This window comes from Ceratotherium simum, chromosome 13 (assembly GCF_057802395.1).
Source record: "Ceratotherium simum simum isolate JZ-2026a chromosome 13, ASM5780239v1, whole genome shotgun sequence".
NCBI lineage: Eukaryota > Metazoa > Chordata > Mammalia > Perissodactyla > Rhinocerotidae > Ceratotherium > Ceratotherium simum.
Window position 1 is genome coordinate 10,285,384 of NC_141912.1, and position 288,358 is coordinate 10,573,741.

The 288,358-nt window shown below is 40.6% G+C and overlaps 5 protein-coding genes and 2 pseudogenes across 13 annotated transcripts; 6 read left to right on the top strand and 1 right to left on the bottom strand.

The window, feature by feature from the left end:
* Window positions 1–56,888: 56,888 nt before the first annotated feature.
* LOC101405255 (N-acetyllactosaminide beta-1,6-N-acetylglucosaminyl-transferase) lies at window positions 56,889–186,951 on the top strand. 5 transcript variants are annotated; one of them, XM_087437989.1, is made up of 4 exons: window positions 56,889–57,033; window positions 96,414–97,615; window positions 179,282–179,374; window positions 184,540–186,951. In XM_087437989.1, exons 2-4 carry the CDS (start codon window positions 96,691–96,693, stop codon window positions 184,728–184,730), a joined length of 1,209 nt encoding a protein of 402 aa, XP_087294115.1. In that variant the 5' UTR covers window positions 56,889–57,033; window positions 96,414–96,690; the 3' UTR covers window positions 184,731–186,951. The 5 variants fall into 5 exon arrangements, with proteins under 5 accessions (XP_087294115.1, XP_087294117.1, XP_087294114.1 ...); XM_087437991.1 differs by having other exon boundaries at window positions 96,420–97,615; XM_087437988.1 differs by lacking the exon at window positions 56,889–57,033 and adding an exon at window positions 91,130–91,252.
* On the top strand, window positions 87,334–87,922 carry LOC147915366 (N-acetyllactosaminide beta-1,6-N-acetylglucosaminyl-transferase pseudogene; annotated as a pseudogene).
* On the top strand, window positions 127,840–128,960 carry LOC106802114 (N-acetyllactosaminide beta-1,6-N-acetylglucosaminyl-transferase). Its single transcript, XM_014788754.2, has one exon. The coding sequence runs from the start codon at window positions 128,034–128,036 to the stop codon at window positions 128,958–128,960; it is 927 nt and encodes a 308-aa protein (XP_014644240.2). The 5' UTR covers window positions 127,840–128,033.
* A 15,092-nt stretch (window positions 186,952–202,043) lies between the features above and the next one.
* On the top strand, window positions 202,044–202,769 carry LOC147915367 (beta-1,3-galactosyl-O-glycosyl-glycoprotein beta-1,6-N-acetylglucosaminyltransferase 6-like; annotated as a pseudogene).
* A 27,468-nt stretch (window positions 202,770–230,237) lies between these two features.
* Window positions 230,238–237,667, bottom strand: C13H6orf52 (chromosome 13 C6orf52 homolog). Its single transcript, XM_087437844.1, has 4 exons — window positions 237,517–237,667; window positions 237,102–237,285; window positions 233,525–233,570; window positions 230,238–230,549 (listed from the first exon to the last, which is right to left on the bottom strand). The coding sequence occupies exons 1-4, from the start codon at window positions 237,585–237,587 to the stop codon at window positions 230,392–230,394; spliced, it is 459 nt and encodes a 152-aa protein (XP_087293970.1). The 5' UTR covers window positions 237,588–237,667; the 3' UTR covers window positions 230,238–230,391.
* Window positions 237,668–251,152: 13,485 nt separating this feature from the next.
* PAK1IP1 (PAK1 interacting protein 1) lies at window positions 251,153–260,955 on the top strand. Of its 3 annotated transcripts, none has more exons than XM_004432128.3 (10): window positions 251,153–251,299; window positions 253,422–253,584; window positions 256,744–256,864; window positions 256,940–257,014; window positions 257,543–257,595; window positions 257,993–258,138; window positions 258,220–258,317; window positions 259,352–259,451; window positions 260,174–260,297; window positions 260,449–260,955. In XM_004432128.3, exons 1-10 carry the CDS (start codon window positions 251,216–251,218, stop codon window positions 260,652–260,654), a joined length of 1,170 nt encoding a protein of 389 aa, XP_004432185.1. In that variant the 5' UTR covers window positions 251,153–251,215; the 3' UTR covers window positions 260,655–260,955. The 3 variants fall into 3 exon arrangements, with proteins under 3 accessions (XP_004432185.1, XP_014644236.1, XP_087294118.1); XM_014788750.2 differs by having other exon boundaries at window positions 251,161–251,299; window positions 253,419–253,584; XM_087437992.1 differs by lacking the exon at window positions 251,153–251,299 and adding an exon at window positions 251,375–252,300.
* Window positions 260,956–275,441: 14,486 nt separating this feature from the next.
* On the top strand, window positions 275,442–282,477 carry LOC101408654 (transmembrane protein 14C). 3 transcript variants are annotated; one of them, XM_004432127.3, is made up of 6 exons: window positions 275,442–275,531; window positions 276,570–276,636; window positions 276,951–277,027; window positions 277,867–277,968; window positions 280,951–281,038; window positions 281,960–282,477. In XM_004432127.3, exons 2-6 carry the CDS (start codon window positions 276,614–276,616, stop codon window positions 282,015–282,017), a joined length of 348 nt encoding a protein of 115 aa, XP_004432184.1. In that variant the 5' UTR covers window positions 275,442–275,531; window positions 276,570–276,613; the 3' UTR covers window positions 282,018–282,477. The 3 variants fall into 3 exon arrangements, with proteins under 3 accessions (XP_004432184.1, XP_087294119.1, XP_087294120.1); XM_087437993.1 differs by lacking the exon at window positions 275,442–275,531 and adding an exon at window positions 275,548–275,698; XM_087437994.1 differs by lacking the exon at window positions 275,442–275,531 and adding an exon at window positions 275,726–275,897.
* The last annotated feature ends 5,881 nt before the right edge of the window (window positions 282,478–288,358 follow it).

Sequence of the window (288,358 nt, forward strand, 5' to 3'; positions counted from 1 at the left end):
GAAATCGAAGTGTGAAAGCCAGGGATCCTTACAGAGAAACTCTAGTCTGTATTGGAGGCCACAGAAAGCTGAAGACCAAGTCCAAGAATTAATGTTTGAGCCCAAAGAAGGTTCAAGTCCCAATCAAGGCAGATGGGCTGTGCCAAGGTCAGGGCCCCGGTTGGGAAAGCGTGGGACTCTGATATATGGGATGGGATATCTGTATTGATGCCCCCTCCCCAATCTTAAATTTCTAGTTTCCTCTGAACACTCTAAGCTCATAAAAGTGGCCTATTCCTCCATATGAAGAGCTAGCACCCTGCTCCTTGCTTGAAGACAGTGCAGAGGCCTCTTCCCTTTGAGTCAGCCTGTGTCCCCCACCCCCAGGAGGTGCCCTATCTCCTCTCCTGGCCACCAGGTATACAACTAGATTTAAGTTGGAGCATAACCCAGATGCGGTCATGCTGGGCCTTGGAGGGGAAGAAAAGGCTTAAACTCCCTGAAAGCTGGACGACCCAGCCAGCACGTACCAGCGAGTGCTGGGGGATTCTGAGGCTGCTTGCTCAAGGGCACCAGAACCTAAATATGGATGAGGGAGGGTTTATTGACTTGAGAACCCTGCCCTGAGATACAGGATTTAACCCCCTTGTAGGGACCCCAGGAAATGGTATAAACTCACAACTAGGATGTTGTAGTGGGTTAAATGGTGCCCTCCCCCAAAACATATGTCCACATCCTAATCCCCAGAACCTGTGACTGTGACCTTATTTGAAATTTGCAGAAGTAATTAAGTTAAAGACCTCAAGATGATGTCATCCCGGATTACCTGGGTGGGCCCCGAATCAATGGCAAGTGTCCTTATAAGACACAGAGAAGAGAGGAAGACCATGTGAAGATGGAGGCAGAGATTGGAGTGATGCAGCCGCAAGCACAGTTCCCCCTGGAGCCTCTGGAGGGGGTGTGGCCCTCCTGATATTTCGATGTTAGACTTCTGGCCTCCAGAACTGTGAGAGAACAATTTCTGTTGTTTTTAAACCAGGCACTTTGTGGTAATTCGTTATGGCAGCCACAGGAAACTAATACAGGTGGCTTCCGGACCATGGAAAAAGGGATGGCCATGCTAACTAATGTCAACATGCCACCATTGCCATGGCAGACAGCCAACTAAGGGATTAAAAGACAGAGAAGTGTGCATACTGGGGGGACTATACTATGTGAGTTCAGAAAACTTACCAGATCTTTATGTTCCACAGGAAGGCTCAGAGAAAATCCCATTTACCGAGGCCGTAGAGTACCTGCATCACCAAGAAGCTCCGTGGTGGCTCTTCTCTGCAGACAGTAGGAGAGGTTTTTACAGAGCTGGGCTCACTGATAGCAGGAGAGATGACAGGACCCTGGAACAAGAGCGGCTAGCTGGTGACACTTAACCCTCAGAAGTCGGGTGAATGCAATGATCATAATCAGTGAAACGCTCAGAGGGGCAACCAAGGAAGGCTGAACCACCGAGAGTGATGGAGATGGTTAGTAAAAGACCACATCCCCAGAGGCAAAATATATGTCAACAAGGGCACTACACAACTTGTACCACTGGAAGAAATCAAGGATAGATATTCAGGAGGCTGGTGGCGGGTACCCCAATAAAAGTCCAGATCACTTGCCCAGTTTCCAAATATGAGCCAGAGTTGGAAAACCCGGAACCCCTTGACTGGGAGGAGGGTCAGGTCTCCAAGAAGGAGGATCATGCAACACCTGGGCAAATGGGTACAGCCATGATGCTGTGAGTCCCTTCTGCAAAGGGACCTAAGGACTCAGGGAACTGTTCACCGGGAAAGGGGGAATATCAAATATTTGGAGAGCTGTTGGAACTGATGTTGGTATGTGGAGACCTGAAACATCGTCACGGCCCCCTCACTCTGTTGGTGTGGGGCATATGGCAGCCAAGTAATAAATGGAATCCTGCCTATGGTCAGACAGCTCACAGTGGGTTCGATAGGTCCATAGACCCAACTAGTTGTCATTTCCGCAGTCTCCAACTGTCTAATTGGGGTAGATAATCTCAGAAGCTGGCACAACCCTTACCCTGGATCTTTGGCCTGTGGGATGGGAGCTTTCATGGGGAAAGCCAGGTGGAATTTTCTAAAACTACCTCCATTCACCTAGCCAAGACAGCAAATAAAATATGTGTACCGTATATATTTCCCCCGGGGGAGGGAGGAATGTGGGGACAGTGAGGAGAGGGGACTATGGGATGCATAAGAGGAGAGAGGGGGAGATGGCTGAAGTTACTGCTACCCTTAAGGATCTAAAAGACGGCAGAATGGGCCGGCCCCGTGGCTTGGTGGTTAAGTGCACGCGCTCCGATGCTGGTGGCCCGGGTTCGGATCCCGGGCGCGCACCGAGGCACCACTTCTCCGTCCATCCTGAGGCCGAATCCCACATACAGCGACTAGAAGGATGTGCAGCTATGACATACAACTATCTACTGGGGATTTGGGGGGAAAAAATAAATAAATAAAATCTTAAAAAAAAAAAAAATAAAAAAAAAAAATAAAAGACGGCAGATTAGTTTTCCCCGTTATATCTCCATTTAGTTAGCTGTCTGGCTCCTGAATATCCAAGTGGGTCCTGGAGGTGAACAGTAGATGACTGCAACTCAACCAAGTAGAAGGCCCAAACTGGGCCAGATGTGGTCTTCTTGCTAGAGCAGGTTTACACAGCCTCCAGTACATGGGATGTACCCATGAGTTTGGGAAATGTGTCCTTTTCTATCCCTGTCAGAAAAGGAGATCAGAAACAGTTTGCATTTTCATGATACATTTCTTTGGGCTCACAATACATATTCACACTTTTGCCCCAGGGCTCTGCTAACTGAGGGATTTGGCCCCTCAGGACACCATGCAGAGCATCATCTTGATCCACTACTTCAGCAACCTTTCCTGGGGATCCCTGAGATTCTGACGTACTGTCATGGGATCTGGAGTAACAACTGCGCTCTAGACCAGGGGATCTACTCCATAACGTAGGAAATGCGCACATAACCACAGGGTCTGCTGGTCCATATGCCACATCACCCAAAATCTACTGACCTGACAGAAGGTTGAGGTGGATTCCTGGGGTACAGCTAGGACTCCAGCTTGGGGTGACACCCTGCAGGGGCTGGACACTGCCCTTCATTACGTGGAATATTCTTTGGCCTTTATATGATTCCAAAGTGTTTCAGTTATATTCAAACAGAAACAACAGGCTAGGGTCTTCCTCTAATATTTTAATATTTTTAATTCGTTAGCTTTTAGTGGTGATCTGAAAAGACCACCCCGCAGAAAGGTAAAAGTAGAGAACAAGGACGTAAAATTTAAAACTAATCATTGTGATTCACAGGTTCACCTGAAGATGGTGCCATGTTACTACTTTTTCTCTTCGCTTTCTTCACTTTTAAATATCGCCCTGACGACTGTGGGTCAACGTCCATCTGGTTGGTATAAACTTGAAGAAAGGCCGCAGTCACTGATTCTCAAAACATCTGGAGTTGATTTTATACTAATACTGTCTGATGTGCAACCTTCTTTCAAAAATAATAGATACTATCACTAATAAAATTAAATGGATCATAGAACGGTAGACTGTCATGGAATTTAGGGAGTCTTTTGTCTAACTCTATCAGTTTCAGATAAGAAAGTTATTTCCCCCAAAGTAACATAGCCAGTAATTGTCAGAGCCAAGACTCTGCTTGTAACCTTCAGTCCCAAGTTAGTGTTAGTCCCATTACCCCATTATTGCCTTCTCATGGGTTGGGTTAACATGATTTCAAGAATTTGAAAACATCCTTACTGGAGATAGTTTTTAAACCCAGGTTGGCAATAATTATTACCCTTGGATGGGCAGTAGGTTGTACAAACACCACACGGAAATGTCATTGCTTGATTACAGCAAAGCTGAAAAGCCACAAGTTTACAGACTCAGATTAAACATAGGATAACACATTTAGGAAACCAAAGAGTATTTATAATTAAAAAGTGGGAAGGAGGATTATGGGGTGTGTAATGGTGATGGTGACATAATTAATGTATTTTTTGCTCCATGCACAATTGTACACGTTTCTGGGAAAATAACAGATACAATTAATTAATCTCATCCATTGGCAGAGTGGACAGTGAAATATATCGTGTGGTTTCAGAGGCACTGGAAAGTCTTCCTGAATCATTTGTTCTTAAGTTGAATTTACGTTTTTCTACGCATCGCGGTACCATTAAGGTTTATCAAGATGTAGGGTCCTGGGTACTAGATGGGGACCAGTGCGGTGACTCTAAGGCAGAGATTCTCATGTGTTTTGTTTATAAGAACATTTTATGCTCTTAAAAGTTATTAAGCCCCCCAAAGAGCTTTTGTTTATGTGAGTTACATCCATTGATATCCACCATATTAGACATTAAAACTGAAAATTTTTTAAATACAACAATACACAATACAGATCACATTTGTCATTGGCACAATGGCATCGTGTCCTGTAGGTTCTGAAAAATTCCACTGTACACACGTGAGAAAATAAGAGTCTAAACGGCAAATAAGGTCATAGTACTATTATGAGAAAAGTTAGACATCATAGGTCTCCTTAAAGGATCTTGCAGACCACCTTGGTGTCAGCAATCTATTTAATGTTGTTTCAGCTACATGGTATGGGAACAGGTCTGACAGTCTAAAGGTGTTGAATAAGCCTGAAAACTTTTTAATTTTAATTGTTTAAAATTATTACATTACGAAGGGAAGAAAGCACCTTGTAATGGGTTGATCTGGCAGACACTACCTTAACCAGCATTGCCAAAAATGAAACAAACTGTCTTTAGGTCTCGCCCACTGTGATCCAATGAGAGATGTAAAATATCACCAATGTAGTAGTCTTATCAATGTTTAAATTGGTTCTAATCATGAAGAAACAATCAGACATATCCTGATTGTAGGACATTCTACAAGACAACTGGCCTGAACTGTTTAAAAAAGTCAGTGTCACCTAAGACAGAGAAGAGGAGTGGGTAAGACTGTTCTGGATTAAAGGAGACAGAAGAAATAGGGCGGTGAATGAAATGTGTGACCCTTGATGAGATCCTGGGATCCTGGATTGCAGCCCCACCCCGTACTCCCCACAGAACATATAAGGGATGTTTTGAGACCATTGGAAAAATTTGAAGGTGTTTTGTATATTAGATAATAATATCATATCAATGATAAGTTTCTTGTTATAAGGTTATTATGGTTAGTAGGAGAATGTCTGCCCTCAGGAGATATACGCTGAAATATTGAAGTGTCATGATGTTTGCAACTTACTTTCAAATCATTCGGAAAAAAACTGTAGACAGATATAGACATAGCTATACAGATACACACGTGTCTCTATAGAGTAGACAGAGAAAGAGAGCAAATTGTTTGTCCCGGTATGACAAATTGTTAAATGGTGAACTTGAGTAAAGGGTAAATGGTTTATTGCACCATTCTTTCAACTTTTCCCTCTAGTTTAAAGTTTTTTCAAACAAAAGATGAAGAAAAAATATGAAAGTCAAACCTTACAGAGACAAACAACAGATTTGGGAAAATATTTGCAATTCATATTCCAGAAAAATTGATAATTTTTCTAAAATATAAAGAACTTCTAAAATTACTAAGAGAAGGATGAACTCAGTAGACACATGGGCGAGGATGTGACCAGTCAGTTCATAGGAAGGAAATATAGATGTCCCTTACACATATAAAAAGAATGCTCAGTATCACTCATGAGAGAAATGCAAATTAAAACTACACTGAGATCTCATTTCTCATCTATCAGATTGGCAAAACTCCAAAGGTCTGCTAACTTTTGGTGACACTGTAATGTCTGTTGGGTGCATCTATTGGGAAATCAGCACTGTGAAACCTTACTGGGGAAGTGCATACTGGTACAACTCCTAAGGAAGGCGATAAAGCAGTATCTATTGAAATTACAAGTGTGTACACCCTCAAAATACACCTGTACACATGGAAAACGGTATGTGTAAACGGTATTTATTTCAGCATTATGTGAAATAGCTAAAGACTAGAAATAACCCAAAAGTCCATCAACAGGATAGTACAGTGGTAATATAATTGTCTACTCCATCCAGTGGTATATTCTTATGATGGAAATAGGAATAAGGAGGCTCTCTTTATACCCATATAAAAATAGGTCTAAGAGATGTTGTTAGTGAAAAGGCAAAGTACAGAATTCTGTGTGTAATATGATACTTTTATGTAAAAAAGGGAATGTGAAAATATATACTAATATTTGCTTATATCTAATTTAGGAAGGATACCCATGTTTATGGTGGAGGAGGTTGAAGAGATGAGAAAGAGTGCTGAAAGCAATTTTTTTCACTGTACATATTTTTAGTTTAGCTTTTTTTAAACATGTGACTATATTACCTACAAAAAAATTAAACTTGATACAATTTTTAAAGTAATACATGCTCTTCAAGAAAAAACTTTTAAAATGCCAAAATATATAAAGTTATAAAGTAGAGAATTACTATGAATAGTTTGGGTGAGTATAATTCTAGACTAATATTGTAGATACTAGCAACCCCTAAGCCCCCACCCCTGCCACAAACACATACACACTCACCCCAGGGGGAAAAGAGAGAAAAGATGTTTTTACACACACAAAAAAACGTATAAAAACAGATATAGTTTTTGGAACTTGCTTTTTGCACCAAAAAACATATCATGGAGCTCCTTCTATGTCAGTATTTAGAAATCTACCTCATTTCTTTTTAATTTGGCTGCTTGGTATTTTACAGAATGGATATGCCATAACTTATTTAATCTTTGCCCCATTAATAAACACTTAGGTTTGGAGCTTTTTATTTTTATTTTCATTCAATTTATTTAAGCTAAAAAGAAAAACCGTTCACCCATTTCTCCTACTCCCCAGCCCCCACCTCTTGCAACCACTAATCCGTTCTCTGTTATATTTGAGTTTGGTTTTGTTTTGTTTTTTAGATTCCGCATATAAGAGAGACCATAGCTATTTGTCTTTCTCTGTCTGACTTATTTCACTTAGCATAATGCCCTCTAGATCCACCCATGTTGTTGCAAATGGCAAGATTTCATTCTTTTTTATGGCTGAGTCATATATGTAAATTTCTTTATCCATTAATCCATCGATGAACACATAGTTTGTTTCTATAGCTTGGCTATTGTAAATAATGCTGCAATGAACATGGGGGTGTATATGTATTTTCAAATGAGTGTTTTCATATTCTTCAGATAAATACCCAGAAGTGGAATAGCTGGAGGGGGCTATTGTTTTGATTTCTAGTTTTACACATAATTGTCTATGGCAGTGTTATGGTTAACCTTGCAGCGTCTAGAGCCAGAGTCCCTGGCTTTAAATCCCGACACCACCATCCGCTAGCTATGTGACCTTGGCCAGGTCACTCTCTGAGCCTTGGTTTCCTTATCTGTATAATGAGTAAAATAAAAAGTATCTTTCCTCATTGAGTTGTTGTGAGGATGGATGAAGAAAATCAGCCCTCATATATTCAAAATACTTCAATATATTCACTAGTGTGCTGATAAATGTTTATCAATGATCTCCCCCTGGGAAGAAAGCTCCGATTTCTAGTGTGTGATGATTTCTGTGGTAGAAATTCTCCAAACAGGACCAATTTCAAGCTACCGACGTGAAGTCAGTGACTGCAGAGTTAAGAAGAGATGCACAGTCAGTTGTCCAGGGCTGGTGCAGCCAGTCCTTCCTGCCACTGCAGGGTGTACTTTTAAAGTTAGAAATCCTGAACAACTACTGTGACTCCTTTTCTTTTCAACTGTATGAATGAATCTCCTTTCACATGTATATTTTAACAAGAGAACTCTGTTTGTATAGAATTCTCTCCATCTCAGCTCCTCGTCCTTGATGATAAGAATGTGACTTTCCTCCTGGTACAGGGAGAACGTCTTCCATATAGGATTTTTCAAACCGGCAAACAGTGAGCCATTGATGATTAAGCAGCTAGTAACTATGGGGGATCGGAATTGGCCACCTCAAAATATGTCTCTGCCTGAAAGATACTTTTCCCCACTCCCACTAACTGACCAAAGGAGTTTGGGACGGGAGGCCTGCCCCCAGAACAGGCCATCACCATAGACACCTTTGGGTATCCAGGTGGGTCCGTGCTAAGCCCATTCTTAGTTCTGGTTATCCTTTGTAAGAGACATTTACATTTGTAAAGGAAATCTCCGTTTGTAAAGGTATCTTCTTCCCTGTACCAGGAAGAAGGGGGGGTTGGTCTTACTTAGAAACTTATCAGAATGGAAGGCGAGGACTTAAATCTGCATGATAAACTTACCCATTGTTAACTGTGCTATTTAGGCAATATGCTATCTGACTCCCACTAGGTTCCTATAGGTAACATCCCCCTGGAGCCAGGGTCACCATGGTAATGGGTGTTTGAGCTATTTTTTTCAGGAACTGAACCCCTTGTCCACTTCAGGCCAGATTGACACTACCAACCCATCAACTGGGCCCACGCAGACAAGTGTCTGACAGGCGAACTTTTGACGCAAGAGGTTGGAACTCCACCCTCAGGGCATGCTAACGCCGCCATTCTGTGAGCACTTGTCCTACGAAGAGGCATGAAGACTGATTACACTTGTGCAGGTCATCAGTTACCTCATCTCTCCTCACCTCCAATCATTTCAGACCACCTTGCCCCTTTCCCCATAAATATCCTTCAGTCCCTATTTTTGGAGAAGTGGCTTTGAGATTCATTCTTCCGTTTCCACATTTGGCTGCCTTGTTATTAATAAACTCTCTCTGTCTCTGCAATCTGGTCGTCTCTGTGATTGGCCTTCTGAGTGGCGGGCAGAAACGGACCTTGTGTGGTAACAGTTTCATTTCCTGCTTTTAAGAAAAAGAAGAAAAGTCAGTGTGGTTTTTTTGTGTTTGCTGTTTTTTAGTGTCTTTAACTCAAAATAGTCAATATACTAAAGTGGCGTATTTGGGACGTGATATGCTCTGAGCTCTTTCACTACCGAGAACTTTTTGTTTTTTTTGTAATGTGAGGTAGCAATCTGTACCAGTTAATGTTCTTACTCTTTTTAACCTGATCCATGAGAAAAGATATTGGAAGGATGAGAATGAGTTTATAGAACTGAAAAGAAAGCTGAAGAAAGGATCTTGGAAAGGACAGGAACAAGAGGGAGATCCATCTCTTAGCTAGATCCATCCCTCATTCCAGACTCCAGTCCCAGGTAAAGAGCATCTCAGGGAGCAACCTTAGGCTAAGGAGGGGGTCGGGGAAGGCAGGGCCCCACCTTGATCCTCCACTGCTTTTTCGGCTAAAATCAGAAAAAGCAAGGAAGTGGGTGCTGGGTAAAAACCACAATTGTCCTATATTATGTTTCCCCCCCAAATCAATAACCAAATGTCTTACTACCTTTTATTAACCGGTTCATCCTTTCTCACGTGGGTGTGTTCTTAGGCTCTGTCATCTGTTCTTTCACGTTCTTGAGCTAATATACATCTTTCGCGTTGCTGTAGATTTATAGCATGTTTTGGCATCTGGTGGGGAAAGTCTTTCTTCCTCACTCTTTTTCAACTATTTCTTGTCTTTTTATATGCACTCACTCTTCAAGATAAACTTTGTAATTAATTTTCCATGTTTTTAAAAAATCTTGATGGGATTTTTAAAATTTGGAATTCCATTGAATGCATAGTTTAATTCAGAAAGAATACTGAATCTTCTCACTGTGGAGCATGGTATGTCTCTCTATTTATTCAGACCTTTAAAAAAACACAGGCTTGAATAAATGGATTCTTGTTAAACTACGGGCCTATTGAGGATACCATATTTTAGAGGATTATCACCGATTTGTGCCTAAACACCAGTGAGTTTATCAGATTTTTTTTTTGATGAGCAGATTTTTAATAAAAGAATGACTAAAACCTGGGCTGTTACAAAGAAATAAAAATTGGAGGGTAAGAGTTGAATGAATCCCACAGTAAGTTCTATACATTTTATAATTTTTCTAGTTCATCACTTTGCAAAAAAAAATTGCCCTTGAAATGGATCAGATTTTTTTAAAAGTTCATGAATATGATACAGATGGGTTGTCATTATCACAGATATGAGCACATAATTCATGTTTCACATCTCTTAGAGGTAAAAGAGTGAGGAAGAAAAGCTGACTGGCTTTCCCCAAAGCCTTTGGAATTTCATTTGACTTTCTCCATGTCTTGAAAATAAATGTAATCAATCACTGTTCCCCTTTTTATAACGGTTGGAAAACATGTATCACTAAGAACAAGGTCTTTATAAACACCGACACTTTGAAATACCTCAAGGACAAAATAATTCTCATGGTTCAAAGTAATTCTACCAGTAAACAAACCAGGCACTTTAGGCAACTATTGGTGGTACTCCAACAAAAAGACTTCTCTTTAGACACGTAAGAGAAGTTCAGTACCTGGCCACCTTAAGGTCAAGGTCTTTCAAAAGACATAGAGGGAAAACAATCCACATTTTTTTATGAGCCATCTGAAAACCCTGAGCTCAAGGGCAGGATTGCCAGTGTTGTTAAAAGTTTGAGTTGGCGTTTGTAGAAACATTGCTGATGCTTTTTGAACATTTCCTTCTCCTGTCTCACACACAGGCCCTGTCTCTGCGCACTTCTGAAGTCCCCAGGCCCCTCACACGTACCTGGTAGTTTTCAGTGCTCCGGACTGATCTCTCTTGGCCCATTCTTGCTGCAATGTTTCCTCTGCTTGTCTTCATTTTATTCTTGCTGTTAAAAAATTAACTGAGGCATATTAAAAGTTTTAAAAGTTTACTTGAGCAAATTTTGATTGGATTTAGACAGTGTGAAACCGGAAATGGTTAGGAGCAGTCCACTGACAAGAGCTGGGGGAGGACTTTCATGGAGAAGAGGCAGAAGTAAAGCAAGGAAACTATTTGCCTGGCTGTGGCTTATGCAGTTGCATTATTTGAGAAAGCCTGGTTGGCTGTTTGTGAGTGGTTGCCCTTAAGTTTCAATTTCTTAACCTTGAGGCATTACAGGCTTAGATTTTGGTTTGCTTACATAAGCCACCATGGCATTAGAGCTGAGATGGGTAGCTAGGTAGACATGAGCTGGGGATCATAGTTAGAGACCTTGCTGCATCAATGGAGAGTCTTACTGGCATCCAGACATGTGCAAGGGAATCACAGCTGAGACCTCGCTACATCAAAGAAGCACCTTGCTGGCATCCCACAAGTTACAGATAAAGGGGAACTAAGACCCACCTGGTGCCGCCACCGGAGTCTGAGACCTTCAACCGCAACGATAAAAATAACTAGTGCACGAAAAACACGTACAAAGGCTCCTGCTGTACACCTCTAGAGGACATTGATCTTTCTTTAATTTATGTACAACTTCCAAATGCATTAGCCCCCCTTCCACGGGGCATGACTGCTGTGACAGTTCAGGAGATTCCCCTAGGAAGTCAAGAACTCCCCTCCCAACGTGTGGGTGGAGGAAAGATCATTATTGGTGGATAACCAAATAATGCTAATTCCCTTCTAAACAGCCCAAATAAAAATAAAACTAACCCAAGACACGGGGCAGATGTGTTCTCTGGTACTGCCCGCTCCTCACTTGGAGTGTGTCTGATCTTTCCTCTAATAAATCTTTGCTTGCTTGCTGTTGCCGTTGTGCTGGTGCCTGAATTCCTCTCTTGCGCTGACCAGAAGCTGGGTGATGGGACTCTGCAGTCCGGTTACAGAGCCACCTCAGTCTGGTGGCCTCCTTGTTAGATTAATTTAACATTGAGTTGCTTTGAAAACAATGGGATTTCCTCAGGAAGAATTTTTGGATTCTCCTGGTCCTTCATATCCTTTCTCAAGGGATTACTTAGTTAACTTTTCTACTTTGCATTTTGAAGTGTGCCAGCAATGCATTTCTTCATGATCTCCATCCTCCTTATCAGCCTTACCATCAGCAAGCATTTCTCAAGGGTTAGCGCAATGGATTCTATTCTCCCAAGGAACAGAGAAAGCTAAGAGGTATGAATCATTGCTGCTGCATTTAAGGGCTTCAAATCTATTTGGAGAGATAGTCTCTTAACAAAGATATAAATAGCAGAGAAGCTAAATCATGAAAAGGTACCAAACAGGTTAGAGTCACCAGAAGCAGGAGGAGGACACCATGGGCCTGTCTGGGGGCGGCATTGATGGGGACACTGTAATGGTGCAGGTGGATCTTGAGATGGACCAGAAGGAAGGGCAGGACTGAGTTCCAAGAAGAAGGTAGGTGATCCAGGCAGGGGGAGTTTGGATGGGTGTGACAGGGAGGTGCTAAAAGCAAAGGCTTCAAATTCATAGAGGCAGAAAGTAGAATTGTGGTTGTCTGGGGCTGGGGAGAGGAGGATGTGTGGAGTTATTGTTTATTGGGTACAGAATTTCTGTTTGGGATGTTGAAAAAATCCTGGAGATGGATGGTGGTGATGGTTGCCCAATTATGTGAATGTACTTAATGCCATTGAACTGTATGCTTAAAAGTAGTTAAAATGTTAAATTTATACCACGTATATTTTACCACAATAAAAAAATAGATAAAATTTTTTTTAAAAAGCCTAGGTTTAAAGATTGGCAATATTGAAGGCTAAGAATTCTAACAAGGAGAAAACAAGTAAACCTTGCTGGGATTTTGAGGAAGACCAATAAATAAATAACTCTCTTTTCCTCATCTAAATTATAAGCTATTTGAATAATTAGACAAGAGTATAATTAAAAGTCCAGCTCTATTTATTTATTGATAAAATCACTTCAATTTATCTGATTTGGATTTTATGGGAGCTATTTTACAGTTCTATTAAGTTGTAGATAACTGATAGCAAAGCAAAATAATTCCTTTCTACAGACAAAATAATAGAATAATTATTATTGTTCTTGCCTCTAGACATAAAAATAAATTCTGTCCAGTGCCCACTGTGGAAAAACCAGTTTTACCTCCATTTGCACATTCATTTAAATATTCCTGACCCATAAATATGTCTCTTTTTCATTTTCCTTTGAATTGGTTGTAACGTTTCACTAGCTTGCTCATTAATGAGTTAAGCAGAAGCTGTAACTTGTGCTCTTTATTATATCTGTGTGAGAATTGTGATTTTACCTTATTTTTTTGAGAATTATCTATAAACAATATCTAGCTTAGCATGAACCAAATAGGCCTGCTAATTGAATTCCTAAATTAAGTAGACAAGCAGTGTCTGACCAGGGCGAGGGGTTTGATCAAGGAAGACCAAAGGCATGGAGCAGAGAACTCGTGCTCTCCAAGAGCAGACTTGCTTCCAAGAGGAAAAAGAGAGGGGCTGAGCCAAGTATACTCACTTTATTTTATCCAAATTTGCTAATCAGATAAATTGTGTTTCTTCTTCTGGGACAGATGAGGAAAGGAATTGCAGTAACCAAGTTCCCTTCTCATGAAGGGAAATATAAGATGCAGAAAAGATGCTCCCTCCAATAAATCTATTTTAGCCTATGCACTGTTTCCTAAAATAAGGGCACATTAACCTATGTCATAATTTCAGGTCGTATAGGTGTATGGAATTAAATAATATCGAATCACAAAGTTTAAAAAAAATGTATCTATAATGAGAAACAAACTTAGGTTTTTGCTACAATGCTTTCAAGTCTTCTGTAACAGCTGTCAATTTCCTTTTTTAGCAAAGAGAAAGTTGGCCTCAGATTCAAAGCCTTTGGCAGGCAGCCAAAACTAGTCTGAGCTGTAAAATATTTACTTTGATTTATTGTATTTATTTTTCATTGCCTGCTGTATGTGACAGATTATATTGATTTTTTATTTTACAGTCATGAACATAAGGTTTCTTTTTGTATGCATTTACTTTGATATGTGAGTAAATATTTTAGTATGAAGTAAAATGCAGGTGGAACATAACTATGGGAAAAAAATGTGAAGGTGGCAGGCAAATGGTAAGAAATGTTGAATTGGAGCCCATGGTTAGTGAGGGACAGTAGTGGGAGAGCCTCCCTGTAGCCAGAGAGATTCGGAGAAAACAAATTGTTGAGGACTGCAAGGATCAAATGAAGTTTGTATCTTATCATGGGCAGTGGAGTGTTGTTGAAGATCTTTGAGCAGGATCATGTTATTGAGGAATATTAATCTGGCTGCAGAGCATAAAATGAGCCTTTGTGTTGGCCGTTCCCTCCACTTGGACTGCTCTTCTCTGTATATTTGCACAGCTAACTCGCTTCTCTCCTTCATGTCTGTGTTGACAGGGCGCCTTCTTGATGAGGCCCGGCTTGACCACCTTCTCAAACTGTGGCCTGCTCCTTCTGCCAAGGCGTCTCCCAGTAACCCTTACCCTGCTCAAACTTTTCTTCTTCTCCATAGCATTTAGCATCTTCTAACGTACTATAAGTTATCTTATTTATTACGTTTACTACTTATATTTTGTCTCCCTTCTCTCCAAAAGTAAACCCCATGAGGGCAATGATCTACTATGTGTCTGGCTCACAGCAGGTTCAATAAAGATCTGCTGCCTGAATGAGGAGACATGTGATGTGAGAAGAGGAGGAAGGTGAGGAGGACTCCTGTCAAGGAAGTGGCAGCAGAAGTGGAGAGCAAGAGATGGAGGTGAGGTCGTTGTGAAAGAAGTGTGCCCAGGACTTGGCGACTAACTGGAAGGGGGAACAGGTGGGATTGTGGATGACCTCAAGGACCGGGGCCCCCACCAGCTGGTGAGAGATGCTACATTGAGAACACTAGGCCAGTATGAGTACTGAGTGCTGAGAACACTGGGCTGGTCTGGGGAGGGGGCTGACCCGATGGAGAGTGCGGTTCTACTCCTATTAAGCTTGAAAGGGTAGCCAGAAACCCCAGTGAAAATATCCTGTATTGGAAAAACATAATTAAAAACAAAATCTCCCAACCTAGAAAATCTCTCCACAAAGGTAGTAGGAAAAGAAATCACAAAGACAGAAAAACCCTCACCCTTTTATAGAGCCAAGCAGAGACAACCCATTCATACCTGTTCTCAAGGTAAACAATAATCAGTCCTCTAGTAAGAGGACAGGACAGCACCATCTGTTACACATAGTTTGTTCTAAATTCACCTGGTAGTGGGGGTGACCATCTGTGTTAGTTAATTGGCATTATACCAAGGAAAAGCAAACTTCTCATATCTTTATGACAGGAGGTAGTTTTGCAACTTGGAGCCAGGCACCCTCTGAAGCTGGCTCCTTTACCCTCCCACAGAAACTAGGAGGAAAGAGTAAAAAAAAACAGTGGGCCAAAACAGCTGTACTTCAGCGCCTCTCTCTGTTAGCTATGCTTCACAGCTGAGTTAGCCAAGAGGTGACCACCCCCATGGCGATTGGAGATCATAGGCTCGAACACTTCGACTAAGTGTCCGCCATCTACTGCTCATCTGCATGGAATAAAAATTGAGAGAAGCACATATACGACTGGGGTTCAACGTCCCATCCTCTTAGTATCTTGATGCTATAAATATTCTTTTATTCTGCCTTACGCAGAACTCACTTAGTAACTTGAGCAGGTTCTTAGAACTGTCTTTCCCAGGTCCGAGATCTGTTTTTCCAAGAGCTTCCTTCTCTGTTCCTGTGGAGTTCCTTGTGACACAGGAAGGCTGTGTGTGTGTTGAGGTGGAAGGGTGTTTTGGCAGAAGGGTATCTCTGTGACATGAGTACTAATGGGGAGTATCTGGTGACATAGGGAAGAAGGAGGGAGATTGGTAAGGAGCAGCCTGTCGGATGTCTCCCTAGAGCTCCAAATGGGATCAGGGCACGAGTGCCTTTGGCCCTTGGTGTTACCCTTACTTACTGTATTAGTCACAGATCTAACGTGCCTCTCACCCTCCAGGCCCAAGGCCAGAGAGGGGAAATCGGGACACTTGCTATCTGATTCGCTCACCTCCTTCTCTCTCTTCTATTTCCCATCATTCTGGAGCCAGAAGGTCAGGCTTCTGCCTGCGTGACATCTTCCTCTTTCCTGACTCCAGTGTCATAACTGTTTTCTATACACATTGAGAATCTGTTACACTAAATGGGAACAAAAGGGATTTGGAAAAATATCTCTCACATAAAATCTGGCTTCCAAGTCTATTGTTTTGCTGCAAAATACTGTTTTGCATGTCAGAAGCTGGAAAATACCTCATTATTTCTTTTTCCAATCCCTCAGTAACAATTGCTAGTCTACTTCCAGGAAACAGGTACCTTGGGGTTGACAAAAGGAAAATCATCTACATGGAAAGACGAAAAAAAAGGACAATTATAATTCTTAAAACATTATCTTTGTTACAAGGATACAAGGATTATTAAATGAACTGGTTTTTCAGTGAATTGCTTTTAGAAAAATTACTATTAGGCAAGTTGACCTTAGCCCCTCTCAGCTGTCCTCCCAGCCTTTAATCTGATATCTCTTTGCTCTGTGTGTGTGTGTGTGTGTGTGTGTGTGTGTTGTAACTTTTACTGCCTCACCTTAAAAATATGGGGGATAACCAAGAACCACTAGACATTTGAGAAAAACTTCTAACATAAAGATTGCTCTAAAAGCAACATGAGAGGAGGGAGAGAAAACACAGAGGAAACAGAAAAAAGGGAGCAGAATGATTAATGTTCTCAGAAAATTATTAAAAAATAATGCATCCATGAAACAAGAATGAAAGGCTCTAAAAGCAGAATATTCTGAGAACAAAAAAGAGCTCTTGGAAAGTAAAACTAAGATAGGAAAATAAAAATTCAGTAGACAATTTGGAGCGTAAATTGTGAAAGTATCTCAGAAATAAGCAGAGCAAAACAAGAATAACAGTCAAAAAACCCAAAAAAAATGGAAAATAGAAGAGAAAAGAAAAAAGGAAATCTGGAGATAAGCAAGAAATAATAAGTATTCCATAAGGAGAAAATAAAGTAAAACAGAAGGAGAAAATTGCCAAAGAAATAATAAAGAACATTTGCAGAACTAAACAACATGAGTTCCTAAAAGAAAGAAATCATATGTCCAATACAGTGGAATAACATAACCAATCCTGAGTTGAATCATTACGAAATTTTAGAACCCTACGGACAAAGAAAAGATCCTAAAGCCTTCCAGAGCGAAATACAGCTTCCTTACCAATACAGATCCACCTGATCCAGTCTCAGGTCCCAGGATCATTAGAGATTTCCTAACTTAACCCTAGTTCTCCCAGACCTTCAGAGAGTGGAGCTGAAATTCTCCTCTTCATAATTTTTCTGTACAGTCCCTGAATACTCCCCACTGTGGACTGAGTTGTGTCCCCTCCATTCATACATTGAAGTCATAACTTCCATTGTGACTGTATTTGGAGATAGGGTCTTTAGGAGGTAAAGGTTAAATGAGGTCATAAGGGTGGGGCCCTTATCCAATAGAATTGGTGGCCTTAAAAGAAGAGAGCCCCAAGAAGATTATGAACCCCAAGAACTCCTTGTTTCAGCACTTGACCTTGAGAGGGCTCCTGGGGGACCCCCCCACACCCAACATTTTTGCCAAAGATTTACAGGACTGCCATTAATGCTTTTATTGGTTGGATGTGTTCTCATTGGCATTAGTTGTCAGGACTTTAACTGATATCCTCTCCAAGCCCCTTGCTAGAGAGTGTGGTTTAACCACTTATTTGGACTACCTCTGCCTTACCCTCCTAGGGTTGCCAGATTTTTTCCTGCATAGTATCTCCCAGGCCAACCCTGCATGGGATATACTTATGCTAAATATTTTAACTAAAAAACTTAAAATTAAAAAACCGGTCTTTGTTTATCTGAAATTCAAATCTAACTGGATGTCCTGTATTTTTATTTGCTAAATCTAACAACTATACTCTCTTTCCTACTTTGCTCAGTTTTCATAACTGAGAAAAGTTGGGAGGGTGAGTTTACCATTCCTTCCAAAACCGGGAATAAGGCTTTTTATTAGAGCTGCCCCAAACTAAACCTCACCAGTGGTTTTTGTGTACATTTCCTTAACCCCATGTTCTTCCAGCCAGGCTATCTACACCCATGTTTCCAACTTCAGCACATTTCTCAGGTCCAGTCTTCTGATAAATATTTAAGGAATTGACTAGCTTGGTCCTTGTGCTCTTTATTAGCAGGGAAAATAGCATGCCCAAGGGCACGCAATCTGTCTGGTCATTGAGGTGTTGGAGCTTTGAGGGTGTGCAGACTTTAGTGCCCTCCACTCAAACAAGCAATAACTTGGTTGGCCATGGGTCAAAAGTCACCTCACTGGATGTTGAGTTTCTTGTATTGCATTTCTTCTTCTACTCCTTCTTCTTCTTCTACTCCTTCTTCTTCTTCTTTTCTTTTTGTTGAGGAAGATTGGCCCTGAGCTAACATCTGTGCCCATCTTCCTCTATTTTGTATGTGGGACACTGCCACAGCATGGCTTGATGTGTGGCATGTAGGGTCCGTGCCCAGGATCCGAACCTGTGAACCCTGGGCTGCTGAAGCAGAGCACGCGAACTTAACCACTATGTCACTGGGCCAGCCCCCTCTTGTATTGCATTTCTTGAGAATAGTCTTAACTATTGACAAGTTTCCCTCAGCAATGGGGAAAATAATTTCCCAATGAGTGCATCTTAGTGACAAGATTTACTCTTCAAGACTTCTGACCCTGAGCATAGCTCCCAACTAAACTGGGTTGATCAGCTATGATTAGGTCTTCTTCAAGAAGGAAAAAAGCCATTTTTAAATGGCTTCACCACAGAGGGAGAATTTATAGACCCCTTTCCAGGATACATCATCTCCTTCTGGTTCTGTTATGCAGGAAACTACCTTGATGCAATGGCAGCCTCTAAGTCCTCTACCAGGGCAGGCTATCCCAGGGGTCATGACAGAACGGCTCACAGAACAAAGTAAAATGCTTGAATCATACAGTTTATCATCAAATGTAACATGCAAAGTGGCATTCCCAACTGATTCTGCATGGAACTATCTTGTCCTTCACGTCTTCATTCTCACACAAAATCTTTCTCCTTCTCTCAGGGGCTTCATGGGGTCCAGGATGGCTGAATCATGGCTTGTTCACCAGTGATGAATCAGAGGACCCAGCTGGTGCTGAATCCACTCGATTCCATCTCTTGGTTCTGGCACAGAGAGTTTCTCCCCTCCCTCTACTCAGGTGCTGTCTGTTCCTGCTGTGACTCTTGTCCGCTCTTCTCCTTCAGGTTAAGTTGCTATATGGCTTACTAGCTGCCCTCCTTTCCTCTCAACTCGTTTTGTAACTGGGAGAGGAAGAGCTGGCTTTGCAAATACACACGTGAAAATCTTGGGTCTGTGTTTTCTTGAAATCTTGGCGTCTGATTTGATAAGGGATGGGAGAGAAGGACCTCCCAGTACCAGTGAGAGAGAAGGAAGGCAGATTACACAGAAATAACTGCATTAATAGCCTCAGATAAAACCCTGTCAGAGAGTTACACATTTGTCACAGATTTTGGTAAGGAAGCAGTGATAAGCACATAGAAATGTAAGTAAATGAAAGTTAAAAACGAAGCAATTATTAACTCCAGGGAAAACAGAAGTTGTACAAATGTAATCATAGAATATACCTCATGCTCAGCTATAAATTATATTTATATGATAATTATCATATCAATGTTGAATGACAAATAAAACAAAATTGTAATATAATTATAGTGGAAGGACAGGAGGAGAGGAAGGTTGTGTGTGTGTGTGTGCGTGTGTGTGTGTGTGTGTTTATGGAGTGAGAGTGGAGTGGAAGAGAACTAAATTATCAACTTACCTAACAGGAAGCCAATAGATAATATCTGTCACTGAAATATCAAGAAGTAGTGTAAGAACATTACAAAGAAACATGAGAATAAATATTATGAGAAATAGCTAAAAGAATTATCATGGGGAGCAAGAATTTAGGGGAAAACAGTACTGCTATTTTCATTATGTGCCTTAAAATATTTTCTACTTTTAAAATTACGTACACATATTAAGTGATAAAATAAAATTTTAAAATAAAACAGCAAAGGTTTGTTTTTTGTTTCAGTTTTTGGTTTTTTCCACAGATGTCAGTATTTCAGGCATGGTTTGATCTGGGTGCCAGCTCCATTTTTCTACTACTCTTTCACAAAGTGACAACCATGTGAAATATACAAGGCAGGAGCCTGAAAACACCAGACTGTTTGGTTCAGTTCATATTTGAAACTGCCCAAAGCATATGAACAAGCAGCCCTAGGAAAAGTCCTGGATGTGGTTTGCAACATTGTAGCAAAGAGCCCTGAAATAGGAAGTGATGTCATTTTTTTTATTGATGTCTTAATAGTTCATAACACTGTGAAACTTTGGTTGTACATTTTTGTTTGTCCATCACCATATACTTGTCTCCCTTCACCCCTTGTGCCCACCCCCCCACCCCCATTGCCCCTGGTAACCACAATACAGATTTCTCTGTCCATGTGTTGGTTTATATTCCACATATGAGTGAGATCATACCGTGTTTGTCTTTCTCTTTCTGGCTTATTTCACTTAACATAATACCCTCCAGGTCCACCCATGTTTTGTTGGAGAGGAAGTGGAGAAGCAGGAACCCTCATACACAGCTGGTGGGAGTACAAACTGGTGCAGCCTCTATGGAAAATGGTATGGAGATTCCTCAAAAAATTAAAAATAGAAACACCCTATGACCCAGCCATCCCACTACTGGGAATCTATCCAACGAACCTGAAATCAACAATCCAAAGAGGCTTTGCACCCCTATGTTCATTGCAGCATTATTCACCATAGCCAAGAAGTGGAAGAAACCCACGTGTCCCTCGACTGATGAATGGATCAAGAAGATGTGGTATATACATACCATGGAATACTACTCAGCCACAAAAAAAGACAAAATTGTCCCACAACAAATGTTGGTGATGTGATTTTTCTATCTGAGACTTGTGGCTTCTGCTTTCAGCAGCTGAAGTCAGATGCAAGTGTATTTCTTGGAAGTGAGAGAATACTGGGCTGGCAGGCCACTGGAGTAGGGTGGTTGTCCCAGTGTAAGGGGAGGTTAGAAGGTGGAAAGAAATGGAGAAATAAGACTTCAAGAAGAGGAGTTGGAGTAATCTTTGTGGCTGAGAACCAACTGGCTCATGAGGAATCTCTTTACATTAAGGTGGTATATATTGAATCAGGACCTGGATTCAGACATTTGCTAAGTTCTAACTTCCATGTCCATTAAATGACTTTTGTTTCATCTGCTGACAGTACGAAAATGCATTTTATAGATTATTGAAGACTCTTTAAACCTGACAAATTTCCCTTTTAATTTCTTGACACAATTTTCTAAATTTCCCCACTCCCACCCTCCCCACTCCCAGTTTTGGAGATCTGAGTTTGAATCCAGGCTTCCCCCTTTACTAGTTGGTGTCCTGTGCTGGAAGTCCCGGTTTCTTCTCTGTAAGACTAGAACAGTAACATCTCTCATTCATGGAATGAGCAATAAATTAACCGATTTAGGCAATTTACTGAGCAATTAGTAGGAACTTAATAAAAGTTATTTCTCTTTTCTTTTCCCTTTCTTTGCCTTCTTTAAATTAAAACAGAGTGGACGGGGCATAAATTAACCTTTCCCGGATGACACATGGTATTTGCATTGAGTATCTATCGCTGTTTCTTTTTTGTCTGGGGTGTGGAAAGGTAGAGGTAAGATGCTTCAGAAATCACTTCACAATGTTGAATCTGGATGTAAAGAAGCAACAGCTCTGCCCCCTTCTATCCCAAAAGACTCAGAAAACTCCCATTTTCAGTAATAATTTCCATTTAGGACTCTTGAGTGAATCCAGGCCCATGCTTTCCTACTGAATGCCACAGGCAGTAGTAACAGAGAGGAATTGCACCCAATGGCCCTAAAGGCAGGGCGGCCACTACCCCCCAAATGGGACGGGGATGTGGGTTTGAGGACCAGTGTCCTCTCTAGAACGTCTGAGTGGATACACCTGTCCTCACAGTGTTGCATCAGTTTCCTGTTCCACACTTTCTGCTTTTGAAGGTTTTACTATTTTTCTTGTCTATTTTCTAAAAATGATTCTTAGTATGGTTCTCACTAAGCAGAGTTGAGAAGTTGGTGGAGTGGTTTCCCTCCTTTGCCCTCCTCCCCTCACCCTGAGGGACCCTCACCCCACTCTGAAGCACCGAGACAGCACAGTGGAGAGGTCAAGGGCACAGGCCTTGGAGCTGCCCAGGTCTGGTGTAAAAACGGGCTCCTCTGTGTGTGAAACGGGGCAGTGGTCTTTCTCTCCCTGGCTCTTATGAGGGTTCATGTTCAGTGGTTGTTCTCTCAGGGTTTTCCAAAGCGTCCACAGAAAATGAAACAATGAATGAATCTATGCTAAAGCATCATGTAAGAATCAGTGGTTCACAATAATCAGGTGTCAGGTGTGTCCCCAGATATGAAATGTGTTATTAAAACACATGCACAAATTAGAGAAGAATGTCATTAAAATCATCTCACCTTCACTTGCATTCTGAAGCATTTTATTGAGAGGGTGAGAAAAGGGTGAAGCTGCAAATAGAGGTTGCACTTGCTATGACCGGGAGAGTCCTATCCTGGCTGCCCCTGCGGTGACGGACACTTACTGGATTGTTAGGAATTGCCCCAACGACTGAGAAGCAGAAGGCCTCCTCCCTGCTCTCATTCTGTGATGGCCTGCGTCCTGCTCCAAGGCCTGAAGATGGCTTTGGGGCTGACAAGGCCTTCCATCCAGGGTTTTGGAGACACAAGGAACAGAGAAGCCCCAATAAGATACTTGGAATAAAGGAGGGGTATTGTGAGGTTACAGAGAGGTTTCAGGGGGCCCTGACCTGGAAGTGAAGCACAGCCCGGGTGTGTGGGAACCGTACGCCCCCCTCCACCTCTATCGGGGCTATACGTTCTCTAGACTCAGCTCCTCTCTGGGGAACAGCTGGCTCTGTTCCTTTCTTTCTTCGATCAATCTTCTTTCGCTCCCATGTCGTCTTGGCTACGCCTCCGTGGACACCCACCAGCTTCCCTCTATGTCACGACTTCCCTCTACTCACTACTGACTGGAAACCGCCTTCATTCCTTAGATGACATTTCCAAGAGAAATCTGATAGGACCCACTCATCACTTTGAGGGAAGCCATAAAAGCCATGGGTTAGCCACACTCCAATCAGCTATGATTAGAGTTTGGGGAGAGGATGCTAGGGAACGGCAAAATGTGACACAAAACAAGGGCGCGCTGGCTGAGTAGAGGCTGGGACTTGCAGGGGATCATGCTCTGACAGCTACCAAGAGTCACCCGTTGGGCTTAAGTGGGCAATTTGCTTTTTCAAGGCTCCTGTGGGCAGATTCCCTCTGGATTTGCCCTCACAGGAGGAGATGAAGGCTCAATCCAAATAAGAGGAACTTGGCAGTGGAACTTAAAGTTTTTAAATAGAAAAAGAATTTTTTTCTTTTTCTTTTGTGAAAATAATTTAACTTCTTTACACAGATATACACAGTTATACATAATATGGCTGCAAAGTATTAAGTGATCAGATATACGCCTCACTCCATGTTTTTACTTGCCTATAACTTCTCTTCCTCTCTCCACTACAGTGACTTTCCCTCCACCCCAGCCCCTCAAGGTAGCCCATGTGAACAAACTACTACATAACCTGTCGTATCTTTCTGCACATATGTGATGGTCAGATATATGTGTCAACTTGAGTAGGCTATAGTATCCAGTTATTTAATCAAAACTAGTCTAGGTGTTGTTGTGAAGGTATTTTGTAGATGAAGTTAACATCTACAATCAGTTGACTTTAAGTAAAGTAGATTACCCTCCATCGTGTGGGTGGGCCTCACCCAATCTGTTGAAGGCCTTAGGAGCAAAAACTGAGGTTCCCTGAGAAAGAGGGAATTCTCAAGACAGCAACATGGAAATTCTATCTGGGTTTCCAGCCTACCAGACTGCCCTACAGATTTCAGACTTCCCAGACCCCACAAGTGTGTTGAGCCAATTCCTTAAAATAAATCTCTGGAGACCCTGACTGATGTAATACTCATTATGTATGTATTCTTATGGAGATATTCAGGTTTTCGCCATTTTTTAATTTGCCAAAATGAGATCAGATTGTAAATGGGTTTCTTCATCTTGCTTTTTTTCATCAACATTTATTTTTATTTATTTATTTATTTTTATTTATTTTTTCCCCCAAAGCCCCAGTAGATAGTTGCATGTCATAGCTGTACATCCTTCTAGTTGCTGTATGTGGGACGCGGCCTCAGCATGGCTGGAGGAGTGGTGCGTCGGTGTGCGTCCGGGATCGGAACCAGGCCGCCAGCAGCGGAGCGCGCGCACTTAACTGCTAAGCCACGGGGCGGGCCCTCTCATCAACATTTAAAAGGCTGCCTAACACTCCATGGAGTGCATATGACACATGAAACATAGATGATTCAGTCGTTCCCTACTAATCACTGTTTTTTTTTTTTCACTATGAATCATACTTCAACGAATATCTTTGTGTGTGTATATAACAAATATCCTTGTGTGTATTATAGCCATGCATCACCTAACAACAAGGACACCTTCTGAGAAATGCATCCTTAGGAGATTTCATCGTTGTGTGAACATCACAGAGTATATTTACACAAACCTGGGTATAGCCTACTACACACCTAGGCTATAAGGGACTAATCTTATGGGACCACCGTCATATAATGTGGTCTGTCGACCAAAATGTCGTTATGTGGCACATATATATATATGTATATATACATTTATGGATATGTGTGCACACACATATAATCTTAAGTCCTGGTGCTTTTATCTCTATAAGTGTGACATAATAAGAAATATATATTTGGTCTCTGTCCTGGGTTCCTGATGCAGATCTTCTAAAACCCTTGGAATTTCCAGAATGATAGAGGTGATAAGAGTGTTTTTTGTTATTCATAATAAATCCTTTCAACAATACCTGAGTTTATGCTAATGAGGTGACTCTTGGTGGCCCCTAGACAGCTTCAGTGTAGGAGCTGGTAGCCAAAGGAACCAACCATGTGATTAGAGAGTTGGAACTTTCAGCCCCAACTCCCAGATGTCTGCAGAAGAAGACGGGAGGGGCTGGAGATTGAGTTAATTGCCAATGGCAAGTGATTTAATCAATCATGCCTACATAATGGAACCTCCATAAAAACCCCTAAGCAACGGGGTTCAGAGAGCTTTTGAGTTGGTGAACACATCCATGTGCCAGGAGGGTGGTGCACCCCAACTCCATGGGGACAGAAGATCCTGTGCTCAGGACCATTCTGGACCTTGCCCTATGTACTTCTTTATCTGGCTGTCCATTTGTATCCTTTATAATAAACCAGTAACGGTAAGTAAAGTGTTTTCCAGAGTTTTGTGAACCGTTCTAGCAAATTATTGAAGCTGAAAGAGGAGTTGTGGGAATCCCTTAACTTTGCAGCCACGTCAGACAGAAATGTGACTAGCCTCGGGACCTGATACTTGCTACTGGATCTGACGTGAGGGCAGTCTTGTGGGACTGAGCCCTCAACTTGTGGGGTCTGTGCTTACTCTGGGTAGTTAGTGGCTGAGTTGAATTGGACTGTAGCACCCCCAGTTGGTGTCTGGAGAGTTGAAGAATTGCTTGGCATGAGAAAAACTCCCACACAACTGGTGTTGGAAGTACTGTGAATAAGAACAGCTCATTTTTAGTGTCAGAAGTGGAATTTACTAGAACAGTCCTGACTCACGGGAACATATGGTTTGGGAGAAGAAAGGATGAAAGGGTGGGGGATGAGAAATCTTTGATCCCTGGATGGCTACCTAATCACCCATGATATGAAACCGCAGCTGTGTTGCAATCAGTTACTAAAGGTAAAAGTTACCAAAGGATTTTAGAAATGGTAGTAGACCCAACTCCCAGGAGTTGCTCACTGGATACATAAGGAAATGCAAAAAAATAAGAAGCATGCTAAACATGCAATCCCTCGGTTATTGTCGTAATAGCTAAAAAGAAAGAAAATGCTGAGTTGGACCTTGATGCTGGACTAAACTCAGATTTCAGTCATTCTGAGCTCCAGCCACTAGCCTCAAAGCTGCCCATAAGGGGAAAAATTATACCAAGACAACGGAAAGTACTTCTAAGTCCTCTGGTCACCAAGAAGGTGGTCCAGATGGGGGGAAGGCAAAACCGAGAAACTACTGAAAACATGCGGTATTGTGTGAAGGAGTTGTCTCATTTTGTGTCATAAGCTTCCCGAAGAACTTTTGCTAAAATAGATTGTGAAGGTGATTAATTTAGAGTCAGTATCTTTGGTTTTGAGTGGTGCAGAATGGAAAGCACGTTTGGGTTGATACAAGATCTGCAGCTCACTATGGAACCATCATAGATGGCTGGATGTGATCCAGACACGCAGGAGGCTATTCCCTAGGGAATGGCCAGCCTGGGGAACTCTATAAAAGGCACTGTAAAGGTGAGAAAGGGGACTGCCCAACTCGCCCTATGATTACCAAATGGAGCACTGCAGACGAAACAGCTGGTATGCTTTGCATGCAAGCCATGTGGGGCTGCCTTTATGATGACTGGGATATGCACCCGCTGAATATGCCTGTGACCCAGGTTATGGTAAATACTGGGGTTAAGGGGGCCCCTTTTGCATGTGTATCTCGTGTAACCTTACTGTGCCTTATTAAATTTGCTGTCTCAGCTTCGCCTTGTGAGCCTTACTGATACCAAGAACATTAAAGTAATTATGAAGAAAATGAGGAGAGACAGAGAGGAGAAGCACGAGACTGGTCCCAGCAGGGTGGAAATCTTTAGATGGTTATTGAGAAATGGGATGAATATGGCAGACATTAATGATGTTAAAACAGAGGTGTTGATGCAGCACTATCAAAGGATAAGTGGATCAATGGGACTCCCTTTTGGTCCCCTCAAAGGCCCCAAACAAGTTTGCTCCGTTGACCCCAGTTTGGAGGAATTTTGAAAGATAGAAGACAAAGATTACACGAGAAATCCCACCCAGAATCATCTGGGGCAATGGTTAGGCAGATTAATCAAGATAAAGATCAATGGAGAGGCCAGTGTCTTCCGGCCCCACCCCTAGCCAGGGACCCAAGGCCTGTGCACATGTGTGGGTAAAATGAGGGAGTGTGAGAGAGGGGGAGACTTTTCTGGGGCTCCTTGACACAGGAGCCCAATGCACTGTGAATCTGTAACCTGTTGGTGAAGTCTTAATGGGACTAAGGTTAGATGGGGAGGATATGGGAGTGCGATGGCTGATGGGGTTATGGTGAAAGCTGGGATTAAAACTGGAATTTTCAAACAGACTTTATATGAGGTGGTCGTAGCTCCTTTACCTGAATGTGTTATTGGAATGGATATTGCGTCCTACTGGGCATTGCTTCCCTTACCTAATATTGTAACATAGAAAGCATGTAAGTTCACCCTCAGGCCAGTCTTGATGAGACATGCTAAATGGGAACCACTAAAACTACCGAGCCCACACAGCAGTTAACTTAAAACAATCTAGAATACCTGGTGGGCAAAAAGAGATTACCACTTTAATTAATAACAGGCTAGAACCTGGAGGGCTGGTACCAATGAATTCTCTGTACAATAGCCTATGTGGCCTGGGAAAAAGGCAGATGGCTCATGAAGATTGACAGTAGACTATTGAGGCTTAAATAAAGTTGTGCTGCTCGTAGCCCCAGCAATTGTGGACATGGTTTCACCATGCAAAAAATACAGCAGGCTAAAGGAGGCTGGTATTTAGTGATCGATCTTGTGAATGCTTTCTTCTATGTTTCAGTCTCAGAAAGAACCAACTATAGCTTGCGTTTATGTGAGAAGGATCCCAATTTATGTTCACTGTACTGTCGCAGGGTTATCTGAACTTGCCAGTCTACTGTCATAAGTTGGTCAGAAGGGATGTGGACTTGTTGAAGGTCGCGAGTGTAAGAATGCACTGTATTGATGACATGAAAATATCGGAAACTGAAGAGCAAGCTAGGACTGACTCGAATGCAATGATGAGTCATATGACCAAACGAGGCCGGTTAATAAATCCAGCCAAGATCCAGGGGCCTGCCTAAATGCAGAAATTCTTAGGAATATCCTGGGCAGGAGCCATTCAAGATATTCCACAAGAGACTAAAAGTAAACTTCTGTCACTACCCACCGTAGGACCGAACAAGAAGTCCAGCCTCTGGCTGGCTTATTTGGATTCTGGAGAACGCATATTCCACATCTGGAAATATTGCTAGCTGCTATCCATATGACTACCCAAAGGAAAGGCGTATTTGAGTGAGGATCTGAACAAAAGGAGGTCGTGTCTGAGTTATAAAAAGTGGTAGCTCGCTCAACGTCTTTGGGCCCCTGTGATCCCCACTCAAATTTGATTTTAACAGTATCTGCCTCTCCTGCTCATGCAAACTGGAACCTATGGTAAAAGCCTATGAGCGCCTACCAGTGGTAACCATTGGGAGTTTGGGCCAGAAAATTTCAAAATGCTGCCTCCTGCTGCACATGGATTGAGAAATAATTACTAGTTTGCTATTGGGTGTTCACTGAGACTGCTTCAATGACTGTAGGCCGTAAAATGAACATGAAACCTGAAATATCCATAATGTTTTGGTGATGTCAGAGAAACACTCTAATAAGGAAGGCAGTGCCCAGAAGAGTTCCATAATAAAATGGAAATGGTTTATACAGGAGCATGCTACCAGGGGAATGCAAGGAGGCACTCACTGTACCCACAAGCAGGTAGCCTCTTTTGCCCCATGAATGACTTTGGAAACACTCGAGGAGCTGCTGGAACCTATTGCCCTATAAACACCTCTCGATTGACCAACAAAGAGCTGCCTGGCTTACGATGACAATTGCAAGATGAATGGATAGTATACTGTTTGGAAAGCAGCCATGTTAAGACCAACAGATAGAAAGACTCTGATTAAAGAAAGTAAGACTAAATTGACTCGGGATTAATTTTATGCTGTTTTCCTAGCAGTGCTAGAAGAACTGAACAATGATAAAAGCTCCTATGTTTGGGTTTTCACTGATTCATGGGCAGTAGCCAATGGCTTGGTCATATGGTCAGGTAGATGGGCAATGGAAAACTGGATTTTTAAAGAGATGGCCATATGGGATGCGGCCCTATGGAAATCACTCTGGAAATTTAAGAGGCACATTTTTTTCCCCAGCCTTATTGGATATAATTGACATATAACATTGTGTAAATTTAAGATGTACAGTGTGTTGATTTCATACACTTATATATTGCAAAATGACCACCATCACAGTGTTAGCTAACATCTCCATCACATCATTTCTTTATATGGTAAGAACATTTAAGATTTTTACTCTTTTAGCAACTTTCAAGTGTATAATACAGTATTATTAACTACAAGCACCATGCTGTACATTAGATCCCCAGAACTTATTCATCTTATAACTGGAAGTTTGTCCCCTTTGTCCAACATCATCCCGTTTTCTCCATCCCCCAGCCCCTGATAACTGCCATTCTACTCTCTGTTTCTATGAGTTTGGCTTTTTTAGATTCCACATATAAGTGGTATCATACAGTACTTTTCTTTCTGTGTCTGGCTTATTTCACTTAGCATAATACCCTCAAGGTCTATCTACGTTATTGCAAGTGGCAGAATTTCCCTCTTTCTCATGGCTATGTAATATTCCATAGTGTAGATATACTACATCGTCTTTATCCAGTTATCCACTGATGGACACTTAGGTTGTTTCCACATCTTGGCTATCATGAATAATGCTGCAATAGACATGGGAGTGCAAATATCTCTTCAAGATCCTATTTGTGTTTCCTTCAGATGTATATTGAGAAGCGGGATTGCTGAATCATACAGTAGTTCCATTTTTAATTTTTTGAGGAACTTTCATACTGTTCCCCACAGTGGCTGCACCGATTTACATTCTCACCAGTAGTGCACAACGGTTCCCTTTTCTCCACATCTTTGCCAACACGTTATCTCTTTTTGATGATTGCCATTCTAACAAGTGTGAGGTGATATCCCATTGTGGTTTTGATTTGCATTTCCCTAATATTTAGTGATGTTGAACATCTTTTCATGTGCCTGTTGGCCATCTGTATATCTTTTTTTGAAAAATGTCTGTTCAGATCCTCTGCCCTTTTTTTAATTGGGTTGTTTTTTTTTGTTGTTGTTGAGATGTATGAGTTTTTTATATAATTTGAATATTAACAACGCCTTATCAGATATATGATTTGCAAATATTTTCTTCTATTCTGAAGGTTACCTTTTCATTTTATTGATTGATTCTTTTGCTGTGTAGAAGCTTTTTAATTTGATGTAGTCCCACTTTTTTATTTTTGCTTTTGTTGCTTGTGCTTTTGGTGTCATATCCAAAAAATTGTTGCTAAGACCAATGTTAAAGAAATTTTTCCCTATGTTTTCTTCTAGCAGTTTTATGGTTTCAATTCTTCTGTTTAAGTCCTTAATCCATTTTGAGTTAATTTTTGCGAGTGGTGTAAGATAAGGGTCTAATTTTACTCTTTTTGCACGTGATTATCCAGTTTTCCCAGCACCATTTACTGAGGAGACTATCCTTTCCCCATTGAGTATTCTTGGATCCCTTGTAAAATATTAGCTGACTGAATACATGAGGGTTTGTTTCTGGGCTCTCAATTCTGTTCCATTGATCTATGTGTCTATTTGTATGCCAGTACTGTACTGTTTTGATTATTATAGCTTTGTAGTATAGTTTGAAATTGGGAAGTGTGATGCCTCCAGTTTCATTCTTCTTTCTCAGAACTGCTTTAGCTAAATGAGGTCTTTTGTAATTCCATGCAAATTTTAGGATTATTTTTTCCACTTTTGTGAAAAATTCACTGGAATTTTTATAGGGATGGCATTGAATCTATAGATGGCTTTGAGGAGTATGGACATTTCAACAATATTAATTCTTCCAATCCATGGACACAGGGTATCTTTTCATTTGTTTGTGTCTTCAATTTCTCTCATCAAAGTCTTATAGTTTTCAGTGTACAGATCTTTCATCTCATTGGTTAAATTTTTTCCTAAGTATTTTATTGCTTTTGATGCTGTTGTGAATGGGATTGTTTTCATTTATTTTTCAGATGTTTCATTGTTAGTGTATAGAAAGGCAACTGATTTCTATATGTTGATTTTGTATCCAGCAACTTTATTATATTTGGTGTTTAGTTCCAGTAGTTATTTGGTGGAGTCTTTAGAATTTTCTAATTATAAGAACATATTATCTGCAAATAGACAATTTTACTTCTTCCTTCCCTATTTGGATGCCTTTTTTTTCTTTTTCTTGCCTGATTGCTCTGGCTAGGGCTTCCAGTACTATGGTGAATACAAGTGGTGAGAGTGGGCACCCTTGTCTTTTTACTGATCTTAGAGGGAAAGCTTTCAACCTTTCACTGTTGTCTATGATTTTAGCTGTGGGCTTGTTGTATATGACCTTTATTATGTTGAGATACATTCCTTCTAAACCCAATTTGTTGAGCGTTTTTATCATGAAAGGATGTTGTATTTTGTCAAATGCTTTTTCTGCATCTATTGAGCTGATTATATGATTTTTGTCTTTCATTCTCTTAATATGGTGTATCATATTTATTGATATGCATATGTGAACCGTCCTTGCATCTCAGGGATGAATCCTACTTGATTCTGGTGTATGATCCTTTTAATGTGCTGTTGAATTCAGTTTGCTAATATTTTGTTGTGAATTGTTGCTTCTATGTTCATCAGGGATATTCATCTGTAGTTTTCTTTTCTTGTAGTATCCTTATCTGGCTTTGGTATCAGGGTAATTCTGGTCTCATAAAATGAGTTTAGGAGTGCTCTTCCTCTTCAATTTTTTGGAAGAGTTTGAGAAGGATTGGCATTGATTCTTCTTTAAATGTTTGGTAGAATTCACCAGTGAAAGCATCTAGTCCTAGACTTTTCTTTGTTGGGAGGCTTTTGATTACTGACTCAATCTCCTTACTCATTATTGGTGTGTTCTGATTTTCTATATCTTCATGATTCAGCCTTGGAAGGTTGTATGTTTCTAGGAATTTATCCATTTCTTCTAGGTTATCCAATGTGTTGGCATATAATCGTTCATCAGTCCTTTATGATCCTTTGTATTTCTGTGGTATCAGTTGTAATGTCTCCTCTTTCATTTCTGATTTTATTTATTTGAGTCTTCTTTCTTTTTTCTTAGTCTAGCTAAAGCTTTGTTTATCTTTCCAAAAAACCAGCTATTAGTTTTGTTGATATTTTCTATCATTTTTCTGGTCTCTATTTCACTTATATCTGCTCTGATCTTTGTTATTTGCTTTCTTCTGCTAACTTTGGGTTAGTCCATTCCTCCTTTGAGTTGAGTTCCTTGAGGTATAAATCTAGGTTATTTATTTGAGATCTTGCTTTTTTCTTAATGTAGGCATTTATCACTGCAAACTTCCATTTAGAACTGCTTTTGTAGCATGCCATAGGTCTTGGTGTGTTATTTTTCCATTTTTGTTTGTTTCATGAAATTTTTTGATTTCTCTTTTGATTTCTTCTTTGATCCATTGGTTGTGTGGGAGTGTGTTGTTTAATATCCACATATTTGTGAGTTTTCCAGCTTTCCTCCTGTTATTGATTTCTAGTCTCTAGTTTCATAACATTGTGCTTGGAAAAGAAACTTGGTATGACTTCAGTCTTCTTAAATTTGCTAAGACTTATTTTGTGACCTATCATATGATCTATCCTGAAGAATGTTCTGTGTGTGCTTGAGAAGAATGTGTATTCTGTTGATGTTGGATGGAGTGTTCTATATATGTCTGTTAGATCCATTTGCTCTGAAGTATGGTGCAAGTCCAATGTTTCCTTGTTGATTTTTTCTCTGGATGATCTATCCATTGTTGAAAGTGTGGTATTGAAGTTCCCTACTGTTGTATTGATGTCAATTTCTCCCTTCAGATCTGTTAGTATTTCCTTAATATATTTAGGTGCTCCAATGTTGGGTACATATATATTTATAATTATTATATCTTCTTGATGAATTGACTCCTTTATAATTATATAATGACCTTTTTTTTTTCTTGTTACTATTTTTGGCTTAAAGTTTATGTTGTCTAAGTATAGCTACTCCTGCTATCTTTTGGTTTCTACTTGTATGGAATATCTTTTCCATCCCTTCACTTTTAGCCTATGTGTGTCCTTAAAGCTGAAGTGAGTCTCTTGTAGGCAGCATATTGTTTGGTCTTGTTTTTTGATCCATCCAGACACTGTCTGTCTTTTGATTGGAAAATTCAATCCATTTACATTTAGAGTAATTATTGATAGGTCAGGACTTACTAATGCCATCTTATTAATTTTTTTCTGGCTGTTTTGTAGTTCTCTTATTCCTTTCTTCCTTTTTTGCTGCCTTCCTTTGTGGATTAATAATTTTCCATAGTGGTATTCTTTGATTCTCTTCTCTTCTTCTTTTGTGAATCCACCATAGCTTTTTGCTTTGTGGTTACCATGAGGCTTACATAAAACATCTTATAGATATTTTATTTTATGCTAATAATAGCTTAACTTCAATCACATACAAAAAAAACTATACCTTTTACTTCCTCCCTTTTGTGTTTTTGATGTCACAATTTACCTCTTTTTATATTGTGTTTCCATCAACAAATTATTGTAGCTATATTTTTAATAACTTTTAATAAAGTCTTTTTCTCTCCTTTATTTCTGAAGAACAGCTTTTCCAGGTAAAGCATTCCTGGTTGGCAGTTTTCTTTTTCAGCACTTTGAATACATCATCCCATTTTCTCATGGCCTGTAAGGTTACTGCTGAGAAATTTGCTGGTAGTCTTATGGAGATTCCCTTGCAAGTTACAAGCTTTATTTCTCTTGCTGCTTTTAAGATTCTCTCTATGTCTTTGATTTTTGACAGTTTCATTATAAAGTATTTTGGAGAGGATTTCTTTAAGTTGATTTTGTTTGGTGACCTATGAGCATCATGAACTTAGTTATTCAAATCTCTCCCCAGATTTGGTAAATTCTCCACCATTATTTCTTTAAATAGGCTTCCTGCTCCCTTCTCTCTCTCTTATCCTTCTGGAATTCACATAATGGAAAAATTGGTTCTTTTGATGATATTCCATAGATCACATCAGCTTTCTTCACTATTTTTTTTCTTTTTTCTTTTTGCTCCTCTAATTGGATAATTTCGACTGATATGTCTTTAAGTTCACCTATGCTTTCTTCTGATTGGTCAGGTGTGCTGTTGAAGCTCTCCATTGAATTTTTCAATTCAGTCATTGTGTTTTTCTTCAGCTCCAAAATTTATGTTTGGTTCTTTTTTATGTTTTCCATCTCTTTGTTGAACTTCTCATTTTGTTCTTGGATTGTTTTCCTCATATCATTAAATTGTTTATCTGTGTTCTCTTGTAGCTCTCTGAACATCTTTAGAACAATTATTTTGAATTCTCTGTGGGGCAATTCCTGGATCTCTATTTCTTTGGGATCAGTTATTGGAGGTTTATTGTATTCCTTTAGTGGAGTCTTGTTTCCTTGATTCGTCATGATCCCTGTACCCTTGCATAGGTGTCTGTGCATTTGAAGAAACAGTCACCTCTTTCAGACTTTATGGACTAACTTCAGTAAAGAAAGATTTCCACCTGTGGGTGGGGCACACTGGAGTGTGCTGTGACCCCAGGTCTAGGGATGCAAGGAGCCAAGTGCAGAGGACCAGGCAGCCAGGAGGTTGGTATCTCTTCAGTTCAGGCTGCTAGGGTCCACAGCATTGACAACTGTGTGTCCTTGGCATGTTCTGTGGGGGAGTCTGCAGTGGCTGCAATAGTTGTTGGGGTCCTCAGTGGTCCCTCCAAGTCTAGTGGCTAGGGACCAGGGCAGGTAGCAATGGTGGCCAGAGCTGGTAGTGTGCACACACTCAGCTGCAGGGTCCAGTTACAGGTGCCTGAGTAGTGGCAGGGGCTGGCTGCAGCAACACACACGGTGGTGGGGAGAAGGGCAGGCAGCAAGGGCTGGGGCCAACTGTGGGTGCACTGGTAGGTGTGGGGGCCCTGGCTGTCAGTGCACACTACTCTGGTTGCTAGATCTTACCATGGCCACACAGCAGCAGTGGAGGCCAGTGTTGGGGGTCAGGACAGGTGCATGTGGGTGCTTAGCTGGAGAGGCTAGGTGCATGTGAGCACAGTAGTGCAGGACAGAGACAGGAGACAGGACTTGATTTAGGTCCACAAGCAGCTATGAGGGCCCTGGCTGTTGGGCATACTCTCCCATGGCTGCAGTCTCCCTTGAGGCAAGCCCACACAGTGGTAGCCGGAGAAGGGTGTCAGGTCGGCAGCATGCAAATACACAGTTGGAAGAGCTAGCCCCAAGTGTGTGCAAGGAAATGGAGGCCAGCTGTGGGGATCTAGGCTGGCGTCTTGCATTCACAAAGAAGCAGAAGCCTGAGCTGGCTGCCAGTGTGATTCTGAGCTCCAGTGGGGTCGGGGACAGAGAGTTGGGAGGGACTCAGGTGGCAAATGTGAATACTTGGAGGTGGGGGAAGCTGCTGGGTTTGTCTGTATAGCAGGTCACTGTGCACCACAATCGCTCCCACTGTGTGGCTGCTATTGGTAGCCCCTGTTTTTCTTCCTTGTTCCTAGCCATCTTTATACATCTCAGTTTCGCCAGTCTGAACGGGATGAAATCAAAGCGGGACCTTTGTATGCTGCCCCAAAAGGCTGAGGAAGCTGGTGGCTCACCCCGCTCTTCCTTTCCTGGTGAGGGTAACACTTTCTAGCTGGGGAACTCCCTCTTGGTGCTAAGCACTGCTGGCTTGGGGGATGGGATTATTCAGGCAAAATTAAGCTGTCTGCCTTCTCTTTTTGTGCACTTATTCTCAGTTTTTTTGTTCCACTATGTTGCTGAAGTTTCTTAAGTGGACTTAAGTGGACTGCAGAGTTCTCTGTTTTTTGTTCACGGATAGCTGTCTAGTTGTTGATCTTTGTTGGGGGACAGCAACTGGGATCTCCTACACCACCATCTTGATGATGACACTCTATGGGGCACATTAAATAGGACATACCGATGCCCATCAGAAGAACCCTCTTCCAGGTTCAGAACCAGATTGGAACCATGAAGTGGACCTTTGGGGGAACTCCCTTGAGGTAGCCACCTGGATCCATGAAATGAGTGGATATGGGGTATTTTGCAGCAGTGCAGAGATGGACTGAACCTAGACATATTTCTCATGCATCCTCTGAGGCACAAAATAACAAGAGCTGTTCTGTCTGTCAGTAAGAAAGACAGAAACTGCAGATGGCTATGAGGAGAATTCCCTAGGGAGAAGGACCCGCCCACAGCTGGCAAGTGGATGACACTGGACCAATGCCAGTAGCCCCATGGGGCTGTAAATGGATCCTAACAGGAATAGATGCTTACTCTCGACTTGCCTTTCGATACTCAGTGATAGATGCAAATGCTCAAAATACTATTAAAATATTAGAGCAGAAGATACCCCAATTTGGGCTGCCAAGTTACATTTCTTCAGAACAAGTGATGTACTTTACAGCCCGTAATGTCCAACAGTGTCCATTATCGAATGGACAAATCATAGTGCATATCCACATTAGAGTAATGTTTTAAGAGAGAAGTGGAACAGATAGTTGAAACATTTGCTGTCTAAAACTGGGGGAGAGGCCGGCCCTGTGGCGTAGCAGTTAAGTGCGCACGCTCCACTGCTAGCGGCCCAGGTTCAGATCCCGGACGCGCATCAACGCACCACTTGTCAGGCCATGCTGTGGAGGTGTCCCACGTAAAGTGGAGGAAGATGGGCATGGATATTAGCCCAGGGCCAGTCTTCCTCAGCAAAAAAAAAGGAGGATTGGCAGATGTTAGCACAGGACTGATCTCACACACACACAAATAAACAAAACGGGGGGAGATAATGGCCTGAAGGGCTGGCTCACACACCTTCCCAAGTGTGTGCTCACATACAACATGAAGGGGACTAAGGGAGGGTTGCCGCTGGACAGATTCCTCTCCTTTTCTAGGGGATCTGGGGAAAAGGGGTGGGGGGGGTACTGGTGCAACTATATAATTCTTCCCCCCATCACCTCAATTTTCTTTATTCCTACCTGATGCAGTGGTCCCAATACTAGGGATGCACCTGCAGGTGCGAAGGCAGGGATAATTCTTAAGTAAGAAACCGTAACTATACCTTTAAAACTTTATATCAGAATTCCTGAGCGCTGGGGCCGGCCCCGTGGCTTAGCGGTTAAGTGCGCGCGCTCCGCTACTGGCTGCCCGGGTTCGGATCCCGGGCGCACACCAATGCACCGCTTCTCCGGCCATGCTGTGGCTGCGTCCCACATACAGCAACTAGAAGGATGTGCAACTATGACATACAACTATATACTGGTGCTTTGGGGAAAAAAAAAAGGAGGAGGATTGGCAATAGATGTTAGCTCAGAGCCGGTCTTCCTCAGCAAAAAGAGGAGGTTTAGCATGGATGTTAGCTCAGGCTGATTTTCCTCACAAAAAAAAAAAAAAAAAGAATTCCTGAGCGCCTGATAGGGTGGATTGTGCCTTCACCCCATCTGGCAAAGTCGCGTTGACAGTGAATGCTGCTGTGGTGCCGAGTGGCGGGGACGCCCCACAGTTCTGCACCTGTGTCACTCTGACCTACATGAGTGGGAGTGGACTGAGGGGGAGGCACTTGCTAGAGTAGCATTGCTGCCAGCAGTCTGAGCCAGCACAGTGGCCAAACCTAATGTCTCTTCCAAAAGTGAAAAAGTCTGGGTAAAAATAAATGACATACGGAGAGAAGGAAAAATAATAGCTGAGAGAAAAGGAACGAATAAGTGGGTTATGCAGTTAGGGAAATCCAACATTATATTAATACCCCGAGAGACTCCGAGCAAGAGAATAATATTATCTCTTAGCACAATTATACTCCATGCCCAGAAGGGTGAAGCTATGTTTGCCAAGACCAGCCCTGCTTTTGGAATGTGACACGGTCTAATGGCAGCCTGCAACCTTGAGTGGCATCTCTCTGGGAGACATTCTGGTCATACGATATGATGATTGACTGGACCAATGATTAATAACTAAATGGAACTCTGGTTATGTGCCAGTATCTTTTGACTCCTAATATTCAGGCTACATTTATTATAAGGGTTTTGGAAAGGAATTTGGGAGTACTGCTTCCTTCCGAGACTTCAAACCATGTGGAGTATGGCTCCAAACAGACTGATCACCGAGTGACCGTACACCTTGATTGCCGAACACTTAGAAAGTTCCCTGGTTATAGTGGACAAAATATAATGGCAGCACACCCAGCACGGCACAGTGTGCTATGCACAAACACATATCACCCTTGTTTTTGTGGATGGAAAACTATTAAGCAGAATAGGGAAAAACAATGGATCTCTGATGGAATTAAAACAATGGGCATCATGTGGTAGATCCAAGTTCCCCTGGGGAATGGCCCCACCCTGAGACCAGGAAGGCTGTGGGAGGCCTTATGGCACACTCAAACTAAACTATGTCTAAGCATGAATACCACTCATCTATCCCTATTATGGGTGCAAAACACGTATCCTAACTGCGCCCGTGCCATTAGTACACAATGGCAACATCGTGCATGGTGGACTAAACAACAATGGCCCACCAGACAGAAGAAGGCTTTACAGGAGGTAGGTGCTTGTCTGGGTATCCTGGGACAGGCAGATTTTGCTTTTAATGAAGAGCAGCATTCAGAGGAAACAGATTTATTAACTGGAATAGGCGGATTAGGGGAAGTTCTCTTCCAGGAGAAAGGCAAAGGATGGGAGCCAGCCCGGCAAGATAACGAGGCTTTAGTGCAGCAGGGCAGGCACACTCAACAAAAATGCAGAGTCATGCTAGAGCCCGGCAGTGGGGAGGGGCCTGCACGCTGACCCAGCAGGGCCTCTTGACTGTTTTAATACAAATGGAAGCCATGGGACAATGGCCCTTGATCCCAGCTGCACACCTCTGGGAATCTTGTGGCCCTCCAAATTTATGGAAGTTCTCTGGGGGCACTTGTAATTTACATCAATGTACCATGACTGCTCTAACCCCCCCAAAGTGGTCAAAATAAGACATATCCTGCAGTACAGTTAGTAGGGATAGGAGGTATTCTAAATATTACCTGTGTCCTCGCTGTAGGAGGGAGGTGGGCCCAGCTATATAACAACACACAGTGCAAACCAGTCTCAGCAGAAGCCTGTGAGATGAGATCGGGTGACTGACTTTTTCCCAATTAACTAGAATTAACCCAGAAATAACTGAGTCATGGCTAATTGTAATGACACCTGTCCTTAATAATGTGGTATATGGGCAAGGGCAGATTCTGTTGGGAAGACAGAGCAAATACCTCTGTGATTCTTACTGATTTGTTCTGTAATGAAACTGAATTGCACCATGACCATCCTGAGATATGTGTAATACCAGTGTTGTTGGTAAGACTCAACTACCTTATGTAAATAAGTCATACCGATAATATTGATCAAATATATTGGGAGATTGAGTTAAAGCCTCCTCAGGATGTAATATCTATGGAAAATGACCACCTGAGGAATAACTAACTGGATCTAGCTCACCATCAGCTGATTTCTATGCTAAATCGTTCTGCACAAGCTTATCATAAGGCATAAATAGCAATAGATCAAGGGAGAAAAGAATAATCAAATTAGTACAAGAATATGAAAAGGTCTGTGATGGCTTTACAGAACAAATTAGTTGTTTCTTTAAATCTATCCCTTCCTTACATTGCTTTCTCCAAATGTTAGGCCTATTTGTGTTGGTACTATTTCTATATCTGTTTTATGAATGCTGCACCAAATGTAAATACTCTGACAAGTATGATTGGTTGCTAGAAGCAATCTATGGTCAAAGACCAGAGGGCAGTCTGTGATATAATAAAAAATGTATATTTGATCTTTGTCCCTGGTTTCTGACACAGAACTTCCAAAACTCTTGGAATCTCCTTAGTGATAGGGGTGACAGGAGCATCTTTTGTTGAGTTTACATACTCTTGGTGGGCTTCAGATAGCTTCATAACGGAAGCTGAAGGAACCCCCATTGGGTAGCCAGAGGAACCAACCATGTGATTAGAGGGCTGGAGACTGGGTTCAATCACCAAAGGCCAATGACTTAATCAATCATGCCTACATAATGGAACCTCCATAAAAACCCCTACATAATAGGATTCAGAGAGCTTCGGAATTGGTGAACACACCCACATTCCAGGAGGTTGGCCTACCCCACCTACACGGGAACAGACGCTCCTGTGCTTGGGACCTTGCCCTGTGTACCTCTTTCTCTGCTTATTGTATCCTTAAAAATAAATGGGTAACACTAAGTAGAGTGTTTTCCAGAGTTTTGTGAGCCATCCCAGCAAATTCTCAAACCTGAAGGGGTGGGGGAGGTTGTGGGAAGACCCCTCTGACTTTGTAGCCAAATCAGATAGAAGTGTGGATACCCTGGGGACTGGATACTTGTGACTGCCATCTGAAGTAGAGGTGGTTTTGTGGGACTGAGCCCTTAACCTGTGAAGTCTGATGCAAACTCTGGGTAGTGTCAGAATTGAATTGAATTGTAGGACACCCAGTTGGTGTCCAGAGAGTTGGAGAACTGGTTGATGTAAGGAAAAACCTACACATTTTGCTGTCAGAGGTGTTGTGAGTAAAAACAGCTCTATGTAGGATACATCTCTAGATATAGGATTTCAGGGTGAAAGAGCATAAGTATTTTTATTAATTAATGTTGCCAGGACCTCCCAAAGAGGAGGTTATATTTCACATTTTATTCAGCAATATATAAGAAAAATCTTTGTTTTACTTAGTAAGTTTTTTGAGTGTCTTGGAAGTCATAACATAGTGGCCTTTGGGTAATGTCAGCTCTACTCGGTAATTGTCTCTCTTCTCTGATTCCATTAGCTTTACATCAGCTGACGTAAGACTGTGAGACTATTTTGCTAATCTACGTAAAAATCGTCATTTGCATTTTAGCATTTGTCCTCTGTATTGAAACTGGGAGAGGTTGCAAAGCAAAAAGTTCTCAGAGGGATCTAAACCGGTACCTAAATCTAGGTCCATCACTTACTAACTTTAATGATCTTGAACAAAACATCATCTCTGAGCTTGTACCCTCCTTTATAAAATGGAGATAATAGTAAATATTTTTTAATTAAATTTTTTATTTTTGAGATAATTGTAGATTCACATACAGCTGTGGGAAATAATACATAGATTTCAGGTACTCTTTACGCAGTTTCCCACAATGGTAACAAAACTCACAGAAGATACTGCAAACAGGCTATTGACGTGGTATCATCTCCTGATCTTACTCAGATTTACTTGTACTCGTTTGTGTGTGTGTATTTAGTTCTAAACAATTTTGTCATACGTGTAGCTTTGTGTCTTCACTACCAGAGTCAAGGTACAGATCACTTCTGTCACCGCAATGATCCTGACCTGCTCTTATATCACCACACCCACCGTCCTCCACTACCAACCCTCTCGACCTCTGGCAACCGCTATCTGTCCTCCATTTCTAAAACTTTGTATTTTCAATAGTGTTATATACATGGAATAAAATAGGCATTTGGATTTTTTTTCACTCTGCGTACTTCCCTGGGGATTCGTGCATGTGGTTGCATTTACCAATACTTTATTCCTTTTTATCGCCGAGTGGTATTCCATGGTATGGATGTACCAGAGATCGTTTCACCATTCACCCATCGAGGGACGTCTGGCTTGTCTCCAGTTTTGGGCTAGTACAAATAAAGCTCCTACGAACATTCTTATGCAGGTTTTTGTATGAAAAGAGGTTTTAATTTCTGTGGGATAAATGCCCAGCAGTGCAATTGCAGGAGTAATATCTATTTTGATGAGTCCTGGTGAGGAATAAATTGAATGAGAGAATGTATGTAAAATAGTTCATCTGGTTTTTTTTTCCTCCTCAACCTTCTGCCTTTCTTTCTCTTCAATGTCTTTTTGGTCACAGATTAGTGCTATGGTGCAAGTCTAAAATCTAAAAGAAAAATTGAGAGAATGGATTCTTTTTATTGAAAAGATGCATTTAAAAGATGTTCCTTGAGATTTGTAAAGATTTTCTTTCCATCAATTTCTTCCCATAAATATTAAGAACTTGAGTCACAGATGTGTGGCCATTATAATTTCAGAGAATACATCTTAGTCACCTAATGTGGCTTAGTGACTTTTATCTAGATTATTTCCTCAACAGCTGTGCTGTATGAACACGTGCCTTCTATTTTACTGGCAGCACTGTCATGGACACTGCTAGATGCAGGAAAAAAAAATATACACACACAAGAAGGCTCTGTTCCAGTTAGATTGAAAACTCTGCATCTGCTTTCTTGGCCTTAACTTTCTTACTGGGTGTCATGGTTAAATTTGTGTGTCAACTTGACTGGGCCAAAGGGTGCCCAGATATTTGGTCAAACACTATTGTGTGTGTGCCTGTGAGAGTGTTTTTAGATGAGATTAATATTTGAATAGGTAGACTGATTAAAGCAGATTGCTCTCTCTAACTGGGTAGGCCTCATCTAATCAGTTGAAGGCCTGAATAGAACAAAAAGGCTGAGTAAAAGGAACTTCACTAGCCTGACTGCCTGAGGTGGAACATCAGTCTTCTCCTGCCCTTGGACTAGAACTACACCACCAGCTCTCCTGGGTCTTCAGCTTGCCAGCTGCAGATCTTGGGACTTCTCAGCCTCCATAATCATGTGAGCCAATTCCTTAAAATAAATCTCTTTATATGTAGATGTATATATATCTCCTATTGGTTCTGTTTCTCCAAAGAATCTTGGCTAATCCATTGAGCTTCCTAATTACCCTTTGTTTTTATTGATATTCACAGATGCTGAGATATCTGTGGGAGAAATAGTTGAGGAAGAATCTCAAATTTTACTTTGCCTTTAGACTACACACTATATAAATATTCAAAAATACCTTGCATATTTTAGATTTGAACTGAATCTTCCTGACTGCAGTCTGAGATCGAAGAAGTAGAGACTATTTGAGAGTAGAAAACTATTTAGTGCAAAATAAATTTGTCCAAATAAAAAAGTGATAATATGGACTTTGTTCAGTCACTAGCTTGTCATTATTGCTCATTTCTGTGAGCCACGGAGGAGTTTTATGGCCTCCCTCCCTACAGAAATGTTGAGCTTTCCGGCATTTTTGTCTTTTATTTAGAATTTTGGTGAAGTCTGGGGTAAATTTTGTGTACATTTTTAATGTGCTAGTTTTGGTGTCTTTGACCACTTTTGGTCTTTCTTATTTTCTTATTTCTAACTTATGTTTTATTGTTATGCCTGCTCTACATGTTTTGGCAATTTTCCTTACATTTTCATGTAAAATCTTCCCTATTTCTAAGTGGATTTTCTGGAACTCAGTCATGATAGTTTGAGAATCTTTCAGGATGATTTTATAAATTTTTAATCATTTAAAACAATTCTGAATGCTTTCTAAGTAATTTTGCTTGTTAAACTTTTTAAAAGCTCTATTAGGGTGATGATATCTTTACAAATATTCTGGTAGTTTAAACCACCAGAATAGTCTATCTGATAAACTGTGTATTAGTGTACTGAAGGTAAAATGTACAATAATGACCGTGGTTCTTAGAATGCTACGTAATGTAAAATGTCCTAGAGAAGTACTTCTTACCTCTTTATTTTACATTCTAATGTTAAAATAATGCTTAAAATATTATACTTTTTCAGCAATATCCACTTTAAAATGCCAATTCTTTCACTTCTGTGAGAATTTTGTTTTTAATTTGAATTTTAATGAAATTTAATTTATCAAAGCTGCCTATTATACAAAGAACATAAAGTTGAAAAGATGGCTAAACAGCCTGAAGTAGCTTCAAATCTGAGGTGGCAGAGGAACATCAGAGGAAGAGCTGGGATTTGTCCACAGGCCTGTGATCTTTCCCGCCCCACAGCTCTTCACCATCGAACTTCCTTCAACGTGTAAAGTTGATTTTGCCACAACTTGGACGCATCTCGGTGGACCTCTGGGCCAAGTGGGTACTGTGATGTGTGACAATGACCTCTGAAGGGCAAACCCTGCAGAAGTCAGGTAAAAAGTGAGCCTTAGTGTAATGCCCAGCAGGTGCCAAAATGTATGGCTGCCTTGTGAGCGTCTGAAAAGGTCACACAGCCAATAAATGTCAGAGGTGAGGTTGAACCTTGGACTTCTGACATCAGTTCTGGTTCTGCTTTCCCTGTCTCATGTTCTCCTCATGTGGCTTCCCAGAACAAGAGGCCAAGGGCATAGACTCTGAGAGGACGCAGAGAGAAGGTCAGAGGGAAGCTAAAAACGTAAGAGGATTCCTGGTAATGAAACCCAAAGGAATATCAGCCGAGTTGATGACATTAACAGTTGACGATAAACATTTCCCATTAGAAGCCAGAGGAGGTTGGACATTTTCAAACACATAAAACAAGCATTCCCAGGAATAAGGTAAAATTGAGTGGAAAGAGGATAAAATGAGTCATATGAACCAAACCCTGAGGATGAGGGCCCGGATGACCGGTTTGATAGAAACTCTTGATCAAGATTATTGAATGATCTAAGTTAAAGGATTAATGTGAGATTGTGCATACATCTTACCTATATGTGTAGCACTTGCCCGTCATTGGCCTAGCACAGTGCCTGACATGCACAGGCTGATAGCCTGGGGGCCACTGGTGAAGTTGTCAGAGGTCGTGTTTCCTGGGACAGGCTCTGAGTCTCTGAGATTCGTGTACAGGAGGATTATGGGAGTGCTCTCAGGATCAGCCCCAGTGAGGAGCGAGGGAAGCAGGAACGGGCAGAGGGGGAAGTTGAACTGCAATCCTGTTGCAATAGCACTGCAGATCCCACAGGGAGCTTGGGGGCTGGTATGACCTTTCAGAGCCATCCCAATTGAGACAGGGGCACTGAATCTTTACAGCCTCACATACACTGGTCACTGGAGGCAGGAGGGCCCAGCCAAGGGTGTAACCTCGGGTGAGGCAGCTTCCCTCAGCTGAGGGAAGTTTCCAGAGAGCACTCACATATGAGCAGCCACCACACTCAGCAGCTGGGGGTGAGCACCCAGGTCCCGCAGGGATCCAGGCAGCACGTCATGGCATCCACTGCAAATGGTCCTGTTTTTCAGTTCTATTCTAACTTTATCCTTCAAAAAAATATTTTTCATAAGAATTGATTTGGATAGAAGAGGAGGTGGATACTTTTTTTAAAGACTTTATTTTTTTAGAGCCATTTTAGGTTTACCATGCAATTGAGAGGAAGGTACAGAGAGTTCCCATATACCCCCCGCCCCCACACATGCACAGCCTCCCCCATTATCAACATCACTCATCAGAGAGGGACATTTATTACCAAGGATGAACCTACATCGACACATCATAATCACCCCAAGTCCACAGTTTACCTAAGGGTTCACTCTTGGTGCTACATTCTATGGGTTTGGACAAACGTATCGTGACATATATACATCATTATATCATACACAGTATTTTCACCACCCTAAAAAGGATGCTTATTCTTAAGCAGCCATTTTCATCCAGACTTATGCATCTCCCAATACACAACTACTCTTGGAATACAAATAACAGTATTCCATTTGTCCATTGTGCAGTTTTTAAATGAATGGATTTTATGCAGTAATATTGCTAAATAACATCTCTATTATTTCTATGTCCTTTGTCAAAGTCCCAGAAATCTTATATTCAGCCAACTTTTTTAGCTAAGTGAAACACATTTATTCATTAAGGAAGCATTTATTACAGAATTATGTGCTTGGCATTGTGCTAGAGATACAGCACCCAAGGAGTTTGCGCACTGTGAGGGGTCCTGACTGTTGGCATAAACAATGTGATAACGTGGTGTATATACCAATGGAGGTATAAAGTGCTTCTGCAACAGAGTGTGAAGCAGCTGACCACGAGGGAGTCATGAAAGGCTTCACAGAGGAGAAAACACGAACTGGGCCTCCGTGGACGTGTAGGGATAAAGATGGAGGGCCTTCCTGGAAGAGAGAGTAGTGTGGGAGGAGCACAGAACAGGAGTCTCTGGCAGGTTTGGGGAAAAATAAGAAATTTCCATGTGTCTGGAGTTGGTGGTTGAAGTGCCTTTGGAGAAGGGGGTTGGGGAGTGATTTTTAGCACATAGCTCCTTCCCTCAAAACTTCTAATAGTTTCTCGACGTTCCAGTGGAGAAGAGAAATTCACTTAAAAGATTCACTAGCATCATGAGTGCCAGCCAGGCAGACCCCTTGGCCCCAGCTCCAGCCTCCTCTCCTCACCCCCCAGGCCTTCCAGCCCCCACGAGTGGCTGACTGCGTGTGCCGCTCAGAAGGGCGTTGTGTTCCCACGCGGGTCTCCTGCCTTGTGGGAGTAACTATCCCTTGATCTGTGGTGGCTGCTAAAACTGGTTTTTCAGCGAGGGCGTGCAGGCCTGGGGAGCGTGAGAGTGAGTCAGCCACTGGAATTGTGTAATCAGGGGTTGAAAGGGTTGAGGAAGTTCCCCAAGGTTTCTGGTTGACAGACAGACCAGGAAGCCAGCACTTCCCAGGGAAGCCCCGGCTGGGTCCTACTGGTCTGGTCCCTTGGGCTTCCCATACCATGTTAGCTGTGACAACAGCAGCTGCCTTCCGTGGAGCGCCTACTAGGAAAACACTTTACAAATGCCACCTCGCTTTATCCTGAACAGGATGGTGTGAGTCATAGTCTCATCCTCACTTTAGAGACGAGGAGACCGAAACTCAGGTATAAACAACCTATTCAACGCCGAGGGCCAGAGAGTGCTAGAGGGGTTGAAGGGCAGCGCCAATAGATGCCTAACTGGGCTATTAAACTGCACATTATTAGCTGATAGTCCCCAAGGAGGACCAGCTCTGGCCCCGATTAGACACTGAAAACATGGTTATCAATACCACTTGTGGTAAAGATGAGCGAATCAAGTGGGTGGGAGATGGAAACTGATCACCTGTGGAGAGGCTCTGCTTCCTCACAAAACCTCCGTGCAGTAGTTCCTTATCTCCATTTTGCAGATAAAAAGACTGAGGCTCAGAAAGGTCAAGGAACTTGTCTGAGGGCACACAGCAGTAAGTGTTAGAGTTGGAATTGTAGCCCAGGTCTGTGGGACTCCAGAGTCTTGTGCGCATTACCACTGCACGAGAAGGCCAGTGTGGAAACTGCTCCTGCTGGCAGCTGGCCTGCCACAGCCCCTGATAAGTCACAAAGTGTGCAGCCTTCTATCAACCTCCTATCCCCTGTTTCCCTCTCCTGCCCTGAGCACCCAGTGTTCACGTCTGACCCCTTAGCTGGCCAGAGAAGGAAGTCCCGCCCCTGACTGAGTATATCAAAGAGGTTATATCTTAAAAGGATCCTCTCCTCCTTCTTCCAATAGAAATCGCCAATCTCCGCTCTCATATCCCACAGCCAATTCACCAGAAAAGTCTCGTCTCTGTTTTTAAAATACATCGAGAAACTGACAACTCCTTACTGCCTCTATCACTACTGGTTTGGTCTAGGCTGCATCATCTCACACCTAGATTAACACAACAGTCTCCTAACTGGTCTGCCTACTTCTCCTACTGCTGCCCTGTCTCCTGTATTGACAGTGTCCTGGGTCACACTAGCTGCATTTCAAATGCTCAATAGCCACATGCAGCTAGTAGCTGCCTGATTGTCTGTTACCAATTCAGCAGACAGATTGATTCCTTTAAAATCAAAATCAGATCACGGTTGCTCCAGCCTTCCCATAGCTTGCCTCAGAGTAAAAGCAAAATTATTACAGAGGCCTGCAAGTTTCTGTGATCTGGCCCTGGCAACCTCTCATGGTTGCTGTTCCCTTCTCCTCATCGCCTTCTTTCTCTCCTTCATTCATAAGGCTTTACATTGCCACGTGCTGTTATTTGATTGTGCCAAGCACAATCCCACCTCAGGACCTTTGCACATGCTGTTGTCTCTGCGGGATTGCTTTTCTCCAGAGATCTTCAGGGCTTACTTCTCCACCCATTCAATTCTCTGTTCAGTGGTCACCTTAACTGAGAAGGTCCTCTGACCACTCAATTTAAATAACACACCCCTCACTTGCCACTCACACTCTCTATCCCTCTACCCGGCGTTGATTTTCTTCATAGCACCTAAAATGTGTATGCGAGTTTGCTTACATGTCTATTTAGCTCTATGAGTGCAGGAACTCTATCTTACTTTCTGAAGTATCCCCAGAACAAAGAACAGGCCACATCCTCAGCATCTTGGCATGCATTAGTACCCAGCAAGTATTTTCTGAATGAACAATAAAGTAGCAGATAAAATAAGGTGTTAATGGCTATTCTGTACTACTGAAATATTTGCATTGTATTTGAGGCTTACAACAAGACACTTTCATCTGAAGACAGGGATGACAAGACCTCAGAATTTTCCTTGTGAGTAAGGGGAATATTTTTGGTGGAGAGGCCTTTCACAAACCCTTAAATTACAGCACCAGAGGAATCCTGCTCTCGCTTCCTGCCAGCGGGGCTCGGGTGTGGGTCAGGGATGGAATCCTGGATCTAACCGCACTGTCTGATAGAGCTTTCTGCGATGGTGGAAATGTTTTATACTTGTCCTTTCCGAAGGGCAGCCACGAGCCACAATAGCCTGGCTAATGAGCAGTTGAAATGCTGCTAGTGTGACTGAGAAACTGAATTTTCAATGTTATTTAATTTAACAACTGATGGGGCTGTGTCCATATGACCAAGAGTGAACCCTGGAGAGGATAACTGGGAAGCTCCATGCAGGCTTTGTGACAAACCCCTCAGCCCCACGCTCTTGGTATGGGCCAGCCCAATCACCCACAGCTGCCACCAAGTCTAAGAGGACCTGAGACAACGTGATTCCTTAACTGACTAGCTCTCTAATGTCCAATCAACTTCTATAAGCTCAGTGTATACTCCCCAAGATTCCCAAGATCCCATGAGATAGCATCTTCTCTCTTGTCAAGAAGAGGAAACTGATTCGCTGCATGACTCTCATGAGCTGAGGCCTCAAAATGAGAAGGCTAGGCTCAGCTAGATACCAACTCTCACCCCCTGTGTGGGTGGGTGGGCCTGTGACTCAAGTACAAACTTATTAGAACCTGGGGGTGATATTAGCACTGACGGTGTGCCAGATACCATTCCAAGTGGTGTACACGATGGAGGAGATACTGGCGTTATCCCATTTCACAACTTAAACTGAGGCACAGAGAGCTCAAGTTCGCCAAAGATGACACAAACTGTGTAAAATAATAAATGTTATTGTTTTAAGCTGCTACATTTTGGAAAGTTTTGTTATGCAGCAAAACTACTTGACATTGGAGCTTTCTGGGAAGACTCTTTGGCATCCTGGCTATGGCAGGATGGCACATTTGCCAACGATGACATAGCAGGTAAATGGCTAAGCGAGGATTCAAACCTAGCAGTCTGATGGCAGAGTCCCTTCCCCTTGGCGAGCAGCTCTTGAGAGGGTGCCCACATCTGGCTTCCCTGAAGCCCATAAAGAGGAACTAGAGATTCTAGCTGCTGTGCCAAATCTGTCTTCATGCTAACTGACAAGACCTGCTTTAATCATCTCTTCTGCGTTGGCCTTCTCTTTCTCATTAGTGTGAGTATCCATTTCCACTTCCTCCATCAGTTTCATCAGTTAAAAGAAGTCAGGAAGAGGAATGAGCTCAGCCGGGCTGGGACTGGAGTGCTGCACGTCGCTCTGTTGCATTCTGTCTCGTCTGTTCTGAACACACCCGATCAGCACATTCCAGAGCTAAAGCTTCCCTAGAGCGCTGTGGTAGACGGATAATGGCCCCTAACAATGCCCGCATCCAAATTCCTGCAACCTCTGAATATGTTACCTTACATGGCAAAAGGGACTTTGCAACTATGATTAAATTGAGAATCTTCAGATGGGGAGATTCTCCTGATGGCCCAATGTAATCACAAGGGTCCTTACAAGAGGGCGAGGGGAGGGTCAGAGTCAGAGAATGGATGTGACGATGAAGCAGAGGTTAGAGTGATGCTCTTTGAAGACGGAGAAAGGGGCCATAAGCCAAGGAATACAGGCGGCCTATAGAAGCTGGAAAAGGCGAGGAAACGGCTTCTCCCCTAGAGCCTCCAGAAGGAACTAACACTTTGATTTTAGCCCATAAGACATATTTCAGACATCTGACCTCCAGAACTATAAGATAATAAATTAGTGTTAAGTCACTAAGGTTGTGGTAATTTGTTACAGCAGCAACAAGAAACTAATTCAACAGCGAGGTGTCCAGCAAGAGCATGTCCAGCAAGAGCATGTATGTAGATGTTTTTTCTCTGGCTGTATCAGTTGAGGTTCTTGGTGGCCAGCAACAGAAAACAATGCTCGCAAACATAAGCAGAGAAAGAATTCCTTGGCAGACTACTGGGAAGCTCACAGAATTGATGGGAAATCTGAAGATCCAGGCTTAAAACTAGACAGGGCCCAAGCGAGGCCAGATGACAGGGGTCATAGCCAAGGCCATACTACAGAGACGATTAGATAAGTGCATCAGCCCTGGACATTACTGCTGCTGCTGCTGTGAATAACTTCTGAATTGTCTTTGCACCTTCGTGTCACTCCCTAAGGATTCAGGCACTGGGCTGGAGCATCCACATGGGTGAGCTTAGATCCCTTGCGTGGGCTCTGGCTGACTGGGTAGGAGTCAGATCTCCCCACTTTGGTTTCCATAGTGGATTGCAGGGCATTGAGTCCTGCCAACGCCAGAGAGTTTGCACAATCAGAAGGGAGTTTGCCCTAGACTGCCAAAACATCCAACAAATTCCTGGTATATCAGCCTTCCTAAACCACTCTCATGTTTTCAGTGCACCCAAAAATGGATTTTGATGGTGGAAATGTAACCAGGTCCTAACGTCCGAGGGAGTGAGCCCAGACGGAGGGTAGATCTAGGTGGGAGACGTGGGAGTGACATAGGCACCAATGGCTGATGAGGGAACAAGCACACTACAAAAGTGCCCTCGTTGGAGTCCCTTCCTGTTGGCTCTTCATCTAGCCCCTGATGTTTCGATCGGATAGTAAACAGTCTGGACCTGGGCACGCACACTATGTCTTCTATCTTTGCATGGTAGTCTTCACCACTGTTATTTCAGCACATTTTACATCTTTTTGCTGAAAAGGTGACACCACATCATGCCCCATTCCTCTGTTTGCTTTGAGATCATGACCGGCTTCAAAGACTGGGCCTCTAAGGTGTTTAGACGACTGCCCGTCTTTACTGGCCCTTCACACCTGCCATTGCTGCAGGTTCCTGGAAGAAACTCCCAGCCAGGGTTCACGCATCAATCCCCTTCGCTGAGAAAACACGCTCAGTGTCTAGAGAGTAATTGTTTCCATCAAGGGTAAGGGGCAGCTTTTCCTACCACCTACTGCACTCTGTTGGCCCATGTCTCAGATCACCTGCTCAGATTTGGGGCAAAATGGGGTACTGGGCGTGTCGTTTTCACATCCCATAATTCTGTACCCCATTCTCTCAAGGAAGAGGGTCAGATGTTTATCTGTTTCTTTGCCTTTTTTTATTTTATAAAAAAATAGATTTAGAATCTGAATTATGGGCCTTAAAGTCACCTTCTCAAGTCTAACTCTCAGTTCTCTTCTGAGAGTCAAAGGGAAATAACCTCTTTAGCAAACTGTAATAAGGCTACATTCACCCCGTCTTTCTTTCTGAGCTTCTACCAAGCATCCTCATCTCTCCAGAGTTTTTAAGCATTTTTTTAAAATCTCTAAAATCTAGTCTAATAAAGTACACTGATATTTCCAAAAGTGGCTTTTAAGGGCCCACACTAATATCTGCGTGTCTACAGAAAGGTTATTCCCATTGCCTCGAAACTAACTGGCCCAAATCTAAGAGCTGCCGTTAGCTGTTGGTGTGGCACGAAGGAGCTGCGTGAGGATTCTTAATTAACCCTCCAGTTATGCCCACAATGCAGGCCACCACCGGAGAGACCCAATCTCATTTGTAGCACATCAGGAGTCATCTCAGGGGCCACAGGTTGGCACAAACATTTCTTTACTCTTCATCCTGGTTTGCCTTTCAGTCAACGTCAAGTCCTCCTGGAATGGCCCCCGATGTTCCCTCTCTTGTCTTCTGATCCTTCTCCTTTATCTCTCCCTTTCTCCCCAGGCCCAGCTTTCTCCTCCCACCCTCCAGGTGTGTTCAAGTGACAAGACCTGTTTCTCATCATCACCTTTTGAACCTATGCTAACACATTCCATTTGCATTGGATCTTCACATTCTTTATCAAAAAGTGCTTGCAAGACAAATAAGGCTTTCTCTTGCCACTATTGACGGTGTCTCCTTGTATGACTTCAAGAGTTACTGTACTAATAGAACTCTTTCCCATCTGGGTGAGGATGGGGAAGAACAAAGCGAAGAAGGGAAGAGAGCATCCTGTCCTCCCACAGTCTCCCCCTAGTGAGACTCTCTGAGCTTTCACGGAGAGGTCAGTGGAGAGTATGTCAGGGGCCACTGTGCACTGCCCACCAGGCAGTACCTTCTGCCATGGGGAGCCCTGTCACTCACTGGGGTCAGGCCTCTGCATCCCTTCTGTGGGAGCTGTTCCTGAGCCCACCACATCAGGTGTCAAGCTCTCCCCTACTTAAGGGGTACATGCACCTTCTTCCTCTCTCCTGGGTCCTACTAGCTTGAAATCTGTAGCCTCCAGAAGACACTCTGTGGGAGGACGGGGCTGGTCCCTCCAGGAGCTGTTGTGATTCATGTTTTAATCCCACCAAGTTTGGGATCTCCAGCCCTCTTCTGCCTCATTACCTATCTCTCACCCATGCTTCCCTCCTGGGAAACCGAGGCCTTCACTACCCTTGCTCAGAATATGACCTGCCACTCTCCTTGTGTTTATCTTGGTGTCGAGCCTGGGAGGAGTCCCTCCCCCTTCCCCAGTGGGTTAAAATAAGATAATGCCCTGCACTATCTTAACAGCCTTGTTTCTAGATTCTGGCTGCACTTTTTAAAATGGAAATTATTATAATAGTTAATATTTGCTAAGCCTTTATTACATGCCAGTGCCCTAGATGTCAGAGGGCATAAATATCAGAAAGTGGAGAGTGACACTGTGGTGTCATTCCTGGTGGACCGGAGCTGAGCCCAAGTGCAGGTTCTGGGGCAGGGCTGACAGTTCCCAGCAGCCTTGATAAGGTTCTGTCAAATCTCTTCAGTTGAAGGCGCCCTCATAAGAACTCATTCTCAGCTCCTTGATTGTCACCAGATGAAACACTTCCCATGCAGCCAACTCTGCACACAGCAGCAGCTCCCACATTTCTACATGAATGGCCTGGAGCAGCAATCTAGAAAAAAGATGAAGCTAGGGAATTTGTCTTAAAACTGCCTTGCATAAATAAGAGGGTGTTTTTATCTAGATTTGATGTTTATTTGGTGTGGCTTGGAGGGGTGCTAATGGAGATTCTGGGGACACTAATCCACCTTTGCCTGCATGAATCCAAGAGAGGAGTCCTGGAGCTGAGAAGGATGTCCACAGCGCTCGTGCTATGCGGGAGGCTTTCTCACCTCTCTTAGACAGGAATGTCTAACAGTTGAAATCATCTGTTACAACCCGTGTTGTCTTAGGATCTATCTATCTGGTTCTAACATCCAAAAACTAGTTCGTACTAATTCTAAGAGTCTGATGGTTTGAATGTATTAACCATGTCTTTTTATTCTGTATTTTTATGCTTTGACATCTTGGGGCCTTGATGACCCTGGAGGGACTGCTCCTCCCAGGTTTAACCACTTCCTAGAGATAGCAAACAACTCTCCTGGGAGCACATGTTTTAAATGCAAATCAATCATTTCAGAGCCCACATCCCCCACCTCCTCCTTTATTGGTTCTCAACTGTGGTCCACTATTCCCCTGTCCTAATCACCCCAGGGCCGGGTACCAGACAACTAGAGACAGACCCTATGCCCCAGAGCCCACTGAGATTATTCAGACTAGCCAGCCCTAAGCCTGCTCACCCTGTCTTGCCTTGCCCTTCCTGCTAAAACCGCAGCGAAGGCTCTTACCCACATCCTGCCCCTCCCCTCCATTCTGACCCACTCTAGTGCTTCCTTGTGATGCACCCCTGCCCCCGCACCCATGGCATGTCTGTCCTCTTGGGAACCTTGAGTAATAAACCATGTTTTCAATGGCAGTCGTCTCCTGATCTGTTGGCCTCACCATACGTGAATGATAATAAAATCCATATTTTAAAATGTTGACTCACATCTCAATAGGTGTTAGATGTGTCAAGTTTTGTTGCTGACTGAATGGGGTGCAAGTGTTACCTCCATCTGTAGATTTACAGATCTTAGGCCATCATAGGACAAGAAGTCTGCCTAATTAGCTCTGACATGGTTTGCCTTCAAGTGCTCCAAGTCGCCATGGGTTTTATTTCGGAGGCAGCACCCACTGATTCCACAGCACATTCAGGGAGAAATGTGGAGCTCTCTACAGCCGTGCTTCTGACAGTGCGCACCACCAACCAGCAGCGTGGCTGTCAGCTCACATGGGCACTTGTTAGAAACGCAGAATCTCTGGCTCTGCCCAGATCTACAGAATCAGAATCTACATGTTAACCTGACCCCCCAGGTGATTCTGACCCATAAATAGTGATCTATTAACTAGGGATTGTGTCCACAGCATCCAGGGCAGGATTCTTGTGCATCTGACCCCCTCCTCACCAACAAGCTCTGTTCTTTCCCCAGTACAGCTCTCTGAGCCCCAACTCTATCTCCTTGAGCTCTATGTCACTCCTCCATTTCCATTTGGGATACAGCTACAAGGTTTAGGATTTAGCCAGGTGGCCCCAGTGTGTGGTCTAAGGTGCCCCTTCCAGTGCAGAAGCTCTGCCCATTCCCATGCGACTTTCTTTTTCTCTTTACTGTGATAAAATATACATAATTCAAAATTTTTCATTTTAACCATTTTTATTTTTTATTCTTTTTCAAAGAGTTTATTTTATTTTATTATTTTTTTTTGGTGAGGAAGATCAGCCCTGAGCTAGTATCCATGCCAATCCTGTTCTTTTTGCTGAGGAAGACTGGCCCTGAGCTAACATCTATTGCCAATCCTCCTCCTTTTTTTTTTCCCTTTTTCTCCCCAAGGCCCCGGTAGATAGTTGTATGTCATAGTTGCACATCCTTCTAGTTGCTGTATGCGGGACGTGGCCTCAGCATGGCCGGACAAGCGGTGCGTTGGTGCGCGCCAGGGATCCGAACCTGGGCCGCTAGTAGTGGAGCGCGTGCACTTAACCGCTAAGCCGCGGGGCCGGCCCCTTATTTTAACCATTTTTAAATGGACAGTTCAGCGGCATTGAGTATATTCACATTGTTGTGCAGACATCATCACCAGCGATCTCCAGATTTCACATGACTTGTCTCTTCCAGCTAGATCATGACACAAATGAATATCTCCATAGATGGTAATGCACACAAGGGTTCCTGTTCTTTCTATGACCTCTGATATCCCTGCAGAAATCTCCAGTGGGAATAAGAAGCAGAACCTACGTCCATGCCGAGAAGATATTTCCCAAGAGTTTTAACAGGAAGGTCTGCTTCTGTGATCCAGAAGCTGCTCTTCAATCATGCAAGCTCAGAATCCAATTTGTTAGAAAGTCGAGAACAAACCTGTCTCTCAGGAAATGGGCGTTTATCACACTCTGAAGACAAATATGAGACCAGAAGACCATTTACAAACACAGTGAGAACTGTAAATGCCTCCTGGCCAGAGCACATAGTCCAAAGGCATGCCACATGGAAGATGAAATGTAATCAGAAGGTGGTCTGATAAGCATGCGATCAGAACAAGAGCATTATTAGATCTGACTGTCTGATGTCTGAGTCTGCCCCTCAGTCTCCTCACACTGACTTTCAGTTTCCGGATCTATTAGAGCCTCTGCCGAGGCGTTCACTACTAATGTGCTTCTGCAATGAATTGGATTCGCTGGCAAGGTACATTTTCAGCATGGCTCAACTTTTGCTCTTTTGCATTGAGGCTGCTCTTCAGAGCTCTCTAAGTGTCTCTGCCTCTCACCGTAGTGTTTAGAGCCACCTTCTAAACCATCACCACTTCCTCCTTTATGCACAGTCCTCTTTATTCCACATCTACTGATTTTCAAGGGGGTAACATTTTTCAAGTTTGGGTTCCGTTTCCTGTTTTGTTCGACACCATCTGCCGCTGTAATCACCATCTCCACAGACTTAGCTCGTGTCTCTCACCTGATCCTTGGAATCCTTCCTCCTGATGCCCTCATTCTCAGCTCTGTCTGCACATGAGAACCACCTGCGGAGCTTTGAGAGCTCCAAATACCTGGGCTGCACCCTGATCAATTCATTCAGACTTTCTTGCGGTGAGGGGTGGGGGCAGCATTGGTACTTCTCAAAGTTCTCTGGATGGTTCCAGTGTGCAGCGAAGGCTGAGAAACACGGTGACCCAAGGGACTTTCTAAGCAGCTGCCTCCAGTCTCACTCTCAAGTAGGGGTCTTTTTTTTAATTGAAATATATTTGACATATAACATTGTATAAGTTTAAGGTGTACAACATGTTGATTTGATACATTTATATATTGCAATATGATTGCCATGGCAGTGCTGGCTATCCTGCCACATAATTATCATCTCTTTTTTGTGGTGGGAACAAGGAGTCCTTAACCTGGGCCTCCAGGGATAGACCTTGAGGAGCCCATGAAACCCTAAACTTGTTTCACTTTCTATACTTTTCAAAAGAGGGCTCACAGCTTTCGCCCAGTTCTTAAAGGAGTCTGTGTCTCATAAAAGGGAAGTTGCCTTATGTGGCAAGCCAAGCTCCCACCCCAGGGGCAGTCAGCTTTTCTACTGCGGAAGCCCCTTTCTTCTTTCCTTTAAGCATGGTGGATGGCAAGCGGCATGGCCAGCGGCAGCAGGTGTATTTCCTCCATGTTCCCTTAATGCTCTCGATTCTTCAGAATCTGTTGCTGGTAATTTGTTCATCTGGTGTGTGCTGCTGAATCTCCTAGCATCACCGGATCCCACCCTGTGGTGAGTTCTGTTATCTGTTGGCCCAAACTTCTCGTTCAGGATCACAATGCTTTCTTAATTCAGCCTGTATGCGCCGGATCCCACCCTGTGGTGAGTTCTGTTATCTGTTGGCCCAAACTTCTCCTTCAGGATCACAATGCTTTCTTAATTCAGCCTGTATGGGTGGGATTTTTTCAGTTTAGATTCCTTATTATTTATAAATTTATCTTACTGGGTTTGGCCCTTTTCATTGTTTCTAACATTTGTATTTTATGGGATGGATTTCTAGAAGAGGCAATACCTTGAACTTTCTTACAAAACAGAAGATCCCTCCATGCTTTTTGTCTCCGTTGTCTTCCCAGAAGTGGGAGAAAGGAGGGTCGGTGACATTTATTGAGTACTTAGACGCACCAAGAGCCGGGCTTCAATTACTTCTTCAAGTGCAACCCTCCAAGTTAGCCAGTATTATTCACCAATGTGGAAGTACACCCTCTTTAAAAAAAAATTTATTTATGTTGATAAATCATTTTCAAGGGGGTAAGCTCCATTTTCTCCCATCACCCAACACAATCACATACAGACTTCCTCACCTGCTCACCTATTGGGGTGGGGATGGGGGGAACTACGTGAACTAAGGCTCTTGTTGCGTGGTGTGTTGTCAGACTTTCCCCCTTCAGCCTTATTGCTGGTGGAGCTGGCACGGTGCCTGTACGTGGCAGGTGCTCAGTCAATATCTGTTGAATGAATGTTAACCTCCAAGTACTGCATCTTTAAGAACAGAAAAGGTACACTCATGGGGCAGGGGCTCTGCGCTTTCAAAACAATCCTTGAAAACCAGTGCTTTGCTAGTGCTGTTGGTACAGCCTCCTCATCTCATGCCTTTTTCGTTCCTGACCCAGTTTCAAATAACCTTAAGACTCTGGATCCTTCATTCACCTGTCCTCAGACTTGGTGACCCCTTCACCCATTCCCAGTGCTTGATCTCGGAAAACCCACAGGGTCCTCTTCACTCTGCTCATGCCTGGTGGGAGTGTCCCACCTCTGTTCCTGCTGTGTGACGGCTTCCTGAGCCATTTTCCAATTTGTGGTGTCATGTTGCTTCTGCCCTTCCAAAAGGACTCTGCTGATGTGGGGAGCCTTTTCTATTTGATGTGTTAATGAGGTTGTGAGTTTTACTCTTTGCTGAGCCAGACAAATTTATAAAGAGGATTCCTCCAGCCACTGGCCAGAGGTAAGAAGGGACAGTAAATGGCATCGTGCTGCCCTGAGTCAGATGGCAGCGATCACAGGGCTTCTCCCTGAGAGGCAGTGCGATGCTGGAGAAGTTTTATGAATGATGGTTAACCACTGATGAAAATAGTGGAAGATGTGTAAGACAGGACACGATTTATGAGGAACACCCCTTCCCTGGGAGAAATCAGCACTGAATGTTTCCGGTGGGGGGGAGGGGGCGGTGTGGTGGTGGTGGTGGAGGAGATAAGCATTTATCAGGTGCTTCTGCTGTGCCAGGCACTGAGCTAAGCACATGATCTTGTTTACTCTCATGATAATCCAGGAAGGCAGGCACTGCTTTGGTCCCTGTATTAATCAGCTCAGGCTGCTATAACAGAATACCAGTGACGGGGTGGCTTAAACAACAGAAGTTTACTTTCTCACAGTGTTGGAGGCCAGAGATCCAAGATCAAGATGCCAGCAGGGCTGGTTTCTGGTGAGACCTCTCTTCCTGGCTTGCAGATGGCTACCTTCTCACTGTGTTCTCACGTGGCCTTTTCTCTGTGCGTGCTCACGCTCCTGCTGTCTCTTCCTCTTCTTAGAAGGACACAGTCATATTGGAGTAGGGCCATACCCTTATGACCTCATTTAACCTTAATTATCTCTTTAAAGGCCCTCTCTCCAAACACAGTCACATTGGGAATTAGGGCTTCAACATATGAATTTTGGGGAACACATTTAAATCATAACAGTCCCTCTCCTAGGGATGATAAAACGAAGGCTGAGAGGGTATACCCCTTGCCCAAGATCCCTGCAAAGATGTGAAAGAAAAGGGATTTGAAGCCACATGTTAGTCCTCAGGACTTACACTCTTAGCCATCACACCACACTGCCATGGATGTTGGAACAGAGGTGGCCCCACCAAGTGGGCAAGAATGTCACATACGGCCTGCTGCTGTGGCTCCGTGGGAAGGCAGGGGTGCTGGCTTCTGGGCCTGTGCCTCTCCCAGCCCTACCTAAGTGTTTTGTGCAGGGAAGATGCTCTCTCTACATGTTCTGACTGGCTTAGCCAAGCAGACTCTAAGCATTAATTACTGTTCACCTGAGGACACGTGTTGGGAAGAGAAGACATTAGAGCCTTCTCAGGGCAAGCCTGGTGAGGTGGGCACAGGGCTCAAGCTTCCCAGTGCTCATCTGACCCTCCAGGCATTCATCGTCAAGTCTCTCAGCTCATCAGAAGAGTGGGACGTTTGTGTAAGTTAGTATTTCTACCCAAATCTTTCTAGGCCCACAGTGACAACTGTGTGGCCCAATGTTTTTTGGGAGGGGACTTCCCAACCACTGGGGTTTCCACTGCTCTGAGTTCTTCAGAGCCTTTCTGTCCAGGCCCACCCCTTTGGATGCTAATCCCCCAATGCCTTATAATTTGATTTGCATCTGGGTTATATTGGGAGCATTTCTGAAGGAGCAGCTCTGGGCTTGCAGTGTGTTCTTGTGAAATGAACAAATGGGTGATTGAATAAATGAATGAATGAATGATTTTAAACATCAGACAAGCATGTTTTGCTAAAGCTTTTGAAGGACTCCATAAAATAATTCAAAGAGACCAAATGATGTGAATTCTGATTTCCTGAGCTAAGGCCCCTGGTGTGATGCTCAGTACAGAATAGCGGTAAGCAGAGCGGATGCTGTAGCCAGTCCACCTGGGTTTGAATCTCATCCCCGCTGCTGCCACCACCGCATGACCTCAGCAGGTCACTTAACATCCCTGTGAGATTTCATAGCATTGTCTTGAAGGCTAAGTGAGTTCACACCTATAAATCCCTTAGAACAGGGCCTGGCATGTGGCAAGTCCTATGTATTAGCTACTACGAAAATTACTGTTTTAATTTTTACTATGAATCCTTCAGATGGAGCTGTTTGTGAACCACACTCACCATGTGGCTGTCCTGAAATGCTTCTGACGTGGGCTTTGCTGCAGGAGTGGTAGGCGCTCAATAATAGTATGATAATAATATTAATAATCACAACCACAGTGACAGCTGTGTGGCAGGCACTGTGCATCATGTGCTTCACATACATTCTCTCTGACCTTCATCAGCCTTGCAAGATGGGAATTTAATTCTCATTTCCCAGAAGAAAGGACTGAAGCTCAGAAGGGAAAGAATATCTTGCTCAAGGCCACATCATTAGAAAGCAGAGTCAGAAAGATCATATTGCATTAGGCTAACTTCTTATTTAAAATCATTTAAATTAGAGATGATGATAATTGTACTAATCTCTTTTCCAACATCTAGTGTGTGCAGGACACTGTGAGGGCTTTACATGCAATTATTCAATTCTTAGAAGGACCCTCTGAAGGAATAAAGATTATTATTTATACTTTATGGACTGTGATGGTTACTTTTATGTGTCAACATGGCTAGGTTGTTGGTGCTCAGTTGTTTGGTCAAATCTAGTCTAGATGTTGCTGTGAAGGTATTTATAGATGTAATTAACTACGTATGAAATTAAATCAGTAGATTTTGAGGAGCAGAGATTACCCTTCATATTGTGGGTGGGCTGCACTCAGTCAGTTGAAGGCCTTAAGAGTAGAGACTGAGATTTCCAGAAGGGGGAATTCTGCCTCAAGACTGAAACATTGAAACCAGGCTGAAGGGGCAGAAATTTTGTTTGAAGAAATAATGGTCAAAAACTTCCCTAAGCTGGAGAAGGAAACAGACATCTAGATCCAGGAAGCCCAGAGAGTTCCAAATAAGATGAACCCAAAGAGACCCACAGCAAGACACATTATAATTAAAATGTCAAAAGTTAAAGACACGGAGAGAATATTAAAAGCAGCAAGAGAAAAACAACTTGTTACGCACAAGGGAATCCCCATAAGACTATCAGCAGATTTTTCAGCACAAATTTTGCAGGCCAGAAGGGAGTGTCGTGATATACTCAAAGCGCTGAAAGAAAAAACTTTCAATCAAGAATACTCTAGCTGGCAAAATTATTCAGAATTGAAGGAGAGATCAAGAGTTTTCTAGACAAGCAACAGCTAAAACAGTTCATCGTCACTGGATTTAGAAGAAATATTAAAGGGATTTCTTTAAGCTGAACAGAAAGGACACTAATTTGTAACAAGAACACATATGAAAGAATAAAGCTCACTGGAAATGTAAATATATAGTAAAGGTAGTGGATTAATTACTTATAAAGCCAGTATGAAGGTTAAAAGACAAAAGTAGTAAAAATAACTATTATTACAATAATTAAGGGGTACACAAGATAAAAAGATGTAAAATGTGACATCAAGATATAAAATGGGGGAAAAGTAAAAATGTTGAATTTTAGAATGAGATCAAACTTAAGTTGTTATCAACTTAAAATAGACTGTTATAAGTTGTTAGATGTAAGCTTCATGATAACCACAAAGCAAACACCTATAGTAAATACAGAAAATAGAAAGAGAAAGGGAAGTAGGCATACTAGTAAAGGAAGTCATCAAACTACAAAGGAAGAGAGCAAAAGAAGAAGAAAGGAACAGAGAGGAGCTACAAAAACAGCTAGAAAACAGTTAACAAAACAGCAATAAGCACATACGTATCAATAATTATTTTACATGTAAATAGACTAAAGTCTCCAATCGAAAGACATAGAGTGGCTGGATGGATTAAAAAACAAGACCCATCTATACACTGCCTACAAGAGACACACTTTACAAGGACACATACAGCTTGAAAGTGAAGGGATGGAAAAAGATATTCATGCAAATGGTAGCCAAAAGAAAGCTGGAGTAGCTATACTTATATCAGACCAAATAGACTTTAAGACAAAGACTGTAATAAGAGACAAGGATGTTCATAATGATAAAAAGGTCAATATAACAACAGGATATAATATTTGTAAATATTCATGCACTCAACACAGGAGCACCAAAACATATAAAGCAAACAGTAACAGATCTAAAACGAGAAATAGACAGCAATACAATAATAGTAGGGGGCTTTAATACCCCACTTACATCAATGGATTGATCATCCAGACAGAAAATCAATAAGGGAACATTGGCCTTAAACAACATGCTAGACCAGATGGACTTAACAGATATTTACAGAACATTCCATCCAAAAGCAACAGAACACACATGCTTCTCAAGTGCACATGAAACATTTTTCAAGATAGATCATCTGTTGGGCCACAAAACAAATGTTAATAAATTTAAGAGGATTGAAATCATATCAAGCATCTTTTCCAACCATGATAGTATGAAATTAAAAATTAATTACATGAAGAAAACTGGAGAATTCATGAACACATGGAGAATAACCAACACGTTAGTGAACAACTATTGGGTCAAAGAAGAAAGCAAAAAATACCTTGAGACACACACAAATGGAAACATACCAAAATTTATTAAATGCAGCAAAAGTGGTTCTAAGAGAGAAGTTCATAGTGATAAATGTCTACCTCAAAAAACAAGAAGTCTCAAATAAACAACCTAACTTTACACCTCAAGGAACTAGAAAAAGAACAAATGTAGCCTCAAGTTAGTAGAAAGAAGGAAATAACAAAGATTAGAGCAGAAATAAATGAAATGCAGACTAGAAAGATCAATGAAACTAAGAGCTGGTTCTTTGAAAAGACAGAATTGACAAAACTTTAGCTAGACTTGCCAAAAAAAAAAAAAAAGAGAGAGGACTCAAATAAATAAAATCATAAATGAAAGGAGATTTTACAACTGATACTACAGAAATACAAAGGGTCATAAGAGACTACTATGAACAATTATATGCCAACAAATTGGGTAACCTGGAAGAAGTGGATAAATTCCTAGAAACGTACAAACTACCAGGACTGAATCATGATGAAATAGAAAATATGAACAGATAAATTACTAGCGAGCAGATTGAATCAGTAATCAAAAAACTCCCAACAAACTAAAGTCCAGGACCAGATGGCTTCACTGGTGAATTCTGCCAAACATTCAAAGAAGAATTAATACCAATTCATCTCAAACTTGCCAAAAAGTAGAAGAGAAGGGAACTCTTCCAAACACATTTTACAAGCCCAGCGTTACACTGATACCAAAACCAGACAAGAATGCCACAATAAAGAAAATTGCAGGTCACTATCTCTGATAAACACATTGCAAAAATTCTCAATAAACTATTAGCAAACCAAATTCAACAATATGTTAAAAGGATCAGGTGGGATTTATTCCAGGGTTACAAGGATGGTTCAACATCTGCAAATCAGTTACTGTGATATACCACATTAACAAAATGAAGGATAAAAATCATACGATCATCTCAACAGATGCAGAAAAAGCATTTAACAAAATTCAACATCCATACATGATAAAAACTCTCAACAAAGCAGGTACAGAGGGAACCTACCTCAACATAATAAAGGCCCTGTATGACAAGCCCACAGCTAATATCATACTTAATGGTGAAAAGCTGACAGCTTTTCCTCTAAGATCAGGAACAAGACAGGATGTCCACTCTCACCACTTTTATTCAACATAGTACTAGCCAGAGCAATTAGGCAAGAAAAAGAAATAAAAGGCATCCAAATCGGAAAGGAAGAAGTAAAACTATTATTATTTGCAGATGACATAATATTATATATAGAAAACCCTAAAGACTACACCAAAAAACTGTTAGAACTAATAAACAAATTCTTTCTTATTTCAAACTATATTTCAAAGCTATAGTAATTAAAACAATATAGTATTGACATAAAAATAGACACATAGGTCAATGGAACAGAGAAAAGAGACTAGAAATAAATCTATGCATATATGGTCAATTAAATTACAACAAAGGAGCCAAGAATATACAATGGGAAAAGGACAATCTCTTCAATAAATGATGTTGGGAAAACTGTACAGCCACATGCAAAAAAATGAAACTAGGCCACTATCTTAAACCATACACAAAAATTAATTCAAAATGGATTAAAGACTTGAACATAAGACCTGAAACCATAAAACTCCTGGAAGAAAACATAGTCAGTAAGCTCCTAGACATCAGACTTAGCAGTGACTTTTTGCATCTGTCACCAAAAGCAAAAATCAATAAGTGGGACTACATCAAACTAAAAAGCTTCTGCATAGCAAAGGAAACCATCAACAAAATGAAAAGGCAACATACTGAGTGGGAGAAAATAATTGCAAATCTTATATCTGAAAAGATACTAATACCCAAAACATATAAAGAACTCACACAACTCAGCAAAAAACCAAACATCTGATTAAAAAATAGGCAGAAGGGGCCGGCCCTGTGGCTTGGTGGTTAAGTGCGCGCGCTGCGATGCTGGCGGCCCGGGTTCGGATCCCGGGTGTGCATCGAGGCACCACTTCTCTGTCCATCCTGAGGCCGAGTCCCACATACAGCAACTAGAAGGGTGTGCAGCTGTGACATACAACTATCTACTGGGGCTTTGGGGGCAAAAAATAAAATAAAATCTTTAAAAAAAAAAAAAAATAGGCAGAAGATCTGAATAGACATTTTTTCAAAGAAGACATATAGATAGTCAATAGATACATGAAAAGATACTCAGCATCATTAATCATCAGGAAAATGCAAATCAACACCACAATGAGATATCATCTCACACCTGTTAGAATGGCTATTATCAGAAAGATAAGAAATAAAGTGTTGGTAAGGATATAGAGCAAAGGGAACCCTTGTGCACTATTGGTGGAAATGTAAATTGGTGCAGCAACCATGTAAAACAGTATGGAGGTTCCTCAAAATATTAAAAATAGAACTACCATATGACCCAGCAATTCTACCTCTGGGTATTTATCCAAAGAAAACAAAGACAGTAATTCAAAAAAATATATGCACTCCTATGTTCATTGCAGCATTATTTACAATAGCCAAGATATAAAAACAACCTAAGTGTCTATCAATAGATGAATGGACAAAGAAATTGTAGTATACGTATATGTACAGTGAAATATTATTCATCCATAAAAAATAATGAAATCTTGCCATTTGCAACAATGTGGAGGGAGCTTGAGGGCATTATGCAAAGTGAAATAAGTCAGATAGACAATGACAAATACAGTATGATCTCTCCTATATGTGGAATCTAAAAAAAACAAACACCAAACTCATAGATACAGGGAACAGATTAGTAATTGCAAGAGGCAAGAGGTGGGGAGTTGGAAGAAATGAGTGAACTCTTTGTTTTGTTTCAGTTTGAATAAACTGAATAAAAATGAAAAATCAAAAACAAAAACCTGCTCAGTTTTCCCACCTGCTGCCCTGAGAAATTCAGACTTCAGTACAACATCAACACTTAACTGAATTCCATATCAACTCTAACCTGAATCTTCAGCCTGCCAGCTTGCCCTTCAGACTTGCTAGCCCCCCACAATCATGTGAGCCAATTCCTTAAAATAAATCAATCTCTCTGAACATCTATCATCTATCTATCTATCTATCTATCTATCTATCTATCTATCTATCTATCTATCTGTCTATCCTGTTGGTTCTGTTTCTCTGGAGAACCCTGACTGATACACAGAGTAAATGTATACTCAAAGATGTTAACAATTTGTACCAAAGAACAGCGGTTTTGAGGGCCAGAGATGGGCTTTAAACCCAGATCCGTCTGTTCTATGCTGCCCAGCTCTGAGGAAGTCCTGCAGCGGATAATGAGAAACCAAGGTGTTTATCCCTGGCCCTGTTCTGTCAAGAACCACAGCAGCTGGGCGCTGACTTTAGGCAGCAGTGAGAAGGGCCCTTCCAGGCAGTAATTCAAATAAGCATCACAAATAAAAACAGACCTGTACCATATATACACTGCCAGTGTGCAATCTCCCCATCACACCAAAGCCAAGTGGAGGGCCTTGTGCCTAATTCTCCCTGCAGATTCACCCTTCAGGGAGTGGTTTGTCCACTCTTTTCCTTTTAAGATTGCTCTCAGTGTTCATTTACCCAAAGCGCTTTTATGCCTGCTCTGTCCAGTGTAGCAGCCACTGGCCTCATGAGACTCGAGCACTTGAGATGTGGCTGGCCCAAATTGCTGAGATGTGCTGTAAAGTGTAAAATAGACACCAGATTTCAAAGACTTGGTATGAGAAAAAGAGTGTAAAATGTCTCACTGACAACTGCTTATATTGATTACATGTTGAAATAACATTTTTGATATATTGGGTTAAATATATTTTTAATATATTTATTATATCAGTAAACATATTGTCATATTTATTCTATTAAATTAATTTTCACATCATTATAATTTATATTGAAATTATGTTATTACATAAGATATTATTCATATAATTATAATATATTGAGCCATTATATTATATAATTTTAGATTATTAAATATATTATTTATTTATAATTATATATTATAGTAATTGTTTTAGATGATTAAATATATTATTTTATTTTTATCTTTTTTTATTTATTTTTTTGTGTGTGGGGAAGATCAGCGCTGAGCTAACATCCATGCCAAGCCTCCTCTTTTTGCTGAGGAAGACTGGCTCTGAGCTAACATCTATTGCCAATCCTCCTCCTTTTTCTCCCCAAAGCGCCAGTAGATAGTTGCATGTCAGAGTTGCACATCCTTCTAGTTGCTGTATGTGGGATGCGGCCTCAGCATGGCCAGAGAAGCAGTGCCTCGGTGCATGCCCGGGATTTGAACCAGGGCCGCCAGTAGCGGAGTGCGCGCACTTAACTGCTAAGCCACAGGGCGGCCCCTAAATATATTATTAATTATACATTATCTTATATATTATTGTATGACATAAATATATTGCTATATTTATAATTGTATAATTATCATAACAACATATTGCCAAATATATTATTAAAATTAGTTCTACCTGTTTCCTTTTACTTTTTTAATGTGGCTGCAAGAAAACTTATCACATATGTCGCTGGGTGTGTGCTCACAGCATATTCCTTGTGGGCAGTGTGTCTCTAGACAAAAAATGGGAAGGAGGGAAATAGATATTTGCCCATCTAAGCATTCCTTTTACAAACACACTGTGTTCCTGTTCTTACTGCAGCTAACGTTTCTGAGTCTTTTGCTAAGCCGATTAAGTGCGTTATTTTAGCTGATATTCAACACTATTCTGTAGGTGAAGTACAGGATCATCACCCTTGAATGGATGAGGAAACTGAGGCTTCGAGAAGTTGAGTGTTCCAGAAGCTTTACCGTTAAGAACAAAGGTGGGGAGTCTGACTTGAGAGTCTCACTCGTAGCTCCTGCACCGAGGAGTTGGCGCCTATAGATAATTAAGAGCCTCTGAGCCGAGGGATTTCTTCGAGGCGCTGTCGGCCCTGACTGGGCTTCCTGTGGGAGGTCAAGGTGACTGGGGGGAGCTCTTGCGGTGTGGTCAGTGAACGGCACATGGGCTCTGAAGTCAACACAGACTTAGGTTCAGAGCAGGTCTGTCACTCTGTGATTTACGGTAAGTTATTTAACCCCACAGAGCCTCAGTTTCCTCATTTGTCAAAAGGGATAATAATACCTTCCTAAGGGATTGTTGTGAGGACTTTATAAGATGGTTTATTTATCAGCACTACATCCATGTCCTCTGGGCTGGTGTCCCCACACCTCCATTTAATGAATGATAAAAATTTATGGATTATGTAAGCAAGATTAAAAGTGATAAAAAGCCGGGGCTGGCTGGTGGCTTAGTGGTTAAGTTTGCACACTCTGCTTCGGTGGCCTGGGGTTCGTGGGTTCGGATCACGGCCCAGACATACACACTGCTCATCAAGTTATGCTGTGGCAGCATCCCACATAGAGGAAGATTGGCAGAGATGTTAGCTCAGGGACAATCTTCCTCACCAAAAGAACAGTGAGAAAAAGGCCAAAAAAAAAAAAAAGGGTTCTCAAGTTTAAGTAGACAATTTCTTTGGTGGTGTTTATAACACTGGGACTAGCTACTGGGGTGAAAAATAAACATTACTGTACTCATCAAAGCAGAGACAAGCTGGTCTTGGGCAACCCTGCAGCAACCAGCAGGATCTCAGTCCTAGTCTAGAATGCTACAGCTACTCCCAAAGAGCAGTTCTCATTAGCTAACTAAACGGATTTAGAGGCAGTCCTATTCAATTGTTAAGGTGTTCATATTGGTCCAGGAGCAATGGGCCTTGGTCCCCTACCACCGTGTGGATGGACAGGACCTCTGCTGGCATCTGAGAACACTGAGAGAGCGGAGAGGAAGGTACAGCCTAAAGTGCGCCTCTGCCCAACTCCAGGCCGTGTTCTCTAGAACCACCAACTTGGTCTTCCTGTAGAGCACATCAAGTTGCTGGATGTGGTGCTTGAATAAGTTTGATTTTGCCCCAACTTAAACCTTGCATTGAGGAATATGCAGTCATTTACATTTCCCCCTTAAAAATTACTGAGGGACTGTCTTCTGCCTCTCAGGTCTGGGCAGCCACCACGGAATCCTGGCTCATCCTCTCTCCCAGGGACTTGGGGAAGGAGTGTCACAAAAGGTTCTTAAAGCTTCACCAGGCCTATTGTCCATTGTCTTTAGTTCTGGAAGCATTTATCTTACCATAAATGTCTAGTCAACAAGGAGCCCTGCTGACATCTGCGTTGATAAAGGAAAGGGCCTGAGCCTGACTCCCATTCAGTGCTTCTGCTGCCCCAGCTGGCTCAGCTGAGCCTCCCAAAGGCTGGAAAGCTTTGGAGCTGCCACGCTGACTTCCGCATGGAAAAAACATGTAGTCAGAGGGCAGCACCCATTCGTGCAGGAAGGGCAAGACGGTGGTATCGAGGATTACAGCCTTCGTTGCAGCCCAGTAAGTGCTAGGCAGGAAAGGCGAAGAAAGCATCACAGCTCTGAATCACCGTGGGTAACCGGGGAAGCCTGCTCTGAACCCTTTGTATGAATTTCTAACATTTTATTTTGTTTGGATCTTGTTTTGAGATTTTTAAAAAGACATCAAGTATTTGGCTCTTTGCATGAAAGCATTAGTCATGGGATAGGAAATTTAATTGAATGAAGTTAAATGGTAACTCAATTTATAGTAGCTCCTCCTGGGAGCATCTTAATTATCATTAAGATCTCTGGCCAGCCTTAGAAAGTGCATATTGGAGTAGCAGTCACCAATTTTCGAGAATATGTCCTGGCAGCAGAAAGCCAGGCGGGTCCTCACTTTTGCTCATCTCTTGGCTGTTTTAGAAGCGCCTTTGCAAAAGCAATGCACGGCTGGTGTTCTTGGTATCACTGGCAGACTCATTGTCTCTGCCGGGTTGGTATCCAATGCAGTGTGCCAGTGCTGGTGATTGTCACAGGAGATGCCCACTAATAGCAATCATTTCTACTTTCTGGCTGTGAAAGCAAGCAACAGCTGAAATCCTTAGAATATGAAAACTTCATGTTTTCTCCGGAGCATACGTATATACATATATATTTGTGCCTGTGTGTGTGTGTGATGTGTTCTAGAGCATTGTCTCAAGTGAACTTTTTTATTGTATGATTATTGCCTACTTTTGAAATGGATTTGGCCTACACAGCATCTGCAGCCAACCCACCCCCAAGCACACAACGCTTGTTGCCCTACATTGGCCAAACTTAATATTTGGATCTCTAAAACCTGTCTATGGTTCTGAGAGGGGCACCTGCTGGTACTTATTAACGTAGATTAATGCCACTGGTAAAACAAAACCAAACACATTTTAAAAAAGCAAAACAGAAGCTAGCTCTGTGGAGTTAGGATGTGAGATTGGTGGGATTTTACTGAAGAGATGTGGAGTTCTGGAAAATTCTGAGATTGCACCACTAATGCCTTAGGGGAGGGTAACCCAGGAACGGAAGATGAAAGAGGGAGTTTGCCCAGAGATAAACCTATAAGGTGTGTGTGTGTGTGTCTGTCTCTCTCTCTCATCCAGGCTCCTCTGAGTTCAGAATATTGCTCGAGTTCACACAGTAAGTGCAGGACCCAGAATTATGCCCTTCTTGTTATCAAATCGGACTATCAATGGACGCCACAATTAATGAAGAAACACTCACCCTCACTCTCTTTATGGGCACAGAGGACCTGAGGTCAATTTCCACTTAGAGATAAGTTAAAGCTGTCAATGTTTAAGCTCCCTTAACAGAGTGTTAAACCAGTTGTCGCCCTCTGGACTCAGGGCTTGTGCCGGCGTCCTGGCTGCGGGACCAAAGGCTTCATCAGCAGGGCTGGGGTGGTCTGAAAGCCTGCTGCATCTACGCACCCCTAGGTGTTTCTCACTGCACAATAAGGGTCCAAGCTCTGCTTTTGCCTAAATAGGAGCTGCTAATTAGATTTTCCTAAATAAATTTTATTTTGGAATAATTTTCAACTTACAGGAAAGTTGCAAAGACGTTACAGAGAGTTCCTATGTACTTACCATCCAGTTTTAGTTTCCCCTGATATTATCATCTCACATTACATTTGTAGTGCATTTGTCAAAACCGAAAAATTAACATTGATACATTACTAATAACTAACTCAAGACTTTATTCAGATTTCACCAGTTTTTCCCTTAATGTCCTCTTTTATTCCAGTATCCAATTCATGATAGCTCATTGCATTTAGTTGTGGTGTGTCCTTAGTCTCCTCTGTCTATGAGACAGTTTCTGTCTTGCCTTGTTTCTTATGAAGTGGACAGTTTGAGGAGTTCTAGCCAGGTATTTTCTAGAATGGCCCTCAATTTGGGTTTGTCTGATGTATTTTCTCAAGATTATACCGTGATCATGAGTTTTGGGGGAAGAATACTACAGAGGTGAAATCCCCTTCTCATCACATCATGTCAGGGTGTCCCTGACATCCACACGATGCCACTGAGATGACAACTTTGATCACTTGGTCAAGGTAATGTTTTCCAGATTTCTCCACAGTAAAGAATGATTTTTCTCTTTCCATACACTATTATTTGGAAACGAGTTACTAAATCCAGCCTACCGTAAGGGATGGGGGAATTAAATTTGACCAGCTGAGGTGGGAGTAATTAGATTTATTTTGTGTGAACTGGGGATCACTCTGCTATATCCTACCCTGTTTATACTGTGCCATTTCTTCATATTGTGTGAGAGAGAACGTGTCTGTCATTGCAGAGCTGATTTAGGGATTACAATGGGGACACAGGACGTAGAGGTGAACAGGAAATAGACAGGCAAACAAGACACGGATAGCGAGGCAGATGAAATGAGTTTTATGCTCATGCGTGAAATCACTGTGGGACATGGTCTGAATTTAAGCTGTTTCATCTAAAAATATTGGAATGATAATATCTTTTTCTTGAGTAATTGAGGGAATTAAGTTGTACAACGAATACAGAAGTACTGAACACAATGTTTGGTATATAGTAGATCCTCAATAAATGTTAGTTGCCCTCCTTCAAGAAGAAAATGACGTAGCATAGCTGCCAAGAGCATGGATCCTGGCTCCAAACTGCCTGCTTTGAGACCTGGCTCTCCTGCTTCAAGCTGTGTGACCTTGGGCCAGTTGCTTAACCTCTCAGTGCATCAGTTTTTTCTTAGGTAAAAGAGGATATTAATAGTATCCCTATTGTGGGATTGTTGTGAGTTTTAAATGATTTACTGTATATAAAGGGCATAGAGCTGTGCCCAGCACGTTTGCAAATATTCCACATCATTCAATACATTCACATCTTGGACATCAGGAAAAAAACACAATATGCATTATTTTAATATTTAACTATTTTATAGATTACTATATCCAGTTTTTTTCTATCAGATCCCCCCAGCATTACTGAGGTATAATTGATATGGAATAAACTGCCTGTGAGTGTACAGTTGACAAGTTTTGACATATTGATATATCTGTAAAACTATCATCACAATCAAAATACCAAACGTTTCCATCAGACTGCAGAGTTTCCTTGTATCTCTTTGTAATCCCTCCCTTCTTTCCTGCTATTCCCAGGAAACTACTGATCTGCTCTCTGTCACTATAGATTAGCTTGCATTTTCTAGATTTTTATATTAATGGAATTACATAGTAAGTACTTTTTTCTTGGTATGGCTTCTTCCAGAATAATATTTTGAGGTTCACCAGTGTTGTTGTATGTATCATTCATTCATTCCTTTTCATTGCTGAGAGGCGTTCCATTGTATGGTTATACCACAATTTTTTTCATTTGGTATCTGTTGATGGACACTTGTGTTATGTCCAGTTTTTTTGCTATTGTAAATAAAGGTGCCCTGAATAGCCACACACAAGACTATGTATGAACATATGCTTTGATTTAACTTGAGTATAGTTCATCCTCATTATTCACCAATTCTGTATTTGCAAATTTGCCTACTTTCTGAAATTTGTAACGCCCAAATCAATACTTATGGTCATTTGCCCACATGTGCAGGCTGCAAAAAAATTGAGTTGCCAGACTTGCATGTTCCCAGCTGAGGTCAAACAAGATGATGCTCTGTCTTCTTATTTCTGCTCTCAGGCCTAGATGACCTGAGAATGGAGACGGGAGAGGACGGTGCAGTGTAGCATGAAAGGCTCCAGCTCTGGGGCCAGTTGGATGGAGTTTGAATCCCAACTCAGGCACCTGTTAGAGGGATGGCCTCAGGCAAGACACTTAACGCTTCTGAACCCCATTTTCTTTTTTGTAAAATAAACAAAATAGAATCTACCAGGATGTGTTGTTTTTAGGATTTAAGATTATAATCCATGTGACATATATATTATATTATTTATGTAATAATGATTTTATATATGTGCATATTTATATATTATATATATAATTTCCTCTAGGAGCAATGGTTCAATAGAGTACTCCCCCCTTATTCATGGTTTCGCTTTCCACAGTTTGTTACCTGTGGTCAACTACAGTCCAAAAAATATTAAATGGAAAATTCCAAAAATAAACAATTAATGAGTTTTAAATTGCCCATCGTTCTGACTAGTATGATGAAGTCTCACACTGTCCCACTCTGTCCCACCTGGGATGTGAACTATCCCTTTGTCCAGCGTATCCACACTGTGTATGCTACCTGTCCATTAGTCACGTAGTAGCATCTCTGTTATCAGATTGATTGTCGCGGTGTCGTAGTGCTTGTTTTCAAGTCACCCTTATTTTACCTAATAATGGCCCCAAAGCACAAGAGTAGTGATGCTGGCGATTCAGATATGCCAAAGAGAAGCCTTAAACTGCTTCCTTTAAGTGAAAAGGTGAAAGTTCTTGACTTAATAAGGAAAGAAAAATGTATGCTGAGTTTGCTAAGACCTATGGTAAGAAAGAATCTTCTATTTGTAAATTGTGAAGAAGGAAAAAGAAATTTGTGCTACTTTTGCTGTTGCACCTCAAACATGTCTGTATAGGAAAAAGCATAGTATATATAGGGTTTGGTACTATTCATAGTTTCAGGCATCCACTGGGAGTCTTGGAATGTATCCCATGTTGTAGAATTTGTGGAGACATTAAAGAAATAATTAACTTGAATAGTGAGAATCTACCATCCCCAGGAGTTGGATGGATAGGTCATATGGGAACATTTTAAGAAACTACCAGACTAACGTCCAAAGTGGTTGTATGGTTTTACATTTCCAGCGGTGTAGGAAAGTTCCAGTTGATTCACATCCTCATCATCACTTGGTGTGGTCAGTCTTTTTAATTTTAGCTATTTTAGTAGGAGTATAATGATATTGTGATTTTAATTTGTATTAATTTACAATGAATAATCATTTTGAATATCTTTTCACGTACTTATTTACCTTCCATATTCCTTCTTTGGTAAATTGTTCAAATCTTCTACCCATTTTTAAGTATCAGTCTGTCTAAAGGTTTATCAATTTTATTGGTCCTTTTTAAGAACAAGCCTCTGACTTCACTGATTTTTCTCTATTTTTTTCTGTTTTATATCTTATTGATTTCTGCTCTTATCTCTAGTATTTCCTTGGTTTTGTATGTAAAAGAAGGCAAAATAAGCACTTTTTAAACTGAATCTCAAATTTTTATAAGTTGTGTTTTCATTTTTGTTAAGTTCAAAGTACTTTCTAATTTCCTTTTTGATTTCTCTTTTGGACTATGCATTATTTAGAAGTATGTTCTTAAATTCCAAATATTTTGGGTTTTTGTTGTTCTTTTCAGGGTCTCATTCTTTCCCTGTGAATTCCAGCTATTTGGAGATTTTCCAGATATCTTCCTGTTATTGATTTCCAACTTAATTCCATGTGGTCAGAGAACATTTGTTATATGATTTGAATCCTCGTATATTTATTGATACTTATCTTGTGGCCCAGAACACAGTCTATTTTGGTAAATGTTCTTCGTGCACGTGAAAATAACATGTATTCTGATAATGTTGAGTGAAGTGTTCTTTCAATGTACTTAGGTCAAGAATTGTTCAAGTCTTCTATATCCTTACTTTTTGTGGCAGCCTTTAGTCTAGCTCTAATTTTGCTCTGCTAATGAGGAAATTTCCTTCTGAGTACTCTACCTCATGTACTTTGAATGACAAGATTTTTCTCCTCTGACTGGTAGCACCACCAACTATTGCTAGCCCTTTGGTAGCTTTGGCGCTTCTTCTCTTTAATCCTTTCAGGTCGTTCTTTCCCTGGCATTGGATAGTTTCCTTACACGTATTTCCTGATCAGTATTCAGCTCAAGACTTGAGGAGACCTCTGCCTCTGTCTGGAGTGCTCTCTCTATACTCTCCCCTTTTCGGTACAGTCTCCTGTGAACCTCAGCTTCTTGATCTCCTCGAATTCCCAAATAGAATTCCCAAGGAAGATGGACAGGCTCCACCTGGGTTCCCCCTCCCCGCTCAGTGGTTGGAAAACTGCCGCTCAGTAAGCTGGAACAGTGGTAGAGCTCAACTCGTGTGTTTCCCTCTCTCAGGGTTCATTGTCCTGTGCTGTCTGAAGTCTTGTGTTTGAAAAGTGATCTCGATAGTAGTGATGAAGTGTCAGAGTGTCCTGATTATTGAATTGCTGTCTAGTTGAGCTTTCATTTTGGTTTAATAACTTATTTGAATTATTTCTGATAAGGTATACCCTAGAATATTCCTTGATTCTGAATATAAATATCCTAGTAGTGAAAGAGAAGTCTACTATGAATTGTAACTTCAGTAGAACTACACGATGTGGGGGACAATTTCCCTCAATAGAAAGTGGTCTATTATCAGAGCAGATAAAAAACTACAGCCTCCTCCTCCAGGGGATATTGTGAATGACTCAATATTTCCTTCCAAGGACAATGGATTTTTATTCTCTTAGAGTCCACAGCCCTCTCTATTTACCTGAATTGTTTGAGTTAAGCCTCTTTTGATTGATACACTTCACTTTCTAGGCCTGGCCCAACTATTAGCCCTGTATCTGTTCTCTAGAAGAGAGAGGTTCTTTAAAGTTTGAATCCCTTATCCATTCTTCTGGATTTTAGTTGAATTTGATGTAATAGAGACCTTTCTCTCCAAACCAGAGATATCATTTCCTGCCCCACTTATACTCCTTTTTAAAAAGAACCTGTTCTTTCCATGAGGACATGTAACCTAGAACTGTACCCTCAACCCATCCCAACTCTTCCAGCATCCCCAATCACAGCTATTAGGGCGGAAATCTGATCCAAATTGGGCCAATCCTGTACTTTCTCCCAGGAATTTCTATTCAAATCAGTGTTTTCTTAGTGACTTAGTTGGTTAGCTGTGGGGAAGCTGAGCTGGAAGATCACAGAGACTTGCTTGAGGAGCCTATGATTTTAGGGCAGCCAGGGGAGACCATATACAAGCAGTTGAGTGAGCAGAGAAGGTGGTCTACAGATGCTCAGAGGCAGGGAGAGAGAGAAAGGTTGTCCATGTAATCCAGCTACACTTCTTGCAGTTGAGTAACTTCTGTCTTGTTGAACTTGAGTGGGTTTCTATCCCTTGCAAGAATGTGATTCCTAAGACCCTCATCAACTGGGCTGGGATCCAACTCTGACTGTAGGAATCTTTCATTCTTGTAATCACAGACCTCTGGTCCTTATATTGGCTTTGTTTTTGCTGATTAAGTTTGTATTAGTTTGTTAGGTCTGCCGTAACAGAGGATCACAGACTGTGTGGTTTAAACAACAGAAATTTATTTCCTCACAGTTCTGGAGGCTGGAAGGCAAAGATCAAGGCATGTGTCAGTAGGGTTTGTTTCTTCTGAGGCCTCTCTCCTTGGCTCGCTGATGGCCATCTTCTCCGTGTGTCCTCAGATGGTCATTCCTCTGTGTGTGTCTGTATCCTAATCTCTTTTTCTCATAAGGACACCAGTCATATTGAATTAGGGGCCACCCAAAATGACCTCGTTTAAACTTAATTACCTCTTTAAAGATCCTATCTCCAGATACAGTCTCATTCTGAGTACTGGGGCTTAGGACTTCAACAGATGAATTTTTCTTTGCAGGGAGTGGGGACACAATTCAGCCCAAAGTAAGTATTCTGCATAGTTTATTCTTCCTTCTGCTTTTCCACTCCTGCCTTAGGCTCTCCTAGCGTGCTCTGTTCTGAGGTTCAAATTTACCGTTATTGGACCCTGCTTGTTACTCTTATCATCTCTTTATTTTGTAATTGTTATAAAAATTTGTCCCTGGATCCAAATTTGATGTGAATTATTGTTTCTTGTTTCTTGTTATTTTTTTTCTCCCAAGCCTGGACCTCATCTTCTCTTTTACACTTCTGTTAGCATATTTATATTTTAATAACATTTTATTTATTTTTAACAACTCTCAAGATTTCAAAGGCAATTGCTCATTATAACGAATTCAAATGACACAGTAAAGTATAAATTAAAAAATTAAACTTTTCTCAAAATCAAAGTAGGAATGCTTGGTCTAGTTAGAATGCCTGTCTTTTACAAAAATATATATTTTTCATTTCTCTGAGTGAAGAAGAGGGCCTATGAGTTTGTTTGGACGTACACATACATATGTGAAAACAGGTGCACACATGCGTGTATTTGCACCTGTGTGACCTCTGCACTTTATGCTAGGCAGAGCTACAGCATGAGGAGAGACTAGCCTAGAACACATTTTAAAAAGCCACATGTAATATAAAAAGTAGGAATCAGGATATTGAGTAGGTTGGTGGTGTCAATTGCCCTGCTAAAACTGACACAAAACCCTTATTGAGAAGTCTTTAAAAAACAAGGGTGTTTGACATTTTCAACTATACTCACTTCCTCTGCAGGAATGTAATATATCACACTTGCTGAATGGACCCACCCAGCATTGCCCAAGTGCCTTTCATGGAGCACTAACTAGTTCCTTCCATGGAACACTAACTAGTTCCTTAGGTTACTGATAGGACTCGTATAAGGAAAGTGTTCTGTGCAAAAATGAGTTTGGACACACACCCATTAGTATGGCTATTATCAAAAAAACAAAATAGCAAGTGTTGGTAAGAATTTGGAGAAATTGGTGCATTGCTGACAGGAAAGTAAAATGGTACAGTCATTGTAGAAAACAGTTTGGCAGTTCCTCAAAAAGTTAAATATAGAATTACCATATGACCTAGCAAGTCCAGTCCAAGGTATATCCTCAAAAGAATTGAAAGCAGGGTCTTGAACAGATACTTGTACACCAATGTTCGCAGCAGCATTGTTGACAACAGCCAAAAGGCTGAAACAACCCAAGTGTCCATCAACAGATGAATGAATAGACAAAATGTGTAATATACATACAATGGCTATTATTCAGACATAAAATGGAATGAAATTCTAGCACAAGCTACGACATGGATGAGCTTTAAAAACATTACACTAAGTGAAATAAGCCGAACACAAAAGGACAAATATTATATGATGGTACTCATATGAGGTACCTAGAACAGGCAAATTCATAGAGATCGCAAGTAGAATAGAGGTTGTAAGGGGCTAGTGGGAGGGAAGAATGGGGAGATATTGTTTAATGGGTACAGAATTTCTGTTTGGGATGATGACAAAGTTCTGGAAACAGATAGTAGTGATGGTTGCACAACATTATGAGGGTGCTTAATGCCACTGAATTGTACACCTAAATGTTATGTAGATTTTACCAAAATAAAACAAAAAATGAAGTGCTAAAAAAAATGAGTTTGGATAATGCAGGATTAAATGAAGCCAACCGGGTTTCTTTATTGCGTGGTATCTCAGAACCTTTAATGGGCTAGTAAGAACTGTCAGTCTTCAAGGGGAGAGGGATTGTTATTTCTCAAATCATCGTTTCTTGCAGAGTAAATCCATAATAAAAGTTGATCAATAGCTAGGAGACCTGTAAGCTTGAAATACAAGACAGTAAAACAAAATAAAACGTCGATCTTGAGCACTGTTTTAATTAATCCACGGTTCCACTTGACAAGCGTCTGGCCCAGGAAGAATATTGAATGTGGTGGTGGCTTGTGTGCCTCCTCACTCCGTAGCCAGGAGGTCAAAGTCACGGAGAGGGCAGATGGAGGAACTGAGAGGAGAGGATTGCTTCTTCCCCCCATGACTCTTTCCTTCATATCTGGAAAGGATATGTAGAAAGAAGGGTAATGTTTAATTTCTTCCTGACTAATCTCTTAATTTCACTAAACTGAATTGAATTACCCAGGACACAGGAAAGAATTTAATAAAATATCAGATACTATTTCTTTTTCTTTACATTAATGTATGCCACCCAGAAGTCTCTGGGTATTTCTCTTAGGAATTTCAGATCTACAAGAATTTTGAAACTCCTGCCCTTTCTCAGGATGCCCACCTTAGTGCCCTGCGGTACTCCTGGAGCAGAGGTGGCTTCCACACTGACATTTCTGGATACCAGTGTTTACCTCTTAAAAATGAGACTACACAAAATATTCTCCCCTTAAATAAAAGCAATGTGTACTCCGGAATGGAGTGAAAGTAACAAAAATATCTGCAATCCTACCACACAGAGATAACCACTGTCAGCATTCCAGTGTATAGTTTCCAGTCTTTTTGCCTGTGGGTGTGTGAGTGTGTCCCCATGTGTGTGTGTGTGTGTGTCTGAGTGAGTGTGTGTTTGTGTGTGGCAAGAAGCAAGTCTGTCTCTCACCTCTGTATCCACGCGCTTAGCACATGTCGAGCTTGATCCCTGGTATAGAGAAGTCATTCAACAATTAGAGCTAAATATTCTTGCATGAATGATCATAAAATTATACACATTAAAATTTATATCATATTCCATTTGTATGAAATGTGCAGAATAGGCAAATGTATAGAATCAGAAAGTAGGTTAGTGGTTGCCAGGGTCTGGGAGGGAAGAAGGTTAAGGCAGTGATTGCTAGTGGGTATATGGTTTCTTTGATAATAAAAATATTATGGAATTGGTGGTGATGGTTGCATAACCTTGTGAATAGAGTAAAAACCAGTGAGGTGTACATTTCAAATGGGTAAATTGTATGGTAGATGAATTATATCCCATCAAAGATATAAAAAAAATTATATTATGATAACAATGACTGGCATTTGTAATAAGTTTATACTTTCAAAGTACCTTCCTTTTATTGTATAATTTTAACCTCATTATAACCTTTTAAAGTACCCAGGGCGGGTGTATTTAATTCTCCTTAACAGTTGGTGAAACTGAGACCCAGAGAGACTGACTCAGTAATTTTGCCAGCATCACACAGCAAATTAGAAGTGGAGCCAGATTTTGAATAAAAACATTACAGTTCCCATCCAGTGCACTTCTATTGTCTAATGTCACATTAATGAGTCATAATCAATATCTAGCTAATCAATTTCATATATTTTATATAATATTAGTACTGAATAACAACAGCTCTTATTTATTAAGTGCCCCTGTGTGCCAGGTAGCCTCATCCATTATAGACTAGTCATTGTACAAACTTCATAGAGTATATAGTGTTAGCTTCATTTTACTGCTTTTAGAAGTTAGCTTATTTGTTTAAGGTTGCCCCACAGGGGACATTTGGAAATGTCTGGAGACATTTTTGGATGTCACAACTAGGGGTGTGCTACCGGCATCTTATGGGCAGAGGCCAGGAATGCTGCTAAACATCCCACAATGCACAGGACAGTCCCCACAAGAGAGAGTTATCTGCTTCAAAATGTCAATAGTAGGGAGGTTGAGAAACCCTGCTTTAGATGATAATGAAATAATATATGTGGTAAAACTGTACAAATCCAAACGTCTATTTTTACTGTTTTACCAATAAATTTCCTGGTTATGTTGGCCAGTACTAGGCCCCCAGCTCATGTTTGTTGGACAGATCAGTGTGGGTCAAAAATGTTTCAGAGAACATTATGCTAAATGAAACAATTCGATCACAGAAAGACAAATACTGAGTAATTTCACTTATAGGAGATAGCTAAAGTAGTCAAACTCATGGAAGAAAAAGTAGAATGTGGCTACTAGAGGCTGGGGAGGGGAGATATGGGAGTTGTTGCTCAATGGGCATAGAGTTTTAGTTTTGCAAGATGGAAAAGTTTAGAGCTCTATTGCACAGCAATATGCGTATAGTTATCACTATTGAACTGTACACTTAACCATGGTTAAGATGGTAAATTTTATGTGTTTTTATATCACAATAAAAAAAAACCGGTTTAGCACGTCTTCAATGCCAGTGAGTGATTAGGGGTAGAATTTGAATTTTCCAGATTTCAGTCCTCAGTATTAAAGACTAGAAAATGATTCTGTGTTAAATTATTCTGTGGCAGTATGTTCACCTAATTAAAATTGCACCTAAAAGCTCCTCCTTTCCAGCTAATTCGATAGAAATGTAGGAACTTGCCAAATGTGGAAGGACAGGGGCGGGGGTGATGGTAGGGCAGAGAGCTGAAAAGATCAGCAATGGGACCTCACAGGAGGGACATTGAGTAAGTGCTTGGAAATAAGCTGATGTATTAGGTTAACTCCTGTTTTTATGAAAAACAATCTATTTAGAGAAGATAACGAAGGATTTTGAGGACATTCATAAATATAAATGTTATTAGAATTAGGTTCCTTAACAGGAGTTTTGAATATACTGTTGCCTTTCATCACAAAGTTCCCACAATCATTTTTGTTTTGCTTTGGCTATATTTACCTAATCCTGATAAGACTAGCCCAAATAAGTGTTATCACGCTGTGCTTCAAAGTGCAAGTATTTTACCAGCCTCTTTTTAAAGGGACAAATATTATCTTTAGCTTAGGTATCTGAGAGTAAAAACTGACTGTAAGAACAAATCTCATGAAGTTAAGATAATCATATCTCTTGTCTAATTTGTCCTTCAGTTGAATTGTGAGTTAGGCCTAGAGAAGTGCTTCTAATTTTGTTTTCTGAAGTCTTCTTCATAGGACAAAAGGAGGGAAACATTTTTGGAACCAGCTCATTGCACTGGACTAGCAGTGACCCGCTGCCACTCCCAGGTCTGGTGCTCCACAGCTGTGTGACTTCAGGCAAGTCACTTTACTTCTCTGGGTGGCATTTTGCTTTCCTCTGTACAATGACAGCTTGGGGCCTCTAAGCTTCCTTCCAGTTCTGCCACTGGACTGTTCTCTTAGAGAGCTGTTTAACTCTTCTGGAAAAAAAAATAGTGAGAATTTAAAATTTGATACTCAGTCAAATTACATGAGAAGGATTAAAATGAAACTATTTAATTTTGATGTGAGTGTGCTTAGGATATTGAAGAAATTTTGGTTTTTAAGACTTATCTCTAATTCTGAATATGAATAAGCAATGGTACATAACCCCAGGTGCATCTTACTGCCTTCGTATTCTCTCCTGGCTGCTCTCCCTGCCAGTACATTCCAGAGCATCCCCGATAGTACCTCGCACTCCAGACCTTGTTTTCTTTTCTTCCATCTAATCTAAACTGTTTCTTGTCCCATTTTTCCAGAACCTTTGTTGAGTGTCATTGGTTGCTAATGGCTTAATGAAATATATAAAAGTTACCGCTATGTCGTCCTTCTTGAATAACTCATTTAAACAATTTGCGTCCTTATAAGACCTCTTTTATGTATGTCACTGTGGATACCTTGGCTAGCTGGTAGGGTTGAGACCTTGACAGAAACCAGTTTTTAGTGCTCCTCAAATGTCACGTTGAGAGCTCCTTCTTATGTCTTTGAAGACATATTCTTCCCTTCAAGTTGATCCCAGTCTAGTGGGAAATAAAATGCTGTAATGGCATAAAGATTCTCCCTCTCAGCCACAAGATGTTCAACCACCTAAAGGAGGGCAGGGACATGTCAAGCTACACCATGCAGGGCCACTACAGGGCGGCGCCACAGCTTGCCAGTTTGGTAAACTCTAAAAGTGACCACGAGCACGTAACAATAATAGTTAATGCTTATGGGTATTTTCCATGTGTCAAAGTCTTCTCAAAGTGCATTCCACTTGTTAACTCATATCGATTCACAAAACAACCCTAGTAGGATTGTCTTTATCCTACAGACAGTGAAACTGAGACAGGGCATCCAAATTGGAAACAAAGAGGTAAAATTGTCACTATTTGTGGATGACATAATTTTATATAGAGAAAATCTCTAAGAATCCACCAAAAACTATTAGAAAGATAAACAAATACAGTAAAGTTGCAGGGTACAAAATCAATATACAAAAATCAGTTGCATTTTTACACACTAACAATAAAGTAGCAGAAAGAGAAGTCAAGAATACAATCCCATTTACAATCGCAGCAAAGAGAATAAAATACCTAGGAATAAATTTAACCAAAGAGATGAAAGATCTGTACACTGAAAACTATAAGACATTATTGAAAGAAATTGAAGAATAAACGGAAGAGATAATTCAATGGAGAAGGAAAGAAATGGAAAGATATTTCATGCTCATGGATTGGAAGAATTAACATTGTTAAAATGTCCATATTACTAAATCAGTCTATAAATTCAGTGCAGTCTCTATCAAAATCCCAACGACATTTTTCACAGAAATACAGCACAGAATGCTAAAATTTATATGGAACAACAAAAGATTCGAATAGCCAAAACATCATGAGAAAAAAGAACAAAGCTGGAGGTATCACACTCACTGATTTCAAAAAATACTACAAAGCTATAGTAATCAGAACAGCACAATACTGGCACAAAAACAGACACAGAGATCAATGGAACAAAATCAAGAGCCCAGAAATAAAACCACACATCTATGGACAGCTAATTTGTGACAAAGGAGCCAAGAACATATGATGGAGAAAGGAAAATCTCTTCAATAAATGGTGTTGGGAAAACTGGACAGCCACACGTGAAAGAATAAAACTAGGCCACTATACTACACCATACATAAAAATTAACTCAAAGTGAATTAAAAACTTGAACATAAGACTTGAAACTATAAAAATCCTAGAAGAAAGCACAGGCAGTATGCTTTTGACATCAGTCTTAGCAGTATCTTTTTGAATGTCTCCTCAGACTAGGGAAACAAAAGCAAAAATAAACAAATGGGACTACATCAAACCAAAAAGCTTCTGCCCAGCAAAGGAAGCCATCAATGAAAAGAAAATATAGCCTACTGATTAGAAGAAGATATTTGCAAATCATATATCTGATAAGGGGTTAATATCCAAAATATATTTAAAAATTCAATAACTCAACAACAAATAAACAAACAATCCAATTAAAAAATGGGCAGACGATATGAAACCTTTTTCCAAAGAAGATATACAGATGGCCAACAGGCATATGAAAAGATGTTCAACATCACTAATTATCAGAGAAATGCAAATCAAAACCACAATGAGATATCACCTCATGCCCATCAGAATGGCTATTATTAAAAAGACAAGAAATAACAAGTGTTAGAGAGGATGTGGAGAAAAGGGAACCTTTGTACACTGCTGGTAGGAATGTAAATTGGTGTAGCCACTATGGAAAACAGTATGGAGGTTCCTCAAAAAATTAAGAATAAACCTATCATATGATCCAGCTATTTCACTTCTGGATATTTATCCAAAGAACAAAAAATCAATAATTCAAAAAGGTTTATGCACCACTATGTCCATTGCAGCATTACTCCCAATAGCCAAGACTTGGAAGCAACCCAAGTGCCCATCAACAGATGAAAGGTTAAAGAAGATGTGGTATATATACACAACAAAGTACTACTAAGCCATAAAAAAGATGAAATCATGCTGTTTGCGACAACATGGATGGACCTTGAGGATATAATGCTAAGTGAAATAAATCAGAAAAAGACAAATACCACATGATTTCACTCCTATGTGGAAGATAAAAAAAGCAAACAATAACAACAAGCAAACAAACTTATAGATTCAGAGAACAGATTGGTGGTTACTAGAGGGGAAAAGGGTGGAGGAGGGCAAAAGGGGTAAAGGGGCACATTTGTATGGTGACGGATGGCAAATAGATTTTGGTAGCAAACACAGTGTAGTGTATACAGAAGTCGAATTATAATGATGTACTCTTGAAATCTATATGATGTTATAAACTGTAGGGTCACGCTTGCTCAGCAACAAACTGTGAGCCCTTTATGAGCCATGTGTCCTCCTGGCCCCCTTCTGGGCAGCACGCCAACCGTCTGGGAAGGACGGCCAGCTGCTGGGATTTGTAATGATCCAGGGCCCGGCTGGCCCGGATCTTAACTTATCTCACTCAAAGAACATCACGAAGGAACACAGAGCCCTTCCACATGAGCTACTGTTCCTGGGAACACTGGCCGTACTGGGGACAGTCCGTCTTGGCAAGCACATAGCCTTTGTGCCCCCCTGCCTATATAAGCAACCCTCTACCTGCCCACAGTAGCAGTGTGCAAGGCCAGCCAGCCAGCCACCCCTGGACATTCCCTGTACGTAAGTCCCAATAAACCTATATGTCCCATATGCCATCGCCAGGTCTTTTCTTGGGTCTCTTTGCAACCTATCCTGCATTGCTTGCCCAACTGGACATGCGGCCAGACATAAACCAGTGTTACCTCAATAAAAAAAGTAACTGAAACAGAAAGGTAAAGCAACTTGCCCAAAGCTACACAGCTAGGAACCCACAAAACCAGGCCAAACCCACATAAGTCTCTCTTTAAAGCCCATGCTGTGCTACCAAATATGATGTCATTCTAGCATTCACAAGAAAATCTAGAAAATAAACCAAAAAGTTGTAAAATTATACCAAGTCCACAACAGTCATCTTGATGTACCAAAAACATATGGTTAGCAGAAGCATCAGTAATTATAGGGAAGGGGTCGATAAACCTTTTCTGTCAAAGGCCAGGTAGTCAATCTATTAGGCTTTGGTGGCCAGATGGTTTCTGTTGCAGCTAGTCAACACTGCCGTTGAATGTGAAAGCAGCCATAGACAATCTGTAAACAAATGAATGTGACTGCATTCCAACAAAACCATATTTATGGACACTGAAATTTGAATTTCTTATAATTTTCACATGCCACAAAATAATTTTCTTCTTTGGATTTTCTTTCAACCCTTTAAAAATGTAAACCATTCTTAGATCACAAGCTGTACAAAAACATGTAGCAGGCTGGATTGGGCCCCCCACCCCACCCCTGCCGTAGTTTTGCTGAGTCCTGTTATAGAGGGAAGAAGAGTGACTGGACTTAATCCAACAATGAGTGCCTACTGTAAGCTGTGACCTGAAAATACAGTGATTAGTAGACGGAAATAGTCCTCCACGGGCTAGTGATGGAGCAAACAAAAAGCAATTAGAAGGGTACAAGGTTATATTAGGGCAGGTGGAAGGGCTCCTAACCCAGACTTGGGAGGACAGGGAAGGGACACCAAGGAAGTGGCGCCACATGGGGACCTGATGAATGGGAGGAACTCATCAAGAAAAGGTGGGAGGAGAGAATATTCCAGGTAGAAGGCCTGTGGAATCAGAAGAGTTATGTTTGAGACCTGATGCTACCATTAACTCATTATTGGCTATCAGGCAAATCAGCATGCATTTGGGCTTCAATTTCCTCATGTGTAAAATCGATATAATGTCAATGCTTACCTCACAGGTTGTCAGTGAAATAATGGAGACAAGAGTGTGATAGAATATTAGTTAGAGGTCATTTTCAGTGTTCTCCATTTGTGGATTGAATGAGTTGGTCTCAATAATCTGCAAGATTCTTTCCAGCCCTGAAATTCTATGAATTCTTGATTTTTATTTTTAGGTAAAGAGAAACACTGCTAGTGAGCAACTCTGGGTGCTGTCAATGTAAATGTCAGTGATGACGTGCCTCAGGACAACTGAGACTGCCCAAAGTTGAGGAAATATATTGTCCCTCATATTCAAAGATGACATCAGTGATTGTGATGGTGCCCCTCTCTGGGGTAAAAGGGCTGCAAGACGAATACACGTTCTACTCTCATACCACATGAGAAGACCACCCTGAGTTGGCAGCTGTGGCAGATATGTCAGGGTCTGAACTTGAGGTTGACCTAGACAAAGGTACCCAACACTGCTCAGCTCTTGCTCAGTTGGCCCCAGTGGCTCATGTTCTCAGACTTACTTAATCCCTTCAATGTAAGAGAAGAACTATAGGCTTGTGGTTGATTCCCTGTCCCTTAAGTGAGTGGCAATATTTCTCCTCTTGCTCAAAATAAGAAGTTGATATGGAACCTCTTAATCTCCAGTCCATGCCCAATGCGCAGTAAGCCAATCACTGAGACACCGGTGGTGCTTGGAGATAGAGAGGCTTATTTGAATTGGCCAAAACGAGAAGGCAGGAGAGCGGGTTCTCTCAGATCTGCCTTAACAAAAGAAGGAAGCAGGGCATCTTCGTAGGGCTGAGGGGTTTGGGAGGAGGAGTTTCAGGGAAACAAAGGGGAAGTCTGCGTTTCTTTCACTTCCAACACGACCTGGAGCAGACTTCTTTGTGTCAGAGGCAGCTGGGAGCTGGTTATCTGGTGGTCATAACTTCCTTAAAGGTTTTCTTTTTCCCCTGCAAAACAAGTTCTTAAATCCTTGAGTCATCTCTTTGGTTAGACAAGAAAACAACAAGTTAGCAAGCTATAATTATGCACAGGCCATGAAGCAAGCATTTGGACTCAACAAATGCATCTAATGGGGACTAAGGTTATTTATTAACTTCTTTCCATCCGTGTCTTTGTTGGGAACAAGGTAGGAGGGTAACCATGTTCTTATGGAATATTTACAGTAACCCTCAGGTACATGGCTTCAAAGTGGGAGTCGATTTCCTAACAGCCTGGGGATGGACTTGCAGACTGCCTTCAGCAATGGTATGAAGTCGGGCAAGTGACAAATAAAGAAGAGATGGTGGGGAAAATGAAGGTGAAGGTGTTCAGGTTTGTTGTAGGGCTTCTGGCCATTTCTGTAATTCTCTTGTTCCTCTATAGTGACAATTTAGTCCCGCAAAAATACCTGCGAGTGGGGAAAATGTCAAACTCTTCAGTCCTCCCAGTAGTCTGTGACATGATTGTGAGAGGAAAGAAAATCTTTCTGGATGAAAATATATCAATGACACCGTTGAGAAACATAACTTGCAAATAATACTTGACCCAAAATTACTACATAACGAACCCTCTGTCTAAAGACGAAGCTGAGTTCCTTTTGGCATATGTCATGGTCATCCACAAAGACTTTGATACATTTGAAAGGCTCTTCAGGATTATTTACATGCCTCAAAATGTCGACTGTGTTCATGGGAATGAGAAAGCCACAGCTGCTTTCAAAGGTGCAGTGGAAAAGCTACTGAGCTGCTTTGCAAATGCTTTTATGGATTCTAAGAGGGTTCCTGTGATCTTTGCAGGAATTTCCAAGCTCCAGGCTGACCTGAACTGCCTAGAAGACCTTGTCCCCTCCGAGGTTCCACAGAAGTACACTATTGATATGTTTGATCAACATGTTTGAGAGTAAGATTTCCCCTTGAAAACCAGCAGGCACTGCTCTGTACACTCACCCTGCTCTCTTGTTAGCTCTGTACACTCACCCTTCACACAAAATTTGAAAACCCTGTACAGTCACACACTGCATAATGACGTTTTAGTCAAGGACAGACCACGTATATGACAGTGATCCCATAAGATTAGTGCCATATAACCTAGGTGTGTAGTGGCTATACCATCTAGGTTTGTGTCAGCACACTCCATGATGTTCACACAATGATGAAATCGCATAATGATGCACTTCTCAGAATGTATCCCTGTTGTTAAGCGGCACATGACTGTACTAGTTATTGATGTGCAGAAAATTAGAAAACTTTTTTCTTATTATAAAATACAGTCCTATTGGAGAAAATCTGGGAAATAAAGAAAAACATAAAATAAAATTGGTAAGTAGAAATTGAAAGAAAGTAAAAGAGGAAAGCAAAAATTATACATTATACAAATTGAGAAGTAATTGCTGTGAATATATTTGCATTATTTATCTCCTTCTCCATGTCTTGTTTTATGTGGTTAGTTCATACTGATTTATATAGTTTTTGTATCCTGCTACTTTCACTTAACAATATACCAGAATAATTTCTCTATCTTCTTGAAAATATGAAATAACTACATTCTTTTTCATAGTATGGATGTACCATAATTTGCTTACCAGTTCCTCAATTGTTGAGCATTCATTTCCAGTTTTTTACTGTGTAAAATGCTATTGTAATCACTGCTGAATAACATCGAAAGTAAGTAACACCTTTTTACATAGAGCTTTGTCACATTTTAGTCTTACTGCCTTTGGAATGAAAACTTAAATTGAAAGGTAGGAACATTTTAAGTTCTTGATACATATTGCAAAGTTGTGTAGGGACAAAAAAGAAAATTTTTTTCTTTACTCTTGGTTTTTCAGCTGGGGTTCTGGAAATTAAACTGACAAAAGACTGACTAATAGGAGAAAAACAAACAGAATTTATTAACATATGCAGTGCGCATACACACCGGAGAAACTCAGTGATGAGTAACTCAAAGGGATGGTTACAGCTTGGGGCTTATATAGCATCTTAACAAAGAACAATAAATTTGTAGAGAAGTGACAAGACAAAAAAAAAGGAATTTAGGCTTTTAGGGGTGCCAAATTGTGGTAAGGTAAATATATAGGGGAAACTAATGGAAGATAAGGGCTAGTTAGCAAGGTTTGTTATGTAGATTCCTCTGGTGCTGGCTCCATATATGTCTAGAGTTGTCTCAGGTGACTAAGAATCCTCCTGCCCTTCCTGGTAGACACGGGAAAGCAGAGAGTTTTCTTGTGTTTGCTTCTTCCCAATTGCCTTTAGTTCAAAATAATCTTTACGTCGTAGTGGCTTGTTTTGGGTAGCATATTCTGAACTCCTTCAACTGCTTTCCAAAATATGTGCTAATTTTCAGCCAGTCCACCAGTGTATGAGAGGGCTTATTTCATCACACCCTGCTAACAGTGGATGTTCTGATACATATCTTTTTTAAAAATACTTGAATTAAAGAGAAAAAGAATTGCATTATTGTTTTTATTTGCAATTCATTGAAGGTGAATATTTTTAAAATGTATATTAACCATTTTTCTTTGTCTTTGTGGGTTGCCAGTTTTCTTTGTGGTGGGCATGGCATTTGAATGCTCTATTGTTAATTATAGAGAAGAGCAGACCAAGTTGGTCAGTAGAAGAAAAGATGAGGGTATTTAGAGCAAAGAATGGAGCTGTAAGGCATAGGCAAGGACTAAGGTAATTTGAATGGGCACAATCTATTAAGGGTCGTAGTGAAATAATTAGGTAATTGCCAAGGAAGAGAAAATCAGCTCTCGTGAGATGATTTGGCTTGACTGACTCTTTCAAAATAAGACCCAACCCTCCGTCTTCAGAATAGCTGCTGCTTCTTTCCTACCTCCATCTTCAAACCCATCTGGAAGGGTTTGTAAAACACTGATGTATACAAATACAGATATTCGATGATTTTATTCCTTTGTTGGTAAAAGACATAGAATCATATGAAGCATTTTATTTACTTATCTAGCAAAATTCCTATCAACTGGTGTCTATTTTTATACTTTTGCAAATGGTACAGAATGCCAGGCCACGAAGAAATGGAGAAAGTTGAATTCTAACGAGGAAGCTGAATTGTAGATCTAGGCCTAACACATGCAGCACAGCATAGGGTGAGGGAAAAGATAACCTGTCAAGGCCATTAAGATTTTTCTTTTCCAATTAGAAAAATAATTCATGACCATTTTAGAAAATATGGAAAACAGGAAAAAGTGTATAGAAGACAATAATTTCTCATAATCCCAACACTCAAAAGAAAACTCTGTTAAAACAGTCGGGCTTCTTTTAGTCTCTTCGGGAATAGTAATTTAAAGAATTGTTGATTTGCTATTCCTCTGGCTTCCCTTGAGTCTACTCATACAAATTTTGTTTTTAAAACCCCATTGAATTTTCTAAGTTGCTTCTAACTGTGTATGGGAAGAGAGGAACCTGGATAAATGCAAAATAACACTGAGCTTGTTCCCGGGAACATGTATCATAATTCATTTCTGGAAGAGTATGTAAAGAGCACATAAGCCCTCCTGTTTGCCTGGCCTATGAGGAACCTGGGGTTCAGAGAGAAGTGACTTGCTCAAGGTATACAACTTGTGTGGTGAAGGCTGGAATCTGGCCTCTGAACTTCCAGCCCAGGCATTTCCTATGAAATCCTGTTGCCGCCTGGTGATTTCCGTTCCCCGGTGGGAAGGCATTTGTGAGGAACACAGATCCAAGTCTGTGAAAGGTCACTCCACATCGGGGGCTTTAGGACTTTCCACGTGGAATTAAATTTCAGGGCAAACCTTCAGGACAAAGGATCTGTAAAGGGAATCTCAAAGTTTCTTCTCTGGGTAAAGCAACCTCTGAGTGGGTAAATTGGAGGGTAGTCTTAGGAAAATACCAGAGAATAATTGTCACGGTTATTTCCCTGTGCAGCTTCTTATAGCATTTCTGGAGTTGGAAGTGTGAGACTCAAAGCAGAAGGGATAAGCAGGTAGTGCATAGCACCTGGACTACGGTAACTTGAGACATCAAGGCTGCAGGCACCACTCCTTCTAAGGTTCTCATCGCTGAGACTTTAAAGTCCAGGCCTTTGGGGGTGGGACTAAAGGCACACAGAACTTTGCACTTCCACATTCTACCTTCTGTTATTCTACTTCTAAACACTGCTGTTAACCTGGCTTTGCCTTAAAGAGATGGAGAGTATTTGCTGTAGGACACTTCTGGGCAACTTGATCCTTCTGGGAACTGAGAGAGAGGTAGGTAGGGGCCAACTTGCTGGAAAACTACTGGAGGGAGGAGATTGGAGGGAGATGATCTTCCTACAACTTTACCTCTACTTCATCCCTGATAGCAGTTTATTTAAGATCCAGTAGACTTGTTCTCATTTGGGCTACATTTGTCTTTTATATTTCTAGAATATAGCACAGTGCCTAGCAAAAAGTAAAAGTACACAAAAAATATTTGTTGAATGAGTCAATGAATCATTTGATCGTGGGACATGAGATTTCTATTTCTAAAGGTTTTTCAAAGACTAGCTCATGTTAGTATGTTGTTTCATTATGTGGTGTACTTATTGGGGACTATGAGCTTTCATTTGTCTTGTTAAATCATTAGTATCTATATATATCTTAGTTAAAACTTTTAACTTTTTATTAAAGGACAATGTTCATTTCTAACTTAATGGTTTGCATTATGATCCTCAGTTCCCTTCAGGCAAGGGGAAAATGTTTCCAGAATTTATTACAGTACTTGGCACCATCTGGTGTTTAAAAATAAAGTACTTGGTACTTTATTTAGTTAGTCACTGCCCATGACATTCCTGTGAGATATGAACTTCGTTTGATAATAGGTAAAATTGAAAGTGAAGCCCTGGACCAGCTAGAAAAGTAATGAGGTAGCTTTGCAGTTCTACAAAAGTCCATCTTTCAGAATTAAAGACACATCTACTAAGTAAATTCAGGTTCTGCCAAACTCAAAGCTACTTTTCTATTTCCCTTATTTTTCGATTTGGGCCTTTGATAGTCGTCTCTTGTAAAGATGGTCGTTCCCCATCCAGTGGTGGATTGGCCAAATAGAGAGGAGGCATCAATGAGTTCCTTGTAGATTGTGGGCTTCGAGAAGAAATGGGGACACTGCGATTCCAGTGCCTGGGGACCCTAAGCTTAAGGGATCTGTTTCTTTGCAGTCTGTTCTGATTGAATAGCATATCGTAATGGGAAGAAGGGAGACCACATTCTTTCTGCACGTCATTGTCAGTGGACAGAATCCCAAGGTCTCTCTTGGAGTTGGAACGCTTGGGGGAGCAGTGAGCTTAAGTTCCTGTAACTTCAAAATCAAATTAAGGACTTTTTGAGGAACAGAGTGGAGGAAGGAAAGAACAGAAATCTAGAAAGGTGAAAAAGCCAAGCTGGCAATGGGATTGGACCCCTGTTCTACCTTCTCCCCAGGACACCCAACCTCTAAAATCCAGCCGGAACTCAAACCCGAGGACTCTCTGAGCAGGGAGAGGTTAGACTGGTAAGACATCTGAGGTCTTTGGGCTCAGACTCCTCCTTCAGCCCTTGGCATTTAAAGCTGCAGGTTGCCAGGTATCTTTTCACATGAGAATGAAGCTGGAAAGTACCTTGGGGCACAGACTCTACCTAGTACTGAGGTATTGTCATCTTTCAGCTCTTTGCCTCAGGTTTGCATTGCCCCAGCGATATTTCGTTGACTGCTTGACAAGCAGGAGCTTGTTCATGCATTTTCCTGCTATCTTATTTCCAGTTATTTTATGTTAAACTACTGCAACTCTTGCCATTTTCTCCCTGCACTCTTCTCCCCTATGGCTTTCCCTCAAGGTCTGAAATGAGCTCTGATGTCTCTGGCCAGCCCTGAGCTGGATGCTTATGTATATTACTTCTGGAATCCTCCCAGCTCCACCAGGGAACTGGAAAACCGAGACTCGGAGGTGTGGGTGACCAGGCTAGGAAGGAAGCCACAGTGGAGGTTGGAGACCCCAAAGTAACTGCAGGGTTGTTTTCTCACATTTCCCCAAGAGAAAGCTGCAAGGTGGAAGATCAAATGACTTGTTCAAGGGCTCCAAGCTGTCAAGAGCGGCCTTGGTCCAACTGGAGACTTTGTGACACAGAATCCAGGGCTTTTTTTGGCCACACTTCTCAGCTATTTTAAGCCCTGTTGCTTCAGGCTATTTCCTGTGGTTATAAAAAAAATTGATGAGGGTAAAACAGAGTACTGAATGTAATAATACTGTAGTAGATACATAAATAAATAAAAGAATAAAGAAGAGGGAGAGAGGAGAGAGCCAGGGCAGGGAAACAGCTGGAACAGTGAAAAGTGACATAACATCCAGTGCACTTAAAACCAATATAATCCAAGCTGCTCCTCCTCTGTGACCTCAGCAGGCTTTTGTAGACTCAGAGAAAGTTTCCATTTGCTTCCCTGGTTCTAACTTGGGCACAGAGGCGATGTCACGTTGAAAGGAATATGTGAAAAGTGCTTTGGGCATCACATGGCCTAAGAATAAGGAAGATGGGGATGATGGACAGCGCACCCACATCCAGAGAAATGATGCCCTTTCCTTCTGCTCCCTTTCTACACTCAGTTGTTGAGACAAAACTCCAATTGCAGTTTTGTTAGCAGAATAAAAATTATTTTATGTCCTAGAGTGAGAATTTATAAGAGAATACATTATGTAGAAATAAGCTGGTATAGATTAAACTCTGGGACATAAATATACACCCTGCCATTTACTGAGAGACCAAGCCACAAGTCTATACTGGTTCCCAATTTCTTCAGAACTCTATCCTTCCTGATCACTGCCTCCAACTTAAAATTTGGGGTGTTAGCTTTGAGCTAATGTTCAAGCTGGGATGACGAATCGCTGTTCTTTTCGGTCACTCATTACCATCCCATTGTATTATTTGGCACAAACGCAAGAGCATAGAGCTCAGAATTTAGAAGAATGATTAGTGGTGTGTTGCCAAAGGGCCTCGGGAAAGCCAGGAGGGTCAAGAGAATCAGCATTTCCCAAGTTTCCCACGGGACCACCAAGACAGTAAGCATCAGAGAGCACTGGGTTGACGGAGAAAAAAAATTAATACTAATTCTATTAAAAATGTCTAGCATTGTCAAAGATACTATTTAAAGTAATTGTGAATGTTTCTAGAGCTCAAAATCAAAAGACCCTCGTAGCATTTCAGGTGAGGTTACTATTAAGGTGCAGCAAAGTACTAAATTGCATATATTCCTCACCCTGTAACCGTAAATTCAGGGAGCTGTAAATTCAGAGAAGAGCAGGCAAATTATTAAAGATGCTTTTATGCATGAAATGTCTGGAGAGATAGAACTGTGCCAAGAATGAGGTGATAGCTAAAATAAACAAAGGAAGAGCTGATGTAATTATCTGGATATATTAGGAGAAAAAGCTGTAAAAATTATTTAGCTAGTTTAGACAAGCATAATTAGGTATGGACACCCTCATTTAATCATCCCTAGTCCATTTCGTTTGATGTGGACAGTGGCTACCTAGAGGGATATTAAAAAATAAAATAAAAATTAGAGAAATTTTAGTCATCATTTCAGAAAACATTGCTTATATGTCTTATATGACTACAGTATTGAAGAAATGATTTGTTCAAAAGAATTCTGGACAGACACATGAAAGATAATTATGTAAATATATATTTGGGTTGATTGAATTCTATTTTGGGTCATATAGACAAGACTGTAGGCACCTGAATCATGCTGTAGAATCTGATTCCTAAAACAAGTGAAGACTGACTTACCTAGTTCTGGAGAATTTCCTTGGGTCTTTTCTTATCATCATTTCCTGTGCTCCTGATACTTACAAAACAGGATTGGTAACCATCTGGGGTGGTTAAAAACAACAACAAATAATAATTTCAGTCTTGTGTTCTAAAGTAATGGTTGAGAAGACAATGCCCAGTGAAGACTGAGGAGCACTATGGAAAATGTTACGCTATGGTATTAAGTGCAAAACTGAGGATACAAACTCACATCTCCCCTTTGTTCTTGGTAAAATCAAAATGTGTATGTCTATGGGCATACACATGGAAAACATTGTGTTCACAAACTATCTGTAATATTATGTTGTCTTTATAATTAAGATGTATTGGGAAAAAATAGGTATCCACATCCACAGTTACAAATATAGATTACAAATTATGAATATTTGGAATCTCACACTAACGTGATCAGGGAAATAAGGAAATGAAAACTTGAGCACTCCATTGATAAATATTTGATTGTCTAGTATGTGCAGCCAGTGGTGGGAGCTAGAAACAGATGAAGAACATGTGAGCTGAGCCCTAAGACCCCTTCTACGGGCATGCACAGCACACACTTTCACACCCATGAGTAGCTAACTACCAAATAAAGCAAAACTGATCAGTGCTATTTTAGATGTATAATCTAATTGGCACAGGCTCACGGAGGAAGGAGTAAGGGACGAGCAAGAAGATTTCAAAAGAGAGGCAGTAACGGTCATTTTCTTGGAGAGTGAGTGCAGGGGGAGGGGTTCTTGTTTACCCTTCCCTCCCAGTCCCATTTGTTGCCGGGCGTGGCAATGATCTCTATATATGTTATCTTATTTTATATTCTCACCACTGACCTACGAAGGTGGTAAAATTATTCTCGTTTTTTACAGATAAGGAAACTCTTTGAAAGGGTTTATAAATCTGGATCTCAGAGTCTCTCTCATTAAGTTCTGGAACATCCCAAACTGAGACAGCTCCTCTCTCCTCCCTCTCCAGGCATCCGGCTGCTGCGCCTGTATCCTCCTTGGGCTGGCGTGAAATAAACTTTGACATTTGCTAACTTCAGCTTTAGCTTCTGCACAATTTTGGGGGGACAAGGAGCTGTTAGTTCATTTGGTTTTTTGTTTCTTTTTCTTTTGTTATCCTTTATTCATCATAGTGCCCACTTTGTGTAGTAAGTTAGGTGGTGAGGTAAGCTTGCTAATGTGCATTTTTAAATACCTTACCTAGCAGCAGAAAAAATTAAGCCCTGGAGAGAATTTGGCTCAACAGCCAGTCATATGCATTGCTTTATAGCATATTCAGCCAATATGGAGAGGGGGGTGTGTGTGGAAAAAGACAGGGTTAAGCGATTTATTTTTAAGCACTAAATATTTATTGACAGAATCTCTCTCCAGGCAGTGTTCACATGCTTAGAACTGAAGCTTTTAGCTTGGCAGTGCTGTTTAAGCAAACAAACCGGGTCAGTTGAATGCAATGATTAACAGGAAGTCGGGGAGCTGACACAGAAGAGGCTGGGGTTGAAGTCTTGGGAGCTGTGACTTGCCGAATGGTCACCTCAGTCCTTGGTGATTTGACTGTGGGAGTAGGTGGACACACTGGAACCAGAACGTCACTGAGCCAACTTGTTTTTGTGTAGTAACAGGTTGCAGGTCAGCGGGAGACTGAGCCAAGCAAATCTAAAGGAGCACCTTCAGAAATGTGTCAAAGAAACGTGGAAGTACAACACAGCAGTAAATGAGGAGGGAAGGGAGACAGAAAAAGGACCAAGAGCTGTCGACTGGAAGGGCACGGAACAGCCCCTCGGAACTGCGTCTCCCAAAAGGATGCTTGTGGATTCTGGAGGAAATGTGAGTTAAAGATATCTACACTTTGATCAGATCTCAAGAGAAATCTTCCTCTTGTCTTGGTTTTGAATGATGGGCTCTTGGAAGCACTGCCTTTTCAGTGTGTCTCTTATCACTGTCCTGATTTTTGTATTCATTTACAATAATGAGTTATGGGAGAGGAAACAGTTTCTGAGATCATCTCTGTCCAATGCTTCGCTGTTAGCAGAAGTCTGTCACCAGATTTTTAAGGGGAAGGTGTTTTACCCACCAGAGAACGCATTGAAAACTACCCTCAGTGAATCTACCTGCTATGAGTACGTGGCTCAAAGTCACTATATAACAGAAACCCTCTCTGAAGAAGAGGCAGGGTTCCCTTTGGCTTACATGCTGACCATCCACAAAGACTTTGGCACTTTTGAGAGACTCTTTAGGGCAATTTACATGCCACAGAATGTCTACTGTGTTCATGTGGATGAAAAGGCGACAGATACATTTAAAGGTGCAGTGAAGCAACTCCTGAGCTGCTTCTCCAATGCTTTCCTGACTTCCAAGATGGAGCCAGTTGTCTACGGTGGGATTTCCAGGCTCCAGGCTGACCTGAACTGCATCAAAGATCTTGCGGCCTCGGAGGTTCCATGGAAGTACGCCATCAACGCCTGTGGGCAAGATTTCCCCCTGAAAACCAACAAGGAAATAGTTCAGTATCTGAAAGGATTTAAAGGGAAAAACATCACCCCAGGGGTGCTGCCCCCAGCTCATGCCATTGGACGGACTAAATATGTCCACCGAGAACTATTAGACAAAACCAATTCCTATGTGCTTAGAACAACAAATTTAAAAACTCTGCCTCCACACAACATGACCATTTACTTTGGCACCGCCTATGTGGCCCTCACAAGGGAATTCGCTAACTTTGTCCTCCAAGACCAGCAGGCACTTGACTTACTTTCCTGGTCCAAGGACACCTACAGTCCTGACGAACATTTCTGGGTGACACTCAATAGGATTCCTGGTATGTATGTTTCTGCTTTTGTTTTTATGAATAAGCATTGCACCATCAATACCAAATAAACTGCTTAAAAAATAGTAAAAAAAAAAAAAATTAACATTTCAAAGATCTTACCATTTCAAATGTTAGTTAAAAAAAATCTTTACAGCAGCTCTGCTCACAGAGTAGGTGATGTAACTCATCTGCATTTTATGAATGAGGAAACTGAGGCACAATGATTAGCAGGGCAGAGTAGAGCCCCACTGTCTGATGATTTTGCTGAAATACCAAGCTACCTTTCTGGGTCCATAGACCCACTTCAAGTGTGTGCTGCAGCCTTAAGATGTGGCAAGGGATTGAGGGAACCCTGGCCATGCAAATGAAAGATTAAACCCAATTCTCCTTTAAGTGTGATGGCATTTACAATCAGGAATAAATATAAATTAAATTTGAATGGCAATTTGAACATTTTAGTAATACTTTTGCCCCTATTGAAGCTCCCATAGCTGAATTCACATGCTTTCAAAATGGGAGCAGGGTACAACTTTAAAATTTTTCATTTGCAACTTCTTTCCTGGAATTGATTAAAATCATTTCCTTGAAAAGATTTCTAGACAAGTGCCTTCATTATAGACCAAAAAACTTCAGTGTGGTAACATGATGTGCTCAGATTACCCAGCTAGTAAGCAAACATGCCAAGTATAAACCAGGTCTCCTAAGCCTGATGTTCGTTTTTGTTTTTTTTTTTAATGAAGTCATAATAGTTTATAACATTGTGAAATTTCAGTTGTACATTATTATTTGTCAGTCACCATATATAGGTGCCCCTTTACCCCTTATGCCCACCCCCAGCCTCCTTCCCCTCTGGTAACTACTAATCTGTTCTCTTTGTCCATGTGTTTGTTTATCTTCTACATATGAGTGAAGTCATATGGTGTTTGTCTTTCTCTGTCTGGCTTATCTGGATTGACATAATACCCTCAAGTTCCATCCATGTTGTTGTAAATGGGATGATTTTGTCTTTTTTTATGGCTGAGTACTATTCCATTGTATATATATACCACATATTCTTTGTCCGTTCATCAGTTAATGGGCACTTGGGTTGCTTCCATGTCTTGGCTATAGTGAATAATGCTGCATTGAACATAGGGGTGCATAAGTCCCTTTGAGTTGTTGATTTCAAGTTCTTTGGATAAATATCCAGTAGTGGGATAGCTGGGCCATGTGGTATTTCTATTTTTAATTTTTTGAGAAATCTCCGTACTGTTGTTCCATAGTGGCTGCGCCGGTTTGCATTTCCACCAGCAGTGTATGAGGGTTAGCTTTTCTCCATATCCTCTCCAACCCTTGTTTTTTGTCTTGGTAATTATAGCCACTCTAACGGGTATAAGGTGATATCTCATTGTAGTTTTGATTTGCATTTCCCTGATGATTAGTGATGTTGAACATCTTTTCATGTGCCTGTTGGCCATCCATATATCTTCTCTGGAAAAATGTCTGTTCATATTCTCTGCCCATTTTTTTGATTGGGTTGTTTTTTGTTGTTGACTTGTTTGAGTTCTTTATATATTTTGGAAATTAACCCCTTGTCAGATATATGATTTGCAAATATTTTCTTCCAGTTGGTGGGTTGTCTTTTCATTTTGTTCCTGGTTTCCTTTGCCTTGCAGAAGCTCTTTAGTCTGACGAAGTCCCATTTGTCTATTTTTTCTTTTGTTTCTCTTGTCCGAGTAGATATAGTATTTGAAAATATCCTTCTAAGACTGATGTCAAAGAGTGTATTGCCTATATTTTCTTCTAGGAATTTTATGGTTTCACGTCTTACTTTCAAGTCTTTAATCTCTTGAGTTAATTTTTGTGTATGGCAAAAGATAATGTTCTACCTTCATTCTTTTGCATGTGGCTGTCCTGTTTTCCCAACACCATTTATTGAAGAGATTGTCCTTTCTCCATTGTATGTTCTTAGCTCCTTTATCGAAGATTAGCTTTCCATATATGCGTGGTTTTATTTCTGCGCTTTCAATTCTGTTCCATTGATCTGTGTGTCTGTTTTTGTACCAGGACCATGCTGTTTTGATTACTATAGCTTTGTAGTATATTTTGAAATTAAGGATTACGATGCTTCCAGCTTTGTTCTGTTTTCTCAGGATTGCTTTAGCTATTTGGGGTCTTTTGTTGACCCATAAGAATTTTAGGATTCTTTGTTCTATTTCTGTGAAGAATGTCATTGGGATTCTGATTGGGATTGCAGTGAATCTGTAGATTGCTTTAGGTAGTATGGATATTTTAACTATGTTTATTCTTCTAATACATGTGCATGGAATATCTTTCCATTTCTTTATGTCATCATCAATTTCTTTCAATAATGTCTTATAGTTTTCATTGTATAGGTCTTTCACTTCCTTGGTTAAACTTATTCCTAGATATTTTATTCTTTCATTGCAATTTTAAATGGGATTGTATTCTTGAGTTCTCTTTCTGTTAGTTCCTTGTTAGAGTATAGAAATGCAACTGATTTTTGTAAGTTGATTTTGTACCCTACAACTTTGCTGTAGTTATTGATTATTTCTGATAGTTTTCCAATGGATTCCTTAGAGTTTTCTATATATAAAATCATGTTGCGTGCAAACAGTGAAAATTTCACTTCTTCCTTGCCAATTTGGATACATTTTATTTCTTTTTCTTGCCTAATTGCTCCGGCCAAAACCTCCACTACTATGTTGAATGAGAGTGGTTAGAGTGGGCACCCTTGACTTGTTCCTATTCTCAGAGGGATGGCTTTCAGTTTTTCCCTATTGAGTATGATGTTGGCTGTGGGTTTGTCATATACAGCCTTTATTATGTTGAGGTACTTGCCTTCTATATCCATTTTATTAAGAGTTTTTATCATAAATGGATGTTGGATCTTGTCAAATGCTTTCTCAGCATCTCTTGAGATGATCATGTGGTTTTTATCCTCATTTTGTTACTGTGGTGTATCACATTGATTGATTTGCAGATGGTGAACCATCCCTGTGTCCCTGGTATAAATTCCACTTGATCATGGTGTATGATCTTTTTAATGTATTGCTTTATTCAGCTTGCCAATATTTTGCTGAGAATTTTTGCATCTATGTTCATCAGTGATATTGGCCTGTAATTTTCCTTCTCTGTGTTGTCCTTGTCTGTCTTTGGGATCAGGGTGATGTTGGCCTCGTAAAATGTGTTAGGAAGTGTTCTGTCTTCTTCACTTCTTTGGAATAGTTTGAGAAAGATAGGTACTAGGTCTTCTTTGAATGTTTTGTAGAATTCTCCAGAGAAGCCATCTGGTCCTGGACTTTTATTTTTGGGGAGGTTTTTGATTACCGTTTAAGTCTCTTTACTTATGATTGGTCTATTCCGATTCTGTATTTCTTCTTGGTTCAGTTTTGGGAGGTTGTATTAGGCTAAGAATTTATCCATTTCTTCTAGATTGTCCAATTTGTTGGCGTATAGTTTTTCATAGTATTCTCCTATAATCCTTTGTATTTCTGTGGTCTCTGTTGTAATTTCTCCTCTTTCATTTCTAATTTTATTTATTTGAGCCTTTTCTCTTTTTTTCTTAGTAAGTCTGGCTAAGGGTTTGTCAATTTTATCTTCTCCAACGACAAGCTCTTTGTTTCATTGATCCTTTCTACTGTGTTTTTCTTTTTTTTTTTTTTTTTTTTTTGGTTGTTTTTTGGCTGTTTCTATTTCATTTATTTCTGCTCTAATTTTTGTTATTACCCTCCTTCTGCTGACTTTGGGCTTTGTTTTTTCTTCTTTTTCTAGTTCTGTTAGGTGTAGCTTAAGATTGCTTATTTGAGATTTTTCTTGTTTGTTAAGTTAGGCCTGTATTGCTCTGAATTTCCCCCTTAGGTCCGCTTTTGCTGCATCCTTTATGAGTTGGTATGATGTATTTTCATTTTCATTTGTCTCCAGATATTTTTTGATTTCTTCTTTAATTTCTTCATTGTTCCATTGGTTGTTCAGTAGCATATTATTTAATCTCCACATATTTATCACTTTCCCAGCTTTTTTCTTGTAATTGATTTCTAGTTTCATAGCATTATGGTCAGAAAAGATGCTTGATATGATTTTAATCTTCTTAAATTTATTGAAGCTTGCCTTGTTTCCCAACATATGTTCTATCTTTGAGAATGTTCCTTGCATACTTGAGAAGAATGTGTATTCTGCTGTTATTGGGTGGAGTGTTCTATATATATTTATTAAGTCCATCTGGTCTATTTTTTCATTTAGTTCCACTATTTCCTTGTTGAGTTTCTGTCTGGTTCCTCTATCCACTGTTGAAAGTGGGTCGTTAAGGTCCCCTACTATTATGGTGTTGCTGTTGATGTCTCCTTTTAGGTCAGTTAATAGTTGCTTTATGTACTTTGGTGCTCCTGTTTTAGGTGCATATATGTTTATAAGTGTTATGTCCTCTTGGTGGAGGGTCTCTTTTATCATTATATACTGCCCCTCTTTGTCTCTCATTGTCTTTTTTATCTTGAAGTCTACTTTGTTTGATATAAGTATGGCAACAGTTGCTTTCTTTTGTTTGCCATTAGCTTGGAGTATCATCTTCCATCCCTTCACTCTAAGCCTGTGTTTGTCTTTAGAGCTGAGATGTGTTTCTTGGAGGCAGAAAATTGTTGGGTCTTATTTTTGAATCCTTCCAGCCACTCTATGTCTTTTGATTAGGGAATTCAATCCATTTACATTTAGAGCAACAATGGATATATGAGGGCTTAATGCTGCCCTTTTATCTCTTGTTTTTCAGTTGTTCTGTATTTCCCTTGTTTCTCATCCTCTGTATTTCTGACTGCCAATTCAGTTTGGTGGCTCTCTATCACGGTTTTCTCAGTTTTCCCTTTATTTGTCATTTGTGTCTCTGTTCTGATTTTTTGTTCAGTGGTTACTGTGAGGTTTGTATAAAAGATCTCATAGATGAGATAGTCCATTTTCTGATAGCTTCTTATTCCCTTAGTCTAAGCAGGTTCCATCTCCACTTCTCCTTCTAAGTTCTTGTTGTCACAACTTATTTCATTTTGTGTTGTGAGTTTGTGGTTAAAATGAAGTGATTACATTTATTTTTGATGTTTTCCTTCCCTTTATCTTTAGAGTTATAATGAAATGTTTGCTAATCTTTTTTGATAGAGAGTTGTAATTTTCTGATTTTGTCTTCCTATTTATCTCTTTGCTTGAGGCTTTGTAAACTCTTTCTTCTTCTTTTTTTTCAGGTGTGAGGGCCTTCTTGATCATATCTTGTCGGGGGGGGCGTGTCTTGTGGCAATTAACTCCCTCAGCTTTTGCTGGATATACTATTTTTGGCTGAAAGTTTTTGTCTTTCAGAATTTTGAGTATATCATTCCACTCTTTCCTGGCCTGTGAGGTTTCTGCTGAGAAATCCACTGAAAACCTGATAGGGGTTCCTTTGTAGGTTATTTTCTTCTGCCTCACTGCCCTTAACATTTTTTCTTTGTCATTGACTTTTGCCAGTTTTACTAATATATGCCTTGGAGAAGGTCTTTCTACATTGATGTAATTAGGAATTCTATTGGCTTCATTTACATGTAATTCCAGCTCCTTCTCCAGGTTTGGGAAGCTCTCAGCTATTATTTCTTTGAACAAGCTCTGCACTCCTTTCTCCCTCTCTTCTCCCTCTTGAATACCTATAATACTTATGTTGCATTTCCTAATTGAGTCAGATATTTCTCAGAGAATTTCTTCATTTCTTTTTAGTCTTAGTTCTCTCTCCTCCTCCATCTGAAGCATTTCTATATTCCTATCCTCTATATTGCTAATTCTATTCTCCATAATATCAGTTCTGTTATTTAAGAACTCCAGATTTTCCTTTATCTCATCCATTGAGTTTTTCATCCCCAACACTTCTTATTGGTTTTTCTTTATAGTTTCAATCTCTTTTGTGAAGAATTCCCTTTGTTTATTAATTTTGTTCCTGATTTCATTGGACTGTCAGAATTTCTGAGTTCTGTCGTAAGTCGTTGAGTTATTTTATGATAGCTATTTTGAAGTCTCTGTCATTTAGATTATAGATTTCTGTGCCTTCAGGATTGATTTCTCAGTGTTTGTCTTTTTCCTTCTGGTCTGGAGTATTAATGTATGTCTTCATACTTTTCGATGGAATGCATTTGGGCCATTGCTTAGTGATGGTATCTGGTTGCAGGTTCCACCTGCTGCCACTGAGTGAGGGCAGGAGCTGTGTATTCTGAGCCCACCGCAATCCCTGTCAGCTGTGCCTGTCTGACTGTCCGAGCCTGGGCCACTCATTGGGACTGCAGCAGCCCTATGGGTTCTCCCACTGAATGGAAAAGCAATCACGTGGGGCCTCAGGGCTGCAGCCGCCTGCTCCCACATTCCCGCTGAGACACGCTCCCCCTTTCGGGGCCACAGCAGTATTGTGGGCATTCGTGGCAGCTAGGAGCTTGTTTGCGTGGGTGCACAGGTCTGCCACCATCTCCTCCTAGGTTGCACCAGCTGTTGTGCTTGGTGGGCAGTGCCTCCCCACTGGCTCTAAGCCAAACCACTACCTGGGACTGTGGTGGGACTGTAGGCTCTCCCACTGGTCCAGAGAATGATCACGCGGGGGCTCAGGGCTGCTGCTACCTGCTCTCACAGTCCCACCGAGACTTGCTCCCCACTTCAGGGCTGCAGCAGTACTACAAGTGTTTGCAGCAGCCAGGAGCTCATTTGCCCTGCCACGCAGATCCACTGCCATCTGCTCCTAGGTTGCACCAGTCATTGTGTTTGGTGGGTGGGGTCTCCTCACTGGGTCTGAGCCTGAGCGGCTCCCCGTGGAATGCAGAGGCACTGTGGGCTTTCCCACCAGATGGGGAAGTGATCACATGGGTGCTCAGGGCTGCCATCACCTGTTCTCACAGTCACTCCAAGACACACTCCCACCCTCAGGGCCATAGCGGTGCTATGAGCACTGCAGCCAGGAGAGCAGTTTCACGTGTGCACAGGGCTGCCTGGGGCCAGAGAGTGCTCACCTATCTCCACCACGTCCCCGGGGGTAGTCCACGCACCTTTAGATGTATAGCTGTGCAGGTCTTTCAGGCTTCCTGATGTGCTATGTGGGTATCCTCTGCTGATCAATGAATTTCCATTTAGTTGTAGTTTGAAGGGAGAGAGACAAAGGGAACAGCTCACTCTGCCATGTTGCTGATGTCACTCCCTCCTGATCTTCTTTTTAAGTTGATTTTTCAATTAGGTCTCAGTTGTGACTAAATTAACTCTACTTTTCTTTTGGTCCAAGTTCCAAATGATTTCAATGTTCTCAAGTTATTTAGAGCAAACCAATTCAGTTCTGCTAGTTCTATTCAAAATAAAAATTCAGATTCACAGTTCAAGGGAAAAGTAACTTGAATCAATATGAGGATCAGGTTGATGGTTTCTTGAGATTTGTGGTTCAACCCTGGAAGCATTCTACAATCTCCTGGAACTTTTAAATATGTGTAAGGCCAGGCCCCATTTCCCAAAGGGTCTGACATCCCGGGTGGACCCAGGCTTCAATATTTGCTCAGTCTCCAGGTGATTCTCAGGGACAGCCAGGGCTGTGAACCATTTCAGATGCTTGTTTCAGATGTTGGTGTATAAAGCCTCATAGACATAGAACGCTTCTTTTTTCCCAACCACTTGAAAACAACCTCTTTATTTATTTATTTTTAATTGAGATATAATTGACATATAACATTATATTCGTTTCAGGTTTATGACATAATGATTCAGTATTTGTGTATATTGCAAAAATGATCATCACAATAAGTCTAGTTAACATCTATCACCATATATAGTTACAATTTTTTTTCCTTGTGATGAGAACTTTTAAGATTTGCTCTCATAATAACTTTCAAATATACAATACAGTATTATTAACTACAGTCACCATGCTGTACATCACATCCCCAGGGCTTATTTATCATATAACTGGAAGTTTGTCACTTTTGACTACCTTAACCCATTTCTCCTACCCCCCACCCTCCATCCCCTCTTTATCCCCCTTCACCCACTTCACCACCAATCTGCTCTCTGTTATCTATGAGTTGGTTTTTTTTTCAGATTCCACATATAAATGAGATTATGCGGTATCTGTCTTTCTCTGTCTGACTTATTTTACTTAGCACAGTGCTCTCAAGGTCCATCCACGTTGTTACAAATGGCAAGATTTTCTTCTTTTTCAGGGCTGAAAAATATTCCATTTTATATATACACCACATTTTCTTTACCCATTCATCCACTGATGGACACTTAGGTGGTTTCTATATCTTGACTGTTATAAATGATGCTGCAGTGAACATGGGGGTGCAGATATCTTTTTGAGTTAGTGTTTTCATTTCTTCAGATAAATACTTAGAAGTGGAATTGCTGGATCGTATAGTAGTTCTATTTTTAATTTTTTGAGGAACCTCCATAGTGTTTTTCATAGTGGCTGCACCAAATTACATTCCCAGCAACAGTGCACAAGGGTTCCCTTTTCTCTACATCCTCACCAACATTTGTTATGTCTTGTCTTTTTGATGATAGCTATTCTAACAGGTCTGAGGTGATATCTCATAAAATGCTTTTTAAATTCGTGGTTTTCCCAGAGATGGGAGGAGTAATGTTGCAGTGATAAAAGAAATCAGAGCTCAAGAAAGTGAGGTGGAGGACTCATGACCATATAGATGTTTATATGGAATTGTAGTGTCCAGAATAAAGGAGGTAAAAGCCCCACTTCTCTCTTAGGTGTTGCTTGGACCAAGCATGAGGTAGACTGTTCGGGTCTGAGCACCACACTTTAAGGAGAGTCATTGACAAGGCAGGTTCCAAAGAGAGCAGCCGAGAAGGATAAAAAGCCAAACTCCATTTTTTTTTAAGAAAGGACCAAGACAAACAAAAAGGATATTCAATCTGAAACAGACTTGAAGAGGGATCACTGTTTTCACATAATTAAAAGATTTGCTCATGAGAGAGAAATTGGACCAACTCTGTAGTTTTAGAAGAAGAATCTAAGGTCAGTGGTGGGAGATATAAGAATGCATTGGTCTGGGATTGGAATCAGAAGCTTCTTTAGTGCTGAACAAGCCCAAGGGATATGTGGAAGCAGATGCTGGAGAAATTCCGTAAAGGAAATTCGTTGATCAAGTTTCAGACAAGACGGCACGTGAGTCTCTTCCACTCTGAGAGTCCATGATTCTAAATTACCATTCTAATCAGTTTATTGAACAGAAACTTAAGGGTAACACCCTGACTTCTCGATGTGATTCATCTATTGGAACTGGGTTTTCACAATCTGGTTAGCAGTTACAGATCAAAAAACAATGGAAAACAAATGTACCGTTTCATGCATTTCAAAAACTTAAAAGAGTGAGCCTTCAAAATAGTTTTGTTACCCCCACCCCTGACCCCGTAAGAACTTAACCACAACCCCGCTCAGAACAAACCTAACACACTCTCTTTAGCTTACAAGAAATCACAAAGAGAGGAAGGAGGAGACGGCTGAGACATATACTCGAAACCAGTTAAAACCAGGTGAAGGCAACATGGCAGTCTGGCTTGACCTGACATAGACCCTGCAGCTCATTACATGCTTATTGTAATACATTACCATGCTGCATAAGACACCCTCCAGCGCCATGACAGTTTACAATTGCCACGGCAATGGCAGGATATGACTAAACAAGGAAAGAAATAGGTGGCACCCTTGTGTCCCCAAAAAGCCTGCCCTGTTCCCTGAATATGATGAATATTCTTCCCCTTCATTACCTGGACCCCTTATAACAGCTGCTTATGTGCCCCATGAATTGAGAAGTTGATTTGTGAATCTAGTTCCCACTTGTCCATTCTTTGGCCATTGAATAAAAGCTTTGTGCCGTTGACGGCTCAGCTTCAGTCTTATTTCAAAACCACGACTCTGAACAGAAAAGAACTCTCTGGGGAGGGGCCAGATTGTGGGTATGAGGCCCACCCATAGGTCCCTCCTTGGAGCTCCTCCAAATTTGGGTTGGACTCCCACAGGAGTGAAGTCAATTTGGTTATAGTTCCTGTGTTATGTGTAAGGAGGATCCTTGCTAGAGGCCAGTGGCCTCTCACTGGTGCAGCCAACTCTTGAGGGACCTGGGGCAGGCCCGAGTGTAAGGCTTGGTCATGAGGAGGTAAAGGAACTGGAAATTTAGGTGGCCGTCTGGTTAACTGTTACTCCTTCTATGTGGAAATCTGGGTCATTTCTGTTTTGAGGGCCCTTCTAGTTGATGTATCGGTTGTTAGTTTGTTTGGGACATTTTGATATTGTTCTAGTTGATTGCAGTGATTGAGATTCTCAAAGAATAGGCCAGAAAAAAAAAAATCTCACAGATAAAATGGCCTCATGGGGAGCTACAACACTGCCCAATAGAAATATAATGTGAGCCACCTCTGTAATTTTAGATTTTCTGGTAGCCACATTAAAAGAAACAAAAATTAACAGATAAAATTAATTTAAATAATACATTTCATTTAACCCAATATACCCCAAATGTCATTTCTACCTGTGGCTGGTGGCTACTGTAATGAGCAGGGCAAGTAGGCCAGGCGTCCTCCCTGTCTGGGTAGAATGGTTAGACAACAGCAGAGCTGCCCTAGTAGCATCGAGAAGTCGGCCATGCTTGAGTCTCAGTGTCTTCATCTCCGCTTCATTTGCTCTGCCCGCTTCTCTTTATCTGAAATCCTTACCTCTGCTTCAGAGCTTCCACTCGCTTACGGGGCCCGCTGCCCTGTGGCTTCTTTCTACGTCTTCCCCTCGTGTCGTCAGATTCTGCACTGCTCTGTTGACAGCAACTCCTCTCATTGCCTCCTTCAGCTATACCCAAAGAGTCTTGCTTTGGGTCATGTAGTCACTGTACAATGAGTGACCTTGTTCTCATTTCAAACTACTTCATAGGCTACTGTTGACCTCCTGTAGATGGCCACCCTTCATTTAGGCCCCAAGTTGCTCTGGTCAGCTGTGGCCAGGGTGGCAGGGTCATGTGGTTTAAAGCACAAAACAAAACATGGTCACCTATACATAATAAGTCCCTTAAGAAGTGGCAGGTCCTCTGGAAGCCTATCAAAAGATAAGAACTCCTGCCTGGCCTACTCAGGCACGGGTGCTCATGAGAACAAAAGCATTACACAAACGGAGTTTACAAATGGCTTTAAAGATTTTGCCCAATAGACGTTACTAGCTGTTGTGAAATTAGGGCTTTCTACCCTCTCTTCTTCCCCTCCCTCCCTTCAATTTTTCCCCACTTTCCTCCCAACTCTCTCCTCCCCACATCTTTTCTCTAATTCAGTCCACAGCAAGATGGCAAACTTTTAGTCACCTGACTCAGCCGTGGATGATTTCCAGTTAGGGGAAAGATGCAGTTACGGGCCTGAGGTCCAAGTTCATCACCTCCTCCCTTCCTTTTGAGTTCTAGATCGTGTGCTTGTCTGGGTTGCGTGGTTTTCTTGTAAGAGGGACGTTCAGTGGGTTTGTTTCATTCGTTATGTGCTCCTTGGGTTTAAAGATTTCAAAACTGACTGATGATTTCTGCCTCATTTGCTAAAAAGGAGTATTTGTAATATGATTCTGGGGGAGTTTATTTCCAACTTTTATTAAAATCTGAATGAATGAGAAAAGAGGCTTTCTGAGAGCAGGTTTTGTTGGAGATGAGAGGAAAAAGGAATGTCAAGATGCCTGAAAGAGAAGGAATAAAGAAAGGAAGAGAATCAGAGATTATGGGTCTGGAAGACAGACTCCACCTGCTTCCCTATTTCCCCCTGGAGCCAGCCTGCAGAACCCTGATGTGCTCTGGTCATATTTGTACACTTGTGCCCTTGATAGGGGCGGCTTTTGCATTCCTGTTAGCTGTAGAGTCCGTACTGGCCTGACTCTTTGTCGTTTTTAGAGACAGGCTGATTGCTTTTGTCCCTGTATATGTAAAAATGCAAGGCTGAGGTGCCGTGTGCAGAAATCTTGAGAGATGGTCCTGGGAACTCATCCTCGTGGCCTCAGTGATTTGGCTGTGATCTTCCAGAGGGAATTTATGTTCCTCAAACTCATGCTCACAGAGCTTCCAAGATCAGTGGGTGTGTGGGCAGACTTATAGGGGAGGAAAACTGGGGTGTAAGTTTTACTATTAGCTTAACCAATATCCATTTTTGTATCTGCTAGAAATACCAATTTTTGTCAACTTGTAGAAGAGGAAATCGGTGAGTTGGGCCACCTATGAGTTCTTTTCAAGGAAATACAGTCTCTTGAGAAGGTAGCAAATGGCCTGACAGACCACCTTTTATGTAGATAAATTATCAAGAAAACAGTGGCATTGGTTTTATAGCTTCTCCAGAAGAAATAGGGATGAGAGGGGCATAGTTTTAACTTGTGATGATCTTATCTCTGCTACCCCTTTGTTTGCCCTCCCTCACTGGTCACTAGCTTTGTTCTTTGGACATTCTGTGGCTCACACTATCTCCTTACTTTCTTTTTTCTCCTTCCCCAGCTGAGCTAGACTGTTCCTTCCTGGTTCTTTTCTCTCAAGAGGATAATTCATACCTCTGTCATCTTAGAAGTTAAACCCTGATAGGACTCAGGTCACCTAGGAATTCAGTAAGTTCTAGATTTTAAGTTATGGAAAATGGGTCTTTGTTGCTTAGTTATAAGATAACTCAGCAGAACTGAGGACCACTGGAGATTTTGACGTTTTTTGAATTTTTAAAAAGATTATAATTTCCACAAATCAGAAATTGCCCTAATATGTAGTTTTGTTGATTTATATGCATTTTACATATTCACATATATTATCATCAGAAATGGTTTGCAAAATAATGATGATGTACATGCACACGTTTGCTTTATTAATTATACCATCTTCTGGGATTTCCGAGGGATAATCGGAGACATGACCCCATGTTAATATTAATATTAAATTAATCAAATTAGGATGTCATTAATATTTAAATTAATTTAACAAAAATATTATTGATAATATTTAGAAATAACCTTTCTTCCTGTGGTGACCTATTTCTTTCTTTCTTTTTATGTTGGTGAGGAAGATTGGTCCTGTGCTAACATCCATTGCCAATCTTCCTCTTTTTGCTGAGGAAGATTAGCCCTGAGCTAACATCTGTGCCCATCTTCCTCTAATTTGTATGTGGGACACCTGCCACAGTGTGGCTGATGAATGGTGTAGGTCTGCGCCTGGGTCCAAACCTGCAAACCCTGGGCCTCGGAAGTGGAGTTCAAGAATTTAACCACTACATCACCGGGCCAGCCCCCTGTGGTGACCTCTTTTAATTTTTTACTATGGAAGCTAAGAGTAGATTGAAGAGAAAAAAAAATAGAGTCAGTGGTCATCAATTAGAATGCATTTCAGACTTATGCAGACGATAGAGTGTGTTGAACAAATGATCTAAAGATCTGTTTACTCTGTAGAGTCAGAGGGTGGCTCCCATTAGCCGGTGGGATTTAAAAGCAGACAGTCCTGGGGGCCGGCCTGGTGGCAAAAGCAGTTAAGTGCGCGCGCTCTGCTGCGGCAGCCCTGGGTTTCCCGGTTCGGATCCTGGGCACTGCTTGGCAAGCCATGCTGTGGCGGTGTCCCATATCAAGTGGAGGAAGATGGGCACGGATGTTAGTCCAGGGCCAGTCTTCCTCAGCAAAAAAAAAGGAGGATTGGCAGATGTTAGCACAGGGCTGATCTTCCTCACAAAAAAATAAAATAAAAATAAAAGCAGACAGTCCTGGCTCTGCCACCTACAATCTGTCTAACTTTGGGCAAGAGGCCTAATTTCTCTGGGCTTAATTCTTCATCTGTATCCTGGGGATAAAATATCTCCTTGTCGGACTGTTGGAAGCATTAAAGAGTACGTGAATTGTACCTGGCACATTGTAGGGACTAATGAAATATTACAAGAGAAGGGTATAGACGAGCTTCTTACATGTTGATTTTTGAGGTTTTAGTGTTACTATTCTAAAACTTCTGTGTGACCAAAAAAACCCCATGAACACTTGGTTTTGAAAGCACAAGGATAATTTTTTGCTAGAAATCGAGTATGTGGCCCACAGAAGTTAACCCTCAGCTGTAGCTTTTCTTAGCAATGTCACATGTGTAGAGAGTCTTAAGTAGCTGGTTTCTCTCTCCTCTTATTGGGAAGTAGCATTCTGTAACTAGTTGGAAGCCTCACTCTGCCAAGCTTCTGTCACTCTAGATTGGTCTGGAAAAAAATGGTCTCCAGGCCCTAGCTCATGCTGCCCCCTTTTTCTGGAATGTTCTTTACTTTTGCTGCTCATTCTAGTCAGTTCTCAAAATGCAGTTGAAACGTCACTTTCTCAGAGAAGCCTTCCCTGCTCCTTTCCTCTCCCACAGAAGCAGCCACCCTTCCCCACCCACTTTACTCCTGCTTCAGTCACAGCTTCTCTTCTGCTGCATCTTAACTATTTGTGTGGATCTTGGTTCCCCTCTACCCTGTGTCTCTGTCCCTTCCCACCACACACACCCTAAATGTGAGAATGTGAACTGAATGATTGGAGCCAGGACCTAGCCTCATCTTTCTGTGGGGTTCCAATATAATGCTGAATGAGGAGCAAATGAATGGGAGAGAAAAGAGTACTATTCTCTTGTCTAATATAATATTTTGTACAAATGAAGAAAATTCTCCTTCAGCTTTGCAGAAAGTTTATTTTCTTACTTTTCAATTCTGGTTCAGCTTAAAAGCAGTCCACAGTCCTTTGCCCTCTATGCGAAATCCATTAGAAAACACTCTAGAGAGTGTGGTTGGCTTGTGGGAGTTACTAGTCATCTGATTGCTAAGGTCAGTATAAATTAACCTCTTTATGCATTTTGAAGATTGAAGTTGTCTGTTTTAGTTCAAGTGTAGAAAAGTGAAGTCAACAATTAAGGGAATTTGCCAGAGTCATTTTGGCCCTGAGAGGCTTTGATTTAAAATATCCAGAAAATGTGGTTTAAGTGGTTTATTTAGGGTTATAATTTGAATTCCCTGTATTGTTGCTAGGCCTCAAACAGCCTTCCTGGCCCCCATGCCAGTCCCCACCCTACCCAGGCCCTTTGCCTGGAGAAATGCTCCTTATCTCTGAGGGCCCAGCTGAGCTGTATGGTGCGCTGTGAAGCCTTTGACAACCCCCCTCCCCCACCTCCTGCTCCCAGGCAGAGTCGACTTTTGTCCTCTGTGCCCCAGATAGCCCTTATCTTCTTCCTTATCTTCTTGTTAGGGTTTGCTGCTTCAGCACCTGTGGGGACTTGTAGAATGCAGAGTCCTGAAGGGTCAGTCAAGCGAGCTTTATATCTTTGCAAATCTCAACCCCTAAGGTGCTTGGTGTCAGACTGAATTTGATTCACCTTCTGTTGCTAGTATAAAATAAATATAGTGTTGCTTTCATGCAAATCCAGAAGTTTTCTACTGTAAAAGTCACTGACGGTTTACAATAGACCTACAGAATTACCGGCTGCATTTTGAGCCCCAGGTTCAGGCAATATAAAGCCTGTGAATCATCATATAAAGGCGTGTGAATCATCGTCATCATCACATGAATCCTTACAATGTCAGGTATGGACAAATTGCCTTTTTTTCGCTAAGTTGACAGCTTAATTGAGGTATAATTTACATACCTTAGTAAATTATTGCAGTAGGAAATTCAGGTATGTAATTCACATACTGTAAAATCACCACATTCCTGTTTCAAGTGAACAGTTCAATGATTTTTAGTATCTTTACAGAGTTGTGCAACCATGACCCCAATCTAACTTAGAATATTTTTATCACCTCCATAAGAAACCTCATGTCCATTTACAGCCACTTTCCATTTCCACACTCAACTGCTAATTTTCTATCTGTATGAATTTGCTTTTTCTGGACATTTCATGTAACTTGAATCACGTATGTTTTTTCATGTCTGGCTGCTTCCACATAGTGTAAAATTTTTGAGGTTCATCCATGTTGTAGCATGAATCCGTACCTCACTCCTTTATTTGGATGACTACTATTCCATTATATGGATATACCACATTTTGTTTATCCGTTCATCTGTTGATAGACACTTGGGTTGTTTCCACTTTTTGGCCATTATACATAATGCTGATGTGAACACTCCTGAACGAGTATTTGTATAGACAGATGTTTTCATTTCTTTTGGGTAGATCCTAAGAGTGAAACTGCTGGTCCATATGGTACTCTTATGTTTAACATTTTGAGGAACTGCCAAGCTGGTTTCCAAAGTGAGTACATTTTACGTTTCCACCAGCAGTCTATGAGGGTTCCAGTTTCTCCACGTCCTTGTCGACACTTGTTATCACTTGTCTTTTTATTTAAGCCACTCTCGTGAGTGTGAAATGATATCTCACTGTGATTTCGATTTGCATTTCCCCAATGAACAGTGACGTTGAACATCTTTTCATGTGCTTGTTGGCCTTTAGTATATCTTCTTAGGAGAGGACTAAGTGCTTATTGGACATCATTTCTTTGAATCTAGGTGTTGTCGCAATCCCTATTTTATAGGTGAGGCAATTAAGTTATAGAGAGTTTGCGTTACTTGTCCAAGGACCTCCAGGTCGTAAGTGCCAGAGTCAGGATGGTTAAATTTGTTTTGAAGACGGGGTGGATGGAGAGATGAAATTGTCCAACATTGAATTAAGGGCACACTGCATGGCCAAAGTGTTAATTCAGGTTTCTACCTCCTGAATCCTCTGACTAAGCAATTAGCTAAGACTCATTTAAAAAAATAAATAAAGCAACCTATTTAATTGAGATATTGTCCTAACATGTAGTTACTGTGATTTGACCCCTTTTCTGCGGTTTTATGCAAACCATAATTCTGCCTCCTTTTAAGAAGCAAATGGCTGTAATTCCCTCCTTTCTAATGAAACCCTGTCCGCTCTCTCTACTCTAGGTCCCTATCCTCCCAGCTCTCGAGCAGTGAGGTGAACGGTTTGTGCTAGAGTCCTAGTTGATGTTTTTGTGGCTTTTACTTTTTGTTTCTTCCATTTCACAAGATTCGCCCCATGGCTGTGGTCTCCATTTTTGTGTCTGTGCGTTGGTCTGTGTTAGCTACATTTGACCACCTAGAAACTTAGGATGGGGCTTGTTTAAGTCCACATGAATTTGCTGCTGCAAATACTAATTCTTATATTACTGAACTTGACAAATTTAGGGCAGTGTCTGACTGGGTTTCACAGCCGTTTATTTTTACCTCAGAGAATTCATAGATTTGTCTCTCTAGTTTTCTCCTTATTAGGAATGAAACGAACTTCAAATTCCTGTAATTTTTGCAATCCTAACCAACCTCCTTCTAGCCTTGGTCAAAAATCACAACAGTTTTCACGGAAGGTAAATCAGCCATCCTTGTAGAATTTTTCATTCCGATACTGAGCTGCATGCAGCTGATTTTAGCTGCTCTTGCAAGTTTACAGGGCTCAGTCTTTGTCTGTGAGACTCCAGCATCTTCAGACTCATAAATCAGGCAAAAGCTAGGCAAGGGATGGGATTTAAGGCTCTCCTTGCTTTCTAGCCTCGAAGCCAAAAAAGGAATGTTAAGATAGAAGGGGAAATGAAATCAAGGACAAGGCAGGATTGGGAATGAAGTTAATTGCAATACAGGTCATTGTTGTCCAGATGTTGAGAATGGGAACCTGGAGTTGTTCTGAAGGGTGTAGGGCCCGGCACAGCCTAACTCTGAGTGCAGTTAGAAACAGCTCGATCTTTTTCCCAAGTGTGTAGACTACTTTTTAAGCTTGTTCCCAAACTGTTTCCTATAATGGCAGCCTCTTTCCTTGTTATAATTCATGCTCATGGCTGAGCTTCCCAGCCGCTCTGGGCAGGCTGATGTGCTGGGAGTGGGTTGCAGGTTGGCTCCATAATGATCCCAGCAGCTTGTGTGGCCCACAAGGCCCAGGGCAGTTGGGGTCCCTTGGCTAGACACCTGTGGCTGAGAGAGCTTCATCCACTTCCTTCACAGGTGCCAGACAAAGGATTGTTTTCAAAGTGTCGTGGTGAGAAAACTCTTGAAAAGTACTTCCTTATTATACCATCTCAAATTAAAAACTAGAGTTGAAAATCTCAGAGGGGCAAAGTTTCCATTTGGTCATGAAAGGTAAGAGCAGAGCTGAATCTGGTAACAAAGCATTGATCTTTAGCTAGAATAATATTTTAATGAATGTCGTAGGTTAATTCTATAGAATGGGGCTATTTTCACATCCTAGATGGCTCTAACACTGGCCCTGTTTTGTTGATGCAGGTAATGTAAGTTTTTTCTAAAGAAGAAATCCTTTAGAACAAATGTTTTCTCAAGGAGACAGCAGAGAAACTTAACATTGATGCTTCACTTGGTTAAGTCATTTAAACCTCACAGAAATCCTCCAGGGGAGGTAGATGTTATTAGCTCCAATATGCACATGAAGAAACTGAAGCTCTGAAAGAAAAAATGGCTTGATTTATGTTTGTTTGACCCCTAATTCATGATCAATATAATCTATCGTGCTGCCTTTTACTAAGGTATGTAAATTATACCTCAATTAAGCTGTTAACTTAGTGAAACAAGGCAATTCGTCCATGCCTGACAGAAGTTTCTGCGGCTTAAGCAACGTATTTAATGAAAGTACTACTCTTTGAATATGTAGAAAATGTTTAAAGATCTTAATGAGTTTTCAACCTTTTATTTTAATTTCAAAATTACTATACTTACAAGAATAGTATAAAGAGCTCTCCTATACTCTTCACCCACATCCTCCAACCCATAACATTTTACCTGATTTGCTTTATCTTATTCTTCTCTGTCTCTCTCCCCCTCTCTCATTTATGTATTTTTCCTAAACCATTTGCAAATTACCCCTCACTATTTCAAACTATATTTCCTAACAACAAAGATACTCTCCTACATAACCATAGTACAACCATCAAATGACACAGCTTTACTCTTTAATCCACAGACCCTATTCTGGTGTGACTGGTTGTGCTAATAATGTCCTTCATAAATCTAGGATCTGATTAAGGATCTCAAGCTACACTTAGTTGTCATATCTCTTTAGTCTCCTCCAATTTGGAACAATTTCTCAGTTTATGCATGTCTTTCAAGATCTTATCATTTTTGAAGAGTGCTGGTCTGATATTTTCTCATGATTAGATTCAAATTATGCCTTTCGGGGAAAGACACCAGACAAATGATGCTGTGGGAGCATGCAAAGTTGATTTGTTCTGAAAGTGGTGATGTTAACTTTTGTCCCTTGGGTAAGATGGTGCCTGCCAGATTTCCCCACTGGAAAGTTAATAAGTATTTTGTATTTATTACTAAGTAATTAATAAGTATTTTGTGGGGAGACATTTTGAGACTATTTAGATGTGTTGTTCTTTATCAGACATTCACTCCCCAGTTTTACCATCCACTGATGGTTACTGTCTGAATCAATTATTACTGTAATGGTTGTCAACTGCATCCTTCTGTGTTTATTAGTTGACATCCATCTATAAGGGAGAGCCTTTTCTTCTCCTCCTATGTTTATTTGTTCATTTGTATTCCTATGGACATGAATTCCCATTTTATGCAGTAGATTACAATCCATTACTAGTTTTACTTATTTTGCTGCTCAAATTGTCCCAGACTTGGCCAGTGGGAGCCCCTTTAAGCTGGCTTCTGTGTCCTTTCTACATGTCCCCATCATTCTTTGAGCACTTTCTTACTTTCTGGCACAAGGAGGTGTTCCAAGGTAATCTTGTACTTAACCTGCCCCAGTCTTGGAGTCAGCCATTTTCTCCAAGGAACTCTGGTTCCATTTAGTACAGAATGATACGTATTTAGAAACCAAAATCTTGGCACTCAAGGGCCTAATTTCTTCCGAGCACTTTCAGGAGTCAGAGCGAGGCAAAAATATATATCTTGTGTACACATAATGTCTGTATACACACATTACACACACCCACACCCACACACGTGCATTTTCAAACACATACTCCAACTCACACATTGTCTCGTACTTACACATTCACACACACACACCTATCTTTTAATTTAAAAATGTATATATTAAAAGCCACAAGTTCACAATGATATCTCCAATTCTAATCCAACAACACAGGGTTTATTCTCTCCACTTCCTTCCCCAGCAGTGAGGAACCTGGGTCCCATTAACCTCAGTATATTCACTTGTTTTCTCCATCCCACTCCTGTAACCAGCCTTCCCCATGGTGCTTAGCTGAAGTCTCGGCCCCAGGACATGCTGATCCCATCTCCCACCAGCTGTAGCCTTGACCCCTGGGAAGAGAGAAGGAGCTCTGAATGAATTTTGATACCCCTATATATCTAATTTGTATTGAGAGACAATTAAATATATAAATTCAAAGTCTTGCACCAGTGCCACCTGACTTCATGGCTTTGGGCAATATGTTGGACCTAAGTCTCCCTTGCTCATCTGTAAAATGGGGTTAATAATTGTGCCTACTTCACAGAGTTTTTGTGAACATGAAATGATAATCTACATGAAATATTAACCAAATACCTTGTGCATGATAAGCATTCTTTCAGTGTTATCTTTTATTATTGTATCAGTCAGGGCTCCAGCAGGAAACAGATGGCACACTCAAATTAGGACTTACTAAAGGGTAAGGCGTGGGAAGAGTGGAGGGAAACTATAAGGGACATTGTAATACCCAGAACCAGTAATAGTGAAACTGTTACCGTTTCTAGACCTGAAAGTGGAGTGGTTAGAAAAAGCACTGTGGTCAGGGCCCCTTCCAGAAGAACTGTGACTTTCGAACTTCAGTCAAAGGAGGCAGCTGCCTGCTGTGTCTGATGAGAAAGGAGCTGAGGAGTCAATGCCTTGATCCCTCTGTCTCCCTTTCATTGGCAAACCCAACCAGAGCCAGAGCCCGTTGATACACGCGATATAGGTCAGCCCTCCTGCAAGGTGGGGAAGACAGGGGAGGAGATCCTAAAGGGCCAAATGGAGGCTATTCAGCATGATTATTCAACTTTATGGGTGGTACATTGTCTTTGTAAAACTGGTAACTGCTTCCGATGGAATTTTTGTAATCGTATGTATCAAACTCTTGTCACTACATCAGTCATCTGGATAGTCTCAGACCTTGTCTTCTTAAGAAAGGTAAGTTTAAAAACAAATTTAGCAAAAGCGATCAGGAGAGCAGGTATTCCGAGGATTGTGAAGGGCTGGGAGTCTAGGAAGCCTGAGGGCAAGATCTGAGCACCTGGAGTCCAAGACAGAACAGAAAGAAGTACTCTGGGCTTGGTGAATTGTTCTCTTCAGAAAGAGAAGAGATAGGGAGGGTTCCAGGGGCTCTGGCCCTAGAGATTATTTCCACGTGCCTGGTTAATTAGTTCAAGGACCCGGCATCAGGAACCGGAACTGAGGTCAGCCCAGGGCCAGGTATTCCCTGGATCGTGCCTTCTGCTTGTAACTGGTCAAAACAGGCAGCAATGTGATCACCTGAGGAGAGGGCTGGAGAGATGGAATTTGGAAGTCAATCAGAGTATGAGCCGGAAGGAAAAGGTTTGTCCAGATGATTTTCTGAGCAAAAAAGAAAGGAAGTTGGAAGGAAAGGAAAAGAAATTTCATAGTGCTTCAGACCTAGATGCATTCTCAGCAAGCGGTGATTGATTGAATGTGAGAGAAAGAAAAGTGTGTTGGAAAAAGGAATGGATGTGTCTTACCGAAAGTGAACCCAGCTCTCCTTATTTCTCATGATTTTTCAATGAAGCAAATGTGGGCGCTGACACCAAGACATTCCTGGGCCTGCTGGAAAGGGCACAGAATGGCACGGTGACTAAGAGCAAGAGCTCTGCAGTGAAGCTGCTCACATTCAACTCCGGGGTCAGCCTTTCCCAGCTCAATGACCCTGGGAAACCACTGACCTTCTAAGTCTCAGTTTCCTCATTGCGCATGTGGAGGTCATAGCCCCTAATTCCAGCTATCAGCTTTGTCGTTCATATTTCCTGGTACCCTGTAATAACATACATTCTGCTTGTCAGCGCAGGTGCCCCCTCCATCCTTATCTAGATTACAGGTGCTTGAAGGGCTGGCACACAGTTCTGTGTTGATAACAACAATGGGTTTGTTTTTTTTTCCCCCAAAGCCCCAGTAGATAGTTGTATGTCATAGCTGCACTTCCTTCTAGTTGCTGTATGTGGGACGCGGCCTCAGCATGGCCGGAGAAGCGGTGCATCGGTGCGCGCTCGGGATCCGAACCCCGGGCCGCCAGCAGCGGAGCGCACACACTTAACGGCTAAGCCATGGGGCCGGCCCAACAACGGGTTTTTGAATTAAGTTTAAACCTCCTGTTCTGTTTTCTCTTGGCTCCTTTTCCGCTGGACATTGCTCACTGGTAGGAAGGAGTAGTGGCTGGATCATGGCTGAGGGTGGCTGGTGTCGGGAACCAGAGCAGAAACACTCTGGTAGTCAGCCTGCTTAAGGAAGAAGTGATGTGGGCTCTGGTATGGGGCACTGCAGAGTATTTGATCATAAGTGATACCCATAAATATTAGTTATTCAAGAAGGACTCCTGATCCCTACTCACCTTGAAGAGTTCCCTGGAAGAGTATTTCTGGGAGAAGGACCATGACTCATTGTATTCATTCATTCATTCATTTTTGGTGAAGTATCGTATAATATAGAAAAGTGCACATATCATTAGTGATCACTCGATACAGTTTTAAAAACTGAACACACCCATGTAACCAGCATCAAGACACAGAACATGACCAGCACCCTAGTCACTACCCTGGTGTCTAACAGCAGTGGTTACTTTTACCTGTTTTTGTCCTTTATATAAATGGAAATGTACATTATGTACTCTTTTTCTGTCTGACTTTTTTTGCTCAATGTTATGTTTGTGAGATTCACCTTTTTCTGTAGTAGGCAGCTGTATTTATTCATTTCATTGCTGTATAGAGAGAAAGAGGTGTGTAAAGTGGGGAGGGACGATTTTGCTCACTAGGGAACATTTGGCAATATCTAGAGGTATTTTTGGTTGGGGGGGGGCAAGGGGTACTACCGGCATTTAGTGTGGAGAGACCAGGCATGCAGATAAACATCCTACAATGCACAGGAAAGCCCCTACAACAAAGCATTCAGCCCAAAATGCCAATAGTGCCAAGATTGAGAAACCCTGCTACATAATAACTGTTGGTGGGCATTTTGGTCTGTTATTAATATGGCTGCAGTGAATATGGAGCTCTATGTCTTTCGATAAACACGTACGTATATCTGTTGAGTGAATACCTGGGACAGGAATTGCTGGTCATAGGATATGCCTGTGCTCGACTTCAGTAGACATCGCCAGTTTTCCAGAGTGGTACCAATGCACACGTCCACCCGCAGTGCTCGAGCAGCCCAGGGGCTCCACAGCTACATCAATACCTGGTATTTTCCGCCTTTTTCTCATTTATTTATTTATTTATTTATTTATCCTTCTCCCACACCCTCCTCTAATTCAGTTTATAGCACACTAGATGCTCAAAATAGCAGTGATTGTCGGTAAATAATCCTGTTCCATGTTTTGTGAAAGACTGAGTGTGCTCGCTGTGTACAGTAAATTGGAGATTGTGTTTGGGGCTGGAGAGACTTGCAACTAGGAGTCTTGCAAGCATTTGCCTCATTCAAGTAATAGCACTAGCACCTTTCTGTATATCCATTTTCTTCCCTTCTTCCTAGGAGCACTGATTAGCTTTCCATAGTAAATTTTACTCAAGGGATCAGAGTGAACATCCACCATTTTAGTTCATATTTATTTAGTATTTCCAAATTGTATAGTATTGCTTATCCTGAGACACTGGTTGTTTTGTTTTGTTTTGTTTTGTTTTACAGTATATCACTTGGTCAAAGGAAAATAGATCAGGGGGTCATTGAGAAAAAACAAGAATTTTGGTCTCTGGTCTATTGGTTTTCAAACTTTGGTCACAAGACCTTGTTAGAAATGCAAATTATTAAGTTCCACCTGGAACTTACTGACCTCTTGGAGTGGGGGCCCTGCAATTTGTGTTTTAACAACCCTTCCAGTGATAAGATGTTAAACAGAAGGTTATAAACTTTTAATCTGAACTGTCCTTATCCCCAAGCCATATATATACCTAGTCTGGCTGAATACTTTTAGAAACAAATGTTTTGGTAAAACAATAGTGTCAGTTATTCTTCCAGGGTTAAGCAATTAACTTCCACATGTAAATTCAGTGGTAAGTTTCATCTTGAAAAGTGAATTGGCTGTGACTTATTTGGGACCATTTATTTTTCACTTTCTAAGCCCCTAGATTTCAGACTCTTCACATTTTTACTTGCTATGTTCATGCCACCAGAAGATTGCCGCCTATCTGCGCATGCTCTGACATTTGCCTATCTGAATCTGTGTATGCTGTCTTTTGCAAGTATTTGCTTAGCATCCTTCAGTATCCAGGAATTGTTTCCATGATACCTTTGCTACATCAAAATCAGATGCAGATCGCTTCAGCTCATGCTATGATGATATGGTCTAGCAGGACCACCTTCTGGACCTGCCCCCTAGGCCTTTAAAATTCTGTGTGTTAAACTTCTTCCCCGCTCTGAAATGAGAGTTGGAAATAATGCTTTGAGTTCCGTGATCTAGACAACAACTTCTTCTGTTGCTAATTAGATGAATGGTGTAGAAAGTAAAATGATTGATTCCCAGGAGAAGGTACATTTTCCCCAGTGAACCCCACTGGAAGATTCCTCAGTTACGGCAGAATTGTTGTTTTAGTTGAAGTGCTTTAGAAACATCTTCTTTCTTCTTCTCTTTAGCATTGTGATCATCATGATTTAAAAAAAAAAAAAAAAGAAAGAATACCACATTCCATTTACAAATCATCCGGCCACCCAGAATAGAATTGTTTAATTGGCTGTCCAAAGTGAATTGCATTGTCACCATTCTCTACTTTCCTGTTAATTACTCTTAATTCAAGAAGAAAAAACAAATCCCTATATTTTGTAATTAAGAACGAATCCCTAAGTCATTCAACTTGCTTCAATAACAAAGCAAACCACACAACAATGACGTTCCAGAGAACGGCCATCCACGAGCCCAAGAACTGATACAATCTCACCTTGTTTACCTAACCTTTTCTGCAATATAACCTAGCCTCTAAATGCTGCTTCAACACACTTGATCCGTGCCAGTCCTTTCAGCGCTCTTTGTTAGTATTTAACGTTATAAATCTAGTGTTTCTGCTCAAACATGTGTCCCCTCAATTTCTTTCCCAGCTAAAGGATAGCAGTTAATTGAGAATGGAAAAACAAGTCTCAGAACAATTATGAAAGTATAATGAAGTTCACATTAGTACATGCAATTAAACAAAGGAAAGATGCATGGGGAACCGTGAACAGAGTTGAATGTTGATGGGGTACGTTTATCGTTAGGCCTGTGTGTAGGCGCACACTGAAAGAGAAGAGAGGAAGTACCAACTGGTGTGATTGGTACAGTAAAATCACACCTCTGGGGGGCCGGCCCGGTGGGGCAAGCGGTTAAGTGCGTGTGCTCCGGGTTCGCAGGTTCGGATCCCGGGCGTGCACCGATACACCGCTTGGTAAGCCATGCTGTGGCGGTGTCCCATATAAAGTAGAGGAAGATGGGCACAAATGTTAGCTCAGTGCCACTCTTCCTCAAGAAAAAAGGGGAGGATTGGCATCGGATGTTAGCTCAGGGCTAGTCCTCCTCACAAAAAAAAAAAAAAAAAGAATTAAAAAAAAAAATCACGCCTCTGGATTACTAGAAATTGCCTTAAAAGAAAAAATCACGGAGGGCTCTCCTAGCCTATGCTGTTTTAATCTATAAACTAAAACTGTGGGCAAGCAGTGAGCTAAAAATTATATTTTTCAGATGCCCAGATCGTTCTGGATCTATGGAAAAAACACTGAACGCAGTATGTGTCAGGCCCTGGTCGAGTTGCTGGATTATAATGAGAACAGGAGGCCAAAGCCCCTGCTCCCTGGCATTCACCTTCTAACCCTTTAAGGTCGTGGTTTAGTGATGTGAAAGTTTTTATTGGCTGCCACACCAGAGAAGTTCTAGATTCACAACTCTCCCCAGGAAATTTCTCCACATTGGGCTTACTGTTTTTGTGTTATTGCTCGCTCTTGTAATTTCTCCAACTGGAAAGCCTTCTCCATGCTCTGAGTGTCTGAATCTAACCATCGGAAGCCCTTTCTAACCATCTCAGCCGCAGGAAAACTCGGAGCTCCCATAACATTTAGTGGAGATTCCCTTGTTTGGAAATGATCCGCAGCCTTCCCTGTTGGGTTGGTTATATTTTCAGCTGTCCATATTTTGAATCCTAATGAAGATATAATCTCCTATAGGACAGCGGCCATTGCTCATACCCACTGGATTCCATCACTGCTGCTTAGTGGATTCCTTTACACACACTGAATTATAGCTCATTGTAGCTGGAAAGGACCATGGAGGACATCCTTTTAAAAGATGAAGCGGGTGAGGGCCTAAGATCATATAACCATATGTGGTTCATATATGATTCAGATATAATGATATAAATCATATAAAGGTAGAAAGTGATTAGAACCCAAGTCTCCTGATTTTTGCACCATGCCCTGTTAGTAATAGTGTGGGAGTTAATGGGCGACCTTTCCTTGACACATGAGAGAAAACACATCTTGCGTGCTTTCTCCCAGAAATTTGATTAAAAGTTGTGGGTTGTTTTAGTGTCATTTAATCTGGTCAGTCAGTCTAGTCAGAGTTTGTTTTTTTTTTCTGAGGAAAATCAGCCCTGAGGTAACATCCGATGTCAATCCTCCTCTTTTTGCTGAGGAAGATTGGCCCTGGGCTAACATCCGTGTCCATCTTCCTCTACTTTATATGGAACGCCTCCACAGCATGGCTTGACAAGAGGTGTGTAGGTCTGCGTCTGGGATCCGAACCTGCGAACCCCGGGTTGCTGCAGCGGAGCACGCACACTTAACTACTACGCCACCGGGCCAGCCCCTGGTCAGAGTTTTTGTTTGTCAACATAGAAGATACTAATTGCTCTGTTCCCAGTTCTAGTTAAGAGCGCATTTACCCATGGGCATCTGGAACCATGGAGGATGTGGTCTCCATTCATTCATTCATTCATTCATTCAAAACATATAAACAGGTAAATAGTATAAATAAGGTAATGTACATTTTTCTACATTACAACACTGGGGGAATGGAAAAGTAAATCTAGATTTTCCACTAATTCCAAGTCCATTAATTCCTTAGTGACCCCAGGACTTTAAATCCTTCCCCTATCTTTATTTCTTTCTTTAAGAAAAAACAAACAATGTAGCACCTGATGTTCTGTGAATCTCTACAGGACTGAAGTCTCGTTAGAGCCTTGGAATTGTTTCTAGGAAATATTGTTAATTAAGACGCAGCTAGCGCCTTTACCTCATAGTTTAAGAGGCTTTATTTGCATTTAATATTATTATTATTATTAATGTGTGCATTATGCATTTGCGGGCTGTGTCCTTTCTCACCGTGATTTATTTTGTTCTTGTTCCTCTCCTCCTGTCGGCGTGCATTGCCTGGGCGAGCTCCTCCACCTTAGGTCTTTGGTGATGCTCCTTTGGCAATAAGATGAAGTCCAAGTTTTTCAGCAGAGCAACAGCTGCCACCTCCCTCCCCGTTTGACTTAGCCTGGCAGGCAGCAGGCTCTGTTGAGCAGCTCCCTTCAACTCCTTCTCCTCTAGTCCTAGAGCATCAGGCAAGTGCCACCTGGCCCCTTCACACAGCAAAGCCCACAGCTGCTGAGCTGTTGGAGGACATTCTTTTCCCTCTTTGATTGTTTTTTTATTTCATTGAGATTCTGAGTCTTCCATCATTTCAAATGAAGGATACCCTCTTCATTTTGGAGCTGTGTTCTAGACAGCTTCATAATTGGAAAAGTTCTTAAATAATGTACCAAAAATAAAAACTTCTGAATGGAATAAAGAGCAAGCTTTTAAGGTGGCCTCAGGGAAGGGTAAACAGGTCTAGCCTGGTTAATCGGCTAGTTCGTGAATAATTGCTTCCAAAGTGAGTGACAAGGTGCGGTTGCTAGGCCTCCGAGTGTTGACTTTGTCCTTGCCTGCACTCAAAGGCAGGTAGCGAGGGCTGAACTGCTCAGTCTCAGTAGCAAAATAACGCACGGTGTCTGTTCTGGATAAGCAGGTTGTATGGCCTAGTAGGAAGAAAAGGTGACAGGTAACATCATTCTTCTATTGCAACAAGAGGTTTTTAAGAAGTTCTCCTGTAGGGACTTTTTAATAGCCAAGGACAGCCAAAAACGCAGAGAGGAAAAACAGCTATATTTTCATCACACAAACAATGCCATTTGAAGTAATGAGTTGAACACAGAAGTATTATGAAAGTTCCTAATTTGGCTAGTATCTGTATTTCTTAATATAGCAACATTATTAATGTCTGTCCCCTAAGCCTGTGTAAGTCTGAACCCCTGTGTTGTTGGCCAGTTGGAAAAATAATGTAAACAGACTCTGTTGGCCTAATTAAGTTATGTATCTGTACACTGAACACTTTGTCAAACTGCAGATATTTTAATATTCATTCTAAGCTAGAAGGATTTGCCGAACTAGATACTGAAATTACTCTCTGTTGTTTTGCAGTAGAATATACAATAACCTAATATTTAAAGGTATTATTTGGAAAAAAGAAGCTTGGGATTGAGTTTTCCATGATCGTGAACTTTAGGTCATTCTCTTCACTCTACTCCATAGAAACACTAAGATTGATCTGCTTTGTCCATATAATGGCTACATTTTCTCTTTCCACTTGGCCCAAAAATCCAAAGGTGGGTTCTGTATAGAGTTTGTTTGTGATGGGTCTTAGGAGAGTTTAGTAAGGGAGAGAGAAAAATAATGTACAAGCTGGAAGAATGAAAAATGAGAGCAATGAAAGCTAGAAGAATGAAGAACTACAGGGTTTTCAGGAAGTGGGGTGTCATTCAGTTGGAGTTCAGGTGCCTTGAATCGTGGGGGCTTAGCATTGGTTTTCCTACCTATGCTGAACACAAGGAGTCAGCATATTATCTTACTAATTCCCTCAATAGCAAGATAGAGACTTTTCAAAAGGACGGAGAGAAAGCACGGGAAAGGACGCTATTTCTTCATGGGGTGAGGCAGGGCTCAGTCTCCATTGTGAGTTAATGCGATAGGGTGGAAGCTCTGAGGTGTTAAGTGCAGGTAAATGGTGAGGGGAAATGGGAAGGCATGCAGTAGTTGCATTGGGGTTTTAGAAGTCATTTTTTAAAAAATACATTAATCTATATTAAAAAATAGCTGATGGAAAAGTGAAAGGTTGAAGATGAGAATCTTCTAAGTAAAAGTGCTTGATACTCCTTAGCTAAAACACTACTATTTACAAGTAGAGAAAAACAATATTCATTTCCTAGGTGTTCGATAAGCTTAATGGGGCAGGTATAAAGCACTTCTCTGAGTATTAGATGATGTTCTCTCGGTGGTTAAACCCCCTATGTCCCCTAATCTGAACATCATTTGTGGCCAGGATTTGCGTTCTTTCCAGTGAAGTTTTAAGGTCTCGTCTAAATCGGGGGACATAGCTCAGGACTTGTTCATTTGACCCCAACATTCTATGACAAGCACCACAGTGGATGCTGGAAGTGGGAGGAGAGGGGCTGTCCCCTAATCTCCAAGTCCCAGGATGAGGAGCCCCACAGTTTTGGATCCCCTAGGACTGGAACTCCTGCAAGCTCTTGTTTTAGTTTCTAAAACAAGTATTATTTTCTAAACAAGGATAGGGCAGGGCCGGAAAGCATCACAAAGTAGCCAGGATGGGTGAGGTTTTCTTTTATTTTAGATCTTGTCGTTTCAGTTATTTCTTCATTACAGCAGCATATTTGAGAATGGAGGCTACGCCGTATCCTGTGGATTGTACTGGAAGAGTCTAGGGATCAGGTTGTGGATCATTGCCATGAGCAACAAGAGTGGGGTGAGAGCCGCAGCCTGTCGGGTGACTAGCAGGAAACGACGCGCCTGCCAGAACACATCATTTCAACCTTGGCTCTCACTGTGCTAATTCCCTGAATGGCAATAACAAGAGGGAGGAAACAAAACATGGGAAATGAAGGAAAAGAGATCTGAGAAACTCAATCTGCAGGGGAAGAGGAGTTATGGGAGTTTTAGTGAATCAGCTAGCAGATGCAAGTGGGGAGGCAGAGGGAGGGAAAAAGGCTGGGCTTAAGCAACCTGCTGCTGGGGTTTAGACAAAGGCGGTTTGAGAGAGGCAGAGAAGAGGCGGGATCCGTTGCTAATATCAGCATGGGGAGAGAGCCAGCAGCTGGACTCCCGGGATGAAACTGAATAAATTCACAGCGTCACCTTCAGGGTAGAAATTACTGGAGTATGTACCAAAATAAGAACCCAGAGAACAAAGTAAGTTTGAGAAAGGACTTACAGATTTTGACCGTCTTTGAAATCTCGCTCCTCTTTGAGGCATGCCTTCATCGATGCGTTACCTCTTTATAGTTTCTGTTTCTTGTGTAATCATTTTTATCGTGTTCTATGTGTTCAGTTTTGGGGGGGAGCAAAGCTTCCAGAGGCTAAATAACTCGGACACTTTGATGCTGAATCAAGTTTGCACATCCTTTATCAAGGGGAAAACACCTTTCCTGTGGAGAAACAAACTAACGATATATGAGAAGTCTTCTTGCAAGGAATACCTGATCAAAAGCCACTATATCACGGCCCCTTTATCTAAAGAAGAAGCTGAATTTCCTCTGGCCTATACGATGGTCATCCATCATGATTTTGATACCTTTGCAAGGCTCTTCAGAGCTATTTACATGCCTCAGAATGTCTACTGTGTTCATGTGGATGAAAAAGCGACAGTTGAATTTAAAGATGCGGTGCAACAACTCCTGAGCTGCTTCTCCAATGCTTTCCTGGCTTCCAGGATGGAGCCAGTTGTCTACGGTGGGATTTCCAGGCTCCAGGCTGACCTGAACTGCATCAAAGATCTTGCGGCCTCAGAGGTTCCGTGGAAGTACGCCATCAACACCTGTGGGCAAGATTTCCCCCTGAAAACCAACAAGGAAATAGTTCAGTATCTGAAAGGATTTAAAGGGAAAAACATCACCCCAGGGGTGCTGCCCCCAGCTCATGCCATTGGACGGACTAAATATGTCCACCGAGAGCACCTGGGCAAAGAGCTTTCCTACATGATAAGAACCACAGCCTTGAAACCGCCTCCTCCCCATAACCTCACCATTTACTTTGGCTCTGCCTATGTTGCTCTATCAAGAGAGTTTTCCAACTTTGTTCTCCATGACCCACGGGCTGTTGATTTGCTCCAGTGGTCCAAAGACACCTTCAGTCCTGATGAACATTTTTGGGTGACGCTCAATAGGATTCCAGGTATGTGAGATTCCATATTTCCCGTGATGGCGATGTGCCATACTGGGAAGGGCTTTTCAAGAGCCTGCACCTTTTTATTAGAAGTAGAAGATGAAGACTGAAATATACACTTCTTACCCTAATCCTTTCTAAACGCAGAATGATGTTCTTTATGTGATAATACAATATTCTAGCTTGGCCAAATAATACCTTTCAGTGGTATTGCTTTGCAGTTCCTCATGTTCTTTTGCATTCATCATCTTATTAAATCTTTACCGCAATAGATGTTATTGTTCTCAATCCCCAGTGGTGTTCTTTCTTCTCCCCAAATTGGTCAAAGTTGCTCTAACCCCAGGGCCTTTGCCTTGGCTCGACTCCTGCCTCCCCCTAGACCTTCACAGGCTCCTTCTTATCAGCCAGTTGTTGCCAGCTCAGAGAAGCTGAGCTAAGCCCCCACCTCGTTTTTCCTTCAAAGAATTTATTACCATCTGGAATTTTCATATTTATTTATTTGTGTGAGTTTGTTCTTGGCCCCTCTGCATTGGTTCCATGAAGTCGGGTCATTTTCTGTCTTGTTAGTTGCTGTATCCTCAATGCTTAGAATACATAGTAAATGCTCAGGAAATATATATTAGGTGAGTGAATGAATGAACGGCAAAGCCTGAGGCTTTACTATGGCACCACAGCTCTCTCCCTGTGACCCAGTGAGCTGAGAAGTACTTGGACTCATGCATGTACCATATTATAGGTATAGAGCTTTTTAAAAAGCTATGTATTTTACTTCAGGTAAATAATGAGATTCTAGGAGAAGCTCCTTTCTTTTGCATCAAAACATTTGTACCTTTACTAATGGACCAGATCAATTATTTTTAAAACTGTATAAAACATGATAGGATTTCTTCTGAAGGAAACATGCTTTGGACTCAATGAAAAATGCAAAATGGATCTCTGATGAACTCGACAGCATTATTATAGCAAGAGAAAAGCAATCATTGTTCTCGTTGTTGGGGTACTGCCAAGTTGGAAACACTGGTAGGTGCTCTCAGGCTGCAGGACAGGGCCTGCTGGACGATAAACACACCAGCATTCTCTGGAAAATACCGTGTTTGGGCTCTGAGTCCGAGGCTGACTGGCCTGGTGAACAGGGCTTGCTCTTGGACTGTGCGTTCTCTCTTTCCTGACCTCCGTCTCCCTATGGCCACCATCTTTTCACCTTTTATCCGATGTTTCCATCATTGGCATATACTTTGGAAGCATTAGATACTTAGCGGCTGATTTTCATATTTAAATACTTATTCCCTTTCTGTTTTCACTATTCCCTTAAGATTTATAAAAGTTTGGTACTAGTCACGTGGTTCCTTAGATATTGCAGTGAGATGAAGGCATTTCAGGCAAAAGCCTGAATTGTTGCTTTTTATTTTCTGTTTTTTTGCTGAGGACAATTAGCCCTGAGTTAACATCTGTTGCCAATCTTCCTCATCTTTTGCTTGAGGAAGATTAGCCCTGAGTTAACATCTGTGCCAGTCTTCCTCTACTTTATATGTGGGTCGCTGCCACAGCATGGCTGACGAGTGTTGTAGGTCTGCGCCCAGGACCCGAACCTGCGAACCTGGGCCACCAAAGAGGAATGTGCTGAACTTAACCACAACACCATGGGGCCAGCCCCCAATTGTCACTTTTTTAAAAGAAGAAAACATGGGTTTTGGTTAATAGTAAGTGTCTGTGATTACTTCGACCAAAGGATGGTCAGTCTTATCAATGTCAAATCAATCTAAGAAAATCAAGGAAAAAGAATCTTTCAGCCTCCTTTTTCTTTTCTTAGCCCCCTTCTCCTTTCCAGCTCTAGTTAAATAGACTAGGTGGGAGAGCAAGAATTATACCTAGATAGGTGCAAGAGAGAAAACCCTTCATGCTCTGGTATAGGTATGCGGTGTGGCATGCTGGCTTCTACCCTCTCACAGCGACTGTATGACCCCGTGTAAATCCCATAACCTCTTGGAACCTCAGATCTCCCCAGCTACAAAATGAGGGCCCGGGTAGCAAGACTCCTTTCATTCCTACATACACTTTCTTTGCAGAAGACACAATGCCCAGAACCACATAAACACCTAGCATGTGGCTCTTAGGAACTTGTAGAAAGGCAGAAATGCTGGGGAGTCTGGATTCTGAGTTACCCTTTAGCCTTTGCGAATGCACTGCATTTCCCTTGCAGGAAGTTGGAGGTGAGAGCTCTGCAAAGAGAGCATCTCTCCAGAGAGGAAGGCGAGCACTGCCCATGTCAGCAGTCTGGAAGGTCTGATTCTGCAAGGGATGCTTTTCAGGATCACATGACATTTCCTGGGGCTTTGTCTCCTTCCTTTCTAAGACTCTGGATGGCACCCTGGTTCACGGAGAAAGCAGCAGGATATCCTGCTTGTAGGTGGGGCCTTCCAGAATTACCAGTGATTTAAAGAAAATAAACCATCAAACTAGCCCCCATGTTGGATTGTCTCCATCTTCAAAGGCAATACAAAATTCAGTCACACTCTCCAGTAACTCCAGTGATTTTACGCCCGAGCACTCTTTGTGATTCACGGTTTGGTGTGTGAATCTGGTTCTTTATGACCAGACAGCCTTTAACCATATCAACCCCTCTATTTTCAATGTCGTGTTTTAAGGGGGAAAGTCCTTTGGTAAATACAGATTAAACATCTTTTTTGCAAATGTGCAACTACAGATAGTGCTGTTCCTTTCCTCCCTCAAAGATTCCTTCTCTCTTTCTCCTAAACATCCTAAATTAAAGTGTCTGTTAGAAAGACGTCTCAGGTTCCCCCAAACCTGGGTGGGGGGTGTGGGTCGTGCTACCCACAAGAGTAGCACGACCAAGAAAATAATTAGCACCTTGTAATTAGATGATATCAGAAGACAAAGGGGAAATAGTTTAAAATTGGTGAGACCCCGGCCAGCCCAGTAGCGTAATGGTTAAGTTCACGTGTTCCGCTTTAGTGGCCTGGGGTTCGAAGATTCGAATCCCAGGCTTGGACCAAGGCACTGCTCCTCAATCCATGCTGCGGCAGTGTCCCATATACAAAATAGAGATGGGAGCTCAGATGTTAGCTCAGCCCATCTTCCTCAGCAAAAAGAGGAAGACTGGCAACAGATGTTAGCTCAGGGCCACTCTTCCTCGCCAAAAAAATAAATAAATAAAATAAAATAAAATTGGTGAGACTCAATAGAAAGGATGTTCATAGAGGCAGCACTAAATCACATCTCTTCACACTGCTTTTTAATTTTTTTCATGTTGTCTTTCTATTGAGAAAATAACTTCTCTCTAGGTTTTCAACCCTTAGGGTGTTTCCATACTACGTTAGAATTAGAAATGGTGATGGAAGGGGCTGGAGAGTACCTTCAGGCCTCAGTATCATATCCCTCTTCAGAGGAGGCCAAGCAGAGTGGCTGTCATTCGATCCTGCGTGGCTCATGTACAGACGAATTGTCTAGACCTCTCCCTTCCAGCCACACACTCACAAGAAACCCTCCAGGAGCACAAATTTCTCAGACTCACACTACAGACTATTAGGCTCTGATAGGATAGCTCCCCCTGAATTCTGGTGGACACTTGTATTTTCTGACTTTTCAGATCTTTATAATCATTGCTATATGTCACCTTAAGAAAAGCCCATTTTCTCTAGCTTTTCTGGTTATTCCTATAGCATTTTCTTTTGCCTACCTGCCCCCGGGCAGAGTGCCAGAGGCCACTTAAACTTTTGCTTTAAGTCTTGTGAAATTGTTTAGTATCTGCAGAAACTGCTGCTGTCTTGTTTTCTCGAAGTCCATTCCCATGACTACACTGTCTTCATGTCTCACTTCAGGGCAGGTCATCGCGAATGAATAGGCAAAGCTGCTACATCCTTTGGCTACAGCCACTTTTTCCCCCTCCCTGAATAAGTCCATTCTTTTGAATTTTTGCTCATGCATTACTCTGACCTTTCTCATGCCATGATGTTTTTTTTCCATAAGAATGTTTTCATTTGCCTCTCTTCCTTTTTCCATTTTGTATACATTTTTTTTTCAGAGAGCTTTTGTCAAATACATTTATCTCAACCTCAGAAGTAACCGCATGGTCACATTTCCTCATTTTTTGATTCTAAAAATAGCGTGTTTCCTACTTCGATTTATTTTACTTTTTTAACTTTGAGTTTTATTTATATGTGCACATTCTTTGGGAGAGTGTGATGACCCTTTAAGTTGCAAGTGACAGAAACGCAGCTCAAAGTTGCTAAAACAGACACCAGAACTTACTGGGTCACAGAATTGAGATGCTTACAGAGGGGCTCCAAATAAAGCTGGATCAAGGGTAGAAACAATATATTTAGGACTCTTTCTTGCCAGGTCATCTCTGCGAGGTGACCAACTATCCCTGTTTGCCCAGGTCTGAGGGGGGTTCCTGGGCATGAAACTCTCAGTGCTAAAACCAGGAAAGTCCCAGGGAAACTGGGACAAGTTGGTCACCCGTCACCCTATCTCTCTGCCTCCCCCTCTTGGCCTCATTCAGGCAGGTGCTCCCCACATGGTGTTGGAGATGGCCAGACATAGCTCTGGGTACTTGGTTCTGACAGCTGGCACTCTGGGAGAAAAGAAAGTCTTGCACCTGATAGTTCCCACAACAGCTCAGGGAGTCCTCAGATTGTCCTGCAAATCCCTAAACAAATCAGAGCGATGAAGAATGCTCACCAGCCTTTCTCAGGTCACTTTCCCACCCTCGAGCTAGAGGTGAGGGACAGGCTATGGTGGAGGACGGTTCCTTAGAAAGATGCTGGGCACACAAAAGCACACATCTGCTGCAGGATGGTTCCCTGTCCTGCAGGCACAGAGTTGTTAGTGAGCATCTCCACGGGCTCTTAGAGGGGCAAGATTTCATGAGATGTATAGCTTTCAGCACTTGAGCAATTTTAACTTGGAGAACACAATTGCAATTACCTTTGTGGAAGTGGCCTGATCTCAATAAGCATACCCCTTTTCCCTTATAAAAACATGTGTAATAATGTTTCTTTATTATATTTGGATAGTAGTTTGCAAAAGGATTTCTTATACATTATCTCCTTTAGTCCTTATAAGAACTCTATAAGAGGAAGACTATTGTTCCCATTTTGCAGATGAGAAAATTTAAGATTAAAATACGTGACTTGTCCAAAGACAAATATTGTATATATCTAGCAAGAAATAAGAATAAAAAGAAACATCTATGGAAAGGACAAGTAAGACTTATGATATACACTTAGATTAAAGAAAATCTACTTTTACAAATTCTTCATTTAATTATTGTAATAACTGCAAGTCTTCAGAAGATGAAACGTAGCTAATACTAAGTCTTATTAAACTTGTGGAATGATTATATAATGGACCCGAGAATTTTCTCTCTTGTTCCTTATATCATCTTGATAGTTAGCCCATTTCCCCAGAATTTTTGGCTCTTTCATGTGAGCAGAAGGTTCAGGAAAGATGAGGGAACTATTGTTTACGGAACAGCTGCCTATAGCTCTGCATTATCTCAGTTTAATCTTCACAAGAATCTTGTCTGGTCTGTACTTAAATCCATATTTTACAAGTAGGAAGATGGGATCAGAGGGGTTGAGTAAGGGCCCTGCTCCAAAAGCAGGAAACTCAGTAAATGAGAGAGTGTGCGGGCATCCTTCCACACGCTCAGAGCTCAACTCATGCTCTCACCCTTGTGTGCCCCTGAATTCAACAGCATCCTGTGTTCGCTCAGCCCTACAGGCCGGGTTCTCACTCTCATTGGCTCCCCCCACTCCTATCCCTGTCAACCTGGCTTTCCCGGGAGCTTGGATTCCAGAGTTGGAGAGAAGCAAGTTGGAATCCTAGCTCCTCCGTCACCAGCCATGTGACCCGATGTTTATAAAGCTCGCACTTGGAGTAGCAGTGCAGCATAGATATTGAAAGCACGGACCCTGGAGCCAGACTGCCTGAATTTGAATCCCTGCTCTGCCGTTTACAAGCTGTGTGACCTTGGAAGTTACCTAAATTTGGGAGCCTCAGTTTCCCTATCTATAAAATGGGGAAAATAGTACTATTTATATCAAATATGTGAGGCATAAATGAGTTGGACCAGTGCCCAGCACGTATTTTAAATGTTAGTTTTGGGGCTGGCCTGGTGGTGTAGTGCTTAAGTCCGCGCGCTCCACTTCAGAGGCCCAGGGATCACGGGTTTGGATCCGGGCATGCACATACACACTGCTCATTAAGCCATGCTGTGGCAGTGTCCCATATCTAAAATAGAGGAAAACAGGCGCAGATGTTAGAAGGCACAGTCTTCTTCAGCAAAAAAGAGGAAGATTGGCAATGGATGTTAGCTTAGGGCCGGGCCAATCTTCCTCACAAAAACAAAAAACAAAAAACAGAAAAAAAAGAACAAATAAATGTTAGTTTTTATTATTGTTATTATTATATTCTTCATCTATAAAATGGATATTCATTCAATAAATATTTGTTGAGCACCTAGACACCATGCTAAGTACTGGGATATAGTAGTGAATAAGACACGTAAGGCCCCTACTCTCACGGAGTATATATTCTAGAGGTGGGAAACAGATAATAAAAAATAGACAAGATAATTAGAGATTATTATAAGAGCTATGAAGTAAATGCAGGTTGATACAGGAGGGGACCTACTTTAAACGGGGTGGGTCAGGGAAGGCTTCTTGGCAAAAGCAGCTCATGACCTGCAGCTCTAAAATGAGAACGAGCCAGTCGTGCACTTGGGAAAGAGGTTCCAGGCAGAGGGACTGGGGATTGCAAAGGTCCTGAGGTGAGCAAGAGCTCTGTGTGTTCAGGAACCAGAAAAGCAGCCAGTGTGGCTGTGGCCCAGTGAGCGAGGGTGAGGGCTAGACCTGGCATGAGGTGGGCAAGGCCGTTGTGTGAAGGCCACAGGGATGACATGATCTGGCAGCACCACATTCATAGGGTTATTGGCAGAAGAAGCAAAGATGGTGTGTGCAAGTGCTTGGCATAGTGCCGGGTACAGAGTAAACAGGCAATAAATTGGATCTGGCTTTTGGCCTCCTCACTGTTTCTGGGGCTGCCATCCGTCTCTCTTCCTCTCTCTCCTTCAATAGTCTAATTTCTTTCTAACTACTTTTCCTGAGTCCATTGTCAGCCTGCTTTAACCCATCCTCCAGTAACAGGAAGACCTTCATAAAAATGCACCTCGATCACATGATCACATCTCACTCCTTCGTAGAAAACTTCTGTGGATCCCCATTACCTCAGCGCAACATCCTGGCCCCTTCATTGGGCACAGGGAGCTCTTTGCAGTCTGGCCCCTTGGCCTTTCCAGTGCCTTTTCTATCTGTGTTCCCCATCCCTTTCTGCACCCCAGCTCTACCAGACGACTTGTAGGTCCCAAAGGTGCCACTTCCAGTCTCCCTGCCTCGACTCATGCCAGTCCCCAGCCAGGATGCTCTGGAATGCCTTCCTCCCTCTCCCTCATCTGACTGATGTGTGTTTTCTTTTGAGATTCAGCTTAGAGTCACATTCTCTAAAAAGCCTTTCACATTCTCATGCCTGTGGACTCGCTCCTCCTGTGCCACGATGTGCTCTTATCAGTCTTGCAGCGCTGTCTGTCTTCCTAGTGGCCTTCTAGGCTGAGCGGCAAGGGTAGCACCTGCACCTGCCAATTTCTGTTTTCCTTATACCTGACACAACCCCTGGTGCGTGAGCAATGCTCAATACAAGGGAGGCCCAGCTTGTATTCATTTAACTTGCACAAACTCAGCTGTATTCACACACACACACACACACACACACACACTGCATGTACATTTAAACATTTTTGGCCATCCCACCCTATCCTCCATTCCAACCAATACATCTGGGGTCCAGAGTGAGTGTGAGGTGAAACAAGGATTTTGCTTGTTCCCAGGATGGACTTGGTTCTCATGGCTTACTACTGTTAAAGAGACAGTGTGTATCTCATAACATAGCTTCTCAGCTCCAGCCGACTTTTTCATCTGGTGCTCATTAGAAGAAACCACCACCTGGACCAAGATTAAAAGAAAAATTGGCCGTGTTGGAATTATGGAGACAATCTGTGTCATCTTAATGTGGAATATTCCCCAGGGATTTCTTCAGATGAATTTTAATTGTATGTTGTTTTCCTTTTACTCACTGAATTTGCAACCTAACCTCCCTGTAGGATGTATACCTTCTCTAAATATTGGTTGAATTTATTGAACAGCTGGTAACTGGCAAAGTCAGGGCACAAATTCAGATCATCTTACTTCTAATCCAATGTCCTGTCCCCCATTCACTACGCAGTGTACAGAATCTTTCTTTTCTAGAAGAGGATCTGAATAGACATTTTTCCATAGAAGATATACAGGTGGCCAACAGGCACATAAAAAGATATTCAACAGCAGTAATTATTAGGGAAATGCAAATCAAAACCACAATGAGCTATCACCTCACACCTATTAGAATTGCTATCATTAAAAAGACAAGAAATAAGTGTTGGCGAGGATGTGGAGAAAAGAGAACCTTCATACACTGCTGGTGGGAGTGTAAATTGGTGCAGCCACTATGGAAAACAGTATGGAGATTCCTCAAAAAATTAAGAATAGAATTACTGTATCATCCAGCTATTCCACTTCTGGGTGTTTATCCACAGAATACAAAAACACTAATTTGAAAAGATATATGCACTTCTATGTTCATTGCAGCATTATTTATAATAGCCAAGATATAGAAACAACCTAAGTGCCCATCAACGGATGAATGGATAGAGAAGATGTGGTATATATATACAATGGAATACTACTCAGCCATAAAAAGATGAAATCTTGCCATTTGCAACAACATGGATGGACCTTGAGGGTATTATGCTAAGTGAAATAAGTCAGAAAGAGAAAGACAAATACCATATGACCTCACTCATAGATGGAATATAGAAAACAAAACAAAACAAACAAACAAACAAAACAAGACAAAAACTCAAAGCAGACAACAGATTGATGGTTACCAGAGAGGAAGAAGGGTGGGGTGAGGGTGAAATGGGTAAAGGGGGTCAATTGTATGGTGATGGATGGAAACTAGACTTTTGGTGGTGAGCACGCTGTGGTATATATGGAAGTTGAATTACAATGTTGTGCACTGGAAATCTGTATAATATTTTAAACCAACGTTACCTCAATTAAAAAAATAAAAGTTGTTTTTACTTAGGAAGGCAGATGGGGTAAGAGTGCTATGAAGAGATAATTATCAAAGACTGAAGCCAGTAGTCTGACCAATACTCTGTCAAAGAACTTTGAGCTACGGCTCCAACATTATGAAAAGGCTGTCATGTCGCCAAATGTGTTAAAGGGCATTGCTTTTATAGTCCCTCTTTGAGAAACTTGCATTTAAGTGAATAATTCTGTCCTTTTCATATTCTTGGTTACCAGCTATTGAATGGGGATTGGGATAATAGTTGACTTTAGAGCTGCTATTCTCAGTGAAATTTAGAATCTGGGAAATTGAAGTTTTCAGTCAACATCCCCTCCAGTCTTTCCTCAGTTTGCTTTTTGGCTCGTACTCTTCTTTCTCCCTTGATGACGTTTACAGTGACGTCTACAGTTCATCACCATTTCTGTACTGATGAACCATAACCCTCCACACTCTCCAGGCCCTCTCCCATGTTTCTCCTTGTCTTTCGGATATCTCTTCCTGAGGTTCCCACTGGCACCTGCTGACATGCTCCCCCTTCCGTCTCCCTACTCTCCATAAACCCGCTTCAGAATCTCTGTGGCTGGCACCACCGTTCCCCACGTTGGCCAGCTTCCCCCGCCTAGGCCCCCCATATCTAATCAGCACATTCTGTACATTCTGACTGTGATAGGCTTCTGGTGAGTATCACCCTTCCCATTCCCATCACTGCCGCTCCCACTCCGACCCGTCGTGCCTCTCAAGTAGATTGTTAGACCCGTCCAAGTGGTCTCTCTGACCCAACTCTCCCTCTTCAAACTATTCTAACACTCTTGACATATTTTCCTTTTTAAGGCATAGCTCTAAGAATAACTTCTCAATCCCAAAAGCTTCAGGGAGTTTCAACAGCTTATTGAATTCTTCAGTATAAACATCTCAACATGGCATGTTGGATATCAGCATATCCCTGTTGGATGTCACCTCAGTGTCACCCATATCACCTCACTATCATTTCCTACTGCTGCCTTCCCTGGAAGGGACACTCCAGAAAAACCTTATATTCCTGCGTTTGGTCCTTTTATTCATGTCATTCTGTTTACTTGGGCCTTTTTCCTCCATCTCTCCCATTTAAATAGTGGCCTTAATAGGTTCTGCATTCAATGGCTCGTCATTTAGGAAGCTTTTCCTGATCCTTTTTGTTTTTAATTGTACACTTTTGGAAACCTTTGTTGTAACTTCTTTTTTGTCATTTTATAATCTCCTTTGCATTATAATTATGAATGTGAATATCATATTACCCTGACAGGACTACAGTAGTCCCCCCTTATCCTGGGGTATATGTTCCAAGACACCCAGCAGATACCTGAAACCACACATAGTACCGAACCTCATATATACTATGTTTTTCCTATACATACATACCTATGACAAAGTTTAACTTATAAATTAGGCGGAATAAGAGATTAACAACAATAATAATAAAATAGAACAATTATAACAATATGCTGTAGTAAAAGTTACCATAGATCTTAGCAACGTCAGCATATGATTTTTTTTCTTTCCTTATTAAGTCGAGAACTTTTACCTTTTCACTTGAAGCATTTTGCAGCTTCTCTTTGGCATATCCAAATTACCAGCATCACTAGTGTTGTGCTTTGGGGCCATTATTAAGTAAAATAAGGGTTATTTGAACACAAGCACAGCAATACCGTGACAGTCGATCTGATAACCAAGACAGCTACTAAGTGACTAATAGGTAGTAGTGTATAAAGCTATACAGTGTGGATCCACTGACAAAGGGGTGATTCACTTCCAGGGTGAGACGGAGCGGGCCGGCACGAGATTTCATCATGCTACTCAGAACGGCACACAGTGTAAAATTTACGAATTGTTTATTTCTGGAATTTTCCATTTAATATTTTTGGACCACAGTTGACCACGGGTAACTGAAACCTTGGAAAGTGAAACTGTGGATAAGGGGGGACTACTGTATAACCTTTTTGTGGACTTTTATATTTTTAGCAGCCCAACATAGCTAGCATCTAGTGGGATAAGAATAGATATTTATTGAATTGAGTCAAATGGAAATAATTTTTAATATGCCCCTCAGCACTGCTGCCTACTCAGCTGCAAATCATCACCCCCTCCACCACCACCCTCATCACCACACACACACACACATACATACGCAGCCTAGATAACTTTGCCAAATCCTGAGGGCTCAGCTTCAGACAGCACTTCCAGCATGTTGAGTTTGTCTGGGAATTTTCCTGAAGTCTTTTCTGCCCCTAGTCAACAGCACCGGGACTGTTCTCTCTCCTTCAGTCCTTCCAAAACATCTTGCTCGTCTTGGGAATGCTCCTCAATGCCAAGCTCATCCTGGGGGCAGCACAGCTCAAACCAGACTGTGCTTCAATCCACGGCCCGCCATCCATGAGCTTACCAAATTGGCATCTAATTCCGCACCAAAGAAGTGAAAAGAACAGGCCAACAGCAGACGCCCCTGCTTTAAAGACCGGATCTGGGTTTCTATAGGGCTGCTTCTTTGATGGAACTAACCTGTCATTTGGTGAAGCAAATGACCCTGCTAAGATGTTGAGTGATTTTTTGTTTTGAGGTGGACAATTTGGCAGTCTTAGAAAGCTTCATCCAGGGCAGCAATATTAATTACTTTCCTAACTAACTGTTACTCTTTTTTTTATATATTCATTGTTTATTTTCATAACTACGTCATTATAGGTTGCTTGATTGATTAAAATCATTGGAAAGTAATGCTGACTAAATGCAAGGTAGAGAAAGCAAACATTTAGAGCCACTCTTGGCATGAACATGGATTATACTATTTAATGCAGACCCAAGGCCACACATGTTTTGGAGGTAGGTTTCACTTCCATTACAGATTCTCTCCATGCAACATTGTAAAAATACAATCCAATGCCCAATCTAAAAATTACATGCTGCAGCCCATTTTCACACAGACAGCTCCCAATGAAGGACAAGAAAAGCTAAATCCGGTATCACTAGGGCCTCACTAACTGTTTCTTTATGTGGTTTCTCAACGCCAGATCTGCCCACAAGCTTCTCTTTCTCTCATCCTCTGACCTGCATAGTATGTGGCATTCTTTCTTGAGATGCTTGTAGACAAAGCCAGTGGCAGAAGGTTTTTCCCAAATGTATTTACCTTTTTCTAAAATTGAGGCATAATTGACATAGAAGATTGTATTAGTTTCAGGTGTACAACCTAATGATTCAGCATTTGTATATACTGTGAAATGATCACCACAATAAGTCTAGTTAACATCCATCACTACACATAGTTACAAAATTGTTTTTACTTGTGATGAGAACATTTAATATTTACTCTCTTAGCAACTTTCAAATATACCATACAGTATTATTAACTATAGTCACCATGCTGTATCTTACATCTCCATGACTTATTTATTTTATAATTGGAAGTTCGTATCTCTTGACCCCCTTTACCCATTTCGCCCACTCCCTACCCCCCACTTTTGGCAACCACCAATCTATTCTCTGTATCTGTGAGGTTTTTTTTTGTTTTTTAGATTCTACATATAAGTGAGATCATACCGTATTTGTCTTTCTCTGTCTGACTTATTTCACTTAGCATAATCCATGTTGTCACAATGGCAAGATTTCCTTCTTTCTTATGACTGAACAATATTCCATTGTGTGTATGTATATACATACATACCACATTTTCTTTACCCATTCATCCATCGATGGACACTTAGGTTGTTTCCATGTCTCGGCTATTGTAAATAACGTTGCAGTGAACATAGAGGAGCAGATACCTTTTCGAGTTAGCATTTTTATTTCCTTTTGGATAAATACGCAGAAGTAGAATAGCTGGATCATATGGTATTTCTATTTTTAATTTTGGGGTGAACCTCCATACTGTTTTCCATAGTGGCTGCACCAATTTACATTTCCACCAACAGTGCACAAGGGTTCCCTTTCCTCCACATTCTTGCCAACACTTGTTATTTCTTCTATTTTTGATAATAGCCATTCTGACAGGTGTGAGATAATATCTCATTGTGGTTGTGATTTGCATTTCCCTGATGATTAGTGATGTTGAGCACCTTTTCATGTACTTGTAGGCATCTGTATGTCTTCTTTGGAAAAATGTCTATTCAGATCTGCTGCCTGTTTTTTAATTGGATTGTTTGGTTTTTTGCTATTAAGTTGTATGAATTCTCTATATATTTTGAATATTAACTCCCTATCAGATATATGACTTTCAAATATATTCTCCCATTCAGTAGGTTGCCTTTTCACTTCATTGATGGTTTCCTTTGCTGTGCAGAAGCTTTTCAGTTTGATGTAGTCCCACTTGTTTAGTTTTGCTTTTGTTGCTTGTGCTTTTGGTGTCAGATCCAAAAAATCATAACCAAGACCAATGTCAAGGAGCTGACTGCCTATGTTTTCTTCTAGGAGTTATATGGTTTCAGGTCTTATGTTCAAGTCTTTAATCCATTTTGAGTTAATTTTTGTGTTTGGTGTAAGATAGTGTTCTAGTGTCGTTCTTTTGCATGGGGCTGTCCAGTTTTCTCAACACCATTTTTTGAAAAGACTGTCTTTTCCCTCCAAATATATTTACCTTTTATCCAGTTTAGTGTCATTTTTCAGGGAATGGATGGTGGGAGGTTACGCTTTCAAAGTCTCTGCCCTTGAGCTTGGTACGTCCGTGATATTCAGTCCCCATAATCTTTCTCTTCAGTCAGATTTAAAGGATCATAACTTTGTGAAAATGTCAGGGGAAAAGCTGAGATCCTTGCTAAGCAAGCTGAAGATACTCAGATCATCCTAATGGAATTAGCTTCCTGCCATGATCAGTCCCCTCTTCCAGATATTTCCTCTTTAGCCACCCCCTTCCTTAGCCCCAATCCTCGCATATTTCCTCCTTCACTGAAAGTCTGGAATTCTGTCCTCAGTTCAAGTTAGAGCTACTTCTTTGAGCTCCTTGGGGTTCTGCAGAAGGAAGGCCCTCCTGCCTAGGATTCCCAATGCCATCTGTGTCCCATGTGAAAACTGCCCACCCAGACCCTGAAGTCCGGCTAGGTGTTGGTGGTCTCCTGGAGAGGCTAGACACCTCTCCATCTGGTTGCTCCTCTCCGACGACTTGGGTCTGTCTGAGCTAACTGTCTTCCACCCCACCTCCAAGCCTTCTTGGTCAGCTGTCCTACCACATTTTGGACTTTCCCCTGCACTTAACCTAAACAAAACTCCCCAGTGCAGTGTTCCGGTAAAAACAGCCTTCTTTTCATTCAGTGCAGAATCTAGAATAATCACAGCATGTAGAGCTGAAAGAAGCCTCAGGGAGCATCTAGTTCCAATCCTGAAGCTGCGCAGATCTGGAAATTGACAGTCAGAGAGATCAAATGGCTGGTTGATTATGCTGCTCCATAAAAGGAGTTAACATTTTCTGATTTCATTGCCCATTTATTATAAATATTAAAATAAGCATTTCCATTCATAAGACCCAATATTTTTCTATTAATCCCTCCTTTACAGAAAGAAGATCTCTGAAATCACATGTAGTGTGGAGGGAGAGGATTTTAGATCCAGTTAGCAGTGTAATAATAGTTATTTTCCTTTTAGGCTCTCCCATCATTATTCAGGTTTTTACTAAGTCATTCTTAGATCCACTGGGGAACATCTGTGTAGTTAGAATGGTGTAAGTGCTTTCTTTTATGTTCACTGTAAAGGTACCCCACAAATGTTAATCATTTTGTCCCCATACCTCAGTGGTTCAGGGACGTGTGGGAAAGGGTCATGTAGACTTTTCATGCACTACAGTTTGCAGACTTTTGATGATCTGCATGCTCCCCCCATCCAGATTAATGGTTTAAATATTTCTTTTCCTTCCACACTGATCGGTTATTGAATATCCTCTCGTCGGTATATCTTTCAGCAGTGAGTGAGTAGGACCAATGGTATCCAGGGCGGCCAATCTGTCCTGATTTGCCTAGGATTTCCCAGTTTTAGCACTGAAAATCCCATTTCCTGGGAAACCTCTCAGTTCTGGGCAAACTGGGACAGTTGGACACCCTAAGTACTGCCCCCACAGATTCCTGCTCACCTTACCAGTGCCCAGGGCATCTCGTGATCAAGAATTAGTCCGCTAGAGATTTATATTCCATAGAACAGCACTGATTGTTTACTGGAAAACAATTTGAATTGAAACCACTTAGTTATGTTGGTTACAACACATTGAAGACACATTGAAGAGCAGTGATCAAAACTACGCCATCAGCCATGAGGCCCCTAACCAGAGCAGACCAGGACTGAGCCTACCCTATTTAGAACAATTTTTCCATAGTTTTTGAGGAGAAAGTATAAAGTTCAAGGATGTCGTCTAAAAGGGTGGATTGGTAAATATAAAATTTGAATCTAAAACCACTTTAACCAATGGGAGAATCAAATGCAAATATTTTCTTCAATTGAGTACAAACACAGGACATATCTTGGAAGCAAATTTGTTCCAGCTTTAATTTCTAAGAAAATAGAAGAAACATCTGCTTTTTGGGATTTATCCAAGCACTCTGCCCTAACAGACTGTCTAAAGTCAAATAAATGACAGGTTCTGTGGGAAAGAAGCTAGTGTGACAGTAGACTGAATAAACTGAAAATGAGTCAAGAATGTAATAGGGCTATTAAAATTAGAAGTTGGAGGAAACCACTGCCTATCTCTATTTTAAGACTATTTTGTTTCCATTTATCTGAAAATGTTCAGAAGATAAAGAGTGTCTTCAAGATACAGATCTCTGGAAGCAGCTGAATTGTAAAATGCTGTCCTTTAGTAGAAATACCATTCCCTTGCAAGCTCAATTCAGCATTCAAAAATACAGGGGTGGAAAAGTTTGGAGGGTAGTTTGTATGAGAAGGATTCCAGAGGAATATCCAGATTTGGACAGATCTTGGAAACGCAAAGTCTTTTCTTCATGGATTTGCAATCTTTTTTTCTCAGAGGAGACATTTGCAAACAGAAAAGTTGCATAGAAAGGCAAATAGTCACCTATTCTCTTCCTTGAAATTTAACAGAATATAGCCAAAGATAAAATTTCTGTTTGCGGTTTTTTGTTGTTTGCTTTTGTTTTTGTTTGGGCAATTAGAGTTAAATCTGGGCAATTAACCCCAGAAGGGAAAGAAATGTGCTACCCCCAAGGAGGCTGCTAGGGAAATAGAGAGAAGCAGTATGGCCCTGGAAGAATGTGGTAAGCTGTGGTGATGGTCTGTGGAATAGTATGGGGAGAAGATACAGAAGGCTTCTTAGCCAGATATACTTTCTACCACTTGGGTAGACTTTCTACTTCTCCGTTTTAAAAATTGGGAAATTGGGGCACAGTAATCCCAAGAAACTTTCTCAGGGTCACATAGTAAACAGCAAAGCCAGACTTAAGCCCTGCTCCAAAGCCTTGGTCTTCACCACCATGCTGCCTCTTTGTCTCTGTCATCAGCTTTTCTCGGGGTGCACCAGCAGCCTGGCTCTCTCAAGAGGTAACCAAGTTGGATACAGTTGAAAGAACAAGTTCAAGAGACTGTGACTGGGAATGAGGGGCAGTTCCCCCACTCTGGGTTGTGGGGAGAGGGCAGAAGAGGCTGACGCTGCCCATAATAAGGGCCTTGAGGGCTCCTGCCTATACTCTGGGATCCTTTAGGTGACAGAATGACCCTCCAGCACAGCTATCCTGCTTCACTAAACAGACCTAGGAAGGTGGACGGGCTGCTTAGTGTCCCAGATGAGGCGAATTTGGCAACAGAGAGAGAGATGCCTTAAGATTTGTTGACCACTTCTTATGTGCAAGGCATTGTTCTAAGCTCTTTGTATGTACTGACCTATTTAAATCTCTTAAGAACCCTATGAGGTCAGTGTTCTTAATATCTCCATTTTATAGGAGAAGAAAGGAAACAGGCATATAGTCGCACTCTGCCCTATAACCCAGATGGTGTATATAAAGGGGCTTCAGGCAGATAAAAGGATAATCAACATTACTATTTTCCCTCATATGACATTCCTTCATCTGGAAAGATATAGAAATTACAGGTCATTGCAAAAACTCTGATGTTGCAAAATTAGGCCTGGAGGAACATGATCATAATCTAGAACAGAGATCAGCAAACTCCATACAGCCTATGGGCTAAATCTGGCCTATTTTTGTACTGCCCATGAGCTAAGAGTGATTTTACATTTTTAAATGGTTGAAAAAATCTCAAAAGAAGACTATTTCATGATACAAAAATTATATGAAATTGAGATGTCAGTGTCCATAAATAAAGTTTGAACAGGACACAGCCACATATTGTCATGGCGACTTTCATGCTTCAGTAGCAGTTTTGAGCAGTTGTGTCAGAGACCAAATGGCCCACAAGCCTAAAATATTTACCAGGTGGCCCTTTACAGAAAGACTGCTGACTCCTGATGTAGAATCTTGTGGTAAACATATTGCCTAATTTCTTTAGGAAAAAGTTTTGTCATAGTTGTGAGTTTTCTAGATAATTGAAAGCCTACCCTTTTATGCAAAGAATAGTTAATTAAAATAAACTATTTTGAATAAATATATGCCAGAAATGCCTTTTTAAATAGAATATGCAGAATATATGTATGAAATATATATGAATACACTTATATTTCTGTTTCACTAAATGTTAGTCCTCAGTTTGTTTTCAAAGAAAGCCTGAGTTGACCCAATGTCTGCACTGATCTTCACAGTTTTCAAGCTTTCAGAGACATTAACTTATTTGATAATTATAAATGCTAGAGGTATTGGTTGAAAGTACTAAGATGGTCATTGAGCTGTACAAATGCCAGTCATCCTTTAATTGAATGGCCCTGTACTGCTTTTGGAGTTTTTCTTGCACCTACTTCATTCTCAGTGCATCACCTATTGTTGACAGCAGGGTGCCCGAATCTACCAGTTCTACATCCCTCTCCTAACTTGTGACTTCTTATCTGCTTCAGTCTGAGAAAGTTTGTTATGATTGTGTCTAAACTAAGAGTTAATAGGCTAAGCCTCAAGAGGGGTTCAAAGTGCATGGCCTTTGATGCTTTAACCAAAGATGATAAATTGGCATCTCGAGGGCCAAATGCAGTCCTCGAGGTGTTTGTGGATGCATTCACTCGTGTCTTCAAAATTTGTTAATTACTTGATAACATTTAAAGAGTTTAGGAATTTTTTTTGATAAAATTCAGATTTCTCATGTTTCTTAAGATATCTGAAGAGCTGGCAGCATTGGGCCAATGATCCAGCAGGGTATTAATTGCTGGTGTTGAGAGGGAGCTGCTTGCATTAGGTGGGGCACACTTTCTTCACCAAGGTCCCCACCCTCCCTCAATGGCCTCGACACCTTGGCCAAGCGTTAGCTGCCACTCGTGAACTCGCTAGCCTTGTTTTTCCTCCCTTTCACTAGCTTCACTTACTTTTTTCACTTACCTGCCTATACACATCTGAGTGTGTCCACCCAGCCTACAATGTATGATCATTATTTTGGTTGCTGGGAAATCTTTTCTTGTTTACTTTCTGTGTCAGACTGACACAACCAAAACCTTAGATTGGGAGCAGGGTGGTGTAACCTTGGGGGAATGAGAGTACTCGTCAAAAAGACATGTCTTGACTCAATAGCAGTGATACGCGGTGAGAAGCAATCTGAGGTGGAGGAGAGCTATCAGGACTTGGGAACAGGTCAGGCCGGGATTCCAGCCTTGCCCCTGGGAAAACTAGCATTCACGTTGGCCTTTGACGGCCCTGCGGGGGTGGATGCACCGCTCTCGTAAGGTTAACTAGAACTAAGTGACTGTAAGGGAAAGAAGACCCCACCTCGTCCTCAGAAAGCCCCAGAGCCTAGCCTTTTGTTTTAGTGTTTGGCTGAACTGATTATCTGTTGTTAGCTGCTGTCCTCGTGCTCTCTCCTTGTTTGTGACGGTAAAGGTTATCCTAGGGCAGAGCGAGGCAGGGAGTGATACAAAAATGTCCACTTGATGACAGTTTTCAATATGTTAAGCCAACTAGAGTGAACAGAGCAGACATAATGTCCTGGTTGGAAGTTAATAGCTTAGCTGGCCCAATTATTTGCTGGAAGAAAATGCCTGTTCAGTTACCACAGATACCAGGCAAAACAAACCCACTGCTGGGCCAACCACTAAAAGGCATAGCATTCTAATCTTGGGCTATTCATCGAAAGCATTACAAATAACGCGGGACAGACTATAGAAGTGTTTTTTTGGATACTGCTGTTTTGGACTGAAAAGTGTGTAGCACTCCACCCTACCCCCACACTCCCCCGCCCCCCCTCCCCTGCCATTTGCAATCTGCTTTGGCTAAATCATGATTAAAGATTTGTGGAGTTTGCTTTGCATCAGCATTCCACCAGAACTCCCTATTGTGGGATCAAGGCTCCAGGCAAAGAGAGGGAAAAACTGGACTGAACCTGCAATGAAAGCCCTTTGCCTCCCTTCCTCCCTCTGCATTCCCCCTCCTGCTCTCCACACATCCTGCCAAGGGTGTATTTTGCAGAAAAAGGTGTGTCTTTGGTAAGAATGAAGGGAAGAGAAGGCATCAAAATGGACTATTCAGTTCTTCCCTTCATATAGCTGCAATTCTAGTATTTTTTTTTCTGGGGCAAAGTGGGGAGAGTGATGGAGAAGAGAGAGTGGAATTTAACCTCCACTCTTTTCGAGTAGGAATAAATCAGCCCATTTGAAAGCCTTAAGAGGGCAAATGTTTTTCTTTTCCATTACTAATAACAGAAATCAAAATATAAGTTCATTAACAGAGTCAGGAATGGTGGATATTTTTCGAAAGAGAAACAACAACAATAATTGCTAACGCCTATTGAACATGTATGAACACAAACCCTGAACAAGAGTTATCTCACTTAACATTCTCAACAACCATGTGAAATAGGAACCACTGTTGTTTCCATCTCTCAGACCAAGAACTTGGCTCTGAGAGAGGTTAGTAACTTCACCCTGCTCGCACAGCTGGTCAGCGACCGGCTGGGCTTTGAATCCAGTTGGACTGGCTCAGGCATCTGGACAAGGGAGCCGTAGAATTAAGGCTCTGGCTTCTAGCTAGCTGAATGACTTTGAAAAAAATATTTTTATTGGCCTCAGTTTCCTCATCTGTGAAATAAAGGATTGTGTTAGGTGGTCTTTAAGATCCCTGCCAACCCTTTGGGTCTATCTCTAAGTCAATATTCGTCACATCCACTACTATTGCCATTCATTCGTCCCATGAGCTGTAGGAAGTTAGGGGTGGTGTGGGATAGGAGGGGACAGGGAGATTGCTGCATTATATACCAAATGTTCTCCTACCAGGGGCAGCTGCTCCAGCTGCCACATCATGCCCAGGCAGGTGGGATAACTGGGTGACTGCGTGAATAGGATGGGATCAGGGTCACTTTTAGCACACCTTGTGTGGCTGCCACTGTTGAACTTTTAGTTGGACCAAGAACTTTCCTCCGGAAGCGCCCTTACCACCAGCATCAACCTGCAGCACACTCCAGTTTGCTGAGCACTGGAGGCACCTGACACAAGAGAGCTATGAGAAGCCCTCTGTAGACCTGCTAGCCTTCTCTTCCTGGCTCCCCTGAATTACACTGACAGATACTTCCAGGAATTTTGCAGCAGCCCTGAAGCCTTTGTTCTTTCTTCAGAATAAGGAAGTTGGAGAGGGGGGTTGGGTGGGAAGGAGAATCCTTTGAGTTCTATGAAATGACTTCAAATCTGAAGATGTCAGGCTTTTAAAGACACCCAGTGGCTAGTCACTCCACACATTGTAGGTAATACCATGTCAACAGCTCAAGTTTTCTGAAGCTCTGTGTGAAAGGGGAACCACTTTTGCTAGCTGGGCAGAATGACTTTGAAGCTCTTTGTGAAATGGAAGCAACTTTTGCTCTCTGGGAACAATGAGTATCACCTTTCTCTCTGGTGTGCAAACTAAGGTGTGTTTATTTCACTTATGTCATTCACACTGACCCTTTAATGTTAAAAGTCACTCCCAGGTTCCTTCTCCCCTCATCCCATGCCCCTAAGAGTGTAATTCTTATTTCCCTCTTCCCATAGCCTGCACATACATATATATGCTACATAACACCATCAAAAACTGTCTGATTGAATCCAGCAAACACCTACCTCACCATCAGACATTTTTGCCGCTGATAATCTTCTACTTAGACATGTTGCAAGTTCGTTTTTCCTTATCTGTGTCTGTATGTGCCCAGAGGTAGAGAGGACACTGAAATGAAAAGAGGTGGCAGAGAAACAGGAAGACAAATAAACCCCACGCGCAGAAGTCCTAAATGCTGTGGTTTCTAAGGACTGGTTAGCAGGTTGCAGGGCTAACCAGAAAAAGTAGAATCATTTATTCTAAAAGGCAAGGGGAAAGCATTGGAAGAGAAGGGAGATCAGCTGGGAATAGATTAGATGGAAGGGAGGTGGGGTGAAGCAAGAGAAACTCAGCCCCAGTGAAAAGGACCCGTCATTCCATTCCATAACGTAATATGCTAAGATCCGCCACTTGTGTTTCATATGCAAATGAGGCAGGCTTCTCGAAAGCTGGGCTGAGCCCAAGCGCTGCGCTCTGCTAAGTAGCCAGGATTCAGCACCGCGGGCTGAAGACCAGTGTGTGTTAGAGAAGCATCTCCTCTCCGGCTAACACCAAAGGGGATGGACGCAACACTGAAGCGGAGAATAAATGAGGATTAACGGACTCGGAGAAAGAAGCCTTCCCGAGAAGCTTTTGAAATTCAAGACAGGCAAAAGAAGTCAGTTCAACCCCTTCACATTTGTGGTTTCAAGGACTGATCATTTCTCGATCCCTGGAGAGAGATTCCTTCCCCAAGGAAGTGAAAATAATGAACTTTTGGAGGTTTCACTTTTTTGTTTTCACTGTACTCAGTGTGGTTTTTTTGGTGATATTTTTCAATATAAGCCAATTAAGCTTGCTAAAAAGTCACAGGAAGCTCAATGGTTCCAGTGAAAGATATTTAAGAATACAAGCCTGTAGTAACGCCTTAGAAGATAAGTCAACGTTTTTGTGGGGAAAGACACTGACATCACCTGTGGGAACTGTCTCTTGCGAGGACTATGTGATCCAGAATCACTACATCACAAGCCCGCTGTCAGAAGAGGAAGTTGCATTCCCTTTGGCATATGTAATGGTCATCCATAAGGACTTTGATACATTTGAAAGGCTCTTCAGGGCTGTCTATATGCCCCAAAATGTCTACTGTGTTCATGTGGATGACAAAGCCACAAACGAGTTTAAGGAATCTGTGTGGCAGTTACTGAGTTGCTTCCAAAATGCTTTCATTGCTTCAAAGATAGAGCCAGTTGTCTACGCAGGAATTTCCAGGCTCCAGGCTGACCTGAACTGCCTAAAAGACCTTGCGGCCTCGGAGGTTCCATGGAAGTACGCCATCAACACCTGTGGGCAAGATTTCCCCCTGAAAACCAACAAGGAAATAGTTCAGTATCTGAAAGGATTTAAAGGGAAAAACATCACCCCAGGGGTGCTGCCCCCAGCTCATGCCATTGGACGGACTAAATATGTCCACCGAGAGCACATAGGCAAACATGGCTCTTTTGTGAAAAATACCAATATTTTGAAAACCTCCCCTCCACATCAGCTGACCATCTACTTTGGCACTGCCTATGTGGCCCTTACCAGAGAGTTTGTCAACTTCGTCTTCCAAGACAAAAGGGCCATTGATCTACTGCACTGGTCCAAAGATACCTATAGCCCTGATGAACATTTCTGGGTAACACTTAATAGGATTCCAGGTAGGTGCCAATTTCCGTTCCCATTTTGTCTCATCATAGATTGAGTTTGCTAACATTTAGCAGCTCTGGAGAATTGACTCATTCGAAATTATTTGAAAAAAAAATTTAATGCTTAGAAAACTATTAGTCTGGTTACTTTTTAGTCAGAGTTTAATGCCGGGCTCTATTGTCTTATAACTATATGTAATGTAGTGATCTAAGAAATATGCTGGGTATAGGAGTTCTGGCAAAACTATCTTTGATTGTGTATCACATAGTTACCAACTTTTAGCTCAGTCCTTTTTATTTTAATTGAGGTATAATTGACATATAATAGCTCAGTCTTTTGAATGAATGCTTTTCGTAGTCCTTCATGAGCACAGCTATGACATAACGAGACTGATTTTTAATAAGCATTCTAGAATTTATGAGTTGAAATAGGTAGTGTTTCTTTCAGAGGATGTTACACAGTGTTACATTGATGCTTAAAGTTCACGGGGGCTGTTTTTAGAATCTTTGAATCCTCTTTGGATGTTTACAAATTATCACTCTGGCTTAAATGTCTCTAAACTAAAACCTGAACCAAGTACCCAGGTCTCAACTAATTTGGTTAAATAAACCTAGTCTAATATTTTATTGCCTAGAAGAATGGGTAGCAATGAGTTGAAACATACAGAGAGAGATTCTACCTAGAGTTGATCCAAAGTAAATTCTCAATTTTTAAGTCAAAGATTTTTATTAGAGATTCCAGTTTGCAGCCTTCTGTTTTCATATACTATGAGATGTTTTCCATTGTGTATGATAATTTGGAAAGGAGTCTAAGGTATGCCAGGTGACTGAAGGCACATAACAGCACCCTACTGCCTCCTTAATTCAGGCTTGGGTTTGTTTTCTGGATTTTCTTTCCCAAGTGTTGTTTGGGAATACCTGAGTGACCTGCAGTGCGTCTTCTTGGTAATGTCCCGATACTGTAGTTTCCACTGTTGTGCCAGCATGACTGTGGGTGTCAACCCTGTGTCAGCGTGGCCCTGGGATGCCATACTTGAAATAACTCCCTGCTTTTACTTGTAATATTGTTCTTGTTGACACATCTGAGTGCCGCTTTCATATCTAAACATAGAGTCACAGAAGTTCTTAGTAACTCAGCATTCCTAAGAGCTAAACTAGAGTGGAGGTCACAGAAATCTACTTCGAGAGGCCAAAAAGAGGACAGGCAAGGTGACTGGGTCAGAGACATATGCTATCCCATGAGCAGTTTATTTTCAGAGACACTAAATTGTCAGATCACAAAGACTTACAGGAGGCGACGTGAACCCACAAGTGAGCGTTCATCCTTATTATTTACTATAATATAGTAAATATTATTATTTACTATAGTAAATAATAAATAGTTATATAAAAATATTTTAAACACAGATAAATATTCTAAACGTGGTATATAATGTTTCTGTTGATACAGTTTGTGCCAGATATGTTATGTTCTTTTTTTTGTGTGTGTGAGGAAGATCAGCCCTCAGCTAACATCCATGCTAATCCTCCTCTTTTTTTGCTGAGGAAGATCGGCTCTGAGCTAACATCTATTGCCAATCCTCCTCCTTTTTCTACCCCCTAAAGCCCCAGTAGATAGTTGTATGTCATAGTTGCACATCCTTCTAGTTGCTGTATGTGGGACGTGGCCTCAGCATGGCCGGAGAAGCGGTGCGTCGGTGCGCGCCCGGGATCCACACCCGGGCCCCGCACCCGGGCCGCCAGTAGTGGAGCGTGCGCACTTAACCGCCAAGCCATGGGGCCAGCCCCTATGTTATGTTCTATATCATTTCTTTTAATTTAAGAAATCATCAGTGTTGTCCTCATGTAGAGATGAAGAAAATGAGTTTGAGAAATTGAAGTAATATGCTCATCTTTGCAGAACTTGTCCAAGGCAAAGCTGAATGCTGATCCTGGATTTGTGTGGCCTGAAATTTGAACTGTTTCTCTTGCACCAGGAAAAGAAGTAATCGTTTCTTCTTTGCTGTATATCTGCAGCAGATTTTCTGCAGAGCTCCAAAAAGGAGACAGGATGAGGGTGGGAAAAAAATGAGGAGGGCAGTGGAAGTAAGCTCCACCTGACCACTTTAAGCTGGAAATAAGGTTAGCAGGGATCTGGGGTGGCAGTGTGTGTGTGTGTGTGTGTGTGGACAGAAAGCAGGCGGAGGCTTAGCAGGGCCACTGTGCTAGCTGGAGTCATGGGAAGGTGTCCTTGCTGGAACTCACCACCGCACCACACACAGGCCTCTGTGCCAGCTTCCTCAGTGCCCGTCTGGAGCGGGCTTTGGTCTGGCTCTTCCTTCTCTGAGCCAGTGGAAATGGGAAGTGTTCTTCAGTTAACGTTCTCGCAGAGGCTGGGGGGCAAGAAGCAGCCAGGCCGAGACTCTGATCCTAATCACTGCTATGATAACAAAAGAAAATGAAGCATAAGTGTCTTAAGGACTTAGTCTTCACACAGAATAGAAAAGTCTTCAAAAAAAAAAAGGATATTTTGACATTTATATTTTCAGCAATCAACAAATATTTATTACCTCTTCGTGGTACCAAGCACTATGCTGTGTACTTTTTACTCTGTAAAAAGACAGACATGACTTCATGGAATTTAAGTTTCGAGATTTGAATGTTTGAGTATTAAGTTTAGTGACTCTAGTATATTGGGCTAATTTGAGTATATTGGGCTAATTTTCCCCTACTCCAACCCCTCAAAAAAAATGTTGTGGTTTTTTTTTCTGAATATCCGTCCTTATTTTAAAAACATTTTCTTAAAAGTTAGCTTGTTTAAAAAACAGGAAATGCATTCACAAGTTTCAAAATTTTTAAATTTTGTGCTCCGTCAGCTACTGGTATTATTGCTTCCTTGTATACCCTTCCAGAGACATTTTATGACGTTTATAGACAATACAACTAATGAAATATGTGGAAAACACTACACATATTTTTTTAAAAGTTCACCACAAAAAATACACAGAAAAAGAAAAAGCGTTCTTATTTTAGGCACCCTATTGTCTGTACGTGAGAAACAAAATACGACAAGATGTGTTCTTTATTTAAATAGATCCTATGCAGACATGGAGGGAGCTAAGCTAATTTTATTTTGAAAGCTCAACTTTTTCTTATTTTGAAGCATTTTTAAATCTAGGTTCAAGGAGTTGTTTGGGACAAAGGCACAAGGGACCTTTGTTTCCCAGAGTCCAAGGACAGAGAATGTCCAGAGAGCTCAGATAGCCTGGTAGAACCCCTGTGATCACCTGCATAAAGCTTCACAGGGGCTTCTCATTCTCTTGACGGGCAGGTTGAAGCTCTTAATGTGGCAGACCTCCATGACATGACTCTCCTTCCCCTACCCCATCTCTCTCCTCTCGTTTCTTTTATCTTGATGCCTCATACTTTATGTTCTAGCAACTACTTGGTCCTACATACTTCTGCAGTTTTGGCCTAATTTTTTTTGGTGGCTTTTTATGATGATGTCCTCTCAGGAATACCCTTCTTGTCATCTCTATCTGACTACCTCCTATTCATCCGTTAGAACCAACCTTAGATGTCACCTCCTCCAGAAGCCATCTTTGATAACCCACCTCTGGATGGTTGGGACTCTAACTCTGGGTTCTTCTATACCCAGTGCCACTGCTGCCAGCATTGAATAACAATTACCTGCTAAGTGAATGTCTCCTCTGCCCCACCTCCTCAGTGTTTGGGGTCCTTAAGACTTAGAAATGTGACATCCATCTTTGTCTTCCCCATCTCTGCCCTACACTATCACCTGTCACTGTGCCTGATTTGAGGATATGTAGAATGTTGGATGGTTATGGGTTCTTTCTGTGGAGGGTCTGGATAGTTGTGAGATCGGAGGGATATATAAAAGTGTCCTGTGCCTGGGATGGGTGGGGTGGGGGTAATTTTTGACAGTAAGGATTAGAGAAACAGTGGGTAAGATATTGGTTGGAGGTATAATTCCACAATAATTAGGCCAACAAATGGTATCAGTAAAGATAAAGATAAAGATATCAGAAAGACCTTGTAGAATTAGCAAGTTCCAGTGTTCCAGTTGGAATGTTAATAGAGCATAGTCCTTCCTTAGAATATCTGGTTCCCAAGTAGCCAACCTGGGCCCATCATGGAGCTGCATCTGATACCAAGACGAAGCACTGGCACTCTTTGTGGACGCCTCCAATGAGTTTCCGCCTTTCTTGCACCTGGCTTGAGTTTCTCCCACAACTTGGCCCCCGCCCAGCCCTGCTGTTAGTCCTGTTCCTGGCCTACTCATGGTTCATGCAGTGGGCGTCCTCTGTCTTAATTTGATCCAGACTGCTCCTTAGCTACTGGCTTAGAAAAAAACATGAGTATAAGGAAATGAAAGCTTAAGAAAAGACAACAATAGAAAGAAATGTGAAACATTTCTCCAGGTGTAGCTCTCAGCAAATGTAAACACTGAGCTATTTAGATGGTATGTGTTCTCTACAGAAAGGTTACCAGGACCTTAAATCTGGGCGTGGCTGGATCAGTCCCAGTTTTTTTCAAAGTATGCATTGTGTTCTCTGTACATCAGCTCAAATTTAGAGTTCAGTTTCTAGAACCACAAAGGATGCATTCAGTCATGAGAATTGTACTGATGACGAAGAATTATAAACATTGATGCATTGGTAGAATCATGTCTTAGTGAACATCATTAGAACATTCAAGTCTACAATAAAGCTATTTTTTTATGGCCAGATGACAATCCACATGGCACTTATTTTCTCAATATGGAGATAAATTCTGGTTGAAGGAGAAATTACACGAAACAGATATTTCCATGGGTTCTTATCCATATAACAGAGTTTAAAAATGGTATCATTTTTATATAGCCAGATAGTACTAAATACACATAGTAAATTTGGACATGATTTTCAAAATAGTGTATTAGTGATTTGGGCCTGTTTGGCTTTGCTTTTCCTCTTTGGTAAAGGGCTCTAGGCTCCTCTCGGGCCAGTAATTTGGGGACAATTTATAATCTACAATTTATCCTGGCTCTTAAGTAACTAGACTGATGAGTCTACATCATAAAATGCTGAGCTCCTGGTAGAGAAGCTTAGACAGGTTCCAGGGCATTTATATCATTAAACTATGCTGAAGCTATAGGCATTTGAAGGACCATTCATGAAGCCTCCAGGCATTGGCCGTGCTGTAATATTTGGATCACTTTCTTCTTCACTGTGCCCAAACATTTTTTGCCCCCACCCTGTGAAGGAAATAATCTGGAAACACTGCTTTTACTTAGCTTTTAATTCCTAATCTCTAGAACAATGTTATGCCAGACAAGAAAAATTGGATTAAAATATATATGAATGTTTAAGTAAGTATAAATACCATTACAATTGGTAAACATCCATTAAGCTGAACTTAACGTGAATTTAATTCTAGCAGAAAGGATTCATAAGCCACCACTTTAGAACTGGCACGACCGTTTTTCCAACTTTCATTCAATCTTCCATCATTCTCTACCAATTGTATAAGACTAATCTTTCCTGGAAGTAGCAGTTGCCTTTTTTTTTTCTTTTTTAACAAAAACATAGTATTGCATTTCAACGACTCTTTAAACACAATAAGATATTAATTGTATATCAAAACCATAATAGATATATAATCAATGTCTAAATTGTCTCTTTAACATAAATAGCTCTACTCGGTTTCTCTGAACCACTACAACAGCATCTCCTTCCATCCCCCTTTGAGTCCACATGATACTATGAAAAGGGCTTTGGAGCCAGACAGACATAGTTGAAGTTCTGGCTCTCATTATTTGCCAACTATGTGATACTGTCCTTAGTCTATGCTGAGCCTCAGTTTACCCATCTGTGATGATGGGAATAATAAATAGTACTGAGTTCCCAGAGAAATTATGAGTATTAAATAAGATAATGTACGTAGTGCTGTGGTTCTCAGACAGAGCATGCCTCAGAACCCGCTGTAGGGCCTGTTAAAACACAGATTGCTGGGCCCTGACCTCAGAGTTTCTGGTTCCGCAGGTCTGGAGCAAACCCCACAATCTATATTTCTAACAAGTTCCCAGGTGATATTGATGCTTCTCGTCTAGGAAGGATGCTTTGAGAACTGCTAACATAGACCATCTTTTACAGAGACTGGCACAGTTACAGATTTGCGTCAAATATTGATTCTGTCCATTTCCATCAGAGACTCTCCTTGACTGAGAAAAAAGACAGCCACCAGTAAAAATGAGAGTGAGTTTGTATAAGGAGAGCTTTATGGTGTTGGCATATTGTGGATATTATGGAAGTGGTGTGTAAATAACTGATGTGTGGGAAATACTCGTGTTGAGGAAATATTCTGGGTTTTGGAAAGAGACAAACCTGATGATGAATTTTAGCTTTGCCCTTGTTAGCTTTGTGACCTTGGTTACCCAGAACCTCTAACTCCTCATCTTACAGTCACAGTAATGATGACTATTTAGTAAAGTTGTTTTGAGAATTAAATGAAAAAATTGGGTGCAAAGTAAGAAGTTAAGTGTTTATCCACTTAGTAATATGAATATATATTAAGAAAACCTAAATGTGGCCTAGAATTCCTAAGCTAATGAGATCAAGGTATTAAATAAAATCAATTTAAATCTCTTCTCACTACAAAAGGATGTCTACACCATGACTCCACAACCATGTAAAACTAGGTGTAGATATACCCAAATGGGAATGAATAGGAGGAAATATAGGAAAATTTAAGCAGTTTAACATGTTGGGATGGGTACTTATTCTTGGTAATTTTGATTTCCCTTAATGTTATTGATGTAATTTTTGAAACTGGTAAAAACCCTCACTTAGTCCTCACAATAATACCGTGAAGTATGCGTTATCCATTAGAAGAATGTTTCCTTAAAAATGCAACAGGTGTCAGTAGTGTCTTCAAGACTCTATTTTTGAGATCACATCATGTGAAAGGAACAGGAATTGGGATTAATAGGTTGTTTTATTTTCTTATCCTACCATGTAACAGAAAGGACTTAAGCTGTCTGTTCAGAACATAATATAATTTCTTGGGAAAGGAAATCAACATAGCCAAGACTTGAAAGAAAGGAGAGAGCTTTTTTACAATCATTCTCTGCAGGTTTTTGCTGGTCTAGCCACATCCTTCCCATTTCGGGTGATCAACTTCCTCAATGTTAAAATGAACGTTGCCCCCCTATAATTTTTAAACTCTATTATGAAATTTACTAATGTACAACAGTACTGAGAATAGTACAATAATCCATTTGTGCCCATCAGCCAGTTTCAACCACCATCAACATACTACACAAATTCTAAACAAGAAAACTTAAAATTAATGTCACAACATTGAGTTAACTCTAATTTTTAGCAATGAGTAGCTTCCTCATTCCTTCCTTTTCTTTGAAAAGTCAAAGAAAATGCTAAATATCAATATTCCAGACTAAGGCTTTCTACATATCCCATAATCATGATTTGTTGAAGAGTGAAAATCTTTTTATCCCACTTAAACTTTTAGCATATATTACATCAACCGGAGTGAGTTTTCTTCTAATGGACAAAGTTGAAGCTACAAGCATGAACTCTTTAAACATTAGAAGCAAGAGTTAGAATTCTGCTTGTCAAGATTTCCAGTCTCTTGGCCTTCCTCTTCCTGTAGGGAAAATGGGAGAAGTACATCACTAAGAGTAGTAAATTGATTAGTGGGATAGACTGTTCCACGTGCAGTGTTTAGAGGTACCTTTTTTAATCTCTTCTCGCTACTGAATGTTCTGCTTCCTCTATTAAAAAAAAAGACAAATTGACAGTCTTACTATTTTATGACTCCCCTATAAATATTTATGAGTTTGGCTTTGGAATTGACATGAAGATATTTTGCCTTCAGCCAAATCGTAATGTATTTTCCATTACCACATGTTATTATAGAGCCTTCTCTGCTGGTTTCAATCGTCTTGCTAATTTTTCACATATGTAATTTAATCTGAGATTCCCCGGCTATCAAGCTTTGTAGCTTTGCATGAGGTTTCTCTGATCTTGCAGGGCGGTGTGGAGGGAAGAATGTGGACTTGGGCATCTCAACCTTGTCACTTAACAGCTCATCTGACACTGGACAAACCACGTAACCAGCCCAAGCCTCAGTTAATTTTGGTTTTAGGACATAAGAGAAAGTTTGGAAGGTGTTTGAGAATTTATTAAAAAGTAAGAATTGTATATTGGGCAGTTTTGATTCTACTTCATCTCAAAAATATATATATCTGGAGAAGAATGCATCTCACAGCGGTGACTATGATTTGCTGATATTTCTTTTCAAAAATGTTGGTAGAAGGGCCAGAAGAATCTCTGGGTGGCTCTAAGGATGTGAGTTTTGGATGACCTCAAAAGACACTCAAGGATTGGAACAGTAGTTTATGGACTTTGAGCTTTTAAATGCTTCACACTGCACAGCTAAGAACAGTAGACTACAAAGCAAATAGACAGTAAGTATTACGAGCCATGTGTCAATGTTTTATTTTCTTTTTTATAAGAGCTTCACATTCCAGCCACTGAACCATGTAATAGGGGCCAGTGACCTAGATATATACACTACAAAATTATTTTCTAGGTTCTAGCCCCTGTCTTTAACTAGCTGTTTGACCTTGGGCATGTCACTTAATATCTCTGGGCCTTGGTTTCCTTCTCTGTAAAATGAGGAAACCGGGCTAGGTGATCTCAAAAGAGGTTCCTGCATTATGTTGCTTTAACTCTAGAGCATGTAGTGGAAGGAGCAAAAATTTTAGAGGCAGACAGACTTAGGTTTCCTTTACCTGTTGTGTGATCTTGAGCAATTAACTTATCCTACGTAGGCTTCAGTTTACTCATCTATAAAATAGAGACAATACCAACTTCATGAGATTGTTGTGAGAGTTATAAGACGATGAGGGTGTATAGCTCCCAGCTCAGCCATTGTTAATTCTATTACCATTTTCATCCCTTCTCCCCACCCCATAGTATATTGATATCACCACTTTCCTTTTTATAATACACTGTGACTAATAGGCTTAATGGAACAATGGCCCCTGGGCAATGAATTTCTCTCTTCGTCAAGGTCACTATGTCCATGTCAGGATGCCAACCGCCACTGCTGCCATGACTTAAAACTCAGGCCGGTCACCCTAGGCAGTGTATGAAGGTGATTTTTGTGCTCTAAATGCTGACCAAATGAGAAAATTGGGTACTAAGTACTTATACAATTTCCTCATTTGTCTGGTTGTTTTAATATAGCACGTTTCTCCTCGTTTCTAGAGAATATTTTCTGGGTATGCCCATAAATGCTGAGCTAGACAGAGACTAGTGTAGTATTTTAACTGTAGGAGAGGGAAGAGGGCCCTGTGGAGCCAGACCACTTGGCTTCAAATCCAGCTTTGCAGTTTCCTAGTGCATGTGATTTGAGGCAAAGTATGCAATCTCTCTGAATCTCAGTTTCTGTATTTGTAAAATGGGGATGATAATAGAACTACTACTGTAAGCGAATTATGTGTATTAATACATATTAAGTGCCTAGAATGGCACTTGGCACCTAGTAAGTATCAATAACTGTTAGTTGTTTTTATTCCAGCCAATTGCCCTCATTAAGAGACAACAGGGGCTGGAAAAATTCGATCTCCAAAGATGCAGAGACTTCTGAGATTTCCGCGAAGGATCTGAAAGATTTTCTAGAACTCAGGCAAAATCAGCTTGAATTCTCTCCTCTCCCCAGTTTCCAATACTACTAGGGCATGTCCCCTGTGAGAGGAGCAGAGTAACTGAGAATATGACACTGGTTGGTGAGATCAATTGTCCCACATGCAGCGTGTGTAGGTGCCCCAACTCATGTACTTAGATACTAGGAAACGCAGGTGGTCAACAACAATCCTATATCAGTGTTGATATCTTGACTTTTGAGGATATCTGCAATTTCCAGATAACCTGAATCTCCTCTCTCTGCCCCAGTGGGAAAAAAATACAATGTTTTCTCGACCAGAATCAGGGGGCACCTGAACCAGGTTGAAACAGGGTGTCTCGGTGAGTGGCATGTTGCCCATCTCCTTGTCAGCTTCCACCCGTTGTGTCCCAACAGGGACATGCACAGTCAAGAGTGTGCCAAATGAAGCAGACATGGCCTCAGTTACCTTCCGAGTGCTCCAGTTGTCCACAGGGAACTAAGAACTGTGGTAGAATGAAGAGCATGGATCTCCCTCCCTCAAAGTGTAGGGGGATCAAATAACAGCTTCTTCTAGCCTGTGATCTCGGGCAGGTTCCTTGAACTCTTCAAATTTAGTTTCCTCAGCCAAGGAATGATACTACTAATCTCCTGGTGGTGGGCAGAAAGGAGGCACATGTTAAGAGAAATGAACAAAGTAATAACTCTGTAATGGTACTGTAACCAACCCTGTAACTAGTAACTCTAAATCCTGTAGTCCTACTCCTGCCACATAGAAGAAGGTGCCCACTGACTGTGGTTGTGGTAATAGGTGTTTTTTTGTTTTAAGTGGAAGATACTGGAAGGAGTAGAAACTCGGAATGGATACTTCAAGGGTAACAAAATGATTTTCTGAATCAGAATGGGTAATTTCATACTGGAGTTGGAAAAGATATTCTTATCATTTAAGATTAGATAAAGCAAGCCCAGGAAGGTGGAGTGATTTGTTTGGGTCTCATGATGTAGCAGCTGAACTGGGTCACAAAGATGGAACTTCTAAGTCATTATACAATAGTCTATATGCGCTTAGTGCTTCTCGCAATTTTTCTCTGGAATACTCTAGATATTGGAACAAGAGGATAGTACCAGCATTTTAATATGTATACTGTCTAATACTGAAAGATGGGTTATGACAAGATTCTATAACAATTTTTCAGAATTCATTTTAAAAGATAGTGTATATTCATATTTTGCAAATGAAAAATTCTATGGATATACTACAAAATAGATTTTTTAATTTATCCATTTACCATGAAGGAGACCCATTCTATTACACATTGTTTTTGAATTTGGAGCCTCTTTCTTTTTTATTTTTAAATTTATATATAGCAAAATTCGTTCTTTTTGGCATCTAGTCCCATGTGTTTTGACAGTTGCGTAGAGTCATGCATCCACCGCCATAATCAAGCACAATTCCATCACCTCTAAAATTCCCTCCTGCTGTTCCTTGTAGACAACCTTGTCTCCAATCCAAACTCTTGGCAAATTCTGACCTGTTCTCCATCTCTATGATTTTGCTTTTTCCAGAATGTCATAAAGATGGAATCATAGAATGTGTAGTCTTTGGGCTGTAGAAAAGCGGCTTCCTATTCTGTCTTTCCTTTAACGAATTCATTTTGTGTGTTCCAAGGTGTATATGATGGTTTCTTATAGATCCTCTGGCAGCCTTAAAATCTGTTGAGTATTGGTTCCATTTGGCTCACTTTTCTTTTCCCATGTTATTTATTATTTTCCATAAATAATAGAATCAGTTGGACATTTATTATTTTTAAAAAGTAGGGTCATTTTTAGTCATATTATTCATTTGAGGCAGTACCTAAAGGAAATACAGCATCTAGTTATATCATTATTAAGCTTAAATTTGGGTGCTTTTGTTACTTTTTTATTTGACAGTATCTGTGATTCAGAATAAATAGTAGGAACATTATAAACTTAATTGGAAGAATAAGAATAACCAAAACCATGTTCCACTTTTATTCCAGAACCACATGTGACAAACTCACAAGACTTCCTATTGTGCGTCCTTTCAATCACTCAGATCGTATGAGAGCGTTGTAATCAGTATGTCACAAAATCCCAATATGATTCCTTATCAGAACTCATATGGAACAAGATCTGTCTAGATTTGTAGATGGCTAAGGGTTTATCTTTTTCTATAAATTGACTATATTAGTCATTGGTTTTGATCTCAAGATGTCCATAATTCAGAGTTTCTAAAATACTGAGATAACTATTACACAAATGAAAACACCACTACTCAAGTGCTTAGAAGTAAAGCCCTTAGAAAACTGGATGCTCAGAACTGGCTCTGCAGCCCCTAAAGTGACCCTGGGCAGAGCAGAGGGGGGCAGGCAACTGAAATGGCCAACATTTCTTTGAAGTCTCATGTTTTATTCTCATTCCTATCCACTCTATAACTTTCTTAAACTTTTTATTGAAATATACATACAGAAAACTGCACATATCAGAACTGAAGAGAGCACTGAATTTTCAAACTAATCCTTACCTGAGTAACCAGCTCCAGAACCCATGTTACTATTAGTACTCCAGGAAGCCCCTGTGCTCCCTTCCCATCACTTCCAAGACGGACAACCGTCCCAACCCCATAAATTAGTTTTGCTTGTTTTTGTGTTGTTATATAACTTCTAATTGTAGCCCAGTGCTTTTCATCCACATGTTCAGGTTAAATAGATGTTTCAAGAAGAAATGCTAGGCCTACCCTGTGGCTTCTGCATTTCTAAAAACTTGTGAAAACTCCATGGCGTCAGGGGTGAGGGGCTGGGGGGTGGGATACCCACATATCCCAGGCACATCGCAAGACTCTTTCTCCTGTGTTTCTTCTCTTTTTAAAGTTGGATGTTTCTCATATTTGCAGAAGAAAAGTCTAAACAGAAGAACTGCTTCTACTGTTCTGTATAAAAGATTAGGCTTGCTATAGATAGGCACTTAGTTCCCAGAATTAGCAACCTATATATACCCCAGTACATGCAGCAACAAATGGAATTTACCACTGACCTTCAACTCCTTTGGACCTGACTTGGGTTGTAAATAGGGATTAAAATTAGACAAGAGTCCTAAGAAAGCGTGATTTTTATTTGGCTGCTTTTACATGGAGTTGGAGGGAATGTTTGACAACTTGCAAATGAATTTTTGATTCATACCCAATTGGATGTAGCCTGGTGCCTTGTTTTGAAGGTGAAGAAGGCACTGTGTGCGGGCAAGATGAAAATTTGTCTCATGGAGTCATTAAGGACCTTTCCCCAGACAACAAACAAAGCAGTACAGGGCATGTTCTATTGATTCCAATAAGGAATGACCTGCCCTGAAATCCCTTTCCATGTAATAGAGTGAGAAGGGAAATCAATACTGTAAATACTTTTATTTGAAACAGTAAGGTAAAATCTAGGAATTGCCACTTGAAATTCAAATACTTGATTCAAGCTGTGAACCCATATCTAAACAAGTAGATCACAGAGACAGCTTACTACTTGGTGTTCACGTGCTACAATTAGCAACAGGATCTCTCAAGTTCTGGAATCTAATAAAACTTAAATCCTAAGGAAACAGTTTTTTGAACTGATAAACCCACAAAAGTGGTAAAAATGTGCATAACGGATGCCCAAACTCATTTAAGGAAACTCAACCCATATATTTAAATGATAAAGGCTACTTATGAAAGGTTCTTTGCAATCTATATTCAATATAGGTTAGTTAACTAGTTAATAGCTATGTTGTAGTCTTAAGGTGACATGGAAGTATTTATTTGTATGAAAAGATGCTTTATGAAATAATGTTTTCCTAACAAATGTTATTTGTAGGTGTAAGGTTTTGTAGTGTTTTAGGGTTTTGTTAACTTTTATTTTTGTTCTTTGTATTTTTATGCATTATTTGAATCCATTCTAACAGTTCAGTGTTCAATTTTTCACAAATTATAGAATAGTATTTTTAAGAGAAATAAAGTAAAGATTCACAAGGTAAAGGTGCCCAGATGCTTAACACGAGCTAATTTGGAGGAGTCGGAGATAAAAAAATTGGTTTCTTCTTTGAACTTTTCTGTACTTTTAAAATCTCCAAAACTTAAAAATAAAGTTGCTTTATTTGGTGAAAAATAAAATCTCTCCTTATTGAGACACAGTACTTGGTGTTTTAGAAGCTAAAAAGTATTATCCCTCTGAAGGGATGTTCAATAAAATATTCTATGAAGAGCAGGTGTTCTCAACCCTGGCTACAGGTTATGATTACGTAGAGCATTTTTTTTTTTAACTTTATTTATTTATTTTTTCCCCCAAAGCCTCAGTAGATAGTTGTGTGTCATCGCTGCACATCTTTCTAGTTGCTGTATGTGGGACGCGGCCTCAGCATGGCCGGAGAAGCTGTGCGTCAGTGCGCGCCGGGGATCCGAACCTGAGCCTCCAGCAGCGGAGCCCGCGCACTTAACTGCTAAACCATGGAGCCGGCCCAGAGCATTTTTAAAAATACCAGTGCCTGGGCCTCACTGCTCACCAGTTAATTCAGAATATCTGGGAGACAGGGCACAGTCATTGGCACTTTTCAAAATTTCTAAAGATGATTCTATTGTGTAGCCGAGTGGGAAACACTGATGTAGATGAAGGCTTGAGTTAGAGAAAAAACTGGAGAATAGAATTGATTATCTTGTTGACTGGGCTCTCATTCATTCCCTACCATTTGCACCTGATTTCACTTTTTAAAAACATCAGTTAAGGTTTTCCGGGGAGGAAAAGAACTTCCAAAATGTAGTGGCTTGAAGAAGGTTTCTCCTGATCCTGTTCTGAGCAGGGCCAGCTCCTCTAGGGCTGGAGCGGCTTGGACGGCATCACTCTCGGGACCGGGTCTTCTCCCCATGTGGTGCCTCCTTCCCTAGTGGGCTCGCCAGGCTGCTTCACTTGGCAGCCTCAAGGGGAGGGCAGACCCTAATCAAGGAATGGTTTGGTTTGTAAGTCTCTGCTTGTGTCACATTTGCTAATGTCGCATTGGCCGAAGCCAGTCACATGGTCACAGCCAGATTCCAGAGGTAGAAAGACACTCTCTACCTCTTGATGGAAAGGCTGCAAAGTCGTGCCGAATGAAGGCGTGCAGATAGCGACGGGATGAGTTCATGGCCGTTTTTTGCAGTCTACCACAACATATCAAAATATATCCTTTTTCAGTGATAGCATTTGATAAAGCAAGACATTTACTGCGATCTTTTTTAAAAAAACATTTTTCCTAGTTAATTTTGGGAATGTACATTGAACTTTCATTTCAGAAGAAATTTAACAGTTGTTAAGAAATTTTTTAAATAGCTACCTACTCCCCAACGGTCATAAGAGTAACATTTAAAAAAATGAGGAAAACACGGAAAACTACAAATACTAATAAAAATCAATAAACTCAATAGAGAATTTTTAGTATATTTCTTTCAGTCTTTGTTTTCATATAAAAGCATACATTTTTATATGCGTTTACTGTTTTTATCATTGATCTTCTTGTGTAACAGTATGTCATGGTTTTTCCATGTCATGAAGAATTCTTCACCATAATTTATAGTAGCTCTGTAGCATGCTATCATTTGAATGTACGAAAATTTATTTAGCAAAGCCTCAAATTATGGGCATTCAGGAGGTCTTATCAGTAATAATAGTTAATTGTTTTATTAATAAAATTGGTAGTTATTGATGACTGATACTTTTACAGCACTTCCTATGTACCAAGCACCATTCAGAGTATTTTAAGTATATTGTACAGTTTACAAGAACTCCTTGAGGTACTGTTTTTACCCTCATTTACAGATAGGGAAACTGAGGAACAGAGAGATCAGACAAGCTGTCAGCGGTCTCACAGTTAGTAATTGGCAGAGCATGCCCTTGAACTCAGGCAATGTTAGCATCAGTGTCTCTCCTCTTCACTGCTTTATTACACTGCCTCTCAAATAATAATTTACAACTAACTTCCTTAGGACAAATTTCAATACCTTGAAGTGGTGAGGCAAAGGATAGGCACATTTTTAAGGGTTTTGATACAAAGTGTCATTTTCCTCTTGCAAAAATTGCACCAATTTACACTCCCACTGGCAGGTCTGAGACCCCCATTTCCCCACACCCTCCCCACCATGTGCATTACCATTTTCTAAATCTGCCAGCTTGATCAGGTATAAAGAGAGGAGAGGGGCAGGGAGTATATGGGAAATCTCTGTACCTTCCACTCAGTTTTGCTGTGAACCTAAAACTGCTCTAAACAAACAAAAAAGAAAAGAAAGTCTATTTTTAAAAAATTTTTTTTTGAAAGAGGAGAGGCTATCTGAGGGTTTAAACTTTAGTAACTTTAGTTCCTAATAAGCGTGGGCTTGTTTTATTTTTCTTTCTTTTTTTAATTGAGATATAATTGACATATAACATTAGTTTTAGGTATACAACATAATGATTCAATATTTGTATCTATTTCAAAATGACCACCACAATAAGTCTAGTTAACATCCATCACCACACATTGTTACAAGTTTTTGTCCTCTATGATGAGAACTTTTAAGATCTACTCTCTTAGCAACTTTCAAATATACAATCCAGTATCATTAACTATAGTCCCCATGCTGTACATTCCATCCCTAGGATTTATTTTGAGCTTATTTTCTATCTCAGATATTTGCATAAGCCAAGGTATGGGGAGCTATGTGAACTTGGAAGACCACCTCAGGAATTCCCAAAAGGGTGACAGCTGGTCTGATGACAGTAAGGCCTGGACACCCAGTGTTGCAAACTGCATGTCGACAGGGCCAGGCAGACAGTATGAGTGAGCACCACATGTCGGGGACCAGACTGGCAGGACAGCTCCTGGCTGCCCAAAGCCCTGGTGAGTTGTTGTCAAGGGACACTAGCTGTCCAGATTTGCACAGGAAATCTGTTTTTTTCAGTGTTCCATCCCCACTTCTATGGAGGTCAAACCAAACAAGCCTACCAATCAGATGTGGTTTCTGGACTGCCAGTCTGCTGTTTGTAGTCTGGGGACAAGGTTGCAAAAATCTTTATGTGCCATGGTCAGCATTTTGGTATCTTCCTGGCCAGAATGTGATCTATAGCAGTGAACTGATGGACTCAGCCAGGGTTATGGTTGTGAGGAGCTAGCTGGGGTAGGCTGCTTGATTAGTGACAATCTGAAGCAAAAGAAAAAAACGGCAGTTCAGAGTCCAGCTTTTGAGGTGAGAAATAAACATTAAGCTGGGTCCAAAGGGAGCAGAAGGAGCAATGTAAACGAGAAGTGGGGTGTGGAGTCAGATTCTAGTAAGACGTGGAACAGGCACTGGCAGGAGCCGTCTGGGATGATGGCAAGTCTGACTTTGGTTTCGGATGTCACAGAGTGAGTGGTTGGGGGCATCTCAAAGTGGCTTGAAGAAATCGACACAAGGAGAAAGTTTCAAAGTAATCTCGCATCCCCCAAATAGGAGGGCAACAGTGTCAACGCTGATTATAGAAACAGCCATCTGATGGTATTGCCAACAAAGTGGACAGACTGGAGGGAGAGAGACTGGTTTGTAGGCAATTAAAATAGTCTTGATGAGAGATGTTGAGCATCTGAGATAGGGCAATGCCAGCAAAGGAAAGTGACACTATTATGAGCCAGGTAAGTCTTGAAGAACTGCAGTAGACTGGAAATCAGTGGGGGCTCAACTGAAAATCTGTTGGATGTTAACTAGACTTACTGTGGTGATCATTTCGCAGTGTATACAAATGTTGAATCATTATGTTGTACACCTGAAACGAATATAATTCATATGTATTATTTATTATTTATGTATATATTTATACGTATATGTATAATTATACCTCAGTTAAAAAAGAAAGAAACTCCAGGGATAGGATCCAGCAGTCTTTATTTTAATAAGCCCTCCAGGCAGTTTTGATATATTCTGAAATTTGAAAGCATTACTTCAGATTATTTCTTCTTTCCTTCCTGCCTTCCTCTCTTCCTTCTTTTCTTTTGCTCAACAATTTACAGACTATTTACTAGCTACTTGGCCACTTGTCTGAGGCTGGATCTATCCATATGTGAGAGCCCGTGTTCTGATGTTTGTTTAGACATTATGGTATTCCTGGAATGCCTGTTAAAGGTCTAATGTGAGAGCACTTCCCTCCTCTTCATGCCAGAAATCATCCCTGCCTGACATAGCTCCCCCAAAGCTTACTCTGCCACTCTTGAGTGAATGGTTTGCCGGCCAAACAATGGGCAGACACTATCATGTGAGTTTTTTCCTCCAGGAGCTTTCATTAACCTTGAAATAAAAGGCCCACTCTTTCAATGTGGCCACTCAACCTCAAACTTTCATGAAACAACATCATTATAATAAATTTGCTAATTGTTTCATACGTTACTCACAAAACTTCCCACTCTCAGGAAAGCAGAGTAGCTTGAGGCAAGTTACAAAGAGAAATTAATGGTCATTTTTTGGCTGCTTGAAATGTATGATGCCAGATAGAGGGTTCCTTAAACAGAACTAGTTGGCGGTGAGGGGAGAAATAATAACACAGAATAGTGCATACAAATATAACCCATTTGCTCTTCATGTCAATATTTCTTTTCTACATTGAATTAACATAATTTTGCTCTCAAGACAAGCAAATCAGATGAAAAGAAACTTATTTTGCTTTAACATGTTAAAAACAAAAAGTACAACATGTACGCACACAGAGCAAACTCTTCGAAAGAAAACACAGAGCGAAGATGCTGAAAGACAAGTTATTTATCCAAATTTATTCTCAGAGAGCTGAAGCTCAGAAACTTGCACTGGGGCACTGGAAGCAATACTTTTTAGAAGGGAAATAGTTCTTAAAGGTTGATTTTTTTTTTCTTTTAATTCTTTTCAATCCCTGTTAGCATAATTTTGGTGCAGCCTACCCGTGGGTCAGATTCTGGGCTCTCTTCTCACGTGCTAGAACCATTTTTACCTCCATACAATCACTATAGTGTTGATTCCCAGGCAACAATTTGAGCTACCCATCTTGCAAATTCCACCTGTCTACCTTTTGATGAAGGCTTTTCTAAAGCCTTGTTAAAATAAGGGCTTGTTGAGAAAAAAGACTGCTGGGTCCTATCCCCAGAGTTTCTGATTCAGTCTGGCATGAGGCTCAAGAATTGGATTTCTACGCTTCACGACTGTAGGTTGAAGTTTTAAAAAATAGATTTATTTTATTTTATTTTAAAGAAACATTTTATTTCATTTTCAGTCTTTTTATTTAATTGTGGTAACATTGCTTTATAACATTGTATAAAATTCAGATGTTCATCATTATATTTCGATTTCTGTGTAGATTACATTGTGTTCACCACCCAAAGACTAATTACAATCCATCACCATACACATGTGCCTAATCACCCTTTTCACCCTCCTCCCTCCCCCTTCCCCTCTGGTAACCACCAATCCAATCTCTGTCTCTATGTGTTTGTTGTTGTTTTTATCTTCTATTTATGAGTGAGATCATGAGGTATTTGACTTTCTCCCTCTTATTTATTTCACTTAGCATAATACCCTCAAGGTCCATCCAGGTTGTCTCAAATGGCCAGATTTCATCCTTTTTATAGCTGAGTAGTATTCCATTGTGTATCTATACCACATGTTCTTTATCCATTTCTCCCTCAATGGGCACCTAGATTGCTTCCAAGTCTTGGCTATTGTGAATAGTGCTGCAGTGAACTTAAGGGTGCATATATCTTTACGCATTTGTGTTTTCACGTTCTTTGCATAAATACCCAGCAGTGGAATAGCTGGATCGTATGGTAGTTCTATTCTTAATTTTTTGAGGAATCTCCATACTGTTTTCCATAGTGGCTACATCAATTTGCACTCCCACCAGCAGTGTATGAGAGTTCCCTTTTCTCTTCATCCTCTCCAACACTTATTTCCTGCTTTGTTAATTACAGCCATACAGGGTGATATCTCATTGTAGTTTTGATTTGCGTTTCCTGGATAATTAGTGATGTTGAACATCCTTTCATGAGCCTGTTGGCCATCTGTATATCTTCTTTGGAGAAATGTCTGTTCAGATCTTTTGCCCATTTTTTAATTGGGTTGTTAGTTTTTTTGTTGTTGAGATGTATGAGTTCTTTATATATTTTGGATATTAACCCCTTATCAGATATATGGTTTGCAAATATCTTCTCCCAGTTGCTAGGTTGTCTTTTCATTTTGTCAATGGTTTCTTTTGCTGTGCAGAAGCTTTTTAGTTTGATGTAGTCCCATTTGTTTTTTTTTCTTTTTCTTTTTCTTTTTTTTTGTGAGAAAGATCAGCCCTGAGCTAATATCCATGCCAATCCTCCTCCTTTTTTTTTTTCCCCAAAGCCCCAGTAGATAGTTGTATGTCATAGTTGCACATCCTTCTAGTTGCTGCATGTGGGAGTCGGCCTCAGCATGGCCGGAGAAGCGGTGCGTCGGTGTGCGCCCAGGATCCGCACCCAGGCCGCCAGTAGCGGAGCGCGCACACTTAACCGCTAAGCCATGGGGCCGGCCCTATTTGGTTTTTTTTCTATTGTTCCCCTTGCCTGGTCAGGCATGGTACTTGAAAATATGCTGCTAAGACCGATGTTGAAGAGTGTGGTGCCTATGTTTTCTTCTAGAAGTGTCATGATTTCAGGTCTTACATTAAAGTCTTTAATCCATTCTGAGTTAATTTTTGTGTATGATGTAAAATAGATTTATTTTTACTAGCTGTATAATTTTTATTTTAAGCCAGGTGAGGCTTGAAGAACTGCCAGTAGATTGGAAATCAGTTGGGGGCCTCTGTACTGCACAAAATTTCAACAGTCATAGCTGGACGAGATTAACTAGTGGATTTGGGTTAATCATGGAGGTGAAGGATTTTGAAGAATGTCATGGTTTAGTGGAGGAAAGAAGAGAAAATTGTCAGGTGACCGGTCTGGAAGTAGTGAAACTGAAGATCTTCACTGCCTCAGAAAAATTTGCCATAATTAAAAGGGTATTTGACAAGAGCTAAAGATAAGTAGCCAAGAGAAATGTAGGCAGAGGGTCAATGGACCCAGATCAACCTTTAAGCCTGGATTGTATTAAAACCTGAACTGCTCTAGGCCAAGGACTGCCCACTTTTCTAAAGGCACTACTAACCTTTACTGTTCTTCACTGGAAGACTGTCCAGGAACGACTCTTGAGGTGCTGGGCTGCTAGTAAAAATATCAATAAATTTAAACCCTTCTGGATACACTAGGCCATAAGCTCCAAGAACTTTTCATTCATGTCTTTCCCCCCAGCATCTACTATAGAACATAGGAGGCATGTAAGAAAACCATTTAAATAAGTGAGTACATTATTTGAAACAAAATCAACAAGTTATTTAGCATGTCCACACTCTTAAGCAATTCACTTAAATTTCCTAGGCTCTGGTTTGCACAGTTTGGCAATGAGGGTAAATTATTAAAATATTAAAGCATATTAAAATTTCTAAAATCCCGTTGAGTCTAAAATTCTGGATTTTTCTTTCTTTCTTCCTTCTGTCTTTTCCTTTTACAACCAAGGAGGAGTCAGTTTGTTGGCAATTATCAGTCGAATGCAGAGATGTTCATTTTAAGGATGCTATGTCATTATCTCAGGGACTGTAGAACTCTAGAAAACATCCACATGAAACAAGACAGGATCTCTTTTAGTAAGTTTCGTGCATTAAAAATCCTAAGTGATTAATGAAGCACTGGTAGGCGAAAACAAAAATGTATCTTTTTATTTCTAAAAACGACCCCAATTAACAATAAGAAAAAGAGGCTACAAGTCATTTAACGCTACATTTCCCGGGTTATTAGGTGATTTTCCATGTTTTTGTTGTTAGAGCTAATCAACAATGAACATTGTGTATTTTTTTCTTTTGTTGAATTATTCTTACAATATTCACAAGCAAGATTGCTAAATCAGCAAAGCAGATAAACTCAGACGTATGTAAATAAACTTTTTAAAAAATATAAAAGCAATCTAATAACACTAAAGAAAGTTTTATAAACTAAAAAAATTTCTTCATTTCATATACAAATATTTGTACACAGTTTTATTAATAATGTACAATTTCATGTTCTCAACCAGGGGCAGTTTTGCTCCCCAGGAGACATTTGGCAATATCTGGAAACATTTTTGGTTGTACAACTGGGTGGTGGGGGCAGGTATGGGAGGGACTGCTACTGGCAGCTAGTGGGGAGAGACCAGGGGTGCTGCTAAACATCCTACAATGCACAGGACAGTCCCCACAGCACGAATTATCTGGCGCGAATGTCAGTAGTACGGAGGCTGAGAAACTTGCTTTGGATTATAGTAAAAAAGCAGTCTCTTCCACAGCTACGCTCTCCCCTTGATTATAATACAGGGATTGTGTTTTCAGCCATTTATTGAGAAGTTAAGTATGCCAGACACTATGCTAAACACAACACACACATTATCTTATTTAACACTAACAAAACCCTGTGAGGTTTTGAAGATCAGTACGAGAGGTCTTAAAGAGATTACGTGACTGTTCAAGGTCACACAGTCTGTAATAGCAGAGGTAGGGATTTGAAATGTCAACTTTCTGACTTTAAAGCCTGTGCTGTTTGTCATTACGTATAATTAATGTCGTAATGAACAGCTTCATATACAGATTTTCACATTTTAAAAAGTATTTCCCTAGCTTATTTTGAAGCTATTGGTTTAAAAGGCCAAAGGGAATTGGCAGTTATAGTGGCTTTTCCTACACAGTTCCAAATTGATTTTCCAGAGTTGTGTTAGTTCACAGCACCACCGTTAAACTGTGAGAAATCCCCTTTCAATACGCTGACATCAGCATGGACTTTTGACATTTAAAAACAAAACTCCTTGTTCATTTAATAAATTAAAAAGCATATAGCTGAGCTTAAATAATAAGCAATTGCTGGGATTTGTTACCACATATAGGTCTCTCCAAATGAGGACCTCACTGTGTAAGAACAATAAGGAGAAAGTCAGGTCAACATAAATAAAGCTTACATTTCAAAGAATTATATTCATTTATTCAACAAATATAGTTATTTGACTAAAAAAGGCTAAGCCCCAAGAAAAACATTCCTCATTACTCTGTAAACTTTATCTCAAATCTTTTGTTTAAATAAGCCTATGAAGAGCAAATAAGAGTTGGATTTTATAGTTTAAAATGTTTTCTCTGCTAATATTGGTATCTTCTTTTTACCCTAGTCTAAAAATAATGCAAAATAGACCCTTCCTAGGATACTTGTGATTTGAGGGTAGATTTATTCCATATGCCCCATAACTATCCTCCTAGAATCTTGACAAACAATAATCATAATCATAACAACAACAATAATAACACAATCATCTAGTCCAGTATTTTTTAAATAGGAGTATATCCAATTAGTGGAGCCAGAAATCACTTTAGTAGATTTTGGCCAGAATTTTTAACATGAGACTAGACTAGAAAATAACATAGAAAACAAGTGCATTGCATGTAATAACCCTAAGTATTTTGTGAAATTTTTGTTTACTTTATCTACGTGTGTGTGTATGTGATGGTGTAAAATTGTTTTTCTGTGGACTGGAGTCTCAAAGGTTGAAAAACCACTGATCTAATCTACCTACTTCGTTTGAAAGGTGAGCCTGGGAGATGTTCACCGATGCCCAAGGATACACAGCTGGTTAACGACAAAGCTGGGATGAGAACTATGTTCCCCAATCCCTAGGCCAGGGTCTGTTCCATCGGGGGTTCAGCCTGATGTCAATCTCTGGGAGGAAAAGCAGGAAACAGAGTTAGGCTCAGTAGATGTTTTTAGAGAGTAGAAGGAGCAACTAGACATTGGCAAAGGGGATGGGATCATAACTTTGGGGTCTCCACGTATGTTTTAACCCAAGCCAAATTAAATCACTTACTGAATAGTGGGCACACTATACATATAGGCTATTCAATCTTTTGCTTGCCATTGATCTCAGAATAATAACCAAGTGATGCCTACAGAGTTTTCGAATTGAGCTGTCACCAGAAGTCTTGTTGAGACTTTATCTCCTCCCCAAGCCAGTTGTAGCAAGCAGGGAAGATGTAGAGAATAGATGATTGATGGCCACCTAGGCAGTTGCCATGTGGCAAACTGATAGAGGTTGGCCCTTACTATGAGGGTAGAAGAAATGCTTTTCAGTACTGAGAAATAGAACATTATTATACCTTAAATCACAGTGGCCTACTGGGAAACCAAGGTAGCAACCTGGCCTGTCTGGTCCACACGCAAGCTAAGTGATCCTCACCATCAGCACTAAAGACTAAGTTGATGGGGCAACTCTCACATGCCACGCTCATTCATTCCTTATTTGATCAAGCATCTCCTGTGGGCCAAATGCTGTGAAGTCAAAGGCACCACGAGGACTGGCCTTCTGCTCAACGCATCTTTTCCCCAGAACAGGTGGGCTGTTTGTCTTTAAGGAGGTGCTTTGAGAGGTCTCTTAAAATGTTTATGTTTCCAGCAGGGGGGACAAGTTCATTAAATTAACCAAAGGATGAAAATGTATAGAGTATCAGATTCTTTTGTAAAGCAGAATTTGAGTGAGAACAGGAGATTAAGTGAGAGGCTAACCTGAAAACTTGATGAAGGCGGAGGGAAAGACTTCAAGGAGAGGAGAAAAAGAAGCTGTGTCCTCTTCACAGTGTTGCTTACAGCCCAGAGCCTCTCAGACTGGGTGGGGCCCGAGGTTCTGCACGTCTAACACGCTCCCAGTCCAAGAACCACACTTGAAGAGCAAGGATTCTTTGCAAAAAAAGACAAAGTAGAATTCAGCGTCGTCTGTGTTGGTCCCTCTCCTCGCTTCTGCTTTTAAAAATGTAATTTTTTATGCACAAACACAAATAATGTTTAAACAGACATGTTTGAGACTTGTCATCAAACAGAAATTATAGAAGTTGAGGTTTGTAATTTCCTTAGCAGGAGGTTAATGGGTGTTATTTGTTTATTTTCAAGACAGTAATCATTAATTATAAATGTCATGATCGTATCTCTAGAATAATGGAATGTGATTCTGAGTAAGAGTCAGTTTGTGATGATAAATATTAATGAGAGTGAAAGAGGAAAAAAAATATCTTGTCCTTTTAAAAATGGAATCATTTAAAAGAGGGTAAGGGGGTTTTCATCATGGCAGTGTTTTATTCACTTTTCTGCTATAGTTATTTAACCAAAATAGACTCATAAAAATCACATACATGTCAGCTAATCTTGCTGACATGAGTAAATGTACCACATTATCTCTTTGCTTTCCAGACTGCCCTCTCCCCATCCTCAACTTAACTAAGGCAAGTTTTATTCTAAATTCTCTTAAAATGTGTGCTAAGAACAAAATAAAGAAGCTTCTTTTTGGATAGGCAAGCACTAAAATAATTTTTAAAGTATTAAAATGCAAGTTAAAGCAATAGGAAGAATTATTTATTTATTAAGAATTAATTATTTATTAATAAATAGTATTTTTCTTGAATACTCAACATTGACAAGCAGAGTTTTCAAGTTTGGCAGCAAGAAAGAATCTTGCCTTATAGAGAGCCTTTAGGGGTAAAAACTCACACTATTTACAGGAAAGGCAGTACAAAATTTAATTTTATTTGGGAGACCTTGGTACCGTTCTTGATTTAGATTATCATATAGTTATCATATGACATCAGGGCAAAAGAGCTTTTTTTCTTCTGAAAATGCACATTTTTATTAATGTTGTTAAAGAGGAAAAAATTTTATGTGCATAATCCAATTAAACTTCTTTAGAAGTATTAGTCTTATTTAATTTGTTTCTTATTAAAAAATATCCATCGTCTTGGGCAATTTTTTCTCACTAACATGTATATTAGCCATTGTGTTCGCCGTTGTAACAATTTGCCGCAAACTTAGCAGCTTAAACCACAAAAATGTATCGTCTTATGGTTCTGTAGGTCAGAGTCTGATGTGGGTGTGACCAGGCTGAAATCAAGGCGTTGGCTGGGCTTCATTCCTTTCTGTAGGGCGTGGGCGGGATCCGTTTCCTTGCCTTTTCTTGCTTCTAGAGGCCACCCTAATTCCTTAACCCCTTCCTCTGTCTTCAAACAACAAAGACGAGTCATCCTTCTCACGTTGCACCAATCCAACCAACTCCTCACCTCCCTCTTCCGCTATTCAAGACCCTTATGATTACATTGGGCCCGTCTGGATAATTCAGGGTAATCTCTCTATTTTAAGGTCAACTGATTAGCAACTTTAATTCCGTTTGCGGACTTCTTTGAGTGTCTATTGGTGGTGGGTGGCGGGGAGGAAGCATTATTCTGTCTACCATGTTATGTCTTCTCAATATTTACAAAGATTTTCTAAGAAAGGACTATTGCAGTTTGGGTACAGACATCATTTGTGTAGTGCCATTACATCAAAATTATGTTCACATTGCATTTCTCACTGGTGAAAATTGCTGCAGCTCTTATGAAACAAAATAATCCTCTTTTAGTTGCCCTTACATTGATTCCCATATACTCCCTTTTCAGTAACAGAAATCTTGGGGTATAACTACTCTATATGATTAAGTGGATCCTTCAATCTCTGTGACCTATCCAAAATTTGAGATGGAGAAGGTTATTTGAGATAGTTTAACACAGCATTTCTCAAACGGGGGGACATCTGGCAACGTCTGAAGACATTTTTGATAGTCACAGTTGGGGGGTATGTACTACTAGCATCTAGTGATGGAGGCCAGGGGTGCTGCTAAACATATACAATGCACAGGACAGGCCCTACAGCAAAGAATTATCCAGCCCCAAGTGTCACTTATGCTGAGGTGGAGAAGCCCTGGCTTAGAAGATGGCAACCTCAAGCTCCTTCCCCTTTTTATAAGGCTAACTCTTCACTTTTCAAAGATGAGTTAGGTCATATACTAATCAGATAATGGGTCATCAGTTAAACTTTTGGTCAAAAGAGCAACTGAAAGAAATAGAGAACATGAATGGATCAGTGCACACCAATCTTCCTAGGACGAACTCAAAGATCAAAACCTACTGCTTGGGATAAACAGTTCATCATCTTAATGGGGGATCAGAAATCATGTCTTGTTTCTCTCTCCATCCCCAGTGCCTGCACAATGCTTGGCAATGCCAAATGCTCAAGAAGTATTTTAACAAATAAAAAGGGTAGTGTGTTAAAGGATTTGTTTATGAGTATATATAGTGAACAAGATGTTTTCCTTCTCTATGCCTAACATTGCAACTTCATATAAGAACAACTTTGGAATCGCTCTCACTTATTAGCGCGAAGGACATAGAGTAGCTTGTTTCCTGAGCGTTCACTTTAAGATAGAAGTCATCTGGAAAATCCCCAAAAGTTTTAATGTTAGGATTGAAAGTAAATTCAATTAAAGGCCATTGAGAGATAGACCAAAAATCCCAACTTTTTCATCTGCCTTATGGTTTCATACTGTGGTATTTCTTAGACTCTATTTTGCAGCCTTTTGCACACATTATGAAAAAAGTCAATAGATTCTTTTTGCTGGTGGCGGGACCAAGCTCATAACTACCAACTAGTCACACCACAAGCCTTTGGGGGTGTTGCACTCATGATGAAAAGTCTGATGTGAAAGATAATATATTGAAAGAAAATAAGCATGACTTGGAGACTTCCTTGATGATATTGACACCTTTCTCTCTTGGTTCTCATTTCTGCTTTTCTTCTTTATCAACCTTGCAGGTGTCCCTGGCTCCATGCCAAACGCATCATGGATGGGTAACCTCAGAGCTGTGAAGTGGATTGACATGGAAGATAAACATGGAGGCTGCCATGGTGAGGCATTTATTTCACACTTTGAGGCTATACTGCTTGCTGGTGTGGGCATGAAGGTAGTTGTGGAATACAGGGTTCTCATGGAGAGAATTGCTGGTATATTTAGACCAATCTGTGAGTTATTAAGTAGAGTAGCTAGAGGCTTCAAGGCACAGTCCTTGAAAAATAAATTTAAGTGTCCCACAAATGTTCTCCAGCTCCTAATTACCTGGGGAGATGTAGAGGTAGGTTCAAATTATAAAGGTACATTCTTCTTGCTAGTTCCTGCTTTTTTATTATTATTTCTTCCTCTCTCTGTTACTTTTGGGAGTGCAGCAGTTAGGAGGGAAAAGTGGTCAGGATGAGAAGAAGTGATACCATGTTCTTACCGCAGAGCAAGCTGGACTCCCACCCCTCATGTCGGCCTTTGCTGCCTCCACAGACAGGCTTCCAGGTGGCTGGGAGGTGTTTGCTGCAGTTCTGACTTGATGGCAGATGATACTAACAAGAGAGATTTCTCCTCTAAATGGACAAGAACTAGAAACTTAAATAGTTTTTACTTCTATAGAACCTTATGAAGAAGGGTTTGTATCAGTACTGGTATACATTCCATTCAAGCTCTTGCCAGGTACATAGTGGACATGTGTATTTCTTTGCTAGGGCTAACATAACAAAGTACCTCAGATTGAGTGGCTTAAACAACAGAAATTTATTTCCTCACAATCCTAGAGGCTAGAAGTCCGAGATCAAGATGCTTGCAGGTTTGGTTTCTTCTGAGACCTCTCTCCTTGGCTTACAGATGGCTGTCTTCTCCCTGTGTCTTTACATAGTCTTCTCTCTGTGTGTACCTGTGTCCTAAGCTCCTCTTCTTATAAGGACACCAGTCATATTGGGTTAGGACTCACCCATATGACCTCATTTTAACTTAATCACCTCTTTAAAGACCCTGTCTCCAAATACAGTCATAATCTGAGGCATTAGGGGGTTAGGACTTCAACATATGAATTGAGGGGGACACAATTCAGCCCATAACAGCATGCAATGAATATTTATTCAGTGAGTGAGTGATTAAGTGAATGAACGAGTGAGTGAATATGGAGGTTTGACCTTTTCTTCCTGTGGTAATGAGGCTTTGCCTCCTCCACTCAGTCCATGGCTTCACTCATCAGTCCATCTTATCCACACCTAATGTTTCAGATGAAAACCTCTAACATGCTACTTCTCTGCAGTCTCCATTACACTCAACTTCCTTCTCATGTCTGTCTCTTAAGAGTCCTTTTCCGCTGTGGACAGCAACATCCTCATGTCACTGTACAGAAATTTCAATCTATTCTTAAGCATAATCATATCTTTACCTAGGCAGCCCACATTTTCCCCACAGGACAGCTCATGCCACCTGCTTGCATTCTCATCACAGCCTGCCCTTCTAGTGGAAGGAGGAGGATGGAGAGGAGGTTGCTTTTGCTCTTTGATCTCCTGGGTCTTCTTTAGAAAATGGACCATCACCATCAGTGAGGGTCCCAATATTTGGGACATGTCTTCTCCACATCCTTCCATAACCCCTATCATCCTCCCTCTAAGACCACCACAGTCATCCTCGGATCTGCTTCTCCACTTCTTCCCCAGCTGTAACACTGGAGGACCTCAACATCTATAACAGGGGCCGATGTGATGTCATTACCTTGGAGCTGCAGCCCTCCCCTACCACAGAAGCTCCCGTTCCACTGTGCATCAGCTGCCCGCCCCACAAGTAGAGCCTTACATTCAGTCTCTTTGTCATCACCTGTATTCAGGCCCTGCCCCAGTAGAGGAGGTATAGGCTAATCAGGTTTGCATTTTTGGAGGGGACTTTTCTGATCACAGGACAGGTAGGGGCCTACCTAGGACAGAGTGGCCCCTAGCCAGGAACCTACCTAGGGTACAAAGCTTGGGTAGCCCAAGCCTCACTCAGGCAAGTGTCTCATTTTTCTTCTCTTAGTAGCTGTTAGGCCAAAGAATATCTGAAAGCCTTACAGAGTTCAGAGCATAAAAGCCATCCCTCAAACTACTATATAGGGAAAAGAGAAAGGCATAATCCAGAGATGGTAAAACATAGCATGCTAAGCCAGCAAGTCAGTAATACAATCTAAACCTTTTCCCCTTGGCTGGGAGTAATAGGGTTTATTCAAACCCGTGTGTGTGTACTCACTTTATGGGCCCTCTTAGCAATTAGAATCACAGAGCACTGTTCTAGCTCTATGGTCTTGAACTTGAAGCTCCCATCTCTGAGGACAATCTCTTTGTCACCTCTGCTAGTTTCCTTCACCAACTTACATCCTTACTGTTTTTCTCCCGAGAACAGAAGCTTCAAGAGGGCTGGGATTTTTGACCAATTTGTTCAGTGCTAGATCCCCACACCTAAAATGTGTTGTTGTTGTTGTTTTAAATGTGTTTGCTTTTTTAAAATTGAGATTTCCAGAGATTCAGCTTTTCCAGTTTCCTCCTTCCACCAGTTTCCCTCTGAGAACTCATTGTCCAGCCTTTGTGCTGTGAGCTGATGTGCCATGCTCTTCTCACTAACACTTTAGTTCCCTTGCCATGTGACCCTCCAAGGCTAATTCCTACTCTTAATCATTAGCGCCATCTGCTTTTTGCCATTTGTGTTTCCCTAAGCAGAACGTTGCTGGAGAACATTGCAGAACTGTCCTACACTCACCCACTACAGGAACCTGCTACCTAACTTCAGCTAGATCCTCCTGGCTGCCTACTTAGTCTTTTATTTACCTCATTATTTTCCTGGTGCCCTTCCCAGCATACAACTTTTCAGCTTTCCTGCTCACCTTTAAGCTGTTAATCTTATGCTAAAACAGCCTTTCCACTCTCAAAAGGTGATAATGTCAACTTTAGGAAGAACTTTCAAGACTTTGATCACAATTCCTCCATTAATTCCTTTGTCATGTCATCCTTTTCCTCAATCTTAGAGTATCTTGGACACATTCTGTCGTTGTTCCCTCTTGTTTCAAGAGGAAATGTTACCTGTACTCACAACCAAAGCCACCATTTGTGGTCTCAGTCGTCAGTCGTGTGTGGGTCCTCCTAAATTATCCCCCTGCTCTCCTGCAATCTCAGTGTCTCAGATCTTATTGCCTCTATCCTGAAGACCCAGTTGTCTGTGCACCCTCTGCTTGATCCAGACTGAAGTGTTCTCTCCTGTCCACTTCCATCTTCTTAAGCATGTGCATGCTGCCCAGGCATCCAGTTCTTCTCACCACCCAGGTTATTGTTTAACTTCCACAACTTTGGCTTCTTTCCCCAGTGATTTTCACTCTCTGTTGTACTTGTACTTCCTCCCAGCCATGTTGAATGAATCACCACGTCCTGTCAGTCCCTCTTTGCTCTGCCTCTAACACCCTTCCTTTCCCACTCATGGCAATCATTAACTGAACGAGCCCTCTGGTTACATTAAGTCATTACTGCAGTCTCTTGATTGATTTCTAATGTAGCCAGCAGAGCTCTGGAAAATCAGTCTTTCTAATATCAATTTTATCATTTGATTCTTCTATTCAAAAATCTTCAAAGACTCTCCATATTTATGGGATAAAAAAGGCCCAAGCTTTTAGTCTGTTTTCAGTCAGTCAACCATAGTAAGTCTACTATATGCCAGCAACCTCTGGAAAAGAGTTCCAGCTTCCTACCATTCCTGTTTCTCGCCCATTCCCCCACAAAATTCTCCATTCTACCAGAAAATTCTCACTTCTACAGTTTTTCCAGAGGCATTTTCCCCAACTGAAACCACCGTCCATCCTCCTGATACTTCTCAATTCTACCCATCCACTAACTCTCCACCCCTCCTTCTCCATCCTTTCATTCAACAATTATTAATTTAACGTCTGATATTTACTGGGTACTGTTCCAAGGGACAAAGAGTGAACAAAATGGTCTCAAATTTCAACTCTTCAGGAGCTTATATTCTAGTCTGGGGAGAAAGACAATAAACAATTGTCTGGAAAGAAATACAATGAACAAAATATTATTTTCCTTCATGGCACTGATACATAAATATATCAGTTAGTAATAAGTGCCAAAAGAAAAATGAATCAAGGAAGAAGGAAAGGAGGTCAGAAAAGGCATCACTGAGAAGATGGCCTTGAAGCAGAGACCTGGGGTGGTGCAAGAAGGGAGCCTTGAGGGTGTCTGGGGGAAGGGGGTGGTCCAGAGGAGGAAGAGCAAACACAGGGTCGCAGGTAGAGCATGCCTGGTGTGCTTGGGACCAGGAAGGAGGCCAGTGTGGCCAAAGTGAACGAGCGAGGGTTATTAAGGGTTATGACTGAATGAGCAAGTGGTGGGAGGTAAGTCTAAGTCACAAAGGGCCAGACTTTGAGGAGTCTTAAATGCCATTGCTAGGATTTTGGCTTTTATTCCACATGAAATGAGAAGCCATTAGAGGGTTTTGAGCAGAGGAGACATGTTCTGCTTACATTTAAAACAATCCCCCTGGCTGTTGTGCTGAGAATATACTAACAGGCAAAGACAGGGCAGTGAAAACCAGTTATTATTGTAATAATCGAGACAGGAAGACGGAGGTGACTCGGGCAGGGATGGTAGTAGTGGAGGTGGTCAAATTCTATTTCTATTTTGAAGGTTGAGTGGACAGAATTGCTGACAGGGGAATGAGAGAAAAGAGGAGAAGTGGCCAGGGCACTGAAGAATAGAATTGCCATGGATCACAATAGGGAAGACCTGGAGAGGATTAAGGAGTTCAACCCTGACATGTTATATCGGGTTGCTTTATTACTCATCTAAGTGGAGATATAAAGTAGGCATTTGGATAGCTAGGCCGGAGCTCAGGGAAGAGGCCTGACCAATGCAACCCATAAAGACCTCTCCCATCTGGACACTTCTAGAACTTCTCATCCATAGCCCTCATTTGATAATACATGAACCGCCTGTGATGCCTCTTGTGTTTTTGCTTTATATTGTTTAACTGTCATTTTCTTCCAATACACGTTCATACCCTCTGTCTTCCAGTAAAATGTTTAGCTTCCTTGTGGGCTGGGCTTACACAATTGTCTTGCATTAGAATCCCATAGCACTTGGCAGTTTTAGCTACTCAGTAGTCAGGCGGTAACTCTACCATCTTGCAAGTTCACTGCCCTGACTTTTGAAAACAAGCATGTTTTGACCGTTTCTTGTTTTCTCCTTTGCAGGCCACTACGTACATGGCATTTGTATCTATGGAAATGGTGACTTAAAGTGGTTGATTAATTCGCCAAGCCTCTTTGCTAACAAGTTTGAGCTTACTACCTACCCCCTTACTGTGGAATGCCTAGAACTGAGGCTTCGAGAAAGAACCCTAAATCAGAGTGAAACTGCAATACAACCCAGCTGGTATTTTTGATCTACTACAACTTCTGCTTGAAGGGAAATCACAGTTGGGAAGAACAGCCCTTCTTTGTGAAAAAATCTTTGCCTCGGTTATGTTAACAGTTTCGGGACCAAGGTTATGCCTCAGGACCTGGCTATGTTATTATATGTTAAAATATCCACTGGACACTGTGAACTATGCTAACAGGGTGGCTGCACAGAGCCAGCCTGGCACATTGGCCACTCTGGTGGTTTCCTGATGTTCACCTCTATATCAGGCTATTGCTCTGATCAATGATAAATTTAACTGTTATCAGATCTTTCCACCAGATACTCATCATATATAGATGTTCTTATGAAAAGGAAAATTGTAGATAACACTCCTTAGGAAAATAAGAATTGGGGTTTTTTTGAAGAAGGAATCATTTATAACAGATCTATAGCCCCATATTAATGGGCACCAGTCCTCTTTGCTCAACCTCACATAGGCATGGAAACAGTTTTGTGGGTAACTCACCAATCTTCTTTAAAACTTGAGCTACTAGAATTGAGAACTAGATCTCGTTCCTGAGTTTCAACACTAGCATTTTCAGTTACTGTGTCTAAAGTTCTGTACAGAATGTGAAGTCATTAGCAGGAGGCAGGATCTGCTTTCAGACAGCAGTCACTGCCTGCTGATCCAGTAAAAGGACCCCAGAGAAACTGAACGTTTCTCGATTATGTGTCATAATGTGCTCTGATCCTTCGTCTGTCATCTTCCATTGAGAACACTGAAAAGTTCTCTCAGAATGAAGATATTCTTAGAAAAAAGGTGCTATTGCATGGATCTAGTCTCAAGTCTCTTACACCCCAGAATGAATCACTTTCCTCTTCTGTCACCACCCTCCACCCCCACCAAAGTTATCTTACTTGCAAAATGGAGACGAAGTTCTATCCTGTGAGGCTTGAAGGACTCCATAGTATTCTCTGAGTAGCTTTACAGTGCCTGGTGCTGATAAGAATGCCTAGATTTTTAAGAGCTTTTGAGTGTGGGTGAGGATCTCTGTCGTTTATCCCTTGTCCTGCTCACTTATCCAATTCATTCATTCAGCATGCAATCAATAAATATTTCTTGAGTGTCTATTATACACCAGACATATGCTGAGACAAGTAGGAAAAGTAAGACAGAAGCTTTTTCACTCTAAAAATCTTGGTAATAATGTTAACATTGGAAAGCCTGCTCTAGAGAATCTTAGAGTGCTTGTATTTTAATACATTCATTCTGCAGGGTTGTAGAGTGTGATATTGAGCCAAGGAGAGCAGTAATTACAAGTCGAGGTTTAAATCAGAGATTATTCAAAAGAGAAAAGGGAAGGAGGAGACAAAAGCTAAAGCCTACTGTGTTCTAGGCATTCTGCTAGCTCCTTATATGTCTCCTTGCATTCAAACCTCACAATACTCTTGTATCAATACTTGATAACCCCCATTTTGCAGATGAAGAGAGTGAGGCTGAGAGAAGTTGATAATAAGCACAGGAAACAAGTTCTCTGTCTGAGAACTGGGATTCTCTTACTGGTCTTCTTAGTTCATTTCCTGAGGTGGACTATTTAGAGAAGATGAAATAAAGCCATATTTAGTGTACTAGAGAAGGTAGGTTTTAAGAATGGTCTCAGTGTTAATATTGAGAAAAAGTCCTGTCACCTCAGAAAAATGTCGTCTACTTGTGTTTTCCTCTAATCCACTGAGTTCCTTAATATTTATTTATTCTAATGAAAAACAGTTACAACTAATGACACGTTTAATCAACACAGTTTTTTTCCTGTAATTGTGCCTGTTGAATGTTAATCATATTTAAAGGGAATGACTTTGAAGTAAATCCCTTTTTTTTCCAGCTACTGAAAGAGATGGAACTGTATTGGGTGGTAAAGGGTTGAGGGATGAGGAATACATCCAGAGCTAATGGCATAGTCTAAAAATCATCTTTTTCCAACTTATTTAAATGATGCCACCTGAGAAGAAGAAATGTTTTACACTGGATCTTTCTCATGTAGAGTGAGAAATCTTTTGGAATAGAAGATGTTTACATGTCCGTTGCTGGTCATCTCTCCTATGTCTCAAGTGCTTTAATATTGGAAGAATGTAGTGTTTGGGCTAGTGGGTTTCTGCTAGCCCATCGGGATGCCCTGAAACTACTGAATCCGTCTTTGTCTTTGATGATGTTCCATGTTGTTTTCTTGGAAATAAATTAATATATTGTTTTCCACCTTTGGAATACACTATTGTGTATTTTTATTTGATGATTGGTTTAGTATCCATTAAAGAGCATGTTTAACAAAGTAATTCTCCTAGCATTAAAAAAAAAATAGAAATAAATACATTCATACATACACACCCAACTAAAAAGTACCCATCCACTGAAAAATAATTAAAATTTCCTTTTGTGGGGTGTTGGGGAAAGTAATTGGGAATCATAGAGAAAAGGATATAATGGAAGATCAGTTTCATTTAAATTGGGTACAGCTATTTTAAAATTTGAGTCAGGAGGAAGTTATCTTTCTATATTTGCCTGCTTTGTTTATTCATTTTTTAAAAATCAAGGTGATATTTAGGAAAAAGACTCATATTAATATTATTATAATTACTTGATTATCAAATGCCAAAGTTTTTCAGTAGCCTTTCAGTGCTAAGTTTGCTAAACAAATAGTGCCTCTAATAGACACGTGGAAAATCATAGAAAAACTAAAGAAAATAAAGGATGTCTTATCCACCATTTTTTAAAAAATGAAATCTATTTTAAAACTAAAATGAAAAACATTTCAAACTACAAAAATAATAAAAATATATGCTCATAAAAGTAGAAATAATACAGAAGAATATAGAATAAAAAGTGCGTTAATACAGAATATAGAATTAAAAGTGAACTTCTTTTCTCCAGAGGTAATCACTTATTTGATGTATATTCCTAAGTGCCTTTTCAATGCGGTGACACATATATATGTATTTATCCTATAGCAGTGTTGTCCAATAGCATTTCTGCAATGATGAAAATGTTCTATATCTGTGCTGTCCAATATGGTAACCACCAACATTAGCTATTGAAAATTTGGAATGCAGCTAGTATGACTGAGGAACGGCTACTTATTTTTTATTTTATTTAGCTTTAATCAATTTAAATTTAAATAGCCACGTGTGACCAGTGGCTACCATATTGTACAGCACAGTTCTATAGGTATACATCAGTTAAGTATATGTGCTTGTGTATACAGTGGAAATACACACACACACATACTGACTTTTTTACTGAGTTGATTATATAGATATATAATAGAAATTATCTTTCTGCGACTTGCTTTTTTGGATATTTTTAAAATAAACTTTTAATTTTAGAATAGCTTTAGTTTTACAGAAAAGTTGCAGATAGTACAGAGAATTCCCATATACTCCACACTCAATTTCCCTTATTATTAGCATATTACATTAGTATGGTACATTTGTCACAATTTAATGAGCCAATATTGATACATTATCGTTACAGTCATGCACCACATAACAACGTTTCAGTCAACAATGGACTGCATATACGACAGTGGTCTCGTAAGATTAGTCCCATATAGCCTAGGTGTGTAGTAGGCTATCCCATCTAGGTTTGTGTCAGTACACTCTATGATGTTTGCACAGTGACAAAATCACCTAACAACACATTTATCAGAACTTAGCTTCGTTATTAAGCAATGCGTGACTGTGTCATCTAATGTTTCACACTGTATTTAGGTTTCCTAAATTTTTACCTAATGTCCTTTTTCTGTTCCAGGATCCCACCCAGGGTGCCACATTACATTTAGTCATCATGTCTCCATAGGCTCCTCTTGACTGTAACTTTCTCAGACTTCCTTGTTTCTGATGACCTTAATAATTTTGAAGGGTATTGGCCGGGTGTTTTGTAAAGTGCCCCCCAATTGCTTTTGCCTGCTGTTTTTCTCATGATTAGATTTGATTTTGGGGTGTGGAGGAGGAAGATCACAGAGGTAAAGTGCCATTACACCACATCGTATCAAGGGTCCATACTGTCAACATGACTTACCACAGTTGATGCCAACCTTGGTCACCCGGCTGAAGTAGTGTTTGTCAGGTTTCTCCACTGTGAAGTGACTCTTCCTTCCCCTTTCCATCCAGTACTCTTTGGAAGGAAGTGACTATTCCTACCCCATCTATAAGGAGTGGGGAGTTATGCTCCATCTCCTTCAGAGTAGCTACATAAATTATTTGGAATTCTTCTGTACAGATTTGTCTCTTTTCTCCAGTTTATTTATTTATATCAGTATGGACTCATGAACATTTATTTTATACTTTGGATTATAATACAATACTAATTTTTTTTCTCAAATTGTTCCAGCTTTGGCCATGGATTGATTCCTGAGTCCCTGAGTCCTCCATTATTGTGGGTTCTTTCTTGAACACTTTTCATATTTTTTGGCATTAGAAGATATACCACTCGAGCATCTCTTGCTGTTCCCTTATTCAGTTTTGAGGATACATGGCAAGTACAGTAGCCATAGCCTGAGAAGTACATGGTGATCAGAAGCTCAGACTCTCAGCTGTGAGTCTGGGTCACCTCACCAAATAAGCCACCAAGACTAACAGAGGTGCGAGTGAAGGATAAGGGGAATCCCAAATGGGGAATCGAGGATGGAGACACTAGATATCAGTTATGGCTTCAAGAACAGCTGCAATGGTACAAGTTGTAGGTCATTCCACTAATCTTCCCTTCATAAGTTTTCCCCAAGAAAAGACACTCACCAGATCTTGAAAGAGCTGCTCCCTAAACTTATAGGATGAAACTGATCTAAGCTGCTCAAGTGTGGATGTTGTTCTGCACAAATGGGATCTCCCCAGGACTGAAAGTCTCAGCCTTTTCTGGGAATTACCCTCAGCCGAAGAGAGTGGCCTCACCCAAGGTCACACCCTTTCTGGAGTCAGCCTGCACCCAATGGCTGGAGGATGTGGGGTTATAAGTGCCCAGTGCCCTCACCTTAACTTGGACCCACTGCAGCTTATGAGCTCCCAGTGGGGTGGACCGAGGCCTCATCGTGATTGCATCGTAGCCCAACTTCTCTACGCAATTTTGATTTCTTCTCTTCCTCCATAAGTATTGAATCTGAAGTGCTCCCTTACACATTAATTGCCATTTTAGAGCCTGATTTCTGGAGAACCTTACCTACAACATGTTCCCCATCCAAAGATGATACAAAACTTCACCTATATTTTCTTCAGCATTTGTAGTATTTCCCCCCATGTTTAACCCCTTAGCATTCACACCATCTGTAACTTATTTTGTCATATGATTTCAGGTGGGGATCTAAATTTTTACTCTGTTAAGGAAAGCTAATTAACCCAATACTATCTTTTCCCCATTGATTTGAAATGCCAACACGATCATGTACTAAGTTCTTATATATTTATTGGTCTTTTTCTGGACTCTATTCTGTTCTATTGATCTTTTGGTCTAAGCACGTGCCAAAATTATCCTTTAAAGATTACTGTAGTCTCCCAAAATGTGGCAAGACAAAGAATCTCTTACCATTCTTTTTCAACATTTTCTTGGCTATTTTTGCTCATTTACTTTTAGACAAATGTTAAAAATATCTTATCAAATTCATATCCCATTGGGATTTTGATGGAATTTGCACAGAATTCATATTGATTAATTTGGGGGTAATTATACCATGACCACATCGAGCTGTCAATGTGTCTGTTTATTCAGGTCCTCTTGTATGTCCTTCACTAATATAGTTTTTCTTATGTAAGTCTTGCACGTCATGTTATGTTTATTGCCATGTATTTTATAGAATTCTCTGTGTCTACTGGGAATGGGATTTTTTAAGTATATTTTTATTTTGCTATTGATAGTGTAAAGATAAAAATTGATTTTGATCTTGTAGGTGGATTTCATTGGACTTTTCTATTATTTCTAATATTTTCTCAATATATTACACCTCACATTTTCTGGTACTTACCTATAAATAATAGTTTTTCCTTTTCCTTCTTAATATTTACTCATCTTATTTATTTTTCTTGTCTTCTTACATTGGCAGAAATTGGCAATACAGTTTTAAATGGTAGCAGTGACAGCAGCTATCCTTGATTTGTTCCCAACATTAAAAGGCATGTTTAACTTGTGTATGCTGTTGAAGGTCTCATGTAGGTTTCTGACAGATACCTTTTATTGAGTTAAGAATCAGAATACCAGAAAATAAATATGAATCAAAGTATATTATGATTCTAATTTTTTTTTAAATCTCAGTTACTGTCTCTTTTTTTGGTTGCTTAATGAAATTATAAGTGACTTGGGTTTTTAAATTTTTTTCTTTGCACATATTATTTCAAAAGTGAAAGGAAAAAGTCACTACTCCTAATTTTTTTCAAGTTAGAATTCAGCACAGCTGTCTATGTCAAGTGGGAAACTGGAGTAGGGATCCCTCTGAACAGACTAGGCGAAGAGTTGGAGTTTGGGAAGACTAATGCCTGAGCTGGAAAGTTTCTATTGTAACTACTCCCTCTTCTGGTCAGGACAGCTGAGGGATTAAGAGGTCAAGCCAAAGGGAAAGACACCAGAGGTCAACTGTCTCCTAGGCCACGTTCTGACCTTGAAACTAGGATAAACAGTGACGTCTCTGAGAGGAGGAGGCTAAGAGGTAAAGCTGACCATGCTCACTTTTCCATGAGGAACACCTACAAGCTTTGAAAGTGGTGGGCATCCCTGGTGGCTGTCTGGAAGATTAACCTTGACGAGTCCTGTTGTGAGCCCAGGAAGCCTGACCTACATTTCAGGAAGGATCCTGGAAGCTATATTAGATAGATGCACCAAATGATTCAAAAGTAAAAGGTTCTTGAAAAAGGAAGACCAAATTCAGAAACTGATGGCCGGTATCAAGTGTTAAACTTTAGAAGTGAATCTCTGGCTTAATGTGACAAGGAGCTCAGGCTATTAGGAGAAATAGTTGAAAAAGTTAGTGCAAGTTTAGTTAAAGTGAGTTATTTCAATTTTAGGCCGTCAGCTTCACACAATGAAAAAATGTAGGGTTCTGGAGGGCTTTTTTAAAAAAGTTTTATTTTAAAATAACTTTAGACTTAGAGAAAAGTTACAAAAACAGAATTCTTGTAGATCTTTCGCCCAGCGTTTTAACTTCTTACATAACCAAAGTTCCATGATCAAAACCAGTTTTGTTTGGTTTCTAATTCTGTGCTGGCCACGTGTTGAAAGTTGGGGCCAGGTGACTATTACCTTTACACAGGACAGACCAGATGTGTAACATGAGTCCTAATAACATGTGGAGCCATCACATTACACCAAATGACAGCAAGGGACTGGCCTCAAGTGATGTTTCCTGATGAAAACTGTACTATGGAAAGAAAAATTCTGTACATTCTCTATTCCAGACTATGGAAATGAGAAAAAAGAAAAGGATAAGAGAGAAGTGTAGATCCATAGTCATATCACTAAGAAAATGATGGAGAAGAAAGCAGGTGTATGGCAGTTAAAATGGGTCTTGCATCTTACAGATCTCTGGTTGGAAACCCTGATTTAGATTCATTTTCTTAGAATTTACTAAATAGATTTAATGGGTCATGAGGAGCTAGGAGGAAAAGCACTGATTACTGCTATGTCTACACACTTAAACTCTGGCGCTTAACACCTTTGGTGATCCCCTTCCACATACCTCTCAGCAGGCGAGGCATGGTAACTCCATGATTAGCATGCACATGATGGCTTTCACAGAGGACCCAGCAGGAAGTATTTGAATTAGACTTTCCAATTGCATGGCTGTGCATCAGAGATGACCCAGTGGAAGAAAAATGGTTTAAAGAGTAACCACAGTGACAACATGAGATTCTTTTGGGATAACAGTTACCAAACGCAACTGGGTGACTTAAATACATTATAGGCTGACAGAGAAATATTTGAAAATGTAGGAAATTTACTAAAACACTGATGTTGTAGTCATGACCATACACAGAAATTTTCCTTTCTGAATATGTGATCAAGAAACTTTCCTAAGGAATGGTGGGAATCTAGGCAAATGTCATTTGAAAAACTTCCATAAATAAAAAATGGAGGTAAAGAAATATTGTTGTGTTTTCATAGGATTTTTGAGCAGGAAGATTCCATTCATTCATTTGTATATTTAACAAATAAACTGTGCCAGGTTCAGGTTCTGGGGATATAGCTGTGTATTAAGACTGGTAGATCTTCTAGATTCCAGTTGAAGCGATAGAAAAATTACAAAATACACCAACAAACGAGATAATTTTAGATAATGTTTAAGTGCTATGAAGAAAATAAAACAGGTGGAGATGATAGAGGTCAAGATGTGGCAGTGGAGGGGCTCCTTTAGATTAGGCTGTCAGGCAAGACCTCTTTGCAGAGGGGACACTTTGAGACTACAGTTTTGCTATCTGCAGTTGATCACAGTGACTGTAGTTGGACGTTAGTACTTGCCTTTACCAATGTATTCCTTGGCTTTGTTAAAAATTCAGCCAGTCAAGTTCTCCTTGGAGAAAAAGCTGGTTCCAGAGCTTGTCAAGGAAAGCATAAGATGAGTCTGCAATGTAATGTGGCACCAGAAAGTAGGGTCGTGCTCAAAGAATAATGAGAACACATCAAAAGGCACTGGAGTCACCTTGAGGGGGGCTCCTACTGGCTAATCTGGGACACATCGAGCATCAAAATAGATATCATGGTAACAAATTGTAATCCCATCAATAAAATAAGAGTCCATGGATATATACATATATATATACACATACACAAATGGAGGAGAGGGGAAAGCTCTTACAATAAAAGGCCAACTAATAGGAATGATGGCATTAGGAAATCATCAATGGTTGCTAAAACTAATGAGTAAAAGTGTGATAGGGAACAAAATATTTACATACTTTCAAAATATCTCCCCACAGATTACTTATTAATTATAAACATACAATAGTAACTTTACAGTGAAAAATCCTGGAGACATCACCTAATCAAGTGATTAAAATTATGTCACTAACATTGGGACAAATCGACTCAGGTGCCTTCTGATAGGAAGCACTGAGAAAGACATAACATCACTTTAGTGGTCTTCCTACCAAAACTGCATAAACTGAATTTGTAGTCATGAAAAAACATCAAAAAAACCAAAATTGATCAACATTGTACAAAATAATTGGCCTGTACTCTTCAAAGATATCAAAATCAGGAAAGCCTGGGGAATTGTTCTAGAGTAAAGGAGACTAAAGAGAAGTGAAAATTAATGCAATACATGATCCTGGATTAGATCCTAAACTGGAGGTTTAAAGAAAAGGATAAGACATAAGAAGGACATTACTGAAACAATAGAAAAAAATTGTATATAGACTATGGATTAGATAATACGATTGTGTCAATGTCAAATTTCCTGATTATATAAAAAAATTCCTTTGTAGTTAGGAAGCACCTAAGTGTTAACTGTGCAAGGTAGCATGATGTCTCCAACATACTCTCAAATGGTTCAAAACATGTATACACACACACACATACACACAGTATGGCAAAGAAAATGAGACATAGCTAAACAATTGCTGGATTTGGGTAAACTGGAGTTCCTTGTACTATTATTTCAATTTTTCTGTAAGGTTGAAAATATATCAACATGAAAAGTTACTAAAAAACCAACCAACTAACTAAACAAACAAACACACCCAAAATCTCAGCTGGTTAAGCTTCTTCATCTGGTGGTATGACCAAGTCATCATTCCTGAAGGAACTCTGACCTTTGTGACACAGCAGGATGAGCCGGATCCGGGTTCCTATTAACTTGTACCTCTGTACATGGTAGTACCAGGAGCCAAGTTCCAAGCATAATCCTCTCAGCCCTTCAAGTGCAGCAGAAACCCCAGTTATCCTTCATAATCAGTACTAGAAATCTAGCCAAAACTATGATCTTCCTTTTTGCCTGTTTTCCCAGCAGCATAAAACATCCAAAATAGCTGGGTATTTTTCTCAAGAAACAATAAAGTGGAATCTTTTTTATATCTCCCAGTAGAAAAAAAAATTTATCACACAAGATTCTTAACAGAAACCAACAGAAACAGATTCTGGCTGATTTAAACAGAAAAAGAATTTATTGAAAGGTAATAGGGCTGACTTTTACTTTCGGTAATAAGGGACTAGGTTATTCAGACCAACCCTCCTGCTGAAAACAACTAGGAGAGCTGGATGAAATATAAAAATGTCCCTTCTGATGGCACCCAAAAAGCTAGCAAGATAGTGAGGAATTACTAAGCCAAGATACTAGAGAAATAGAAATCCAGAGATTTCCAATATGGGGAAAATAGCTGAGAGGCTGATCAGCACCTTTAACAGTATCATAGGTCTAGGGCAGGGGTCTGAAAACTTTTCCTTAAAAGTCCAGATAGTAAATATTTTAGGGTTGCAGGCCATATAGTCTCTGGTTCTCTGTCATAACTATTTAACTCTGCAAATGCAGTATAAAAGCAGTCATAGTAGAGATATTTGCACACCATGTTCACAGCAGCACTATTCATAATAGCCAAGAGGTGAAAGCAAGCCAAATGTCCATTGGCAGAAAAATGGATAAACAAAATGTAGTATATACATAGATTGGAACACTATTCAGCCCTGAAGTCACCCAGGCTTAACCATAACCTTGGTTGCCCATGTGCAAGCAATAACAATTACATCATGATTGCTGCCTAGTCAGCAGCTATTGTAAGAGGCCTATAGTTGTAAGACACATCGTGATTTCAGAAATATTAAAATGTGAAGAAAGCAGTGAACTTTAAAATCAATGAAATTTGGCAAATAGAATTCTACCCAGAGACACTATGGCTAAGCTGCAGAAAACCAAAACCAAAACAAACAAAAAATCTTAAAACAGGAACTGGATGAGAGTATTAGAATTATCTTCAAGAGAGCAATAGTTCAACTGAGAGCTGACCTCTCAACAGTAACAATGGAAGCCAGAAGACTAATAGAAGACATCATGATGCACTGTAAGAAAATAAATGTCAACCAAGAACTTTATACCCAGCAAAAAATATGCAAGAACAAAGTTAAAATATTGAAAACAACAACACGAGCGAATCAATACCAGCAGAGCCACACTGAAGGAAACCCTAGAATATTCTTCAGGAAGAAGGAAAATGATCCCAGATAGAAGCTTGGAGATAGTGGAAGGAATGAAAAGCAGTAAAAATGGTAAAATAAGCATTGGCTATATAAAATAATAATAATAATGTCTTACGAGGTTAAAATATATAGGCAACTAAAATACACAGCAAAGTATAGCATATAAATTAGGAAGAGGTACACAGAGTTACAGTATTCAAAGTTAATTAGAGTTATAGTATTCTAATGCTAAGTATTCTATAGCATTGTCTGGGAGAAGGATAAAAGTACCAATTAACGTTAAATGTTGAGATGTCAAGAATGCATGTTATATTTTATAGGGTAACCACTAAAAGATTAATGACAGAGTATATAACTTCCAAATTACTAGAGTAAAAAAGAAAAAAAGGGAATAAGAAAAAGGTAAGAAAATTAAAAACATAAAGTAAAATGGCAAATTAAATCCATATATATTAGTTATTATATTAATTGTAAATGAACTAAATGGTCCAGTTAAATTGTCTGATAAAATTTTTAAAAAAGCTATACATTTCTCACAATGGATATATCAGAAATATAAGGATACTGAAAGATTGAAAGTAAAATGATGGAAGACATACCACGTAAACATAGAAAGAAAGCTGTCTTTGAGACAAAAAAGTTACTAATAATGAGAGTCATTTCATAAAAGGTTTAATTCACCAGGAAGATATAACTATTCTTATTTGTACGTTGCTAATAACATAGCCTCAAAATACATAAAGGAAAAATTGACAGAATAAGGGAAAATAGTCACATTTACAATCATAATAGGAGATTTTCACATATTCTCTTGTTAATTGATAAAATAAGCAGGAAAAAAATCAGTAAGACTATATAAGATTTAAAAAAACAGAATTAACGAATTTTACTTATTGTCCATAAAGAGAACACTGTAACCAACAATCTTTGTGTCAAGCACACTTGAAACATTTACAATAATTGGTCACATACTAAGCCATATAGCGAGAATTAACAAATTTCAAAGAATTGTAAATATACACAGCATACATTCTGACCAAAAGCAATTAGGCAAGAAATGTTTAAACAGTAACTAGATGATCCTCATATGTTTAGAAATTAAACAATTCATTTCTAAATAGCTCATGAGCCAAGAAGATATCACAATGGAAATCAGAAAATATTTTGAATATTTTGACAATGTAAATAAAAATTGTGTGGGTGTAGTTAGAGCAATGCTAAGGGGGAAATTTATAGCATTAAAGGCATATATTAGAAAAGATGAGCAGCTGAAAATTAATGAACTAAGCATCCCTCTTAAGAAGTTAGAAAGTGAACATCAAAATAAACCCAAAGAAAACAGAACAGAAATTACAAAGGTAGTAGAAATTAGTGAAATAGAAAACAAACATACAATGAAGACTATCAACAAAGCCAACAGTTAGTTCTCTATTATTCAGAGATCTCAGACACTATAAGTTTCTTCAGTGATGGAGTGGAAATAGTTCTCTCTCTCTGTCTCTGAAATTCACATCGAATCTTGGATATAAATAATTCAATTAATATAATTTAAATGGGTGACTTTAGTCTATGAACCAAAAAATAAACTACTAAGCAAAGAGACAAACTTCAAATGGTATGTGTGTGTGTGTAAGTGTATCTAAGCAATTCTAACAGGATACTAATAAGATTTAGCCTTTTGTCCTGAAATTAGTGACAAGAGCCAGAACTGAGGTCAAAGAGGTGTTAAGTTCCACATAATTGGGGTCATAGATCCCCACCAGAGATTCTTAAGAGACGGCAAAACCAGTTTTATTACAATCAACTATGGTTCTCTAACCCAGGCATCAGTAATCTTTTTCTGTGAAGGGCCAGACAGTAAATAGTTTCTGTTTCGTGGGTACGGTTTCTGTTGCAACTACTCAACGCTGGCATTGTAGCACAAAGCAACCATAGAAAATATGTGAATGTGGCTGTGTTTCAATGAAACTTTATTTACCCAAACAGGCAGTGGGCCTCATTTGTCCCATGGGCTGTAGTTTGTTGACCCCTGCTCTAAACATTCCTACCTCCCTAATATGTCTAAGACTGAGGAGGGAGAAAGAGAATCATCAGAAATGTGAATTATTATCCCAATGGGAATGGTGTGGTTGCCCCATGCCCTACTCTCAACCAAGTGAGGGGGACAAGAGAATCACCTGACAATACAAGAAGGTGTGCACAAAGGCAAGACTGACATCTCCTACCCTGGTTAGATCTTCGCCTAAGGAGGGACTTATGGATCCGCCCTTCATCTAGGCAAACAGGAAAAGAACTGCAGAGAGAGCTGGTAAAGCAGAGGAAAGAGCAACTGTTTGGTGTAACAAAGACACAGAAGATTCTCTTAGCTCCAGGGGTCACAATGGAAGGAAACTGGACTTGATCAGTTTTGCCCTAATTTTATCTAAGAGGACTTGCCTCCTGGCCGAAAGACTACCCAATCAGTTATGGAAGAATTTGAGTGGGGATCAGACCTCTCATGTCAGAGAACCTGGGCCATAAACAGGCTGCCAGGCTCTCCCAAGAATACACACCACACCGCAAAGAGAGAGTGGCTGGTGACCTGCCATGCGGTAGGTATCCACAGCCAGTTGGAGCTGGAAAGAGAAGTAGCAACAGCCAACAAAGGGCCACAGCAGCAACCAGACTAGTAAGAGACGCTCATCTGCTCTCGGGGAAGAGAGGGCAGGAATGTCCCGGAGGCAGATCACATGTCTCCTCCTCCCTTCTAAAGCACACTCAGAGGTGAGGAAGGGTGAGGAGGAGTCAAAGAACAGACCCTGCCTCCCTTGACGCTTGAGCTCTGGATCTGGGAACCTGGTCAGTGGCAGAGGAAAGGAAAGATGCAAATTGGAACGAGACTGGAGTTTTAAAGGAGATGGATTTTTAGCACTGTTTTTGGTTTTTTAGTTTTTGATTGGTGGGGAGGAGTTGAGAAATAATTTAAATGAAATAACTATGTGCAAAGTTTTGTACAATGTAAGGCTGTTACTGAGCAATGGGCTCACTCTGCTCATCGCGATCTGAGCCAATTAATCACAAGTGAGGGATCGAGAAAAGAAGTTTTAATTTGATTAGCCAGCATAATAGGGAAGATGGCAAATTAATGTCCCAAAAAACCATCTCCAAAGATTACAGAATCCTGAGGCAGTTATATAGGGAAAATGGGCAGTAAGGAGGGGTTCCAGTGATGTTGGTCTCCAGGCGTGACAGGCTCCAGGCATCACATTGTTCCATTCTTCTGTCAGCTGTGATGGATACCTTGTAGGTGTGTTTCCTGCCCGTGGTCAGCCTGTTCTTGGAGAGAAACTCATAGAACAAAGTTTTAATTTATCAAGCTATAGTGGAGTACATGCGTAAGTGGAGGCCATAAATCAGGAGAGCATGTGAATTTTTCAGAGTACGTGCAGAGCAGCAAGTAGTCACACAGAGGAGGGGCTGGGGCCATTCAGCATAACAAGATGGCCTCACTTACGCTTACTTACAAGGCCATAGTTTCCAAATAACTTCCCAAAGCTCCTGGCTGAGAGTTACCTACCATCACGTCTAAACAGTCTGGGGTCAAGTGTCTCAATCAACAGCAGCCTTTTGATGTGAAGGCCCAAAGTCACTAAAGTAAATAATAAACATATTAAAAACTCTACAACATGATAAAGAGAATTTAGAAATCTGAGTGGGGAAGGAGTAATGAAGCCAGGATCAAATACTGGCTCTCCTCCAGAATCACTAAAACAGCCTAATAAGACAAGGCAGTTTTGTTGCTTCCTGTGATAAGGAGAACACCATCTCTACACAGTCCTCATAGTGCCTCCAGGGCAGAAGGGCTGATTCGGGCTACTTACTGAGATCTGACGAGGACGGATAACTGAAGGTAACCTGGAAGTTATGGAATCTGCTATGGAGAAGGAAAGGAACACATAAAACAACACATCTGGGGGCTACGATTGCTGCGGGGAAAAGGTTTAGCATTATATCCCCTGGGTTGAGACTGTTTGAAAACCACATCCCATATATAGTAACATCTCACCAATCCAGAGTCTACTTATTTAGCATTTTTGGCTACACGTGCCAGAGTCAAGAAATCAGACACACACACCCCACTCTGTGGAGAAAATCATGCATCTTCTTTATATTCTTATGTAAACTACTCAAGTCTTCACTCAGAGCTGAATTAGCTAAATGATAAAAATGATTAGACTGTTTTTTTTAAAAAAAGCTCAAATAGCTAATGTTCTACCATGCTTAGTTGTATGCCTTCTCATCCCACAGTAGGTAGTTTTAAAGCATTGCCTGTGGGATCAGCAAGACCCTGATTTGATTTCTGCTCCTGCCATTTAGTAGCTGTGTGACCTGGACAGAACTTATTTTCTCATAGCTTTGCCTCCTCATTGTAAATGGAAGATAATGATACCTCATGGACAGGTTGTGAGGATTAAACTTTTTAATGAATGTAAAGCTCTTGGGACTGTGTCTGGCTCCTAGAAATAACTCGGTGAATTTGTTTTTGTTATTGTCATTGCCATCATCTATATCATAGAAGGATCAGGAGGCAGAAAAAGGAGATAAAAATGGCTGCAAATGAAAAGGACAGGTAGGGAGCAAAACTTCTAATAGTATAATATAATATTTCTTATGTGATTCTGGGGGGTCATCAAGAAGCACTTGTTTCTAATACAGCTTATGAAAGAAGGCAGAGAGAACATACTGCTTTTTAGAAAAACTATTAATAATTGAAAGAGAGAGTTGGTCCATAAAGAAATGTGCTTTAATTATCTAGAAAATTCACCAATGAGTAATAATGAGGACATGTGAATCTACCTGTGAATGCAATCATTTGAAAATGTATGAATATTCAAAATTATTAATATATACGAGTAATGTATCATAATGTTAAAACTTAGTTCTTAATAGTCCACAACCCACGGCAGCTTACATGAGATTCTGCCTCCTCCAAAATCCATAGCAGGTTATGGAGAGATTTTGCAATCCAAAGTTGCCAGGTACCCTTCAAAGCTAAATGAATGAGGAAAATGAGTCATCTCATTTAATTTTTCATTAGAAGAGCCTGCTGAGTGCCCAAATGTGCTGGGCATTATGCTGAACACTTGAGATAAAAACCCTTAATACCCGGCCCTGCCTGCTGGTGCAGTACTCTAACTTGAAAAGACAGAAACCTGGAAGGATTCTCCCACTTAAAGGGCTGGGAGTGATAAACTAGATGGGAGATTGCTAGAATATACCCAGAGGGGCATACTCAGGAAGAAGTTAGCCAAAAAGGAGAAGAGGATACAGAAAGGTATGTAACTGGCCACAATTTTATGACAAATTAGCTGATTCAACAATAGAAACAGGAAACGAGAATTAACCCTCTACCCCATCTCCTCAGTTAGAGATAAGATAGAAAGGGAAGGTGTGTGACACTGTGTGGCCTTGGTAACTCAGCCTGTATGAGGCTGCATTAACCAAAAAAGACCAGAATATACACAGAGGAAGAAGTTAGAAGTATCACAAAATAATGCTTTACCACAGAATGGCCTGGAATCAAAATATAGGAGAGTAATAGGTAAATTTGATCTAGAAAAGTAAGTGCAACTGATAGACTGGCCAAGTCTAGAGACTGCTAGAGAAATAAAATGTTTTAGAACTTGTTTGGGGTTTTTTTTTTTTTTTGGTGAGGAAGATTGGCCCTGAGCTAATATCTGTGCCAATTCTCCTCTATTTTTTGTGCGGGACACTGCCACAGCATGGCTTGATAAGTGGGGTGTAGGTCTGTGCCCGAGGTTCCAAACCTGCAGACCCTGGGCCACCAAAACAGAGCACGTGAACTTAACCACTATGCCACCAGGCCAACCTCTGTTTTAGAAGTTGATTTTTTTTTTTTTTTAACCTTCAGAGAAAGATTCTATCCCTCCACCTCCACCCCAAGGTGTCAAAAACAAAAGTGAAATTTTGGAGATGTTATCTTTGTATCATTACTGTTCAAATTATAATCATGGTCACAGTATACTGCATAACATGCAAGTATATCAACCAAATAGTGGTCAAAGGAAGGATATAGATGATGAAGATCAAGCCGTTTCCCTACCACAAGCCTGTAATGCAGCCCTAAATGGGAAGATGGTGCGTATGTTGCTAAGTGTGTTATTCACAAAGTTTGGAATAGATCCTTGCCCTTACGGTGGGATGGAGAGTTGCTATATCACAATTCCATTGTCTGTAGAAGAAGCTGCATTCCCTTTGCCATATATAATGACCATCAATCAAGATTTTGATATGTTTGAATGGCTCCCCCAAGCTATTTAGATGCCTCAAAATGTCTACTGTATCCACATAGATAAAAAGGCCACAAATGAGTTTAAAATTGCTGTGGGGCAATTACTGAACTGCTTCCCAAATACTTCTATATCCTCAAAGTATGAGTATATTACTCATAGGGGAATATCCAGACTCCAGGCTGTCCTGTCTGCATGGCAGATCTCCTAACTTCAGATGTTCAGTGGAGATACTTCATTAACATGTGTGGCCATGATTTCCCCCTAAAAACAAATGAAGAGACCGTGCAGTATTTGAAAACATTGAAAGGGAAAAACATTACTCCTCAGTGTCCTCTGAAATCTGCTGAAAGGATCAAGTGTTCCCATAGAGAGTGTAGAACCAGAACACAATCTTTTGTCCTAAAGAGACATAAAAATAAGAGGCCACTGTCAAATCAACTCAAAACCCACTTTGGTTCAGCTTACATTGCCCTTACAAGGGAATGTGTCCGTTTTGCTCTTTTTAATAAAACAGCCTTTGAGTTACTCCAGTGGTCCCAAGATACCTAGGAAAGACACCTACAGTCCCGATGAACTTTTCTGGATTTCACTTAAGATTCCAGGTGAGTATGATTTCCTTTCTCATTCCCTATAAGTTTTTATTTTTAAATCAAGGCAATATATCATTATAGTTTAAAATCAAATATTACTAAAAGGCTTATTTTAATGAAGAATTGAAGGTCATGCCTCTCTCCACATGCAGTCTCAATTACCAAAGGCAACTATTATCATATTTTTGGCTGTTTCTCATGTTGTTTACCTCTATGTAATTAATACGTCTATGCTACGGTTTCCTGACATATCAAATTTTAACATTCAATATCAATATCCTGTTATAATTGTCAAGAATTAGGTTTTCATCCTTTACCCACAAACTTTCCTTAGCTCATCTTTTTGATACCGTGATTTTAAATCAATAGTCAACATTTATATTATTATAACTATGAAGCTATAATTTACAGCTGACAAGAACTCTACTATAATTACATTTGCTTTCTCCTAAACATTTTGTTTTTCCTGAGGTTAATGATTGCTTCAGATTCTTTTTGCCTTGGTTACTATTTTCATATATACTTATCGGTAATATTTCCAAAATGCTTAAACTAATCTGTCAAATAAATATGATTATTTTTTTCAAATTTCACTCTTTACCAGCTCCTTTTTCCCTCCTAGTCTAGCCACTTCTCCCCTTGGGCCTATTGTCAAGCTCTTATCCTAGAAATTTTCTTCCCCACTCCTATGTTAGATCCTATATTCCACAGAATCTATGTTCTTATCTTTTGATACATCCTGAAATATTTAAGAATTAAAAAATATGACATCACACTTTGCTTCGAAACAATTTGAGAGTAAGTGGGGAAGTGAATCATGATTGACTCTCTTTTTGTTGACCTTGGTTGATAGGTATAGGAGGGTTACTTATTTTATGTATATTTTATCTGTTTAAAATTTTCTAAAGTAAAAAGATTTTTAAACTTTAATCCCAGATGTTTTACTTCTTTTTGCAGTTATTGTAAATGGGATCGTATCATTAGTTAAACTGTTTATTTGTTTTACTTATGAAGTCTGTTAATTTTTGTGTATAGTTTTTTTTTAACCTAGCCATATTACTAAGTTTTCTCACTCATTTTAACAGTTTTTTAGTTGATTCTTTTGGATTTTCCATTTATTCAATCATAGTAGGCAAATAAATGATAAATTTACCAAATTTCCAATTATAACGTTAATTTCTTTATCTTTTCTAAGTTGTTAACAACTACCTCCAGAATAATATAATAGCACTGATAATAGGAATTCTTATTTTGTTCCTAACTTTAATAAGAAATGTTCTAGGTGTGTGTTTGGTGAGTTTGTACTTGTTTGTTAGTGAGGGAGGTAGCTTGCTTTCCATATTTTTTCCATGATAATGTCCACTTAGATTTTTCTTCCCTTCTGGAGTTGGTTTTGATAAATTACACTTTCCTGGAAAATTATCGATCCCATCCAGATTTTCAAATTCATTTGCTGAGAATTGAACAAAGGCATTTCTTAAAAGTCTTTGAAATTCGTTATGTATCCATGGTTATTTCCTCATCAATTCTTGTTTTGTGTATCTGTGCTTTTCTTCTTTGTTTTTTCTCTTGGATTTACTTGTTAGTTTTGCCATTTTTCTCTTTTCCAATTCATTAATTTCAAGTTACCATTATTAATTCTCGCATTTTGCTTTTATGAACTTTGTTTTGGTGTTCTTTTTCTAACTTCTTGAATTGGTTGCCTTTTGTCATTTACTTTTTAAAACTATAATTTCTTCTGGTTACTACTTTGGGTATATTTCATAGTTTCTGATAAGTAGGGCTTCATCATCATTACTTTCTGGATATTATGCAATTGTAATTTTGCTTTCCTCTTTGAAGAGTTGTGCAAGAAAAAGGTCTTTTAGAGTTTTAGGTGCCTTTTTAAATTTCTGTTGTGCGTATATTTTTAAAATCAATATTTAATTTTACTATTTACTCCATTTGCTCACAGAATGTTATCTGCATTATCTACTTTGAGAAGTTGAAATTTTCTTTGTGGCCTCATATATAAAAAGTTTTGGGGGCTGGCTTGGTGGTGCAAGTGGTTAAGTGCGCTCACCCTGCTGCGGTGGCCCAGGGTTCGCTGGTTCGGATCCTGGGCACGCACCGACGCACCGCTTGTCAAGCCATGCTGTTGCGGCGTCCCATATAAAGTGGAGGAAGATGGGCATGGATGTTAGCCCAGGGCCAGTCTTCCTCAGCAAAAAAAAAAAGAAAACAGAGGAGGATTGGCAGATGTTAGCTCAGGGCAGACCTTCCTCACCAAAAAAGAAGTTTTGGTAGTTGTTTTATGGATACTTAAAAATATGTGTATTATTGGTTTTCAAGGTATCACTTTCTATATATATATTTATATAAATTAAATATACCTTATTTAGTATATTACTTAGGTATTATACGTTCTTTTGAGATCTGTCTACTGGATCTGTCAATACTTAATAAAGGTGAATTAAAGCCTCCTACAACTTTATTTCTCCTTTAAAGTTTTAGCATTATGAATAGTCATACTGTTATTGGTGCAGAGATGTTAATAAGTATTCTATCTTCATTAAATTGCATCTCATATCATTTGAGGCTTTTCATCCTGAATTCAACTCTATTTGATATTAAGATCACGACCTATCTTGATTTTAGTTTGCATTTCTCTGATATATTTTTTCTGAGACTTTGATTTGTGTATTATTAGTCAGGGTTCAGTTAGAAGACAGAAACCACATCTGCAAAGTGAATAAGAAAAATTTAATATAAAGAAGTATTTACTAGTAACAAGAGATGAACTACTAAGTGGTAACTAGAACTCTAAAGAATAAAGGAGTAAAAAAAAAAGGTAGTTACTCGCTATTGAAAAAAAACAGAAGAAAGGAATAGCAGACCTAGAAAACAGCCACCACCTCTAAGCCTCAGACAGAGTAGCCAAGGAAGAAATAAACTTGGAAAAAGGAGATTCAGAACTCATTGAAGAGGGCGTGGCTGAGGCCCGCTGGAGGGCCAAGAAGTTTGCTACAGTGTCACAGGCTGGGGCTGACAAGCAGGGGCGGACACCAACCGGGATACCAGCAAGACTCTCAGGGACGTCACCTGATAGGATACCTGAAAACTCACTGGGAAGCCATCTGCTGGGCTCCCACTGCAAACTGATGGGAAGCTCCCCATGCCACTGACACTTCCTGTGAGGCCGTCCACTAGAATGCTGGCTCTAACATTCTCTAGGAAGCCACCTGCTGGGATGCCTGTGATATTCACTAAAAGGTAAGCACTGCTGGTGTCCTTTAGTCTCGCTGCTGAAACCCACTGGGATGCTACCCACTGGGGTGCCACAGAATCGCATTAGGAATCTGCCTCTGGGGTACTGTCAAAATTGGCTGGGAAGTCCACCACTGGGTCACCTGTGAAACTTGCCAGACAATGAGCACTACTGGGTGTCCTTCATACTGCTGGCAGCTGCATACCACAAAATCAGAAAGAAAAAGCCATGAGAACCAGGAAGAGAAGGCCCTTCCGGTGCCATTTACTGACAAAACTGAATGTCATGTGAGCAGACAAAGGAGAAATGTTTACAGGGTCCAGCTCTAGTATCACAAAGGATGCATCTGAAACCGAGTGCCAGTAAATTGGTAACTGGCAGAGCCCACCCCTTTGGCTATTCAGTTTCCATATGTACTCTCTACACACACTTGAACTTCCATATAACAATGGAACAACTCTATGTTTCCATCCAACAGGATATAGCTACCCTTTGCATAAGTAAGAAGACCTCACACTTCCCCCAAATGTGGAGACACTCAGTATAAACATTATTGCATCCATCACCGGCTGTATTAATTACTCCGCAAATTCAGTCACAGTTCCATCGAATGTTCTGTTACCTAAAGAAAAACTTAGAAAGTTAACCTTCAACAACTTGTGTATATAAATATAATGAGAAGAAAATGATTAGCATATACAAATAAACATAAGAAAATAGAAAACCTGCAAAGCTACTATAGTCCTCAATTTATTTATTTACTTAAACTGTTTGAAAACACATAAAATTTACTCTCTTAACCATTTTTAAGTGTACAGATCTATAGTGTTATGTATGTTCACATTGTTATGAAACACATCTCTAGAACTTGTTCATCTTCTAAAACTGAACCCACTCAACAACAAATCCCCTATTTCCTGCCCTACACTCCCTGGCAATCACCATTCTACTTTCTGTTTCTAAGAATTGACTACTCTAAGTACCACATATAAGCAGAATCACATAGTATTTGTCCTTTTGTGACTAGCTTATTTCACTTAGCATAATGTCCTCAAGGTTCATCCATGTTGTGGCATGCAATAGGATCTCCTTTGTTTTTAAGACTGAATAATATTCCATTGTATATTGTATATACTACATTCTCTTTATCCATTTGTCCATTCATGATGGACGTTTAGGTTGCTTATACCTCTTAGCTACTATGAATAATGCTGCAATGAACATGGGTGTACAAATATCTCTTCGAGATCCTGCTGTCAATTCTTTTGGATATACACTCATCGATATCAATGAAATTGTTGGGTTATATGATAATTCTATTTTTAATTTTTTAGAGGAAACTCCATATTTTTTTCCATAGTGGCTACACCATTTTACATTCCCAACTATAGTCCTCACTTTTATAACTGGTCATAGGTTGTACATTATATCTATGACTTTCGTCTTTCCCTACCCATTCCATACTTCCCTTGCTCTCGGCTAGAACTTCAGCTGGTCTGTGTTCTTTACCTGGTGGGATGATCCAAATCTTCATTTCTGAATGATATAAGTCCTTAAACATCTTCCCTCTTTTTGGTTGCTATAGTTTTCCATTAACCTTTACTGTTGGGCATGGAAATACTATGAGGTACCCGCAGAGAATTCTCTGGGTTCCAGATAGAGTCCACTGGGTAGTGCAGTGCAATTTCCCCTGCAAATCGCAATCACTCCTGACAATAAAGTGACACTTTTTTTTAGAGTGACACTTTTTCTCCCTGTTGGTTCAGTGGCATAAGGAGACCATAATGGCCAAGTGGAAATCTCATCGTTGAATCCAATGGAACTATTGTCATGCCCCTTGGAGAGAGCATTCTCCCTTGAAAACCAAGACTTCCAAATCAGCAAAATTCAAAGCTGTCAGGATGTGAAGTAAAAATTCTATGGGAATCAATCCTTGATTCTCAGACCCATGTATTCTGACTATGGAGAAGACAGCACCAAATAATGGCTTCTGATTCAAAGTATATACAGCATCCTGTACGGCAGAACTCCATTCTTTCAGGGTGTTGTCTCTCAACTGCAGCTGGAACTGAGCCTTCAGAAAGCCATTACAAATTTCAGTGGGGTCAGCCACTTCTACTTGATGATGTATGTGGTAAGACCAGTTAATTCTATGGACATGAGCTGATTATCAAACTTCCTTTGCTGTGGGATGAGTTCCTTGATCAGAAGGATCAGAATGAGTTCCTTGATCTTTGTACAAAATGATATGATGATAGATGTCATCCTGTGAGTCCATGGATTGTGTTTCTAGCAGAAGCATTATGGGCAGGGAAAGCAAATCCATATTCAGAATGTGTGTCTAGTTCAGTGAGGGCAAATCTCTACTCCTTCAATGTAATCAATCTGACACTAGATGGCTGGCTAGTTCCTTTAGAGGATAGTATCATTTCAAGGCTCAGTATGTAAGTGAACATAAGTGAGGCCATCTTGTTACGCTAAATCACCCTTTCCTAGTTAAAACCCCTCTAGAATGTAATCATTATAAATTACTACACGCTTTCATGATTTTCTGGCCCTGATCCTGTGCACATACCCTTGCTGATAGCTTTGTTCTTAACAATCTTAACAAATTTTCCCAAGGAATAAGAAGACCTCTAGGAAGAAGGAACACCTGTAGAATATTCATCATCACTGACAGAAGAAAAGAACAATGAGGGACCCTGGAGTCTGTCACTGCTGAAGGCCAACATCTCTAAACCCCTCCTTGCTGCCCATTTTCCCTATATAACTGCCTCAAGATTCTGTAATTCTTTAAGATGGTTTTTTGAGACATTAGTCTGCCATCTTATGATTGTGCCAGCTAACTGAATAAAACCTTCCTTTCTTGAGCTCTAACTAGTGACTAATTGACTCAGATTGCGGCGAGCAGGGCGAGCCTGTTGCTCTGTAACGAGTATTGTTCTCAGCTGTTAGCAGGTTAGGCATTCAGCAGCAGCCTTGGCCAGGTCAGCCTTGGCGATGGGAAGTTCATATTGTTGAGACCATGCATAGCTTCCATCCCTGCCACCACAGACACTTTGTCCATGGGCCCATCGAGGAAGCACTGGGGTGGCTGGAGAAAGTGACAGGCTGATATATACAGAAAGTGTCATTTGCTTCACCTAATAATTAAGAGCCTTCTCTGCAGTGTATGCCATTTGGTGAGCATTCACATGGGACATAAATATCTGCATAGTCTATGCCCATCCTGAGAGATCTATCCATATAGCTCTTCCTCAGACTTCCTCATCACCAATCTCCCAATCTTATTTCCTCCAAGTCCCTATCACCCAGCCCAACTATACAACTGCATGTTATGAGTATAGATCCATACTTTTGGCCATCTCTCCCTCCAGCAAGAGTGAACTACCAAATGTACTCCAAGTTCTGCCCATTGAAGGATTTTCCTTCACCACTCTCCTTTAGGGTCACCCTTGACTGGTGCTATAAAGCTGCAGCTGTCCACTTTAAGTGGTGCAGGCATATCATGTACACCAAGAACCCTGCCCTGAGACAGCTTTCAGATCTGTATTTCTATCACTAGCCTCACCTCTCTCCTCAGCTCCATGTCCAGACTTTTTTTCTGGTGCAATTTGTTTCTAACCTTTTAATATAAAAAATTCTACAACAAAAGACCCCAAATAGCTAAAGGAATCCTGAGAAAAAAGAACAAAGCTGGAGGTATCACACTCCCTGATTTCAAAATATACTACAAAGCTATAGTAACCAAAACAGCATGGTACTGGCACCGAAACAGACACACAGATCAATGGAATAGAATCGAAAGCCCAGAAATAAACCCACACATTTATGGACAGCTAATCTTTGACAAAAGACCCAAGAACATACAATGGAGAAAAGAAAGTCTCTTTAACAAATGGTGTTGGGAAAACTGGATAGCCACATGCAAAAAAATGAAAGTAGACCCTTACCTTACACCATAGACAAAAATTAACTCCAAATGGATTAAAGACTTGAATGTAAGACCTGAAACTATGAAACTTCTAGAAGAAAACATAGGCAGTACACTCTTTGACATTGGTCTTAGCAACATATTTTCAAGCACCTTGTCTGACCGGGCAAGAGAAACAATAGAAAAAATAAACAAATGGGACTACATCAAACTAAAAAGCTTCTGCACAGCAAAGGAAACCATCAACAAAACGAAAAGACAACCTAACAATTGGGAGAAGATATTTGCAAACCATACATCTGATAAGGGCTTAATCTCCAAAATATATAAAGAACTCATGCATCTCAACAACAAAAGAACTAACAACCCAATTAAAAAAAGACCTGAACAGACATTTCTCCAAAGAAGATATACAGATGGCCAACAGACACATGAAAAGATGTTCAAAATCATTAACTATCAGGGAAATGCAAATCAAAACTACAATGAGATATCACCTCATGCCCGTCAGAATGGCTATAATTAACAAGACAGGAAACAACATGTGTTGGAGAGGATGTGGAGAGAAGGGAACTCTCATACACTGCTGGTGGGAGTGCAAACTGGTGCAGCCACTATGGAAAACAGTATGGAGATTCCTCAAAAAATCAAGGATAGAACTACCATATGATCCAGCTATTCCACTGCTGGGTATTTATCCAAAGAACTTGAAAACACCAATGTGTAAAGATACATGCACCCCTGTGTTCATTGCAGCGTTATTCACAATAGCCAAGACTTGGAAGCAACCTAAGTGCCCATCAAGGGACGAATGGGTAAAGAAGATGTGGTATATATACACAATGGAATACTACTCGGCCATAAGAAAAAATGAAATCCAGCCATTTGTGACAACATGGATGGACATTGAGGGCATTATGCAAAGTGAAATAAGTCAGAGGGAGAAGGTCAAATACCGTATGATTTTCTTCATTAAGTAGTAGATAATAACAACAATAAACAAACACATAGGGACAGAGATTGGATTGGTGGTTACCAGAGGGGAAGAGGGGTGGGAGGAGGGCGAAAGGGATAATTCGGCACATGTGTGTGGTGATGGGTTGTAATTAGTATTTGGGTGGTGAACATGATGTAATCTATGCAGAAATAGAAGTATAATGATGTACACCTGAAATTTATACACTGTTATAACCCGTTTCTGCAATAAACAAAAAATTAAAAAAATATATAAAAAATTCTGCATATACTTTAAAAATAGAGTATGATGAACCCCCATAATCTTATCAATCAGCTTTAACAATCATCGATAAAATGCTTTACTTGATTCAATTACTGCCCTCCATATTTCCTTTAACTTCAATATTTTAAAGCAAATCCTGAGCTATTATGTCTTTTCACCCCTAAAAACTTCAGGATGCATCTCAAAAGAAAAAACTACACAATTTTCTCACTCAACATAGTGCTGTTACCACATGTAACAAAAATAGCAATAGTCCTTCAATATAATTGAATACTCAGTTCAAATTCAAATTTTCTAATTGCATTAAAAAAATTTATACGTTTGGTTGGTTTGTTGAAATAAGGATCCGAACAAGTTTCACTCATTGAATTTGTTTAGGATGTCTCTTGAATCTCTGTTAAGTTTCTTTTCTTCTACAACAGCTCCTTGGTCATGTAGAAGATCCCACATTCTAGATTGAGCTGACGACTTTCTTGTTTTGTTTTTAACTTGTTTCTCTATTCCACACATTTCCTGTAGACTGGAAATTAGATCTAAAAGTTTGATTAAATTAAGGTTCAATTAGCCAAGAGGGCAAGAGGACCCTCTTGCATGGAATCAGGGTACATATAATGTCTGGTTTTCTCCCTGTTAGGGAGACTAAAATTCATAAGTGACTTCAGACAGATTCACTTCTTTTAACTGTCCCTGAACATATTCCTGGGAGAATCCACCCACACATTCCAAATGATAGTTCCTCCTTTATTCATCTGTCTTTGCTCAAGGCAGAACGTTCTGAGACATCTTCCATTCTTCCCTTTCCATTGAGTCTCACATTCAATTAATTTCTAAACAAGGAACATTTCTTATATCAGATCCTCCCTCTCCATTCACACTACACTGCCTTAGCCAAAGAACGTTCCTTAACGGAGATATTTGACTAGGCTTAAAATAAACAGAACTATCTGAGGACACTGTCTCATTTCTCTGACTCTCCCAGCCAGAGTAATCACTCCTTCCCCTCTATTCCCATATCACTTTTGTTATTCCTCTATGATTGGATTTATCACATTATATATTTAATGTCTATTTCTCTCCATATCCAGGTTGCAAATTCTTTTAGAAGAGACTAAGTTTTATTCAATGCCCTAAATTCTTTACGCATGGTTAAATTAAATGTTTACTGTTGAATGAATGTTTCTCTTAAATGCAATACTAAACATTTTAATAAACTATGAATAAGTAGTATCTTTTCTAGCTCTTCTTTATTAGTTATTAAATTATGTTTAAATGTTTAAAATATTACATTCAGTTTTGTGTTAATAATCTTCATCTGATATGAGAAATAGGAAAAATTTATAATCCAATATTTCACAGACTAGAGCAACAATGCTCAGGAAGATTTGGGGCCACGTTTGTAGTAAGTGCTATTGTTGTCTCAGTCCCAGACTGTTGTCGGAGAAGAGGAAGAATCCCTTCCTTCCTTTCCCTTAAGCTTTTTATGGCTGGCCAAACAATTAAAAAGGCAGGTTAGCAGGAGAAAATCAAAGAAAGTTTAATAACATGTATACACGGGAGAAACTCAGAAAACAAAAACTGAGCAACTCATCATTCTGACTAAGTTGCTTGCTTAAGTACTTTTTTAGCTCAAGATAAGGAGGGTGTTGGGGTAGTGGTTTGGGCTTTCAGAGGGGAAGAAGACAATTCACATGGAGATGGAAATACAAATGTTTGTCAGACAACTCTTTACTGGGCCACCTATAGAGAATGTGGCCCGAGAGACAGAATTTTTGATAAGATGGGCTTGTTGGTGCCTTTCTTATCGCACCTATTTTATCTTATACTACAGCTAACATACAGTAGTGGCTCCTTCCTGGAACAAGCCTTCTATGTTAAATTCTTTAGGCAGTTTGGGAGGGGAAGCTCAAATGTTCTTCCTGAGTCTTCTTAGCCTTTATTGTCTTCAGCTCCAAATAATCCACATACCAGAGTGGCGCATTTTGGGGCGGCCTGCCCTGAACACCATCACTATCTATAGTGATGCTGTTGGCTAGCAATGCCTGAGGCACTCACCCAACAGTATTGCGCACAGGGGCGACGTTGCGGCTGGACCAGCCCTCGTGCTTGTGTGTTCTTGTTATAATTGCAGGAGCACTTCAGCAAAAACCATCAGGGAAGTTTGAGGAACAAGATTTATTACTCACAAGTCCTGGAGGGTACATGGCATGCCCCAGGGGCACACAGAGAGGTCTCAGGTAGAGAGAGAATGCAGACCTGGGGCTCCGCCTTTATTAGGATCCAAGGGTGGGATGTCTAAGGTTTCATGGTTTCACTCTTTTTACCTAAATTAAAGTATAAGAACAGCAATTAGGGTGCAGGAAGGGAGAGGCAGGGTCACTCAAAAGGCCAGTTATTTAGGTTACCCAGGGCTTTCTGAAAGAGGGAACATCATGGGTGAGGCAAACTAGTTCCTTAACTGGTTGTTTTGCTAGTAGCTGTGTCATGCAGCTGGCGATATGTTTATTCAAGATAACGTCTTTTGAAACGGATGCCTTGGCAATCAAAATCTTAATGTCATGTACTTACACTACAATCGAAAAGCTTACTGTCAGGCTCTCACCCTGCAGTTAACTACAAGGTCTGTATGACTCCATAGAGTTCATGGTCACATTCAGAGAGAAACTAGTTACTCAAGATCAGCTGGATATACAGAAAAAAGTCACTTGTAAGGACCAGAATTGTTGCTAGATTAAAGGGACTGAAGATAATGATTTGGATCCACGTAATAACATTAGCAACAGCATCAATAATTAACATTTATTGAATTCTTAGTATGGGCAACACACTGTGCTAAGTGCTTTTTATGGACTATCTCATTTAATCATCACAACAATCCTATGCAATAGGCCCCACTATGACTTTCCTTTTACAGATGCAGACATTATCACATAGCTAATGAGCAGTGGAACGAAGACTCAAACCAGACTATTTGACACGCAGCAATTACTTCTGGCTCATCTCATGATGGCATAGTAAAATTTTCCATTTCTAAAATAATCTGACATCTCTTTTCTATTGTAAGGATGCTACCATGTTAAAGGAAACTTTAACAATTGTTCCTCAAATATGCCCATTGTCCCAGTGCCTTAAAAGAACAATAATTCAATTCAACACTCTTCATCATCTTGCAGCTTGCCTAACTAACCACTCCCACTGCACTTATTTCACACATTTTCACTTCTTCCAATTTCCCCTTCTGCATCTGTCTCCTCCTACTTCCATTTTCCTTACCACATGAAAACCTCATTTCAACCTTTTTGGCCAGTCTTCTATGTTTTTTGCCCTTTTGTCTTTTGGTTACACCTGTGAGGGATCAGAATTTGCCACCCCAAAACGTGTCTCTTTGGCTTCATTTCTTTTGTGTGTGTGAGGAAGATCAGCCCTGAGCTAACATCCGTGCCAATTCTCCTCTTTTTGCTGAGGAAGATCGGCTCTGAGCTAACGTCTATTGCCTAATCCTCCTCCTTTTTCTCCCCAAAGCCCCAGTAGATAGGTGTATGTCATAGTTGCGCATCCTTCTAGTTGCCGTATGCGGGACGCTGCCTCAGCATGGCCAGACGAACAGTGCGACAGTGCACGCCCGGGATCTGAACCCCGGCCGCCAGTAGTGGAGCGTGCGCACTTAACTGCTAAGCCACAGGGCCGGCCCCTGGCTTCATTATTTTTAAGAACAAAAGACCCAGAAAGAAACTTTGACCTTTTCCTTAACTGCCTAAAAGAATTTAAGATAGAAGGCCTGTCCCAGGAAGGAGCTATCATCATAGACAACCCTAGGTGTGGTAGACTGGGAGGAACCTTGCTAGGCCCATTTTTATCAGTGTTTTTCTCGGGTCACATTGTCTATAGATGGCCTAACAAACATTTGTTTACCAAACATTTGCTTTTCCATCTCCATGTGAATTGCCTTCCTCCCTTTTGAGGTCCCAAACCACTACCCTCAAGATTCCTCCTTTGTCTTTAGCTAAAGATGGTATTTAAGGTGGTGGCTTCAGCCATTTGGGCAAATTACTCAGTTTTCCTGGGTTTCTCCCAAGTATATATGTTATTATATTTGTTTGATTTTCTCCTGGTTTTCTGTCTCATGTCTAATTTAATTCTTAGACCAGCCAGAAGAACCTAGAAAGTAAAAGAATAGTTATTCCTCGCCTACACAGTCATCTAGAAACCCACAATCCTGGAATGGATTCCGATATCCATCATCTTGATTCCTACACCTAGGCTGCTGAGCATTATTGTAGAAATTGCATAACTAGGCAGAACACTATCACTGTATGTTCACAGGCTACTGCTGTGAACTCACCTGGGCCCTCAACACCACCCAGGCTCTTACCATGATGTTTTGACAGTCAGCACATTTCCACTACCTTTAATGACTATTTCAAACATTCTCCACTCTTCTCAAATCTCCAGCCTCCCCAGACAACCTCACTTTCTGCAGATAGTCTTGCCTTCAAATTCACAGAGCAAAAAAGGCAACCAGATGGAAACTCTTTCTGCTTCCCATCTGAGTTTGTACACATTCTTTTCTCCTGCAGCAGTGGAGAAGAATCCTTCCCATCCAAGGTCATTTCCTCTATCTGTGCTCTGGATCTCGTCATTCATTCAGAAAGTTGGGGTCTAATTTAGATTGGGTGGGGGCAGGGTGATTAAAAAAAAAAAAAAGGCCTCATTAAGGAAATGACAAAAAGAGATCTTAAGAGAAAATGGGAGATTTGACCAGAAGAAACAAGCGTGAGGTGGAAGTTGGATAAAAAAAATCATAGGCTGAGATTAAAGAATCTGGATGCATATATTTTAAGACAGGCAAAAGCTACACATGTTCAAGAAAACTTCTTTCTCAGGAAATTTGCGCTAATGATGATCTTTTCTCTTCTAAATCTTCAACCTATCACATTTTAATGGCTTCTTTCATTTCACGTTTAAATATACTCAGGTCTCTTCCATCTTAAGAAAAATAAAAATAAAGAAAATAAAAAATAAATAAGAGCTTGCCTAAGCCTTTGTTCTCCTCTTGACACAGCGGTCCCCTTTCTTCCATCCGGTTCTTGGAAGAGTTGTCAACAGTTGCCATCTCCAGTTCCTCTCATACCACTCCCCTCAACCTACCTCATCTGGATCCTGCCACTAATCCCCCCTTCACTCTTTCTTTCAAATTGATCTCCTAAGAACATTAGTGATAAATCAAGTGATCACCCTCGAGCCAAGTGCTACCACACCCTCTGATTGTCCTCTCTGTCAATTTCTTAGTTTCTTGTGTCAGTTCATTTTCTTTTAATAAATCACCGATTTGGACGTTTAACAGAAGGTGGCCTGAGGCCCTCCTTACCTCTAATTCTATAGTCTTTGTCTAAGCCAGAGGTCAGCAAAGTTTCTGTAAAGGGCCATAGAGTCAATATTTTAGGCTTTGCAGACCATGCAGTCTCTGGGTCTTCATCACACCTACTAAACTCTGCCATCATAGCCTGAAAAGTTCCAAATGAGTGAGTGCGGCCATGTGCCAATACAACTTTATTAAAGACTAAAATTTGAATTTCACATAATCTTCATATGTCAGGAAATATTATTATTCTTTTGAATTTTTTCCCAATCATTTAAACATGTAAAAATGATTCTTAGCTGGTGGGCTGTACAAAAACAGATAGTCAGCCCAGGGCCACAGTGTTTGCCCTCTTCTCAGTGATCTCCTCCACTCTTGTGGCTTTAATTACCCTCTATGCACAATAACTCCCAAATTTAAATCTGTAGCCCAAACATATTTTCAAAGCTTCAAACATACACATCCAGCTGATTACTTAACATCTCCTCTTGGATGTCTCCACGGTACCTTAAAATCAACACATCCCAAGATGACCCTGATTCCTCCCTCGCCCCACAAATCCAATCAAGCTCGAGGTCTTGCTGATTCTATAGCCTACTTATTTCTTGAAATCATCCTCTTCTCACCATTCATTCTGCAGTCATTCTAATCCAAGCCACCTTCATCGTTTGCTCTGCTGCAACTGCTTCCTGAATGGTCTCCTAATATCTCCTCCTGTCCTCCTGCAATCCACTTTGCTGCCAGGGTAATAAAGTCATCCCTCGGTATCTGCAGGACCCCCAGGATACCAAAAACCACAGACGCTCAAGTCCCTTATATAAAAAGGCGTAGTATTTGCATATAACCTACACACATCCTCCCATATACTTTAAATCATCTCTAGATTACTTATAATACCTAACACAATGTAAATGCCATGTAAATAGTCATTATACTGTATTGTTTAGAGAATAATGACAATAAAAAAATGTCTGTACATGTTCACTACAGATACAACTATGGTAGGCCTTTTGATTTGTGGTTGGTTGAATCCAAGGATGCGGAACCTGTGGAAACAGAGGGCCGACTGTATTTGAAAACACTAATCTGATAAGTGTACTTTCCTGCTTCAAGCACTTTTACCACTTTGCCAAAAACTCTTTCACTCAAGCTAAAGCCTGCAGGTTGCCACATTATCTGCCCAACCCCTGCCCCTCTCTCCTCGCTTTGTGCCTCTCACTCCCTCTTTTCCCTTACTCCAGCCATACTGGTACTGTACTGGTCTGTACATTTTAAGCCTTCGTTAAGAAATCCTTACCTACTCTAAGACCATAAAGATATTCTCCCACATTTTCTATTAATAGTGTTGCTTCATTTGATTTTCACATTTACCATTTTAATATTTTGGAAATTATTTGGGAGGTATAAGTAATAAATCTAATATTATCTTTATTTAGCCAATGTTTCCAATACCATTTATTGCTTAGTGCTGATTTCTAGCGCTATTTCTTTCCCCTTCTAAGTTCCTTGGTTCAGTTTCTAAGCTCTTTATTATTTTCCACTGGCCTATTTTTCTAATAGCAATACAATAATTTTAGTTATGCTCAAAATTTTCTTGGCTATTTTTGGTCCTTACATCTGCAAATGAGTACTAAGATCAGCTTATAAAGTTCTAATAACAATTTCGCTGTGATTTTTTTTGGAAGATGTCAATTAAATGTTAGTAATCCCCTTTCGTGGATAATATTCAAAAGCCACAAGGAGAATGAGAACTAGAAATTCTAACTTTGATGAAACTAGAAGAAGTTGAAACTCTAAGCCACAAAGTATGTGGAAGGGCTCCCAAAGCAGCGAAGATGAACAATGGTGCATGTGGACAAAGCAGACAGGGGATGTTTTTCCTACAAATCTCAGAAAGAGCTAGCAGAGTAGATTTCTCCAAGGTGAGGGGACACTCTCAGAGGTAAAAAATCAAAAATCCTCCCTTTTGTTTACACTAATGAGATGAGGGTGCCTGGACCAGCAGTAAGAATATCTATGGACTTGGTTTGGTTCCCAAGACGCAAAGGAGATGAAGCTAAATGAGAAAACTCACAGATTAGCTGAGTTTATAACTACCTACCAAAAACCTACTGCAAACACATCAGTGGAATGTGGAATCTCAGAAGCATTTTCTTTTTTTTTTTTTTTGGTGAGGAAGATCAGCCCTGAGCTAACATCCATACCAATCCTCCTCTTTTTGCTGAGGAAGATTGGCCCTGGGCTAACATCCGTACCCATCTTCCTCCACTTTATATGGGATGCCGCCACAGCATGGCCTGACAAGTGGTGTGTCAGTGCACGCCTGGGATCCGAACCTGGGTCGCCAGCAGCGGAGCGCACGCACTTAACCACTACTCTACGGGGCCGGCCCCAGAAGCATTTTCCTTAAAGTCTGTAATAAAGGTGCCTACTACCATTCTTGTATTCAACATTTTAAAGGAAACTGTAGCCAGCTGAATAAGGCAACAAAAAGAAAAAAGGTATAATAATCGGAAAAGAAATTAATTTGCCGTTATTTTCAGACAGTGTGATTGTCTACATAGAAAATAAGCTAAGAGTCTACAGGAAAGCTACTAGAATCAATAAATAAGGTCAGCAAATTGCTGAATATAAGATTATATTTAAGTGAATGGTGTTCATGTATACCAGCAAAGAATATTTCAAGCAATAAAAATCTATAAGCACTAAGGATAAATCTAACAAAAGATGTACAAAACCTTAACAGATCAATTTATAAATTTTATAAAAGACTTAAAAATGGAGTGCTATACCATTTTCATGGACTGAAAGACTCAACATTTTAAGGATAGCAATTCTCCCAAATTAGTTTATAAATTCCATGCAGCTCCAACAAAAATCACAGCAGGCTTATTAACAGAACTTCACAAGCTAATTCCAGTACTAACTTGCAAATATAAGGACCGAAAACTGGATGTCTCTATGTCTCTACTTCAGTTGTCTTTTGTTTATTAACTGTTTTCTTAGGTGTTTGTACTTCTGTTTATTGAATTTGGGGTTTCTCTTTCATGTTGATTTCTTCAATTGTTTTTGATATTTCTTGGTATGTGTGCTTCCTTATTTTTAAGATTCCCTGTCCTCCTCTCCGTGGACGCTAGTTATGTTCATCATAGCCTGTGATGATGGGAAAAGGGCAGGACGTGCTTTCAGCTAGAGGACATTGTGCCCTTTCATTTATATGTTTGCTCTCATTCCTCCTGAGTGGCACTGGCAATTCAGATATTGTAAAACTTCTCTTTCCCAGCCATTTACAGCAAAGGCCAGCAAACTTTTTCTGTAAAGGGCCTGATAGTAAATATTTTAGGCTTTGCGGGCCACATATGGTCTCTGTCATGTATTCTTTGCCTTTTTTTTTTTAATGCTTTAAATTAAAAAATGTAAAAACTGTAGTTACCTTGTGGGCAATACAAAATACGTCACAGGCTGATTTGGCCCCTTGCTCTGATTCTACACTCTTGCCTCAACCTGGGACAAATGCTTCTCCTTCCTGTTGCTTAACATAAGCGGAGGATGAAAGAGAGCATTGACTTATCGGGTTTCTCATCATTTAGTTTTCCAATCAATTATTCTGACATTTGCCCCAGGGTCCCACCTTCTTCCTTCTGAGACTTCCTTCTGCTTCTGAGCCTGATGTGATCCCAGGACTCTTTCTGCTCTAACCAGAATGCACCCCTGCCATAAGCTTTGAACTTTGATTTACTCTCTTAATCCTGTCCCGTCTGCTCTCTGCCTTCCAAAGAACCTTCTGATATTACTTTTAATTGTTTTCCAATGCTGTCAACGACTAATTATGTCTAAAAATATATATCTTTTCTAAGAGAAAGAGGTTCTTTTCTGTCGTCGATAGGAATTAGGCAGTAGGGAGGATACCAATCTTTATCCAATCTCTGCCTCTACTTTTCAGGGACATTTTCTTCACAATAACCATGAACCTCAAAGCAATGTCATCAACAACTACTTAGACTTAACTATGAGTTTAGCTTATTTCTCTGTTTGCTATTTTTTCCTTATATTCCATTTCTCTCTCTTAGACTAACATTTTATTGAGTTGGAGTACATCCTTGAGTAATTATTTAATAAATATTCTGAAAGTGGTGTAAACTATTTGAGGTCTCGTATTTGATTTCACTCTTCAATGATAGATGAGTTGGGTAGATAATTCTGAATTTCAAAAAGCTTCCCTTGGAAATTTGCTTTGATTACTTTTATCATCAAGTGTCGCTAATGAGAAATCTGTTACCAATGAGATCTTTTTCCTTTATAGGTAACCTCTTCTCTCTCGTTCTTTGCATAGAATATTGTAGGACTTTTCTCTTTGACTTTGAAGATATGCAGTTTCATCAGTAAGTGGCCACTGATGACTTTAAGGAAATCCCCTTATAATGTGCACTGAGTCATCCAAACCCTTGCTCACTAGCTATACAAAGATGGCTAGGTGAAACTAAAGTACAATTTGAGACAATAGGAAATAAAACAAAATTTACTACCTCACATAGAGTTTTATTTCTACACTTTGATCTTATTATAGCTTCCACCATACTCTGTATGTCTCTGGGACATGTATTAGATATTATCTTGTTTTTCATTAGTTTGGGAAGTTCTCTCTTCCTTTAGCTTATGAGCCTCTCCAGGTCTGATCAGATGTCTGACTCATCTTGCAAATCAGAAGTGTCATGTCTAATAATATTTGTTTATTAAATGAAGTAGTGCTATAAATTTCTGCAACTTCTCAGCTTGAAACTTGCATTCTCCCAGAAAATTCTATTTCAGATTTGCCCCTGCTGCTTTTGCAAAGAATTGCAGTTGATAGATTCACTTGCAATAACAACTTTTTCAGTGAAAAGTGAAGAAAAAGCATATCTTACATAATAAGCACTAATTTTAGAGAGTCCAAAGAATCCAAAATGCTTTCTTTCTCAGGAATGTAAGATGTTTGTGTTTTGGTTATTGTTTTACTTTGTGTTTTCTTGATGTCTTGCTCATTTGTGGTCACTATTGGCAAGATTGCTGCCTATGGACCTAGTGACTTACAGTGACTCTATTAATCTTCCAGTATGTTTGCTAACAAGTTGGAGTTGGGCTCATATCCACTTACTGTGAAATGCCTAGAACTGAGGATTCAAGAGAGAGTCCTAATTCATATTGAAGGGTATTTGCGCCCAAATTACAAGCTTTTAAAGAAAATATTACAAAATAACAACAGTAAGAAAACCAGTAACTTTCGTTTTGGAATATGTGCCCTACTTTCACCAGAGCTCTTGTCTAGGACATATTGCAGACCTTTGGCAGCGTGTGAATTCGCAGCGAGAATATCCTCAGGTCACTCTGAAGGCAGATGATGTTAGAACAAAGTTCAATCTTCTGCACTTGGCACCTTAGTCACAGGTGGGTCTTTCACAGTGCTTAACTCCTAATCTAATCCATTTAATCAAACTCATTTAAACCACTCATTTAAAATTAGTCAAAGTCTAACCCATTTAACCAAAGACATTATGTATTTTGTGGGATGCTCTAAAATAAAGGAGCATCCCTCCAGAGATAAAATTAGGTGCTTTTTCCCATGTTCCTTAGTGAGAGGGGGATCCAACTATTTCATATACAGGTAAAGAAGGAAAGTCACCTTAAAGCAAAGCAGATCATTCTTGCTGTGCCAAAAATCACTAAATGATTGAACATTCATATAAGCCAAGAGTTTTGTTAGCCTAGGAGAAAAATTTAACCAAACTCCTTGAATTTTGAGAACTTTGTGAAAATTGATCTCATTTGTTAGCAGAATTGGTCACCAGGAAGGAAGGAGACAGTGGAACTGGCTTCTGAGGTGGCAATGGTCTGGCTTCTCGCATGGGCAGTTTGCACCTTGGGGAGCGTGCTTGTGAGTTGAGAAAACTGATGACTAAGAGCCCTATTACTTAGAGCTCAGGCCTGTTTGCACAAGATGCCCTGGTAACAGAATGTAACTCTCAGAGACTGCTTTGCCCTCAAAACCTGCTGCATTCATAGCAGCATTATTCACAATAGCCAAAAGATGGAAGCAACTCTCATCAATGGATGAATGGATAAACAAAATGTGGTATGTACAATGGAATATTATTCAGCCTTAGAAAGAAGGAAATTCTGACATGTGCTACACATGGATGAATCTTGAAAACATTATGCGAAGTAAAATAAGCCAGACACAAAAGGTCACACACTGTAGGATTCCATTTACACGACACATCCAGAATAGGCAAATCCACAGAGATAGAAAGTAGAATGGTGGTTGCCAGGGGCTGGGAGGACTAGGAAATGGGGAGTTATAGTTTATTGGGTACAGAGTGTCAGTTCTGCAAGATGAAAAGAGTTCTGGAGATGGATAGTGGTGATAGGTGCACACCAGTGTGAATGTACTTAATATCACTGAACTGTACACTTAAAAATTTTATATAAGCTGTATTTTACTACAAAAAAAATTTTTTTTAATCCTGCTGCAAAAGTGTTCTGCTCCAGCACCTGTGAGGGCAGCCATGGCAGGGAGGTCAGCTTCCACCACCCCACCTGGGCCAGATCTTCACTAACGTGGGTGGGTAATTCGACACCCTGCAGACCCAATCTCCACCTTTCTCTAGAGTCAGAAGCTCAAAACTTACCCTCCAGTAATCTCAGTAAATTCATAAAATTGTCCATCTCCCCTCTCCTGGTTCCAAATCCCTCCATGTTAAGGGCATAGGGAGACCCAAGTACTCACCATTGCTTGATAGAATGTGACATTTATTAATGTAGGTAAAACTAAGAACAATCCATTACAAATATGGTGATTTGAGAATGCCTATTTGGCAGCCAAGGTGAGTAATCAAGTAAGTAGTAGGACACATTTAATGTGGAGCTCAAAAAATAAGGCCCGTGCTGCAAAAATAAATGTGGGCTTCTTGCACAGAATACATAGAGTAGAATGGAATGGGAATGGACGAGCTCACCCTGAGAAAAATGTAGAGCTAGAAGAACACGTGGCCTAGGAGGGAGTTAAGGAGAGGAATGAAAATAGAGAACATCACCCAAGTCTTTCTAACCTGCCCACATGGGATGGCCAAAATAAGAACTTGATTAAATTAGGACACTTTGGGTTCCAAGGAGGAAAACTGAACCAATAAACGAATTGTATTGGAAGCTTTGTGATTTCTGAAAAGAGCAGGGTGCAGAAAATGAAAAACTAGAGAATAAAGCACTGCATGACTCTCTCCCTCTAGCATGACTATCTGCTGGTCTCTGTAAGCTAACCTTATTCCATAGCAGGAAACAATGTTACAGCAGCTCCTGGGCCCCATCTCTCCCAGCTTCACCACCAGAGAAGGACTGAGTTTCTTCAAGAATTCCAGGGAAGAATTGATGAGTTCAACTTAGGTCATGAGATCACTCCTATCCATCAGCTGAGGCAGATACTATGGCTTAGGCTGGGTTGAAGCCCACTGCTAGACCAGTCACCAACTGTGACCAGAGAGGAAGAGTCAGTAAGGATGGGGAAGGCCTCACTAGAATCTCAACATTTGAGTCAGAAAAGCATTTCCCAGAAAAGACAGGCTGAGCAGACCAAACCAAGTGCCCACTGTGCAACATCCAGACTCTCGAGGCAGAAGCCTATTTATTAAAGACACAGTGGATAAAGGAAGTAGTGACACCAGCCACACATCCCTTCTCCCTCTAGTTGCCCATTCTTGTTTTTTTGTGGGTTTTTTTTGGTGATAAATACTGGCCTTGAGCTAACACCTGTTGCCAATCTTCCTCTTTTTTTTAGCTTGAGGAAGAGTGGCCCTGTGCTAACATCTGGGCCCATCTTCCTGCATTTTGTATATAGGTTGCCACCACAGCACGGCTTGATGAGTGGTATAGGTCTGTGCCCCGGATCCAAAAAACGGGAACCTGGGCCACCAAAGTGGAGCGCGCCAAACTTAACCACTATGCCACCAGGGTGGCTCCCCCATCCCTGTTTTTAAGACAGGTCACATCTCAATAACTATAGGACTCCTGATGTCCTGTGGAGTCTGCTGCTGAAATCCCAATTGCAGTTCACTCAGGGGAAGCTGAAGTATACCATTAGGTCTCCAAGCATCCTATACCCATCTCTGTACACCACCACAGGCCCACCCAGGGTGGGCAGCCCTCAGGATTTCCTCCCTCTTTCATCATAAGGAAGAGCCTAATCCTTCCAGTCCCCACCTCTATGAAGGTTACTCAATCAGAAGCAAGGCTCTATTGACCGTTGGTCCACACAATCCTAAAGTTGCCCCATCAGACACTGGGATTCCATCCCATTGGCCCAATGGTTTTCTCTTTCTTAATACATCAAAATGTAGCAGCACCAGAAATTAAGACATTTTTCCAAGCAGTGGTCATCAATCAGTGATGAGTATAAGGTTCCTCTTGCTTTCTTATCTCTCTACTTGCAGCACATAAATATTGGTTGCCCTTGCTCTCAGGAGCTCATCTCCATGGACCATATAATCCCAAACAGAACTATGAAGTCTACTGTTGACTATTTATGACCTACACTGCTCCACAAGATAGACCTAAAGGGGGTTTATCCCAGTCAGTCAGGGCGCTTACTGTTAACTCTCAACAGAAGGACTTGAACAGGTCTAAGGACTTGGTAGGGCGACAACAATCAGTGACTGATAACATCTCTGTTACCCAGAACTTTAGTACAGGCATCTCCCTATCTACACAAACCCTTGATATGTATAAACAAGGTTAGCATTATGTAAATTCTGTGCTTTTGTTAATCTCTCTCTTTTTTAGAATTTAGAGCACCTGGCCCTTTGTGTAGCTGTAATGGTTCCAATTGGCACTAATCATTGCTTTTCATACTGTTTGCCACTGTCTGGTCACCGCCATGAGAGGAAGCCTCTCTGCTCATACTAGACTGTTTGTCCCCATCATTGCTAACTAGAAAATTCTGAAAGAATCATCATTCTCCAACAGAAATATTAGGCCATTCTCTGCCCCACAATCCACCATTTGCTACCTTCCAAGTTACCATCATCCCACTCGGTAATGGAGAATGTAAAGACAATCTTCATGCTTAAGCTGACGTTTATCATTTCATAAGACTAATAGTGATAAGCACAATGATATCAGAGGGTGGGCTATTCCAGCAACAGAGCAAGAGCCTTTTAAACATATGAATTTGTGCAGATGATTTCATTTTATCCTTCACTGAGTTCTTATCTTCCTCTAAATCCAGACCTTCATTAAATTTCACCAAGTTCTGCATGTCATGTTATATTGCCCCACTAAACTGAGTTTCAATTATAATGCTGCCCAAAACTTGAAAGCATGATCATTCACCTGCTAACTTGTGGCTATTCATTTCCGTCAAGCCAGCTTATGTGATACCATATTCTTTACACATTTATATACACCTATACACTGTATTTTCTTGAATCGAAAATACCATTGAGTATAAGAACCATAATTTTTTGTATCACGAAGAAATACAAACTTTGTTAATTAAACTATGACAATGCTTTCTTATTGCTGAAAATTTTTACTTGAAACTTTTTAAAAGGGTTCTTCTAGAACAGGGGTTGGCAAACTACGGCCCAAAGCCTGCCACCTGTTCTTGTAAATAAAGATTGATTGGAACACAGCCAGGCTCGTTTGTTTACCTCTAGTCTACGGCTTCTTTGCACTACAATGGCAGAGTTGACCAGCTGGGACAAAGACAGCATGGCCTACAAAGCCGAAAATATTTATTATCCAACTGACCTCTGTTCCAGCTTCATTTAGATCCATACTTTTAAATCATATTTTCCTTTTTATTTACACAAGGTTGATATAAATGAAATTCATTATTTCTTTATAATAAATAAGCAAGAAGACACGGATTTGTGATCATTTCTCTAACAACAAATATTTGCTTTACTAAATTCAAATTTTTGCCCTGCTGATTTGTATCTGTGCCCTTTTCATTTCACTGCCAAATCATAGTGTAATGTTCTTGAGCATATGTTAAATAGGAGCAACACTATGGGCTGGGTTCCACATCCATGGGGTGGCTCCTCTGCTGGTCTCACCTGGGATCACTCATGGGGTTATAGTCATGGGACAGTGCCGAGAGGGCCTCACTCACATGTCTGTCAGGCGGTGCTGGTTACCTGCTGGGGCACATTAGTTCTCCTCCACATGGCCTCTCATCCTTTAGGCTTGAGGGCGCGTCTTCACATGATGGTGGAAGTCTTCCAAAAGGGCAAAACCCCAGTGTGAAAGTGCTTATCAAGTCCTTGTTTGCAGCACATTTGCTGATGGTCGACTGGCTAAAGCTGGTCAAAGGCCAAGCCCAATGTCCGCATGAGAGGGGACTGCACAGGGCACAGCTATAGGGGACTGCACAGGGGCCACAGTTGTAGCTGTCTACCATAAGAGCACTAGAGAAAGAAATCCTACCTCTTTTTTCTTTGGGTAGGGCAAACAGAAAGAGAAAGCCCAGCAAGGGAGCTTAGATACCACAGAAGCCTTATTAGGGACAACAGAGCATGCAACTAGGACCTAATTCTTAGCATGTCCACCAGGGTTCTTCTCTCTACTCTTATAAAATCTCCATCATTTTGGTACTTTGAACTTAAAGAATAAAGGCAAAAAGCCCATCGTGCCGTTTGTTCAATTTATCAGTTCTTCTTTTAGCCTGTTTCCTCCTATGAGAGGCTACTCTGGTTAAACAAGACATGCATATAACAAGTTTCTCTCTCAGTAGGGCCACTGATACAGGTATCTCAATAATGCTCCACACTGGGCTGAGAAGGTAAAAAGGGATGGATTCCTTACTTCTGCAAGCTTCCAGCAGACGTGGAATCGAGGACACTGGTGATGTAGATACATCTCAGCAGGTTCAAGCAGTTCCTGCCTAATGTCTAAAGGCACCTCAATTCTAACATATCCATAACTGAACTTCTGATACACTACCACCCTCCCACCACTCTATTGTTCCCCCGGTTTTCTCCATTTCAGTAAATGGAACCACTATCCATGAAGTTACTCAAGCCAAAATCCCAGGGGTAGTTCTAGATTCCTCCCATTTCTCTCATTACTAACAAGAGCTGTCATTTCATCTCCAGAATGTACCTCAAATTTCTCTGCCTCTCTCCAAATACACAGCTGCTACCCTAGGATAACCCTCCAGCCTCTCTTCCAGGGCAGCTGCAAGTTTCCTTCCTGCCTCCCCACCTCTGCTCCCATCTCTCTCCAAGCTACACTCCATAAAGCAGCCTGAGTGATATTTCAAAGACACAAAGCCGACCATGCTGGTAGAGGTCAGGCCAACGCGCAGACAGTCCCCGCAACAAAGACGTGTCCAGCCCAAAATGTCACTAGTCCCAGGGTTGAGAAATCTTGTCCTCTCCTTAAAATCCTTTAGTTGCTTCCCAACACAGTTTTAATAAAATCCAAATTCTTTGTGGTGACCTAAAATCCCTGCCTGAACTTATTCATGACTAACACGCTAAGCCATACATTCTCAACAGGGGACAATATTGCCCCCAAAGAGGTGAAAATTAGTTCTTGAGAGTGGAAGAGGGAAATGAAAAAAACTTCCTCTCTTCAACATATAAAGCACAAACATAGAGTACAAAAAATATCTATGGAATTAAAATTTCATGGGGGAGATGATTAGACAAAAATGTCTAAAAGGGCTCCCGAAGATGGCTATAATGACAAAACGATTGAGAAACACTGAGATAACCTCATCCCAGGCCTTCTTCCCCTTATTGACTAGCATTATACAATAAAAATTTGTGCGGTGATAGAAGTGTTCTTTAACCTGCACTGCCTAATATAGTAGCCCCTAGCCATGCATGGCTATTGAACACTTGAAATGTGACTAGCACAATAAAGGAAATGAATTTTTAATTTTTGTTAATTAAAATTTAAATGTCAATAGCCACATGTGGCTAGCGGCTACTGTATTAGACAGCACAGCTTTAGACACGCTGACTTAGTCTCCTTTCGATTCAAGGACCCCAAGCTCTTTGCACATGCTAGCTGTATCTGTTATGATGCTTTTACTACAAATAAGAAAAATTCAGAATGGATTAAAGAGTAAGAAAATATATTATCTTACATAACAAGTCCAGATATGGAGAGATTCCAGGGTTGGCTGACTCAACAGCTCAATGCCATTATCATGGATCCAGGTTCTTTCCATCTTCCCTGTCACTCCTAGTGGATCAGCACTGCCTTCAGATTGTTCCCCTAATGGCCACAATATGGCTGCAACAGTGCCAGGCATCACATCTAAATTTAATGTCTAGAGAAAGGGAAGGAAGCTGTCTTTGTTTCTCCTTTTAAAAGTGAGAGAAACTTCTCATCTCATTAGCTAGAATTTTATCATATGTCTCTATTTAAACACTCACTAGCAAGAGGAATGGGACCACTGTGTGTGGCTCAGATCACACAAGAGCCATTCCTTGGAGCCAGACATGGTGCTTGTCCCCAAAACATAGGGCTATAGGAGGAGGGTGGATACTTGAACAGGTCAGGGCTCTGTAGGAAAGAAGGGACTTGCACACTTTATGTTGGGATGGGGAACATGAAACGAGAACCTCACGCTCTGTGTCAGGTATCAACTGGGAATTTCCTGATGCCAGTGGTTCTCAAAGTGTGGTATCTGCACCAGCAGCATCAGTATCACCTGGGAACTCTTCAGAACTGAAAATCTTCAGGTCCCAGACCTACTGAATCTGTGTTTTAACAAGCCTTCCGGGCAATTCTGATGCACCCTAAAGTTTGACAACCATTGCCTATTCCAGTGGTTCTCAGTTGGAGGCAATTTTGCCCCCATGGGGCATTTGGCAATGTCTGGAGACATTTTGGTTGTCGCTACTGGCATGTAGTGGCAGAGGTCAGGACAATGCACACACAGTCCCCACAACAAAGAGGTGTCCAGCCCAAAATGTCAATAGTGCCAGGGTTGAGAAATCTTGTCCTATGTAGAGGCAGAGCAAGCTCCTTTACAGAGATTGCAGTCCACCTGGCTCTCCATATTGGATTCAGCTGTCTGAGCCTAGGTGGGACAAGGATTAGCATCTCTTAAGCACCCTTAGAGCAGAAGAGAGTCCGATCAACTCTATGCAACAAATCTTCAGGCCTCAAAACACTCAGATCAGGCCCAGGGGTCTCATTTAAGTATCCATTCACGGCAAAGCAATAAACAGGACACAGTGTTTATCTTGAGGACAAAAAAAAGGACATATTTTATAAGGGCCCAGTCAATAAATGCACTGAAGTTTGGGAACTGGCTCTTATGGGGACCCAATTCCTCCATCTTAGAAGGCTCATAGGCTATTTTGATCAAGCAAACTTTTTCCATGCTTAGGAATCTTTCGGAGACCAGTGAGTCTCCGCTGTCTTCTACTGTCTACTCTCACGAGATTGGCTGAGGGTCAGGAAATGGAGATCAAACATCTAGTTCTAATCTACACTTTCTATACAAGATGCAGACAAGAAACTTGCATTGTCTGTGGATAGGATTTCTCTCCACACGAGTTTAATTTTAGAGGAAAGCAGGAAATCCTATCAGAGTAGCTAAGGCCACAATCAGTTCAGCTCAGGCCCATCTCACATTAAACCTATTTTCAAACGTCTTACAGTGCACCTTGTTCTGCCACAATGGTTATGTGACCCCTTCGGACATTTAGTTAATATAACACACTTCCAGAAATGGATGTGCTGGTAAAGTTTATTTACATTACGTTCAATCACGTCTATCACATTTAAGTGCTGGAAATTTGTATTTACAAACAGAATCCAGTATATTCCTGGGAGAATTTTTTTTTTTGCAAAAACAAAACCAAAACAGGATACAATTAATATGATAGTTGGGTAGCTTAATGAACATCTTGCTTCTTTGGGGTTTCATCTGGGATTTTAGAGTGAACTGTATCTAAAGGCTGCCAGTGGCAATTCATGAGAGAGTCGTAGAGTTCTTCACTTTTCACCATAAACTCTTTGTTTAATTCCTCAATATTCAAATGAAGATTTGGATCTGCAGAAGCCAATAATGCATATAAAAAAAATAGAGTTTTACAGGGCACATATTAGAAATGGCTTAAAATTCGAGTTTTTAAAACACAGTAGCAGGAAATATTGCAGACAATGTTAAAATTTTTAAATTATGTGTTACCTTTCAATAAGACTTGAAAATAGAAATTGAAGCTAAAAAAGAAGTAGTGCTACCAGACTCAATGAGCATCTAGATGCTGAGAGAAAATGGACAGAATCAAGAGATATTTTGGAGATGAATGGACAGTATTTGGAGATGGATTCAATCTGAGGCAAAAGAGACAGGGAGGGTCAAGGATGAGTCCTGAATTTCCGGCACGAGCTCCTGGGTGGATACAGTGCCCGACAGTGAGCCAGGACCAAGTCCCTGTGACAGGGCTTTGAAAAACATGCTGCTTTATCTGCTTAGTTAGATTGACGTAAGTCAATAAATTGTCTATAGCAACTAATTCAGAAACAGAGGGGGACCTGGCCTTCCTTCTCTGAAACCTGGTGAAGAGGAGATGCTGTTATGGTGTCACAAAAGCATCAGATCTAAATTTTCATCCCAAATTGCCAGGTTTCCAAAGTCATTGACTTTTTAAATGTAGTGCATTCTTTTTCTCTCCTTTTACTGAATGTAACTGAAGAAGCCATTTCTGTTTTCCTTTGTAACTTTTGCAAGCCTTAGCTCATTCAGGACCATAATTTGCTTCCTAATGCTCACATGGGCTCATGCTATTCATTTGTATTTGTATGCCTGAAATGGACTAAATGTTTGCATCCTCGCAAAATTCATATGTTGAAAGTCTAACAACATCCAATGTGATGGCATTTGGAGATGGGGCCTTTGGGAGACAATTAGGGTTAGATGAAGTCATGAGGGTGGGGGCATAGTCTGATGCGATTAGTGCCTTATAAAAGAGGACACTAGGGCTTGCATGCTCTCTCTCTCCACCACGTGAGGATATAATGAGAAGGTGGCCATCTGCAAACCAGGAAGAGAGCCCTCACCAGAAACCAGATCAGCTGGTACCTTGATCTTGGACTTCCAGCTGCAAGAACTCTGAGAAATAAATTTCTGTTGTTCAAGCCACCCAGTCTGTGGTATTTTGTTATAACAGCCTGAGCTGACTAATATAATATCCTTCTGTATTTATCATTGTAGAATCAAGACCATTGAATAGGCCTTATGCATCATACAAGTTTCATAAGTTACTTCTTATTTTTCTTCACTGGAGTCATTTGTGACTATGTTGTCTGAATCTTGTTCTTTAGAGCTTCCCACCACTTTTGAACTATCTTTCCTTTGAGAGCTTGTGATCAGAAAATTAAATGTTTCTATGTTTTTCCTGAACTTTCTGAAATTTTCTTTCCTAAAGTCATGCCCCAGGGTTCTCTCCTTCACTGTTATGGGCAGTTGTTTGCTGAAAGGCTCCTGACTCTGCATGTTCCTGGTGGTGTCAGGACCACACACTTACGAGCACTCTCTCTCTCATAACCTGTGGCCTAGAAAACAGACATGGGCTGTGGTCAGCTATGAACCCCACATTAATGATCTAGGCCCTTCCAGTGATGGTGGCCATAAAGGTCATAGAAGCCTATAAAAGACAAACTAATTACATCTTCCCTAAACCTATGGGCCCTCTAGACCTATGCTGTCCAATACAGTAGCCACTAGCCCCATGTGGCTATTGAGCCCTTCAAATGGTTCTAGTCCTAATTGAGATGTGAAGTAAATATACACTGCATTTTGAACACTTAGTATTAAAAGTTTTTTAAATCTTTTATATGAACAGCTAACCTGTAAGTGGTTATCACGCACCAGAGGCTGTTAAAACACTTAAGAGCACTTGAGAGCTCTTGTCCTCACACTTCCTATGCAGTAGTTTTTAGCATTCCATTTTACAGATGGGGATGCCAATTCACTGGATACTAATTTGTCTGGAATTACAGAGCTAAGTGTGATTTGAACCCTGGCAATCTGGATCCAGAAAGCACCCTCTTCGTATATGTCTTCCTCTGTCATTTTTAGAGACTGTCTGCAGAACTGATGAAAGCAGGGAGAATAGACCCACATTTTAACCAGAATGAAATCCCCCTGAGAGCTGGGACAACCACGTTTTATTCATATTTCAATCAAAACACTAAAAACCAGAACTGCCCCATAGCATTTAAAGAAGATTTCTTTTAAACATCAATTTCATTTCATTTAAACATGGAGCACCTATTAGCATGCAGACTTTGTATTAGTCACTGGGCCTACAAAGACAGATGCTCTCATCTTTGATAAAATCACAAAGATAGTGGGGGGTTTGTCTGGTATGGGTGGGGATGGGGGTAGGGAAAGAGACCAGATGGACATGTGATAGGACAGACATGTGATAAGAAGCAGGCAAAGGTATTCTCTGCATTTCTCTTCTATTTCTCTCTCCCATAACAAATAAAAGAAGCCAAACATTTTCTTCCCTTCCTCAAATAAGACATATTCAGAAACAGGGTTCTTCTCTGAGCAGATCTACTTTGTTCTTTTCAAAATAGATCAAGAACTACAGGAAGCACCACCTGACACCACAGAGGGGGCCTGTTAGGTCCCCCAGGAACCAATAACTCGGAGGTAAGCTAGGAAGCCAAGGCCACAGCGATCGCCTCATGCTTTTCCCCTTAAGAATCAAAATTAATCCCAAAGTCTAAATTTATGGAGGAAACAGGTCTTAAAAACAACTTCTTGTCTTCTTATTGTTTGTAAATGTCCCCATTTCCCAGTCCTTCGTAAAGACCAGAGAGGTGGCGTAGCTCAAGTTGCTCCCATAGAAGCAATTTCCAAAAACTGGACACATTGCTGAGGGGAGTGGCTTAGGCATCCCATGTTGGAATTTTCCAGTAGGATCTCTCAGTGTCTAGCCAATTGAGTGAATGAGGAACCTAGAAACAGGGTTAGTTTTGTTTTTAACCACTGTAACACAAGGTCTCCGTTACCTTCTAGTGGGTCGTCATCTTGGTTTTCAGCCACAGCTGTGGTTTCCTACAATGACAGTCAGTATGTTAGGAAACAATAATTTTACTTAAAGGTTTACTATCAACATGCTTTTTTAGAAAAATCTAGCTCTTAAAAATGATATCTAAAACACTAAATTCCCTTTAGATCAAATTTGGTTTTAATTTTGATTAGAAGAATCTTTAAATGATATAATACTACAATTATGAAAGGAGGGAACTGAGTCAACAGAGGAAAAGTCACAAAGGAGGAGCAAGTCCGACAAAGGCCTCTGACCTCTTGGAAGCTTCTGGGAACTAACTGGCATCCTAGGGCCTGGGCTAGGAACCAGAAACAAGGGACCCTGGCATTCAGACTCCATAGTCCCTGTGCCAACTCTATCTGGAGCTCTGCCCTTCCTTCCAGATGACAATCTGCAGTCTCCATGAGCACATCCCCCTCTTGGCCTGCTAATCACATCTCCAACACGATGGCTCAGCTAAGACCAGTACAGTAGGTGCCTAAGGAAATGCAGAGGCTACAGAAAAGCAAACCAATCAATCATCTTACATAATGAAAGAAGTAAATTCCAGAAGCACTCCCAAAATAAATCTTGGTTGCTTAATCCAGACTCTGTTGACTACTGGGGCAGCATAAGTTTTCACAACTTCTCTCAACAGGCACCTGTCGGGAACCTGTCCTTGTTAAGGATATACAGCTGTTCCAAGGACCCACCCCATCCAGGAAGGGCCGAGTTTGGTCCTGGCAACAATGAACTTAATTAAGCCTCCCTTGCTAGTAAGAATGAGATTATATTGAAAGCAAAAGATCCACTATTTCTTCTTTTCAATATATCTGAAAGTACGCCTCCCTTTTACTCTGAAGTATTCCTGGTTTGGAAAATAAACTATATGGTTACCATAAGTTTAATCACACCATGGGTGTATTTTTTCTATTTAGAAATGCCTAAGACAGCCAGAACCTGTGCTTAAACAAGGCCTTTCTTATAACAATGTCCAAGTAACCTCACATGTCCTCCATTTCACTGTGTGCTCTGGGAAATGTGGGTCCTCAATTACTGGGGTGCAGGGAGCAGAAGCTATCTGGAGACAGAGCCTTCTCTCTGGTCTGAGATTCTGGGCAGTGTATGCTGCCAGTTGTCTTCAAGAAGGGCACATCTACAAACAGTTTCCCTCTGCTGGAGGCAGTTTGGGAAAGTCGTGCTGGTGGACCTCAAAGATCTGAGAATGATTTTGAAGACATTCACTTTCTCTAATTGAAGCAAGACACAATGTGAAAATGGAGAGGGCTCTCAGGGGCTAACCCCTTAACTTGGGGAGTTAAGGGCTATGGACATGGGCACACTACAGTGGGGGAAGCAGGCAGGAAAGCTATGACGTCTCGTGGAGGACACACTGTTAGGGAAGACTATAGTGAGGATCTGTGTGCGAAAGAGACCCACCGCAGAGCCTTCCTATGTCAAATGTTGTTGCCCAGCTTCATAACCAGGAACTCCCACCAGGACAGCAGGCAGGTGGCACAAGCGTGGTCACCACAGCCACCAAAGAGCAAATATTTATAGCTCTCGAATGAAAACTTGCATGTTACAGTAATAATTTGACTAGAGAGTGGGATTAAAAAACCCAGAATGAGCCAACAAAAATGGAGAGAAGAAAGAAGGGAAGGGGTATCAGGGAGAGAAAAAAGGGTGTTAATTTATTAGTTTTCTCATGAGTGGAGAGAAAAGATACTTTTATTTCTGAAGTTGATAATATACTCAAACCTGTACTTCTCTATTTATTTGTTTGTTTATTTTTTGTGAGGAAGATCAGCCCTGAGGTAACATCTGTTGCCAATCCTCCTCTTTTTGCTGAGGAAGACCGGCCCTGGGCTAACATCCGTGCCCATCGTCCTCTACTTTATATGGGATGCCGCCACAGCATGGCTTAATAAGCGGTGTGTAGGTCTGTGCCCAGGATCCGAACCCACGAACCCTGGGCTGCTGAAGCGGAACGAGCGCACTTAACCACTACTCCACCGGGCCAGCCCCTGTACTTCTCTATTTAAAGGCATAAAGGTAACCACTAGAAAACAAATCATCTCCCAAAAGAGCAAAAAAAGGAAGGAGTGAAAGAAAAAAATATGCTAAAACCCCAGGCAATGTAGCAAGACGTTTTTTCGAGTGATGCAATATCAAACATCTAAAAGAGTAAAACCCAGATTGGGTTTAAAAAGAAAAAGAAGAGCCAAGAAATCTGACAAGATATTTTATATAAGAGGCACACCTAAAACAGACTTTGAAAAATTGAAAATGAAAGTTTGGGCAAAAAAAGACTGAGTTTTAAAAACTGAGAGTTTAGATATTAAATCTAACTCTGGTGTTAAGGCCAAAGCCATCACACAGAATGTCACTGTGCACATCAGGAAATAAACCAGGGAGAAAAATCTGTAACACTTTGACTGCAAAGTGCTAATTTCCCTAATATGTGAATATCTTACACAGTCAAGAAAAAGGGACACAGCCCAACAGAAAAAGGTAGACAAAGGACATCAACGAAGTCACACAATAGATACCAATAAACATTTGAAAAGGTATTTGTCCTCCAGTAATAGACAAATGCCTTTTCACCTGTCAGACTGGCTAATCACACCCAAAAAACCTAGAGAAGCAAGCTACAACATCAACAGAAAGTGTAAACTCAAGGAGGCTTTTTGGCAAATAATTTGCTGTTTAAAATTATAAATATTATATCCTTTAATCCAGAACTTCCACTTCCAGAAGACTTTTCTTAGCCAAAAAGACACTCAGACAAATGCTTGACGATAGCTAAAAGGAAGTTTGTTAAAGCACTGAAAACATTTAAAACGTCAGTGGATAAGCGATGAGCTAAAATCACAGCACATCCAAATGAACAACTTTTAAAGCTCTCCTGATGCAACCTGTAAGCAGAAGCAAGCACCGAGACAACCAGCGTGCACAACAGTCACTCTTTGTCCAAGGTGCCCCCAACTCCCCAAACAGAAATAAAGCCCAGTCACTCTGATTTAGCAAGAGGACAACAAAAAACTCGAGGACATAGAGCCACTTGAACAGCGCTTGCGTAAGCGGGGAGGGAATGGGGAAGAGGGAGGGGGTGAGAGGGTCTTTCCCTTAGCCCAATACATCTTGTGTGGTTTCAGAACTGGGTTGCTTTAACAATCAAAATATTAAAATATCTTTTTAAAGTGTGTTAATGTTCGCTGCTATAGCAAGACAAAACAAAAAAACTACGTCTTGTTCTATTTTAAGTCTTTAAGAATAAAATCTATTGAATGATGATAATCTAAAATTTAGTAGCAAGAATTTAGGCACAGACTTCACCAGCCTATTATTTTGTTTTTGGAAGACAGTGAGGACTTGAATCATTTGCAAGTCAAACTTTTTTAGGTCATCCGCTTTTACTTTCTGGTATTAAAATAGGGAGCAAAAGGCATGGCTGTGGGAATTTGAATGAGAGGATCTGCAGGTGTGAAGATAGGAAAATGATGTTTCCATGTTGGGCACGCAAACCACACAGTATTCATTTCAGCGGGGGATACCTCAGGCACGACCAGAGTGTCAGCTGGCTGTCCAGAGGTCTTACACACAGAAAGAAGGCTGTGTCCACTTCCATCCACTGCACAGCCACAGCTGTAGCCAGAAAGAGAGAAACAGCTATGCTGCTGCTGCTCATACCAGGTGCCAAAAGGGTAACACTGGCGGGGTGGGAACTCCGGCTTCACCCTAACAGCAGAGGAGAGACGACAGGAATGACATCACCAACAAAGCAGAATTATTCAAAACCCCAGGACTCTTTCTTCTTTCCCAGAAGTTATAAGTAAGGATGATTTCTGCTCTAATTGTGCAAGAACACCTGTTTTCAAAGCAATCTTTCAAAGTAAATTGTCAAAAAATATGTAAGAAACGGAACACTAAGGGTCTTCATTTTCATTCAGAGTAGGAAAAACGGCTCACCTTTGCCAGTACCAGTAATAATTATTTTGTTGAGCTATGCCAAAACCTGCAAAACTCTCCTGTCTGTCCATTTATCCAGAGACTTGATAAAAGGAGACCAAGAATCCAGTTTTTATTCCTGAGTCAAAAATTCCAGCTCGTGGGCTAAACTCTCTCAACCTGACAAATAACTCTCACGACTGCCTCCGAGAGAGTAATTGCATTTAGTGGCAATTCCTGCTAGGCAGTTAATTGACTTTCATGACAATGTGGTTAAGGTGGTCATCTGGGAGAACGCCTGCAAACAATTCTGTTGGTTTCGAGCTGCCAGCCCCTCCCCCCACTGGCAGGCCTGGGGAAGCCAGCTAGAACCCAGGGGAGTGGAAGGACAGAGAAGTCTCCACCCTACCCCCTACAATAACATGTAAGAGAATCACTTTTAATAATTAAAATCTTAAGATAAATACCACAATTGGATGTTGCCCTCCTCGGTTCAGTTAACTGCAAAGAATAACTACTGGAACCAGCATCTAGTAGACTTTTTTTTAATATCCCCTGCAGGTTGAAATCACTATCCCAGTCAGCTGGTGGGAAGAAGTGGTCTATCTCACACACTCACACACACACACACACACACACACACACACACACACACACACACCTTAATGCGAGTACAGGCAAAAATTTAAAGAAGTATTTCTGTGGTTCGGTATTTTTTTTAAAAAGCACGATAAAGCAGCGCTTCCCAAACTCCAGTGCACACTGGAATCAGCTGGGCACATGGTTTAAAATGTAGGTTCTGAGTCAATAGACTTGGACTGGAGTCTCGGATTCTGCCTTTCTAGCCAGCTCTCATGCACACAGGGTGAGAAAAGTAAGCAAGACTACACAGAGTGTCAACATTTAAGAAGATAACTTTTGAGTCTAAATAGGAGCACTAAGGTTTGGCCATTTCCCTGAAGCTTGTTAACAAGTAACTATTCCACTAGTCATTAACTATTCCCTGACTCAAGTACATAATGTATTCTGTATTTACCTGTAATGTGAGAAGTAATAGGATGAATTTAAGTCATTCAATCATTCACCCACTATTTACTGAGCCCCTACTACCCACAGGCAGGGTGATGATGGCGTTGGGGATATAGCGGAGCTTCTACTCTAGTGGATATCCCCACGTCTTCAAGGCAGATGTTATTGATTAGCAGCTGTGGCACACCTTGCTAGGTGCCACCCAATATCCAGTTTCCTCTTCTTCTGATTAACAACAGAACTCGGATTTTATTTGGGGGCAGCAATAGGCCTCACTAAGAGATATTTCCTAGCTCCGCCTTTGTAGGGAGATGTGGCCAGGTGGCCAAAGTCTGGCTAAAAGATGTAAACAGAACTATTATAAGAGGATTGAGGAAAGCTGTGTGGGCAAAGGGAGTTTGCTTAGCTGGAAGGAGGTCTTTTTGTCCTCTATCCTTTCCTCAGGCCTAGTGCTGTGATTCCAGAGACCAAGGCTGGAGCCAAAATAACTCTGCACTTCTCTTGGCCTAGAGGTGATATCAAGGAGGAAGTCATGCACACAAACACAGGAACTGAAAGAGAGAAAGGCCTGGGTCCCCGATGACTGTGGACTCCCTGTACCAGCACTAGATTGGCCTACCTCTGGAATTCTTTTACTTAAGAAATGTCTTGTTTAAGCCACTGTTGCTTTAAGTTATAAGAAGTTATACACAATTCTTGACTACTACAGCAGATTAGACATCAAATAAAACATATTGGTTAAGGATTCTCTTTTTGTAAAACTTTAATATTGGGTTTTTTTCTTCTCTTATTTTAGGACTGAACTTTTTTTGTAAAAAGAAAATCAGAATTTTGGCTATGAATAGGTAAGAGATGAAGTTGTACTTAGGAAGGAATGTGGGAGTTGAACATTGATAATAAGGTGGTGTTGGGAAGGAAGAAATTTTCCTCTGCCCTTCTATGTTCTTCTGGCTGGCCTAAGAATTAAATTGAGAAAAATTAATCAAGAAAATAAAATTTAACTGTGTATTCACAAGAACCCCATATACATAAGAGGGTGAGAGACTCCATATATATGAGAGGTTCAGAGACAAAAAGGTAAAATGAGGCATATATACCATCTTGAGCTAAGGAATGGGATGAGGGCCTGAGGCTTCAGAGGGGAGAAGGGTAATTCAAAGGATGATAAGAACAGATGTTCAGTAATTATAGATTTGCCCTGCCATACGGATAGGTCATAAAAATTTATTTCTGGTATTAACTCATTATGGGCAAGGTCCCAATTTAAATTTTTTAAAGGAGAGGTAAAGGTTTCTTGAGCCTGCAGGGTCTTGATTGCCATTAGCTCAAAATATTTTACATGCCAAACTGTCACATCCTGGGGAGGCCTGTTCTGAATCTCTTCAGTCCTGCCTTTGAAACTTCATGAGAAGTTTCACATTCCAGAAGTTGGGTTGGTAGACTGCTCCATCTCATTGACCCAGACTCTCGGTTCAGAGAATAGGTCAGTCCAATTAAACAATAGTGTCCAATTTCAGGAGGCATTGATGCAGGAAGGCTCCCGACATTAGGCCTATGGTGCAAGCAATCAGGTATTTAATAAGAGGCATTTCTATGGAAAGAAAAGAAAAACAATGGTTAATTATTGGAGCAGACTATAATCCCAGTTTCTGAGTTTTGAAGGCAGTCAGTCAGTCAAGGAAACTTCTAGATGCCTGGCTTGAGGCATTTTCAGATGGAGTGAGGGCCAGCAGGGGCAATCTGACAGATTTTCCTAGTTTTCAGTCTGAATATCTGATGATCTTCCTGAATGGCCCATACAGCAACAGGTATCAAGATTCTGCATACATAAGCCATTGTGGTGATTTCTCTGAAATCTATATCAAGTTGTTCAGCTTTGTTTGCAAGCCTTCAGGAAAAAGGGCAGTTTTCATTCTCAATGATTCCAAGTTAAAAGGTGGGAGAAAAGGGTGGATATGTTAATTTGGAAGGTCTTAGCCAGGTATGGAGGAAACCAGAAGAATTCAGGATGTAACCCAGTTTACAGGTAGTAAATAAAACCTTAAAAGACAATGAACAGCACTAGAATCTAATATCCACAAAGGTATATTATAGTTTCTATTGAAACATAATTTTTCTCTCTAAAATCACCCCCATTTCTATCAAAGACAATCACAATGAAACTGTTTGTATAATAAGTCTAGTTTTAAAAAACTTGGCCTGTTATTTTCATAAGTGCAGCAAGAATAGCAGTTGACCACATAGGCTCTTTTAAATCTACTTTGCTGAAACCTTTCATAAGGAATCTCCAGATTGAACTTTCAAAGGCCTCCCGAGGCCAGAAGACCAAACCAAGGACTTGCCATCAGACTTGCCTGTAATATCTATAGATTTGGGTGAATTCCTCTCTTCTTGAGGTTCCCAAGATATCCTGAGGTTCTTGCACTGCAAAGAAGTGCCGTTCCTTACTCACCTGGTAAGGCTGCTGGGAACCCCATGAGCAAGGTACCAGGCTGACATTTTCAAGGGGTTTTATTGGCTCCATAAAGTCCATCTTGGTTCCTTAAATCTATCTGGTAATATCTGAGTCTATGCACAGTCTCTCTCAAGTATGATATTCTAGTCAAAGTCTTGGTAATATAACCAGTTTCCAATTGTGTTCTGCTACAAGGAGAACAGATTCTTATTGAACTTATGCAAATAAATATATTTCCATAAAAATAAGAATATTCACTAAATTTCTGAATTCTGGAGGGATCAAATAGGGAGAAAAAGATAAATGTTTCAATTCTGCTTACAAAGATATAATTTACCAATTGCTGTAGTCATAGTGGCTTAGGAGAAAAAATAATTTCCTTATATCTAGAAAACAAAGGATTAAAAAAGTAATATTTTAGACAAAAAGTCATAAAAATTATAATCAGATTTATCAGTTCATTCAGTCCTGTGTAATTAATTCTTATTCTGCTAGAATCTAGTTTTTCCATTGGTTATCTCAACTTTGTCTGATGATTGAGGGTGATAGGAACAGTGATAATTCCAGGAAATTTGCAAGGTTTTTGTTAAGGCTCATATGATTTTCCCAGTGAAGTGGGTGCCTTGATTACTGGAGATTGTGGAAGGTATACCCCAAGTGGGAAACACCTTTTCTAACAGTTTTCTTTGCCACTGTGAGGGTATCAGCTTTGTGGCAAGGAGAGTTTCAACCCTTCTGGAAAACATACATACAATAACAAGAACATATTAATAACCCATACTAAGTGGCAGTTGAATGAAGTCCAGCTGAAGGTGCTCAAAGGACCCAGAGGGAGGCGTTCTGAAGCCTCTGGGCACACAAATAGCTTTTCTTATAATAAGGTGAAGGAATGTAAAACCTGAAAAATGGGGTTTGCCAGGGAGCCAGGAAGAACCAAGCAGCCATCTTGGGTTTCCCATAGCCCTAACTGTTTGTTTAATTTACAGCCATTGTTTACCCATTTTAATTTCTCTGATTCAGGAGCAGCCTGTTGCCATGTTACAAGGACAACAGGATAGCAAAAGTCTCGCAATGAGAGTCAATATTTTTTTTCTTTTGCAGAAGCAGAAAGGACTTCATTCACATATGTCACAACCTTTATGAATTCTGTTGTTGCTGCCTTTGCATGAAAGTCAGCTAAGGTGCTTTCCTGCTATTAAATGAGCCTCATTTTTTTTTTTTTTTTTTTTTTTTGCCGAGGAAGATTTGCCATGAGTTAATATCCACTGCTAATATTCCTCTTTCTTTTTGCTTGAGGAAGATTAGCACTGAGCTAACATCTGTGCCAGTCTTCCTCTATTTTGTATGTGGGACACTGCTACAGCATGGCTGACGAGTGGTGTAGGTCCATGCTGGGGATCCAAACCTGTGAACCTGAGCCACCAAAGCAGAGTGTGTGAACTTTACCACTACACCATGGGGCTGGCCCTATGAGCCTCAATTTTGATGACAGACAACATTTTATACCAGGACATATTAGACTTCCAGGAATTTCACATAATTTCTGGAACTCTTATAACATATACAGATACAATATAAAGAAAACTTAATGTTATTTCTTATTTGACAATGCTTCCCATGTAATTTAACATATCAAATAAGCCTAATTAGTTTAATATTCCTTTTTTTAATAAGGAGAGAGAACAAATCTTTTGAGATGTTGCAGGGATCCTCTGAAAAACCCCAAAGTTAGCTAGAGGTGAAAAAAGACTTCATTTAGAATTTGATTTCAGGAAGTTCGTCAACAATATCAAAGATATTTTAAAACACTTGTCTAAATAGGATCGCAGATTATTATGAAACTTAAGATTTAATTAACTACTTAGCCCAAGTGACAAAAAGATTTCAAAGACAAATATAGAAGGTTACATAGCTGCAAAACCTTAGCTCTTTTAATAGAAAAGATTCAGCTTTTAACATAAAGCACAGGAAATAGTTCAGATAAAACACAAAAAGGTAAGAAAAAACCTTTAACAATCTCTTATCAGGAGCAGACCAATAGTCCAAGGATACTTTGTTTTTTTAAGAGATGAAAAGAAAATTAAGTTCTAGTTTTATGTAAATACATTATTGATATTATTTTTAAAATTCTTAAAATAATTTAATTTTAGCTAACTTGATCACACAAGGTAAAATTTTTCTTTTTTTAATAAAAACACATTTTATACTAAGATATTTCTCTTATTTTAGTAGTTTTAATTATATATCAATTAGAATTTTTTTAACCCTCAGAAACCTTAATTTCCAGTAAAAACTGAGAAGTTAGCAATTGTGAACTGCCATACCAGCATTCTTTAGAACGGCAAATTTATGAATTCATTTAATAATTTCTAGAAACATATGCTTCTTCATAGTATAATCTTTCAATAAAGCACAAGACATGTTTACTAATAGACCCAAATTTATCTTTTAGTTTCTCTGTAATAACAAGTCAAAAGTAGGTAAACTTAGACTTGTTTAGCAATTAACATTTCAGTATTTTATCTTATTTGGAAATTATCTAGACATTCAGTGAATTTCCATCATTTAACTTAGCAAAACTCTAAGATTTCAAGTCACCAAAAAGATTTTGAAGCTATTTTTAAGCACATATACCATAACACACAATTATTGTCAAAAAGTTCACCTAAAAACCTTTTTATTTTACTTACATCTACTTGGTTTACTTGTTCCTAATAATGTTTACATTGCCTACAAAAACTTCATGAGACATTAGACAAAGTTATCCATCAATATTTTGCTGCCAAATTTTGTAACAGACATAACAATAATTTGTTTGACATTTAGTAAAACTACATAGAACAAAAGTTTTATATTTAATGCTGATAACTCTAAAGGCATGCCTATTTTAATTAAACCAACAAACTTAAATTAGCTTTAATACCAAATATTTTCCTAGGTTATGTGATCTTGAAATTCATTTGGGTTCATTTCTATTATATTTTTGAGAGTATATTCAATTTATATAGTGCTTTTTGTTTTTTAAGCCAATTAAATAGGGCTCTCCTAAATTAAGGTTGATAATACCATTTTGAGGTAGAAAAATGTCACACATTTACAACATACATATATATAGACACAAATACATAGGGATCCCATAGCTACTGTTTTGAAATTACTGCCATGAATCAGCTACAGTAATACAAAGCTCATTGGTTATGAAAGATAGTTGGATTCAAACTATGTTTCTTGCAGATGGAATAAATTAAAGTTATCTGCTTAGATGGCTAAAGCTTTTTTCTACTAGTATTTGGGGAGAAGGCACTTAAGATACTAGTTTTGGGGCAAGAGTGCTTCTATAGCTATTTGCCTCTTTTTTGCTTTTTTTTTCTTTCCTTTAGTCTTAGGAATTGGGGATGGTCCAACCCAGAGAGGTTACAAGCCTTTCGAAATAAATAGTGGAGGTTTGGGGGATTGATGAAAGGAGATGGGTGGAATCTGAACTGCCTCTAAAGCTGCATTTTCAGTTTTGCAAAGATTTGTAAGATAAGGACTGTTGCTCTCAATTCCTTAGAAATTGGGTTGTAACTTAAATAATATCATAGGTTGGTCTACCCACTCAATTACATTAGCCCTAATTTGCTTCTTTCCCTCTGGGTACATAGTTTTATTTTAACTTAGGAAAGAAGGCCCATAAAAAAAAATTCCTATCAAGCTCTGTATATCAGTTTTCAATTTGGACAATTTTGGACCATAGAGCCACTAAAAAAAAAAAAAAAATCCTTCTAAATATCTTGCCAGTTTTCAGCTGGGGGAAATAGCAAATATTTCTGGCAGTATTAAACCACTCTATGGACTCAAGAGACATTCTCAAAGGTTACTACCTTCCCAAGATCCAGAATCACTCCCAAGGACAGCCAAAAGACAGAACCGACAGCCTGCATGTCACAGGCAGACAGAAAGCCAAGCCAAGCCCTTAGGACACAAAATGAGACAAGCATCAAGGCAACAGCTATTCCCGGGAGAGAAAGAGGCAATAACCAGTGGGTCTGGATTCGGAAAGGAAGGGACAATGTGAAAATTTTCTTTTCCTCTCTTGATTGGGCACTACAGAATGGCCATTGATCTTTCTAATTCTTTTCTACATTTGGTAGGATCTTCTGAGAGTGGAGGTAAAAACACTTTATAATTCAAAAGATCTGCTGTTGTCCCAGATTCCCTGGGTGTGTGTCTAGGATATGTCTGCAAAAGACATTGCTTAGGAAGGCCTGAGGCTGGCAGAGCCTGGTTACAGAGCCCGGTTACAGAGCCCAGCAAAGTGAGCCTACTGCCTGTCCCAGGAGCTTCTCCTAAATTCAGTTTCTGGCTTTCAGCATTTACATGAATAATCTGTATACTCTTCGAGATGAGACTGGAGTGCTCTCTGTAAATCTTATGGGAAAGAGGAAACAGGCAGACGGGGCCAGATTTTAAGAAGGGGGTTTTATGTTGGATTTTTGCTTTCAGTCTAAATTTTTGTTCTTTCATCTTGTTCGAGTCCCTAAATCTAGCTGTTTTATATATATAGTTTTTTTTTCTTCTTCAGTGCTGGACAATTGCACTTCAATGTCCTAATTTTTATAATATCTGCAAATGTTTGAAGGCAAATAGGAAGGGGTCTGAGTGGACTTTGATTTCTGTTATAATTTCTGTCTTTTCATCCTATTAAGGGAGTCTTAATGGCTATCCGTTATACCAATACGTGAGCCCTCTAAAAATTTTTTCCAGTTTAGCAGTTTTTCCAATTCAAAGGATCCATCATCTGGCCACTGATGAGTAGGATCTTAATAGCAACTCAAACCAATAAACCTTTTTATGGCTTAACCATGGATGCAAGAGGTGTCCCCAGAGAACAGTGTGAAGGATGAAGCCCTCCCAAGATCCAAAAAGTTCACTCCCAAAGATAGTCTTAAGAAAGAACCTCTTATGACTAACTCCCTTGAGAGCTGGCACATCTGGACAAAGAGACGCAGAACCCCAATCTATTTGATTGGCCACCAGATGTGCCAATCCTGGTAAATGCACCTTCTGGATTGGTGGAGACCAGAGAGAATTTTCTCACTGGTCAAAAAGCCAAGCTCTCAGGACATATAATAAGAGGAAGGAAAACCTCATACCTTGAGCTGGTTCAAACAGGGAAACGCTTCCAAATGGCAAAAGCCACGAGCTGACTTTGCCTACGCAATTTCCTTCTTACGACAAATGACACAATAGACAGAAATGCAGTGACCATCTCTGGGAGGAAATGGATCAAGAGTACTCTACCAAATTTACCCGAGTTGCTAAAGTCCAAGAAACCAGTTTTGCAAATATTTTCTCCTGCCAATCTAAATTTAGGAAAGAGAAAAAAAACTGTTACCACTCTGGCTCCCAACAGACCCTGCAGCAGGCAGAGATCCAGGAGTCTAAGAGGGCAAGAACTCTGACCTTCTACCAGCACTTGTCAGATGTCTCAGGATCTCTCAGCTGCAGCAGCCTCAGAGGGAGCAGGGTCCAGCCAGAGAACTTTATCCTGCTGACTACTGCAACTGTGTGGAAGGAATCAATTTTCCTTTACCTTCTAGGTTCCTCTGGCTGTCTAAGAACTAAATTGAGACAAATTAATAGGAGAAAATCAGTTAATTGCATATTATGGGAACCCCACATACATGAGAGGGTGAGAGATCCCCACATACATGAGAGATTCCGAGACAAAAGGTAAAATGAGGCATATATGCCATCTTGAGCTAAGGAATGGGATGAGGGCCTGAGGCTTCAGAGGGGAGAAGGGTAATTCACAGGATGATAACAAGAGCAGATGTGCAGTAATTAGAGGTTTGCCCTGCCATACAAATAGGTCATAAAAATTTATTTCTGGTAATAACTCTTAATTTGGGCAAGGCCCCAATTTAAATTCTTTAAAGGAGAAGTAAAAGTTTCTTGAGCCTGCAGGGTCTTGATTGCCATTAGCTCAAAATATGTTACATGCCAAAGTGACACAACCTGGGGAGGCCTGTTCTGAACCCCTTCAGTGGTAAGGAGGCTGAGGGAGGGAGGCCAAGGAAGCATGTTGAAACCACCCAGGAAGATGGCAGGAGCTGGGCACAGAAGACTGGGAGCAAGGCTCTAGAGATGAAGATGGACGTACATGACAGTGACAAAGGTTTCACAAATGTTGTTTGCGCTCTAAAAGCATCAAATGCTCACTTTTCACATTTCACCTGGATTACTCCCATGAAGCAAGTGAAGCAAATTTATATCAGGGCAGACTCTTGGCCAGTGTCCAGGGGAAGTAGCCCACTGTCTCTGCTTCCCTTAGCTCTATGTGCAAAGGAGACCGACGTCCTCCGGGAATAGAAGCACACACAACTTCTGCAGTCCTAAAACTTAACAGACTTGCTACTTGTCACATTGCGAAAAGAGGGTAATTGAGCAGGAATATTAGACTCATGATATTTCTAACATGGCTGATTTTTCTCCACTGTATCCTGCTTTTAGCCTAGTATATCCACCTTACCACCACCCTCCCCACCCCCCCAAAAAAATAAACTGGCTGTTTTTTCTTTAGCAAACAGAGCCAGGCACTCAATAAATATTTGTTGAATGAATGAATAAATCAATGCACGGCTCAAGCATAAAAATCTTTTCAATAATTTAAAAGCAAAACTGAAAATCCTGTTGTGCTTTAGTGTTAATGAACTCAGAACAGTTGGTTGTTTCTTGGCAACTGCAGTTTTCACAATAAGATTAAATGGCTTTTTACATCCTCTGTTTGGAAACAGAACAGGAGGTTTTGCAGGAAGTGTGCTCAGTTTGAATCCAGTTGAACAGGTATATAATTTTGTATTGTGTTTTTCTTTAGACAATGAAAAACCACTTTTCTTTGTTAAACAGAATGTTTGAGCCCAAGGAAAAAAGCAGCAGCAGCAGCACTGGGTCTATTGTTACTCAGCTGTGTAGTTCTGAACTTACAACCTCAGACTGGATTGGTGTATTTTAACCTTAATGAAGCACTAATTTTTTTGAAAATATCATGAAATTTTATCAACGCTCCCGTCCAAAAATGTACATACACAATTTTGTACATAATTTCAGGGGATTCAAAGCCCCCAAAACATCCATGAACTCCCCTAGATTAGGAACATCTGGACTAGATGCCCTCTAAGGTCTTCTGAGCACTACGATTGGTTCCACAAATTTCTAACAATAAAAAAAAAAAAAGTAAACCACTTACACTATGGTTTTCATTCCAGAATTAACTATATTCTAAAACATTCCTGGTTGGAGCAATAGACTTTTTCAAGCCACAAGGGTCTTCTCTAAAATGTGACAAATACTTAAGCAGGTAAAAGTGTGACAATCTGGTAACAGATGCTGAATATAGTGATTATCCTGTTATAGTGATGTTAAAATTAATTTCAAAAAACCATTAAATGAGTATTATTCTTCTCAAACAGCAGTTGAGATTTCCCCGGGGTAATGAGGCATTCCAGAAGCAAGAGAATATATAACGCATGTGATTTTAAACACAGTTTTATTCAAAGTTTTTTTTTCTTTTTGGATGAGAGAATATTACCTTGACATTAAAATAAACAGGTATGTCATGGAGTAAAATTCAAAAAGTCATACTTTTTAAGATAAAATATGAGACTGCAAAGAAATGTGCTGCTTATTCACTTTGTTCCATGCCCAGGGGACACCCACTCCAGCAATTCTCACTCCTCTGACCTTAGTGGTTCTCTGATGGAAACAGTTAAGAAGCAGTAAATAGGAAAATAATTCAAATACTACAATAACTTGTGACTTTTTGTAACACAATGACGATAACTACCACAAAGTGAAGGAATTACTGTGAAACAGTGAATGACTACACGGGTTTACAAGAGACTGGCAATTAGTTTGACTTGGGCATTTCAGGGCCTGAGGAAGGCTTACACATGGAGCCGCCAAAGTGCACAGAAGACAAGGCCTTCCTTGTGCTGCAATGACAACCTGTGCATCCAAAATAAAATCATTTCTACAAGACCCAAACCAGCATCAACTAAAACAAACCTGAATTGAACATGTACTGACAATTCAGAACACCAGAGAACAAAGGTTCTCGGAAACAAAAGGCTTTTTAAGTGCTACAGGATGTATTACAGTTCAGATGGGGTTGAAGGATCCACATCCAGGTATGCACTAACCTCCTCCTCATCAAATCAACCTGTTATTGCATTTATGAAACTAATTGTATGCTTCAAGATTTACTCTATTGGACGGCTTGCAAAGCTGTCATTTCTAACACATCTCTGAATCGCCTTATCTTATGAAAATCTGTTGTATTGGTTCCATATGCTTTCAAACCCACTTGTTTATGACAAAGACACAAAAAAGTTGTTTTTAGAAGTTGTTTCTGATATAGGAGTGACATAAGCCGTGTCAGCATATCATCATCTCATCTGTTGTCACTGATAACACTCAGTAGCTCAGCTGATGACCAACACTGCTGAGGAGTTTATCAGTAAGATCATGTGAAGAAGCAACTATGACAAACGGACATTTAGACTATAAATCCTGAAAGACTGTGAGGCCTATTTGAGTTTCGATCTGGGCAAGGTGACTCCTTGTTGACCTAGTCACGTGCTGCATAATGACATCTCCGTCAACGACAATGGACCGCATACGCGACTTGACAGAGTTCCCTTAAGATTAGTCCCACATAGCCTAGGTGTGTAGCAGGCTATACCATCTAGGTGTGTGTAAGTACATGCAATGACGTTCGTACATGCAATGACGTTCGTACAAAGACAAGATCACCTAACGATGTTTTTCTCAGAACGCAGCCCCATCCTTAGGCAGGCTTGACTGTAAGCTCTCTGAAGACCCTTAGGGAATTAGCTACTGCCCTGGTAAAGGCAACTCTTTTACTGGCAGTGGCAAAAGCCAGGCAGCAGCCCCGATAAAATCATCGTGCTGCCAACAACAGCTGTTGCTCCCCAGCAAAGTGCTCGAGCAACAGGGGACTTCTCACTTTCCTTTTGAACTGGCAGCTGGACGCCAGCTCTCGGTTGGCCAAGATGTCTCTCTCCCCAGTGCCTACATGTATAATACCGTACCCCTCAACTGATTTTGCACTTTATTTCTGTAATCTCTCCTTGCTTAGAACGATAGTATGATTAATATATCATTGGTTTGCAGTATATATTATGTTATGCTATTATTTTTATTGGCTAAGAGACATTACCCTGTATGCTACTGGCTTGAGAAACTATTATAAATCCCACAGCGAACTTGTGTTAAATAAAATATTGGCAAAGACAATCTCAGTCTCTGAGCATAATTTTCCCCTCCCCCAAACAAAAAAAAAACCTCAAATATAAATTAAGGCTATCTTTGTTTTTATTAACGTTTGACTTTGCACCTAAGCTGGCGAGGTAGTGAAACTGAGAAAAATCTTTCTTTCTAGAACGTTCACCAAGGATGACTGTGGCCTTCTTCATCAAGTATTGTCTTTACAACCCTCAAGTAAAGCGTCCTCCTGCCTCCCCAGGATGTGCCATAACGTTGGCTAATTTGACCCCAAAGGCAGACAAGCGAAAGAAGCTGGAAAGAAAGGTGTGCCGTGCGGGATCATCTGCCCCCGGGCAGGCAGGAACCGGAAAGCAGACCTCCCGGGACCCGACTTCGCCGCCTGTTCTGGTAACCAGGACCCCTAAATGCCACCCCTCCTTGCCCCGTTATAAGAGAGAAAGGCTCATTCCACTGCTCCCTGCACAGAAAACAAACCTAACTCCAGCTCCCTGTACCACAACCCACAACAAGGAAGCCACACCACCAACTCCCGGTACAACAACGCCAGACACCGCCTCATCGCCTCCCGCCCAGGCCGGAAGCTGCGCCGCCCCTTCCTCATACGTCACGGAAATGGGAGGCTTCCCCAGAGGATATCCCGCCCCGCTCCCCTCTGACGCCCCTGGCTCACAGCTTCCTAGACTATGCCTGCTCGCCCCCCATTTTTTTATCCTTGCAATGAGAACCTTCTCATATGGCGTCCTTCCTTCTTCTCCTCTTGGAAATTCCGCGTGATCTCGAGCGCTGAGGCCATTTCCACGGATGCAGGCGCGTAAAAGGCAGCCCGGCGGTCTTGACGTAATTTGAGCGCCGACGCAGGAAGGACCCCGCCCTCCCTTCCTGCATCCGCTTTCGTCACTTGTCGACGCGGAGCGGTGCTCGCGGAATAGGCACGTGCACTACTGAATGGAGTTGGTGGCTGGTTGCTACGAGCAGGTCCTTTTTGGGTTCGCTGTACACCCGGAGCCCAAGGCGAGCGGCGACCACGAGGTAAGAGCCCGCGCGCGGAGGATTGACGGAGGGGATCTGGGGAGGGTCTGGTCTCGTTCCCACACGGCCGAGGTAAACACATCGCCAGAGGTGAACACACTGTCTGGTCTTTTAGGGATTAATTGATGAATTAAACTCAAAAGACTCAAGTATAAGTTAGCTATTTTAAAACTTGGAGTAGGCATTTCATAAGACGAGATGATTGATGTCTGTCTGTTACGGTAAACATTCTGACCACGGTGCACGAAGGAAGCTGGCGTTTCTGCAAACGGGCAAATGAGTCGTGGATTATGGAGTCGCTTCCGTAAATTGACGGCCAGTTTAGGTGTTCGGGATTTAATGAAAGAAGAGTTCGCGCTTTCACCGAGTTTCTGTCCTGGAATTTTACAAACTATTAGAGTTGAGTCAGGATAAACTCCTCGTTGATAAAGTGACACCAGTTCATTATTATTGGGCCCTTATCGTGGGGCCATTATTTGCAATGAAGGTGCAAAGAAGCCAAAGGCATGGATCCTCCACTGGAGATCTTCCCGACCTAAAGGGGAGACAAATACGTGGAGAAAAAATTACAACAAAATATGATAAGTATTTTACTAGACGTGTGAATAAAAAGGTTAAGTAAATTGCCAGTAGTCAAACAGCTAGTTAGGACATACCTAGGAGTGGAAATAAGATCTCCTAACTTTTAGCCCAGTACTATTTTTACCCTTAAGCAATGCTAGGTATTGCTTAGAAACCTATTTCATTGAGTACTTTATGAAGTCAAAATGTCAGTCTTGAATTAAGCAGAAAATTGGAGGTATATGACTTGACTAATTGCTTTTGTTTATTTTGTTTTCTACTCTAGTTAGTAATTTTCTACTCTGGTTATTAATCTGCCTTTGGCCGAAAGGTGACATGTTTTGAATACTTAAGGATGATGGTACTGCTTGTGTTCTCTTTGGAATAATGTTGCTTATTATGTTCCAGATATATGGTAGTCCTCACAGCAACCCTCTGAGGTGGGTACAGTTATCCTCATTTTACAGATGAGGAACCTAAAGTTGAGATAGGTCAAGTGACCTGCTCAAGGCCACACAGCTAATAGTTGGCACACCTGGGACTCAAATCGCCAGGTGTCTCTGACACTTGAGGCTCTTAACTGTTAGCTAATGCTGCTTCTAAACCTAGACAGACAGGAGCGCAGAGAACCGGCATTCCTTCTGTAATATGCACAAGGAAAGGGTATTCTTTGACTTATGGCCACAGTAGCCCATCGAGAATGTTGTGCCTTGACTCAGAAGCAGCTCCCTTGGTCCTCATTGATGGAAAGACTATTGTTGTGTAGGAATTAATTTGCATAACACATCTTAAGTGTGTTCAAAGAAGTTTGGTGGGGCCTTGGTTTGTTTGTTTTTCTGATACTTCTTGATGCATCTCCTTCAATTTGAGGTGTAAATGTGTTTGTGTGTATATGTATTAAGCTGTCATTCTTTGCATTCAACCAGTCACACTTATCTGATCTGAAAGTTACAAGTCAGTAAACATAGAGTTCTTGAGACCTCATCGTTGGTCATTCTCTAGGGCTTATAGTAGTATTAATGGAAACATACTCTTATCTTGTTTATTTTTCTCTGTAGGACTTGACATTATACTTATCTCTATGTCACATCATATTAATGTGTTTATTGTCTATCTCTGCCACAGGAATGGCAGCTCCATTAGAATAAGGACTTTTGGTTTTTTTTGTTCGCTGCTATATATTAACTTACCTAAAATGATGCCAAGCACATAGTAGTCATTCAGTATTTGAGTGAATAAATTCAAATCAAAATTTAAACATTTGAATGAATGAACAGTATGGAAGTCTCACATATAAGTAACTATAATAAGGAGTTAAAGATTTGAGTGGGACCTTTTAAGTCCCTGTAGTCCAGTCCCTGTAATTATTTTGGAGTCATGATACTCAGTGTTACCCTGCTTATTCAATTCTCAGTTTCTTTGTTTGAATCTATGTATCATTGCGTTGTTTTTTCTCCTTTTGTAGGACCCATTGGTAGTCATACATCGTGACACCACTTATGTGTTTCTAGAGAAGTATGATATGATTGTAGCATTGACTGTGTATTTTATTCTTCAGCAGAAATGGACTGCTGTGGCTGACTTCACTCACCATGCCCACACTGCCTCTTTGTCCGCGGTGGCTGTAAATAGTCGTTTTGTAGTCACTGGGAGCAAAGATGAAACGATTCACATTTATGACATGAAAAAGAAGGTAGACCATGGGGCTCTAGTACATCACAATGGTAAGAAAATTGTGTCCTTTAAGACAATAGTGTTGAAGTGTTCTTACTTTACAATTGGACTTCAGTTGAATGAGTCATTAGGTATCTATTATGTAACAGTCTGTGCTAGGAAATACAGAAATGAAAAAACAATGTGGTTCTTTGGTCCTTAAGTTGTTCATAGTCTGTATTGGGAGACAGAATGGACACACTTAAGTCAGTCTAGGGGGAGAAGGGAGAAAGTGAGTTTTCACTGAAGACTTCCTTAAAATGACATCTGAATTATCTTAAAAGAAGTATCAGTTGTTAGCCAGGTGGAGTTTGCAAGGAGGGAGAAAGGGCAGAGCAGGCAGCGTGAGGAGCACAAGGAGCAGCATCATATAGTTAACTTGATTGAGGGTGTATCATGTACCCAGCATCGTGCCAAGAAGGTCAATTGTATCTTTAGTTCATAGAAGAGAAAACCTAACTTCAGAGATGTTCCGTGACTCGCCCAAGGTCACAAAACAGTGGAACTGGAATTTGAGCCTAGGTCTAGAGCCTGTATTTTTAACCGATGGTGTGCATGAGGAACTGTAGGCAGGTTAATATTATGAGGTTAAAATGGAGATTGGGGTGGCTGGAGAAGTGGATGGTGCCGAATCCTGGTGGTCCTTGAGAGGAGGAGGTAAGGGATTGAATGGGAGGGAGAGAGCAGCACCAGCTTGAGGAAAGTGCTGGCAGTTTGGATATGGGAGAGGTGCTGACTAAGAACAAGCAAAAGGACTGATGAGAGCCCGCCTGATTGAAGTTGGAGGCTATGGGTTGAGTAACATCAGTTTGCAATAAGCTACAGGCGTTTCTCTAGAGAGGGGAAAATTACTTGGTGTGTGCAGTAGAAGGATTGATTTACAAGGGAATTGAGGATTGTGGTGAAAGAATAGTTTAGGTTGTCAGCCGAGAAAATGGGATGTCAAGGATCCACAGGTCTGAGATAAAAAAGCGGGCGGAGTGTGAGTCATGAAAGGGTGGGAACGATGTGAGATTGCAATCAAGAGAACAGATTCTTCAAGTTCCTGAGTTCTAATGTGGAGCAGCTCTAGATGGTAACAGTGTCCGGGCTGTAGGTGTGAGGGACTAAAATACAGAAGAGGCGAAGGTCACTGGAGTTGAGGAGGTCAGAGAGTAGTGATTCTCAAGTCCCAGCTGGGTTTTCCATGCTAATGGTGAAGTTGCCCAGGATAGTGGCACGACCAAGGGATAGAAAGACTAAGCAGGTCATTGTTTTCATTGCATTTTCCCAGGGGACAGAGAAGGGGGTTAACATGTGTTGGAGAAGGAGGAAAAGGGAAAGGAAGAACTGAAAATAGAAGCATCAGTTTAGATAAGTACTTAGTTTGGGAAACTCACCTAAGGCAGTTGGTTCCCTGCATGAAAGGCAGTTAAGACAGGTGCCCTTTTTCCTACCCTCTCCTCATGTATTTCAGAAGTTCCACAGGAAGCATTGGTTTCTAGCAGTAAATTGGGAGTGGTCAGTGTCTGTCTTCTATTGGGTGGTCCTTACTTATTTTCACAAGTGTCTCTTCAACAGAAGCTGGGCTTTGGGTGATTTCCACATACCTTCCTTTCCCTCTGTCTCCTAATCCGAGTTCATACAAAGAAGCCTTCTCTCTCCCTTAGGCTTGGGAGGCATAAGTTAAACAAATCCAGTCTGTCCATACCCATTGGTACAGGTGTTCGACAATAAGAAAAGGACTTACTTAGAAGGAGTCTGGATGGGAGGTGAATGAAGTAGGGTTCCTGATTTCCTTCATTCTTTGTATAAATCCTGTTTTTCTAACAGTCAGTTATAGATAAGCTCTTTTCTGGGGAGCAGATGGAGTCATGGGCAGAAGGAATAGAAGATGTGGGAAAGCAAAATTTATGAAGTAAGAAATAGGATAATAGGGAAAGAGGAAAACATGGGCAAAGATGACTAACGTCTCCCACTTTGAGAAGGCCGTACCTAAGCCGACGTATTATTAGTGCTTTTTTTTGGGTGCAGAAGTATTCATCAAAGATCTTTGGCTCTTTCACTATAAAGGGCAATGTAAAGGATTGACCAGGAAGTGTGCAGGTGGACAATAATGACCCAGGGGTTCACGTTCTTATTCTGTAAAGGACAAAATAGTAAATATTTAGGCTTTTTGGCCGTATGGTCTCAGTTACAATTACTCAGCTCTGCTGTTGTAGTACAAAAGCAGCCATAGACATTTTTAACTAAATGAGCAAGGCTGTGTTCCAGTAAGAGTGCATTTACAAAACAGGCCACCAGCCAGATGTAGCCTGCAGACGTAGTTTGTCGACCCCTGAGCTATAAGGTAGTTATGCTGGGTGACACAAGCTTCAAAGGCGAGGGAATTTTCCTTGAGGGTACATGTATAATGGCATGGACTGCTTTTGGGAGCTAGAAGAATGCTGGGTTCTTCCATCTTCTCACCTCCCTCCAGCCTTTTAATATTTGAGGACAATGAACACATCTCCCAGTCTCAGTAGCTGTAGGGGAAAGTCATGGGAGATGCAGGCTTCGGTGTGGGCAGAGGTGAGTGGAGTGTTTTGTAAACTTTGTGAAAAGGTATAGGAAAATTAACCATGGGAAGGAGATTACAGAGAGCCTAGTTGATGAGTGTAACATTTTATAAAATTGTTCTGATAAATTCTTATGACTTGAGAGTGAATGATAACTGTGTAGAAGTTGAAAGAAAAAAAAAAACCCAGCTCTGGAGTAATAATAATTGGATTGTGGATGATTGGGTAGCTAACTCATTGTAGAAAGTAGAAGTCATGTGGCTGTACATCTCGGTTTGTACATCTCGGTTTGTTCCCCAGATTAGTTGGTTAACCAGTTAGTTTGACTTCTGCTTAAACAATCCTAGCCAGCCGTCTCCTAAATTTATGATTATGGAAACACAGAGCAAGAAAGTGAATTGATTAGTTCAAGTCTATATCTACAACTAGAGAAACTGTCTACTGAAAATATTTGCATAAACTTGAAATTATGTTCTAATATGAAAAATTAATTTCTTCACCTAAGACTTTATGGTATATTTCAGTTATACTGAGACATTGGATGTTTTACTTATCACAGCATAACCTTCAAATCAGAAATGGAATTTGCATTCAAGATAAATATTAATTTTGCCTTATTTGGTTTTTCCACAGGCACAGTAACTTGCCTGAAATTCTACGGCAACAGGCACTTAATCAGTGGGGCAGAGGACGGACTCATTTGTGTCTGGGATGCAAGGAAATGGGAGTGCCTGAAGTCAATTAAAGCTCACAAGTGAGTCCAGCCCTCTCCCACTGGTGGTCTCCAGGTGCCAGTCAAGCTAGGGGCTAACTGTTGGTTTCCTTTTAGAGGACATGTGACCTTCCTGTCTATTCACCCATCTGGCAAGTTGGCCCTGTCTGTGGGTACAGATAAGACATTAAGGTGAGTCATTAATGCCCAAAGAGCATCTTTACTAAGTTAAGGTCTTGGTTTTCCGAGGACAACAAGAACCCACCGCCAAGGTATCTTTTACTACAATAGTTAGATAGTGTTTCTGTGTTGTTTCATGGCTGTCAGCCACTTAAAGATATTGTGATGCAAGGAAAGGTTGAAAGCTAGCAAACCTTTTCATAATGGTAGGAATATATCTAACAAGCTCTGTGTTCAAACATGCACATTACATTCCAGTCATTCTAAGCTGTGAAGAGGAGGGTCATCCTAAAAAGCAATATTTTAGGAGGTGAAACCTTTTGAAGATATGTTAAACATATTCAGTATAGTAAAGGGGTGTGGGAATGGAATGAGTTAATCTTGCTTGATGATAAATATTTCAGATATTGCTATAAGAAATGGCAGTTCTAAATACCAGCGTATTTAGTAAATTGTAATTTGAGAAAGTCTTCGTTATGCTCACCTTTACACCCAGTAAAAGTTAGTGATCATGCCATAAGTGAGCTTCCTGTTTTGCAGAACATGGAATCTTGTGGAAGGAAGATCGGCATTCATAAAAAATATAAAACAAAGTGAGTATTTTTGTTCGGAATGTATTTTATAATAACTTGATGGAATTGAATATATGTACACACACATTCTTGTTTGCATCCATTTACACGTGTATTTCCCTGCATGATGGTGGTTACCTCTGAGAGCAAATGCTTCAGGTTACTTTCTTTTCCCATTTTAGATCAGGATTCTTGTTATGGCTCTGCCACTTACTAGCTGTATGACCTTTAATGATTCTTTGAACCCATTTTATTGTCTAAAATTTAACTTGCAAAATATACATCATAAGTTTGTTGTGAAGAAAAAAGGATAGAGAAGGTGAAAATGTGTAGTATAAATATTTGCTATTTTTATCACTACCCTGATCATTTTATTTTTTATTTATGAAATAAAAAAGCTTTGTTTTTTAACTTACAGATGCTCACATAGTGGAGTGGTCCCCAAGAGGAGAGAAATATGTAGTTGTCATATTGAATAAAATAGATGTCTATCAACTTGACACTGCTTCTGTTAGTGGCACCATCACAAACGAGAAGAGAGTATCTTCTGTTACCTTTCTTTCAGTAAGTGATCAGAAATCAGTGGTGGAAGTCCAAAGTGTATGGTGATGACATTCTGGATGTTGTTATTTTCCTCTCTTCTAGGAGACTGTCCTTGCAGTGGCTGGAGATGAAGAAGTTGTAAAGTTCTTTGACTGTGATTCGCTGATGTGCCTCTGTGAATTTAAAGCTCATGAAAACAGGTATTTTTTGCCAGTCTTTGTGTGTATGTATGTGTAGAGTCTTGGTAAATGTTATATATGCAGTACTTTCATGAATCAGGCTATATGTTTTTTATGAGCAACTGCAGAGAGAGACATTTCTACATATATGTGATTTCTGACGTCTTGAGAGGATGGTGGAAATGTTGTCTTCTTAGCCCTAGTAATGCAAAAGTGGTGAAGTTGTCATCAGGACTAGTGATTTGCACAAGATATTTTCCCAATAATTTTGTTCGACTTGGGGCCTGAAATCAACCATATTTGCACAGGAAGATAATAATAATCTTGAGCTTTGCCCCTGACAACTCTTGTCCTTTTACTTTATTTGGTTTTGTTTATTATTATGGAAAAATTTAAAGCAGGCAGATGACTTTAAGGAAGCAACCGCCGTAGACCCACCACCCAGCTTTAGCAGTTGTCAGTTTATGGCCAGTCTTGCTTCATATGTATCCCCAGCCGCTTCCTCCTCTCCCATGTTATTTGAGAGCAGATCCCAGCTTTGTTGGATTTAAGCCTGGGAGTAACATGATTTGGTTGACATTTTTAGAAGTTGTTAGGGGGCAAAAATGGAAGCAGAGAGGCCAGTCAGGCTACTCTGTAATCCAGAAGAAAAATGATAGGAGCTTAGACTAGGGCTGGTATCACTGGAGATGAGGGAAATGGATGCAAGGAGGAGGGCTTGATTCATCTCTGTCGTCTTACTTTTCTCTCCATACAGAACTTGTAGTTTCTGGAGGTGAGGGCTTTGTTTTAAGTATCTTTATAGTTATCATCATCATCTTTTCAGCTTTTTCTTAAGATAGGATAAGAGTCAATTTTATCTTGGAGTTTAGACCCCAAAAATGACTGGCTGACTCAGGAATGTGAAGCATAGTTACATGTTAGCACCGTTCATGGAGCAGTTTGGAAGCACTTAAAACAATGAAAAAATCAAGAGACTGTGTACATAGAAGCTTTATAACAGTAGCGTACTATTTGGAAGAAAGGATCTTTTATGATGTTAATGTTTACCTTAGGGTAAAAGACATCTTCAGTTTTGAAATTGCAGAGCATCATGTTGTTGTCACAGCATCGAGTGATGGTTTCATCAAAATGTGGAAGCTTAAACAGGATAAGGTCAGTGACTTAGCACAATATCAATACACTCTTAACACAAGTCTTACTTAATCAGTATTGCTTTAACTGAGGTGGAATTTTTCTTACAAGTCATAAGGCAGAGATCTTTAAATAAACTTTTTAAATCTCTTTCAGGCATGATTGCTATTCATAGTTTTAAAGTTAGGGTTCCACAGTATTGGTATTGGTGAGTCTGAGTTGGCAGGATCCCAGACTCTTGGGCACTTAATCAGAAGTGCTTTCTTTTTTTTATATTGATGTCCTTTCTAAGATTTTGTTAGATAAAAATACTGCCGTTACTAAAAAAAAAAATTTGGAAATGCCTGATTGATTATGAAACTAACAGTAGTTTTGAACCAGATGATTGGACAATTTCCTTCAGTAGTCTCCCTCTCATAGATTCTTGGTTTATTATTTTTACTTCTCTCATAAACATATTCTGTGAATATGGCTTGTTGAGTATCTCCTTTGTGCAAGGTTCTTTGTTAAAACCTAGAAATGAACAAGACAGGGTCCCTTTCCTCATTGAATTTATAATTTCTGAGTATTCAGAAATTGGCTCTGCGAAGGACATAGTCAAACTAATCATATCTTAACAGCATATTTTATTCTCAAGAAAATACAATAAGTTTTAAATTAAGGCAACTTGATTATAGAAAAATAAAAGTAATTATTTAAAATTATCCTCAGTTAGTATGAATTTTTCTTTCCTCTTTTTTTAGAAAGCTCCCCCATCTTTACTCTGTGCAGTGAACACTAATGCCAGGCTGACATGTCTTGGAGTGTGGCTAGACAGAGAGACAGACACGAAAGAAAGCCTTCCTCCAGCTGCAGAGCCTTCTCCCGGTAAAAGAAAGTGGTCATTTTAAAAAACTGAGTAATCGGTTATCTCTTGAATTGTTGAAGTGGAAGAGATCCACGTAACTTCACTTTGTTCTCAGCCTGTGTTTATTTCAAAGGGGAAAAACTGTCTTTAAATACACTGTCTGTTTTTTAGTAAGTAAAGAAGAACAGTCCAAAATCAACAAAAAGGAATCTGGTGATGTAGTGCAGGAAGAAGAAAGGCAGTCAAAACCCAACACGAAGAAATGTGCTGTAAGGGGTGACGGTAATAAGCCAACGAGAGGAAATAGCCTGGTGTCGACCAAGAAGAGGAAAGTGGTAGAAATGTTGGAAAAAAAGAAGAGAAAGAAGAAAATATGAATGATGTGAATCTCAGGTTTCTCCTAAGAGAAAAACTTTTTAGATAGATTGATTCTTTTCAAATGTGCCTAAATTTTTTTCATCTTTCTCGGTAAAAGCTAGGGAACTACTTCTTTTGAAGAAAATGTACAGTTTAAAAAAAATCACTTTTAGGTGTGTGTTGTTTTTGTGTTTTTTTAAACAGTGGTAAAACTATCTTTGGTAAGCAACATTTTATTAAATATGGTGATATATAGTATGTTAATGTGTAATATATAGTTTTTACTGTTGTGTAAAGCAAATAAAGGTCTTTTTTAAAATATTGTGGTTTAAAATAATACAACATCTTGAACACATTCTTTCGCAGGGGTGGATAAGAGTTGTTTTTCAGATTTTTCTCCTAAATGGAGGAAGAATGAAAAATTTCCTTACTTTGGCTTCTTTGAATGGTTCTAGTAATTTTAATGCAGATTTTGTTCATTTTGGAAACAAACAGATTTTCGTTCCAGAAAATTTTTAAGACAAACTTAAAAATTAGACATATAAAATATGTATGTATAAAGCATATGCTTAAGTTTAGGGCTACATGCATAAGAAGATAATTAGATTGCTGAACTTTTAACTATTCTGCTTCCAAGGTGTGGATGACAAGATAATTTAAGGGGAATGACATAATTAAAGGGAAATGATATTTCCAATTGTTTTTTATTTCAAGCCATCAAAAAAATTCATTTAGCTAATCTAACAAAGGTAGTCTTAAATTCAGCCTATTGATTATAATCTTGTCATCTCTTCACACCTTCTTTCCTCAATAGATTACTGAGTGTTTTAAGAGATACATTAGTAGGGGATTCATAGGTTTGAATTAGCTGGGCAGATGCCAAGTACCTGAGACCACCAGGGGAATCCGTCCTGATTAGGCTAAATAAGACATCTGACATTCCAACTCTGGAGACACCCCTCACTTCATAGGAGGAAATTATCTATGGAAGTGAACCAAATTGTGTCTAACGTTTCAGTCTACCTCTTTGTTAACTTACTTCAGGCCCATAAACAACGATGAATATAGGTTTGGTTTTTTTGTTTTAAGACTTTGGTTTTTTTTAGAGCAGTTTTAGGTTTATAACAAAATTGAGAGGAAGGTACAGAGATTTCCCATACACCCCCTGCCCCCACACATGCATAGCCTCTCCCATTATCAGTGTCATTCCCAAGAGCGGTACACTTTTTACGAAGGATGAACCGTCATAGACACATCGTAATCACCCAAAGTCCGTGGTTGGCCTTAGGGGTCCCTCTTGGCGTTGTACATTCTGTGGGTTTGGACAAATGTATACTGACACATACAGGCATACCTTGTTGTATTGCACTTCGCTTTATCGAGCTTCACAGATACTGTGTTTTTTACAAGACCCTTCACCAGCAAAAAGATAACTCGTTGAGGGCTCAGATAATGATTAGGATTTTATTTATTTATTTAAACAATTTTTTTGTGTGTCAGGAAGACCAGCCCTGAGCTAACATCCGATGCCAATCCTCCTCTTTATTGCTGAGGAAGACTGGCCCTGGGCTAACATCCATGCCCATCTTCCTCTACTTTATATGGGACGCAGCCACAGCATGGCTTAACAAGTGTGTCGGTGCACGCCGGGGATCCGAACCGGCAGACCCCAGGCCGCCACAGCAGAGTGCGCGCACGTAAGTGCTTGTGCCACCTGGCTGGCCCCCAAACAATTTTTTTTTTAATTAAGGTACGTAGTGTGTTTTTCTTTTTTTTTGTGAGGAAGATCAGCCCCGAGCTAACATCAGCCAATCCTCTTTTTCAGCCGAGAAAGACTGGCCCTGGGCTAACATCCATGCCCACCTTCCTCCACTTTATATGGGATGCCGCCACAGCATGGCTTGACAAGCAGTGCATCAGTGCGCACCTGGGATCCTAACCGGGGAACCCGGGCCGCCATAATGGAGTGTGCACACTTAACCGCTTGTGCGACCAGGTCAGCCCCTGTAGTTTTCTTTTTTAGATGTAATGCTATTGTACACTTAATAGACTACAGTATAGTGTAAACTTATATGCACTGGGAATCAAAAATGTCGTGACTCGCTGTATTGTGATAGTCACTTTATTACAGTGGTCTGGAACTGACCCTGCCACATCTCTGAGGTGTGACTAAAGGTCTCCCCCACTATCTGAAAGTTTGCTTTACGCCACTTCACTTTCACGAGAGACCAACGTTAATACCTGTTTTTGCTAACCGAAAGAAATCTGAAGCGACACATGACTAATATACAGTGTTTTCACTGCCCTAGAACAATTCTGTTATGCCTGTTCATCTCTCCCCTGCCCTGACCCCAACAATCACTGATCTTTTTCTTGTCTCCATAGTTTTGCCTTTTCCAGTATGTCCTGTAGTTAGAATCATACAGTATTTTAGCCGTTTCAGATTGGCTTCTTTCACTTAGTAATATGCATTTAAGGTTCCTCTATGTCTTTTTATAGCTTAATAGCTCATTTCTTTTTAGTGCGGAATAATATTCCATTGTATGTATGTACCACAGTTTACCACTCACCTGCGAGAGGACATATTGCTTGCCTCCAAGTTTTGGCAGTTGTGTGTACAATTGCTGTAAACGTACAGGTGCATGTTTTTGGGTGGGCGTAAGTTTTCACCTCCTTTGGGTTGGGCTAAAGCTAAGGAGCACAATCACTGGATTGATGGTAAAGTATGTTTAGTTTTGTAAGAAGCTGCCAAACTGTCTTCCAAAGTGGCTGTCCCATTTTTCATCCCCATCAGCTATGTATCAGTGCCCGTTGCTCCACATCCTCACCAGCGTTAGGTGTTGTCAGTGTTCCGGATTTTGGCCAATCTAATAGGTGTGTAGTGGTATCTCATTGTTTTAATTTGCGTTTCCCTGATGACATATGATATGGAGCATCTTTTCATATGCTTGTTTGCCATCTGTGTATCTTTGGTGAGGTGTCTGTGAAAGTAATTGGCCCATTTTTTATTTTGATTGTTTTCTCATTGTTGAGTTTTAAAATTTCTTTATATATTTTGGATAACAATCTTTTATCAGATACGTCTTTTGCAAATATTTTCTCCCAGTTTGTGGCTTGTCTTCTCCTCTTTATCTTTTGCAGAGCAGAAGTTTTTGATTTTAATGAAGTCCAGCTTATCAATTATTTCTTTCACAGATCATGTCTTTGGTGTGTCTAAAAAGGCTTCACCGTACCCAAGGTCATCTAGGTTTTCTCCTGTGTTTTATAGTTTTGTGTTTTATATTTAGGTCTATGATCCATTTCAAGTTAATTTTTGTGAAAGGTATAAAGTCTGTGTTTAGATACTTTTTACTTTTGTTTGCATGTGGATGTCCAGTTGTTCCAGCACCATTTGTCAAAGAGACTGTCTTTGCTTCATTGTATTTTTGCTCTTTTGTCAAAGATCAGTTGACTATTTTTGTGATGGTCTATTCCTGGACTGTCTGTTCCATTGATCTATTTGTCTGATTTTTTTTTTTTTTTTTTTTTTTTGCCAGTACCACACTGTCTTGATGGCATAGATGGTAGCATAGTAAGTCTTGAAGTCAAGTAGCATCAGTCCTCCAATTTTTTTCTTCTCCTTTGATATTATGTTGGGTATTCTGGGTCTTTAGCCTCTCCATATAAACTTTATATCCATAAAATAACTTGCTGAGATTTCAACTGGGATAGTATTGTCTCTGTGGATCAAGTTTGGGAGAACTGACATCTGGACAGTATTGACTCTTCCTATGCATGAACGTGGAATATCTCTCCATTCATTTAGTTCTTTGATTTCATTTATCAGAGTTTTGTAGTTTTCTTCATATAGATCTTGGCATATTTTGTTGGATTTATACCTAAGTATTTCATTTTTGGGGGTGCTAATATAAATGTTATTGTGTTTTTAATTTCAAATTCCATTTGTTCATTGCTGGTATGTAGGAAAACAGTTGACTTGTGTGTATTAACCTTGTATCCTGCAACCGTGCTGTAATCACTTCTTAATTCTAGGAGATTTTGTGTTGATTCTTTCATATTTTTTAATAGACGATCATGTCAAATGCAAACAAAAATGGTTTTGTGTCTTTCTTCCCGATCTGTATATCTTATTTCCTTTCCTTGCCTTTTTACATTAGCAAATACTCCTTAAAAAGGAGTAGTGGGTTTGTTTTTTAATTTTACTTTTTATTTTGAGATAATTGTAGATTCACATGCAGTTATAAGAAATAATACATAGAAATCCCATGTACCCTTTACCAAGTTTCCCCAATGGTAACATCTTGGAAAACAGTAGTAAAATATCATACCCAGGATATAGAAAATGATACAATCAAAATACAGAATATTTCCTTCACCACAAGGATCCCTCATGTTGCCCTTCTATAGCTACACCCCACCCTCTCCTTAACCCTTGACAACCACTAATCTGTTTTTCATCTCTATAATTTTGACAAAATTATAATAAATGGGGTTATACATTTTTGGAGAATGCCTTTTTTCACTCAGCATAATTTTCTGAGGATTGAGCCAGGTGGTTGCATATTCTAAGATTTTATTACTGAGTGGTATGTTATAGTATGGATGTACCACAGTTTAATCATCTATTGAAGGACATCTGATTGTTTCCAGTTTTTAGATGTTATGAACAAAGCCACTATAAATATTCCTGTACAGGTTTGGGAGAGCTCACCACTGCAGGGTGGGGGTGGGAGCTCTGGCTCCCCATGTGGTCTCCACTGACACGGTGGTGGAGAGGGCACTGGTTATCAGCCAATGAGGATGAAAGAACAGGCTCCCTACTTGGTCTTTTCTGATACCACCCAGCAGGAGTGTTGGGAGCCTCATTATAGCCTTGTGACGATGGAAGTCGAGACTTCCACTAGGCCTTTCTGGCATGGTTTGGAGTGGGGCCACAGTTTTTTCTGTGGTGTTTGGCTTGAGTAGAAGGGTTATTGTCCAAAAATTTTCTATCTTGCAAGCCTGCCAGTGTCCTGGTCCTTTGGCTAGACAGAGCTGGATTTTGTTGGGGCTTTTTTTGTCTCTACCATTGGTGTTTCCAGGCTGCCAGCTTCTTCAGGTCTGAATCTGGAATATATAGGGGGAAAAACTTAGGGAACTCACTACCATGTTGTTCCTCTGATCCTGAAGTCCCTAGTTGGTTTGCCTTCTCTCTACCTTTCAGAATCTTACGTGTGATCTATATCCAAGGTCCATGGTTTCTGGGTGTACTCAGGAAGAATAGAGGAAATTATGTCTACTCCATCTTCCCAGAAATGGACATCCCTGAATATAGTTTTTAGATTGAGTAAAAATAGATACAGATATTTCCCCTATGCCATTCTCCTTAGAATCAATGATGTGGGATCAGCTTATTATAAAGAAGCTACTTGGTGAAGCTTCCATGTATTTAATTCCAGAGTCTAGGAGATGCATATGACAACATTCCTATAAGCTGTTAAAAATTCTTGATGGGAGCATTTGACTGAAAGGATGAAACTGGACACTTTAGCCTCTTCAACTCATTTTCATTAAGCTTAGGGTAAGACCTTAAATACTTACGTTGTATATTGTATGTTTGTGTTCTTAAAAAATATCGTATCTGGCCGGCCCTGTGGCTTGGTGGTTAAGTGCGCGCGCTGCGATGCTGGTGGCCCGGGTTCGGATCCCGGGTGTGCATCGAGGCACCACTTCTCCGTCCATCCTGAGGCCGAGTCCCACATACAGCAACTAGAAGGATGTGCAGCTATGACATACAACTATCTACTGGGGCTTTGGGGGGAAAAAAATAAAATAAATAAAATCTTTAAAAAAAAAAAAAAAAAAAATATCGTATCTTGAAATCTTCAAAGTATCCTACTGTTATCTTTGCTTTTGCATAACATCATTGGACCTGGGATCCTTGTGAGTAATTCTAGTTACCTTATTTAGCTCATCTCATCCAAAGTGAAGACTTTTGATTAGGAGGATATAACTAGAAGGGTGACTGTGTTAAGCTCCCCAAAGAGAGTTTTTAATAAGCCTAGGAGAGGGCATTGGGAGACCTGTGTTTTAGTCCTCACTGTATCACCAAACTGCCTCCCTAACCCTGAGCGCTTTCTCTTTTCAGACCTCAGAACTTGACATTTATTCTATGAAATTTTGTCTTGTTGGTTGCCAGCCATCCCAACATATTAGCATGTTCCCATTTGTACTTCCCACCACCATCCATAAATTTGAGTCATTCGGCTTAGCAAGTTGTTAATGAAAGTAATAGATGTCACTGTCGGTGCAGCAGCATCTCCCTTTAGGTTGATGTTGATCCATGAAGCTTGTTATTAAAATATCTATTCCCATAGAGTGTAGGTATTTTTATATTCTAGTTAAATAGCCTATGTTAACTTGCTTCTTGATTTATATGGTAAAGTCAACTTAAGCTTTGAAATTTCACTTATTTATTTTGCCAATCCTTGACCTTTAAAAAATTTGTCAGTTTCAAAATAGGTTAGAGATTTGGGGATATTATAGGTGTTTTTTTTTTTTAATTTGTTTTGTTTAGAAACACTTCCTGGGAGTGTTTCTCACAACTGGGGAGTTGCTGGCTTTGGAATTCCTACCCTCATGCCTAATCTCTGATACAGGATATGGGATATAGGGAGAGTTGCCTAGTGATTAAGGGCAGGGGCCCTGGAGCTAGGTAGCCTGGATTCAAACCTTCTTCTATTTACTACTGTGTGCCTTGGTTTCCCCATCTGTATGAATATAACCATCTTTCCCTGCTTTATAGGATTGTCGTGAGGACCAAATGTGTCAACATGTTTAAAGGCTTTAAAACAATGCTTGGCATATTATCAGTGCTCAGTAAAGGCCAGCTATTACTACCATTATCATCTTAGTAGTAGAAGCATATTTTGTCATTTGGACAACAGATGTTAATAGATGTCACTTACCTTGATGTCTGAGATATCGAAGGGAAGGGAGCCTCAAAGGGGAGGAGTGGTATAAATAGAAATCAAAAGGAGATAAAATCTATGATAAAGTATGGTATAGTTATAAAAGGTGAGCCTGACTTTGAGAGGGGTTATTGTAATAAACTTGCGGATTTTTCAGTATGTTAACATACAATGTAAATTGGAATCTCTGTAGTGCCAAAATCTTTGTAGCAATTCAGGATGGTAACTTCTTTGTGGTTTCACTGCAGCTTGGAGCCTTGACCTCTTCCTGGTGCATAGACGTGAGCTGCACCTTCCATCTGATTCCAGTTTATTTAGGGGATCCTTTGATTCCCGGTTTCCGGAATCTTGGTGCTGTCAGCCACCATCACATCCATGGTGGCAAAGAGGGGTGGTCTACCTAGAAATTAGATGCTGGTGAGAACAATATGAGATTGGTCTAAAAATAGGAGTTCAAGGTTCAGTGGAGGATGTTAAAGACTAAGGAATAAGTCTCCTCTCCACTTTCTGTCCCACTGGCATTGATTTTGAGTGTTGGAGAAAGGAAAGTTGGGGGGAGATAAGCGGGGGGGGAGGAGACATTAAGAGGAGAGAAATTATTCTTTTTAATACTTTACTTACCTCCTGCCCGTTCCTCACATAGCTTTGACTTGTAGCTTTTGGTTTTTGAGAGACCTCGGCACCTGTGCATAGCTTTAAAGAACAAGTAAAGGTGCCGTTATGGATCAGAATCATAGGCTGCCAGAGCTGGCAGGGGCGTTCAAGTTCACCCAGTCTAGCCCTGTCCTTTTTTTTCCCCCTTAACTTTTTATTTTGGAATAATTTTAAGTTTATAGACAAGTTGCAGAAATCACACAGAAAGTCCCCATAGACCCTTCACCCAGCCCCCTCTAATGTTAACATCTTACATAACCATGGTACAATTTTCAAAACTAAGAAATTAACATTGCTGCAATACTGTTAACTAAACTTTTAGATTTCACAGGTATTACATTGATGTGCTTTTTTTGTTCCAGGATCCAATCCATGATGCTGCCTTGCATTTAGTTGTGACGTTTCTTTAGTCTCCTTCCACCTGTGACATTTTTTTCAGTCTCTCCTTGTTTTTCATGACCTTGACAATTTTTCTATTTTTTTATTTCAGTTAAATATATATAACATAAAATTTGCCATTTAAACCTTTTTTTTTTTTTTTTGGTGCAGAACATTGGCCCTGAGCTAACATCTGTGGCAATCTTCCTCTACCTTTTTTTTTTTATATGTGGGACGCTGCCACAACGTGGCTTGAGGAGTGGTATGTAGGGTCACGCCTGGGATCCAAACCTGCGGACCTCGGGCCGCTGAAGCAGAGCATGTGAACTTAACCGCTACACCACTGGGCCAGGCCTAAACCATTTTTAAGTGTACAATTCAGTGGCATTAATTATCAATGTTGTGCAATCACCACTAATATGTCCAAAATTTATTCATCACCCCAGACAGAAATTCTGTACCGATTAAGCAGTAACTCCCCATTCCCCTCTCCCTTAAGTCTCTGGTAACTGCTGTTCGACTTTCTGTTTCTATGGATTTGCCTATTCTGAACATTTTGTATAAATGGAACCATACAATATTGTTATTTTGTGTCTGGCTTATTTCATTTAGCATAATGTCTTCAAGCTTCATCCATATTGTAGCATGTATCAGAACTTCATCATTTTTTGTGGCTAAATAATATTTCATTGTATGTCTATAGCATATTTTGTTTATCCATTCATCTGTTGATGGACACGTGTGTTGTTTTCACCTTTTGGCTATTGTGAATAATGCTGAAATGAATATTGGCATACAAGTCTCTGTTTGAGTCCCTGCTTTCAATTCTTTTGGGTCTAGACCTAGGAGTGGAGTTGCTGGGTCATATGGTAATTCTATGTTTAGCTTTTTTTTTTGTGAGGAAGATCAGCCCTGAGCTAATGTCCATGCAAATCCTTCTCTTTTTGCTGAGGAAGACTGGCCCCTGGGCTAACATCCGTGCCCATCTTCCTCTACTTTATATGGGACACCACCACAGTACAACCTGACAAGTGGTGTGTTGGTGCGCGCCTGGGATCCAAACCCGGGCTGCCAGCAGCGGAGCGCGTGCACTAACCACTACACCATGGGGCCGGCCCGATGTTTAGCTTTTTGAGGAACCGACAAACTGTTTTCCACAGTGGCTACAACTTTTATATTCCCATCAGCAAGGCATAAGGATTCCAATTTCTCCACATCCTCACTAATGTAGTTTTTATTATTATTATTATTCTAGCAATCCTCGTAGATGTGAAGTAGTATCTCGTTGTACTTTTGATTTGCATTTCCTTAATGACTAATGGTGTTAACATCTTTTCATGTGCTTATTGGCCTTATGCATATCATTCTTTGGAGAAATGTCTATATAATTCTTTGCCCATATTTTAACTGGGCTGTTTGTCTTTTTGTTATTGAGTTGTAGGAATTCTTTATATGTTCTGGATATTAAGCTATTATCAGATATATCATTTGCAAATATTTTTTCCCCTATCACATGTTTTTAAGGCAACTCACTTATAAACTGTTTTGGTTCTTTTTCACACTTGTTTCCCAAGATAGCCCCATTGCCATTGCCCTCCTCTCTTGCCCCTTCCAGCTATGTGGCACATGGTTAGTCTGATGAAACCTGTTCCTCCTTTGACAGTAGCAGCATTAGGGGCAGGAGCATGCTGCCCTCCCTGGGCTCACACCTAATAATAAGAGCACTTCACCTTCTACCTCAAGCCACAAGAATGTGCAAATCTCAGGCACTAAATGTATTTGTTTCTCTTTTCTGACTTAAATACCTCTACTAGGAATTCTATTTTGCTCCTGAATAAGAGTGTTTGATGGTCTAATTAAGTGGCTCAGATTGCACCATCCAACTTGGACTTCGACAAAGGTAGCAGGGTTTTTTACGTGGCACTGAAAAAAAGAAGAGTTGGAATGAAATATTCAATTCTACTAAAGAAGATTAATGCATTTGTAAAACTTAGGGGAAAGCTTTTAGGATGAAAGGATAAGTAGTTAGTAAACAGAGTTTGTTAAACATAAGCGGAATTCATAAGGTGGGTTAAGATAGGTAGCTAGTAAATAAAGCAGGTGTTAAACATAGATAGAAAGGAATAGAAGGTCTGAGATATCCACTATTCCTAGGCACTAAATATACATGCGACATCTGAGCACTAAATATACAAGAGGCACGATATAGTCACAACACACAAAATACACATGAGTATGCACTGGTCATAAGGCTTAATTAGGCCACTCATTCTGTCCCCATGTGTCCCTGGCCCAAGAAACACAGTAACACTCATGGCTGTTCTGCAGGCCAACCGGCAAAGTTGTCTTATTTGTACCTGCATCTCTTTGCTGGAACGGGTGTGTGTCACAGCTCATGGCGCCTTCCCCCTGCGTCTCTCCTTGCTCAAACCCCTGGTCTTCAGAACCACCATCAGCAGGAAGGCTGATGTTGCAGAGAGGAGTGGGGGACGTGAACATCGTGTGATGCAGGATTTAGACAGCACGTTCTTCCAGCTGGCTCGCAGCCTCTCCTAATGGCGTTTGCTTATCCTGTCTCTTTCTCATTGCTTCTCTCTGGCTGTTTTAAATTAATTTAATAAACCATGTGATTCAAGCATTTTAATTTGGTCTGTGAGCCTTTCTGCTCCATGACCTCTGGCAGAGCTTGCCTGATAGTGTACCTGGAGGCCACTGCATTTCCCATATGACAATAATTCATATCGAAAAAGATAATTCATTTTGGGAGAAGCAGGTTGATTTTGTTTCCATTTTTTTCCTAGGAATGTATAGTTTACATACAGTCTCAACCATCTTATGTGTTGAATTTTCTATTTTGATAGTTATATATGAGCAGATTCTCATCACAAATTCACTTCTCAATATTTAGAATGCCTCAAATGCCACCTATATCGCCCCCCTCCATTTGTTTATTCAGTTGAGCGCTCACCTTGTGCCAGGCACTTGCCTAGATTCTGTGGGCAGAAGGGAAAAACATGGTCCCTGCCCAAAGGACAAAAGCCTTAGTAAATAATTTATTGCATGCAATCGCTGGGGGTGGTCAGGGGCAGCTTGACTGATGACTTGAGTAAAAGACGAGATCGAGCTTTTGGACAAGGCAAAAAAGGCACTTCTGGCAGAGGGAACAGGGTGCTATCTCAGTTAAGAAAGACGCTAAGTGTCAAGAAACAGGTAACTGGCTAACCAGAGGGAGTGGATTTATGATAAGCAAACAAGTGTGTCAGAAGCCAGGGCAGGAGGAGAACCAGAACTCAGAAAGGGGCAGGGTGCAGCCAGGGCAACGTCTCCCTCTTATCTCTGACACGCTGCAAGCTGTCTTGTTTTCTCTTTGCAGACCAGCCTCTCACTTCTTACTCCACCTCCACTCATCGGTTTAGCATGCTTATGCACTGTTCTAAGTGCTGCATAAAAATCCTCACTCGCAAAGAACTCACATGCTAGAGTGGGGAGGTGACTATACAATTAGTAAGTTATATAGCACGTTAGGAGGTAAGTGGCATGGAGAAAATTAAGCTGTGGAGGGAAATGCAGATAAGTTGCAGTTTTAAATAAGATGATCCAGGAAGGCCTGGCTGAGGTGACATTTCAATAAAAACTTAAAGGAGGTGGGGAGTGAGCCGGGAGATTATCTGGGGAGAGGGTGCCAGGCAGATGAAGTGGCACAGACGAGTGCTCGGAGGTGGAGCAAGGAGGCTAGAGGAGCGTGAGCAAAGGCCAGAGAGGAAAAGGAGCTGAGGTCTGGGAAGTAGATGTGTAGGCCTTTGCAGGTCATTGCAGGAGATAAGGGAGCCACTGGGGGTTTTGAGCTGAGGAATGACACTTGTCGGACTTGTAACAGGAGTGTTCTGGTCACTGTAATGAGAACAGACTAAAGGAGTTAGGGCAGCTCTGCCATTTACTGTGTGACTTTATACCAGTTAGATAACCTCTCTCTCCTTTAATGTCCTCCATGTGTAAAAGTGGGAGATATAACAGTCTTTACTGCATAGCGTTGGTATGAAGATTAAATGCGTCATCTAAGTAAAGCACTTCAAACAGTGGCATATAATCATGTTTTAGCTGATATTATTATTATGGCTCTAACATATGAGGTCCTAGAAACATGGCAGATAGGGTAGGTTGAGAAAATAGGAGATTTTTTTCATAAGTTCATTTATTAATTTCTTGGAGAAAGGTTTATTGAATGGATGATGTCACTCTTCAAACAAAGCTATAAACTACTCCTACAGACCTAAAAATTGGTATTGTGGATACTCGGTAGACATTAATTGACTTGAAACACTGCAACCTGGTATTTGCTTTTGATGTTTTTGTTTGGAGGATCTGTTAAAGTGTAAAGTCAACACAAATAAGGCTCCAAAAATGATAAAACAATGCTTACATTGAAGCACTCTTCTTCACGAGGTCTTCTGTTGTGCCAGATCTTTACTGCTCTGGTTATGTGTGTGTACATGTGTGTTTAGCAGACACAGTCCTGACTTACAGCCTCTACAAAAAAGACAACAAACAAACAAAATAAATTGTTGATAGGCCCCAGTGACCAGAGACTAAAAACTTCTTCCTCACACAATCTTCCTCACACCCATTGACACGTCTGTGGTTCTCAGCGGGTTCCTAGTTAGGAGCTGAGCTTTTGTGACCGGGAACCAGGCAAGGAAATGGTCATTGCGACTCTGATCAATAACTAACATGGTCTGTCAAGTGTTTTCCAGACAAGGAGAAAAATAAATGTGCTGTTTTTCAGAGGTTGATGTCCCTGTTTTTGCAGATGTTGTCATCCTACAGTGAAACTCACATGATTGCAGCAAGACCCCTGCAGTTTGCTCCAGCTCTAAGTGTCCATAAGTTACCACGGATCCGTTATGTAATGGCATGTTACACTGAACTCGTTATGTATTGGTACCTTGAACTCGTAATGTAATGGCCCACACGTGCGCCTTGGTTGGGCCCAGTTGTTCAACAGTTGTAACATAGCCTCTGCATTCTCATGTAGAAGGTCTCCACCAGCACTAGGCTCAGGGGGACACTGCTTTGGGAACTATCCCCAGTGTTCCCCATTGTTTGTGCAAGCAATAAACCTTTTTCTTCACCCACTTCAGCCTTGGTTGTGCTTTTTGGCTCCACACTCACCAAGAGATGAACCCATTGAGTTTGGTTACACCATCTCCTAAAATATGTTAATGCCAACTAGAAACATTACTAAACACAAATCATTGTGTGGAACTAATGGGATAGAGCAGAAACCGGCTCCTTTCACTTACTTTATGATATATTTTATGATGGATTACACATACAGAAGAGCTCTGTGTTTTGGTCGAGGAATGATACTGTAAGAGGCAACATAATATACAGTTAAGGGTGTAGGATAGACCTTATTTCAAATAACAGCTCTACCAAGGCCTAGGACTGCAGGTAATTTACTTAATTCCCTGTGGTTAATTTCTGTAAGTCTAAAGGGCAGGGGGAGGATCATGGTGGATATGACAAAGGTTTGAAGCTTGTACCTGCACAGGGAAGGATGAATCCCAAAATCCATTCCCAGCTGGTTAAGACAAGTCCCAGCTTTGGATGTTCAAGAGAGTCTTTCATTATGCTGGTGAGGGTCTGGCATACTGGAATTGCTCAGAGTTCTTAGTCATTATCAGCTTTGGCTGGTTAGAATCAGCTATGGTAAACACAGGCTTCAGTTTTGCTATTTCGGATGCAGGAGCTGCTGCAAGTGGAAAGTTTTTCTTTTAGAGTACGTATGTGCTGCAATTTCCTTTTCACTCAAGATTGTATTCATTTTTTTAAAATTTTATTTATTTATTTTTTCCCCCAAAGCCCCAGTAGATAGTTGTATGTCATAGCTGCACAACCTTCTAGTTGCTGTATGTGGGACGCGGCCTCAGCATGGCCGGAGAAGCTGTGTGTTGGTGCGCGCCTGGGATCCGAACCCCTGTCGCCAGTAGTGGAGCTCGTGAACTTAACCGCTAAGCCACGGGGCCACCAAGATTGTACTTATAAGATGTATTTATGTTGATACTTTTAGGGGATGAAGGAGCGACCTCAAGGATGACACCCAAGCTTTGGTGAACAAGTTTTTTCACTTTTTTCACTTTCTGAGTGAATGGTGGCGCAGGAAAAGCAGGGAAGAGAAGCAGATCTGCAGTGGGAGTGGAGATAATGTCTTGTGGGCACCGGGGCATCGCAGAGATAGTTGCAAATTATATTTAACTTACCCTCTCTCCCCTTTAAGATGCTTCTCAAGTAGCCTAACTCCCTAAAACAAACATTGAAGTGAACCACATCGGTCTAGCCTGTGGCCACCATCTTCTCTGCAGGTAGAAAGTAGTGCCTTCCCTTTATAGGCAAACAACGTGACGGGGCTAGAGGGACAACCATCCCGGACGGCCTGCATCTGCTTGACACCTGGTAATGAATCCCTCCATTAATGGGGTCCTTCAGAATCCAGCCTCAGAAGCCCTCCTCCCGCTTCGGTGACCTCCACCTCCGGCCTGCTCCAACTCGGCCTCTTGCAATACCGGACTCAAACTCTGGGTTTTCGCCTTTCGGCCAGACTGGCTTGGAGCTGGGAATGGAGCTGGTCGGTCCAGTTCAAGCCCCGCCCCCGAGACTCAGGGCGCGCGCTACGCCGCAAGCCCCGCTCCATGCCCCACCCCGCCCCGCCCCATGCCCCACCCCGCCCCGCCCCCAGGACGCAGAGCGCGCGCCGCGGCGTTCCGCCGCAAGCCCCGCCCCATGCCCCGCCCCCGCCCCGCCCCGCCCCCAGGACGCAGAGCGCGCGCCGTGACATTTCCGGCGGGACCGGGCCTCTCAGCGGTACGGGTAGCACGCTATCGTCGACCAGCGCAGGCCTTCAGGAAAGCAGCTCGGGTATTCGGGAGTTATTATTATTGTTATTTTATACCAGTTTTGACTTTTGAGAATTATGTAAGAGGCTTTGCTGCCGCCTGCTCTTCGTCACCCGGATCGAAGCGGGTGCTTTAGGCTGCGTCGGAGTTGCTTTTCTAGTCGCGCATTTTCTGTCTTCCTTAAAATAGGTGGGGAATCCTGCGGGCACCTTGAGCTCTTGAGGCGAATGCTTACCGACGTAGCGTAGTGTCGTTTAGTTTTCTGGGATGTTATTGCTCTGTCTCCTTAAAAATGTCGACAACTGAACGCTACTTCGAACTAATGACTTTGGCACTATTCCAACAGCCCCCTTTTTTATAGACTTAATAATTTAACCAAAACAAAGAGGTATGTATTGCTTTCACGCTTAGCCTCAGTGGATACCAAATGCATTTCTTTAAGGAAGTAGGAGTTAGGCTTTGCTGAGGGTATAGTGTCCCACGTAATTATGACTCGGGCTTTCCATTATTTTATCCTCCCACCCTCCCCGATCTAACAAGAAATATGAGTTGGATGCAGAAGTAAATGACCGTCTACAAGTTTTACAAACGTTCAGTATTGAAATTATTCAATTCTTTGTCCGGAGTGAAAAGCAGCAACCCTCCCCCGCAAAAGGTGCAATTTAAATAGTTGAAAGGGCACGGGAGATATTTATTTTCCGATTAATAATAACTTGGTTAGCTGGTAAAAAGGTTAACTCATTACTTATACAGAGCTGGTCAGTGCATTTTGCTCAGTTTCCTGTGGGCCTTTGTGACTAGAATTGAGGTTGTTACCAAAATGCTTGGTGTCTGTCCAGCATTTACTTTGTTCCAAGCACTTTTGCCTGTTACCCCATTTAATGCCCACAACAGCCCTAGGAAATTTGTCCCATTGTGATCTGCATGGTACGATGAAGGAATCTGAGGCTTAGAGAGGTTGGGTAGCTTGCCATTACTTGAGCTGAAACTTGGACCCACTTCTCTCTGACTGCTGGAGTGCTGTGCTGTTAATCACTTTTGATCAACCCCTCCTCGGCAGGTGCTGGCCTGGTGTAGTCTTCTGTCCGCAGGGAGTGAAAGAACATGCAGAAGGACTCCGGCCCGCTGTAAGTGCACAGTGAATGAGCGTGGAATGGCCAGGAGCTTCTTAAAACCCGAGTTTCTTTCCTCATCTGCAAAGGGCCCTAAGAGTAGATTGCCGGGCAGCATGGGGTTTAGGATGGACATGTAGGCCGGGGACCTGGGTTTGAGGCCTAGCTCTGCCACTGACTCTGAGAGAGTCACCTAACCTCTCTTGGGTTTATTTTCATTTGTACGGTGATAGGATTGTTCTGGAATGCTGACCTTTTAGTCTCATCCTATGATTGTTATTATTATTTTTAACATGGTTGGTACTGATTTCTTACTTTTTTTGTTTCAGAGTGCCTTTACACTGGATTGGCTTTGGCTATGCAGCGCTGGTTGCTTCTGGTGGGATCATTGGTTATGTGAAAGCAGGTATGGTTTGTAGTTACTTAACCTGTTAGGATCTTCACATTGTTCCTAGTGAAGAGTGAGTCTCTAGGTCCCAAAGCGCAATCTTGTTTTGAGCCAAGTTTGCGTAAAGGCCGTCTAGCCTGAGTGCAGGCTGATTGTCAGTCCCAGTGCCTCCTGCACCTGCCCTTTGCTTATCTGGCTGAGCTAAGCCAGGCTTTTTATCGAATCACTTGTTTTTGCCTCTTTATCTAAAGATGCTGGGCAGGGGTGGTAGTAGATTGTTATTATCATCGACTGCCATACATCAGCCTTGACCCCAAAATGCCATCTCTGTGTTCTTCAGAGAGGGGGAAATCTCTAGTCTTCGCATACTCATTTTTTGAAGTAAATTAAACTAGTAATTAACTAGTAATTAAGCCTCATTAGACTAGGTTTGGGTGTGTTAGTGCACATGCTCATTTCTACCCTGTTCCTTGCCTGCATTCCCACCCCAAAACACACACCAGAATTCTTATTCTCCGCATCTTTTTTTGACTCACTGACTCTTTCCCTCTCCTTTTGGGATTTGCCCAAGGTCCCTCCCGTGCACAGTTCTAGCACTTGATGGGTTAATCGGGCCTGGTTAGGAGCCCTTCTTTTCTCTTTAGAGGAAGGAGGAGTGGTGTGTTGTGACGCTGCCTTCTCTGGGGAGATAGCAAATGCCCCAAAACTTTTCCTGCTTGAGAACTCTTTGGTTATGAGCTGTGTTGAGAGAAGTTCTCTTTGCTGTTTTCCTCTGTAGATAAGGGAAGTCTGGTGGATTCTGCTGATTAAACGAGTGTTTGACATGATTGTACAGGAGTGTGTTTGCTTCCATCTAGGTAGTGTCCCGTCCCTGGCTGCTGGGCTCCTCTTCGGTGGTTTAGCAGGCCTGGGTGCTTATCAGCTGTCTCAGGATCCGAGGAACATTTGGGTTTTCCTAGGTATGTCAACCTCACTGTCTCCCTAGTGTAATTATCTATCCAGAATACTCTACCAGAAGGCCCTGGTTTGGTGGGATGTGGCGGGTTCTTCACAGTAAGACAGTTTCACTGCTTCTGCCAAGTCCTAGGGAAGTTTTAAAATAGGGGGTGTTTGTGCTGGTTTCTGTTTATCCTTTATATACAGAATATGGAAAGGTTTTCACACCTCATGAATTTAGATTTACCCAGTAAAATTAGTATTAAACTTGTACAAGGCGGGTACATGTCTGTTAACCATTGTGGTTGTCCACTGAAGACTGTGCTGAGCGTTACTAAAGGATCACGTGTCTGGGTTAGGTTTGCATCAATATTGCCTTTTTGCCAGTTGAAAATCATTAGCCCTTTAGCAGTAAGCTAAATGTATAAGACGTAGGTTTGCCTTCAAGGAGCCTTCACCTTAATTGGGAACATAAAAAGTGACTCTGGGATTGTGGAGAAGTACCCTGTGAGCAGCACACAGGGGAGCTCAGGGAAGGGAAGATTACTTCTTATCAGGGTGGCTTTGGGTGCATTTTTCTTGAGTTCCACCCATGTGTCAGACACTGCTAGGAGTGTGGGCCTCTCACTGTCTCCACAAACCCACAGTGGGAGAAAACATGCAGTTCTGGCCCTTACAAGTGTGGTGGGGAGAACAAGCATGTCAACAGAGTGGTTTGCACAAGTTAGCATGGGCTGGGAAGGGATGGCTGATTTGGGGTGTGCTGGGGAGGGAGGGGGCGCCCAGCTCTCAGCTCTGCCTAACAGCTCGCTCACTTGAGCTCCGCAACGGAACGCCTTCAGACCTTTTTTTTCCCTCTGATCCCACTCCTCCGCTCTAGTGAATGACCTCACTGCCTCCTTAAAGGAAAAGCAGCCGCCGTCGCGTGGGGACTCCCTTCATGCGGTCAGCCTCCAGCCCTTCCCTTGTCCTGTTTCTCTGCTCTCCAAGGCCAGTCCCTCCACCCAGGCTTTGGGGTCTCCTCTCCCCTGCCTCCTCGGAGCTTCACACTGTCAGCCATCCTGTCTCTTACTTGCGTCCGTCTTTCAGATGGATTGATGTTCAAATGTGCTCATCTCTCACCCATTTAGAAAGAAAAAGGACGTCTCATGATCCCACTTCCTTCTCCAGTTGCTGCCCTTCTTCCCCTTCAGAAACTTCTCTAAAAACATCGTTATACTCCCTGTCTCCATTTCCCCATCTCTCACATTCTCAGCCCACTTGGTCTCCATTTCTGTCCCCTTAGTCCACAGAAATAGCTCTTCCTGAGGCTGCCAGTGACCTGGATTTTTCAAAATCCAGTGTACATTTTTTAGTCCTCATTTTATTTGGCCTGTTAGCTGTTCTCAGCACGGTACACGGATCCATTTTCCACTCTCTTTGTTTTCCTTTTTATTTTCTCATTCTCTTTTGTCAACCAGTCTTCCCTTTGAGCCATTACATACTGTCAGGTGCCGCGTAACGACGTCTCGGTCTGTGACGGATGGCATGTATGACAGCAGTCCCATAAGATTAGTCCCATATAGCCTAGGTGTGTGGTAGGCTGTACCATCCAGGTTTGTGTGAGTACACTGTGATGTTCACACAACGAAATCGCCAAAGGGTGCACTTCTCAGAATGTATCCCCGTCGTTAAGCAACGCGTGACTGTACTGCAGTTCTTGAGGCCTGGCTCTTTTTATCTTCTTTATACTCTCGTGTTGACAGTGTCCTTGAGGCCCAGGCCTTAAATTACCACCAATACACAAATGACTCACAAACTGATTTCTCCTCCAAGCTTTAGTCTTATATATACACATGTCTACTTGAAATCCTTTAGGTATCGCAAGGCATCTGCCCAAACCTGACTCGTGTCCTCCTGCACGTTCAGTCTTGTATTCTCCGTCTGTTCGGGTCTCAGTTGCTCTCTTCCTCTCCATCTTTATGTCTAATTCATCAGCAAGTCCTGTCAACACTACCACCAGCACATATCCTAAATTATCGCCTTCTCTGTCTCCACAGCCACCATCCTCGTCCCAGTCATTCCTCTCTCTTGCCTGCATTCCTGAGGAAGTTTCTTGATTTGGTTTCCCTACATGCTCCCTGGTTTCCCTGAAGTTCTCCATGGTACAGCTAGAATTATATTTTCAAAATGCAACTCGCTTTACGTATCCCTCTGCTTAATATCCTTTAATGGCCTCTCATTGCTCTTGGGATGAAGACCACAATCCCTAATCTGGCCTTCATGGCTCTGGATGGTCTGGCCCCTCTTCCTCGCTAGCCTTATCTTGATTTCTGTGCCACACTGGCCTTCACCCCGGGGCCCCGCAGACATTGTTCCTTCTGCTTGGAATGTGCTTTCCTCTCCCTTTAGCTTATTAACTGCTGCTCTTCAGACCTCAGCTCTGTCTTCGCTTCCTCAGCAAATCCTTTCCTGATCTACCTGAATAGGCTGGATCCCCTATTTATTATGTTATTTGTATTGCATTAGTTGTACCTGTAGCACAAATTATACTTTTTTTACTTGTGTGATTCTTTCAAGTCTGTTCCATCAAACTTAAAACCCTGTTAGGGCAAAGACCTTTTTTGATGACGGTTGTGTTCTCCAGCTTCTAGTGCAGTGCATGGCATATGATGGGTATTTTAACATATTTGAGTGGGAAGAGCATACAGGGTAAACAGAATTGGCAAGGAGTAGGAAAAAAAAACTACAGCAAGTTTGGAGAAAATTAAAAAATTTATGTCTGAAGAGTGGAAGGAGATGAGTCTGGAAAGGCAGGCTGGGCTCAGACTGTGAGGGCCTTATATTTCAGTAATTGTACTTAGTTCTATAGGATGTGGGTGCCGTGAGGCTCCCCCAACTTGAGGAGGGAGGAGCTATGAGGTGGGGTCTGGCCCCTGAAAGAAGGGTTGGACTTCGGTCACTTCTTTTAGTTCTCCCTATTATAAGATATAATGGGCTTTGACTCTCTTGATCTTTCCCATCAGCTACATCTGGAACCTTGGCTGGCATTATGGGAATGAGATTCTACCACTCTGGAAAATTTATGCCTGCAGGCTTAATTGCGGGTGCCAGGTACTTTCTGTTCTATTGCTGTTTTTCTCTAGTGGGGAGTTTAGTTTAATGCCCCAAATACTTTGTACATCCAAATATTTACTTGTTTTAGTATACTTGATGGGCATGAACTGAAATGATTTAATTTATATACAAATAGAGAAGGCTGCTAAAACAGTAGCTGAGTTAATGTCAAAATAAGTATATTCATTCAGTAAGGAAACAGTTTGCTCTCACATTTGCACTCGGGTCCGTCCTGGCTCCTCCCTACAGTGGAAGAAGCCTCAGTGCAAAGCCGTGGCAGCAGCTCTTGTGTGACTGTCAGCATCGGTTCCATGTTTCTTAGTTGTGTGGGTGTCCTTTATTATTGACAATTTTGCTAGAAGAGAATTTTGATTGAATCCTGTTTTCTAATTAACTCGAATTATAAAACCCAAACCAGATTGTTATAAAAAAGGTAGTCCTTAAGTATAATAAAGAGATCCTGAAGACAAGGGAATTTTTAAAAATCTGTTTTGGAAAAAGATTACTTACCCAACTTTGATCGTAGTGATGATGCTGTCCAGCATAATGGTTTGTAGTCATGTAGACCAGGGTCAAGAACAGTGAACTGGGAGGCCGCTGACCTGCCGTTAAGTAGCTCTGACGTGGGGAGGCTTTGGTCTCTCCAGCCTTCCGTTTTCTCATCTCTGAGTTGTTGCCCATTAGAGTAGGAGCTCCAACTCACGTGTACTGTTTTGAGGCCTCAGTACAAGACAGCTCGTTGGCATGGTTTTTCTTTTGTGCCTGCGGGGATGGAAGCTCCATCTCTGCCTGCTGTGCCTTGGCACCTCCTCCCCATGTGGTGAGGGACCTGCAGAGTCCTAGTCCCTTAAAACAATAGTCAAGTGCCTATTCTGTCCTTTACCTGACGTTGTTTGTTTATGTGTTTTTTTTTAACAGTTTGCTGATGGTCGCCAAACTTGGAATTAGTTTGTTCAGTAGACCCCATCAATCGTAGTCATGTCCCAGCTTGGACTCGAAGAATTTTAAAACTTCCACTATTCTTAGTGTATTAAGAGAAATAAGTGCAGCATTTTCACATATTCTGACACTTTACTTAAAAAATAAAGACACTGAACTTTGCAGAGGAAAAAAATTAGTCATTATCATTACAGTCCTAAAGAAATGGGTAGTATATAACACAAGAGCTTATTATTCTAATACCGTCTCACAGTTTGATTCTTGTATGTTGATGTTATCTCTTCTTTCTGTGTCTGTAGGTAAAATCTCAAGGGGTAAAATGTTAGGTATCAACACTGGGGGTCCTGAAACCCCATGCCCTGCTCAAAGGAACAGTGTGAAAAAAATCTCTGGTGAGATTTAGGATATCTGTTCTTTTGCTCATCTTAGAGCACAGCCCTACTTTGAAATTATGTTAAATGAAATATCAATGAAAATAAAGTTTACTATAAATAATATTTTCCATGGTGTCTTCGTTGCCAGAGCTGTCTAGAACATAGAATGAGATGTGAATAGCAGGAAGATATAGGAACGCGGAAGTGTTTTGTTAATATTTTATTTAGTAATTACTTACTTTGAATAATTTAAGGACCAAGGAGAGTTGTTATTTGATTATACATTGCATTGAAGCTTGTTTTAATAATGATCCGTAGTGAGGATTTTTAAGATTAGGACTGTGTAGCCAAAAGAAAGAATGAAATTTTGGTTAACTAGTTAATCTGTAAAGGTGAAACTTTAAGACCTGTCTGGAACTTGAACCTGGTCTCTACATTGGACACATTAATGCCACACTGACACATTTTCACTTCACTTTATTGTTTTTTTCAGCATTGAGAATTAACTCATTCTGGTACTTCTTACTTCAGTTTTCCCCTCTTTAAAAAGGAAGGGATACTTGCTACTTAACTCCAGTCTAAGGAGTAGTATAAGTAATAAAGTAGTATAACCAATAAGTGGTATTGGTTGAATTTAGAATATAATTTAGGCACTTACTAAGTAATTTTATGTATTTGCTTAATCTCCTTGAGAGGAGTCCTAGTTTTCTCATGCTTGTTTTATGTGACATAGTTTTGACATGTCTGACAGGGCCAATCTTAAGGCATAATACCCAGAGCTCTACACAAGGGGTGTGACCAGGGTACTGTATACTAGATCATGCATTTCTGTTAATTCTGCAACCAGAATCAAAGTAAGATTTTTGGACAGCTCCGTCACAGTAGTGACTCTTGAAGCTTTTGGTCTACTGAGACCACAGGTCTTTTTCTTACATACTGCTATTAGTAATAACTACTCATAGATAGTGAAAGGGTTGGTGCTTGATATCATATACTTGCAAATACTTTGATTAAATGAAAAATTGTTCCATAGTTACTGGCATAGTCAATGATTGTCTTTTATCTTAATAGTTATACCAGATTCATGATTTAAATAATAAAGACAAATATATTTACAAGTAGCTCATTGGTATGTGGTTTTATTTCATGCCGTGATGAATTGGATTATCATGATCTTCTAACCATGAGTCTTGTACAGTCTAAAGGAAAATGGACAAAGAAAAGTAGACAGAACATTTCATTGTCTTTTTGATATTTTAAAAATTTATTTTCATGGGAATGTGTTTGGGAAAAAAGAAACTACTAGTTGTAGTTACACAGTGTTACAAAGGTCCGAACACCCACAAGTGGCCTGGGTGTTCTCTTGAGCAGTGAAGAGCTGTCTGTGTATTACGTATGATTACAGAGCTAACCTTCATCTTTATGCTTGTTTCCCCAAACCCTGCTGCTGTGTGAGGGCCAGGGAGAAGAGAACATCAGTTGTGACTTCTTGTTCCCCAGATGTTTGAATCATATGAATTGTAAGGGCAGAGGCACAGGAAAAGATTGTTCTAAACAAGAAAGCAATGCTAATTCTATATTAAATCAGACACATTTTGGGTTCTAAGCTAGCCCTTGGGTGATTATCATAATAGATCCTTTGTCACCTAATCCTTTCCTCATTGCTTTGAAATGCCACCTTTACCATGTACCAAATTTCCATATTTAGGACTGATTCTGGGTTTTCTAGTCTCTTCCATAGATCTACTTCTGTTTCAGTGCCAAATTGTATTAGTTACTGTAGATTTGTACCCATATTTTGATATTTGATAGGGCAAGTCTGTCATTGTTACTTTTCAGATTTTTCTTGACAAATTTATTTTCCAGATAAATCTAGAACTAGCTTTTTAATTTTAAAATGTATTTGAGATTTTGATTATGATTGCATGAATTGTAGATAAATTTGGCAGGAATTGAAAGTTTTAAAATACTAACTCTTCAATCCAGGAACACTGTATGTCCCTTCATTTAATTCAGTTTTTTTTTAATGTCTTAAAACAATATTTTAAAGCTTTATTTCTTTAGTTATTTGCATTTCTATTAAGATCATTGCAGGATATTTTATATTTATGTTATTATGAATGGGAACTTTTCATACATATTTTCTACTTAGGTATCAGTCTGATCAAAATGAAGTTCTGACATTAATGTAAATGCTTCTATCTACTCACTCAAGCATATTATTTGCCTTAGGTTTTTGTCAGCTACCCTTTATCTAGTCCCCTGGCTTTATCTTCAAGTTAGAAATAATAGGATGTTTGCTATCACTGATGAGATTCAACATCGTTCTAGAGACAGCAGTTGTTCTAGACAAAGCAATAAAATGAGAAATAGATGAAGTATAAATTAGTAGTGAAAAAGGAAAGAAATTAAACATTTTATATAGATAATATAATTGTCTAGAAAATCCAAGACAAGCAACTAAAAACCTATTACAACTAATGAGAAAGTTCTATAAAGCAGCAAGAAACAAGATCAACACCAAAAACCAGTAGCTTCCTATCAACAGCCATAATCAATTCTCTTCCATATCATTGCTGATATCCAAGTCCAAGCCTTACCATCTTTGAAGCTTCTTATAGGACTCCTTGTTTTCATGCTTTGGCCCAACAATTCATTCTCTCTCTAGCAGGCAGAGGCATATTTCAAGTAGCAACTCCTGGACTTAAAAATCATTCAGTCATCTCTCACTACATTTATAGCCATTAGTCTCTCTGTAACATCCTGTTCTTAATAGCACCCATCATAATTTGAAAACATACAATTTTGTGTGTGTTTATTTAAAGTGTCTCCAGAACGTATGTACTATGAGATCAGGGAAAAATTACTCATTTGTTACTACCATATAAACTATACTTAGTGATAGTAGGCACTTAATATTTGCTGAATACATAGATTGATCAAATCTTTTTTTAAAAATAGACTTTATTTTTTAGAACAGTTTTGAGAATACAGTGCAGAGAGTTCCCCATACTCTATTAGTAACGTCTTACATTAGCATGATACATTTGTTACAACTAATGAACCAATATTGATACATTATCGTTAGCTCAAGTCCATACTTATTCAGATTTCCGTAGATTTTCACTAATATCCTTTTACTATCCCAGGATCTCATCTAGGTCACCACATTACATTTAGTTGTCATGTCTCCTCAGGCTCCTCGTGGCTGTGACTTTCTTACATTTTTCTTGCTATTGATGACTAACAGTTGTGAGGACTACTGAGCAGGTATTTTGTATAACGTACTTCTATTGGAATTTGTCTAGTGTATTTCTCATGGTTTTAGGAGGAAAACTTCGGAGGTCAAGTGCTGTTTTCATCTCATCATTTCAGGTTACAGATATCCACATGATATTACTGTTGATGTTGACCTTGATCATCTGGCTGAGGTTGTGTTCGCCAGGCTCCTCCACTGTGAAGTTAGTCCTTTTTTCCCCTTCCCTCACTGGACTCTCCAAAAGCAAGTCACTGCACATTCCACACTTCAGGAAGGGGGAGTTCTGCTCTACCTCCTCAAGGGCAGAGTGTCTACATAAATTAATTTGGAATTCTGCTGCATGGAGATTTCTGTCTTCTTCCTCATTCATTCATTTATTTGTTTATTCCTATCAGTATGGACTCATGTATGTTTATTTCTACTTTGGGTTGTAATCCAATATTTCTTTATTGATTTTCTTGCTCAAACGGTTGCAGTTTTGGCCATTGGGAGCTCTTTCAGTTGGTTCCTGTGACCCTTTGACATAGCCCATCCATGTAGGCTTTTTTTGCTTGCTTGCTTTTTTTTTTTTTTTAAGAACTTCCTTACTTTCCGGCACTGTAAGGTGCTGCCGGCTCATCTTGTATATTTCATGCCCCAGTACTAGAATCAGCCATTTCTCCAAGGAGCCGTTCCTTTTATTGGACAGTGGTATTAGAAACCCAGATCTGGTTGCTAGATAATACTCATTGCTGCTGGGGTGAAATCTTTTATCTCATTATTTTCATATTTTATTTCATTATATTCATATAGTTTTATCTTTAATTCCTTTTTACTTTTTAAGTTGTTACTCTTTTTTCTAGTTTCTTAAGCTAAGTGCTCAAATTCAGCATATTTTCAGAGCTCATTTTTTTCATAAATACATCAAGTGCATAATTTTTTTCTCTGCGATCTGTTTTGGCTGAGTTTTACAAGTTTTAATACAGTGGTCTATCCTTCTCCATTTCTAAAGGGTGTATATTTTATTTTGGATTTTTTCCTTTTTGACTTATTGTTTAGAACAATATTTTAAAATTTTTAAGTGATAGATTTTGGGGGCATACCTTTTTATTGTTATATTCTACTTTTATTACACTGTGGAAAGAAGTTGTGGCTTACATATTTCTACATTTGAGAATTTGAGATTTTCTTTGTGGCTTAATATAAACTCAATTTTTTGTGCATGTTACATGTATTTGAGAAGAGTGTATGTTTTTCCTTATTGGTCAAAGTTCTATATGGTATACTTATTGGATAAACTTTGTTTACTGTTTTATTTGAAGACTCATTTACCTATTTTTGGCCTCTAGGTCTGTTTTCTGAGAAAAACCTCCCACTCAGAATCAATAACCATTGATTCAATAACCATTGATTCTGGTTATATCAGTTTCTTCTTGTATTTGTGATAAATCTTTGCTTCCTATATTTATGTTGTTCTGTTTTGTTTTTTTTTTTGTGAGGAAGATCAGCCCTGAGCTAACATCCGATGCCAATCCTCCTCTTTTTTTGCTGAGGAAGACTGGCCCTGGGCTAACATCTGTGCCCATCTTCCTCCACTTTATATGGGACGCCGCCACAGCATGGCTCGACAAGCAGTGCGTCGGTGTGCGCCCGGGATCCGAACCAGCGAACCCCGGGGCCGCCTCAGCGGAGCGCGTGCACTTAACTGCTGCGCCACCGGGCCCCCCCCATGTTGTTTTGTCTTAACATTTTATTTTGAAAATTTCAAAATCTACGAAAAGTTTTAATAATACTCATGAGCATTCCTATACCCGTTATCTAGTTTCACCGATTCACCAGTTAACATTAGGTGCTCTACCTCCTCTCCCCCCCATACACACACACACACGCACACATATGAATACAGGTGTAAAAGTCCTCAATGAGATATTAGCAAATCAAATCCAATAATATATAGAAAGAATTAATATACCTTGACCAAGTATAGGATTTATTCCAGGTATACAAAGCTAGTTCATCCTTTGAAAATCAATCAGTATAATCCATTACGTCAACAGGCTAAATAACAAAACTCATATGATCAATGATTATATCAATAGATACAGAAAAAGCATTTGACAAAATCTAATACTCATTCATAATAAAAACTGAGCAGGGGCCGGCCCTGTGGCTTAGCAGTTAAGTGTGCACGCTCCGCTACTGGCGGCCTGGGTTCAGATCCTGGGCGCGCACCAGCGCACTGCTTTTCTGACCATGCTGAGGCGGCGTCCCACATACAGCAACTAGAAGGATGTGCAACTATGACATACAACTATCTACTGGGGCTTTGGGGAGAAAAAGGGAAAAAAAGGAGGAGGATTAGCAATAGATGTTAGTGCAGGGCCGGTCTTCCTCAGCAAAAAGAGGAGGATTGGCATGGATGTTAGCTCAGGGCTGATCTTCCTCACAAAAAAAAAAAAACAGCAAATTAGGAATAGAGAGGCACTTCCTCAACTTGATAAAGAACATCAACAAATAAGCTACAGCTAACATATGTAATGGGGAGAAACTAGTTGTTTTCCTGGTAAGATCAGGAACGAAACAAGGATGTTCATTCTCTCCACTTCTATTCAACGTTGTACTGAAAGTCCTAGTTAGTGCAAGAAGACAAGAGAAGTAAAAAAGGTATACTGATGAGGAAGGAAGAAATAAAACTGTTTTTGTTTGCAGATGACATGCTTGTCTATGTAGAAAATGTCAAAGAATCAACAAACTCCGGGATTTAAT

Coding starts and splice junctions, on each gene's coding strand:
- PAK1IP1 (XM_014788750.2), top strand. CDS start 251,216: ATGGAGTTGGTGGCTGGTTGCTACGAGCAGGTCCTTTTTGGGTTCGCT. Junction 251,300..253,418: donor AGGCGAGCGGCGACCACGAG/GTAAGAGCCCGC, acceptor TTTATTCTTCAG/CAGAAATGGACTGCTGTGGC. Junction 258,139..258,219: donor CTTCTGTTACCTTTCTTTCA/GTAAGTGATCAG, acceptor CCTCTCTTCTAG/GAGACTGTCCTTGCAGTGGC.
- LOC101405255 (XM_014788752.2), top strand. CDS start 150,985: ATGAACTTTTGGAGGTTTCACTTTTTTGTTTTCACTGTACTCAGTGTG. Junction 151,913..179,281: donor AACACTTAATAGGATTCCAG/GTAGGTGCCAAT, acceptor TCAACCTTGCAG/GTGTCCCTGGCTCCATGCCA. Junction 179,375..184,539: donor TAAACATGGAGGCTGCCATG/GTGAGGCATTTA, acceptor TCTCCTTTGCAG/GCCACTACGTACATGGCATT.
- LOC106802114 (XM_014788754.2), top strand. CDS start 128,034: ATGCCTTCATCGATGCGTTACCTCTTTATAGTTTCTGTTTCTTGTGTA.
- C13H6orf52 (XM_087437844.1), bottom strand. CDS start 237,587: ATGGACAGACAGGAGAGTTTTGCAGGTTTTGGCATAGCTCAACAAAAT. Junction 237,286..237,516: donor TATTACTGGTACTGGCAAAG/GTGAGCCGTTTT, acceptor CTCTGCTGTTAG/GGTGAAGCCGGAGTTCCCAC. Junction 230,550..233,524: donor AGATGACGACCCACTAGAAG/GTAACGGAGACC, acceptor TGGCTTCTGCAG/ATCCAAATCTTCATTTGAAT.
- LOC101408654 (XM_004432127.3), top strand. CDS start 276,614: ATGCAGAAGGACTCCGGCCCGCT. Junction 277,969..280,950: donor GAACATTTGGGTTTTCCTAG/GTATGTCAACCT, acceptor CTTTCCCATCAG/CTACATCTGGAACCTTGGCT. Junction 281,039..281,959: donor GGCTTAATTGCGGGTGCCAG/GTACTTTCTGTT, acceptor TTTTTTTAACAG/TTTGCTGATGGTCGCCAAAC.